Raw genomic sequence first — 242,293 nt, 5'->3', positions numbered from 1 at the left:
TTCTATTTTAAATGGGTTGATTAAACATTTGCAGTAAATTATTTGTTCTCTGGGGAAGACGTGCATTTCTGTTAGAAACACTCCCAACAAATACTGCAGCTACATTGCTGTGAAGTCATAAATATTCAGTGACTGCTGTATTAGTGTGGAAACATAGCTTTGTGTACCATACAAAGCTATTTGAACCACAGCAAAAGTCCTGAATTGTGTAATATATTCCAGAGCTGGAAATAACAGACTGACTGTAAACTGAGGACTATGAGACTGTCAGGCTTCATAGGGGAAAACCTGGGATCTTTTAAGACTTACCTGGACACATGGGAATGGGAGTGGGGAGAATTGTTTGGAAATCTAAATTAATATAAGCTGTTATTTCCCCCTTAAGAGGGCCTTCTTTCTCCCCTCAATAATATTTATATTCTTACAAAACTAGCTACTCAGTGTATCCCCTGGCAAAGCCCTCCTGAGGAGCTGACATGGAGATGGAAAAGAGAACACAAAAAATTAAGAGGTTCTTCATGTCGGTACCTGCTGTCTTTCCTACCATTTGTTGCTTATTTCTGTAGCAGAGGAGATGAAGGGACATTTCCTGGGAGAGGGTCAGTCCTCCCAAACCTCCAGGCAGGACTTGGATGTTCTCTGTGCTGCCAAGGGAGAGGCTGTGGCCCAGTGGCTCCTGTGCTCCAGTGAGAGGGCACCTGGGCAATGGAGAGAGGTGTGGTGAATGGTAACAAACCACAAAACTGAACATTTGCAGAAATAAAGCACAGACAGTTACATCAAGGAAATGCTATATCATGTTACATTGACTATGGTTTTTCCTAGGGAAAAACAGAGTGTAACAATGCAGCAACACTGCCAAACACACAGAGCAGAAGCCTGAGGGTAGTTCCCCTCAGGAAACAGAAGTGCACTCTATGTGCATGCATCTATTTGCATCTCTAACGTGACACTCCACAGTTTCCAGCCCAGGAGAGTTTAAGATTACCCAGAACAAAGGAACTCCTGTTCTCTGCTTCTGCTGCTTCATCTAAGCCCTGCTCTAGGCATCCTAGGTAGAGCAGCACCAGCATTACAGATTTGGGCAGCCCTGTTTTACAAAAGCAGGAGTATTTTCAGCTCTAGTACAGAGTGCAGAGCAGTCTGAAAAGGATGCCAGATAGCAATAGGGAAGACATGCAGTGTAACTTTAATGAAGAACCACTTCTGCTACACCACAGATTTGCTTAGTTCATCACCCTCTAACCTCCTCTGACTCTTGATATTATAATGTAGAACATCAAAAACCAAAACCAAACAAAATACACCCCACCAAAACCCAGAACAACTCTTGCCAGTCTACAAAATCTTGCTGAAAAACTGTGTGCAATCCATAAAAATGCAATATCTATGGCATTAAATTCCACAATGGCTAAGCAACAGGTTGAAAACAGAGCTTCTGTTCATTTGGGTTTTGTTTTCACACACAGAATTCCCACCCACCCATATTTTGAGGCAGCCAGTCAAGGCCCCAGAGGAGAAATGAAGGGATGGATGCCTTTTTTTTTTTTTTTTTCCTTTCTTCAAAGGGAATTTCTTCATCTCAACATAGTTAATTATGTTCAAGCTACAAGTAAAATCATTATACTTAAAAAAAAAAAAAAAAGCACCTGTTCCCCGCCCCTCTCATATTCAGTATTCAGTCTGTTTCCTGCTGCAGGATTTCCATATATTTCTTCAAGGTGTGCCACTGAACCTGAGACACATTTCTAACAACACAAAGGAAGTCCTGAAGTTTTGCTGACCAACATGCTTCACTAACAGGGAACATCAGCAAGTCCCTGTTAGTGCATGAACGATTAAGTAAATCACAGGAGCATGAGAACCTAACTGAGGCAAGATCCCTGTTGTAGGTGCTCTAAAATATAAGCTAAAATATTAGCTTCATTAGATAGTTAACTATCCCATTACTTTATGGGATCCATAGCCAACCCATCAGCAATAACACCCCTCCGCATTTCCAGCTGGCAATATGCATTCTATTAAAACTTGAACCAATAACTCATTGAAAAAATAAATACTTTTAACACAGTGACATCCAAGAGAAAGGAAAAACAATGCAGAGAGATCCACAGTGATTGCAGTTATCAGCAAGTTTGATCTGCCAGGAGCCTCATTACAGGAGAGGTCTCAGTGAGTCAGCAGTGCTCAAAGATTGTCCACTTTTTGCTGAAGTAACTCACCATCTGAATGTAGCCTGGCACCCATGAGGGGGTGGCATGGCCTTGCTGGATGTTCACCCTATGAAAAAATACTCATAGCTTTTCAACACCAGTGTAACATGCAGCAGACTGAGAATAAATATCAAGCCCTACCTTCATTTTACTAAAGAAGCTATAATCCGTGCAGGAATGTTATTGGTGCTGAAGATAGATTTCAGTCTTCAGAGGAAACATCTACTGTGCTAAGAGCAGGAGCAAAATGACAAGAGTTGTCCTGACAGTGTTTGAGGGCGTGTGAATAACAAAGAGGAGGCAGAACCATGTAGACTGACTACTCATCCTCCCTGTCATTTACTGCAACCAACTTTCTTCCTGACAAACTTCAGAGTCATAATTCAGTAATGCTGAACTGAGTCATTCCAGAAACAGGCCCCAAGACAAGCCATCCACAAGCAAGGGAGGGACATACTCAGCCACTAGACACACTGGGATGCAGTAGCTGAAATTAAGAAAGGCATCAAGAGAGCAGGGAAAAGCTTAATGGAGGCAGAAAGTGGTCCCAGGGAAGCAGCAGTCAGTTTATGCCAGACTCCCAGTACAAGAAATCAGAAAAGATATACCAACAGCACTGTCAATTCTCAATAATCATTTCAAAGGCTTGGATCACACTCTTAGTACAGAAAAAAAAACAGGAATAAAGTACCCAGGTCTCGGCTCACTTCTTCAAGGACCCTCCATGAATGCAGTAGGAGTTCCAGAGGGGTGAAGAACCCATTGAGGCTGTCCAACACTGGAAAAAACACACACAGAAGTTGCAATTGTTAGCAGATGCAAGTAACATACAATACAAAAATGCTCACCAGTAAAAGTTTGCTGTTACTGCCTACGCAGGGAATGCATCTAGTCTGGCTAACAAAATAAAATACAAAAAGCAACACTTTTAATCAGTCAGCAATAAGGTTCATCAGTTGTAATGCTAAAATACCTCATTATGCATCTGTGGTTTCGGTCCTGGCAGAAGAAAGGCCAAAATATTTCACCTCAAGGCAGTAACCTATGAGGCTTGGTAGGGTTACAGCAATTCTTCAGAAAGTAAATCTGCATCCAGTGCATTTCCAGGCAAGTCACACAGGTCTAACAATTATCTGAAGGACTTTTTCCTAGCATGGATTTGGGTAATTCAGTCACCTTCTCTGGTGCTTGCAGTACCTTCCTTTGCTAGATAAAGTGCTGTTATCAGAAGTCTTTCCATACAAAGGTATTTATAGATAAAGAAAAAATCCCAAACTTAAATGGAGATCACAAAGCAGACTTGTTAAACTTTGCTGTAGTTTTTGAGGTTATCATAAGGAGTTCTACCTGCAAGGCATGGGCTGCACACACCATTGCTGTTTATTACAGCACAGGAACACCCACATGGCCTCAGTCTGGAGACGAGGATCCCACAGACATAATATAAATTACATACAGCTCAGATTTCCGTCACACTCAGAAAACAAGAGCCAGGGACCACAAGGTAAATAACTGAACATACAGCTTATGGCAGGTGACCTCATCCCTCTCGATTTACCATGTCAGTAGGTTTATCTGCCCTTTTCCACCCAAATCTGATATCTGACTAGGCATCAAAATCTAGACAAGAACCTAGACATCGAATCCTAGATAAGCAAATGCCAGCAGTTGCCAGCCACCAAACAGAGCCCCACATCATTTCCCCAAGTCATAGTTCTTGCCATGCCCCCAAGTCATAGTTCTGGCTCACAGCACACAAGAAAAATGGGAAAGGATTAGGCAAGGAGTAAACTGCATCATTACTGCAAGAGAGAAGCCTTCATGTAAGTTAAAAACTCCAACACAGACAATACAGTCAAGAACTTACATTAGTTTTCTATTTTAGGGTGGATTCAGTGAATCTATAACCACAGGAAGCAACAAATGCTGTCTCTACTGATCTACCTCTGGAGCCAAGCAAGCTTCCTCACAAAAACAAAAAAAAACACCCAACCAAACAAATTTACACTCCCCCTCCCCCCCCTCAAATTACACATTTTCCAGCCCTAGCACACTAAAAACTTTGGGGTTGATATTATCACACAAATGGCACATAGATATCACAAACTGCAGCGCATATTTTATCTTGCACAGTTTCCATTGCCTTCCTATGCAAGAGTTTCAATCTCACTTAATGGATCAGGCCCAACAGTGACACAAGGAAGAGTGACCACAAAGTGATGAGACCAAAACAAGTGAGAAAATTCTACTCAGTTCTACAGAGGATTCTTCTCAATCCATCAAATGTGTTTTAAACTGCCTTTATACCACCCCTGACTCACCTTGGTTTATTAAGAAGGGGCTAAAATCACCGTAACTCCTGTGGGAGAAGACTGAAGTATTTTTATCTCTCAGTATCAGACACCTGAGGTAATTGCTGAAACAAGAGAAAGAAAGAAGTGGAAGCATTCCTCTGCTCTGATAACTTCATTGCCTTTTAAGCATTGTCACGTAATTTCTTATTTTCTCCTGCCCACCCAAAATAGACCTTTACAAGATGTGAGCACACTGTAAAAGGAGTCTTGGGGAAAGATACATCATAACACTTCTCAGGCAGGATTATTTATTTTCTGGATACTTTTTGTTAATATTTCCTGCTACTTGAGTTTGAACACTGAACTTACTTGCCACCACACAGTATGTGTTTCCTTAATTGTTATGGGTTTGTTTGCTTGTTTTGCTCAAGTGTCATTAACCAGATCCTGCATCCTATTTCTGACTGGTGATCTGAGCACAGTTCTTATTTCTTTTACCAGTTTTACATATTAGATGTCAGATTTCTGCCTAATTCTATGCCTTGCAATATAAACAAAACTGCACATTTCAGAGTAAAAAAACACAAACTACTTGCAAAATTAAGCTGAGATCGGGATCTTCAAAATCAGCTCTCAGAGCATGGGTCAGCTTCTCAAAAGAGTCTGAGAAAGCTACACTTTTGCTTGTGCTTGGAACAGAATTACTTCCTATAGCCTAGTTCTGTAAAATACAATTTTGCCTTGTAAAACTCATAATTTAGAGTTTTTATGATACTGCTGAAGAAAAGCAGATATTTAACCTGCACAGCCTCTCTGATCACTGTCCAACTGAGCTCAAACCAAAGTTCTAACAAATTCTGTACTATTATAGCAAGCTCTCCTTCTCCAATCTAATTTAAACAGCACCTTTATGTTTCAGCAAAATATTGGGAAAAAATGGCAGTGGCATTCTGAAGAAGCACATGACTTGAATTGCACCTGTGAGAATGTGGGCATATTCTGGGACACCCACAGGGTGAAAAGGAACTGTTTTACCAAGGGGAGGAGACAGCTTTAATTCACTGTAAAGGTTATTAACTCTAAGGTTACAGAGTAACCCCCAAGGAAGAGCTGAAGATACCTGTTTTAACAGGCAGCTGACAGAAGGCATTTGAGATGTTGCACCATTTTCCACAGAATAGCAAATTAACATACACCAAAATCAAAGTTAATGAGATTAGGTAGGACTGGAACAAGTTATGCACTACAGGAAAGCATCTAAGTCCCCTACTTCAAAGGAAGTCCCACAATAATAATGTTTCTTTCTCTCCTGCTCTACCTCACTCTAGTGCTTACTGCATCTGTAGGAATGCTGAGCCCAGCACACAGTCCTCCCTCCGTTCCCTCCCATCTCAGCCTGCTCTATGCCTTGAGGAAGAAAAGCTGCTAGATATCCACCCACACACTTCTTACGTCTCACTTCTGCTTGGTTTCCTTCCCAGAAGGCCAAAAAGGGCACACTTTTTCCCTATGGCATGCAAGCCAACAATTCTGCAGCCACACAGATAATTCCTTTTTTATTCTTCCTTAAACTTCTGCAAGCCAGCTACAGCCAAACCACAGCACAGCCCAGAGAGAAACAAGCTCACTGGTGGGGAAACGCTCTTTTTATTTTTTCCTTCCCATGAATAAGTTGCAGATAGCATCAAACTGGATGGACTAATGAAACGTCTGCATGTCTGTTTTGCTTCACTGACCTAATCTATTTGCTAAACACTTTGGGTTTTAGGATATCAGAAATCTCATAGTCAGTTGCTTGCTCAGTCTCACACAGCCAAGCTCTCCTTATCTAGCAGCTTTCCGTGGAGCATTACGTTAAGCAAGGCTCCCTGCACTCACCACAGAAGCTGCAGTTGATTTATTCAGAAAATTTGAGTACATTTCTAAGAACACTAGAAACCAGGGCATTTTTCCCATTCCTAAAGGGAGCATAGAACCAAAAACACATCAAAGACAAAAGCACATTGTATTCCAACAGCTGGGGGAGTAAAGACCCCTCTATCCTCTTCTTGCTTGTATACCTCATTGTAAAAGAACATATTGAAGTGGTGGGTGAGCTGATTCCAAACCTTCTCTTCTCACCCACAGCTTTTGTTGCATTTGCCTCTGTTCAATCATTCATTCATGCTCCCTCAGCCACTCGCCCACATCTATTCCTTGCTGACAGCCCAGCTGCACACACACATTCCCTATTACAGGAACGGCTTCTGTGTTCCAGCACTGACAGAACCAGAGAAGCAGTGGGGAGAGAAGGCTCTGAAAGGCCTCAAGATGAACTGTCCCAGGTTTGCAGCACTCACAAGTAATGTGCCTGTGTTCAAGCTCACTCTTGCAAAACCACTGAAGCAGCCCCCAGGGGACTATTTACAACATCAAATTTTTGCTGATTTTAGATCCAGAGACAGCGCTGGTAACCATCAAATATGCAAAGGGGTGTTTTCAAAGTAACTGAAGACAGCTGAAATGGAAGAGCCTGAACTTGAAGAGCTCAGCCGTAATAGCCATAGAAAAGGCAACTCCCTGTTACAGTCTCTCAGCTGGAGGTAACCCTGCTCATCTTGTCACTGCACACGACTGAAAACATTCTTTCCCATCCTCTTGACACCCACCTTTGAGATATTTGTGTGCATTGAGAAGATCCCATCTGTCCTCTCCAGGCTGAACAAGCCCAGGTCCCTCAGCCTTTCCTCATAGGAGATGCTCCAAATTCTAATCAGACATGTGATGCTTCACATCCTAATAAAAAGTGATTACTGAAGAAATCCAGTACAACAAAAATTTAGGAGAGAAAGCACTCATCTTCTACAGACACCAATGGAACTGTGACACCCAGGCACATCTGGCCCACTCTTTTCTGCCTCATGTTTTTTTTAACAGCATTTTCCTCCTTTTCTCTCAGGGTTCAAGGCAAGCCTTGAGGCACAGATGTGCCTCACACAGCAAAGAATCCAGCCTGCCCAGCAGCGAGCTACAAAGCCAGCTACAAATACTCTGCAAGGAGTATTTCATGTTCTCAGAGACCCTCCTGATGAACCTGAGCATTACCAGCACAACCTGATGTGTGCAACAGCAAAGGAATGACATGATGGGGCACAGACAAGGAGCATAATAGCAGGAATGGCATAATTCCCATACTTTATCTTCATTATTTGACAGTTCACAATCTTTTCAGGATGAAACCCACAATCTTATCAGCTGATGCACTCAGCTGATTGCAGTGACACATACTACATTAAATTCTCCAGCAACCAGAGTGTAATAGCCCTCATTGCTGCAACAGATTGAAAGTGCCATTTTAAATCTATTTGATTTTCTCAGTAGATATGGGTTTCTGATGAATCATTATGTCTCAGTGGAGCAGAGGGGATGGGTTACAACCCAGCTAGATAACCAGCAGTGAACGCAAAAGATTGTATAGCAACACGATATGCAAAGCATGGAAGAGTAATGATCAAATGAAGGCTTTCAACCCTGAATGAACGAAACCAAGTTTCTAAATTATACAGAGCATTAAGTAAATATGCCAATTTCAAATGTGGTGGCTACCTGCTAGGACAATATTGCAACATTTACTCTCACTTTTAAAGAAATGAGGAGGGAAGAGAAGGATGATGCTGTTGCTGTTCAGGCCCCAGCTGCGATTTGGGCAGCAGGGTGTGTTATCTGAGCGCAGCAGCTACTGCATGTAGCTGAAATCTATTCTGGGATTGCAAGATGCCACCTGGATTTTCTTCTTAGGGGGACCACAGCCAGTACTGCTGCCACCACCTTGGAAAATTTTGTCCCTGGGATTAGTGCTCTCACAGGGACTCACCCCAAATCCAGGCACTGCACTTGAAGCCCAGCAGATGTGTCTGCCCTCTAACTTGAGTGCTTCGGCACCACAGCAGCAATTCAGGCCCTCCAAGGCACTGAACTCTGGCCGTAGTGCTGGAAGGACTAAACACCCACTTGTAAGGAATTAGGGATGCCACACCTACAAGGTCAGATCTGAGAAGCTGACCATCATCAGGCCTACAGTCATTTGGAAATCCAGCCCTCTCAGGTCTCTTTAGTAATCAGAAATTTTAAACTTCTGAAAGGCATAAAGCTGCTCAAATAGAAGGCCTTTATTTGCAAGGCTATGACTTAAGAGCATTACAGCATATGCTGGATGTCTTGCCAAGGACAGAGCACACCAGAAAGCTTGAACCAAAAGTTAAAATCTTTGTTTTATGATTATTCTACCTTTAATTGTTTACTAGTTGCTTAAATGTGTGGCACCTCATCAGCTGGCTGTGTTGCAAGGATCACAGAATATGCTGAGTTGGAAGGGGCTCACAAGGATCATCAAGTCGAGCTGCTGACCCTGCACAGCACCATCTCCTAGTCACATCACGTGCCTGTGAGCACTGTCCAAGGGCTTCATATTACCCATATCCACTGCAAGCCTCCTGGAGCCAAATTTTTCACAGTGAAAGGCTTCTAGCAAATATAAGGTATTTCTGAGAAGCAGCAGGGGAAGTTAGTAATGGAGAGAGCACTCTTCAGATGGTTTAGGATATTTAAATAAATGAGGCTTAAAAGCCATTCATTTTGAAACTACCCTTGCCAGTTATTAACATGTTGTAACAACTCAGCCTGGTGTTAATCTCTACGGGCAGACAAAGAAATATTAGCCTAGACTATTTGTTCATAATTTTTAAACTGAAATTTCATAAGATACTTTGGGATGCAGTAACCTCTAGAGGACCCCTGTAAATTAATTTTTTTTTCAAATATCTACAACCTAAGGAGAGAAGGCTTTAAATTAGTACCTTGCATTAGATGAAGCAGCTTCTCACTGTGTTCACAGCAAAATGTGAATTTACAAAGAAACATCAGCAGCTGTGCTAGCAAACTATTTTATAAAAAATCATTTTGTCAGAGGCACTCTTTGCTTTCTCTCCCCTACAGTCACACAATTGCATTATAGTAAAACCAGCAGAGCCTTGCCTCACCAGAGGAACCTGTGCTTTTGAAGGCCATGCTGCATCAGGATAATTCAGACATATGCAAGGTTCAGGCAGGAGGCTTGGGAGGAGAGGAGGAAAAAGGGAGTTTGAAAGTTTGGGAGTTTTAAAGCACTAACCTATGAGGAAGTGGAGTGCTTCAGCCGTGGGAGCAAACAGTGAATGATGCAAGAAGCTCTCCTGGTCTTAAGGGCAGTAAACTAACCTCCCCAAAATACTTAAATTATAAAGAAATGGAGAAGGCTTAACTCAGCAGATATAACTGCACTTATCAGTCCCAACACTAGATGTGAAAGCATAATTTATGATTAACATTTCAGCTGATACATTTTTTGATAGTCTCAGTATTCATCCAGATAATATATCTGCTCAACATCCTTTTGTAATTTTGGCAAATTGGTTTTGATCAATGGCATTCTTGCTAACAGCCCACTTCTTAATTGGGATTGCATAGCTTCAGCTTCTTGTCAGGCTTGGGATGGAGCTCTTGTAAAAGTGCTCACAATGCCTGCCTCGAATGCTAAATGAAGAGTCACCTTCTTGCCCGTGTCCCATCTGCAGAGCGTGGCTGACACACGTTGAACTCATCACCCCATAAACAGGGGCAGAGCTCTCTAGGCTCTGTGGGGCAGCCTGGGAATGCTGACTCCAGAGACCCAACGAGCTCATCTAACTTCTGACCAACGCAGAGCTGTGATGTATTGATAAACCAAGGCACACAGTAAGCCTGGAAGAAAGATCCTGACAAGCTCCAGGGCTAAAGTGACAAGGCAACAAAATACCAAGCTGAGTTCACATTCTGAAATCAGGTGCAATTTTGTCTCCAGGATGAGTAAACCATACATTCTCCGGGAGCTTGGATGAGTAACTTGGAAGAAATACTTGGCAATCATTTTAAGTATATCAGTGAGAGGGTTTGCTGAATCTGCCATTCTTGCTAAAACATCAACAAAAAGTCTTACACTGAAGTAAGAAAATAATGGAGGATAAAGCTGAAAACACATTGTTATTTATAGAAAAAAACCCCAGTTGTTTCCTCTTTGGACATGGTTGAAACCACCTCCACATACAGAGTCTTAAAAATCTGTTGTTCTTTTCCATATCTTTCATGTGCAAATGACTTGCATGATGGGCAGATGTGAAAGACTAGGAAGGGTTTCGCTACTCTTAAAATCAGAAAGTCAAGTAAGAAAGAATAACACCAGAATTAAAGATACAGAAAGTAATAACTTGACATGCCTATCACCCTTAACTTCAAAATACAGAGGAGTGAACCCAAAAGGCAAGCCTGATGGAAAGCAAATACGAATAAATTAGTCACTGCAAGTGTTGCTAAAAATACAGCTGATTCCAGGAATTCATCAATGTGAAAGCATATTTGACATGCATACATAGTAGGAATTGCAGATTCATAAACATATCTCAGGACATGCCTTAGCCACTGGATTTGGAGGGGGGGTAAAAAAATCCCTAATGAATGTTTATACCTATTTGCATCACAGTTCTTACGTTCCTGTCTATTCTTTAGTTTAACCATAGGATCAGGCTATGGTTATTCACCTCACTTCACAGAATGCTAATCCCCAGCTAGCAGTAGGAAAAAGCCACTTATCTCAGTAACAGGGACTGCTGTACTCTGCTGTCATTTTAGTCTAGAACCAGATGTATACAAGAAACAACTATAAGGAAGGAATTCCAAATCTTGTTTAAATTCAACCACAGGATTATTTATGATGTACATGATGTTTCACCCCGGTTTCTCAAAGATAGGGGAAACAGCATTTCTAGATTAAAGTAAAATTAGAAAGAAAGGAAGAAAGAATGAAAGAATAAAGGAACAAATGAATACTATAAGCCCTGGTAGAAAATGCAGACACTCAAGATGCTGTTTTGAAATCCACTGGAAGGTCAGGAGTAGCAAGTGGCTTTGTTACCAGGTACCAGTGCTGGGAGAGGCATCTTGAAAACAGCAGGAGCTTACGCTCTCCTCCTGCCTGCTGCTGAGTGAGCAAAAGGAAAGCAACACTGCGGTGGCAGTGATTCACAGAGGGCTCCAGGATGCCCTCCTCCACCCCTTGGAAAGAATGGATCAGCTACCCATCTTTCAACAATAATCAAAGCAAGTCAAGGGAAGCCAAAGAAAAGGCTTAGCAGAGCAGCACAAGCAGATCCCATTCACGATAAGTGCCGATTTGCAAGGCTACCTGCCCAATACACTGGATACTTTATTGGTCAGAATATGCCTACGTTGGAATTTCTTTGCCATTTAATTTTATGGGTCATGCCCCAGAAGAAAGCAGAATCAGAAAATTATTGCAGAGAAGAAAATTAATTAATTACAAGTTACAAGGAGCACCGGTTAAGCATTAAGGCTTTTGTTTTTTCTGACTTCATGCATTTGTTGAGCAATGCACTCACACTCAGCCCTTCCTACCTGTTCTCTAACGTTATAACACCCCGTGAGGCTGTACTCATGCCACATCTCCCTTAGAGTCAACCCAGGACAAGAAGTTTGGAAATGGAATATTTACTGTAAGGTAAAAAAAACCCCATAGTTGTGGTTGACAGATGATTTTTCTGTTTTGACATGCTTCATCTAGATCCCTCTTCCTCCACTAAAACAAAAGGAAAGATTGTATTGTTTTCACTTCAAGAATAAAAGACAGTTCCAAATATCTGTTCTTTAGGAAAAAAAAACACAACACCCTGTCATTTTCCTTCCTTTCAACTGCTATTAGAGCTTTACTATGATTTGGGGTATTTAATAATCATGCTTAAAGATACATACACAAGAAGTTGACTGATCTTCTAAATAATCCATTACACATAGGATAGCACTTGATTTGCGCAATTTATTGAAATTGGAAGGCATTGAAGAAATTCACTGTTTTACTCCTCATCTCCAAATCATGCCGGCTTTGCCAAGAGGTCAACAATCCTCAGTAGGAAGTTAGGACAGATTAGTAAAATTTTTACTAATTACCCTCTTTATAATAGAGAATCTGGCTGCTTGTGCACAAAAATGCTACACTGTTTGTGTAAAAGTCCTTTCAGTAAGAGTTGATGTGATTCATACCCATATTAACAGCCTTTGACAAGAGGGTGTTTTAAAAATTATGCAATATATATACAAAAGTGCAGCTCTGCTCATATAATTTTTTCCAGGTAAAAATATTTAACTATCCCATCCCCAAACTCTTCACTTTTTGTTTCTTTCATTGAGCTTTTCCAACTAGATTAGTCTTGGCATACCTACAAGCTCTGCCTTTTCATTTCAAACCTGATGTTACATTTGTTATTCCTGTGTTGTAGCAACAGAATATTGCAAACATGCTTTTCTTATAAAAGAGTCAGTCAAACACCTGCCAGTGCACACATGGAAGTGTTTAACTGGAGCCTTAATACCAATTGTCCCCATCTTACACTTGGAATATTTATTTGTAGTTGTGCAGACTGGCATAAAAACATGGCTGTTTAATCTTATTGTTGTATATGAACAGGAAGGTATTGCTCTCTTTTATTTTTTAAATGAGGATGACAAGTTGGAGGCATCTGTCTAATTACACTGGTAATTATCTATTTCAGCATAGGGAGAAGCTCCTAAGGACATGGCCCTACCTGTTTTTATCTGGTTTAGAGGTTGCTTTTTTACCTGAGCAAGTGATGAAAGTCTCAGCATCATCCTGCTAGTGACGTAAGTGCTTGACAAAAACCAGTCATTTATACCAGCAAGGGTTACTGTGGGGATCAGGCTCCACTAAACAGAGCTGCACTTCCACATCATGACTGCCAGTGCTTAAAGCAGCTTACTAGGGAGAAGGGAAGTGTTATCTCTGTATTCACACAGCTGCCTTCAAGGAAAGGTAATATGAGAACACTGCACTTATTTACATTAACCAGAACACAGATAGTGTCTGCAAATGTAGGTGCAAAGGCTCACAATATATTACAAGTTTCATTAGTTAGAGGTGTAAGTCCCTTTTCAGTGCGTATTTAATTTTGCCACCAGTTGTCTTATTTTCTTTCTTGCCTCACAGCAAGAAGTAAGATCACAGCAGGTTTAAAATCAAGCACACCTCATGTCGCATTAGGAGAAATGCCAAACCCTCCGCGTTAGAAGAATAACTGATAGCAAAATGTATTCAATATAAAAATCCCTGCCTGGAAAACAGAAAAATGCCTGTACTGTATGAATACGCCTGAATATTGTTCAAGATCACAGCCTGCAGACCGGAGTGTAAGCTATCTGTCTTTTAGATTCACAGCCCTCAGCCAAAGCCATGGCACTTGATCTGTGCCAGCTCTTACCCAGCAGCAGCTGAGGAACAAGTGATCTTTCATTTGCCAAGCAGTAAAACCCACACAGAATAATTGCTGAGCAACAGCCAACCTGCTGTAAATCAAAAGTTGTTGCAGAGCCACCCTCTCAGAGGCAGGAAATTTTCTTGTTGTGTTTCAGAGATGTAGGATTTGAATTTGAAGGAGACCACGTGGTACAAGCACAGGTCTCAAAAAATGTGCCTTCTCCCTGCTTGCTAGGCACCCCGGATGAATAGGAAGTTGGAACGAATGGTCTTAAATTATATTGAATCCCACTCTGTTAGTAGATCCTAGGCATTTAAGAACAATATTGAGCTCTCAAGCAAACAAATTTTCCCTTCTCCCCTTATGGTTTTCCAAGCCTGTCTGCACTAGTGACAACAGAAGCCACTGGAAAAGAGCAGGAAACAGCCAGGAGAAATAACAGTAGCCACAGTAGGACGGGGCAAGGCAGTTTCCAGGCAAGTCTCTTTTCCAGGGTGTCCACTTCCACGTGAGCTTATTGCACTAAGGTCACTGAAAAGAGAAGTATCCCACTAGACTGCAGACTAGGACCGTGTTTTCTGCACAACTGCTGCAAGATTGTCATGGAATAAGCCTTATTCCATAATCTACTCTAAGCAACATGAGCCACAGCATTTCAGCAATCCTTTCAAAGAGTATGACCATGCAGTAGAAGACAGTGCTTTGAAAAAGTCACTCAGCTCACATGGATGGCCCCAGTAGTGTGAGAAAATACCCAATTTCCCAGTGGATATCACTTGGGATGGGTTCAGCAGGTCTGCCGTCTGACCGGACTCCGGGCAGAACCCGCTCCGGGTTTTCGCTCACGCTGGATCCTGGATGGATTTGCCCGAAGACGAAGGAAAATCCCGGTTTTTTACGGCTGCCTTGGCCAGCTGGAGCTACCCCCTCCACCCGACCCTGCAACACTGGAATTTCTCCACGAAAATTCAGTGGTACCATCTTGAGAAGGAAATACAACTCGGCACCAAACAGGGCAGTACCTCACTTTCATTGTAGCAAAGGTACGGTACCTGCGAACGACGAGATCACTTTCCCGTGAAATTGCTAACAAAACCATCCACAAAAAGTTCAAATAAATAAGAATACATGAATACCAACATCAAAAGCTGGGCTGCAAATGCTCAGTTAATCAAGTTGAGTCCTTACAGCATGTTCTGTTTATTTCTCAGATGAAAAACCACTAATGGGATGGGAGCAAAGAAGGGTCAATACCTTTAAAATAAGGCAAAAAAATGGTACATTCTAGGCAATTTCACACTGTCGAAATTTGAATTATCAGCTCCAAAAAAGCATATACCAGCCTGAAAAAAACCTCAAAATTCTCTCAGAATTCTAACAAGATCCTTTAAATGGCAAATACAAAAGTTACCTCAAATAACAATAAGTGCAACACAGAACAGACAGGAACAGTAACAGGAGGAGGGCAGATCTCAGAGCCTGGAGTCAAACAGGGCAGTTTAGCTGGATGGAATCAGCACAACCCTGTCCACATCCATCCCAGGGAGGAGCACAGGCTTGTCTGGGGTGACTCCTCCCCAGCCCTCCCTACACAGCCAAGTCCAAGTTATGGGATGCAGCAAGTTACATCTGGCTTTTAACGAAGGCTTGTTAACACAGTCCCCATGCCAAATTTCCTTACCAAGAAAGATGCTCTACTTGATAAAATCTTGTGTTCAGACCACTTAGAAATTGGAGAGGTGGATTGAGAGGTATTTCACGGTTATGATTTAAATTCTATCACCACAGGATCTAAGCCATGCCAGGCAGACATAGCAAGGTGGCCTCTGAATTCATTCCTGTGGTGGTCAAAATGTCTAAAGGTCTCTGATACGAACCACACAGAAGCCACTGCTGGCATAAAAAGCCATATTAGTTTGTTCAACAGCCTTCATTTAAAGATGGAAAACAACTGCCTGCCAGAAGTTGTCCATCACCTCTTCACTCTGATCTGTACAACAGAACTTCTCCATCTTAATTGCTGCAAAGGAAGTAAACTCATAACTGATAGTAAACTAAAGTCTTTAACAACTCCATTATATTTTTCCAAGGAATGGCTTCACTTGGGTGTTTAAAAACTACCTGTAACTGAAAATGCCATTATTTCCAGATAATCCACTATTATTTTTCAGAGATTAATTAACCTTCAGTCTAATGAAACTGAATTCACCGACACTGCTCGTCAGTGAGCCAAATTATTCCAAAAATTCATCTGTCTGTAACAAGCACTGACTAATGCCCTCTCAGTACAAAACACAAGCTAACTTTCAACAGATGTTACTTTAAAATCTCTTCTAATTGTGGCCAACTCCAGAACATTCAGATCAATGCACAGATTGTGCAGGCTCAGAGGGATGATATGCTCTGCCCTTTCTACAGTTTCAGCTTGGTATCACACATACTCATGTGGTGCACATTCACCCCAGAGTTTTTATCCATTAGAATCATAAAGAGCATCTCTCCTTGCACTTATTATATAAATGGCCAAATTTCTACAAGCATATGAAAAAATGTATAGACCACACCAGATTTAAATACAATTAATCAAGATGGTTTGGGGTCATTTAATCAGGGCACACAACTATTTGCACAGTTAGTGTTGCCTTTAGAGCAATTGTTCCATATTTCTCTTAAGAGTAATAAATTACAAGGTTCTTTCCTTGCCTTTGCAATCCAATTTCTTATTTTATCTCTTGACTTTTATTTTCTCTCCCACATGTTCCTCCCTTAATTACAACTTCAAACATTAGAGAAAAAAACTGTCACAATGAATCAGATGGTTAGTCCATGAGGTGTGATATTCTATTTAATATTGATGTCAGACTGGCAGATCACTTGGAAACAACACTGCACTGCAAGTCAGCTGAAGAGAAATTCTCACAGGCTTTTTCAAGAGTCAGTTCCTTTAGCTGATTCCATACTGGATTTAACCAATGCAAACCACAGGAAAGCCAAAGAGAGGGCCTGCAGCAGTTGCAACACTTGAGTTTAAAATAAGTGTCATTTCCTACAGAAAAGGCACAGCAACTGGGTCTGCAGAACATTTTTATAAACAGAATTCAGCTTTCTACCAAGGCAAGGTACTTCCCCTATGGCATACTATTCTGCATGCTCAGGAAGAAACTAGAAAAATAATTAAATTTATTCATCTGTCCTACCAGAAAGTGTTAATCCCTTGGAAAATTACATTTATACTGTTTTTTCAACTATCTGCTTTTCAAGCAACAATGTCTCCTAACATTTCCAGGGTGTGAGAAGCTAAGCAACAGAGTTAAGGTAACCTTAAGGTCAGCAAGTTCTGCCTGAAGTCACAAGCAGTGCCAGGTTTGATTTATTCTTAGGCTGAAAAAGCTTCCCAATTCCAAGTTTGCAAGCTTTGAATTAGAGTAACTCTGGCCAGAAACTTCAGTTTAAATCTATTTCAGTGTTATCCAGTTTCAATAGCTTCCCCAAAAGATCCACAGAGCTAGAGTTTTCAGATTGGTCCCCAGTATGTTCCATGAAGGAGTAAGGGTAATGGCAGTATAGAACTACAGCCTGGACAATTGGCCTCTGACTTCAGGCAAACTGGGAATTCCACGTGTTTTTGAAAGGTAAATGCATGTGTGAGAAACCTGAAGTAAGAGAACAAAGACAGAGATAAGAAACCCCACAGAGATGCAGTTAAGACAAATATTGAGTCTCACAGTTCATAATTTGGCATCCTCTTGTAAATATCCTGTCGGATATTCAATGTGATCCCTCGAGAAGATTTTAGATAAATTAGGCTGTAGTGCAGCACCAGGGAAAGCACCTGCAATCAGCAAGATTTTTCCACTCACCTCCATCAGAGCAAAATGAATTTTGAATAAACCTTCTTGTTTATCATACAGATACATACTGTTTACTTATTTAAAAGACTGTTCTCTCCTTCCTGCCTCCGTAGGTACTCAGCAATTGCTGTGCTCCTTTAATACAGTTGGAATATTTGAAGCATGAATCAGAAGCTAATACTGCACACAGTGTTTTGTTAGGTATTTTATGATAGATTACACTCATTAAACCTGTGATTACTGTTTATATTTATTGTGTTCCAAGGAAGGATTACAAAACCAGTCCTACAGGCCTGCTAGAAGGCTTAATTGCACATTTGCTGTATTTCCACCAGAAATTAAAAAGCAGAAAGTTACATTCTTTAGGCAAAATTGAAGTTTGCCCACACATACATAATTTCTTTTTTCTAATTGCTGGATTTCCTCATAATTTATTGTAGAGTCCTGACATATAAAAGACTCTATTTCTATACTCTACATGATGCTTCAGGAATTAGAAAAGGAGAAATAAATGCAGTTTCACAAAAGCTTAAAATTATTCACAGCAGTAATAGTCACTGGTAGTGGTACCTTTACTTATTTCAGCTTTTTTCATTGATTGACAGACTTGAGTTCCAAGTCTAATTGGGTATTTCTCTTAAATTTTCAAAGTGTTGCATGGAATTATTTGGCTCCAATTAAACAAAAAAGAGTAAACCTGCTTGCTATCATATGAAAAACTTAAAGGTCATGGCAGGATGGGGGTTGGAGAAAAGGATGAGAGCAGAAATACATTATAAAAAACCCCATCAAACTCAACCTTTTCTCCAGTAGCTAACAATGTGTCTTTTACATGTCAGTAAGATTCAGCCATTGTCAGATTTCATCCATTTGAGAGCTGGTGCTTTTTATTCAGCACTTCAAAGGGATTTGACTTTGTTTCAGACTCAACTGTGACCCCCTCATGTAACTGGTAGAAAACCACTTCAGGTTTGCAACAGATTTTAAGCTTTTCTCCCTAGCACAGAGATCTTTTTATGTCATATGACAAGCATGGAAATGACCACCCAAGATAGACAGGCACCTATAAGACACCACTGAAGGCAGCTCTTTAGCAAAAACACTTGTAACACCATCATTTTTCCCTCACCAGCTAATACAGCCCTAAAGCCATGCTCCAAGGAAATGACAGAGATGTTTCCAGGGAACATACATGAGCAACACCAAACCCAAGCCTTCATAACAAACTGTGCAGTATCTATGCACTAAACATCTGCAGCCTACAAAATGCAGAAGTACTTTCCCTGACATATCTAGCCATTGTTTTAACTGCTGTCAAATTCCCTGTCAAAACTCTGTAAGGTGGTACAGATAATTACAACGAATCCATTTCCAGTTATTTCCAAAAGGTATTTTTCAATAAGGTATTAACAGGAACTCATTACACATGCGACCATAATTAATGTCTTTTTCTGTTTGTGACTTCACTAAGAATTGAGGGGATGCAATCGAGAGTTACTCTTCTCCAACACAGGCAGTATCTATAGGAGGGATCCTGCACAAAACCTCAGAGCTGCTTTGAGCTCAAGGTGGATTTAAGCCAGGTGAGGGGCTCTCTCTCCCTTCAGCCCATAATTATGTAATTTCATAATCAATGCTACTTTTCTGTAAGAAAAACCACCTCACACGGAATCCAAAACGAGCAAACATTACAGATGTGAACCAGGTATTTCAGTGGAAATTCTCCCATGAAATCATCAGCTGAGTTGCCAGCAGCACTAAAGGCAATGAAAACACTGCAGCTATTACAAAAGCAACAACTGATCTGTAACATAGACAAACATTATTCTTTGTTCGCAACAAAGATGAGAAAATTGCACAGAAAATGGAGTTTGAGGCTAGGAAACGAGTTTCTCCAGCTGTTGTATCAGTCAGCAAGATCAGAAAGGCTTCACTCACAGTTGATAATAGCTCTTTTCCTCTTGGAAACTACAACTAAATGGCCAACTGCAGGAGGAAAAATAAATTCCCTATATTGTTCATTATTTCCTGTAATATTAAGCTGGAGGATATCTCATGAGCAAGGAATTTTTCCCTTTATAGAAGCCATCCAAGTTTTTCAAAACCATGCTGAAACTTCTATTCCTAAGTTTGCCATCACAAACAAAGTTTACATTTCCCTTCTTTCCTTCTTATTACTAGGTCAAAGGCAACACTAAGTCAGGACTTGCCTTAAAAAACACTCCTTGATTTTTGTGAAGAATGTGTGCGTGATCCCATCCAGCAGCAGCTTTAGGAAAGACACCTGGAATAGAAGGAATCCTTAAGGTGCTCCAGTAGTTTCTATTTCCATGCTACAAACAAGAACTTTGACAGCTTCAGATGGCACAAAGAACTCACAGCACTTGCAGTACTCTTTCCTGACACAAATATTCCCATGGTGGATGAAGTTTTTGTATTTTAATTGCAGACAAAAAGTATGTCATTCAATTTTAAGAGTAAACAGGGTAAGAATGGCACTGTTGACTTAAACAAAACTTCTTGCACCAACATGAGATCAAACAGTTCCCACAAAGGGAACAGACCAATAGTCAATTTGTTTTATCAAAGGGGCAAGTGACATTAGACACTCAGGGATGTCCGAATGTAAAGTTACAGTACATATGTCTTCAACAAGATATTTGCCATTCAAATTTCCTTTGCTCCCATTTATTTTTTAAATCTTCAGTACAGCTCTGGAAGATTTTTTTAATAGGAAAAAGAAAGGGAGGTTGCGGTTTTCACTTTTTCAGGCTTAAGTACAACATTTTTGTAATAGCACTGAGCTTGAACATAGCCTCAGACCCTTCTGTGGGAAAGCAGAGCTGCAGCCTGTAGCTAAGGCAGGACAGAGGAGTTGTAATTTCTTACCCAGAAAACAGCCTGAGCTAGCATCAGCAAACTGGCAATCAAATCTAGTTCTGCTTTAAGCTTTCAGTCTCCAAACTTTCTCTCCAGCCTGCTGTCCCCAAAATCACCTGCTGTAGGCTTTAAACAGCTTTGAGCTCTCAGCTGGGAGCAGTATGGTCTAATGTCATCTGCTTTATTTCAGTCCAGGCTGCCTGTTCAGGTCCTTTATGACAAATATCCCAGTGAACACATCTTTGCTGGGATCTGAGCTTTCTGGTTTATTCCACAGCTCAACCATTCCCTCCTGTCCACTGCTGTGTGACTCAGCAGTCATTTCCCCCACACCTGCAATCCCTCTCTAGCATTTAGTACCTTGGCTCAGTACTTAGAAGCTGCTCTGACCTGCAGCCCACACAGGAAGGTTGTGCTGCCAAGGGCCTGGCTAGTCCCGTTATCCCAGGCTGCAAGCACCAACAGCACTCTTGAAGGGGCTTCCAACTTTCTTTAACTAGAAAGGGCACTACCGAGGTCTCACCTACTCTATGAAAAGGAAGTGTTCATGAAAGCAAACAGAAAGTGCCATTAAGGATATATACCCTATGTAATCTTAAAAGTCTTACAGGAATTATATTGATCCCAGCCTTCAAGTTTAGTCTGCGTATTTTTGATGAAAGGAGATTTTTACTTGGCTGGATTCAGCTGTGAAATATATGGTCTTGCCAAAAGGAACATTAGCTCATTTACCTTGACATGGACCAAATCATCAATCTGGACTTGGATCTAGATAGACAGGACATCCTTCCAATTTTGCAAAGCCAGTTATGACTCCTGCATTTGTCTATCCAGGTTAAGAGAGGTTCTATGTTCTTTATCTCTTCGTTGAAAGAATAAGAGTTTAAAAATTCAGCCTATGCTAAGCAGTTTACTTTCCTGACTAGCTAGATGCCACCTTGTCATCTTGGTTCTCAGTGTCTGGAATAGAGAAGACCCTTTAGTTAGTCTGCCAGACAAATAAATGTTAATAGCAGGAGTCAGCCATGCCAAATCCTAGTCCTAGGGGAAAGATGCAGGATCTGGCTGCAACTACTCATCAAAGTAACAAACACTGAATTCTGGCTGTCTGAACTGTGCCATATCTGTGTGGAGGGGAATTTCCTGTCTGAGGGAGAGCCATAAGAAGTCAGGTTTATGAGTTCCAACAGACAGTGTTTTGATACCAACTAGTAGAAAGACAGAAGGGCAGAACTATGAGAGTACTCAGTATCCTTTATGGTACCTTTTCTTAGTACCACTCACCCTCTTCTTCGTGTTGGCCTCCAGCATATCACACATTGTTTTGCTATTCTCAAGTGTGTACACAGAGGGCTCAAAATTTTCTCTCTCTTTTAATAACCTGAGAAACTTCCCTGAAACTTATCTGCCGAGAAGACAGAAGCAAAGCTGTGTTTTGCCTTCAAGGTTTGAAGTGCTTTGGCTTGATTTGTGTATTTTTTGAAGAACAGGCAGCAAGTAGGTCTGCTGCCAGTCTTATGAGTCTCAAATTGCCACCCCAGGAGCTGGCCTCAGTGTTGTCAGGCCTAGGGTCAAAAGCAGATCTGAGGCAAGTTGACACTGACATGCTTTTATTTCTGGGACAATAGCAGAGTGGCAACTTGATGTCACCCAAGATAGCTATCCATTTTCTAAGTGTTGTATAAACATTAGCAGTTTGCAATGCTCTAAACTGATACACAAGACGGACCATTACTTCATCATTGCTATATCAGGAAGGCAGAGAAAATTAGGGAGATGACAGACTTAAGTGTTCTACACAAAACCACAGCAGTGCCTGAACTCAGACCCAACTTGTAAACCTTTATCTGAAAGTCAGCAAATGGGCAAGTGGGATCACACACCATCACAAGGACTCACCAGTGTGATTTGGGGACTATTGTAGCCAAGGTTTTGTTGACTTATACCCCATTTAAGCAGATACTGGTTGCATTACCACATGAATACAGTCAGCCCTGTTATATGAATATGCTGCTACAGATCCAGGACACTTGGGCATCTCTGTTCCCCAGGCTTTCACTGAAGAATTACTACAAACAAAGCTGAATGTTTCTTTATCTGCAGTGTCAGCAAATCACAGGGCCTTACTCCTCTTTGATGTCTTATTTCCCAAAGTAAAAACAGAAAACATTTGAAAGCATTAAATTCAAACATGATACATGATTTTCTGCGTTATGGCCACTATAAATATACCTATTTAGGAATTTTGCTCATACTGTTCCTGAAGTAGTAGGAAATTTTCAGCTTACAGATCAAAAACACAAGCAGAGAGCTATCAACAATCCTTGCTTTTCCCATCTTAAATACAGTATCTTCTTTATTATTCATTCTTTTTGTTAATTAGTTTTAAGCAATTTACTGCTCTTCCCCCAGACAACAGCAGAGAGGAAGTGATGAAAGTTCTTTCCTAAACCTATCTCCAGAAAATTGCATTCATAACCATTAAAGTTAAACAAATACACTAACATTTAAAACAAAACTGTTTAAACTGGCAGGCATCCTTGAATGTCCCTAGACTCCATTGGTTTCATTCCCCAAAGTAAACACTCAGCAACTCAAAGGTTATCACTCTCATTAGAATCGCTGAAACATCCAGGTGGAAAACACCTCCAAGATCAAGTCCAACTCTTAATTAATTCACCACCATGCCAACTAGACCACAGCAGTAAGGGCCACATCTAGTCATTTCTTCAACATCTCCAGGGATGGTGACTTCACCATCTTCCTGGGCATTCCAACATTTAACAACCCTTTCTGTGAAGGAATTCCTTCTGATGTCCAGCCTGAGCCTCCTCTCCTCTCAAGCATAGCTTGAGACTATGTCCTTTCATCCTGTCACTGGCAGCCAATCAATCCAGCCTGTCTAGACCCCTCTGCAGCATTGAAAATAATAATAATAATAATAATAATAATAATAATAATAATAATAATAATAGTAATAATACAAAAACCAAACCAGTCTGGACACCTAAAGGGACAAAATCACATAAAATAAAAATTATGACATCTTCATAAAACTTTGTTATGCTCAAATTAAAGCAACCAAAACCTCATTAACCATTCTCAGAAACCACAGGTCACACAATTAAAAATAACAAGTCCAAAACCAGGAAATTACAAGCTATAAACAAATTGCTTTTAATTAGCCCAGACAGAGGAGCATAGCAACCCCACTATTTCACTTATCCCATTCCTGAGACAGCTCCAGTGGCAGGCATGTTGTGTTACAGCCTGCCTACTCTGCTGAGCAACCCCATGGCATCAGCACAGCTGGGGCAAGCAGGGCAACGTGCTTGTATTCAGGTACTCAGCCTCATCTTGGATTCAGCTGCTCACTGATACACAGCTGAACATGAGGACCTGGAGAAATACAAGTGACCTGCAGCTACTTCCCCTGCCATAATTTTTATAGTGTTCGCAAATTATACCCCACAGCAATCATGTAACTTCCAGCCCTTTTTGCAACAGTTCAGAGCAATGTTGTATAAGGGCTTTGTTTCAGGTTTCCCTTAGAAACACTACATGCAGCAGCTACTACTCTAATATACTCGTTCCTGGAGAAACCTGCCACTGCTGCCTTTGCCTTGTGCTTACCTTGGTTTTTGCACCTGCTGGGCTGCACAGCTCTCTAGCCAGCATCCATCAATCTCAGAAATGCAACAGCACCCAGTGCAAGTTCAAAAAAGCAAACAAGAACAACACAGCTCCACACTAACCACAGTGGCACAGGCTCTCCAGGTTCCCTACCTCATGGTTTCCAGCAACACCATTGTCTTACCTCCTCCTCAGCTGGAACCTGCAAAGAAAGTTCTACAAAGCAGTTCAACCTCCTCTCCAAGGCCTTCTATTGTGATGCAGATTCCAGTCACTTTCTTTTCAAAGCCAGGCCTTCTGTTTTCTCAAAAGCCTTCAGGAAGCAAAGTCTCTCTTTGGCTCACATTTAATCCCAACAGAAGCATCAGTGGCAGTAAGATGCCAGTAAAGCCCAGGAGGAACCATCTGTTCTATTACCAACATCCTTAGGAGTGCTTCTTTAATCCATTTATGGCGCATCTTCATCAAGTCTTTAAAGTTTTACAGTAGGTTATTTCCTGGCCCTGCAAAAAGCCTCACTCAGCCCTGCTAGAGAAGTTGTGAAGTCAATTGTCACAGCTAATGGCTTAATGCACACCACCTGGGCTGGGGCATGGCCTGGCATATGCTGCCTCCCACAGCGCTGGGAGCCTCTCCTGTCAGGGTGCTGGCCCCATCCGCAGCCCACACTACAGCACAGATACGTGTGCTTACCCCACCTTGCTGATACATCCCCACATGGAAAGTCTTCCATGTGCCCAAGCCCAAGTCATTCCCACACAACAGGGGATCTTTTATGCTACTGTCTTTTAATTCTTTACAGTGTGTGCTTCAAATCCATGTGGGGCTACCAGAAATCAGGGGGTAGGCATGACAAGCTACAGTCACCTACCTGTTCTGCTTGCCCTTTTTCAGTCTATACAAAGCATCAGCAGTTTACCTGTTTTTCTTTTCCCAAGACATCATCCATTCCCTGCATTACCCAACCCTGCCTTCTCAGTATTCCTGCCCCCAAATCCTCCAGCTGACTCTTCTCAAGGACTACTTCCCCCCTCTCAGAAGCACACTGCCGGGCCCAAGCTTTCCCCTCTCTTCATTGTTTCGTTTCTCAAGAGCTGGCAGTCTCCAGTTTCCAGCCACAGGATCATTTAGGATGGAAAAGACCTCAACGATTGTCAAGTCCAACCATTCACTTAACACTGCCAGGTTCACCACTAAGCCATGTGCCTAAGTACCTCCTCCTCAATTCCCCTCACAGCAGCAACAGTAGGTGCTATGCCATTCCATCCTCATACTTCATCTTCTTCCCCTCCTCATATCCAGTGCTGGGAACTTCCTCTTTCAGACTCTGGCTTGAGCCTGTTATTGCCAGGAGCCACATGATGATTCCTGTTTGTACAGAGATCAGTTAGTCCTCAGATGATCAGCTGAGCAGACCTCTCCCTCCTTTGCCCTTAGTGAAGACTGAACAGTGCCCAGAGGACCTAGTGCCTTTCATATGCTCCCATCCTTGACTGAGTTTTTTAAAAACCTGATTATTCTTGTTTAAAGTATAAAACTACATCATTTCGTAACTTTAAAAAGGAAGTCATGTTCATAACACAAGGGGAGAGCTCTCTTTGAACCATCTTTCACTTCACAAGCCACAAATAACAATGTGTCCATGACACTAATTGCAGCATTTAGTGTAGAATTCAATTAATGTAAATAAAAGTAATTACAATAATTATTGCTACTGTGGTGCAATTATGTTACTAATTCTGCCCTCTCAAATTATGATCGCCCTGACTTGCATTTCCAGTATCAGCTATGTCTTTATAAACTTCCCCTTCAAAGAGAGAATAACCAAGAAATTTCCTCCCTCACACACCTGATGTAGCATTCCATGACCTACCAGCAATCTAACCAAGCTATCCTGTTCTGACCTGCTAGTACAGATACACTAATCTTAGTTAGGTTTAGTTGATCAGGAGACAAATAGAGTTGATATAGCTCTGGGGACAAAGCAGAAATTGTGGCTCACAGAGTGCCTTCCGCCATGTAGTTATGGATCAAATTTTTCTACCAATACCAGTATTTTCAAGATTCTTGTAGACCATGAACGGAGACACAGTTTTACTTTGAAAATGCAGAAGAATAATGTTTCCTGAACCCTCTAGGCTGGGAACTCTGCAGGTATTTCACACCCACACAGGACAAGTAATTACCAGTCAAATGTGGTTACAGCTCCAATTATTGCTCTATAACTGTGTTTGTACCTATGTTTGTGTTTAAATCACAAGGCAAATATGCTCCAGAGAGAAAATCACAGTCACTGGTACACCAGTTGCCTGAAGCAAATAATTATAAATCTACCCTTGCTAGGAATCCACTTTCCTTCCAGAGGAAATAAGAGTGGACACAGAAGACGAGAGAGCGGAGAAGGGACGTTACCTATGTGGGTGACGCCTCAACACAGCATCAAGAGGCATCTGGACACCCACTGGGCTGACAGCTAAGAAGTACTCTGAAGGTGCACTGCTGAGATCTGCCTTATAAATAGACTGATACCTCTCTGTTGTGTTTTACCCTACGAGATTTCTCCCCAGCATGGCTAAATAGACTAGGCAACAGGATATTAGTTAAGAAGTAAGGCTGCAGCACAGGAGCAAGTGATCAAGAAGTCTTCAAGAATTGATGACATATAAAGTGTTGTAGAGAGCACATAGAACCAGTATTACATTATAGTGTTCTAAGTGCCAAGGGTTATTATTTTTCAGATGAAATGTAAAATGCAGGTTTCTGCATTTTTCTTTATGGTAAGACAAGCAATCATAGACTTTGCTATGACTGGAAGAGCAACAAAAATAATAATTAGAAAAAGAGTAATTTTTATTTTTTTAAAAAATAAAAAAGGCTCAGGGAACCTCATCTAATTCCTTGCCAATTCATAAAAGCTGTGTCTTTGATTTCCCTAATATACCAATGAAATGAAAAGTTAATAAAACTCTACTGGAAGAGGACAATTCCTCTGCTGCCACAGAGAAATATGTTCTCATTCATCATGACTGAAGAGTTTTTTTGCACTTGGGTCTGCTGTTTGTAAAAGGAGTTTTAAAATCACATCATAACTTACTTCTAATGAGCACTTACCTATTTGAAATCCCTAAGACTTCAAAATATCCCTAATAACCTACTAAGACTTTCTAAAGCAAAAGGGCATCTGTATTATCTTACTAATAGCTTATTAAAATGGTCAAGAGCTTCCTGTAGAAGTTATAGAAACTAAGTGAGGAAAAGAGACACTGTAATAAATCTTAGTAGAGCTAACTAATTTCAGGATATGAAAACCTGAGAAATAATTTCAAAATCTTCTTAGCATCACACACAAATAGGATTCTATCAAAGAAAAATGTTCTAAAATAAGTTGTAATTTGAAAGTCATTGCAAGAACAAAAAAAAAAATTACAAATCAGTGACATAGCAATATTTTTTTTGTCTTACAGAAACCACTTGAAAATTATTTACCTTTCTCCAGTCAGCTTTTTATTGTATTTACTGTCATAAAAGCACTTCATTAGCTTTTACCCATGGTGGAAAAGCGCATTTTAGTGGAGTTTCTGTATCCTTTAGGCCAATGCCATTTTGTATTCTCTAGCTAACTAAATCTGCTTGACTCACATAATCTCGTTTCATGTTTCTTCTAATTAGATTGTTTTTTTCACTCTTCAGCACTAGAGGAATGCCTGCTGCACATCATCTTCTCAAGAACCAGCCCAGCCAAAGACAACTGTTGCTGTTTCTCCAACTGACTAAGGCTAGCTGGATATAAATAAATTTTCTTCTTGTTTCTGATTGTCTACACCACTGTTGTTTTACATACGAAAATGCCTGGTACAGTAGCTAAGTGCTTTTATTGAACAGGATTATTAGTCATTATTATTTTCATTTTAATAACTCAGGCATTGTCAAGACCAACTCCACAAGACACCTGAGGCTATTTTGGCAGCTTCATGGGTCTGATTGTGATTGAAAGGACCAAAGAAAGCCAGAAAGCAGTAGGAAATTAACAACTATCCATGGAGGTAGTCAAGCGAAAACATTTAAGTTTTCTGTCCTCAGTCAGGAACTCTTATTTCTCTAAAGGAAATCAAATTTGGATCCTATGAATCCTTCACAGATGCATTCATTCAGAGCAGCAGTTAATAGCTGTATTATGGAGAATTACATTATTGCCTAAATTCATAAATTCGAGCAACATCTTTCTTGCAGTTCACTTCCTGTGACATTCTGTATCTCCTATTTATACCTCAAACCTTACTGTAGCACTTAGCTTTTAAATGGAAGAAGCTGCAGAAACTGTGGAGGGTATTTAAATTAGGATGAAGCACTGTGATCATAATATCAATGATAACACATGTAATTACATTATATACCTTCTATAATATAATTACTATATATAATTACTACATATATCTTCTTCAAAAGCACTGTAATAAAGAAAAAAAAAAAAAAAAAAAAGAGATACAATATATTGGGTACAAAAGAAATGTAGTATGGATTAACCCCCTAAACTAGAATGTAGCCTTGCCTTTGACAGGTGCATTACATCTACTGCCAGTAGATTTATGCCTTTCTCTCTAATCTTCATTCCAGCAACTCCTGTCAGCTTGACACACCTGTATGTTTTGAATTGAACTGCAAGACAAGGAGATGAGTTTCTTCTCGGATTGTAGAGAGATAACTTGCTCATCAAGTGTAAGAGCTGTTAAGGCATCTACAGCATTCCTGGAAAGAATGGAATATTATAGTAAAATAATATCATAGTAAAATAAAAATCAAGAACTACAACAGCCATTTGGTGTATATGCATATATGAAATTATTTGCTGGCACCTACCAATCCATAGAGCAACAGCCTGGAGAAGGAAATCCAAGTCAGTGCCCTGCTCTGCAAATCTTGGAAATCATTTGGAATCCTAGAATTGGAATAGATGTATTTTATATGTACTGGACAAAGATAATAGCGAAGATATACAGACAAATCTCCTCACACAGAAATCAAAAAGCTTTCTTATGTACTAAATATCCCACTAGCACAAAAGGCAAGTTGTTTTGTGACTAAAGCACTGTGCTCAAAATAAAACTTTGTTCCATCTCTAGTCTGCTCTGTGATCTAAAAGTAGGTTATTCCAATGACTTGCTTGTCTCAGTTTTTGCTCCTTAGGGAATTAACAAAAATCAAGTCTCCTTTGCAAATGTTTGGATTTAAAGGTGAAAACTACTGCTCAGAGATATTATTAAAATAATCTCATGAACTCTGAATGGTCACATTGTTTTAGGAAGTCTACGAACATTCATAGTTACTATAACACATCATTGTCATACACAAGAGTAACATTTACAAACAGCTTATATCCAAGAAATCAACAAAGAAAAAATTAAAAGAAAAACATGGTGGACTCTTCTTCACAGAAACTTAGTAGGCAAAAAATTACTAATAAATGCTTTTTTCATACAGCAAGTATCATTTGTTACTATATTTACATTTTAACATTTACAACATATTTTAAAGTATTATTTACAACTCCTGTGTGGCTTGCTTTAAAGCTTTTATTAAACAGACACTTAAAGAAGCTATTTTTTCCTAAATAAAGTATTCAAATAAAGATTCGAATAAAGTATTAAAATAGATACGTTACCTGGTAGAAAAAAAAATTTAATATAGAATTAAAAATAAAATAGTTGTACCTTTCTACAGCAAGGAAATACATCAAAACCCAGTATCTCCTTTGAAGCTGTAAAACTTTCTTAAAAATCAATGAAAAAAGTAGCTTACTGGAGAATACCACCACTTCCTTCAAAGCAAAGTGGTGATTGAAATGGAATGTATTTTTTTCCTTGTGCTCATCTTACAACAAATTAGTAATGAGTAGATGAATTGTTTATTTCAGAAGAACTCATATATATAAGCAGGATTTTAGAAAGTTCACACGCAACAGATTGTGGTAAGAATTTGTATATTTTATTATCATTTCATTCCACCCAACTGCACACAAAGAAATCATTCAAATTATGAAGAAAGCATACTGGAATGTTGATTTTAGTAGGGTTTTTTTCCTAAATTTTCCTTTTTAAGACTAAAAAACTGATTTTTAAAGGGGATATATGTGAAACTTCAGTATAAAACTTTATTATTTTCATAGAATACACAATACTTGAACATTTTTAAAGTACTCAATGTTTCTAAAATACTATGGAGTTGATAAACAGTCATAAATTTAACACAGGTTCCCTCTAATTAAAAAAAGTGGTTCTCAACATAAATCAACAATTCCCTAGTGCACTTACAATGAGAAAAGATCAAAAGCAGGAACTGGTATCTTTCCTTCCAGTGTTAATCAGTAATTAAAAATCATAGTTTCATTAGTACCGACTATGAAATGGTTTGATTTTTTTTTTCTTTTTTTTGGTGGGGAACGAAGATGTTATACAGACAAATCCTGCAACAAAAGTCATAAAGATTAACCAGTTTTGAAACTGCTTGCCTTCATCACAGTTATAAAAAAAGACATGAAACTGTATTATTTTCTTTTAAATACACATCTTCCTTGTAGAGCTCAGCTTTCAGTTGGTCTGGAGTTGCCTATAGTCACATGTATTGCATAATTTTACTGGCCAAGTAACACCCTTCCTCTATGACAGTTCAGATCTGTCTGATAATTTTAAGTGGAAATAAAAAATATTAGCATAATTTTATTTTTTGCATCGTACAGAAGATGACAGCTCCTACTATTCGGTTCAACTGCAAGTCCTAAAGAAGAATTTCCTGAATTTGGGGCAAGAGGGACAGGATGGGCCTTGCCACCATTTCAAAACTAAGTAGATTAAATGAATGTCCCTGTATGGATTTCAAGTGTCTTCCATTTGCAATTTACTTGATGTCTCCAGTCCTGATTCCATTTTCACAGCTCAATATTTCCTGCATACAAGGTAATCATCAGGATAGCAGTAAACCCCGTTAGTAAACCAGCGTTCTGAATAAGGAAGAATGTAAGATCTGTCTTTCTTCCCGTCACTTTCTCCCGCAGCATATCGTTCATCTCTGGGAACTGAAAAAAAGGATTTTTAGGTAAGTATTGCCATCTCGTGGTAGCATGCTTAATTTAAGGCATTAAGAACTGAACTATACTGCTAGTCTGAATATTAGAACTAACAGAGGGCCAAGGCAGTCACAGGAAAATATCACCCTAGTTGACCTGAAAAACTACTCCACCAAGGATGGTAAGATGAAATAGTGTTTTGTTACTGTTACTGTGGCTTCATCTGGTTGTGTCTCATACAAATTTTCCCTTTTTGATTCCAGCAGCCTCCTAGGTTCCAATTGTTGGTCCACATGTTGCTAGAAGCAGCTGCCCTTGTATTTTTAAATGCTTTGTTTCTTCCTTCACTGCTATAAAGAGAAATTTTTGTTTGGGAAGCAGAAGATTAGAATTCTTCTTTATCTAAGGCAGAATGAAGTGAAGATGAAAACACAGACAACCCCTCAGAAATTAGAAACCTTTTACATGTCTGGTGAGCTCGTCAGGTCAAGCCATGTGGAAGAGGAAGATGACTGGTGTGAAACTGGTGATAACAGATGCAATGTGACATTACAGTGCCATGAAGGGATTCTTCATTCCATAACATACATCTTAATAGTTAACACAAGAGCAAAGGGTGCCTGATCCGCTGCTAGCTGCAGAAACAAAGATATTGCCTCTGGAACCAGTGGAGGTGATGGCAGAAGAGCACAGGCATGGAATGATTCAGGGTACATGTTTGCTGCAGGTAAAGTCAACTACAGTGGCTTTTGAGAAATAAGCCTTAAAGTATTCTGTTCTGCTGAGAATAGTATAACAAGAATACAATGAAGACAGTTTATTTCAGCCCTAGCTAGGAAGCCTTCAGGCTGGGTGACTCAGAAACTGTATCCTTCTTCGATCTCACAACACAAAAACAGCCACTGAAGGTAATGCAATTCTTGAAGAACAGGCAAAGGTTAGCAGGAAGAGCCCAAAGCTTCTCAGAAATCGTTTCCAGATTTCCGTCACACTCTTGCACAACAGTGCAAAACCAGATTATCTTCATGCCACACAGCAAGGCTCATCTGTGCACACACCTCAGAGTACATTCCCACCTGCCCACAGCCTCCCCACTCAGTGATCCTATTGGCAGAGTTTGGACCATGCCAATACTGGCAGGAAAAAGGAACAGTAAAAAGAAAAGGAGGAAGGTATGACATTCCAGTTAATCCTACCTGCTTCTGGACAAGCAAACCAGAAGTGTGTGAAAATCGTAAGAAAGTGGAAAGCCAGATCTCTGTACAGAGCACTTCAATACCCTATTTCAGACTTTTCAAGGGAAGAAAAATTCAGATAGGTAATTGATACAATCCAAAAACCTATAAAAAGAAAGAGAGGGTACAGGGAGAGAGAGAGATAGAGAGGAACAGAGAGAACAGAACAACAGATACAAAGAAAAGAATGTTACCTACTTTGATGGATTTAACAAACTTGAGTCACTATAAGTTTATGCCATGAATTTTACACATCAGAGTTCAGTACATTACTATTCATTATATGAGTGAAGCTAAATGAAAGGCACTAGCTATTAAGGTACTGTAAGCTTATAAAATAAACTACTTATATTGTTTATAACTCTAAGAACTTATAAAACCCTGTACTAGTACCTAAACTATAACAGAATTTAATGAAAAAGTGACTATAAATATATAACAGTTCTTAAATGCACATGGAACGAAACTGGGGTCTCAAATCTTTTCTGATTCAAGCCTCACTCTTCCATCCTCTTCTTCAAATGGATTCTCATGTGGCAGATGTAGAAAACTTTTGCCCCTGCTGCATCTGTTCTTACAAGACTAAACTAAACATAATAAAAGTTAAAATTCTTGAGAGATCTCTCTCGTTCTGAGACAAAAAGGAAATTATGGAATATTGCTAAGTGCCTGCGAATCCAGATTTTTTTTTCCCAAAAAATGTCTAAATATGATTTGAATTTTGGCACAATTTCTTTTTCTTATATCTTTTAGCACACGAAAAATAAATGGTAGACTGTGTATTTTGAATAGAACTCAGCAAATTTTTCTGTCTGAACCACAAAAATGAGGATGGTACTATTTAATTTAAACCAGCATAGAATTTAAATCAAGTTTTTCATTATCACTGTGGTTACACAACACCTTTCATTCAACTCAAAACTTAATATTTAACTCCATTCTGTTTACCTTTCTTTTCTTGTTTTTCTTTCACAACATGGTTTAAATAGACAAATTAACCTTTTACAATAGAAAGGTGGAACGGTGTGACACTTCAAAATGCTGAAACAAAATATTTATACAATTTTTACTCCTTGATTAAACCAGGCCAAGTTCATGAAAGGCTTGTCTCTGTCTAAAACCGCTTTTCAATATTAATATGATGAGGTGAAAGGTTTTGTGTTTCATGAATAAACATAACTTGTTACTGATGGGTAAGGCTTTATAAAGCCTCACCTATCGGTAACAATAACTACTTGTGCACCTCCATTAAGAGTTTAAATTATTATATTCTACTATTATTATTATTATCATTATCATTAGTCACCAGCATGAGAAGGAGAAAATATGAAATGCTGCTGGAGAGAGGCTTAGTGGAGTACATGGGGTTTTTTTGCAGAGAGATAAATAACTGAAAGTGAAATTATATCTCACCATATCTGCCAGAGAGATGTACAGGAACATTCCACCAGCTATAGCGAAGATGATGTTAGGAGCGAAGTTGTTGCCTACTAATATTCCAAAGGCCAACCCAATGTAACAAGAACATGCAGACAGGAAATTGAAAAAGAGAGCCTGCCGAGTGCTCATTCCTGCATTAAGCAAGATGACAAAATCTCCTAAAAGAATAAAAAAAGAGAAAGCCATTTTCAGAAAATTATATTGTGGTTATTTTCTGATTGCAAAGTAAGTCTGAAGAAAATACATTACTTGCATACACATTATAACCCTGTGTTGTTTTTTCTTTGTTCAAATACGTGATGAGATTTTCCCTTCAATTCTAAGGAAACTGAAATATTCTAAATAAATAGTGATGCAAGATTGAGCTAAGAGCACAGGAGCACACGACTACCTATGATGATTTTTTGTTTTAAAATGAATTAATACAACACTGTATGCAGCATATATAAACAGGATAATTAGTACCTGTCCAATATATGGTCCCAGCTTCCACCCACCTGCACTTGGGAACCTCCTGTGCCAGATGTGTGTTTTGGTGCTCAGTAACTTTTTGATGAGTATTTTTTGTATTAATTTGTCTAACTTTCTTTCAACCTCTGCCAACTTTACGCCAACACAACCACCTACAACAGTGATTTCCACAGTAAATAACATGTGCAATAAAGTTCCTTACCCAGTTCATGAGGAAACTCTTCACACAAGATGGCTATGGAGGTACTAAGCCCTTGAAGCAGAGACAAAGTGAAAGAAGCCCCAATAGCCAAGCCATCTATGAAATTATGTACGGCATCACTCAGTGTCACCATCCAAGCAATGGTCCCGATCTTTGACAGTGGACGCCCCTTAAGACACTTGCATAAGCTGCTTTGGGTGGCTTCTTCCTGAAAAAAAAAAATAATAAAACAATTACTCAAAACACCAACTAAAGAAGCCAATGAATCTTTAAATTATAAATAAATTTAAAGATATTTCTCTCTATAAATGAACACCAAATATAAACTCAAGCATTGCTGCATATGGAGACCAAATTGCTTTGCCCAAGAAGAAAATGGCACAGCAGTAGCACCAAACGTTTTCTGTTTCAACAAGGTAACACACAGGACCCAATCACCCTCTTGACTGCAGTGTCACCTGGTTACCCTTCAGCTGAGACAGGAAGCACAATGATCTGAATGGCTTTCTGGAGTCTCTGTCAGATATAGACAGTCCCAAGCCTCCTCTGCCACCTCTGTACATGCATGTACAGTCAGAAAGATGTGATCTCAGTGACTGGCAGCATCTGTATTTAAAACAACTGGCACAAGGTCATGGTCTCAGAGACACACTCAGCTACCAGAGTAACAGAATTCCATCTACATGATATATATGATGTGTCTATACTGTAGAATGTGTCTACAGTAGAGACACATTCAGATATTCCCTAAAGTTGATTTCTAATTTTAGGCAATGATAGTCAAGTCCAGCTATTCAAATTAGTTTCTACAAAGTGAATGTTTAATAAAAACAGTGCTGGCTAATTTTGACTGCACAGCTAAAGGCTCAGAGTGTGAAATCAACAAGCTAATATAAAACTGCAATGCACATACACTCCAGGGATCTCACTAATTCTTCCCAGAAGTGGAAGTAATTTATACATGCGGTGCCATGAAATAATGAAAAAACTGAACATGCATAAAAGGAACTGCCATTTTAACTGGGAGCACAAACTAAGCTCCCCTAAAAGTTCCTGGTGATCCATTTGATGAATTTCTGTACATACATACTGTATTTACAGAATATTTGGAAGCATTATAGTATTCCCCCCTCTTTAAAAATTGCTTCTAAAGTATTAACTAGTGCTTACTCCTGAATATATAAGCAGTAATATATACATCTGTGTGCCTGTAGACATACATAGCACGGATTAGTTAAGGCTGGAAGAGACCACAGTGGCTCATCTGGTCCAACATCCCTCCTCAAACACATGGCACAGGATTGCATCCAGGCAGTTCTTGAATGTCTCCAGTGAGAAAGGGTCCACAGCCTCTCTGGGCAATCTGTTCCAGTGCTCAGTCACCCACATAGCAAAGCAGTTCTTCATGTTCAGGTGGAACTTCTGTGCATCAGTTTCCGCCTGTTGCCTCTTGTTGTATTGCTTGACATCACTGAGCAGAGCCTGGTTCTGTCCTCTTCACACCCTCCCTTCAGATAACTCACAGACATTGATGAGTTTCCTTCTCTGTCATCTCTTCTCAAGGCTGAACAGGCCCACCTCCCTCAGCCTTTCCTCATAGGAGATGCTCCAGTCCCCTCATTGCCTTGGTGGTCTCTGCTGGACCCACTCCAGGAGCTCCATGTCCCTCCTGTGCTGAGGAGCCCAGAGCTGGACACAGAACTCCAGATGTGCCTCACCAGGGCTGAGCAGAGGGACAGGATCACCTCCCTCAACCTGTGGCACTGCTCTTCCTGATGCACCCCAGGATGCCAATGGCCTTCTTGGACACAAAGGCACACTTTTTGGCTCATGGACAGTTTTTGTTCTCCACCAGGGCACCCAGGTGTTTCTCTGCAGAGCTGCTTTCCGACAGATCAACCCCCAGCCTGTGCTGGTGCCTGGGGTTATTCCTTCCCAGGTGCAGGACAGTGCATCTGCCTTTGTTGGTTTCAGGAGGCTCTGCTCTGCCCATCTCTCCGACCTGTCGAGGCCCTTCTGAAGGGCTGCACAGCACTGTGGGGTATTGGCCACTCCTCACAGCTTTGTGCCATCGGTGAACTCGCTCAGAAGGGTCGGATACCTCCTGAGCGAGTTCACTGATGGCACAAGCCTTCAGCCAAGGTTAAACAAGGTTAAACATCAAACCTTGATGAATAGGTTGAACAATACAAGGCCCAGTACTGAACCCTGGGGGACACCACTAGTGACACTGCCAAAAGCATTGTTTAAGTTAGGAAAGGCAATATCCACTGCTCTCCCCTCATCCACACACATCTCCACTTCTTGAAGTAGAAGCATATAGAGGAACACCTCTTTCTCCTCAGGAGAAGATTAAAGAGTACCCTAAGAAATTTTCTTTAGTTATTAAAAAGAATGTTGCAAATTGTTTAAATTTTGCTATATGCAAATTCTACCAGGCAAACTGAGTTTTGAACTTCAAGGAAATAAAACAATTAATAAATTCTTACAAAATCTTAAAAGACAGAGCTATAAGGTCTGTTACATGATTTGCGTACAGGACTCTTATCTGATTACATTCTTGTATGTAGGAGGTGTCTTGGGACAGGACAAAAGTTCAGGTCAGGAATTTCTGAGTCAGATGCCTACTGCACTGCCTGGAACTCATAGGTAATAAAGCCTTGGTTGAGTAGTGCCAAAACTGCCACAAAGCAGCTCCTATTCAGTCCACAGGAAGTTCTGAACTTATATTTTTAAATGTTAAAATGAGTAATGGTATCAAGAAGTCGGGAATTCCCCTGCTGACTCAAACACATAGATTTTAGATTTGTACTACATGCTTGCCCCCCTAGTTTTTGAACGCTTTCCTCTCAACATTTCCTCTTACACAAGCAGGGCAAATCATTTTTTTGAGATTATTAATTTGTACCTGTACTATTTCTGTTTCAGATAGGATCACTTACAACTAATAGATCTCTCTCTTAATCCATGAAGACAAGCTGAATGTCACTTTAAGAAAGAAGTATTACAAAGTAAGCCATACAAAATATATGTGTATAAGAAAACCCAAATACAATTAGCAAAGCTCTTCCACCAATTCATCCAGCTTCCTGAGCTAAAGATCTGTTCTCTGTTTTTTTCTGTAGACCATTCTTCAAGCTGACTACAAATTGGAGGAAGCATTGTTTTGTAGATCATCCTGATTTCTGCCTAAAGCACACCATCTTTCTTGTGCATGTTTCTAGCTTCACTGAGTAAAGGGAGTTTGATCTAGTGCATAAATTTTGATTTTAAATAATCCACCTGTTTTTTCCACAAAAAAAATCTCATTTTAAGTAATTGCAATTAATTTAGGGTACCAGTACTGATTTACTTCTAAACATTACTTTCTGGATCCCAAATTTCAAAATGCAGAAACAACTGCAGTTTCTCTGACACTTCAGTTTATATATATATGTGTGTGTGTGTGTGTGTATTTGGCTATCTGCCATTTACATTTACTGTGTAGCTCTGAAGTATCATAGTTCTTACATGTAATCCATTTTAAATAATGTCTTGACAACTTCTCTAAATGATATAAAGTACAATGAAATTGCTTTTCTGGATTTACATTCTGAACTTTACTGGATCACATATCCAGTACAAGTAGATGAATGAGTAATAAATATTCTTCATATTTAAGATAAGGCAGACTACTGACAATATACCCTACAAACACTAGGATTCCTAAGCAAAAAATTAACAATATCTGCCTCCTCTGGACGATTTTCACTATGTCATGGTAGTTTAGAAGACACCAAAAGAGATGTCAGCTAAGGAGCTCTGTAATACCCAGCTGGACTATCAGGTTTCATTTTTATTAATTATTACTGCAGGTCTACATCATTTGTATCTCCACAGTTTATAGTAAACCTAACATATGGTTTTATGCTCTTATAAACACAGGGGGCTTTTTAAAAAAGTAATGGCCTCTCCTTCATTCCCAAACTAAAGAAATTATACAGAGACTCTCTTATTTTATCCTATGATATCTCAGATTACTATTACTATTTCCAATGCATGTCTGATTCCCCAGATATGAACCAGACATGTCCTCTGGAAGAGCCCACAGGACCAAGAAGGAATCCTGACACTGCCTCCAGGCAATAAATAAAGGCACTGTAAAGTTTTGTTATACAACTCTAACAATCTGCACTCAAGAACACAGACATTTCACCAATTTGTCTCTAAAAAAACTTTCCTTCAAAGTTTCTGTTGTCAAGCCATATTTCAATGCATAGATACAAACTCTGGGTAGAGCACAAATGCTTCCAAGGTTGCACTTACTGCTGCAAGTGAAAACAGAAAGTAGATGACTAATTAAACATTTACTCTGGCAGTCAATCCCTTCTGGCATTAAAGGAGAGAATATAGCTGGATCTCCATGGCTGAAAACAGTTACCACACCTTGGCACAATCAAGCTTCAAACTTCCTCTTTAAAGCCTTCATTTTGCTTTCCGACTACTCTGTATTTTTTATGAGGACACATTAAAATTCTCTTTGGTACATGTTAGCTTATTCCCAATGGTTTTGTCTTAAATGCCACATTCTTGTAAAGCTGAATGTGTACCTACCCTCCTGTCATTACCCTAACTGCCCCAAAGCACCTCAGCCACACTGGCCCTCCCCTGACCCAGACCCTTTGAACCTCACTGGAGGAGGACAAAAGCAGTAATGGGTTTTCTGTTGCTACACAATATTGTAGAATCATTAGGTTACACTTCTAAGATCATCAAGTCCAACCATTAACCTAACACTCCCAAGTCCACCACTAATCCATATCCCTAAGCAACACCTTTCAAACACCTCCAGAGATGGTGATTCCACCACTTCCCTGGGCAATCTGTTCCAATGCTTCACAACCCTTGCTGTGAAGAACTTTCTCCTAATATCCAATCTAAACCTCCCCTAGCACAACTTGAATCTGTTTCCTCTTGTCCTGTCGCTGAATATTGAAAAGAAGACACCAACTCCCACCTGGCTATAATCTCCTTTTGGATAGTTGCAGAAAGTGATAAGGTACCCCTCAAACCTCTTTACTTTAGGCTAAGCAATCCCAGCTCCCTCAGCTGCTCCTCACAGGGCTCATGCTCCAACTCTTTCACCAGCTTTGCTGCCCTGCTTGGGACACTCTCCAGCACCTCAATGTCTTTCTTGTAGTGAGGGACCCAAAACTGAACACAGGCTCCAAGGGGCAGGCTCAGCAGTGCCACAGGGGAATGATCACCTCCCTAGACCTCCTGGCTGCATTGCTTCTGTCTCTGCAGAGAGTAGATGCTTCTTTTACTTGTTTTATAAATCTACAAAATAAAACTTACAGACACTCGTAATACTAATTCCCTCCTGGTGCCCACGTAATTTTAATAATTAAGTATGTCTCTTCTAGCTTTTAAGATGTTCAGTATCCACCACACTTCACAACATTTCTATGGTAAGAACAAGTACAATTTTGGTGGTTTAAACTGCGTGCATCAAATGCCCTGTGAGGTTGCAGGGTCAATGCAGAACTCCCAGATTTTCTCCTGGCTGTTATGGACTGCCTCTGGCTTGCTCTCCTGCTTGCTCCTCTCTGCTCCCCACAACTAACTTACTGGCTAATAAAAATAGATAGCAAACCAAAAATCTCTACTATGAAAAAAGTCTGCCTTAAGACAACTGAAATTTTTTTCTATGTGCTTTTAATGTTTTGGGGGGTTTTTGGTTTTTTGTTTTGTTTTGTTTTTTGTTTTTTTTTTTTTTTTTTTTTTTTTTTTTTTTTTTTTTTTTTTTTTTTTTTTTTTTTTTTTTAATAAGAGACAGTACTGCTCCTCCCTGCACAGTACTGCTCCTCTCTACACATGGAAAAATACTAAAGAAGCACAAAACTTTCTCTTCCTACTTCCATTTTCTTCTCAGACAGAGGGAAGTTTTATTTGCAGTATGAAAACAAACACAAAGAAATACAGAGAACAAATCTGAAAGATAATAATACTTAAACCAGGAGGAGTGGCTTCTGTCTCAACATATGACCTCCATGATTCCCACATTATCCAAATACACTGCATTATCACAAGCAGTGCTCATGATATACTGCCTGAAAGTTACTGTACTAGTTTTTCTCTTTAATCATTGATTCAGAAGAATCAGGTTCTCACACTTAATGGCTTTTATGTCTGGAGGAACAAAATACAGATAATTTTGTATGATCAACATTATCACAAAAGTAAAACAAAGTCTTTATTTATTACTCTTTAAGCAAAACAGTAGCAACAACAGAACCAAAATTAGCCAAATTAAATACAAATCCAAATCTGATTAGATACATCTCTCTGTTCAACCCATTCCAACAATGATATAACTCTTTTTGTTGGCTACAAATTGAGTGTGTCGTCCAGTTTTTTCAAGCTTGCCCCAAAACCCTGTATTTTTTCATAGGGTTCAACCAAATTATAAGCTGCAAGTCTACAAAAAAAGGTAACAAAAGTAATAAAAATTCATACTAACTCTCCCCCCACATATATGCTTATATAATTGGCAGAGATAAAATAAAGAGACACAATTTTCATACCTGTGCTGAGACCACACTGATGCTGTCAAAACCAAGATTCCCATTGCTCTCTATGACAGCTGAATTTGCATAACACACGCCCCCATTGCTGGATGATGGTGGTTTGGGCGAGTTAGTCTTATCCTGAGAATGATTCTCTTCTCCATTTTCAAAGTAATTATGGCCAGTCTAGGTGACAAATAAACAAGTAGGTAGCTAATTAAAACAAAAGCAAAATAGCAATGTCAGAAAATAAATACAAAAATGAAAAGGTGTGAGGGAGATCATATTCATGCTGCCTTGCTTTCAACACCAAGTGATTGCTGAAATGAATAGCAGTGAACATTTAATTTTTTTAATGAACTTCAAACATATCTAAGTTCCTAACTTATCTCTTTTATCTAATCAGAAAACATGGGAGAGCTTTTATTTTTATACCTTTGTGTAGAACCTCCCAAGCCAACCTAACCAAAAGCGATCAGCATCTGCTAGTTATTCATGGTTGCTTGTCAGACAGAGCTTCTTAGCCTTTGTCTGTTTACATAAATATAGAAAAACAAACTCATTTTTTCTATTTCTAGCTATTGCAAATGAGGGACAGTTCATCATCAGAATTTTCAGTATCAGCAACACTTTGGGAGAAGAAAACTGAAGAGAGGTTAGAGTAAGAAGACAGGGAAGTTTCCTTCCACTAGTAGTAAACAGGCAGGACGAAAAATGTTGAGACACCCTTCTCTGAGACAAATTCAGCCTTACTCAGATGAACACAGAGAAGACAAGTACTCTGACACAGGGGTAGAAAACAGAGCCCTAGGCAAGAGGAGACAATGGCAGTGTTCACTGAAGCAGGTCTGTGTACCAGAGCTTGGGCAAACACTGAGCTGAAGTTACTGAAAACCAGAGTCAGGCCATAACAGCACAGCTGCCCTTTGCAGATGTGACCAAGGTGTATTTGTCACACTGATTTCTCCTGCCCGAAGAGGAGGTCCACAGGCAGACTTCATTCTCTCCACCTCTTGAATAGTTCCACATTTTTCTGATGTGCTCAGCTACACAGCAACAACCTGGTTGTTGAGAGCAACTGCAGCATATACCAAAGAGAGCAGACCACACTCACATCTGATTCCATTCCTAGAGCTGCTTGTAACTCCCTCAAAAAAGTGAGATTTCTTCCCCTATTCATATAGGTTTTAAACAGATATATCAGCAACATATAGTAGGCTGAATGCCTCAGATGAAATAGAACACCCCCCACATTATTTATCTAGCAAGTATTTCACAAAATGTGACAAGTACATTAAGGTGAGGCTCATTCAGTTAGTGATAGGTTTCATTACCTTGTTATAGAGCTTTAGTATCACTTTAAGAATCCTTTCCACAAAGAAGAGAATATAGAATCCTCCAAACACAGCAACAGCTTTCTCAACATAGTTATCTACTTTTGGGTCAAACCCAAACGCCTAATAGAGAAGAAAAAAGCAATGCAAATTAGTCTGTAATCTTAGCACATTTCCAGAAAAACAAACAAACATCACACTACACAGATACCCCTCTATTACAAAATCTGTCTCTATACCAATCATTGGTTTCCATGAGCAGATATTGTAAAAGATTCTGATCTCATTACATTTTTTAAACTTGGACAAAATGTTAATGGTGTAGTCTATTAAAGTTCACTACAACTTCATCCAAAATATTTCTCTTTTTGTTTAGAGGCAGAATAGCCCTTGGTCCTTCCCAATGAACAACAAGACATAGATCTTGATGGCTCTGACACATTCCAGAGAGGGATCATAACTAATGGCACCAAAGCCCACACTAAACTCTTTGGAGATGGCAACCCACACACAGAACCCCACAGCATCATGCTTTTAAAATCAATGCACTTTAGAAACTAGTGTGCAAACCAAATAGATTCTCCTTGCTTACCTCTGGAATGAGCTGGAAAATTGCATTAGAAAAGAGAGTACCAATGGCCAAGCCCACAAAGTAAGTTAAGACCTTGGGGAAATATGACTTCTTTAAGAGAGGAGTTAAAATCAATCCCAGAAGTGATGCCAAGTTAATGATAGACACAGCCAGGAATCCGAATCCCCAGACTGTAGATAAACAAAGAGAAATACAAAATATATTAATGTAACAGCCACTTCAGTCTGATTGTGATTTCTCTAATTGCTAAATTGGCATGGAACTGGTAAAAGAGTCATTCCTTGGTTGAAATTAAAACCCGCTAATATAAAATTTTTAAAACGCATAGGCAGTTAAGACACATATGTGCAGAAAAGAAATATCTGAAAATGCTTTCTGGGACAACCATATTAAAAATGGAAACCTTGTTAGTAGAATATATGAGCTCGCCTATCTGCTGCTAATATAAATGAGGTTTCTCTACAGTCAATGAAGAGTAAAAATTGAGGCTTAGGCCAATAGTTGAAGCAGCTATAGCATAAAGAAAAAACAAAACTTCCTACTAGCCCCAGAGTCAGATCCAACTGACATTTACTTCTAAGAAACTCCATGACAAAAAGACTGTTGTCTTGGCTGTACTAGATATAAAACCCCTTCCTGATAAAGAACGACTCCTTCAAACCACCCTGAGGTGGTATCTCAGCTCCTAACCCTCCTCCCTCCTTTTCTCATTCAAAGAAATTTTCCTGGCTGAGAATGCTACCCATCACTATTTATCAACAGGTGAGGTGATAGATAGCTGATAGTTGAGCTAATTATAACAGAGAAAAAAAATGGGTAAAAAAAGAGGTTCTAGGTTCAAAAAGAAGGACGTGATGTAGGTATGCAAAGGGAAAAACCTTTCCTAAGAATCAGTAAATGAACCACGGCTCAGCATAATTTTGTTTCCTTCACCATAAGCTTAATCTCAGATACTTAGTGTTCAGGCACCAGGACTTGCACAAATCTGTATCATAATTATTCTGGAGCCTGAAATATAGGTTGGGGAGGTGTGGTGTGGTTGCTGTTACTTGTAAGCATTTATAAAGTTGTGCCTCTATGGAGAACATTTTTTCCCAGCGACATCCCAAATTCCTATGAGTACAGAGAAAAACTTTTAAGTTGTTCAAAGAGGTCTACAAGGGTCCCTCAAGTGATGCCACAGAACTATCCCCATGGACAGAGGATTTGTCTTTAAAAATTAACCACAAATAATAATCAGTGCCAACACAACGTTGCCTAGATGAGAACAGTTTCATATAACCCAGAAGGTGTATCATTAAAAGCTTGTATGTATGTAGGGAAGTTACCATAAATTCCTCTCTGCATAGCAGAAACTAACAGATCAGATTATGGTCTGATACTATTTTCTGGAACACAACTGGCAAACACACTGAGCTAGATTCCTCACATGAAAGTGGGATGGCTCTACTCCATACAGAGTCACAATGTTTTTATGAAATTAATTTTATATTATGTCAAGAACAGAAAGCATTAGAAATATTCAAAGCATCTGCAGATGTATCAATGCCAATTACAACATTCATTTGCCAATTTTGAGAGAGCTACACAGAAAGGGGGGAAAACACACAACTAGATATGGGTAGAATCACTAAGCTACATAGATTATTTTTTATTAAACCAAATGACAATTAAGATTGTAACTATATTTTTGAAATCAAATTTATAATAAATGGGTTTCCAGTGTCACTGCGAGTCAGAAAACACTGTCTAAATTTGTAAACAGAAAACATTGTCTAAAGAAGTACAAGTGCCTTTTAGTTTATTGTATGGACATCTACCCATATTCTGTGCAAAAATGCACATTTTAAACTGAGTTTAAAAAATTCCAGGAAAACCAATGTTGTCAAAATTCCTGCATTAAAGGACTGTATTTCACAATATGATGTATGCACTGCTGCCATATAGAATGGTTTTATTCATTAGGACTCCTTCCACACTAGGCTTTTCATGAGTCCACACACCTCAGAAAGCTGGGTAGTCTGACTTTATCTACCAGAGCAGAGCACTCAGATGCAGTCTCTCTCCCCTGAGACTGATGCCTCAGCCAATTTTTGCTAACTACTATTATTTTTTTTCTCCCAACTGTAGCCCAAATAAAGAGAGAGCCAAGATACCCAAAGGCACAAGACATCCAAAAAACAAAACTGCAGGAGTGGAAGTAAGATGCCCTCCTTAGAACACTGCTGCTCAGCACTGAACAGGCAGGTTCAGGCTCTTCCTTAACCTTGTCCTAGGATGAAGAGGAAGTAAGTGCATAAATACCTTTCTGAAGAAGTCAAGCAGAGAACACAGAATGTGTTTGTCTTGGACATGAGGAATGTCACTGGGCAGTTTCAGCTATTTGATGCATCTCTATACACCTCCCCATTATCTTTCAGAGAAGCAAGCAAGGGAGGGACTTGAGTGTGCCCCAGGATCAGATAGGTTTGATGGAATTTTACAATTCCCAGGAAAAAAAGACGTAACATCTGTTGTCTTCCAACTTCTATGATGCTTTGGCATCACTTATTTTTTATTCTGAGTAGCTGTTCCTGAAGCTCACTGAACTGGTTCCTTCTGCACATCTTGTTCCATTTTGGAAGACAGTGTATTGTTGAGAGAGTGGGGAGAAAATTCACATAAGCACAGCTGGAAACAGGCACAGAGGATTTTGCTCCATGGGCAGTAACTGAAATCATCTGGTGTCAATGGTACTGCAATACAGATTCACTCGGTGATGGGCTGGGGGTGTATAAATCAACAGCTGCATTGGGCACAGCCTTTTCTAGGAATCGCTGTTCAAACAGGCACCACTATGTGTCGCAGTGGTTTAAAATGCCCTAACCATGGGCCTTGCAGATTTCTTGTGCTGCAGCCAAGGGAGGGGCAGGGAGAATTCTGACTTGCTTATCTGGCTACTGGACATTGCTTCTGAGATGGCCAGATAAAACAAAAACAGGAGGGATGGTCTAAGAAGCTTAGGAGGTTAACTGTAGGTCAAGGATTCCATGTTCAACCTATATAACCAGCACCCCCCACCCCCCAAAAAAAAAGAACAGATCCTACTGTCCAATGCAGATCTTATGCTTGGTAATATGTGTCTCAGTATGACACAAGCTATCTAGAGTAGTCATGCTAAATTGCCTCTATGGTTTCTAATAGAGTGACTACTCACTTAGAAATCTGATCTTTCACTGACACAGCAAAACATAGCTATGTTTTAGGAATGATCTCTAACTCTTATTAAAGATGATCACCTATATGAATCAGAATTTCATTAATACTAATATTTCAAAAGTTACAAAAAACACTTCTGTATCTCTTCTTATGAATACTGACATCAGGCACTACTAATCCAACACCCTAGCTTTTAACATTAATTCAGCTGACTCCCTTGGAACAGTAAGTTCATTTGGAATACTGACTCAAAGAAATAAGTCATTATATATTTGATCCTTATTAGTGCAAAAAGTGATTTCTTTAATCAGATAAATATTCCTTGTCCAATGCTTTTTACTGCACTGTAGAGTTCTGTGCACAATAAAAATAGAAATAATAGTGAGAAAAAGAGGAAGAAAGATTAAGGCTATTAAACTATGCAACAATCTTCCTCATGGAGGGGTCATCACAGAAGATGACATGAAAGCAGGAGTCAGAATTTGGAAAGAATATGAGTATTTTTCCTCAGTAAACCAGTCCCTTGCTCACCTGACAGTTCCCCTGCAAACAACTCCACTTAAATGCAGTCCAAGTAATTTCAACTTAACCTACCTCCACAAGTGCAGATTCCACCAAGTCTCATTTCCCACTGCAAATCACCTGCACAAACTTCCCTTCTTTTCTTCTATTAATCAGCTTTAAGTACGAGTCCTTACGTTTCAAGGCACAAACCATTATCCAAACAACACAAGTCAGAAAGGCTCTTCCTTAAGTGGGCAAAATATTCCATAACTTTCTAGTCAGTTATTTCATCTTTCTTACAGTATTTTAAATAGATCACTGTTAAGAGATACTAGTTTTGTTTGGATAGTCTGCTAACCTAAACCAGCAGTTTATATTCCCACTTTGGAACCGTATCTTCCCAAACAAGACACTCCTGTTATTTATAGATAAATGCTTACTATTCCTCTAAGAAAACCCCACTCTGGTCACAGCATTAATGCAAGTAATAGTAACTAACCTTGCAAAGAATCTGGTTTAGATGTGTCCGCAAAGCTTTCCTGATGATCACATGGATGAAAAATTAGCTGTTGCAAAACTGCAGGACATATTGTAGAGAAGCTGGAATTTGATATGTGACTGTTGTTTGGTATCCCATGCAAAGAAAAAATTTCTTCACTAGTCAAGCACTGCAACCAAAAGGGATTTTGACAACATATTAATGCAAACCAAAAAATAAGACATACAGTGAGAAATGCAAGAATTACAACATGGAAGTACTCTAATGCATTTTCAGATTTTCAGCAAAGTCTACATAATATACATTGTGCATGAAAATACTGTGATTGCTTGATCTGAAGCAGAAATGATTCAAAGTACTTCAAGTTAGATAAATCACAAATAAAGAAACCACATTTTTAAGAGACATTTGCAGATCTTTTGCCCTGAGAACTTGGACAGTCAAACTTCACAACATATCTGGAAAAATAGCTTCAAGGTACTTAAAACCAAATGTAATCACAAAATAATTAGATTAAAGAGCAGACTAGATACAGTTACAATCTCCGTAACAGAATATGCCAGAAAATGTTTGGTAATTCAGCGACAGCTTATTCCTGTAACTGAGCACTTCTACTTTACAACAATGTTTTTTATTTATTTCCCAAAATTAACTCCTTAAAAAGGTCTAAAGCTATACAGTTTTCATTCATCTTACAGCAATAACTCTTAAGGGCAAACAGTGTCTTGTAAAACCATGAGATAAATTCCTGCTTGGGATCTTCACTTTGCCCTTAGCTCAGATCATAACAGTGTCTGATAGGTCAACAACAAATGTACTTGGCAGAGCTAAACCAGGCCAGGGGCAAGGCAAGGCTGGTCCCTCTGTTTGTCATTTCCAACCAAAAAGATAAAATACAAACAATCAAGTATCATAAAAGATACATCTACAGAAAAATGGAGTGCTTTCATATGAAATGTTCCAAACTGCTGAAATCATTCATCTAACACTTTCTGTTCATTTACATTCTTTATTTCCTACAATGATAAAGGAAAGTGTTCTTTTTCTGGGTGCAAACAATAGTTTTGTGAAGTTATTGCTGCACAACAAACACAACCAGGGTTGAGCCTCAAGACCAAACAAAAAATCAAATGTTTTCTTCTATTTGAGACACCAATTACAGCACAACTCTCCCTGTAGCAAATCTCAGTGTGGTTGCAAGCAGAGAGCACTGGAAGCCTTAGCAAAATAAACATGAATAGTCACTCCCTACTCTTCTTAGTTTTGCCAGCCTTCAGATTCCACAGCACGTCTCCAGTAATTCAACATTATTATTTATAAGGCAATTAACTCCTAGAGATAAGCCAGAGCGATTGCAAGTCATTTATTTCATCAGAGTTGCTTCTGCTCCTGTTAATAAATATTTCTGTCACTGTCCAAAAGGTGAAAGGCATGCAATCATCACCAGAATGTGACTCTCTTTGATTTGCTTGGAGGAAGAGAACATGCAGGCCAATTCAAATAACTTTAGCTAAATTACATCCTGAATGTTCTTCCTCTTTAACAAGCCAGTCTAGCAGAGTACTCAGGCACATGCTTGAACTTAAACCTAACTGCAAATTTTGTTAAGGCCATGAGACCCTGAAGACTCAAATATACAGAAGCAAAGTGCACATAATTTAACCTTTCAATGTCAATACTAATGTCAAAGAGGTATCATGTATAAAATAAACAGAATTTATAACAAAAAATATTTTTTGCTTTAAAACATGTTGCTCCATTTAACCTACATGAAAGTAGTGAATAAAGAAGTCATCCCTGAAGATACAGTCTTTAACAGACCAATACACAAACCACTGGAGCTTTCTAAACTGGTTATGTGTCTAATCATTTTACTCTTAACTCTGCATTTCGAACGATACAAATAATACATGTATTCATGGCTAATATGCCCACAGCAAAATAAATAGTTGTAGACAGTTGTAGTCTACAGAAATAGTTCCTGTATGGTGTTCATTACCAGCTCTCAGAGCCATTACTGTATGTCTGTGGTTAGAAAAATGAGCCAGTCAGAGCTGAGAATTTACACCATAACGATCTCTGAAAGAAATCACCTTTAACTATTTCATTCCTAAAATCCAGAATATAGTATTAGCATTTTTAAATACCAATATGTTAGTATTAACATTAATTCACAAAAATCCAAACAGGTAGGAAAACAGATAATGGAGAAAAACTAAATCAGACACAGCATAAATTAATAAACCTGACATTTGTAACTTTGCCTATACACAAACATGGAAGTGAGAAGTATCATCTGAGAAGAGCTCTTTCATGTGAAACTGAGAAACAGCACTGTATTTAATTACTATTATTATTTTGATCAGGGACAAACCCAAAGGATAATGATTCTTATAAATGATTCATTGTTATAAGTCATACTCTCAGTATACTCCTACATACATCCAAGAGCTAAAAAGCAAGCTTGCATGAGTTCACCAGCACAATTAAAGGATTAATTAAAAGACTGAATCTATTAGAAGCCTTGGACTGGAGCAAGGCATGTTTGCACACTGCAAAACTCAGCATTTATCTTTTCAGGATAAATAAATACATTAACACAGCCACACTGCTGTAAAAACATCAGATATTTACTTTGTGAGACTGATGGACCATCTCATCAGAGAGAAAATTCAGCCTCATGGAACAGGGGACTGAAAATAATGTCCTGACTCACCAAGTCTGGGGTTGTGTCTGTCCCCTGCTGTGCAGCAAGAGCTTATGACAGTGATAAGGTGAGAGGATTTCCTCTAATGTGACTGTCACCATGTGTTTAGTAAACAATTGCAAAAAATATATAACACAACCGATCATCCCTGAACTGTTTAAAAACAATTTTAAAAATGCTTCCATCAAAACTTGGGAGGACTTGAATCATAGATTTTACACAGTTACAGAATACTGAGACTTAGGAAAAAATTAAACTATCAACTAGGTTATTCAAACAGAAGTTTACTTTTACCCTGGTAAGCCTCTCCCAAAAATGATCAAACAATGCTGGATTCTTCTAACTGGAGAAATTAACAAAAATGCTACAGTAACAACCACCTTTTAAATGTACCAGTCCCTTCTCTGATCTTCTGCTGTGTTCTTATCATTGCTTTACCTGTCTTATCTGTAGCATTCCACATATGAAGCACTAAAATACTCAACAGCATCCTGCACTGAAATTTCCAGATGTTGCCAGATTAAATACCAGCCCACCCCACTCCAGGGCTGAGCAGTGGGTCCCACAGTAGCAACAGCAAACAAGAAATGCAGCAAATGCCTATTTAACAAGCTCTTTTTTTTTTGCTGGTTTTTTTTCTTGCCTTTTTTTTTTTTTCTTGCCTTATTTTTTTTTTTTTTTTCTTGCCTTCTTTTTTTTCTTTTTTTTCCTTAACTTAGTCTGGGCATGGATAAGGCGAAATAGAGACATACAGCTGTGCCTTCCTCAGCTTACTTGTAAGAAATGAAAGCACCTAATGCTGATGTGGTAAGACCCTTGTGTCACTTAGGACAGGTAAAAACTGGATGACACAGGTGATCACTCCTTCAGTAAGCAGCACTCCAAGAGAAAGAGTCAGATGAAGCTGCACAAATGCACTTGTGTGCTTTAGGGATTTCACACACCCCACAACATGTGCAAGGCAGCTGTCCATGCTGGGAGCTGAGAACTGTCCACAAACACTGAAATTTGTGGAAAATATTGTAGAAATAAGACACTTAAAGGGTACAACAACAAAGCCTATTTAGCATCTCACTGGCCAGGCAACATTAGGTCATGGTGTTGGATCAAGCAGTACTCTGTCACTCTTGTCTCCATTCTTTCAAAAGGACAAGTTGTAACTAGTGAAAAACTACCAAAAAAATCCTCAAATCAAAGAATATACTAGCCTTGTTCTAGTCTGTCTACTAAAATTACTAGACTTTGACTCATCCTGAGATGAAAAGTAATTATATCTGATTAAAAGTATTAATAAAAAAAAAAGTTCAATTTTGACAAAATATTTTGTTTAAAAATAAAATGCATTACATTAAAACACAGTATTCAGGTATAACAACTAGACTGGCATAAATACAGATTTAAGAAAGACAAAAAGGAAATAGGAGCATGATTTTAGCACCTACCAATTATATCAAAGCATAAAAAAAACGGTGATGTTAGCATGCCTTCTTTCCAATGCCCATTTGCCTTCCAGGTATTTTTTTGTCATTTAGCCCTTTGGCACACACATGTACGGTGGCCATACTACAATGAATTCAGTGATAGAAGATCAAGTATGGTTTCATGGCTTTTACATCTTGCTAACAATGTAAAATACAGAGCGAGTAGTAAGCCATTATATCTATTAAACTGCAATTGCTGATTTTACTCTTATTAGCAGCACTAAAATGTGTGCCAATTCCACAGTAAAAGGTGAAAAAACAGCACTGATCAATATTTGTGCTTGCTCAAGTACCACTTATTTCTCTGACAAGGAGTCTTACCTTACATATTAAGGAAAGGTAATAGAAAAAATGGAAGAGCAAGAAAATAGACACACAAAATAAAAATAATTATAGAAGTGCATGATGAAAGCAAAAAGAGACCAAAAGTACAAAAAATTGGTGACAATTTAATCCAATTTAAAATTTCAAAAGGATGCCCAAAAAATCCAGGTTTTTTTTTTCTACATTAAAAAATTAGCATCTTTACAGACATCATAGGACACAAGTTCCCACAAACACAACAAGTATACACTCAAAGACTATCTTAAATTATTTTACTCTCCCATTTTCTTTTCAAGTGACCTTGGTATCAAACGAAAAAAGAAATCAATCCATCTTCTTTTGGCTTACACACTCAGACTTTCAACCTTCAAGGAAATGGAAGATCTTCTTGTGGATTTTCTCATGAGATTAATAGGTTTACCAAAATTGTTGTGAATGAGACATTAAAACTAAAAATTAATACTGGGATAAAACTACAGACTGTTCCTTCCTGCCAGGTGCTGTATCACCTGTTCCTTACAGACCAGTTCACCACTAAAAATTCCTTCAGGATTGGGATGAGGCACTCTCTAAAGAGCAGGGATATGTTATCTTCATTTGAAGAAAGGCCTGGAAGTCATCCCACCTAGCTCTGGACACAGAAGTTAAGAACTGAAGCCTAAGATAAACCTTGTGCCCTCCTACAGTCAGACACTTTGCAGCCTGAATGGATTCAGCAGCCTTGAGGAAGACCCGAATCACTCTCCAGAGGTATTCACTTGCCTCTGTCAAGAATCAGTAGAGCTTAGGCCTCTGATGCCTTCCAACACCCAAACTTGTATTAGACCATTTCATGTATTCTGTCATAACCAGAAAATGCTGAATTATCAACTTGAAGCACAAAGACTTACGGTGTTTAAAAACAGTCACATAGGATTTACGTGGTGTGAGAATAAATTTGCATGGACCCCCTGCCCCAAGTCATGGACATAGCCAACATCTCTGAGGGATCAAAATGCATTTGCTTTAATGATTCAAGCTGATGGAGCAGCCATAAGGCCAATTTTAAGGAAGAATACAAGTAACTCAGCAAAAAAGTAGAGACATTTCAGTATGATATGCTAAATATTATGCAACATGAACACAATTAGAACAGGCCTGTAAAAAAATTGCTTCAGTTAAACTTCAAGTTACTTATGAGGAACATGCATTTGTAGCAATAAGAAAGAGCATTACTTTTCTCCATTCCATAGCCTGTGCCCAAGCCTATGTACGAGAGCTACGTGCTTTTGCAGATGGAAAACCTGAAGGACTGAAGAATCCACTCATTTCTATGCCCTTTTAAAGAAAGCTGCTTTTCATAGCCATACTCAACACTGCAAACTTGTATTTAGCATGCGTGGCTGTGAATGTTTATATTTGTAACACACTGAGCTGGAACAGTGTTCAATTTGTGAGATTTGAAAGCATCGACTCCTGCAAACATTGCTACGCTTGTACTGAATACGACATTAATTTCAGGGGACTTAAGTCCCCATTAAATCTTTCTAAAACAAAGAGAGCTTATTCAAGGTTTGTCTCCTTCATAGAAAAAGCAGAAGAGCCATGTTAAAAAACAATTCACAAGGTCCCTAGAGCCATCCCTCTTCTGTTTCTTAGGGAGTGGAATCAAACCAGAGAAAACAGTTATTCCAGTTTTCCTCTCATTTTTCGTGACTAACTTTGTGTCTCTGATTTCTGAGCATACGGAAATCGCCACCAATCTCAACATTTCCCTTCAAGGAAATGAATTCAGTCCAGGACAGTCCAGGTAAGTGAAATTACACAGACTAGAAAAGCAGCAATGAGATCTGAGTTTCTTACGGAGACGTTAAACAGAGTACAAATGTTTAAAGAGACGTAATTTTCCAATTATATTCAGTCAGCAAATTAAACATCAGTTTAAAAGGCTTTTGGTAGATTAATTGATGGGTGTACGCTTTGCACTCAACTTAGATAAAAGACGTGAAAATTTCTGGGAAAGTTTCTTTACGCAAGCAGACCCGTTTGTAAAATCGAGTTTTTGCTGTCTCATGACAACAGGATTTTAACAAGTCCTGAAGATTTGCATTTTCAGCTCTCGGAGGGAAACACCAGCCGGTTCTCCCGCACGCCTTGCTGCTGGACAGATGCTATTTAAGCGGGGAAAGCGGCAGTGTAGGAGCCGAGCAGCGAGGACGCAGCGCCAATCCCGGGGCAGCTCGCAGGCGCACGGCAGCTTCTCCAGGCTGCTCTCACCAGCTCACCGGCACCTCTGCCCCCAGCCCGAGCCCACAGCCCCAGCAGACATTTGCTCCCGTCCTCTCTCCCTCCCTCTCCTCACCGTGAGGAGGAAACAGGACGGCGGCGAGGCTTAAGACCGTAGGGAGCTGCCCGGCGGCCGGCGCCCCGAGCCCCGCGCGTTCCCGGCCCGGCGGCGGGGCCCCGGGTGCCGGTACCTGGTTGTGGTGCAGGGCGGCGAGCGGCGGCGGCGAGCCCAGGGCGGGCTCGGCTCTCAGGTGCTGCAGCAGCGCCGAGAGCTGTCCCGCCGACAGGCTGTGGTTGGCCCCGAAGACGCGCAGCACATCGTCGGCGAAGCTGGTCGCGACGGCGGCGGCCGGGATCGGCCCGTCCATCCCGGCGGGACGCGGCGAGTGCGGCGGACGGGCGGCCCCTGCCCACGGGCTCCGCGGGGCGGGAGCGGGCCCCGGCCCCTCCCCGGGGGGCGTAGTGGGGCCGCGGGGCGGGCGGCAGCGCCCGGAGCTCACCGAGCGCCGCCCGAGCCCTGCCGGCCGGGGGCGGAGGGCGGCCGCGGGGCTCTCCCAGATCGCCCCATGCGCGGGCAAACGGGGAGGATGCTAAAGTCCCGGCTGCCACCAAGCCCGGTCCAGGGGCCAAGGGGCACACAGCCATCAAGGTCATTGCCCCGCTGCCGTTCGCAGACGTTCCCAGGCCTTCCCGCCTGCCCCACCTGCCGCGCAGCACGTTGCCCCACACCCAGCTGCCCTGACCCACTGGATGGCAGAAGGGATAATGGAGGCCAAGGTCCAGGCCCAGCCAGGCACACAAGGAATGGCCCCGCCGTACACACCTCACCAGCACTATCTCCAGAGCCGAGGCTCCTGGACCTTGGAATGAGTCCTTCGGTTGGCAGCCAGTTAGGTAACCTGCTTCTCTCAGGTCCCTTCCCTCCCACAGGCTGAGACACGGATTTGTGTCTGGTCTACCTTTTTAGGCAGGATTAGTGCACAACAAACCATGTGATTTCATGCACGCTTCTTAACAAGCAGAGAAAATTGTGACTGGTCACAGGTGTCTTCCTCGGGGCTATTGCTCAAGTGGTTTACATAAAAATGCTCATGCTGCAGGACAGCAGCCCCAGCTCAGCAAAGATCTGTACTAATAAGTTATCCTGTAACTGCCTTATACAAAATTTCTTATACATCCATGTAGTGGGCAAAGAACAGTGTGTTTTCAAGAAGTCTGGGTTTTTTAAAGATTCTCATTTAATATCACTGATGATCTAAATAAGATACATGAGCTGAGGCAGTTGCAGATTCCAAATTTTCTGAAATCAGAATTTTATACTGTTGTGCCAAGTAGTCCAGATAATAGCACTATGAAGGAGGCGTGGTTAAAAAGATATTTCATGAGCAGCAAAACTGATTTAGATAAATCCTTCATAAAAAAAACTTCCGTGCCACAATGCACAAAGCATCTAGCAGGAAAAAAAATGCCAGCAGCATAATCTACTGCTGGGCAGGGGGAAGAAAATCTAGAGAGCTACAACAATATTAATTCTAACACTGAAAAACCTCTCACTGTTCCTGAATTAAATCCTGAATCACTGATATACTTTTACACTTCCATTTTACTTGGCTGGTGGCAGCTAAAACAGCCTGGGCACAACTCAGCTACAGGTTGTTCCAAATGTCCCCATCTGTACTGGTTCTACCACCAGCCGAGGCAGATGCTCCACCCTACCCACTTCTTTATTTGCATGTGCATTTTGGCTCTCTTCCAGAGAAATCAACATTCTCTTGCTGCTAAGGGAATTGCAACATTTGTTGGGCAGCAGCTATGTTAGGAGCAAAACTGGCACCTCCAATAGTTTCTTCTCTGTGTGTGTGTTTCTAAACACAGCTCTAGTAACAGCTGACTATTGCATTCATTCTGCAAGTTTAAAAGTCCAGATTTGAAAAGGGCCTTATTACCAGCAGATAATTGGAAGTAACTGCAACCTGGCTATAACAGGTAAATCAAAACAGGTTGGCATCAAGATTTGTCAGTGCTCTGTTCTGTGAAGCCAAAGAGTTCATCTCAAAGGCTTCCTTTCTTAGCAGAAGTATAAAATGTAATTTAAATTAGTATAATTAAACTCATATCTGCATTCATTCTTAGGCCCATATTTGCATCATGCTGAAAAGTTCAAGGAATTCCTGGATAATTCCATTAAGATTTATTCTGTTGGCAGTCCTTGGCAGAATGAAAATCCTGCTTTATTTCTGAGACACTGCTAAAATTTTTCCTCAAAGAGTGATGCTTTCATACTGCTCTAGTTTAAAAGAAATACAAAGTTTCTAAACAGTTTGTCATTGAGAGCCTGCACGAACCTGAAGGGCACACTAAGACAAAAGCCATGTACCTTTCAACCTGTATGCACAGCACTTGAAGAATAACTCCAGCTTCTGTGTCTATTTTTGTGATGTACAGACCTAATCAGAAAGTCTGATCTTTGTTATGTCAAGTCTCATAAATCTTAGGCAAACACTAACAGGGCCCAATTCTCCTTCTATAACTGAAAGAACAATCTGTTTGTATGCTGAAAACCAGGTATTTCCCAACAGTACTTCACGGTCCTGATTCACTATTGTTTCATTCCTGCTTTTCTTACACCTGTTACAGGTGGTGTTGTTACATTTAAACTACCACTAAGTGCCAGGGCACCAGATGGTGACTGGCAGTGGGCAAGATGACAAATTAATCAGATTCCCCAGTCTTATCCAAAACCTGTCTGAGGTGGATTTTGTATAAGAAATTCACTGAAGCTGTAGCTAATTACATCAAAGCTAACATGACTTGTAATCATATTTGTTATTTACTTGCCACAAAGTCAGAAGAACCCTGTTTATTGTCACTCAAACAATTTCAAAAATCTTTTTGAAAATAGAAATCATATTATAATTTGGCAGGTAAAATAGACACACCCATCCTTTGTACCAACATTTTCACCTTTTTTCTCTCAACTCTTATTTGAATTAACTATTTAAAGAGGATTAGAAACTTATATCCTGTAACTAAACACCAGCAAATGAAATGCATATAGCAATAGATATTTTGGGGGAAGTACCCAGGTAGATAAGACTGAAACCTTTTTTCAAGTATTTTCTCTAATTTTCTTCACTGGGATGAATGAATTCTGTGCAGTTCCATTCGTTCATTTTTAACTTGACCAGAGAGACTCAAACTCTCACAACCACTATACTTTAACTTCCAGAGAATCACAGTCATGAATTACAGATGAACAGTATGCTAAGACAGATACTCCAATATTGCTGGCTCAGGAATCTTGCAGTTCTCCTCAGTTAGAGGTTCCTCTAAATACCAAAAGGGAATTCTGAGATCAGAGCTCTAGAAACACAGTCCAAGTATCCTGTAAATACTCAAAGCCACCAAAGCCAAAAAACCCCACTGTTTGGCTTAAAATTCTTAACATATAAAAGCCTGAATCTCATGGATCTGCAAATCTTGACTCATTTTTGAAAGCTTGGGTACATGGACTGGCACTGGAAAGGTGTTCTTATAGATCACGGTAGAAAATTTTCTGAAGCTAGAGAATTAGAAGAGATCTTTACTTTGAGGGACAAAATTCCTCATACTTGTACTGTACAACTTTCAAAGGCAAAAGTGGGATCTCAACTTTCACAGAATAGTTTGACCCTGTAATTCAAATCATTGGCTGGGGTACGATATGGACCTCGAAGTACAAGAATATAATGGCTTTGCTATAGTAAATCAATCATAACCTGCTTCTTTTCTTAGGCTGCACTATCAGTACCATTTTTGTGCTGCTCACTATCATGAGAAGCTTGGCTCCCACAAGAGGTTAACATTAAGCAAGACTTCAACCAGCAAGAGGCATTACTTGTTCTACAATCTGCACTTGCCAGTTCATTAGCTCTCTCTGTGAAACTGTAAAACACACTGTTTCTGATAAGAAACACGATGCATTTGCTCCTTAGGACTAATTATTGTTTAATAAAGATTTTTAAAAAATCTTTATAAACAAAACCTTTGTAATAAAATAACTCTCTTAAATTCTTCACCGTTTACATTTTCAGTTATAGAGATATTTAGGGGTCTTCAACCACAAGGAAAAAAATTGTCTTTAATGGATATATGCAGATGAAATTATCTTCAGTTCACAGGCATCTGATTCCCAAAGCCAGAAGCTGTTGGGCTACAGCTTTGGGTGGTAGAAGAGAGATTGTGCCTGGAGAGCTGAGCCAGCCTATACAAGCTGTGGGTCATGACTCAAAGCATCTTAAGATAGGTGTGCAGACAGATAGGAAGTAATAAAGTGTCTTAAAAATAGGGCAGTATTCACCATGAAGATGAACACTGCTAATTTTGTCTCGCATTGCTCAAATAATCTTTACCAAAGAGTCATCTTCTGGAAAAAATACAGGTTCTCTGCAATTCTGGGGGGGAAAGAAGCAAAATAGACACTACACATTTTTATCAGTTAAACTTGATCTTGTAGGAAAAGGGAAGTTCAACAGTTTGGAGTTCTTTTTCAAACCTTATTTTAAACAGTACCACTATAGAAAAGAACTTCTGCATTTACAAATTCAAAGCAAATTTTAATAGGATTTCAGCCTAGTCTCCCCAAGTCTTGCAAAGACACTTCTAAATTTAAATTTTCTATTGTTCTAAAATTAGCTTTAACAACTTGAAAGCCTCAAAAACACTGATGAAACAATACATGTTTTGTGGAAACATGCCTAGTAGTGACCCCTTACCTGCTGATGACCTCTAAATCCACCAGAGGACCCCAGGGGATGGTCGGTATATGACTGAAAGCTACAAGCTCAGATCCTATTGACATATCTGCACTGAATTGTATGTATCTAAAGAACAAGGGTTACCCCCAGAAAAAAGGAGAAGCAGCCATTTGTCAATATTAGTTCGGTTAGATAAGAGCAGTGGTGTCAGCAGGACATCTGAGACACAATATGCTGGTGTTGTCTTTCACAGGCTGCATTCTGCAGGGATCAAGATGACCCCTGTGAGACAGCAAACCAGCTGCAGGACTCCTCTAGGCTTTTCCCTCATAATCCAGTAGGATGAAAGAGAAAGTAGAATTTTTGGGGAGGCACCAGAGCAGCCTTTCCAGCTCCCATCACAGGATCCAGGCAGAAAACAATAGTTTGGGACACTTTTCTAGGTAAGTGGCCCTCAATACATCAGTCCCTCCCTTCGTTTCTTGGAAATGCAGCTGCTAAACTGTGCTTGAAATAGCAAATTCTTACTGAAAACATGAACACAGAGCTCTGAGTTCATGTCAGGTTTAGCACATCTACAAAATAGGTGCTACACCAGTCCCTGGGACTGGCACCTCTGCATTGAATTAAAGTTTTCAATAAACACTAAAATGAGATGGCAGAAAAGGGGCTACAAGGTACAATATATTTTATTTCAGAGGAAAACCACAACTGCAGCTCAAACTTTCCTATTTTGGAATGCAGTGGTTAGCATAAAACATCAGGCCCTTCAGTCACTTCTCTTATACACAATTAACACTGACATTTAAAAGTTCTAATTAGCAGACACTACTCCAAGGCTGCATGAGCTCTTCAGTACTGTCGCCATGCCAAGTTTCAATTCAGGATATACCTAAACTGTGGTGCTTTAACCTATACAAATAATAGCCCACAAAAGACAAAAGATCTAAATTTGAGACATGGCTTTTAATCAAGTATTAGTTCAATCATACTGGAGCTATTCCTTGAACACAAAAAACATCTCAGTTTTAACTCCATCCTGGGTGTACTTTTTTAATCTAACTGCAGGTATCTGCAAACAATCAAAGTTAACTTGACTTCAAAGATATTTAGTATCATTCTGCTGCAAGACCAGCAACATCATCACAATAGCACACCATTTCACACAGCATGACTGCGCATAAATAAACACAAATAAGAGAGATGTTTAGCATATTCTACCACTAAGCAAGTAAAGATTTTAAAGGAAAATGTTTAACATACGCAGACAGAGGAATAGGACTACACTCCTAGTAGGCTACACTCAGCACTTGAATCCTAGGTTCTCAAGGGTCTAGTAAATAAAGAAGAAAAGATTATATTCAGTGTTATCATAATTAGAATCTGCAAATTTTCCAGAAATTATCCTAGGAATCTGAAAGCTATTAATAACTTACATATGTTGAGGATTTTCAGATTTTCAGAATGCCTCTCCCTTTAAGTAAAATATACACAATTCAGTAAAACAGAGAGCTATTATTTCTTTTCATGTTCTCTACACTTTTACAAAGGTCATGGATACATCAAACGTCAGGGATTTAACTGAGATGGTGCTTATGTGCTAAAAGTCATGGAGTGAAACAAGCCCTGCCAGAAGGGTAATCCTGACACTAGGTCTTCCTTCAGCAATTAGAACTCAAGCACCAGACAAATATTTATTTTGGTTACACGCGTAAATCAATTAAGCAAATTCAACTTAAGTGAGAGCATGTTCTAGAGATCAGCAATATTTATGGGGAGAAGAGCCTCTCTGTGAGGGATCCTCACCTGCAGAAGGAAGCAATACCTCTAGCAAGCAACTGTTCATCAATGTTTATTCACTGTTTTTTCCTTTCTGCCCCCAACAAATTTCCCAGCAAGTAGAATATTTCAGCTATTTCATCTACCCACAGTGCCCTGTTTTCCAAGATTGTCACACTGTTGAGCAAAGTATGAGAGGATATGCAAAATTCATATATTCCCTTGGCATTCTCTCTTAGCAGTAAAGGAAAGTTGTGTATATGCACAGTGGCATTTCAGTATTATTCAACTGATTTGTCTGCAACAGCAAGAGCAAAATGAAGTATAAAAGCCTGAACCTTCTCTGTCTGGTAGACAAAGCTACAAAATGTTAACTGAAGAGTTATACCTGACAAGCAGGTGTTTAATGTGTATCTAGCTAGACAGTTTTCAGATTTGAGCACTTGCTATTTATGTAAGAATTTCTAATGCCATTTGTAATTGGCACGGTGCACACATTTTAAGAGTTTTATTTAGTGATGGAGTTGGATTTTACTCTCTCTCTCTCTCTGTGTGTGCGTGTGTGTGTGCTTTCAGGTATTTTTGGGAGTGGGAGTTGTTGAGGAAAACCATTGGTATGTGACAGCAGATTATCATATTCAACCATTTTGGCTTTAAAACCTTGCACTCTCTTTTAGGCCTAACATGATTAAAACCTGCTGAGGCAGGAGTACATCCAGCTCTGCTGAGTAGTCCTTATACACAATGTGTACAGAAGGCCAAGGTTGGAGTCATGAATGTAGCAGAGCACTGATATTACAGGATTTGTGAGTTTACGGAAACAAAAAGTTTTTATGACTAAAAAAATACGCTGGAAAAAAAATGTTTCGGAAGATGTATATTAACATATCATCAGGTCAGAGTACTAAAAAACCCCTCTAAAGAACCATCACCTTTGTTTACCACAACTCAAACATAGAGGTGTTTGACTGAAACCTCAAAAATTAATTTAAAAAGTGAGGAAGAAACTCCAAATAAACAAAAAATACCACAACCTTCCAATGTGTATTTACTCACAGTCGTGGAAAACTGTGGAAAGTGTAAATTGCCTAAAGGATAACACAGTACAAACATTTGACAAAGAATACCCCCTGAATAAGTTACAGATTAAAAAAGTTACAGACTTTCAACTGCAGGTCCCATGAAAAATATACCAAAAAGAAATCAGATAACTAGTTCAATACCATTAACTTAAGGATGCTGCTGTAGAAGTGTTCAGTGACTTTACAGCTCAATTCCCACACTGGATTCTAAACATCCTAACCCTTAAATGCTGTAGAGGATTTACACAATTAAGGTTTTGAAAGGTCTTTAAAGAGTAAATACACTACAATCAGTCATGTGTGTCCATTTGCGCTCTTTGAGTACAAATCAGAGTAGAATCTCTCTGGCAAAGGACAACAGAGGATGAAGTAGAATCACAATTTATGTCAAAAATTAAGTCTCAGTCTCTTATCTGCTTGGCCAACAAAAGGAGTTGCCTCAAGCAAGCCTAAAAAGGAGAAAAGAAATGTAAGAGTCCTGGTCAGCTCACTCTCTTTTTTGTGAGCTGGTGAAGCTAGGCTGTGGACACAATTTTCTAAATTCTAGGCTTCAGAAACAGATAATAGGTTGCTACAGATGAAGAAGTGACCCTTCTATATCCATTTGTATAGCTGTCAGAGTACACCAACATGAACAGATTATAAACTTATTCAAAAGTAGTTCTTATTTTTAGCGGAACTGAAAAGCTTTGTGAGCAAAGGCTTATAACTGTACGAGACCCAATTGAAAAAATGGCCTTAAGCAACTGCCCTAGAAATGGTTTGTTTTGGGTGTGAGTGCAGACCACCACAGGACAGAAGAGCACAGCACAACCAGTGAGAAAGCTTCATAAGTAAGCAATTAGTGCTCAACACCACGAGTTGCTGAGATTCCTAGCATACTTGCTGGTGGTTAATTATGATCCCTTAGGAAAGAAAGATTCACCATCTAATCCCTACAAATAATCACAGTTCAGTCCTCACTAAAGAGCAAGAAAGCAATGGTTTAATAGCACTAAGCACCTCACATGTGACATCTATGTGAGAATATCAGGAACGTTGAATTTGATGAGCTCATCTTCCCAAAAAGTGAGTGAAGGAAACGCTGCATTAGTTTGTCCTGACTGACAAACTTACAAACAGGGTAGTTCAGTGACTAAAATGTAAACAACTGCATGGAATCCACTTTTTAAACTCTTAATGCATATCACCCCCTGATGCTCTACAGGGCAGGTCTTCTGCAAGCAACTCAACAAGGGCAAGGCTGTGTATAGCATTAAATGCCTAAACAAGAGAAGCAGAAGGTGTTAGCTCCAAATTTGAGAGGTATGTTAAGCACTTTACCAACATTGTTTGATTTTTTTTAAATAAATACTCCTCAAGACACAGAAAATAACAGTATTTAAGGAAATGCTGTAATTGTATTGTTTGGGAGTGAAGAAGCAAAGTTAAACATTGGCTCAAAATAACACGGGAGAAGCACTTCTATTTCCAGCAACACATTACTTAACTGCAGAAAGAGATGACCCTCCCTAAATGATTCAAATTTTAGCTGATCTCTTTAGTAAGAAAAGCATTAATCACTAATATCTGTGAGATAAAGGATAGGCAAATGATTTTATGTGTGGCAAAAATGCCATGTCACTGAAATATCTGCCATCAGTGAAATATCTGCCATCAGTGAAATATCTGTCGTCAGGTCAAGTGGCAACTGCCAGGAGATCAGACAAGTTTTCTCCCAAAGACCAGCTCAGGTAGAGCATTTAAACACGATCTTTTTATTGCACAGCCCAGAAGGAATAGGAAGGGGAGTATTTGGAAAGCACGAAGTAACTATTGGGTAAGGGAGGGGCCAGGAAGGGAGTGCTGAATCTGTAACTACACTGGCAGTAGAATCCAACATTAAATAAAGGATAGCAAATGTGCTCCTGCACTTTAATCTTTTCATGTTTTTCTCATTGCCAGCATACATATGGCAGTAAGAAACATAATGATCCCAAGTCCTGACTTAGCCACCTACACAGTGTTTGAGAAATCTGAAGCCATCTCACACAGACTGATAACATCAGAAGCTGTCAGAAACCAAAGTGTTTAAGAGAGCAGAACCAGCCAATTTATTCCTGCAGTGCCCAGTGCAGGTTACAGCTCAGGCCTAGTAAGGTCAGCATCAGGGGCTACCTTACTCTGCTCTGATGTCTAGATACATTATTAAAAACAAATTCATTTCTGTGTATTGGTATATCTTCTAGCACTTTGAACAGTATTGCTTAAATATCCCATATTACAGCACTCAAGACCCAACAACACACACAGGTTTTGCACAGTAACACTTAAGGAAATCTGATATTTTAGGAATTTCCTAGGCCTAAACCTTTTAAGTGCCATGCAACATCACACGTGCTGCATCCAATGAACATTTTATGGTATTCTAGGTGTTGTTTTTACTGAAATGTTTAAAGCTTTTGTTCTGATGAATAATGCTTGCTTTATCTTTTTGTTATTAAATGTACAGCATAAATTCAAAATGGATTTTCCTACAGCCATTTGGTTGACTGAAAATAACATCAGTAAGATAAGTAATTCAGTGATGAGTATACATACCTTTGTTTCTGGAGAAGAGATTCTGTCACAGTGTCAGCCAATACATATTGTGGCTGTGTACTCAAACACTTCCCAATGCTTCCACCTTCTCAGACACACTATTTTCTTACTGCTTATAAAGGAAACCTCTCTCCTCTGTGTCCTTCACTCGACTTGGTAATATGAGAATGTTTGAAATTTGAACAAAACCTCCTTGTCTTGGGAGTACAAGGGGCGGAGGAAGATGCAGTTGGAGCAATAAGTGGTTCTCAGAGCCTTACACCACCCCCTTTGATAAAACCCAAAGGACAGGACACTAAAGAGGCCATTCCAGGGCAGCTGTTTCTGGGTCACTTGTGTCCAGCTCCTTCTCCATATTTTGTCACAGTTTCCTGGCAAGTGGACTCTAAACTGAAAGTTGCTTCATTTCTTTTATTTTTCAAAATAATGGAAAAATGCAATGACTGATGCCTGCCCTAACATTACCTACATTAATGTTGACTTAATGTTGCCAGACAAAGGCTGTACATTTACACAGGTTCCCTTTTGGTCTTTTTATTGAAGCAATATGATTTGATTTATGAAATACCTGGCAAGGATAAGGTCCTATAACCCAAACTGGAAGCAGATAGGGAGTGATCATAATGCCATAATGAAGGAGAAATATCTTCATCTCCTGCTGCAAGATTCAAGGAATAATTAACTTAATGTTTCCTGTGAAGTCATTCCCTTATTCCAGTATGTGAAAACAACTGTCTCAAGAAAGGTTGTGTTAAACAGCTGAAACATTCTCAAATGATTTATCCAAAATAAACTTCCATCAGAAAGCTACCACAAATACTTATTCATCTTAACTCTTAAAAATGAATAGTTGCTCTGGTTTTAAAGCCATTTCACATTCTTGAATTGAAACTTCATAACTCACATTATTTTATTTTAATATGACTAAGTACTACTATGTTTAACACTGAACAGAACTAAGGCTTTGCATAACTAAAACAAAAACCACCCCTCTTCCTATCTTATGAAGAGCCAGGATTTTGTAGCTTATCTCACAGGGAAAGGACTGGACAAGGATAGGGTACTCACTCTCTCCTCTGAAGTTTGTAAGGAGAAATAAAATTGTTTAGATAACAAAGCAACAGAGCTGTTGTATAAGACCTAAATCAGTTCCATCATTTCTCGCAAATGCACAGACACAGCATGGATCTGGACAACAGAGCACTCACAGAGGGCTGTTGGAAGACAAAAGGATGAAGAGGAACTTCAGAGACAAATCTTGACAGAGATGGGATAATCAAGTGTGCTGCTGAGCAGGGAACTGAGGTTATCTGGAGAAGGTCAGTGTGGTGTTACCTTAAAAAATACTTGCTTCCTATAAAGTTGTACAAAATCAAATTCCTTTCATACGATAAAGGTTCATGACTATATTGCACTTTAATTTTCATATATATGATTAAAGCACTTATTTGCTTCTTCAGGGCATTTACCTTTTAGTCCTGTTACAGCAAACCCACAGTATCAGAGAATACATGGCTCCACTCTTGCCAAGAGGAGGAGATTCACAGCTGTCCTCTTGGCCTGCCCCCACCCCTGAATCCCAACACCCTGTGGATCAACAGTGGGGGTCGTGTCCCTGCAGTGTGTCCTGCTCTGACAGGTACTGGCATTTGGCAGCGTTCCCAGCGAGCAGGCAGTTTTCAGACAGGAGGACTTGGCTGTAAGTCAGAAAGCCTAGTTCATGGAAAGCATGGAAAGATACAGAGAATACAAAGGTGTTAAATCCCTTCTGTCCTTGAACAGCCAAAAACTGCTCTAAACTATGCTGACTGCCAGCAGTTGCAGGCAATTTTTCAGAAACTAGAATACACACAAGAAAAAAAAATTTGAAATTAAGCATAGACAAATATTTACCAGAAAATTTAGAGGATGTCTCTTAGGTCTTCATCATCTTCCAGCTCATGACACACTAAATTATTTGAGGTGCTCAGATCATGCTGCCTGGTTTAGCTGCAGCTTCAGATCTGACTTGAAGTGGTATACCTGCTGTTTGTCCTCCAAATGAAGTCTAGTCTCTCCATCCTCCATCAGATACCATCCCTCCACTTTCTTCAGGAACTACAAGGGCTATTCTGCTTCCACTGTTTAATAACTGTGACCCTACAGCTTTAGTGCTATACCAACAGGTAGGACTCCCTTAAATCTGCTAAAGACGTTCCACTTGCACAGAGCTTGTTCTCAATTCATTGTGTTTAAATGCCAAGAATTCCTCTGCAAGCAGCACACAGAGCAGAAGGGCAAGTTATTTTCACTTTTCCCTCCCTCTCCCTTGATCACACATTTCCAAAACATCAGCACAAGAGCAGTCTTCAATTAGTAAGTCTCAGCTAAACTTTAGAATGAATGGATTGTTGTCAATTAAAATTGCTTTTGTATCTCAGCTTACTAAATTAATGCTCTTAATTACACATTAGCAGCGATGCTCAAAGCATGGTTGCCATAATCAGGGAAAGAGGTCAGGAGAAATTACTTCATGTCTTCTCAGCCAACTTCATCTACTTTTAACAAACCACCTTCCCCCGGACTGACATTATTCCTGCTTATTTACCTTACACTAAACAGTGACATTGCCAGGAGACCTATGCATGTAACCTACCAAACCAGAGATTGATTCTCCATAAAAGTCTATTCAAAAATCTGCTTTAGAAATACCACGATGCTGTCATCCTACCTCAAGCTGCAGTTTTGTCTTTTCTGGTGGGGCTTTACCATAGAAAATGGCATTGTAATGATGTGGCACACTGTTGTCAGGAAAAGCATTTTATACTTCTTAAGTTGGAACCACACTAGATTATTTGCAGCTACTTGAAAATTCTAAGGTTCATCAAAGCAGAACAATCTTCTCCTTCTAATTCATATAGGTCAACATGGATACTTTTCTTCCAAATTTGTACATGTACTTTGCATGAATGTTAAAACTACATGAGGTTTAGGACAGTATAAACATGGAATTTGTTGACCTGTACAACCTGAGTGTGTTACTCTTCAGTTATTTTAAAGGCACAGAACTGCATATGGGACAGAACTGTTAAAGAAATCAGGGTACACACAGACAAATCGGTAAGATTTGAAATATTTGTCCTTAATTATGCAAATTAAACTTACAACAATCATGGACGTCTTTCATCAATGTATATTTGATGTATTTTTAGGACAGAGTTTGTCAAACACTCATGGACTCATTCATAAAACTTAAAATTTGTTATGGAAGGTAATGAAATCTATCCTTACAATGAAAAAAATAAGTACATTCTGGCAAAGTTGTTCTTTTTTTACAATATAGATACCAAATAGATATAGATAGGTTGTTTTTGTTGTGTGTGGTTTTGTTTTGTTTTTTTTTATACACTGAAAACAGTTACTCAACACTTGCTGGCCAAAGAACTAATACCTTTAGTTTACACTGGGGTTAGACATAGCACACTTTCTAACCCACAGAAGCTATCCTTAATTAGGGAGTAACCATACTACAAAGTTACATTAGAATCCAGGGTCTGAAAGCCTTCAAATGTGAGTGGAACATTTGGTTATTTTTAGTGCAGTCTACAGGACTCATTTTAAGAAGTTCATCCCAACCCGGACTCTAAAAGCATAGGTACACCATGCAAAGAACTACTCATGCCAGTGTTAGTGAAAAAATATGTATTTCTAAAACCCCCTGGGGAAGGACTGGCAGGGTAGACAAGGCCTTTGCATTGACATTTTATTCTGTATCGGACACAGTTAAGAATGCACATGAGTACCAGCATTAAAGTAGAGGCACAAAGGGAACCATATTTGCTAAGACACCAAGGACCTAATGGAAGAATTCAGCCACAAATCCAGATCTCAGTTTCTGCCACACCAACAATGTGTCTTTCAGTCACTTACAGGGAACACCCAGTACATCAGCCTTTCACCAAGTACTTATTAAGGAGTCATTAATTACCATGTCTCCAAGTGCTAGAGTATTTTGGTTCCCTCTGCTCCGAAACAAGAACTGTTGTTCTTGGTAAACCAGAACTGTAACTGATCCTCTGGCTTTATGCCTGACTGTATATTTGTTTTAGTGATAGAATCTGACTGTGCTGGATGTTTTACAAGAAACATGGTGTTTAAAGGACAGCTTGAAACTTTTTTATTTATTTGCACAACTGAAAACTTGGCTGTCCCTGTTGTGGCCTTCTCTGCACAAACAGCCACTCTGGGGGAGAAAAAATTATTTCCACATTATAAATCAGGTTCTTCAGTTTTGTTGTGAGGATTTACTTGAGAAATCAGGCAGTGTGTTGTGGTTCCTTGAGTCTAGTTCCCATCACCCTTTTATCCAGCCCATCTGCTTCTCCTGGCACCTCTTCTTCATCCTTTTCCAACTTAAACAGGGTTTCTAACTCATACCATCATCAGCTCCTCTCTTCTGCTGCTGTCTCAGTCCTCCAGCTCCTACTAAGGGCACTGAGACCAAACTGACAACCCAAGTCTACAACTCAGGTGACTCAGTCTACAACTTCTCAGGTGTCCTTAAGCTATGCTCCTCATTCCAGAAGCCAGTAAAGATATGCCAGGACTTGTGCATGTGGGCTCCAAATCACAACCACCTCACCTATGACACAATTATGTCTCAATCACTCAGAGATACTTTAAAGGTCGCATAAATATAAAAGCTTTCAGACACATTTTATGAATGCCTAAGTTTAGAAAGAATTCCTTCTAGATTAAAGTAGATGAACCTGAGATTTGGCTTCTGAAACTTCAAGTAGAGATATCTACTGTGGTATATAGGATTGCAGGCTTATATAAGAATTTAGCAGTTCATTCTTATGCTGTCATCAGCCATTCTGTCACTACAGAACTGCACTCAAATTAAACCTTGGTGGAAGTTGCAGAGCAGTACCATTCTGAGGGTGGGGTTGTTTTCAGGCTTTTTTGTAAGTGATTATGGCAATTAGCTAGAATGATATATTATATAGATATATAGAACAGTACTTTTCCATATGTCATGCTGCTGACAAAGTAGGCAACTAACTACAAACCACGCAGGAAAGTAGACAGCAGGGACCAGATCACCAAGTTGGGTTTCAGATCTTTCTTCTCTATATTTACAGCAAGAGAGAGAAATCCATATACTTCATACCCCAGCACTATCTTCCTACCCTGAAGGGTCAGGCGGTGCTCCTGATTTTCTATCATAGGGTTACAATGCAGTTGTCTGTGAACACAATAAAACTTTATTGTTTTCCCTTTTCCCAATATATAGATATTGCAAGCAATATTGCCCTTAACTACTGAATGGCTACTTAAAAGTAAATATTATCAGATCAACTGCTAAGTACCAGTAAAGACTCAAGAGGACAGACAGAACAACCAGTTCTTTTGTGCAGTCTACAGAACAGCTGCAATTACTGGTGAGAGGCTTTCCAAAGTATTTCACTGCTTCACTGAAGAGGGTCACCATTACCAAACAGCTTAGAGGCTGGCTTCTTTATTACCTATCTCTCCCAGGTTAAGGACTGATCCTTAAATCATCCTGCTAAAGCCATTGCCCTAGATTTAGAGTACTGGATCCCAATGTCTGATTTCCCTCTAGTCCTGTTATAAAGGAGCAGAAAGCTTTACAGTCTTTAACCTGGGAAAGGAAAGAGATGCATATACACAAGCCTAGAAAGCAGCATCAGTGAAGTATCAGCAGAAGTAAGAGAGGTCTTTATCTCTTTTTCTGCTACCACCAATACTCTTCCTCAAGCCTTTGATTTCTTTAAGTTTCAGATGCATCTAACCTGACCTATTTTGGAAATGAACAGGAAATTCAGTTTCAAAGCCACCTGATGTACAGTGAGGCACACACCTGGCTCCTTTAACAACAAAAACAGTAAACAGCGAAGTTTTTTCTGAAGTAACTGGACTATTTTGTTGTGTCTTCCCAGCTGGGAAATACAATCAAATAGCTATTAGATAGTTCAGAAGTTTAGATTGAGAGTCCACTAAGTATTTAGAGTCTGCTGATTGACATGCAAACATAAATAATGTTTTTAGTACAAGACCCTCGAGAAGAGTGAACCCTCACAATACAATCAATTAGCAGAGATAAGAACACATGAGGCCATGAGGAAAGGTTTTGTGTTACTATATTATTTTTACCTAGACATGTATTTGAATGACCAGTCTCTTCATTCCCATTTTCTTTCTGAGTGCTCTGAAAGGTACAAGCAGCACTAGTTTATGCCTGGTTGTGAAACTAATGGTTTATCTAGGAAGATGTCAGAAAAAAAGCTTCCTCCACTAGAACTCTTAAACCTGTTCAAATATGAGTCTGTTCAATGACCAAAGTAGTTGTCTTCTCCAAAAGTGGCCTTCAAAAAGACGTATAATCAAATGTGAACTGGGAAGAGACTTATTGGCAAGAAGAGGTTGCTTTTGCTCACCTTGAACTTAAAAGAAAGACTGTAAGTGAATGCACAACATAAGTAATAAAATGCAATTGATTAATTTATAAGATTACTTTGATGTGCTTGTAATAGAAGCATAACAAAACATGCAGCTTTTAAGAACTATGGAACACTGGACTATAAGACCTTTGCTCTTAACAAAAAAATAACAAACACATGCAAACTTCTATTTAGCAACTTCTGAAGTTTCACTGATGTTTACAAACATAATTGGGAGCAAATCCAAGTCTATGCAATATACCCTGCAAATATCTCTGCTGCAAGCAATACTATTTCTGTTACTGTTTATTCATCACACCCTTTTCACCCCTCTGGGAATTTCTGCATTCTTTTTATACCAGCAGTGTTACTTTCTACTTCCTACAAAGCACAGTACAATTGAATCTAATCAGCCGTAGAGATCTAATTTCTTCTTCTTTCTTTAAGTGAAATAGTTTGGTTTCTGTTCACAAGGCAGTTTTCAAGAAACTACTTTATCTAAAAACATTGGAGGTCGTCACTTCAGCTAAGCCAGTTTCTACATTAGCAAATTTTTTTAAAATTTCAAGCTTCCTACTTTATAAACCAATTCAGCAAAGACATCTGCACAACACATGCTCCATCTAGATACATATTCACGTTTTAAAATTCAGTCATTACCAAAAAAAACCCATCAGCCTTTGATGGTCATGACCGTGGTTCAGTTTATTGCTTGGGCTTCTTGAATAGATATTGCAGAAAAATATCATTCAAGTAACTAACTTACACTGAGAATTCAGTACCAAAGATCTTGATTGTCCTTAAAGCTAGATGTAATGCTTTAAAAACAATGTTGAAGATTAATGTTTTAATTGAGGTAACACCATGCATTCCCAGATGTGTTAGGTGTTGAAGAGACCACTCAAAAGCACATTTACCACTCCCTTACAATACCTAGGCTTACAAAACATAGGGTTACAAAACCCTACCAATATCCTCAAGTGCTTTTACCATGTTGGGGATTTTAGCAAACTTCAGATGAAAGACACTTCTTTATACTTGCTGGAAATAAGGAAAATGCTTAGGACATAGGAAATACTTTGGATAACTACCATTTCTGCTGAGGGTGTTCTTAGGCTATTTTTGTTTTACCATTGTTTTACTGATTGAAAGTGCTTTACCTTTCACATCTCATTCATGGCAGCCTGCCCACTTTTTTTTCTTTTTACCAACTGTAAGAAATTCATCCTAGAAGCATGGAATGGTTTGGGTTGGGAGGGTCCTTAAAGCTTATCTTGCTCCAACCCCTCTGCCATGGGTGTGGACACCTTCAACTGGACCAGGTTGCTCAAAGCTGTCTTCTGATAGCAAAATGCAAACCCCAGATTACAATGTCATTGTGCTAAATGCTGGACAGAGCAAGACTAGCTCCTACCCCAAAAATCATATTTGAGTCACAGCTCCACTTGCAATGTAAAAATACCCTCTAACATCAGCACGCTCTTGCCTGAGTCATCCCATACAGACTCCAGATTCTGGTCACAGTGTTTAGAGCCACCAGCAGCAATCGTGAGCAGGCACAGAGGGCTCTGGCTGATAAGGAGGCACAATGAGATAATAGCAGCAGTCCCCTGCCCCAGCTCTTTATCTTGCCCCCAGACACCCTACCCTAATTCAGAGTGCTGAGCTGCTCACAAAACAGCAACGTGAGCTACTGCAGTTTACGGACAACTTGTGAAAATAAATCAGCACCACTTTGGGTTTACTTTATTTGTGTCCATCTCTAACTTCCAACAAGTCCTGTTACACTCCACAATACCAGAGGAACACTTACAGTACGTCTTTTTTATCCATTAGACACACAATCCTAAGAAATATGATCACTTGCAGCCATTCATTCAGGAGACATTCAGATGACTGCAGTTCAGAGAGAACCCCTGTGTCCAAGCACTGTGCTAACATTCCTTTGTAAAGAGAGACCACTAACAACTTAGTACCACTACTTTCTCACTTCCCAGTATTCACTTGGAATTGTGACACTACTCAAGTGCTTGCAGGTAATACCTACTACTGTGAAAACTTGCAAAGGGTGAGTGAGTGCCTCAAGTGTTTGGCTTTTACCCAGCCAGGAAATAAAATAAATGAGATATGACCTGAAGTCCTGCTGTGAATTTCTACTTTTGTCATACTTTTGACCTTTTTTTAAAAATCACCCTCCTGAGATAGAAAGATTTGGTTTACGTGTCACGTGTTTTCAGAACATACAAGAAAATTTCTCAGAAACAAAAGCCTGTGGACTATCATGAGTCTTGTAAATGAATGGAAGGTCCTTCTGAAAGATTCCTATTTATGGTAAAATTTAGTCCAATATTTCTGGAATTTCTTAAAAGTACAATGCTCCTGTTGTATCAAACTTATAGTAATTATACCCTGTTACTTATCTCCTAAAAATTGACATGAATAAAATCCAGGAACCCTTCAATGTAAGCCCACAGCCCTGCCCTGGCTTTAGTACTCCAGAAAACTGGTGCATGAAATAGTCATCAAGGATAACACATTTGCCCAGTTGTCTGCATAAACCTTTGCCACCAGGAGAAAACTCTATGACTTCTGTAGTTGATCTAAGTCTATGTGACTAATCATGGTGAAGTTACAACAGTTTCACTGGTGTACAGTAAATTCAGGTTTTGAAGCACACTAGAAGAGGGGAAATACCTCACACTTTCTTTCCTAAGTAACTCAGCTGGGCTGAAGGAGTAAAATTCCTTTTTAATAGAATCGTCTTTATGATGTAGATCTGGGAATGGCATTAATGCATACCTATTATCATCAGAATTATAGAAACATTAAGGCTGGAAAAAAACTTCACAATCATGGAGTCCAACCTGTGACCAACCACCACCTTGTCAATCAGACCACAGCACAAAGTGCCATGTCTAGTGATTTCTAGCTTACCTCCAGGGACAGTGATTCCACCACTTCCCTGGGCAGTCTGTTCCAAAGCCTGGCCACCATTTCAGTGAAAACATTTCTTCTCGATGTTCAACCTGAGCCTCCTCTGGCACAGTGTGAGGCCATTTCCTCTCATTCCTCTGGGAGAAGAGGCTGATGCCCACCTGGCTACAACCTTCTTTACAGGAAGTTGTAGACAGTAATAAGGTCTCTTCTGAGTCTCTTTTTCTTCATTAAAATTATATCAGAATAAAATAAAAGACAGTGGAGCCTGAATGTGAAATATTTTCTGTATCAGGAACAGGGAAGGTGTGGCAGATGCCATTTCCAGGTGTCCAACAGTTCTACCTGAAACAGAGACACCTTCCCTCCTTCTTAAGGGATTCATAGCAGGCACAGCACACCATGTTCCCATGGAATAGCAGGTGAGGTTCAGAACCTGCTCAGCAAAAGTCACCATGCCCTGTCTCTCATTCACAGGTTTATGGCAAGGCTGCATTCTGAACCCAAATACAAACACATCACATTCAAACATTGAGGTTTGTTTTTTCCCTTTAGGAAATCTTTCTGATATCATAAAAAGCACAGAAAAAAATGCTTTAAATTCACTGACACATGAAATCAGAATTCAACCAATCAACACAGAGACAAGTTTTGCAGTTTGCATCTATTTACACTGTATGTCTAATGAAGAATATAAAATGCAGTGGTATTAAAAGTCTGATTCTATTTGATTCTTCTCAAATGTCAAACTATGAAGTCATTAAATTATACTGTATTTGTCAATTTTGGCAGGAACTACTGCCACTCAAAGGACACAGTGATGATCTACAGAGGAAAGGAAACAATGTGGCATTGTCATGTGCAGGTCTCAGTGATGCACGGACTGAGAGAGTGCTATGGGAACAAGTCACACTCTGCCTTGCCACCAATCACAAAAGCTTTCTATCACTGAAGACACCATTAAAAATAAGCAGGGCTTAAATGGATGTTAAAAAAGTGCCCAAACTCAACTGAGATTTAAGCTTTCTGTGAGATCTATTTGACTTTTCACTCAACAGAGAAAACAAAGTGATATGGCAAGGATAAGACTTTTTTTTTTGATACAACCGATGTAATAAAATGTCCTCACTGACTTATGCACAGTATGAAATACCAAAATCCAGCCTCCTGAAATTATTTTTCATTCATTTGGCATCATAAGAATTCAAAAAGCGTTCCTGGCTTCATTTTCCTCTCGAAATCATTTGTCAATGGATAGAAACACAGGAGATCTTAGGCACTTAAGACACCATCAAAAGCTGTAACAGGTTTTTAACAGTAATGCCTCCCTTTCCAAGAAAAGCATGTCAGTCTAGTTCCCCCTTCACTCCTTGTCAGGGAAATAAATATGTTTCAAGCAGAGAACAGAAAGCTCTTAACTCTCTTCTGTGTCCGGGTGTGGTTACTATCACTACTCCTACAGATTGTTCTGCATTATCTTACCGTCCATTCTGATGGGGCCACTACTGGTCTCTTCACGTACTAGTGAAAAGCAGTCCTAAATTAAAAGCTTACACAATCAAAAAAAGCAATTCTGAAGCATTGCAGGAGAGAAATATCAACTCTATGTCTGATTATATAATTGGACCGACAGATTAAAGAACAAATCTGCAATGAAATTCAAGTGTCTCATTAAACTCTAACAGGAGCTGCGTCTAAGCCCTTTTATAGGCCTTGGGCTGCATACTCCAGGTCACACAGACTGTCCCAGAAATAGGAGCCAAACTATCCAAACCCTTCTGTAGCACATTAGCCTCACAGAATCATCCTTGTGGTTCTCTATAGAACCACAACGATTATTTTGTTGCCATAAAAGGAGGATAGGGACATGGGTTGAATCCATTCCTGCAGCACCCCCAAACTACAAATCCAGAGCCAGGAGACATTTCAGCTCCACACATGCCTCACCTGTTGCTATGAGTATTGCTCATGGCTTTAATTTCTCCGGTCTAAGTCTGTCACAAACCTGTAGCATGTATTTCTATGTGATGGCCACAGCAGCTCTGGCCAACATTGTCCTGCTGACTTACTTTTGATTTTCAAGTATGCTCAGATTATGTGTAAGGCCTCTTCATTTTGCAAAGAATATATATATACACAAGTTGTCATTGTCCAAACCCAATGACAAATTCAAGGCTAAAAAACCAACTAGGCCCATGAGAGCTGGATTTGATTGATTACTATCTTTAAGACACTGAAACGAAAGCTATAGGGTGACAATAAACTTTTTAAAAAGGCTGAAGCTGGAGTTCCTGTAATTAATAGAAAACTAGCCTGTACTTGTTCTACGTTTCTGTTAAGTGGAATTAAGCATCCTACTAATATAGCCTAAAGCCTGAAAAAAACCTCTCAGACTGTTAAATACATGTTTAATAAAAAGGTTTTGCAAGAAGTTACATTTGGTATCAGATTACAAATGAAACGTAGGTCCAAAAACATGTGTTACTTCCAGTACAGGGTGACACAAACACCGCCACTGAACACATCTGCACCACGTTGGCTGGTTAAAGATGAGGGTGAGGGGGAAAATAGATAATGCAGCTGGTCTGAGTGGTTTTCAGTATCTTCTTCTCCATAAAGATGAGTGAGTGTCCCAAAAGATATGCTATTATCTGCCCTTTTTTAGAGTAAATCGTTTGACATCTAGTTGTCATCCTCTTGAAGATAATGGAGAAGGGGGAGAAGAAAAAATCCTGCCTTTTACTGGCAGTAACAGGGCACTTGAACAAAGAGCAAAGAGCTTTAAATTCCCACTCTTAGCAAGTTTTTTTTTTTTATGATCTATTAGGAGTACTTTTGGTTCATCTCTTGCTTCAACCTTTTGCTCCCCCAGTGTCAGGAAGATCAGGGACAGCTACTGCAGAGCTGATCAGGATCCCTTTTCAAGCTTTTTGGAGCCCTCATGCTCCTTGGGACACACCTCACCTCTGCTCACCTGTACAATAGCATTCATTCTCCGTGGTATCAGCAGTAACTTACTCCTCTTTATACCTGGTGTCTGTTAAGTGGTTCATTCACCACGTAAAGTGGGGGGAATGGCTTTAAACTGACAGAGGTTAGGTTTAGATTGGATATTAGGAAAAAATCAGTAATGTAAGTGTGGTTAAGACCCTGATCAAGACACCCAGAGAAATTGTGGATGCCCCATCCCTGGAAGCACTCCTCAAGTCCAGGCTGGATGGGGCGATCTGATCTAGTTTCTAGTTGAAGATGTCCCCGTTTATTGCAGGAGGTTTGGACTAGATGACGTTTAAAGGCCCCTTCCAACCCAAAATATTCTATTATTCTGTGATTGGCATTTGCAAGAAAAATCAACTATCACATAATGAAGGCTAGGCAAACAGGACCTGATTAAGATCGCCTTCAGAAAGACATTTCAGGATAATAGATGAATCCTAAATCTACTTTAAATCTTTTGCATTATTATTATTTGTGATGTCCTCTGGGTGGACATTAAAGACCCAATTAACGCTATGCTGCTCTTTCTCCCGAAGCCATATTTCAGGAAGACTGTAGGTGGCAGTAGCTATACAGGTATTTATTTTCCTCCTTCCCTCTTGCAAACACTTCTGGTTGCTAAAAAAAAAAAAAAAAAATCTTTCTTCCTTTTTTGTGAAACAGGTCGTGGGAGGACAGTCAGAATCAAGACCAAAAAAAAACCCCTACTCCCTCCCGCTCCAGTTGTCAAAATTCTAGGATGCAAAATGTGCTCATTTCCAAAGATTCCTCTTCCCCCCCCAGATAAAATCAGATTCCTGAGAGCATGCTGGGGAGGAGTAAGGGACATGTGTTATAATCTTTTCAAGACATAACTTATGGTTGGATTTTTGATCGTTATACACAAAAAAAAAAAAACCAAAAAAACCTACAAACGAATGAACAAACAAATAAACAAACAAAAAAGTAGTTTTTTAGATGTCTAAAACCAATACTGTACAGTTTTCCTTTAAATTATCCAACTTTGTGATTTTTTTAAACTACTTGCCAAGTAGCAAGGGCTAAAATAGGCTTTTTTTTTACCCAAAAAATCGCTTAAAATCTTTGAAGTGACTTTTATGGATTGTGATTCCACATTCAGGATAAAAACAGTGAGAGGCACGGATTAGAGGACACTAGAAATAGGAGGTTGATTCTCTGCTGAGTTACCAGGTTCAGCCTGGTTGGCACAAGGTTGAAGCTAGTAAGACCAACTAAACTTATATGAAATAATTTATATTTCACTTAGTGAGTTTAATACAGTTAAAGTGCACTTTTTTACACATAGTGTGATAAAGAATATTGTGGTTGTGCTATCAGGGACAGCCACAAGGATGTCACCATTTCGGTAATCTGCATATCCTTAGTTCATGTACCAACACTTTTACTTTATCCAAATACACTGTAACCACCTCTATCTATATTATTTAATTGTTTTTATTGCTCCCACTCCAAGACACTGTTCACTAAATGAGCAATCACACATTGTTCTATTTATTTTTTTTTGCTCTACTTCAATGTTTTCCCATACCTTTTTCAGTGAAATGTATCAGAATCTGGGCTGGAGGCAGTATTGATTTGTCCATAACTCTCTCTCTCCTTTTTTCTTCTTCTTCTTTTTTTTTTTTTTTTTTAAATTTGTGTTCCTCAACTCTACAATAAATTAAAAAAAAATACAAACATTATTAGATATAACCTCGCAATTACCTTTTGAGTTGGTTCTCCCCTGCCAAACAAAGTATGAGGTCAAGGCACAGAAAGGCTGAAAGCTGCAGCCCAGCTAAATTAATCTCTACACCAGTGAACTGGTTTCCTCACTCCCACACATATACATTGTGCTCTTGTCTAAATATTTGAAGATTTTTTAAGTGTTAGTTAGGCTTGGTATCAGTGTCTGTTATGAAGACACCATTGATTTGTTAAGAACTGGAACTAATCTTGAGGGAGGGCAGTGTTTTGGGGATCATTTTGCTGTTAAAACTAGTTTTATATTAAAACACAAGAAAAAGCAATGCAGCAAATAAAAATAACCTGCCCTTGCCATAAATAAAACAAAAAAGGTATCCATACTGGCAGAAATGAAATGTTTTGCATCAAATTGTAATGAACCCTGTAGAAACTGTAGAAACTATACCACAAATAACACACAAGTCAAATGAGTGAATTGAAGCTCTCATAAGCCTATGGCATTTCATGTTCTGTGAAAAGTAACTAAAGTTATGGTGTAATTTTAGGTCTCTTAACAATATTATGTCCATTTGAAAAAAAATACACCAATTTTTTACAAATCAGTGAAAAGAAGTTAAATTAGTTTCAAGTGTTTTAAAGGAATAACTCTGTTGCCTTCATCTTCTTAAAGTAAGGCTTTAGGAGTATAAGCTTTTTTAAGAAACACAGCAGTACAATTGTGACACACTGCCCAATTTGTGGATGGTGGATCATGCCCTATAATGTTCTAACCCCACACCAATTGAAGGCTCAAAATCTGTCAGCTTCTGGCATATTTGTTTCTCTGGGAAGGAAGAGCTTGTTTCTCTGGGAAGGAAGAGCTTGGGCAGGTCCTCTGTTGAAGCAACTGAAGGACAAGGATCCTTATGCATTGTAGGGCATGCACTTTCTATAATACTGTATTTTCACATGGCCCTTCCTAAAGCCTTTCAAACTTTCTTTCTGACATAATTTTCTCAGCTGTATATGGAAGCTAGCTCTGCAAATCTGATTAGCACTACATATTGTACCAGGCACATTTCAGAAAATCACCTATGGAAGTTCTGCTTTCTGGTTTTCTACATCAGAGTCTAAATTTGATGCCATAACCTCCTTGTGTCAATGTGACCCATTTTACCACAAGAATCAGTTCCTCTCTAGCATTTCTCAAAAGCCTGTCCATATAGCTGGAAACAAGATCCCTGCCTTTGATCCTACAGACAACTCCTAATACAGTCTTTTCCAGACTCTCAGATTCTGTTTGCCCCTGACAGGCAGACTATCCCCTCAGTCTGCTTCACATTGCTCCTGCTATCACTAAATATCCTCCAGGCTCACTTAGTTCAACTGCTCTGCTCCTTTTCTGTGCAGAGGATTTCCTTGGACAGAGGCTGGCTGTGCTTGTCATCAGTTCTTCACTTCTGGTGAATCCTGCTGAGACACAGCCTAAAACCCCTCACAGGGTACTGATGATGTCTTCTAGGAGCCAGGCTCACTATTTAGTGTTCTCTTCACAGCACGCAGCCCCACATCCCTTGGGAGCTTAAACACATTCCTTCCTTACAGAATCACAAAGTACATGAGTTCTTCAGAAACAGAATGACTCTGAAAAAGATTTCTCATCACAGCACAGTTTTTCCTCTGAAAAGAAAAAGGCATCTCTGGTTCTAGGAAAAAAAAAAAAAAAGAAAAAAAGAAAGGAAAAAAAAAAAGGTGCACAGCCCATAAACCAAAGAACCTTTATTCAGACTCACCCTGTTTTTGATCTTGTCAGACATTCCACTTATAATGAAGAAAAAACCCAGATATTTTCTGTTATTACTGTCCTCCTGATACACCACACATTGTAACTGCTAAAGAACACTAAATTTTCAAGTCCTGTTAGAGCTCCTCAGGATTTCTGTCATATGACTGAAGTAGCCTCCTACCAGGTGATGAGATAGATCTTCACTAGGTGATTTGAGTGCCAGCATGCCTTTACTGATATCTTCAACATACTGTTTCCTCTCTGTGCTAATCAACTTAATGTTAGAACACTATTATTTTAATAGTAATTTCCTTAGCTTGATGACCTTCTGCTGTTACTACAATTCTTTGACATCTAGTTCTTCCATGGAAAACCTTCGTGCAGTGACAGGCACAGTACTGTACCCAGGTGTCTGTTTAACACCATGGATTAGGTGGAAATCCACTGGGGATTTTTTCGTTCGTTCTGTGTCAAGTTTGTCTCCTTTCCAAGACAGACACTGATAAATAGTGACTCCACTTACTCAGAATTTCCCTCTCTATTTTTTCTCTCTGGTCTCTGTTAAACAAGTTGAGATGTAGATGTAGGAAGTCTGACATGCTGCCTAGGTTTTTTCAGATCTACTTCAGCAAGTCTGGAGATTCCAGAGCTGCTGTTCACAGCTCAGAAATACCTACCTAACAAACTAATGCCTGATGTGAATATTACCAAATTTGGAAATTCTGGAGATTGTTCAAATTGCCAAATGCCTTTTAAGGTTGATCTTAAAAGCATAGTATGCCTATTTCTTTTACAGATTTCAGGGCAGGACTACGTTTTGGGTGGTCTCCGTTAATGAGATGTTACTTTTATGTATGTGCCACTCATTTTATTTCCATTGTGTCGGTTCACTAATGCACCTTTCAAGCGTTTCCATGCAAATCAAACTAAAAAAGATTAAAACTCAAAACTTATGGGAGGCTTTCTTTCTAGAAATGGCCAGTGATAATCTGGCAAAGTATTTTGTTGATGACAGACTTTCTACACAGTCTAGTTGTGGCCCTTATACCAGTCCTGGCACAGAAGAACATGCAGAAGTTAAAAGGAGTCAGAACTGATTTTTAAATTTTTTTTCATGTTGATATGGCTTTGATATACACATGGAAAAAGAGGCACTTTGCATAGCTATTAGAAGAACTGAACAACGAGCATAATAAAATGCAATAGTTGTTTTTTTTCTGTTAAGGGGTGAGGTGACGAAACAGAAACACTTGTGGTTGGTTTTGGCCTCTGGTTAAAGAGCTGTAACAGGTTTGGGCATGCACTGCATGTGATCAGGCTTCTCTACTGGAATCTCTGACCTGTTCAGTTAAAGACATGAATCACAGTCTGAGAAACACTGCAGGAATCCTCAGAAAAGCAGGAGGCTTCTGAGAGTGTGAGACGACAGCGTCCTCATTTGCAGTGCTGCTTGACTATTTCATGATTTTACAGTATTTTATGACAAGTAAGGAAGCATGTGTATGCCTCATATTGTGGGGAGAGATCATCAATGACTTCAGAAATATTTCTCTTCTGAAAAGGGTGAGGAGGAGGAGAATTCTTCAATTTCAGTAACATCAAAGACCTAAAAAATGCCTGAGATGCAATAGTGCCTGGCAGTTTCAGGTCATATTGAATGGAAGTTAGTGGGGGTAGACTTCTTATACAGGTTACTAGGATGAAGAGTTTATGGCCCAGTAATCCAGTTTTCGTATTTACCTTCCTGCTCAACAGTTTTGTTTCAGTTTGTGCTGTTTTTAAGCAGAGCATGTTCTAGAGAGGAAATCAATAGTTCCATTTTCAGGTAGGCAGTTTTTTCAGCTAGATATGCTGCTTAAGTGACTTTGTCACACAAAACATAAAGTTTGAAAGATGAGTCATTCATGCTTTGATTAAAAGTGGCCCTGTCTCTTCCACTTTCAGGTTTAGGTAAGATTTGTTTCAAGGTTATAAAGCTGCTCTTCTTAAAGGCACAGCCTCAATAAACTATTGGCAGACCTGGCAGATCTGGCCTGTGGCAGCTACTCACTCAGGGTCTTTCATGCAACCAGAAAAATCACACTACTGCATGCCAGTGGAGAATCAAAATAAGTTTTTGCTATCCAAGTGAGCAAAATCAGGATCTGGAGATTTGTTTGCAATATGGAAAGAACTTAAGGGTTACATGCAATACTAAATAGGAAATGGTCAATGGCTATTACCTTTATTTCAGCTCTTCCCTCTCCCTCCAGCCTTTAACATTAATAGTCACATTGCTCTTCCTTGAAATTACACTCGAAGATAACATAGAGAACCCCATTCTGAGACTTCTGCTCTAACCACAAGTTTGTCTTCATATTATGAATGGGGCTGATTATTCTTCTAGAACCACTAAACCATTGATGGGAACTTCTTATTTAGATGAGATTATTTTCCATTTAAAATTTTAGAAAAACTTCTTTCCTCTGTGTACGAGTTGCTACTCCAGGGTACTTGTATCAAGCTGAATTGTTAGGATAGGGCTGCTGTAGAGAAGAACTGCACATTAAGAAGTCTGCTTTCTATGGGGCCTTCATTAATTTCCTGACAAAAGCTGTAAGGATTATAACAAACAAGCAGGCAACTGCTGGAAGAGACAGCATCAGATCCTTAATCCTGACCAAGGGAGCTGTAAGGTCTCCTGTGCTAGAGTTCCTTGTCACATTACATAATCCAAACTTTTTACAGGTAGTCAGTGTTCCTCATTTTCTAGGTGCTTGACTTAAGACAGTGGAGTCTCATCACAGAAGTACTAAAATCACTCACATCTGCAAATGAAGTCAACAGAGGTAAATGTTTTGGAAATAGCAAGTACTATACCAGTGTGTCCAACCTTTCTAGTCAGGCAGGTCCTGTAGTATCATATAATGACAAATTACTTTCTTCTAATGGCACAACCACCTCCTCCAAGTATTCTCATGGGATGGGACAAGAGACAGTGAGCCTCAGAGCCAAGTGAACTGTCTAAGTGTGGCACACAGAAATCAAGATAAGGTGGACATATCGATGTAGTGACAAAACCTGTGAGGAAAATAAGTCTGTGTTTCAAATTCATCCTACCATTCATCTTTTCAATCTTCATTTCTTTGGGCTTTTGTTCCCTATCCAAGAACAACATTTTTGTCACAAGAACATCATTCTAACCTGTTTAGAGCACTGTCAGAATTCCAGCAGACCCAGCTGCACCTACCCAGAAGCAGTCATAAAGTCACCATGACACACACCTTACCTTCTTACAGAGCAACACACACCTTGCAAAGCTAAATGCTGCTTCAAGAAAATACTACAGTTTTGCCTTACTACTTGCCCCCACTGTCAGAACACTTTCCAAGTCTGTAGAGAAGGCAGGGATCCTCCCTCAGCCGCCAGCCCTACACCCAGGTAGGTCAACAAGAGTTTGCTGTTGTTCTGAACACAAGCAGCACAGTTCTCACTATGCTATCAAAGGGAGTGTCTTGGGTGCAGCCAATTGTTGGCAGCACAATGCTTAAAGCTGGGAAGAGCTGTTGTAAATACACCCAAGGGCTTAAACCGTAGTCTCATATTCTTATTTGGACGTCTAGGTAAACAGCAACATTTGAAGACTTTGCAATTCCATTTCCCTGCCCTCAGGTGAGAAAAGTCACATGCACTTTCAGGTCAGGTCTCAGCAGGGCAGAGACCCTGAGCCCATACAAGTTCCCATAATGAATGTTTGAAGCATTGTGTGGGGTTCCTTAGCCTTGAAAGCAAGGCAGGCCATGGAAGCATGACAACATCGGAGACAATGGGCTTGGGAGCAACAGCAGAATCACATGGTCATACCACTCCTAGCTTTGGTGCTGAGATCTTTATTTATAGCTTAGAAGTTTCTGTACTGTGCTCTTTCACCAGGGAGAGAAAGAATCAAAGAGTGTCCCGCTATCAGCCAGGCTTCCGCTTCCAAACAGTAAATCACAAAGGGAACTGAGAAAGAAACTAGAATAAGGAGAACACCCTGCTTCCTCCACCTACTTCTTGTGTAGAGTAAAAAACTGATTGAAGTCCCTCTCCACTCTTGAGGCCCTGCTATATCACAGGGCTCTTTCTGTCATTACTCTGCCTACTGTCCTGATTTTCATCAGCCTGTTGCATCTTATCACCACCTTGGGTAGTGCCTGTATTGTTTCTGGAGTTGCAGCTTTAAGTCTAGAATACTTTGCTAAAAACATTTCAAACCCACATAGTTTTGGAACAAAAGTAAAAAAAACATGAACTTTTGAGAAATCAAATCTAGGAGACAACCTGCCTTTTTTAGTGCCCTCCAAACAATCCTTTTCTAATACTGTATTTTTTGGAAGGCCCAAAATACAAAATCTTGTATTTTTTGATCCATTACACTAGTGGTTCCTGTCAGCTCACCACTCACTGTTGTTAATCCCCCATCATTACAAAATTATAAAGTCCTCTAAACCCACAGGATTTGCCTAAAGAAAATCACATCAGTTTAAAAAAATACCTTTTGACCATAGACACTTTCAGCTTTTTCAAACATAAAGTTTAAATTTTCATCTAAACCTGAGGAAAAAGCTAGCCATATCCAGATATTCCAGGACTGGATTTCGAGAAGAATATCACTAGAGTTGCTGTAAAAGCTTAAAACTTGAAACAGAAACAGTTTGGGAAATCAGAACTTACTTCTACCAACAACTGAGCAGAAGACTGAAATTAATCACTGCATAAGTTCAAACAGTAGTGAATGTCACTTTCAGTTTTCATAATCTGTTTTCCATTGTATATTTAGATGTTGAGATTTCTGCGGCAGAAGAAAACTCCTCCTAATATATTTGTATATTTGTAGCTATCTGGAATTTTCCTTGAGCTGCAGCAATAAAACAGCAGCAATATAAATCAAGTTAGCTAAATTCCACTTTCTATACTGTGTTAACATTGGTCCTACTCAGTACACCTAGCCCAAAATGACCTCATAAATTGAACTGAGCATGTATTTAATGAAAGTGACAAAAGAAAGTGACAAAGACAACAAACAGCTGCTTTTGTTTGCATTAGCTAAGTGCATGAAACATTGCTGAGGCACTAAAGCCACAGCTATGTAATGGGAGGAACATATGTCCCTTGGGAAAACAACTAGGCCCCCGAACTGGGTTCTGATGGATGTAATCAGATAGAAGTTAAAAGTACGTATCATTCAGATATGCAAAATACTATGAAAAGAACTCATATATTAAATACTGACTATAGCACCGGATATTAATCATAACACAGGGAGGTGGGAAGAGAAGGGGGTGAATACAGTGGACTGGTAAGAACCTGCTGCCACTGAACTCAAATGAGAAAAACCCATCCCTTGAGATCCAGTGATTGATTGAGGCGTTCAATTAGTGGAGTGACCGATGAATGAACCACTGACAATCTGAATTAGGCCCAGATTCTGGAGAACTGATTGGCAGTTCATTAGACTTATTGCCAGACAGCACAACTCTTTGTAACACCACTTGCCCGAGCAATTTGCTTTGGGCTTTAAACTGCATGAACATTGTTACACTGTATTGCTACACTGTGTTGCATTGCTACAGTGCTACACTAATGGTTCTCTAAATAGTTTCTACGCACACAACCATTTCTATTCTATCAGTACATGCACATACTGTTGCACAGTGTTACACTGTTCGGCCACTAAACCTGGGCTGCTCAGTAAGACCAGCCTTGGCAACACTTCTGGAATGTTATGTTCTGCATCAGGCAGCTTCCAGGCTCTGATGAGCTGGCCAGCTCACAACCTCTCACAGCGGTCTGGTAGCTCCCCTGAAAGCAGCTGCCTTGCAGCAAGTTCACAGAGAATCTATAAACCACCATTTTTGGTGTAACTAAGAGGTTTGCTTTGAAACTCTCCTTACTATCAGCCAGTGTAAAAGAAAACAAGGAAGAAGGCCAAGCATTACACAGACAGACTGAGGGGAGACTAAGCTAATCATTCCAAAAATTATATACATCAAATTGCCTTTTCTGCTTGGTTCTTTCCATGTCTTTTAGGAAGTGTCTTTTATACTGTATCACACCTGTAAGTAAATATTGGGCAGTGTTCCCTTTCTTGTTTACTTCTAGCTCTCTCCAAAGGTTCCCCTTTGTCTATTAATTACACACACTAACCATGTCTACAGCTTTGTGGTTCTCTTATTTAAGTCTACTAAACGAACTCCCCTGCACCTGCCACCCAACAGTTGTTCGCTGCTGAAAACTCCTGCTTCAGCTCTGCTACTCTTAACCAAAACACCAGAAATTTAGTCTTTCAGCAAAGTTACATGCCTGAACCACAGTGGAGGTAACATGAGATCCCAGGTCTGATTTGTGGCTCTGGAGGAAGCAAGAGGTGTATTTGGGATGTGGCCTGTGTAATTACAGGAGACACCACACTGTTCAGAGCCTTGCAGGGTGTTGCTGTGCGCATCTAAATCCGATGAAATGTGTGATTAACTGAGGCCAGTTCATCATCCACCAAAAATGACAGAGATGATAGAAAGTACTTCTCATGAATGGTGCAACCTGGGGATTCAGCAGCATCATTGAACTCTACACCCTGCTAGCTGCAGTTCAAATGGTTGGCTTTGCACATGTACCTTGGCTATTCGGAATGCTTTTTAAAATATAATTTCTATTGTCAGCTTCATTAGGGCTTCATGTATATTCTCAGAATGATGACACCATCTTAAAAATAAAACTTTTTTTTTTCCATATTGTTTTCCTGTGTTAGTGGTGGATTCAAATATTGGCTAAACACTGGCAACATCTATGAGACTGGAGTGTGCTAAGATGATCATTGGCCACAACATAAGGCAAATCAGTTTTTAAGTTAGAACTTCTGTATTATCTTGATGAGAAAAAAAATAATGGACTAACCAGCAATAGATTTGGAGAGTATGGCGTAGTAGTTAATTAAGATGAGCAATTGAAAGCTTTAAAAGGAAGTGTCTCTCAGTAGCTATTTTAGACTTTCCCTTATCTTTTCCTGCTTCAGCGTCAAACCTACTACGTCAAAGGGAATGAAAAGAACCTATCCTGATTCCAATACATACCTCAGAAACAGAAGAAAAATAATGTAAGAAACTTTCATTAATTTTTCCAATTCAAGCATATTAATTAAAAATTATTTTTAAAATCTCTTCTTGTCTTACATCTTTATCTATCATTGGTTACAGGATTAAGAAGTACTGAGGCCAAAAAGGAAATAGAAAAGGAATAGAAAAAGATCTGTATTCCCAGAGCAAACCTAGCAGAGAACAGACTCAGCTTCTAAATTGCATCTGCATATGAGGAAACGTAAATGTACCCCACCTGACTGAGGTGAAACAGCCTGGTTAAGTGTACGGCTAGAAAACCTTTCCTTCAGTGCACCCGCCCAGCTACCAGAGACAGGCCTACAACCACTTCACAAGGCTCCCCTCAGCTCAGCAGCAGGCATTTGCTCCTTTGGGTCTGATCACCCACTTTTCATCTCTGGGCTGATATTGTCCAGGTACTGAAGTAACTTGATGGTAATAGTGGAAACCAGGGGTATTCAGGAAATAGGCAGCACTTCATCACTGCAAACCACTGAGCCTGTATTATTTTCCTGATTTCCTCAGTGGTTGGAATGGGAGTTTTCAGCTCTTCGAGTGAGAATCCTGTGCTATAAAGCAGTTAATTTATCTAGAGTGTCCTGTGAAGGTAATTTTACCAAAGTGTGGGCTTACAGCCTGGCCCTACTGGGGGTTTCAGTGGAAATAACATTTCAGTTATAGTATTAAGTTCTAAAATAGGCAAACTTATGCTTTAAATATAATTGAGAAGAGAATTTTATTGTAAAACCTAGATCTTTGTGGAAGCTGCTTAAGATTTCACGGGAAAAGCTAAGCCTAAGCACTTGAATATGTGTCCTTTTAAAATAAATCCACCAGGTAAGTCTCCTTAAGTTTTGGAACTTAGCCACCTCGTCTGATTTCCTGGTACTTGTTCATACAGGTTTTGCCCTGTGAGCACACCTTTGATTAGCTGTGACATGGCACCTTCCCTTTCAAATGAATCTTATTTTGAAACTTCTTTGTTTTTAAAATCCCTCTAGACTTCCTTCAAGGGCTTTGGGACACAATTTTTCCTCACTTGTCCTATTAATTCAGTGTATCTTCTTCCATTTTAAAAGAATTAATTGGATCTTGAATGTCTGCGAATATCCCCATAATAAGGAAAACATGTTTTACTTGGAAATGCTGAGTCATTCTCAACTCCCAGTTTGTACTGGGAAGAGAATGGGGGAGTGCATTTTTAGAATTGCATCACAGAGCATGAGTGGCAATCCAACAAAAGGAAATTACTCTCTCTTCATACCTACGTATGTGTAACATGTAGGAAATTTCAGTTCTCAAGAAAGCAGAAAAAAATCCTTTGTGTTTCCAAGCTCTCTTGCACTCTCAGCACTCATCTCAAGTAGTGTCACTCTGCTCCAACCCAGAGATGTGGCACAAAATCTGCATCTACTCTCTTTCTGGTAAAAAATACCCCTTTCATTTTGTTGCAATCAACAACAGGTGGCTTGTGATTTGCCTCTATTCCTTTTGAACGTATTTTTGGTCTAGGTTACAATTCCTTGCATCAACACAAAAGAGCAACAGTCATATACCTTGGTTCATTGATATGTTTGGGGTTTTTAAAACCCTTCTTTTAAATTATGATTTTTTTAGTCTCATTCGTGAAGCCACATGCCATGTGGCCTTAGCATGACAAAATTCCCAAGCGGTGTGCTGCTGACTTTCAGTGCAAACACACATTCGGTGAGCTCTGCTGGATGCTCGTTTGAGGCACTCCTCACCCTCAGCGAACCAGACGTCAGCATAAAGATATCTGAACTTGTTTTACATAGCATTTGTGCCAATTAAACGTGGCACTAGCTGACTAAGTCCGGGAAACTTGGTTACTGTGCTGCAAGCCCGGATTTTTGTATTAAGAAGCATATCACACGTTTTTGGCACTGTTCAACAGAAATCAAGTTACCTGGGAGCCTGCTTTGTCAGAAACTGTGTTAATCTACAGAAGGATTGTGCTGGGCAGCCTCAGTGATGCTTTCGGGCATCGGGCGGGAAGCAATCGGCAAATCTCCTTCAGTGAAGCGCCTAGGAAAGCCAGCCAGCAGCCAGGCACTGCGTGAGGGGAGTTAAATTCACTCTACGCGGAGTCTCTCTCCCCTTCTAAACTTTACATTTAGAGGTCAAATAAACACTGGCAGCCACCGGGTCGGGCCCGTCTCCACGGAGGTGTGGCGAACGCCGCCGGGGGCCAAGGAACGTGGACAAGGACAGGATTATTCTCGCGGCGGCGGTAAGTGCCCCGGGATGAAACCACCCGCGCGTTCACGCGGTTTCCCCCGAGCGGGAGGGCCTGTCCCCGGCTCAGGGATTTCGCGGCCAGGGGGTGGGCTGGTGGCAGCCTCTCCCCGGCTCCTTCCCCGCCGCCTCCTCCCGCCCGGCCCCGCCCGCGCGGCCCTCCGCGCTGCCGGAGCGTCAGCGGGAATTTCCAGCCAGGAAGTGCGGCGGGCCGGGGGCAGGGGCGGAGGCTGCGCAGGCCGGGGCCGGGCGGGTGCCCTCGCCGGTGGGACGGGCGGGAAGGAGGGGGAAAGTCCGCGCGGAGCCGGGAGGCGGCACGCCGGGTTACATGGCGCGGCGCTGAGGGACCGCCGGCGGCACAGCACGACGAGGAGGAGGAGGAGGAGGCGCCGCCAGCTCTGCCCGGTGAGCCCCAGGCGGCCCCGGCCCGCCGCTCGCTGCCTTCTTTCTCCCCGGTCCCCGTGTCCTCCAGGGCTGCGTTCCCTGTGTCCCGCAGCGGCGGGAGCGGGCATTTCTCTGGGCTGGGGCGGCGGGGCAGCCCCCGGAGCTCCGGTTTGCCGCGGGAGGCTGTGCCCGGCTCCAGCCCCTCGGCCCGGGCGCGGACTGCCGCGGGAGCGCCGGGAGGGATTGCCGCGGGATTCGCCTGCCGCCGGCCGGGGGAGCGGGCGGGATGCCGGGACGGCTTTGCTGCCGGTGTGGTACAGGGGTCTTCCTGGCGAGGGAAGGGGTGTCCGTGACACCAAAGCCAACCGCGAAGTGAACAAACATTGCGACCCCGGCTTCTGCCGCTCGCATAGCGGGTGCTCGTAGGTAAAGGAGGTGCCGCTTTTGTCGCTTTTGATTTCGAAGCTGACGCACGTCCGTGCTGCCGAACCCGAGACGCGGCCGCGGCGCGGTGGCCGGCCGGGCTCGGGAGTGCAGGTGGTCACCACGAAAACCGGCAGCTCTGGGTGTCCTCGTCTTGGGTGCAGCCCGAGAGTGCCGCAGGTTACTAAAGCGTACGAAATATTGAGGTTTTTAAAGGTAGCTTAGTTCTAAGTGATGCAACCGAAAAGTTCTCGTCGCGACGAGGAGTATTTCTGCACTGGTTGCTCAGTTACATTTGACCTTGAAACCCAAGAATATCTAACTTCTCATCACAATTTTTTTTTTCATCTATTGGTGCTTTCTGCTTTGATGGTAGCTTTGGTGGAGGAGTGCTACTGGCTTATTTTGCGTGAATGTGAATTGGAGTGTTATTTCTGTGACATCAACTGTATGCTCTTGGGCCATTATCATCATGTGTGTACTGCTGTGTATTTTTATTCATATAAGTAAATCTGAGTGTCAGTGAGAATTTGGGGAATAAGACTTGGGAGGCGAGGGATCGTCTGTTGCATTTCAACTTCCTGTCTTAAAATGCTTAAAAATCTTTGCTTAAGAATGACGTTTTAAAGGAAGTACAATTAGTGTTATCATGATGTTTAAATGGTTGTAAAGTGCTGGTTATATTGGGCATGTTTTGTGCTGCAGAAGTCTTTTCATTTTCTCTGTTCACAGAGAAAAGTGAATGAATTCGTCACTCTATTGCCTTGTGCCTTGTACGCTGCAAGGTGCTACCACCAGCACTGTCAAGCTCACAGAACAGGGCTGAAAATAGAGCACTTCGATTTTATTGACATCTGGAGTCTCTTTGCTGTGTGCTGTGTAGTATCAGCTTTTGAAATAGTGTTTCAGTCAAAGCATTTGTATTCTTTTACGAAAGAAAGTAGCTGCACTTTTTTCTAGGAAAGCGTTAACCAAGACGTCATTCTAAGATTGCATCCTGTCTGCAATGTTTTGTAATCTACAGAAATGACTACAGTTTATGAGAAAATGAAAGAGAAAAAAGCAGCCTGCAACCATCCAAAAGCAGATGCTTTGTTCTGTAATTTTCCCTAGCCCGAAAATTTAACTAACAGTTATGCTGAAATGTTGTTGTCAGGATGTGCCACAGAGTGCGGAGATTTCAGGGAATCTCAGTGCTGAAATCTGTGCAAGATATGTGAAAGAGCTTAACTTGAAATACTAAACTGGAGGGGAAAAGCTTTTTTTCTTTCCACCCTTTGTCCCCTTTATAAAGAAAGAAATGTCAATCTGTGGTAGAGTCATCAAAAAATGTAGTTATTTTCTCATGCAAGAAATGTGTACATTTTGAGTTAAGGCTGTAAAACAGAACGACTTTATATCACCTTGCACTGTGTTGTGTGTTTCTAAAAAACAGTGTTGTAACAAATAAACGTTCTGTCTGTACTCACTTTGTTTCAGCAGCACTTTGGTAATGTTTTTTTAGTATTTTTTTCAGAATCAGAAAAGTTTGCTGGATAAAAGTGCTGGGACAGAGAAAAGGAGTATCTTGGAAGAGGGAGAGAGGGTAGAAAGTGGACAGTGTTGTTTCATTTATGTGCATTTTTGAGAAATTCCTGCTTTATTTTTTGAAAAGTAGAAATTCTGGTTGTTTTTCTGTCACTGTGTATTTTAGTTTTGAAAATTAATTTTAATAATAAATATAAGTTTGCTCTAAAATTTTATTTCTAAAAAAATCAATAATAAATTTAATTTCGCTTTTTCCTTGAGGTGGCATTATGTGACTTCAATAATAGATACCTAGAAATAAATATAATTGACACAAATTTGCTAATTAATAGATTTTTGAGTTTCCTTTTTATTGTTACCTTTTCCAAAACCTTCCCATGCCACTCTCTCATGAGTGCATGCAAACTCCAGAAATATATTCAGTCAGGAATTCATATTATTGTACATACTGCACTCTCTGGAAGGACAGGAACTAAATTTGAAGGCCCATGAGTTTTTACTATCAAAGGTGCCTGTAATACAAAATTGATGTTCATTTTTGAAGTTGCAAAGATGCAGTGAAAGACAGTATATCCTTTACTAACTTACGGCTGGCTTTCTGCTGTAACTAGTGTTGAGAAAATTCACCTGTGGTCTTCACAGATGCTGGTTAATTCTCCTGTGTTTTCACAGATTACTTCAAACTGTACTTGCTAAAATACTTTCACCCTTCAGTGGTGCCAGTGTTTGCCAATTCTAAGTTCAGAAGTATCAGTCATAAAGAAAATTGTTACTTGTTTATGTAAGCAACTAATGAAAACTCTACAGTTAGTTAAAAATCCTTTTTTTTCAACATGCTGATAGTTTTCCTTTGGTTCTCTGACAAAATAACAATGCTATTATAAAACTAAGAGAAGATAATTTCAGGATGTTTCAGGTAGGTAGTAAAAAAAGCAATTCCTGGTTTTGGTCATTTTTTGCTCTTGCAGAGATATTTTAGAAGTGGAAGTTGTAATATGATGTCCTTTAAATAAGCTGTGAACCTTTTATGAAGTTCTATGTTGATAAGATCATAATTATAGTTGTCATTAACTGTGCCCTTAGGTCAGTCAGGCACTAAGTTTGCATCTAACTTTGGGCATAGAAATAATTTGGTGAATCTTCTTCAGTGTTTTCATTTAAACGTGTGTTCTGATGAAGCACTGTTAACAGTTCTGAAAGTAAGGCCTTAAAAGATGTTTCAAGTTACTATAGTCTCAAGGTTAAATCCTTTGTTTAGCATTTAGGTCGAGCTGACAGATCGTGTGTGGGGAGGAAGCTACTACTGCTACTCCAAGCATTATTTCCCCCTTTCAACTTCTATGGTTTTTTTTGAAAAGCAGTGACAGATAGATACACATTTTGTCCCCCTTCATTTAAAATACTAAACTGAAATACCCCCGTGTCTGATTGTGTCCTCCAAGCAAAATTTCAACAGGTCCAGAGCAAAGTGGGTCTGCCTTATGGGGTTTGGGTTTGGCTTTTTTTGTTTGTTTTTTTTGGGGGGGGATGTTTGTTTTTGTTGGGTTTTTTGTTTTGTTTTTTTTTTTTTTTTTTGCTTGGGTTTGGGTCTATTTTTTTGTTTCTTCTAGAGATCATGTTTCTATCCACCTAAACATGGACAGATTTTAGCACACAAATAAAGTATAAACAAAGGAAGCAGGGTTTTGGGTCTTACTAGTTTAGTCCAGGTGAGTTTTGTTGTGTCATAGGTTACTCTACAACATTGAGGCTGGAGGAGTTTTACAATTTCTCTGGAAAAGGCAAAAAGTTAAACCTTAGTTAGCCAGTAACTAATTTGAAAACTGAGTATAACTGATAGTGCAGGACTCAGCTCTACCTGTTTGGTTCCTCTTACTGGTGCTATTTAAGTAATTGTTTCTGTCACCTTACGATTTCAGTGGATGTTCAGAAGCAAAAGGACACTGAGAATCCCTTAGTTCACCATTATGATTGCAGTGGTAACAGCCCTTGCTCTTTTCTGCTCATGAAGTGAGGGACTGTGTCTTCAGTAGGAGCCCAGAGGTGTGTGACTGTACCTGGTGATAGAGCAAACCTTGTGTGAACTGAACTTCTGCAATCTGGGGATTACACGTTACTTAGCTACTCAGAAACACTGTTCTTCCTGTGGCCCCTCTACTGCCACCAAAAAAAAAAAAAAAAAAAAAAAAAAAGGAAAGGTTTGCAGTCTAATATTAATGATTCATAACACTTCAGGCTTATGAGATGGGTGTGTGTAGCTTCTTAAGTTAAAATTTTACTTCAATGAACAGCTTTTATATGAACTTATAGAGTTATTTGTAAAGAACATTCAGTGATTCATCTTAATCTGGAGGAAAAAGTAACAGCATTTTAACATCATATTCAGGTTAGTTCAAGTAACATTAGCACCTCACATGGCTAAAATACAATGTAGATTTTAGGTGTTTTTCTGTGTTGAATCTCAGTATTTTTTCATCTACTTAGCATTATACATGTACCAGAATATGTTTGCCATATATTTGAATACTGTTTATTCCTTTGGTTTAAGTTACTTTGAATATGTTTTAACAAAAACATCCTAACTTTATTCCAACAATATAATGGTATAACAGTTTATATGTTTATGGCATTTTAGTATTTCCTCTTTGCATATTATTTCACTACTTTGATACTTGGGAAAGAAATAAAACAAAAATTCTGTTCACAAACATAGTTGATTGAACATTTTTTAGGCAGTCAAGTTACTCTTTGCCAAGGAAATTTTCTTATGTCATGATTTTTTTTCTTCAGATTTAGTTATTACCTGTGGTCATAAAATTGGTTCTAGATTTCATTAAATATTTATGCCCCCAACAATTCTGATTTAGAGCACCACACTTGTGAAATCTCAAGTACTTGAGATTGATTTAATTTCCTAAATATTCTGTAGTTTTTATACCATTGCTAAATAATGCATCTGCTCATGACTGAAAATACTTGAAAATTTTAACTTCAGCAATTTTAAAATTTTAAAAATACATGAACACAACAACCAGGTCCCACCCAACAGGAAATAATAAGCAGGCTTAATTAGTCACAAGAGGAGGCAATTTGGGTTGTTATAGTAGAAAAACAAACAGTGTCATTTAGGGTTGTGTAGTGTTATTGCAGCTGCAACGGTGTGTGGATGACAAAAACTCTGCAGAGGAAATTAGAATCTTTGATCAAAATGTCTCTCTGCACGAACTTTTTCGCATTTGTATACTGAGAAATTGCACTCAAGTCTTTATTGAGAGATTACATGTCTTTGAAGTACTAGAAGGAATGTGAAAAATACAAACTTCCTTATGCCGCTTTTGCGGAAATTGAGTGTTGTTTCCTTAAAACAGCTCCCTAAACCCCAGGTACTGAAGTCATAGTTGGGAGAAGAAATAGTAGTAAACGTTTTGACATTTGAAGGCAAATTTCAAATCTATTTCATTACTGAGTTAAAATCCCTTCGAAATAACATAGTTGATGGGGCTTTGTGTCAACGTGACTGAGTTAACAATTGCTTCTTGTGTTTTTGAACATGTTTTTCTTTCCTATCAGTCCTAAAGACATCTATGCCGATATTGTGGGTGAAGGTATGCATGTTACCTTAATATTTGAGTTCTATTTACTTTGTGTATTACAGAATATGTTAGCTGTTTATCACCTCCTACTTTGAATTAAAAGTTCTGTGCTCTGGAGCTGTGCTTCTGGCACTCTGGGCAGGACAACTGGGTTCCAGGGAAAATGAAGTGCTGGGTGAAGTCAAGAGGTGAAAAGGCTGTGTGTTGAAAGGGGTGGACAGCATCCTGACTTTGAAGGGACTGCAGTGGTGAAGGGTTGAGACTGAACAGGTTGGATCCGTCTCTCTGTCAGAGCAGATTGTGCTCTGGCCTCCAGCCAGAATCATCTCAGCAGCTCTGTCCTGCTGCCAGCCCTGACCCAGCAATCCAAAGAGTCTATTGCACAATACCTTTTCCCCTCATCTCTGTTTGGGAAATGCAAATCTCTGAAACAATTGTCCCTATACAGATACAGATTATGTTTTGCAAAGGGTGGAAGACTGAGGCTCAAGGATGGATAGTTGCCACCTAAAGTTAAGGAAGCAACAGCAGGTAAAACACATTGTCCTGTCTGCACAGTACAGAACTTACTGTTCATACCTCAGTTTTCATAGCTGCCGCAGGAATTTTTAAAATCTGATGCTGTTCCTAAAAATATAATTCTCTTTAGAGCACTCTTTTTAGTAAGCAGGCTAAAAACACAACTGAATTTAATTACTTTGATTCAGTGTCCTGTTAAATAAGTTTACTTTTAACGGTAAATTCCAGTGAAAGCCAAGTTAAAGAAAACGTCCTCCACTAGATAACTTTCAGGAAGGATTGTTCTTTCAGTTTATCAAGTCAGTTGAATTATAGTATTTGAGTTTCCCATTGAGAGGCTTGCTTTCTGAATCCCAGCCTGTGAACATGTTGATGTGAAACATCTCATGAAGTAAGAGATGGTTTAAATAAATTTCCTCATGGAAGAACATCCATCACTAATTTCAGTTCTCAAGTGACATGAACTGAGTGATAAAGATCATGATTGTCTGTGGAAAGGTAGTAGGGAGAAGTCCCATTCCAAGTTTGTTGGGATTGGATTGGATACTGGTGTCAAAGAGAACAAGGGTTTACCTCATGCTTAAAATTCAGGCTGGAAATTTGAAGAGAAGTAAAGGGAAGGATCTGCACCCATGAAAAATCAGGGAGGGCTGAAAACAGTTGAATAGGGAAATTTATCTTGCCTTTTGAAGGTAAACAGACACAGTAGATGTGAGAGAATAACAGAGAAGAGCTCTGAGATTGAGATAAAGAGAAATGAGAATTCTTGTTCGTGGATTACAGCATTCCTACATTAATTATGTTGTTTTCATTTTAAAAGGCTGCTCCTTTTGAAGCTTTAGAAAAAATATTCAGAAGACAATTAATCAAGTCATGTTCTTCCAGCTGTGCCCCTTGTACCTTGTATTATTTGGTTATTAAGGAGGAGCAGTAGTGCAGATTACCTGCCATTAGGTTTGCTTGGTTGTTTGGTGCAGCAGAGTCATCTCCTGGATGTGTATATGTGGCTTCCTAGGTTTTTCTCTTTTTCTCCCTATTTAAACCTTTGTCACAATGGCAGTTGACCTGCTGTGAGGAGAAAGGAATATGTAAGCATATGCATACGTGTGATGTATGCACATATGCACGTGTGTATGCATCACACACTTACTCTCAGAAGGTACAATTGCATGAGCTCAGGCATGTTTAGCTGGATTTTATGTTTTCCTGTTGCGCTAGGAGTTAAATGAAGTTTCTTCACTGACCTTTGAATTTTCACCCTTATAAATACTGTGAATTGAAATGTCTAGCTTCCTGTGCCCCATTATCTGAAAAACTTCAGACGATCTCCAGGGTGGAGACTGCTGTGGTTGATTGTGGTCTGCAGGTGTTGGGGTATTTTTTTTTTATTGTAGATTTTAGTTTGTAGTACAATTTGTGGGAATTGGAGCTTATGCAGGAAGCAGTCATCTATAATAACATAAACTTCCACAAAACAACTTTAATCTGATCATTTTCAAATGAGAGAGGTGGCAATCTCTGACCCATGATACAGTTCACGTAATGAGAGAATGAACAAAACTACTCGAGGTAGATGCTAATCTTACCAGCTGATGCAAATGGGAAAGGTGCTTAGAAACTGGAGCAGCAAAGGGAAGAGACCAATTAAAGGTCACACAGTTAGTTCTAGGGTCTAATTTTCTATGTCTTTTTGGGTGTTAATCATGTTACTGACTCTGGATTTGCATCAATTTTCATGTAAGAGGAAGTGTAGGGATTTGTTAACTTAATAAATCCTAAGGAAACAAATTGTTATTTGAAGGTAGGGCTCCCAGAACATCTTTGTTATCTGTTTGGCTTTGGACAGGGCAAAACAGAGTGAAACTGAATGTTTTCAGTCATGTAGAGGGGTTATTTTAAACAGCTGGGTTAATCTTTGTCTAGGCCCTGATAAGGCAATTAAGTGTGAGTTTGCATACACAAAGGTGTGTGTTTGCACATCTAAATTATAATCTGTTTATAATAAACTGGCTTAACATTCAGGCCAGAGCGAATGTCTTTAACCTCTCCCCCAAGAACTGCAGCTGACCTGAACACAAAAGATCTCAAGTAAGAGGCGTCTGCACTTACAGTGTGAGAGAGAGATTGTGTTTAGTACCTGGTTAGACATTCATTAGTACCTACCTACAGCTGACTGGGTGGTATGTGGGTAGTTACCTTGCTGCTTCCAAGTGTAATGTTCCTAGAATAACAGGGTAGTTTGGGTTGGAAAGGACCTCGAAGATCATCTAGTCCAAACCTCCCCACATACCGTGGGTGGCGATGCCTTCCACTACCAATAAGTTGTCCAAATTGCTCAAAGCCCCATCCGACCTGACCATTAACACTTCCAGGCATAGGGCAGCCACAGCTTCTCTGGGCAACATGTTATGGCACCTTGCCACCCTCACAGTCAAGGATTTCTTCCTTATATCTGATCTAAATCCACTCTCTGTCAGTTTACAGTCATTCCCCCTCATCCTATCCCTGCACATCCTTGTGAAAAGTCCTTTCCAGCTTTCCTGGAGGCCCTCTTCAGGTACTGGAAAGTGCTTTAAGGTTTTCCCTGCAGCCTTTTCTTCTCCAAGCTGAACAGCCCCAGCTCTCCCAGCCTGTCTGCAGGAGAAGTGCTCCAGCCCTCTGAGCATCTTCATGGCCTTCTCTGGACTTGCTCAAACAGATTTATGTGCTCCTTGTTCTGAGGAGCCCAGAGCTGAATATAGCACTCCAGGGGGAATGTCTTTAAAGGCTGCTGCTTTGGTGTCATGACTGTTGTTCGCTGCATCAGCCAAAAAGCCAGAAATCGTTGTTTTCAAAAGGTGAAACTGAAGGACTGGCTCAGATGGATGTAGGGGGTTTTTCTGTATGGGTTCTAATTTTTACATCAAAATACTTTAAATGAAAGGTGTTTAGAAGTAATGCCTCTGTGCTCTTCTTCCCCTTTGTAGGAAGGTCATGTATTGTAGAAGTGTAGATGTGACCAGGAGTGTGGCAGGTGTGAGGACACTGCCTTTCACCCCCAGAGTTCTGCTGGAGGGAGAGGAGTGCAGTCTGAGGAACTAAAATACGGCAAAGAAAATAGAACCTACTGTTACACTTATCCTGTGCCTTACAGAAGAAGCTGTGAGAAAGTGTGGAAGTTTGGCAAAGTATACATTGAGCAAACAGGCAAGTGGGCAGATGCCATTCAAGTTAGATCCTCAGAATATTTTATTTTTCCGAACAAGCATGTTTACCATGTCACCTGGAAACTTCAGAATCATGAAATACAATTTTGCATATGTGACTCATGAAATTGTAAGTGTTTAAATATGAGACATCACTAAAAAATACTTTTAGGACTAGTTTTTATTCTATTTATGTAGAAGAAACCTGGCATTTGCACTCACAGTTACATAATCAGGCTGTAACAAGAGGGTGGGTATTTTCTGAAACTTTGTTAAAAAAAAAAAAAGCTGGCTGTTGACATCTTCAGATCGTTGTCTGTAGTTTCTACACTTTTCAATAAGAAGTGTTTGATAAAAAATGTTACAAGTTATTTCACTGATTTAAGTAACTTGTCATTGGTGATAATGTTATTTATATTTTTTCCTATGGAACAGAAGTCAAATAGAAACATCTTAGTAACTTTTGTTGTATCCTGAAAGTTTTATCATGCCTTGTATGTTGACTTTTTCCATAAAGATTAATAATACCAATGGCAAATGGTTGGTGAAAATAATGCTTTATGGAATGCGCCTCTGAGACAGTGTGATTGACTGGTGGTTTTTTATCCTGCTGAAATCCTGTTCTATTAGGTGATGAAGTACAGCACTGGTGACATTGCTTGTTATATCTGCTATTAATTTTTGGCTGAAATCTTATGACCAGTTATTTGATATTTGCACAAATACTACAAATAAATATTTCCCAGTAAATATTTCTAAAACTGATTTACAGCCAGGTGGGTACTTTTATTTTCTAGATTAAAAACTAGTTGTATCCACATGTTTATGTGGATGTTTATCTTTTTCGTGGAAGTCATCTGTGTATGAAGTGTCTCCTATTTCTCCATTTTATTTTTATTTATGTTTTCTACTTTGTGGGGGATTAGATGACTGTGTTGTCTTTGGAGATTGTTAACAAGCAGAATTGAGCCTCCATCAAGGTGGAGTACTCAATTATTTTAATTTTCCTTTTGATAATTGCCTTTCTAGTTCCTGTAGAAGGTACATGGTGACTGAGTTTTTCTTTAGTGACATACTGATCTCTTGCACTTCTCTTTGATAGGGCAGTAGGTTTTCACAGTTTGATTTGCTGGAAAACCTCACTCACATTTTTTACTGTGGTGGAATAGGAGGGCCAGGGACCTGTTTCTGTCTTCTATTAGTTATTAACCTTATTTAGTGTCTGTTGGATGCAGACATGAGTCTCTTGGAATAGTCCTGCTGTTATTTTCAGATGCTCCCTTGGAGAGCCTTGTTTAGTGAGTTCAGCATAGGTGAAATTGTAGTTCTTTTAGTAACATCTACATGAAAGGAAATAACAATAATACTAATACCTTCTAATAGACCTAATAAATGCCTCAGAAAATTCACAGGTTCTGCTACTGGCTCACTACTGGTCCCAGTAAAACCAAGCCAAGCTAAACTTTTCCAGTGTCCAGCATTTACATGTAGACCTGTGAGAAAGAGTTGTGATGGATGCTGTGCATACATAGTTGTCATTTTCAGCACAGAGTTGTTGTGTGTGCTAAGCAGTTGTGGACCTTTGGAAATAAAGGTGTCCAAAATTAGTCAATAATTGATTCCTGGTTTTATTTAATTTTTTTTTTTTTGTACTGTCTGTTTTTTCTTGGGCAGGTTTATTTGCATTTAGTAATGCTTCATAAGAAAACTGTTAGGGCTCCTTTACGAATGCTCATGATGTTCTTTTTGTTGTATAAAAATTAAGAGTTCTGCTATTTCTATGGTAATGATTTTGCCTAAAGTCTGATGGCAGGATAATCAGAGCAAAGGTGTAAACAATTCCTGATTTTTAAGAATTTTTGACTTCTGGACTGTAATTTTTAATTTCTTGGCAATGGGCGATGGAAAATCCTAGCTGTAGCCTATCTTGTCCTTACATTGCCCCCTCCAAATACTGAGGAATTTTAGAAATCATTAATGTTATGAGTAAAATAAAAAGTGTCAGAGATTGGGCTTTTAACTCTGAACATTTTCCAGGCTTCCCTATTGCTGTACATTGGAAAAACAGGGAGTTCTAATCGTGTTTTTGTGTTTCAGGAGTTAAAATGGCAGCAGAAGATTCCTATATTATGGGAGTGTCTGATCCCCAGGTAAGGGAATTTCTGTATTTTCTCTATCCCTGTATCCTCCCCCAGCTGCCTGTTTAGGCCTTCTCTCATATTGTCCTGTCTTTCCTAGACTTAATATGGGCATAGAAAATCATCCTGCATTGGCTGAAATCAGAGGGTTTTTTTCCCTAAGCTGATTTTTATGTGACCTGTAAAGTGCCTTGCCACTGGTTAAATGGCTGAAATGAGAAGGAAAGCTAAGCCTGCTGAATTAAGCAGTTGAGAAAAATATTTATTTTTATGCCCTGCATGCCTGTGACACTTGCTCTGAAATTTCTTCTGTGGTGGACAGTGGAGTCTTTCTGAAAATAAAGCCCCTTATGTCCTAAAAGGCCCTTCTGTGCAAATTTTTGTGATGTTTGCATTGACAATGATGACTAAAATGTTCCTCCACTCACACAGATCCATAGGCCTAGCTCTTCAGGAGCATTCCTGATCGACTTAGTTAATTTCATAAATTATTTGAACTGTGAGAATGGTGCTTGTGTGAAAAGTTTAAGTGAAGAACAGGTCATTTCCACTCACCTTAATTTTCATAAAGCAGCTATTTTCTCCTTTATGCTTGCTCCACTTTGGAAGAAGATAGATTTATACCTGGCAACAATTACAGTAAGTTAAGACATGTCAGTGCTTAAAAATAATAAAATTAAGCTTTAACCTGGATGTACTGTTTTCTTGCATTAGAACTTGTAAATATCTTTATGTGAGGAATGTAGTCTGGTGGGGTTTAATCAGAGAAGTGGAAATAAAACTCACAGGTTCTTAGCAAGGCCTTGGGCAAGATGTCTAGGGTCAGATTTTCAGAATTTACTGTATAAGCTCTTTAGAATTGATGGTTGTTAGTGCATGTAAGCAAAATGGGTGTTTAGAAACTGTGCTGAGGTTGATGCGGTCTCATGATTCTGGTGAAACTTGGGTCGGTGCTGTCAGCTGTGCTTGCAGTGCAGTTGCCAGCAAAAATAAAGTAGCTATAAAATGTTTATGTAATTCAGCAAGGTATTTGCAGTCTCAGTATTTGCAGAGGACTTTGAAGTTCTTTGCTGATAGATGTTTTATGCAACTATGTATATATGTAATAATGAAGAGTATTTTCTTTCAATATAGATGTTTGCGGTGGATCAGTTCATGGGAATGAATGCTTTATTTAATAGTACAAATTACATCACTTCAGACTTACCACTACGAACAGGTAAGAACCCTTACTATTTGATGGTGCTATTGTCCTGCTGATTCTTCCTGTTTGTTCTCTTTTGAGAAGTTCTTTTCAGAGCCTTTTTTTGTTTACCAACTTGTGTGTCATAATAGTAGATTGCAAAGTTGTCAACAAGATTTCTTTATTACATCTTTCTGCATCTTTCTTCCCCTTATGAAACTTTCAGCAGTGAGGCAAATAGGATTTTCTTGTGGCTTGTACAGAAAATGAAAGTTTCAGCAGTTTCCCAGGTGAAACCAGGACAGTGACCAAAGAGCTTTGAATGACCTATTTTATAAATTTCTCTGTTGAGGCTTTTTTTCTGAATTTGAACCTTCAGTGTTACATGTTTCTATTGCCAGTTTGCAGACTGCCACATGTGCTTCTTTTCCTTTTGACAGCTCTTGCATTTGTTGTAGTAGTTCTTAAGGTGCTTGTTTTTCAGTAACAAAATGCAGAGAATATTAACTTCCTGCATCATTCAAATGTGTTTTTCCTTCTCGGTGACTTCTCTGTTTCCTGTGAAGTGGCAGTGTGGTATTAGAAGAACCTGACAATTTCCTGAACAATACCACTTGTTTGAAAGCTCAAACAAATTTTACAACAAACCACTGAAAATGAGCAAATAGTATTCTGCAAACGTCTGATAAGCAGTTTTTACAGTGTGCTTCCAGAACAGTAAGAACAAATACAAGTCTTTTATAGCTCAACCTTAGTCTGGTTTTGCTTATTGAAGTTCTTTATAAATATTACTTTTTGCATGAATTTGGAAAACTCTTTTCTCTTGCTTAGTCTATTAGAACAGCTGATACAAAAGGAAGAAGGAAATAAAATTTTGTTTAAACTTAGGATTTTTTTTCTCAAAGTACAGCTCCAATATGACTGTTCAAGTCTTTTACCATGACAGCTTTCTCTTGTTACTTGTTTGACTGTGTTGCATCAGGATGTAGCTGGTATCTTATGTATTGAAAATTACTTTCTTTGGTTGAAAGTGCAAACCACTTCTGATTGCAATATTTGGTGCACTTCACAGCAGTGAAGGTGTTAAGGGTAAAATGAAATAAGCATTTAACACTTTCCTTCATAGGTAAAGTTCCACCCTAAAGTACTAATAAATGCTGCTTATAGAATAAAAATTAAAGCAGGCTTACTGGTTTAGTGTTTCCTTGTTTTCTTAAAGGAGTAATAGCAAGAAAGGATCAAGAAACACATGGTACAGATAATTTTGTTTCAAGATAAAATGTTCTCATGAGCAAAGCTCTTGACAAATATGGAAAAACATCCAGCAAAATAATGTTGCAATCATTTGTTTATACTGTATTTTTATTAAGGCAGATAAAATTCAATAAGATTCATCTTAGTATTAAAGGGCTTGCGCATTGTAGACCAAGGGTTTTTTTGCCCCATTTCTGTTGAACAAATAAGGTTATTGAAATTTCTGTGTAATGAGCTCTTTTAAACGTACCTTTTAGGCTTACTCAGTATTTTTCATGCCAGACTCATTCCATACAAATTATTCTGATATATAAAGCTAATTTTCAGATAACTGTGTCTCATCTAAAGTAGAAAATGGCTGTTTTCAAAACCATGTCAGGGAGTCTAGGATTCACTGAGTTCTGCAGCCACAGAAAACTCCTATTGGGCTAAGTCTAGCTCTATCCTTAAATTGCAAAATTGCTTCCAAAAAGGCCTTTTTCTTATAAGTGCCACTGCTCTTGTCTACTGCTGCACTATAGGTGGCAAGTTCCTTGTGCACAAAATGGGATTCAATAAAGGATTGTGGATTTCAGGTTGTCGCAAACAAAAAATTAATAAAAAAATTCAGAAAAGGTTGGTCATTTCAGCAGCATCTTATGATGCCACAGTTTGTTTTTTTTCTTGAGCAGTATCCCAATAATGCTTACATCCTCCCCTTCTTGAAAATATGCTGTATTGTTACTATGAATTGACTCTTCAGTTATAAGATAATATAAGAATCTTTATGTTCTACTTTAGTGGTTTTCAAGCAGGGACTGATGATTTCTTTCTACTCAGCAAAGTCAGTTTAACAAGTCATGTGGGATTTTCCAGAAGTACTTCCAGCTGAGATATGGAGAGAGTGAAATAAAAGGATTTTTCTGAAGGACAGATAGATGATTAGGGCACAAAGAACCAAAGACATTAATTGTTCCTCATGATCTGGCTGTGGTGCATGCATCTTTCAGTCTGTGCATCCATAAATGCACAGGCAGACAGGTTTAATGTATAACTGTGGATTGCCATATCATGCCAGTGTGGCTGAATCAACAAGTGGCTGGGGAATTTGGGGACTTTCTGGTGCTAGATGTTCTGCTGTTACATTAATATTTACAGTAATAGTAGAAAACCTTTGAGCTGTTGGGACATGGGTTTTCTCAATGTCATTGTCAGTGCTCAAGTGTCTTTGTGTGCTTCTTTTTCTCTCTCATACGTCCATTTTAAATAAAAATTAGGCTTTTTAGTTACTTTAGAACCAAAGCTGTAGTAGTTACATGGTTCAGGTTTTACCAGCAGAAAAGGCAGTACCTCATGAAGTCAAGCTCTTCTTTGGCTTGCTGGGAAGTATCCTGCCTTTGATGAGTAGGTTAGGTACTGATCCTTAGTGGCATTGGAGATGGATGGAGCATTATCCATAGCATGTATTTAGGCAGAGTAAAAGCAGGTGCACAACAGTGAGACATCCTCTGTGTAGTGCAGAAACGAAGTGATGCCTTACATTGGAGGGGAAATGGGCAGAGCTCTGAGCTAAGTGATTTGTAATTTTGGATGTTTTGTACTCCCTCATGATGATCCAAGGCTATCTACAACCATGGAGCGTGCCCCAGTTAAACGTGGGTTTAGGAACTGCATAGTTGTTTTGGCTTAGAGAGGCTCTGGTGTAACTAGCTCTTGGCATTAAGCTGGTGTGTTTTTAAAACTTTGAAGTTGAAGCAGAGCCATCAGGAGCTGAACAGTATTGCCTGGAGGCTGCTAAAATTAATTTTCTGCTTTTTCTTTGACCTCCTTTGTCCGATTCTGTGTGACACTTGCTGTGAAAAATGAGATGTTTACAGAGGGAAAAAGAAGGCATTTAAATTTTTTTTTTCATATTTTTTCAGAGAGAGCTAATGTTAGAGGTTCAAGGAAACCAGACCACCACCAAAAATGAGATGAGTGTTCATTTTCCCTGTTCCACAGTAGTGGCCCTCATCCTCACAAACTTGGGCAGACTTGCATACAGTTTCTGGTGTTCTTTCTAGATCTTCTGTGCTATGTCTCATGTGCCATTTGCTTTAATCATCATGCTTTGAACCCTGAAGAGTGGGGTTTCAAGAGAGTATTCCTGTGCAGGGGAATCCCTGAAGGGTGGGACATGCAAATGCTGCAACAAGCCTTCAGGAAGGATAAGGCACTAGGTCTCCAGGCAGAGCTTTTAGCAGCAAGAACCACTGCCAGGATGGACACGACAGAGTTGATGTGGGATTTAACAATCAAAACCCACAGGATACGAGCGTTTCCATCCATGTCCACAGAGCAAAACAGCAATTACACGGGTGAGGTGCCTGTTCTGGGTGGCCCACCAACAGAGAGCTTCTCAGGGAGGAGACTTGTCCACAGGTTGTTGCAGGTTAAATTGAACCGTTTCAGGTACTCAGAAAGCTGTTAGATACAGGACTCCACTAGTCCAACAGAGTTGCCAGGCTTGCAGGGATATCCCACCAACCTCAGAGACCCATTTTTCCTTGACTTTGTTCTGATGGGAAGAAGGAATCAAGGGGGAGCCTAAGATGAATGCTCCTTTGGAAGTGTGTGTTTGTAGGGTGAGGCCTGTCAAAAGGAAGAAAGAATGCATGTGGCGGGAGTGTCGAGGGGCAGGAGGGCCTCTGACTCAGGCAGGAAGGAAAATGAAGAAACTTGGCAGTTGAAGAAGACGTGGGGAAGTGGGACTGTGACTCAGACTGGAGTGGGATGCGAGTCGGTCTCTGTGGCAGCTGGGGCGAGAAGGCACAAAAAGAAGCCCTGAAGCATGGCCAGGATGTGGCAGTCTGCACGGGGCTGGAGGACTGCATGTTGTATTTGCAGTTCTTGGCCTCCCGGCTGTAGCAGCACCAGGCAAAGTGTGAGGAGTGCTCCTGTCAAAACCTGGCTCTTGGCAGCCATGTGAGCTATGCCTGCGTAGAGGCAGCTCCATGACTGCGTCCTTCAGCCTCTCTGTAGGGTAAAAGTAGGACATAAGCTATGCATTAAGTCCTCCTTGTGGCTGTTTAGCATTTTAAAAGGGGTTGCTCCTTAAACAAGAACTTTTAAAGCAAGCACTTTCCAGGGCGGAAGGAAGGATCATCACAGACATTATTAGTTCCTCTTACAAGGTGTTCATCCTCAGGTTCCTGCTCTTTGTCTGCTTTGACAAAGACACACCTACTAATGGAAAGGAAATATGAAAAACTTCCGTGTGCAAAACACTAAATGTATTTTCTTTTCCTTGTGGAAAAGGACGAGAGAAAGAAGGAACCACACACAGCTGATGTTCAGCTGGCTAATGAGCCTCTGGGAAGTATTCAGAGTTCAGTAAAAACACCTATATGAGACCTTTCACTAAGTAAAATCCTTTTTATAATCAAAATAATACGCCATTTATGCCTGGATGTTTTCTTGAACATTGCTGGTTTATTTTTAAGTAGCATTTCAGATAATATTAAGTCCTTTGCATTAGAATGCCTTCTCTATACTGTTATTTTGGTCTGGTTTAAATGCTATACCAGAGAATTACTCAGTCACTATTAAAAGGAGGAAAAAAAAAAAAAAAAAAAAAAAAAAAAAAAAAAAAAAAAAAAAGGAAATCTTTAGTCATGGAACCCAAAAATAAGACCTTAAAAACTGTTTTAAATACATACAATATATGTATTTGTATAATGTGGGTTAATGATAACAGGCATCTAATTTAGCTTTGCACATTTACACTGCATCTTTTTTGTGCATCTCTAGTGCATTTTTTGCATTTTGATTTTTGTATCAGCATATTTGCATGCTTTTTATAAGCTTTTTTCCCAAGATGTCAGAATAACCACAGTCCTAAGTTTTCAATTTTCCTGAATTTTCACAAGTGCCATGCCAAGGTCAAAGCATTTCAATGGTATGAAGCATTTTCCTTTAGTTTTCCAGTGTATATCCATCCCTCTCTTAGGAGTTTGAATTTCCTTATGGTGAGGAAAAGCTGGAACTTGAGTCTGATGTGTCTTGGAGGACTTCTGCAGCCATTTAGCCATTGAATAAGAGCACTTCCTATTCTGGTTAATGTTTGAGAGAAAGCAATAGTATTTTGTGCTAACCCAATGTGTATGTCTTGAAAATTAATTCCTAAGAGAAGAGGAGCCAAAGAACAATTACTTGGCAGATCATGCCTTGGATGCTTGGTTGAAAGTTGAACTCCACACTGTTGTATTTTAGGTGCATTGCTTCTGCCAATGGCCAGAAAATACACGGCTTCTGGATTGTTAAAGTATAAATTTTCAGGTGCCTAAAGCGTGACGAGGATTAGAGGTCTGTAAAGAAAGATCTTAAATTAAAGTGCTGACTTATTGCTTAAACCCAACTCAGCTTATCTTGACTCTATGTTACAGACAAAAACTGAAACAGAAGGCCAAAGCTAAGTGTTACTCTAATCTTTTAAAGTTCCTGAAGTCCAAACTGTTTTTTCTGCTTTGTAATGCAAGATGATGTGTATGTTGTCTTGAGGCAATCATTTTTCATGAGTTCAAGTAGCACTGTTTATTTTCAAGGAAAAGTACAATTGATGGACTTGGGAAATTATGTATCTTAAAATGTGAAATTGTTGTGACTGACATTTGCAATATAACTTTGACATGAAGTTGGTTCAGTTGCTGAGTCAGCTAACTGTAGCAGCAGAATACTAATTTCATCTATTGTGTATTTATTAAATTTCCATGTTGAAAGAAACTTGTTCAGTTAACACCTGTGCTTGATTCCTTAGCATTAATACCTTTAACAGAGTAGAAGTGGTGATAGAGAATTCCAACAGGAATATGGCTGGAAAAATATTATATAGGTATGCCCAGTGAAGCTGTTGTTTGGCATCTACTTTGAAAGCAATGATCTTTTAGCATTGAAATACAAATCATCTTGACTGGAAGAGAGAGGGAAGAAATCATAGCTCTTGAGACAACCATTTGGAGACTCATGACTGGCTTGCTTTTTAAGCTTGCTTTTTAAGGAGTATTTCACAGCCATCCATCCAGAGGGCTTTCCTTCTTAAGGAAATTGCCTGAATGATCCGAGTTGGAGCTAAGCTTTGATCAGTGATAAGTGCTTAACTCTGGTGGCACTGAATTCTCATTGGATTTAAGGCCTACTCAAAAGCTGTATTATCTGGTGAATTTTGCATGACATTTATAGTATGTATTAGCCACTGTGTGAGACTGAAAGTTGTTTAATGAAGCCTTCTTTGAAAGACACAAATAGAATTTCAGTAGAACATAATCCTATGTATTGGCACCATGCTCAAGGTGGATCTCGATATAGAGTCTGTATTTGTAGTCAAATTGAATGTATTCAGTGTTTTTAGAGGCCCAACAGAACACTATATTTAAAAGTGTATCTGAAGTTATTAAAAGAATGTAAATTGTTTAGTCTTCTCAAATCCAGGATTTTTTAAAAGCAGTTCTGACTGTTGGGGCATGTTGAGACAGCTTGAATTCCTTCTGTATTCCCATGTCTGAGAGCTTCCCATTGGCTGAGTCTTGACTTTCAAAAGCACCTATTCTGTAGGAAGCCCTAGGGCCAAAAGCTGGTGAGTGTAACCTCTGGAGCCCAAGGGGTTTAAATACAAAAGTTAAGCTTAGCTCAAGAAGCCAGACTGCTGTCAGTGGTGAGGGAAGGATCCTGTTCTAATTCACCATTGCAAGTTTTAACTGAGTTGCCCGTTTAGGCTCTCTGAGCTAAAATTAACTTTTTTGACTTAATCTTCCTCTTCTTATTCCACTGGTCTTTAGTTGAGTATGATAGACTGCCAAGTGAGTAAATACTTTATTGAAATTTAAATTCTGAAGAGACTTAGATGCTTTCAAAAACTTTATCTCAAGTCATTCAAGGACATAATCTTACTCCTACAATTTATATATTAAATAAAGTAATAGAAATACAATTTTTATCAATACTTTTCTTTCTTTCTTTTATGTTAGCAGATGGACCGTATCTTCAAATCATAGAACAGCCAAAACAGGTAAGAACAAGGCTACGTTTTGAAAATGTCTAAGGTAGCTTTATCACTACATTCAACTTTGAATAAACTTACAACTAAAAAAGAGCACAGAAAAGTCTGAGCTCTCAGAAAAAATGTGGCACTTGAACATGAATGTTTTAACCCTTACTTTTGTAGTTAAAGCATTTCCTGTTTTGTTCTGTTTTCATGTTTTTATTTCTTTGGAAGTAAGTGTAATGATACAAAAACCCCTAAGGGTTTTAAAAATATGCCTTGCTAAGTAGGGACTCTTCATCTTAGAAGTGATGGTTACAATACCGCAGTATTTGGAAACATAAACTAGTAGATCAAACATTAGGATTTGTTTCATAGTTTTTGAAACACAAGAAGTTAAAAATAAAAACACTTAATTCCCAAGTTACAGGAACTTCTGACTTGTGTTTTGTTGTTTTAGAGAAATGCAGTTGTCCTTTGAGATTCTTTTTGTTATGGTTGTCTGTTTTGAATAATCAAAGAAAAATGAAGATAAGTACTCGAACGAAATGTTTTTTCTGTTATGTAGCAAACACTGACCATTGCTCCTCTGACAGCAAAGAAGTCATTTCAATGCACTGGTTAGTTTTCCTGCAACTGATGTACGAAGTAATTGCTGGGTGAAGATTGCCCCGAAGTGTGCCTGGGTATTGTTCCACTTTGCCTGGTGTCACTAGCAATTACAAGGATTCCTCCTGAAGCTGTTACAATGTGGAGGTGCTTCTCCTGTCTGTCCCAGTAAAGTGCATAAAATCCTGCCGTAGAGAGCTGTTCAGTAAACAGGGGAAGACAGTGGCTAAAAGCTGTCCCATCCTTCTCTTGGTCTTCTGCAGAAGCATACTGCAATCCAGTGTCCCTGGCAGGAGGCAGTGGAGAACATTGGTTTCAGTCACACACCAAAGACATTTTTGTGCTTGAGCATCCCACCAGGAACAGGACTCTTCATCACAGTGCTAAGTGAAACACCAGTGTACTGTGAATTCTAGGAAGAATATGCTGCATCTTCCTCATGGTTTTAAAGTTCATCCCAAATCAGGCTGTCTCTTTTTATGGTGGGGTCTACAGTGCACAGTCCATAAGGAGAAACCATTGTTTCCATGTGTGACTTCTCAGCAAGTGGCTCCTCTTGTGGAGTACCCATGTGGCAAGCTGGGCAGGGATTTATGGCAGGGTGATGAGGGTGATCCGTCAGCAGAATGATGTGTCCTGACTGCAGAGATTGCTTTACCTTTTGCAGAGATTGCTTTGCCTTTTGCGGATCAACTTGAGTTCAAGCCCCATCACAGCTGGGCACTTCATGGACAGTATTCTGGGTCAGTCAGTTCACCTTAGGAAGGCAATTGGTCAGGTCTGAATAAAGGTCATAAAACTTCACATTTTCTTGATAAAAAAGTTCTTAACCTGAAAAGGTTTTAGTGAGATGGATACTGAAGCTACTGCTTATGGAGTAATTTTAAGGCATGTTATTCACTTTCAGCTAATACAGACTTCAAATTCAGAATTGTCTACTACTAGCAAGAAGCGGAATGATTCTTGGAAAAGACTACAACACTAACTGGTGCTATCTGGACACTGGAAGCCCTATATAAGATGGAGATTTTTCCAGAAGTTGTAGGACCGGAGAGTAGCTCTGAAAGCAAAATTGGGCACCACATGAAATATATTGCTAAGTAGAATTAGAGTTACCAGGCACCTTTGCTTAAGAGTTGCATCTTTCGTGCTTTATAGATTGCCATGTAAAAGAAAGGGGATGTTCATCAACATGGAGAGCTGTGCACTGGACTGGTTTTCAATATCCTGCAGTTCTCTAAAGTATGTTCAGATGTCTATTTATGTAGCTGAGATGAAAACCAGCCAGAGTCCCCTGAAGCTTTCATGCTGTTTCTGGATTTCACTCAGAGATACAACTTTCATATGTTTTTCCCAGAAGGAGGAAGTGTTTCTGTTTCATCCCTGCACTTTCTTTATGGTTCTTTGGACTCCCTTATTATTTTTTTCAATTTTGTCTATCTAGCAGCAATCTTGGGAGAGAGTATCTGCTCTTCCATTTTCTATATGTGAATTTTTAATCCTATTTTAAAAGTATAAATAGTTCTCTGTTTCAAAATATCTTCACTTAACTGAAAGAAAAAAAATGAGAGTGCTGCTGTTTGTTAAAGTGAGAATAGAACAGGTTCCCCAGGGTGGCAGTTAAGTGATGCTTTGTTAATCAGCACTCAGCATTTCATGGATAAACAATTGTAACTTTTCCATTTGGGTGAATCTGTTTTGTAGGTGTGCATGTTCATTTTTGTGTGTTTCCCTTCTGGTTTTGTTTCTGTACAGCCTTAAAGTGCCTTTTCCTTTATTCTACAGAGAGGATTTCGTTTCCGATACGTGTGTGAAGGGCCTTCGCATGGTGGACTTCCTGGTGCTTCTAGTGAAAAGAATAAAAAATCATACCCTCAGGTCAAAGTAAGGACTTAAGGCATTCATTTTGTGAAGTCGATACAAGTGTCATCATGTGTATGTATATAGGAACTTACTGTATAGCAACATAAATTGGTATGGAGTCGCTCAACACAGACTACATTTCAGCCCCAACGTTCAAACTGATTTTGAAAAGAAAGGTGTCCTAAGATGTGTGGGTTTGTTTTGGCAGCATTTTATCTGCCAGCAGTTGAGCAGAAACTTATCTGCACCTACTGCCTCACTTACCATTGTGCAGAGTAATGGAACTCTTCCTTAGGGTGCAGTTTTAGCAAGGCTTTACCTGCTCAGTTGCTCCATTTCCATTGCAAAGGATGAGTCTGCTTAGTTATTCCACTTCACAGTAAAGCAATTTACCAAGTTTTCCTTTTTTTTCTGTTCATGTTACTCCTTATTCAATATCTCTAGGGTACTCCATTCTTAGGAACTTAATTCCTTTAAAGTCAACATAGAGCTTCTCATTTTAATAGGAACAATGTTATGTTCAGGTGTTCACTGAACATTTTTTGTGGGTTTTTTTTTTGCCCCCGGAAAAAATTCAAATACGTTAATCAAAGAAATGTTCTATTGAGGCACGGTATGAAGATTAGAAAAGTGATTAATCATTCTGAGATTGGAGAACTGTCTTTGCCTATGGTTCTTGCAGCAAATTTTTGTTCTGTAGAAAAGCTACACTGTGTCTTTTCAGTGTTCTTTTTAACTTAAATGTAAGCTTTGGTCTTGTAATTGCATTACATCTTTGAACTGTTGCACTGCAAATTCTCATGAGGAGCAGGGTTAATGTATTCTAATTTGTGTTATTTCTTAATGTATTCTAATTCTGATGCCCTCTCACCCCTTTATGGGGAAAAAAGGGGCAAGCAATAAACCTTTGCCTTGGTGTGTGCCACTCCTGGTCCTTCTCCTCAGTGTGCATGTAGTTGTCTGCAGTTCTTCAGAATGGCTGGAGTTTGGAAAAGTTGTATCTCCTAATGAATCAGTATAAGCATAACATAATGGAAAATCATCAGCACTGACTGAGGTAGCCTAGGCTGTTAGTCTGTGAATTGAGAAGAAGCTGGGAAAGCTGTTTTCATATAGCCTTGCAAAACTCTTAGAAAAAATTACTACCCCAGGAAGATGATTTACTTGCTTTTCTTTTTTCCTATTTTGATGGTAATGATGAACCAATGGATGAAATTTCACTGCTGTGTTCATATATAAAATCACTTACTGTAATTGAGTCAGATCTTTGGCTTTCAATCCAATCTGTAATGATACTAATACAAGTGATCATTTATAAAGGTGTGGTAGGTCACATAACAGTATGAGGAGGAGTTATACAGGAAATGGAATTTCTCCTTGAGAAAACTAGAAAGCAGAATGTTCTTTGGCTTTCCATCAGACCTTCTAATTTCATTGATCATCACTTTTGAATTTCATCTAGAGCTTACACACACACACACACACACACACACACACACACACACACACACACATCCCTTCCCTCCCATCCCTGTGCATCTGGGGTTTTTTTCCTAGTACAAATCCCACATGGCAACACCTGCTGGGAGAGGCTGGCAAGGGAACACAAGTAAATTCCTCAAGGCCATTGCTTGTTAGTGCCTGTTCTTGATTGAAGTGGTGCCAGTAAAGACAGAAGTGTTTCACACCTTTTCCTGTAAGTCTTTTCTGTGTTTTGTCAGAATGTGCTCACTTTGTCGTGACTGAGGGGAGCACAAGTGAAAATTGCAATTTTTTTTTTTTTTTGTGTGTTTGGGTTGGTTTTGTTGGTTGTTTTTTTGTTGTTTGGTTGGTTGGGGTGTTTTGTTTTGTTGGGTTTTTTATCTGTTGTTGTTTTGGTTTGGTTTCATTTTTTTGTGTGTGGTTTTTGGTTTTGTTTTTTTTTCACTCTTGTGCCAGTGTTTTCACTATAAAACCTGCATTAGTTGATCACAGTGCAGTGAAAGGGCAGTAGCATGAGCTTTGGCTGTACTGTATAAAAAGGAAGTTTTGTGACAGATCTTTAAACCCTTGACCATGGTGTGGTCAGTGCAGCTCACACTGGGATCTGCTCTGTGCTTGGTCAACTCTCTCAAAATTTACTAGTAGTTACCATGGGATGTCCTGAAAATACACATCCTCAGTGCACATTAAACCATTGCAGTCTCCCTATTCTGTTTTCATAGGATTATGGATTGGAGGCCAAAAGAAAACACATTTATGGGATGTGGCTTCTTGCATTATGTGGACTGTTCAATTTCACCCGTTTTTTTTTCTCCCTTCATTGTCACTAACTTGTAACTAAGCTGGAACACATCAAGACATATTTCTCACATAATGCTTCATTCTGGAGCATTGAAGACTTTGCTATGTCTCTAAGCAAGATGTTTGGGTATTTAATTACATGGGTACATGTTACATGTTTGGGATTTTAATTTAACCTCTTCCTGTATAGTGTATTAGTAGATGGTGTAGGTCAGGAGTTAATGTAGCAGTTCTGCAATGCCAGTCTTTACACTTGAAACAAATCTGCACTGGCCAACAAACTGGAATTGATGTAAAACCTCTCTGTTTAATGGAACAGTCCTGACTAATGGAGTCTAGATAACAGTGTATGTTTTTCTATAATATCAAAATCTGGATGAATTTGTCTTAATGATTCATGGAATTACGTTCCTTTGTTTAGCCCTGTCTTTACTAACAGTAATCCTAATATGTAGAAAACATCTTGCATATTCAGAGGATTCTGTATAACTTCACATGTCATTATGGAGAGAGAGAAGTTGTAAAAGAAGATAGTAAATATGTTACAATGAAGTTGTGTTTCATGATTGTGACCTAAAATTCTTAATTTAAATTTCATTTTCATCCACTCAGTGTAAAACAACACTGGAAAATTTTACTGTCTAGAACAGTTGAAATCAAAGCTGCTGAACTGCTTATTCATCATTACCTTTTTGTCCAGGGGAAAAAATCAGCTGGTAGTATAAAAAGAAAGGATAACACAGCAAAGTCTAATATTGCCACCAGCATACTTAACTATCTAATTTTTTAATTTATAATTTGCTTGGGTTTTATATATTTGAAAAATGTAAGAAAACTCACACAGAAAGTTCCACTGGCCTTACACGTTTATCATGTGCGTCCTGATCTTGCATACTGCTGTCAGTGTGGGCAGATCCATGTTTTACACTGAGGTGCTTGATCCAGTTTTAGGTGTGACAAGAACTGGCTGAAAACAGCAGAGTGAAGGAAATGTCCTCAATTTTCATCTCCTTGGGGGCAAATCTACGTGGGTGGCTGCAGTCTCTGGTTCAATGTTCTCTGTGAGCTGGATGTAAATGAGCTCCAGCCTGGAGTTAGAGGTGTGCCCCAGCTGAAGAACACCATCTCTCTGCACTAGAGTTTGGGCATGGAGCACTTTGGCTTGTGAATGGAAGCTGTACAGCAGTTAGGCAGCCCTGAACCCAGGCACATCCAGAACTGCCCAGCTAGTCATGACCTCGGGCTATCCCAAATTATACCTTGGTTTGGAGATAAGAGTCCTTCTTGAAATCAGGGATTTCATCACATTTACTTTACTTCGAGCTCAGGAGAGGAATTTATAGAAAATTAGTCAAGTTACTTTGTTGGCGAGCCTTGGTGACAAATGGAGCCTATTCATTTGCTCCCCCCTTCCCCAACACGAATTAAATGTAAAGTGATATAGATAGGTGATTTTTTAACTTGTAATCAGCAAGCAGCTGAATTAAGGAATAAACATGAAACAAGAATAAGCAGACTTTTTGGTATAAATCTTTACTCCTCTTAAAAATCTGTACTGAATCAAAGTCAGCCAAAGATAAATTCAGTGAAGTTTGAGCTTTTTACTGGTAAGGCTGATTTGGCTGAAGAGGAGGCACTGAATCTCTTTAGTTGGGTTTGTAAAACAGAGCACCTAGCTCTGTATTTTTGTTATTAGAGTGATCTTACGGTCAGAGGATCAGATCTTCAGCTTACATTAGTCTAAATTACTTTACATTGCTTTTTCTTCAGTCTATTAAGTAAGTATTCAGTTGCCTACACAACTCACACCACATCGGAAAAAATTATCTTTAATTAGCAACTGAAAAAAGAGAGATACTGCTCTGTAAAAACAGGCTGTTTTTAAAAACAGGCTGTGAGAGATGCCTCATCTTTGGAGCACTTCTTGTACATGTGTACTGAGGACAGCAGTAGTCACACTCAGCAGGATAGGCAGGGCTGGGGCTGCAGTTGCTCTAACAAAGGGATTGGAAAGAGAAATAGGTGCTTTTGTAATGCTGGCATTGTAGGTTTGAAATGGTCTTTTCCATCATTTGCTCCTGTTGTTGACCAATTGGTTTCATTTCTTGCTTGTAAGAATAACTGGAGAAAACATCTTTGAAGTATGAAAATGTTCTTATAAAGTTTTTGTAAAGTTTTGTAACCTGTAAAATTTGGCTGGGATTTGGATTGCAGGAGGATATGAAATAACTGAAAAAACTTTCTACTCTTGTTTTGAAATTGACTCAATTTCGAGTTCACAGGGTCCTTTTAATCTTTCAGACAAATCTCTCAAACAGAAAGAGGAGATAAATGTAAGCCTGCAGCCTTTTAACTTTATCAGATCAATTGAGTGCTGCTTCAGGTACAGGGTGTAATCAAGTATTACAGCTATATTCTGCCCAGGAACTCCTTTTCTTCTTTCCCCTCACCTTTAATTTGAAGTTCAGTAGCTATTTTTTGGATCACAGTTCTGATTTTGCACTGTACAGCATCCACATGCTATCGCCCCCTCATGCTGAGTCTGGTTTTGTGTCAAAACCATAATCCCTATTCAGCATTGTAACATATACCTTCTACTTTTTCAGGCCTTTGACAGTGTTTTTAAGTTCCTGTGCAAAAGCTGATAGTTAATTCTATACCTTAGTGCCAGAATTAATTTAAAATTATTCTGAAATTGTGGCATGATTCAAGGACATTGGAAAGTTATTTCAGACTTAATTTATGGTATGTAAGCATATTTAGCCACTCAGACTATTTTTCTGGGCACCAATTTACCCCAAATGACTCAACATCAAGTAGGAAAGTCTATCTACAAGAAATAAAGGTAGAAGGTGGTTCAGAGACATTTTGTCCGCTCTGCAGCATAGGACATCAGACTGGATGACAAAAATAGTCCTTTCTTGCCTTATGACCTACATAAGGTATTGTGTTTTAAGAGCCCTTTAGTTTTTCCCCTGAGAGAGAGAGACTGCAAAGATCATGATGAGCTGAGTAACAGGGGCAGATTGCAATCTGGTTACCAATGCAGTTCTGTGTTCTGCTTTCAGAGGCTGGAAATTCCTTGACATGCAGCAGTCCTGCCTCCAGTTTCAGTGTGGTTTCTACAGCTGATGAAGGATTGTCTTGAACTTTTCTGATGTGATACTAGAACATCGATGTTATACATAGTGAATATAGCACTACAGATGTGCTGGGAGCTTTGTAGTAAGGAAAGGCTTATTGAGTGAGGGGTAAAATTAAAAGAAATTTTTTAAGCTACCTTTTTGAAAAGTTAATTGTAGCAGTGGTGGTGACATACTGTAGCACCAAATGCAGTCGTTTTTATTTTCAGATGACTTTGTTAAAATAGGAATTTTCTCCCTGCTGGTAAATGACAGAAATAGTCCAGCAGTGGTTATCCTGCATCTTTGTACCGTTTCAGTTCAGATTTCAGTGTAGAAACAGAAGGGAAGCATGAGCACCCTATGTCTTGTATTTTAGAAACTGTCACTTATAAAATGCACATTACTGCAGTATTATACAGTTAACTAGCAGGAGTGGGTAATGAGAGGGCTTTTGCACACCTGCTCCTACTGGAACAACTTTTTCATAGTTGGGATTCTTTTTGCTTTCAGCAGTGAATAGGAAGGCACGGAGAGCACACATTGTACATATGCAAAGTGTTTCAGCTGTGATGGAATGGGTTCAAGAGAGGGGTTAACTGGAGTGAAGGAAGCTAGCAGGGCTCAGTAATGTGGTGAAATCGAGGCAATCCCTCTCTATCAGCATTTTATCAACAATATAACCTTAAATATTCAGTTCATCACCGATTCATCACTTTAATGTTTATCATGATCCTTTAATACCTTGGTTGATTAGATCTATAAGCTGCTGTAATACAAAGAACTTGGCCTTAGGCAAATTAGCAGAAAAATTAGAGGAGGAGGGGGAAAAGCCCAACATTGATAAAAGGGTTAATTAAATTAATTGGAAGGGAAAGTAATGTTTGCTTTTTAAAAAGTAAGATAATTTTACATTCAGCATAATTTGAAAATGGTGCATAACCCATAACTGCCTTGGAGTATTACTGCTTTGGAATGAGGAATAAAAATAAAGCTCTAAATAATGTATGTAAAGCAAATAACTTACCAGTATGGTATGTTATTAGTGATTTTAGATGTGTTTTTGAGGCATTGTTTTTTATTGAAAAGCTGTTAAAAATGTATGGTGGTTAAAAACTGTGGTATGGAGAAAAAAAAAAAAAAAGCTTTGTAGGCTTTCAGAGTTGGGTATAGGAAAGAAAGCACACAGTTTATCATAGTTCTAGTCCAGCAAAATCCTAGGTGGGAATTTATTACATATCCTTGTGTACACTTAAGGGAGGTATTTACTGGACTGAGTAGTATGTGTTCATGAAGTACACTGAACTAACAAAATGCCTCTTAATATAGGATTTATTCACTGTAAAGTCTCTACCGGAAGAGTCATTGTAATGTGGCCAAAATGTTCTATAACAATCATAATGTTTAAAATAATTTTTAAAGTCTTTCCAAATTGGGCAAAATGATGTAGCATTTTTAGTCTAATATGTACATTTTCTCTATGCTTCGTAATGGGTAACAATGTTTATTATGAATTCAATGTACTGATTGAAACTTAAGGAGAGCAATGTGGACTAAATAGCCAGACTGTAAAACTGAGGTTCATGTTTTAAGAAACAGATGAGGCTTTCCTTTAGCTTTTTTGGACAATACTTCTGCCATTTGCATGTCAAGTTTAATTTTAAAAGTGATGATCTGGTACAGTTAGTTTGCCATTTGTATTTTGTGAAGAAATGCACACACATTTCTCCTATGTAAACTTGATTTTACTTAACTGACAGAAAATACTCAGTTGGAGTCATTACTTGTTCCATTTTAAAAATAGTAAGCAATCCATCCCACATTTTTTATATTTATTTACAGATCTGCAATTACGTTGGACCTGCAAAAGTAATTGTCCAGTTAGTAACTAATGGGAAATACGTCCACTTACACGCTCACAGCTTGGTGGGTAAATTCTGCGAAGACGGAGTGTGCACGGTTAACGCAGGACCCAAGGACATGGTTGTAGGGTAAGTCTGGGGACTCCTCTGGAAACCTGAGCTGTGGAGGAAGCATCAAGACTGTAAAAAGCAATGCAGAAATACTCCTAAGAGGCAGCTCTGTGGAGCACTTATCTCCGCACTCTGATCTCAGGGGTTTTTTTATCATAAATTGAAAATTTAATGGGGTTTTTGTTCGCCCTTATAGAATTTGCCCTAAGCAAGCTAAAGAAATTTAAGTAACTGATTTTTACTTAGAATTTGTCCAGTTTTAATATTTCAGTGTGTAGTCCAAATTTGTATTATATGTCCATTCTTTAAAATGCAAGTAGTTTTGATCAGAGAAGGGACTAAAATTAGTGTTGCCATTTTGTTACCTCTTTGATCAATATTTTACTTTTATTGAAACCTGTCAATAGAAATATAATAAAATGCATTAAGAAAATAAGATTAGTAAATTTGTAATTAATTCAGGACAGGCATAAATGTGAAAATTCTGCAAAAGTCAAACTTTGGAAGTTTAAAGCAGAAAGTTTGTAGTGAAATTGTAGTTGGCCTGTTCTTGTTTAATTTGAAACAATATATGTTTATATCGGTAAAGGGAGCTGAAGCTCCCAACCGTGTTTTGAGGCTTAGATCAGGTTTCATGCTGGCTGTGAGTTTTAGTTCTGTGATCTCAAGAATGTCTTTGTTGGTGAAGATGGTGAAGTTTAAAAAGCTGAGAAGGTTGGGAGAGAGAGATTCTTTTAAACGGTAACTTTTGATGTCCAAGCCCAGTGCACTGACTTTACCGTGCAAAACAATTTAAATAGCTTTATTTCAAATGCTCCTTTTCATCTTGAAAAGTTTGGCTCATTTTCTAACCTGTCTTGTTTTTCATCAGATGTTTAGAACCAGCTTCCCTGTCCTCACTTGACCCACATGAAAACTGAGTTTATTGTCTTGTTTTCATACTTCCAAATCTAATTGATTTTTAAAAGTGCCAGCAGATTTTTACAAAAGCACACCTTGTATGATGGAAATTTTCATTCAAATAGATACCCAAAACACCTTCAGAATGACCAGAGCCTTGCTTAAAACATTTTCTTTGGAAAATATTGCACTGTTTTCAGCTTCTTAGCTTGCTCTCCAAACCATTTTCAACAGATGGAGCATACTCTGAGCAGTTGCTTGACAGACATACAGGATGACATATTAATGTAATTGCCAAGACACAGCACACAAAGTGTGACTACCAGATTTTTCAACATTTTGTAAGTTGCTTTCCCAGTGGAAGTCTGAAACCTGACAGATTACTACTTATGTCATAGGCAAGTGCAGCCATATGATCACTGTCATATAAAGATGCACATTTTACATGTTTTGTGATATCGACTGAATTTTTCTTGATGGAATATTCTCCCTCAAAAGCTAATAGGGTCTCAGTAAGCCTGTAGAGTCCTTCTGTAGACTTGGGTCGTGTAGCTGCCTCTGATAAGAGAAAGGCTGGATCGCTGCAGGTCTGGCCTAAAGCATTAAGAAAATACTTCCCCCCATCAAAATCTGGCAGGTTTGCAAATCTTGGAATACTTCATGTCACAAAGAAGAAAGTGTTTGAAACTCTGGAAACACGCATGATAGATGCTTGCAAGAAGGGATACAACCCAGGACTCCTGGTGCATCCAGAACTCAGCTATCTGCAGGCGGAAGGGTGTGGAGACAGGCAACTGACTGGTAAGTGGAAATGATGGCCTGGTTTTAAATGGCCTTTTATTAAAAACAGGCTGAGCTTCTGAAAACATAGATTCCTAGCTAGGAAAAAACCTTGTGTAGGACAACAGACAATGTCTATGTGCTTTTAGAAGATGATGCATTGTTACCGTGTCTTAGGGAATCTGAAAGGCATCAATGCATACATGAGAATGGAGAAAATTCCTTCCACAGCTGTCTGTACCAGCCTCTGCACCTGTATTCCATTGCTCTTATGCTGTTTAATAAGCTCTTAAATAGAGTGATTTTGCATTGTTGCAGCAAGACATGATGTCCTTAATTGACTTAGGGATCTCCTTTTGAGAACATTCTTTCATTTGGCTGCGTTTCACCCATATCGCTGTAAAACCTGTGCTCTGCATTGCTTTCAGGTACTGTATAGAGGCGCCAGCTGTCCTTTTATCACTCTGAACACCAGGAATTCTGGTGTCCTTAGGGATGGCCTTCATCCTTTTCACAACCTTTATAAATTTAGAGCAGAAAATAACAATTTTCTCTGTCTTTTAATTATATAACTTAAATAAGACCTGATGCACAAACTGCAAGATGAACGCAGTGTAATTTGAATAGCTGCTGTACTCTGGTTAGAAAGGGAAAATTCAGCGGATGCTAAATGTAAAAGACGACATTTCCTCACTATCCATGCCTTTGGGTGTTCCTTTGTTCTCTCTGTTTTGTGGAGGATGTGTTAATTCCCCTTTGTGTTAATTCCTCTGTCTGTCAATTCCAGAACGGGAGAGAGAAATCATCCGCCAGGCAGCCCTGCAGCAGACCAAGGAGATGGATCTCAGCGTGGTGCGGCTCATGTTCACGGCCTTCCTCCCTGACAGCAACGGCAGCTTCACACGGAAACTCGATCCTGTTATATCGGATGCAATATATGACAGCAGTAAGTATATTTGGCTTTAATTACTGTTTTAATAAGGGACAGGCTTTTGTACACACAGAAATGACAGGTAGATACTGCTGTACATAGACTAATCTAGACCTGCCTGCCTGGTATTTGATGAATAACAAGTAACCCATGGATAATTAGCCCCATGTCTGTCCAAATACATATAGTTATCATTCTGGTTTTGATAGATGGCAATGTAAGCCATAGAGGAAGATTTTATTCTGCTGTTAGCATGTTTAATCCTGCCACTTTTATTATGAGGATTTTGTAAGTTCTTGTTATGTCCATAGGCAGGGCTTGAATTTTATGGAGTTTTCAGTTGCTTTCTGTGACAAAGCATTTGTTACATGAGATGTGAGGAAAAAAAAATACTTTGCTTCTATCTTTGTTGAGAATTTGACACCTTTCAGCTTTGCAGACCATCTGCTTGTCTGTATTTTAAAAGATAATGCAACTGGAGTTCTCAATCCATTTCCTTTAGATCTGTCAGTATTTTTTAGAGCATTCCTCTATTTGTCTTTTTTCTAAGAGAATTTTTTCAATTTGTGTTTTTCCCCTGTGCTGTTAAATTATACTGACTCATCTTACTTGAACCCTCTCTGCTGCCTGAGTTTTCTTCCCTTGAAGATGTGGATTCCCATGTTCTTGACAGTCATTCTGTAATGACTCAGAAAAAGTACCTTTTTTTTTTCCTTTGTGCACCAGTCATAGTCTATATTATTGCTTTTTAAGGACAAAGCCTAGATCAAAAAGTATTAAATGCAACTGTCCTACTATAGTCTGTGCCTTGCTGTTAATTGGGAAATGTAGTGAGGTAGAAAATTTTGTCCAAAACTTAGGAGACAAAGAAAGGGGACATTTTGTATGCATGTTTCTGCTGTTGTAAGTTGCTACACAGATGTCAGTTACTAGTTTCTGATCTCCCAAGGTGAATTCTTGATTGCTAATTTCAGAAGATTTTTCTTGGGTTTTGTTTGGGGTTTTTTTTTGTATACTTTATTGGCAGCGTTCAAGCCTTCACAGAACAGACAAAACGTGTGGTAGCATAACTTGCCTGTCACAGCTGCCTTAACTTAGCAGATGAAAGTTCTGTCTTGAGGACCAATAGTTGTCTATTGATGCTTCTACTAGGATCTGTGGGAGGTGGGCTTTATCACCGTCCAGCACACTGGCCAAAAACTGGCATGCTTTAAGTAAGGGACAGTGTAAAACAAAGCACTGTAGATAGTGAGAAACAGGTTAACAGCTCTCAAGAGTGTCGCTGTCAGAAAGCAGGGAGGAAAAAATTACATTCTCTTGTACAGCCCTGTTGTCATAAAATGAGTGCGCAGTGCTGGATGCGTAATTGTACTGCAGTGGCTGAGACCTTATTTTGTAGTTCACTGTTCAGTCAAAGCTTAGAAGATACGAGATTTTTTTCACATGAACAGGCCTTGATTTATTCATGTTTAAAAAAACACAGACAAATTCAGGTAGGTTGTGTTGGAAGCTTGCCTTTCTATTGCATTTCTGTGTGTTTGCTTCATTGGGTTTTTTTAAGTCTAAATCTGTTACATAAGTAAGCAGAGTTTTTTTAATCTTCCCTTTCAATAGAAGCTCCCAATGCCTCCAACCTAAAAATTGTAAGAATGGACAGAACAGCGGGGTGTGTGACAGGAGGGGAAGAGATCTACCTTCTCTGTGACAAGGTTCAGAAAGGTAAGAGTCACGAGTATTGTAGGGCACACCAGGATGTTCATCTGGAGTACATGTAAAGTCTACTGTGCTGTCCTTAGTGTTATCCCACTCTGGTAGTGCAGCAGGACTTGTAAGCACTCAGCCTCTCTGGAAGTCAAGGCAGAATGTGCAGAGGTTTAATAAATCAAAATAGTCTATTGCAAAGCAAATTCAGCTTCTCTTGTCTTCACAGAGACCATCTTTGTTCTTCTCAAGTTTCTGCCCTTGCCCATGTTCTGGAATTCTGGGGGTAGTGGGTACCAGGTGATGTTTGGCTCCATTAACTATTACCTGCTCTGAATTACTCTAAAGTTTCTGATTTATTATTAAGTTTCTGATTGTAAAGAGTAAATATGAGTATTGTCTGTTAACCATTGATGGGAGCTTAATGTGTTCAGCATTGCTTCTAATAACTTCATTTTTATGTATATGCTTATGGTAGAGGTTACTCAGTGTAAACAGATACTTCTCATAGGTTCATTTTCAATCTCTGCTCATGGCTTTGAATGCGTGAGAATTTGGCAGTGTGGGTTAGGATGCTTTGGGTTTTTTTATTGGAAGATAATGGTTAAATGTGGTTGGTTATATTTGGGCTAAGTAAAAAGATGGGAATGAGGGAAGTCCTTTGTATTTTTCAGCTACAGGTAGTACTTGGGACACCCTAGTGCAGATTACTTGGTAGAGTGGGTGCCCTGTTCTCATCTGTTTGGAATCCATCCCTGCACATGTTGTTAAAACCACAATGACATTTTCTGTTGGTGCAGGCTGTCCTTTCCCATCTCTCTTTCTTGTAAATGCCCTCCTACCACTTAGGGAAGAGAGAAAGCTTTGGGGGGACTTTAGGGACTTTGAAAGAACCATTTTCCTTTAATAGTGCATCTACCCTCTGCCATCAGCAGGACTGAGATAAAACATAACTCTTACGCACAAAATAAATAAATAAATGTCTGACTCAGTGGAAGCCCTGTGGTGGGGTTTCCCCTCAGCCAGACTGGGGTTTCCCCTGACCTCACTGCCTTCAGAAACCTCCTGCCTGAAGGAACTTGAGCATACAGGACAGCAGGACTGGAAGTGGTGGTTTAGAGTCTTAAGACTAGCAGGTGGGGGACCAGGGGAAGCAGTCTGTCTGCAACAGAAGCCTGTCCTGCATCAGTTGCCCTAAGAGACAATAGGCTTTTTCTAGCTTTTTCTCACTGGGAGTGCTGTGGAAGGAATTTACTAGTGGGATGCTTTTCCTAAACCCATAAATAAATAAATACAAAGAGAATTAAAGAAAATTTGTTTAGAGGAGCAGAAGCCAAATGCCATGTGTCTGGCCTGTGCACTCTGGAGGGTGAAGGATCCCTGCTGACATGCTGCTCGCTCATCCCCTGACCTCTCTGAGCTGCAGCTCCACCCTGGCACTCTGCCAGCAGCAAGCGGAACTTGAACTGTGGCAGTTCAGGTTTTGCTACAGTTTTTTGAACTGAAACTGTTGGAGGAGAGAGGGTGGTTTCTACATTTCATGCTTCAAGTTCTCCCCTCCTTACATGTTTGTTCCAAATAAGGCTCCTCTGGAATGTTTTATAACCCTAGAATAGGAAGATGATGTGAACCCAGTTCTCTTTTTACTGCTCAGTAAATAGCAACTTTAGTGAAGTCATTAGGATTAGGCTGATGTAAACTTGATGTCAAAAATGAGTTATTTCTGCTGTTTTCTTTAAAACAGATTAAGGTAATTGATGTATTGTGTAGTGTTTTCATCCAGCCAAAAAGTAACCATGTTGATTTTTATCTGAAATAACCATAGCCAAAGGTTAAACAAGTGCACAAACATCCCAGGGTGTTCCTTTTATTCTTTGCAGATGATATTCAAATACGTTTCTATGAAGAGGCTGAGAATGGTGGTATGTGGGAAGGCTTTGGAGATTTTTCTCCTACTGATGTACACAGACAGGTAAGTAACAGAGCATTTGTCCTTAGTTAATGATTTTCCCACCTCTGTAAGCTAGGATTATATTATAGTTCATAAATTATGTAAAAGCTTCTGTATCCTGGACTGACCTCTTTGGTTCATTGCTTCCTAATATAAAAAAACCCCAGTTCTTTAAAGATATTTGTTAGGTAATTAGGAATACAGTGCAAGGAAGTTAGGAGAAAGCCCCATTACTTTAACATGCACCATCTGTAAATTGGGATAGGATTTATCAACATAAACATCAACAGCTCTGAGAGCTCCTGTGAATACCCTGAGAAAGCCACAGAGGAGATGCTAAAGAATGAGGGGACAAACAGTGCAGTACTGACATATGGGATGTGGTGGCACTTAGCATGGCAGTTCTTTCTTTCCCAAAAGGATTTAGAAATCAACCTCAGAAGTGAAACTGAAAACTAAAATGGGAGTTTATTGTTGTAACAGCCCTTTGCTCTGAACTTTTTGCCTCCGAAGCGCTAAACCAAAGCTTTCAAAATAGCACGTTGTCAAAAGCCATGCTCTGTAATAGATATGCTTATCTTTGTTTCCTTCGCAGTTTGCTATTGTGTTCAAAACACCCAAGTACAGAGATGTCAATATCACAAAGCCAGCATCTGTATTTGTACAACTGCGTAGGAAGTCTGATCTAGAAACAAGCGAACCAAAGCCTTTTCTCTACTATCCGGAGATCAAAGGTAACTTATTAAACCCATTTTATAGATTGGGAATGGAAACTGTAGGGTCCCTAGGAATATTTCTAATAAGATAGAACTGGTGGGGAACTGGGTGAGGATTTTTTGGTTTTAGCTGTTTTTTTTAGAAAATGTATGTGCCCTTGTTTTGGGCAGAATCAATATGCAGTGTGGTAGGTTTATAATGGGTTTTGTAGGACGGGTTTTGTAGGACGGGTAGGCAATAAATCCATGCAGATTTTCCAAGTGAGGCTTGTTCTTTGCAGAGTGCCTATATGCACACATGCCTGTCCATACAGTAGGTGGCACTCTTCCTCTGAGTTTCTGCCAAATAATACCTGAAGAGATTTTACTGTCAGTACTTTCAAATGAAACCCTAAACCAAAAACTGTTTGGTGCCTGCTGGAAGAAGTACTTATTTTGCAGTTCTCACCTTTTACCTCTTGCTAATGTCACTGTTTCTGAATTTTCCAATTGCCTGTACTAGTTATGTAAGCCCAAAACATTTCTTGTGAGAGCAAGGAAAGTGCTGTTTCAGTTTCTTCTTTAAAATTTTAGTTGCTTAGCAGAAGTAAGATAGTTGGTATTGGACCTGCTTCCTAAATTCTTAGTGAAAAGAAGTTTAATCAGGAGATCTGTTCCCTTTGAAGCTGGCATTTGAAATGTTTGATGGGAATGGCATTGGCAGTCATGGTTTTAAATACCAATAATGTTGATGATACGGAAATGCCTTGAGGCCCAAGTCATAATTGGTGTTTCATTGTATTAAGATTATCTTTCTGCCTAGCAGTTTACCTGCCTGCAGGTTACACTACTGAATTCTAATCTTGAATGTTTTCTGGGCCTAAAGTAGAGCAGTGTTTAAATCAATTCCCTGTCAAAGTCTCTAAAATAAGTGTGCATTAGTGGTGAGAGACTCAGGACAGCTGAGGAGGGGGAGTGGTGGTTGTCCAAGTGAGTCTACTTGACACCTGTTAGAATAAAATAGCAAGAAAGCATGAATTCACAAAAGCTTCCAGAGCTGCTAGATCATTTCTTCTTGGTAATGATTTCAGGAACCTCTTGCACAAGTGTTAAGGGAAGTGAAGTGTTCAGCTGCAGAGCAAAGTTGCCAGATTTGAAGCAAACCTCTTTTATGTGCCTCTTAATTGAGTGAAATTAATTCAACATTATGTGCATTTTCAGATCCCCTATATAGTTTCATCATGAAATTACAATTTAGGAACTATATTTTTCCCTTGTTAAAAATGTTCCCACAAACTTAGACACACATATGTGGATTTTTTTGTATTTCTCAGACTAGATTGCTCTCTAGAGTTTTCTCTCCTCATCAGTGTGAGTATGCCTGATGTGTGCATGCATACATACTTACACATCATGTGTACCTCATGTAGGAAACAATGCACGTGGCTTTGTCAATGTACTGTCTCATGTATTCAGCTGTCATCTGATGCATGGACTGATGTGCCTGTGCATGAAATTTCTTTTTGTCATATGGCTGTTAAAAACTACTAGATGGTTTAATAAACAAGTGATATTTTGTTCTTTTCTCAACGGTTCTACTGGATTTTAACCCATGTAATGTTTGTATCCCTATTTTTGTAGCTTTTGTTGTGACATTTTCACTTTCCCCAGTCATTGGGATAAGTCCTTTTAAATCTTTGTGTTTTGATTTCCAGGGGAACTAAGTCTTATTTTGTACTTACAGTACAAAATAAGTTTAGGTTTTTTTTTCTCCTGCTTCTCAGCATGGTTTGACAGTAATATGTCCCTGCCTGAAAATAAGTTGTCTTTGTTCTAGTGGCTGTTACAGTACTTTAAGTAAATAATTTCAAGCAAGCATGGTTTTCACCATTTCTTGCCATCCCATAAACAAAAGTTCAAAGGGCACTGCAGGTACTCTGCACTGTTGAAACTCAAAAGTGCCTTGTGATCCTCTGATAAGGCTCCATTTCTGAAGTAGATTTGCTTGGAAGAAGAGCCTGTGCTTATATTCCCCAAAGGCAAATTCTCTTCAATGAATTTGAGGTTTGGAACACTTGTGCTGATTCATGACTTGGCTTAGACATGGAAGAATTTTGGGACCACTGATCTCCAGGGCTCTAAGTACATGAGACATTTTTGAAGGAATCTCTGAGCCCCCAAGTCATCTCCACATGTGTGCCCCAACGCTGAGCATAAGGCAGTGATGCGGCTGAAGAGACCAAGCAGGCTGAAGTGATGCTGCTGGTCTGACTGGGGACTTGGCACTGGCTTGTTTCTCAGAGAAATTCTCTCTGCTCTGATACATACAAAGATTTTCTGCTACTTGGAGCTTGAGGAAAGTTGACTTTTCTACCACACTCTACATTTTCCTGTATGAACTAGTAACTGTTGTGATGCTTTCTGTATGCACACCCTGTGCTGTGCCTGGCCACCAGCAGGACTGACTGCCTGTTCTCTCTGTTCCTTCTATCCCAGATAAAGAAGAAGTGCAAAGGAAACGGCAGAAGCTCATGCCCAACTTCTCTGATGGCTATGGTGGAGGCAGTGGCACCGGAGGTGGTGGCATGTATGGAGGGGCAGGTGGCAGTGCTGGCTCTGGTAAGGCAGCAGTTTTGGGAAAAGAGGGAAAAGAGTTCCATTTGAGAGTAGGATGGATGTTTATGCTGATTTTTAAAATGTAAAGAGGTTTTTGTCACCTAGTCATATAAGACCTGACTCTGTTGCCTTTATTCTACTGTTACTCAATTCAACCAAGTATTTCCTTACTCTAAACATTTCATCATCCCATTTGCCTTCCCACTTTGGAAGCTCTGTTGCTTCCTAGGGCCTTGGAGGCCCTAGGAATTCATGAGACAGCTCAGTTAACTATTATTTCTAAAATTAAACAGGTTCTCAATTGTTTCTTGGCCCACGAGTGGAATTAACCCTGTTGGTGCAAATAACTGTTAAAAATTGGAGATGCTCTTTAGTAATTTCTCTACTGTGGTCTGTTGAAGTCAGAGTATATCCGATATGCAGGATCATGAGAACATTGCTTTGGTTCTTGCAGTGGAGCATTAAAAACCTATAGGTCAGCAAATGTCACCTGAACCACAGCCCTTTTTTTAGAGCAAGGAATAGGGCAGCAGTTTTCAAATTGCTACATGTGTTGCTGGCAGCGCATGTATAGCATAACACCAGAATACGAATGTGTTGTAATCACAAAGGTTCAAAAGCACAGAGGCAGCTTGTGATGTCTCAGTTGATTTTTAGAGGAAAGACATAGTGATACTACATTTGTGCGGTGTTATGGATGTTAGGATAGAGAGTGTCACTAGCCAGCCACCTAGAATTTCTTTGGATTTTTGAAGGGATAGGGAAGAGTTCACCTTTAGTCTAGAAAATTAATTGGATGGAATAAAGCAGAAGGTATGAAGGAAGCAAAAATTCAGTTCTTTAGGTTCAGTGTTCTTGTAGATGGTGTTCTCATTGTTTGAAGATGTAATTCTATTAATTCAGAATATTTTTCCTTTATTTAGGGTTCAGTTTTCCTTCATACGGATACTCTGCTTTTGGAGGGATGCATTTCCATCCTGGCACAACAAAGTCCACTGCTGGCATGAAACATGGTAACAGCATAACTCTTTCTTCCAACATTTGAATTGAGTTTGACCTGTATTTTCTTTTACAGTATGAGCTGCAGTGTCAGGCAGGTCTAGCTAAGCATGCTGTAGAGGGCGTCTTCTCAAACCTCTGGTAGCAGACGTGTTTGTGTAGCTTATACTGCCCTGCTTCTCTTTTTTCCTCTCCAAGTGTAGTTCCTTCTTACTGTGCAGTCCTGAGAAGCAGTCACCAAAATCCTTCCATGTGCTTCTGTATTCAGTGTATTGTTTGAAGCAACAGCCCTCCTGCTTGTTTGAATGTGCTGATTACAGAGGACCCAAGGTGTAGACCATAGGAAATGTATCTTCCTTTGTTGCCACAGTCTGGTACTACACCATAGCCCAGAGAAATCAGTGGAAAAGACTAAGTTAATAATAAGGACACTGTTGGCTTCCTAAAATAGGAAGGTAATTTCAGATGTCCATGTTCATTACTCCATAGATACTTCCAGAGTCTCGGGGATGAATCTGCTGTTAGGGAGAAAAAAAAACAGTCTGAGTAATTCTGCTAGATTTTGTGTGAGTACTTCAGACTTACATTCTTGTACCATGAAAAGAGAGGTAAATCTGTTGTAATATATAAAAAAGTAGAGACTGTCAAAAATTAACATCACTTTAAAGCAAGTCACATCACTGTGTCTGTCCATATGTGTTGCCATCTGGAATATTATGATCCATGAGTTTAGTGATAAGTTTTACAGTGAAGTAGATTTTTGTATTCATTTCTCAGGGTTTGGTTTTGTCTAGCTGAGTTTTATCATCTGTATTAAAAAAAAAAGCAACAGTACTGGACATTAATGATTGTACTTTTTGTTAGAAGGTCTATCAAATTGCACAGCTGAACAGGACAGAAAGAGCTGTGATAAACAAAGTGACAAATGGGACGTGAAACGTGATGTGAAGGTGGAAACCGTGGAGACGACTGAGTGCAGAACATCTGCTTTTAATGAGAAAAAGGAGGATTCTGTTTCTTCCTGTAAAGCTGAAGTGAGTGAAGCAGATTGCAGGTGGCAGGGTAAGTGAGCAAGTAAATGCACTCAGGGTAAATCAAACTGCAGTACTGCAAAGCAAGCATTAAAGGTTTGGAAACTCCAAAAATGTCTGCTATTTTCAGAACATGGTAATGCCTCCTAGAGGAAACGGGAGGGATTTTGTTCCCCAAGATCTGTCCCTCCCCATACCTAGTTCTGTAGATAACCTTCCATCTTTGTACTGCCGCTGGACACTTGAGCTTCTGCTTGTCATGCAGGGAGATGAGACAGCTTTGCCTGCTGGGCATGTTTAACACTGCCTTGGAATAAACTTGTGCAAGGAAGGAAGCTGCAAGCAGTGAAGCCACAGGGAATATAACTCAGCAGTTGACTTGGCTTTTGATATATGAGACACTTTAGTGGATGACTTTAATGGATGTTACTATGACCTGCAGTAGGTCTTCCCTGCAACACCTTTGAATTGTGTGCAAAGTAGCATTTTAAGTTTAAATCTAAAATGTAAAGGTACCTGTTTCTATTTGGCAAATACACAGTAAAATAACTGCAGTAGCAAAGTGTTACACATTGAACTAATGCCTAAAAATTTTTGCTTTTTATGTATTTTTCTTTTATTTATAGCTTTGTAGACCATTAATATGTGGTTATACAGTTCCTGATATTTTTCCTACCCTTTCTCTTAGATTTTAGAGTAATAAGCTAACATTACAACACACTCCTGAAATACTGTTTAGTCTTATTTTTAACTAGAGGACCTACAAGAACATTTTGTTTTCCAGTCAGAATCTTAGAAGAAATAAGAAGTGGGACAAAGCAGCCCTGGACCAACTCCAGTGGAGTAGTACCTGGGGGGAAAATTACCTAACCAACTGCTCTCCTAATTGGACAATGTTTGTTAGACAGGATAATTTGTTAAACTTAAAAACTATAGAAATCTGTTTCTGGGTGTGCCCATGGCCCATAACTATGGACACACCTGGAAGCTTCCAATAAAGAACTGCTTTTTTAGCTTACCATTTTAATACTGTTGCAAGCAGTTTTGTCTTTTTATTTCAGGCAACAAAGCAAAAGGAGGAGGAAAGGAAGGGTATTCAACAGAACTGGTTTAGCAGCAGAGTTCTAAAATATATAAAGACTACAAATCCCCCTTTCCCAGACAGGAAGCCATGCATTTCCTAGATTGTTGTTTTTAAACTGTTGATGGACAATTTTTAAAGGATTTGAGTAATCATGCTTAGCATAAAATAAAAAAACAGTAGTTAGATTAGAGAGACATGGTAGTGGTAGGAATTGATCACAAAGGAATTTCTTGGTTCTGGTTTTTACCAAGTGCAACATGATCTAGACCACTTTTATTATTCCCTGGATCAGGAAGAGAGCACATTACCTTGTGTGTGTCAGCCCTGTCTGACACTTACTGTTAACAGTACTAGCAACTGTAGCTTGGGAATCCAAAGTGGCACAGGAGATGGGCTGTAGTTGTAAACACCTCCAAGGTGTAGCTACTTTGATCTTGGAATGGATGGTGCTCTTGAGAAAAGCTGAAGCAACCCGCTGTTTGCCGTTTTGGTTGTGATAAATCCTGTGACTGGTTCAGAGAACAAAATCTTGTGCTAATATGAAGAAATAATAATGACCATTTAGCTGTTGTGAAGGAGGGGTCTGAATTGTTTACCTGTTTCCCAAGCAAGTAATACTGTAGGCAGGAACTTGACTTTTTTTTTCTGTTGTAAAGGCGTGAAAGGAGGCAATTTGTAACTCCAGATTATACAAAGAATCGGTGCAGAAGAACAGCCTCCATAAAATAGCTATTGCAGGCTAGATCATTTGGGTATTAGACTAAAAGATGTATGTAATATTTTGAAGGGTATCTTTCCTGTGTGTTTGATATGGAAAACCAGGGAGTTTCAACATCCAGTTCTCTGATCTTCGGAAATGCGTATAACGACAAAAGACTAAATTGCTTAACACCCTTCATTGTGAATATGTATCCGAAATATAGCATATGTTAAAAAGTAAATAGTAAATATGAATCCGTCAGCCCAGGCAAATAGTACAGCAGCCACAGGGATGTACTGGCCAGAACAATAAGATGGATAGCTGAGTAAGTCTTTGCCTTACAGCAGTGATGTGCTCATCAGGGATACGCTTCTGACCCAGTCTAAATGCCTGGTTTTGTGTAGCTGGAAATCCCGACTATTGTCTCCCCATGTGTGCTTTAAATGACAGTCTGTTGTACTTGTTTGCACTTTGTAATTGCCAGCCTTACAAGGTTTTATAGAAGTATGAAACTGTTCAAGATACAGCAGTTTTCAGATGATACTGCTTCACAGAATGACACTGTAGTTTCAGAGTTCATCCTGTTTCATTTTCACTAGTTTCTTGCTGATACAGACCCACAAAAGTATTGACAGAGCAGCTAGAGTTACTTTTTTCCACAAATGAGTTTCTTTTCTTCCCTTTCTCCCTTTTGCCTCCCTGCCATGACAACTTCTGCTTTTGAAATCTCAGTGGCTATTCATTTATAATTCTAAAATCAGGATACAAATGCTAAGCATTGTAAAAAATGCAATGTTTCAAACAGAACAGACTCTCTGTGCCACTGGTGTAAAGCAGGCCAGACTGCATGATTTGAGTCAGAGTGCAAAGCCCTGCATTTATTCCATAGCTTTTCTCTGAGCTTCTCTGCAATATTCGATGGGTGTGCCTCAGCCTCCTCAAGGCGTAACTGCTCAGACCTGCAAGTTCCAGATCCAAGTTCTGCTTCTTTTGTCTCATTACACACAACTGCACATCAGTGCTGTTAATTCAGTGCCAGTGAAACCAGAGGGAGCTTCCAAATTTGGCTGTTCTCAGGGTTCCTGCTGTCTGAATGCTCAGCATGCCCCTAGTTTTCCTTCCCAGGCATTCATTCCCTCTGTCCTTACCTCTCAGAAGTAATTAGCAACCATCTCAGTGAAGCAGTGAATAATGCTTGGTGGTCTGCACTTTGTATTTCTGTGGCAGCACAAATGCCTGTCAAAAGTAGGTGGTGTTCCAGGGGAATAAAACCAAGCTGATGAAGAGGAAACTTTGTGTTGCAGATGCCCTGTTCCTGGAGAAGGCCATGCAGCTTGCCAGGCGCCATTGCAACGCCCTCTTCGATTATGCTGTAACTGGAGATGTGAAGATGCTGTTGGCAGCTCAGCGCCATCTCACCGCTGTCCAGGATGATAATGGGGACAAGTGAGTTGACCACACTGCACTTGCTGGGTTGAAACCAATGGCTTTGAGGGCAGAATGGGGTAGTCAATTTGTTCTGTCCCTCATGGGTGCCAATCACTGATGGCACCATTTCTCTTTTCTGCTGTTTGGGAGAGGTATAGCTGAGATTTAGACACTTTTGTTTCATTTGCAAAGAAGGCATGTACACCATAAACTTCATTGATCCAGTACCTGTCAGAAAGTAATCATTGAGGGTATGTTGAGCATGTTGTCAGTTTGAGTTTCTTTGCCCTCTTTTACTTAAAATCTTGATCAAGCAGGATTTGCTGTGCTTGCAAAATGATACACGGTGTATGGGCATCCTCAGCTTGGTGCTGAAGGAGAGTGCCCTGCTTTTCATTCCATGCAAGTCCTTAAGTCTTCATAGGATGCTTTGAGTAAGAGATTCACCCGGAGATGTAGAAACAATAGCTGGAGGGTCCATACCACATTTCTCCCACTGACACCAAATTCTTTCCAGAGGACATTATTTTCCTCTTGCTTACACCTGTACTGTACTCTACTGTTGTCTTCCAAGGGATTGCACAGATGTTTGTGGCAGACTTGGCTGCTAATATTTGCATATCAGTCCTTCAGTAATATGAGCTGGAGTGGAAATCCACTTTGTTCCTCTACAGCCACGCAGATTCTGTGGAACTCAGAGTGAAGTATTGTGAGGAACTAATGATCAGTAGTTATTTAAAATGAAATTCAGCAGAAGCAGCTCTGAACAATCAAATATAATCTCTTGAATAAGCAAGTTACACTATCACATACTCACTTTTTAGCTGGCAGGCCCTGTGCAATCACCTGCATTTCCTTAAATTGTAGTGTTCTGAACAGTAGAAGCCAGATAAGTCTCAAGGTGTCCAGCTAGAAGGAAAGTTGCAAGTGACCGAGACCTGTGTCCCACTGTTCAATTACTATGATAGAGGTTACTACTTTCACTCCATTTTCAGTGAAAATAGGCCTCAGATTACAGATGGTGGACTGCACAAATCAGAGGGAGCAACTTTGCCAGCTTTGCTTTCAAACTGGAAACCTAATGTCTGCTTTGAGATAAGCAGGAGTGTGAACAAGGTGGGAGCTAGCAACAAAATCTGCAAGCGCTATGGACAGTACAGCTTCTGTGTTAAAAAAAAAAGGAGGGGGGGATGTTAGAGGAATATTGAGCAAGTAGGACCTGCATTTAAATATCAAAAAGGTACTCCTCAGATTTAGACTTGCAGGGCATTTTAACTAAGTTAAAATACCTTTTAGAATGACAATAAATAGTTGCTTCCTCGCTGGATCAAGAAGTGACTGCAAGGATGTGAGGCTCAAGTTCACGTTGCCTTTATTTTGTGAGCATAATATACATAATATGCATTACTTCACAACTTTTTAACAAAGCGAAGTGATTATCTTCCAGCTCTCTTGGGGAAGAAGAAAAAGGTCAAAATTAATTAATAAATTGCCCTGATTTTCACTTTCATCATTATAATTATATGACAACAAGGAAGTTTTTGCTTAAGCCTTTAAAAAAACTTTACTGTCAACAATTTATGGCTTTGAGACAGAACCCAGCAACCTGTGATTAGTGTATATTTACAGTGGACACTCAGTAACACAGGCTGTAACTGTTTTTGTACCAGTACCACTGCTCTGTAGATATCTGATGGCTCTACAGTGGTGCTCAAATGCAGTTTTTCGTGTAGGAATGTTTAAGAAATGGAAGTGACCTTTAGTGGCCTCGCCAGCAGCATCACACATAATGGTAGAGTAAAATTAAAATACTTGCTGCTGAAGGGAGAGCTAAAAGCAGTCGAACAAATGTGTTTCTGTAGTGAGATTTGGAAATAAAATGTCAGCACAATACAGAGCATAATAAAAAGCATCTATCAGAGCAGAGGAAGAGCACTTTTCCAGTAATGGTGGGACTGTTTGAACAGCACTGGGGAGTTGAAGGAGGGAAGGTGCCATGATACTTCCAGTGGCAATACAGAGAATCAATAAAAAAACACCCTTTTAGGATGAGTTTGGTTTGTAAATTATCTTTTTCTGCTTTTTAAAATATCTTTGCTTTTGACTGCTGTCTGTGTCAGTTTCAGGATGACTCCTTGCCCTAAACGGCAATGGCACTTCTTTTAATTTTTCTGAAAAAAGTGTGTATCTGAGACTCTTCAGGTATTTCTGGAGTGGCATAACAGACAAACCACGTGTCCTGTGTTGATATTATTTTGTGTCAGCAGCAACTTGCAAAAATTATGAGTCTATAAGTTGACCAGCACCCGCCAGGGAAGTGCTTGGCAGGATATGTTTCAAAACAAAGGGCATGATTTTCAAATGAAGTCGTAGGGTAGCAAGGCAAATGGAGCTCTGTGGGACAGGAGTGATGGGATTCACAACTTGCTTTTTTCTGATGCCATGTTGCACATCCAGCCACTCAGGCTGGTGATGAGGGACCTGCCTTTGGAGAAGAGCACAGGAAGGGGGTTGCATTAACCCAGTAGAAGTAAAGTGTATTGCTGTGCAATCACTCGGTGACAAAATTTACTGGCATGATGCCTCTGCCCACTGCTGCAAATCCTGTGGTTGTTAGTCACTAAGGCCTGAGTCCTTAGTCACTTTTCTGTTTGAAAACGAAATAAAGAAAAACCCACAGATCTGGGGAAACCCCCAAGGGAAAATCTGCTTTGGTAGCAGAGAGGCTTGTGGAAATTCTGCAGGAAGGTTTTGACAGTAAGAAGTGATTATCTGCTGCATAATTCAAAATATGAAAAAACAGCAAACCAGCAGAGAATCTGAGGATTTCTGAAACAATTGTTTTCTGCCACACATTTTGTATATTCACCTAGTAGTAAAGTGATGCTGAGGGCCAGCAAAAGCCATACTGAGTTTGCTTTTGTGATTGAAAGATTAAACAGTTACCTTCTGACCTGCTTTTTTTAGTGTTGGGATTCATTTTAGGTGTTGGTACTCAGTGCTGGAATCACCTCTAATACTCAAGTATTTTTATCAGAATGCAGTCAGATCTACAGCAAAGTCTTGAAACTTCTGCAATAAATTTGAAAACAGTATGAATTTGTTAATCTGCTTTTTGTTTGTTTCAGTGTCCTTCATTTAGCAATTATCCACCTTCATACTGAGCTGGTGAAAAACCTCTTGGAAGTTATGCCCGATTTGAATTACAATGCCATCATTAACATGAGAAATGACCTCTATCAGGTGCGCAGCTGGGGGGGTATAAGTGCTGCTAATTGTTCAGTCAGTAAAAACGAAATTGCACAACTTGCTGTCTGTGGGAAGAGATCAGACTGATGCAAACAAGTTTAGAAACAAGGATACATTTTAAGGTTGTGGAGGAAAGAGAGCATTTTTTCACTGGTTTAGTCCATAACTCTCTTTGATGGTAGCAAGTGTCTCCATGGGTTAACTGTGGAACAGGCCAAAAAGAGCAAATTTTTCAGTTCATGGCTTCAGTATTTGGCTTCTCTGTTACTAAACCAGAGGTATGGATCACAGTGTGCCAGCTCTGGGCTTCTCTGACCTTTCTGACACTGGTTAACTTGGGATCATGAGTCAGTTCCTGCGTCATCAGTTATCTGTAGGCACATGTGGAAGCCATAATAACCTATGCCCTTCTTACAGCCCAAATTGTATTTGTGCCCATCACGTGAGCAACAAGATTTCCTTTTCATTTCTGCGGTAACTGAGAAAAGCCCATGCCCTTGTCTTTTACCCTAGAGGGAAAAGAACTGGCAGGCAGTTCTGTCTCTTTAACTATAGTCCGGCCTGTTTGTATTGTAACTTGAGTTTTAAAAAGAGCTGTGGGAACCTGCCTGGAAAAGAATCTCTTTTAAAGAGATTGTGCACACCACTGACCAGCACTCTGACACTTGTGTCATTTGTTTTGCTGTGAACAGTAAAGGCAGGTTTTAATTCCATTCAGGTAGTCCGTGAAGGTTTAGTTTGACTTTGTTTTCCTTCACATTTTTATGTTCTTATAAAGCAAGTTTGAAATGTGGAGTCTGCTGAAAGTAAGCAGAAGATTCTGAATTGAATTCTGTGCCCTGCGTTTAACAAAAACAAGAAGCAAAGCTGGGCTCTGCACAGGAAATAAATCCCTGACTACCACAATCTCTACAGCTCTTCATACCTTCAACTTAAACCTTAAGCCATTGATGGAAGAGAATGTAGGCTTGGGCTAGAATTTTCTTTCTCTACAGATATTCTGAAAGCTGACATATACCCTATAGATGCAGTTATTAATTGCAAATGTGTTGACGAATCTATTGACAAACACAAGCTTATTGTGCAGAGCTGGATTTGAGTCTTCTTGTAAAGTGCTCAGTTAATATAATCTAGATATGGAATCTTATTCATTTTTTAAATTATTTTACTATTGGAAATAGCATTTCCCAGACCTCACTAGAATTCTTACTGTTTAAATACATGCATGTGTATATTGTGTGATGCTGCTCAGAACTGACAAGAATGCAGTATGCAACCAACCTTTGGAATGTCCCAAAACCTCTCAGCCTGAGCATTGCTTAGTGCTGCAGGTGCACAAAAATGGGGAATGTGCAAATGCGATCAGCTACTTCAACACACATAACATAAATGCACAATTGCTCTGCAGTTTGACAAGTGCACAGATCTGCAGCATTTTCCTCTTTTCTGTGCAGCCATTTTGAGGGATAAGGAGCTCCCGTGCCCATGGCTGCAAATCTCTGATTCAGGAGCAAAATGAGCTTGGTGATGGGGCAGCTGTGGAAGCAGGGTTGCAGTGTGTGGGGGGCATAGGGATTATCTCATTTCCCGAGTCCCTTGCACTGCAATGCTCAAATAGCCAGGTCAGTGCCCTGGCTTATACAGTAGGCAACATCTTTGTTCCTCCCAAAGTCCAACTGCTGACATTGGCAAGACAGCTTTTATTTCCAGTAAGTAGAAACACTATTTGTAGTATTCAGTAGAAAAGAAGTTACACCTCTCCAAAGCCAACAAACTAAAAGCTTGCATATGTGTAGTCTTCTCACGCTAGGAGCTTTTATGGGTTTCAGAGATTTCTGTACAAGTGATGTGCAGCTGTTACTTTTCTTCTCATGGCTTGCTTCTGTCACTTGCAGACCCCCCTGCATCTGGCAGTAATCACAAAGCAGGCAAAGGTGGTGGAAGACTTGCTGAAGGCTGGGGCAGATGTCAGCCTTCTGGATCGCCATGGCAATTCTGTCTTACATTTAGCTGCTGCTGAAGGAGATGACAAGATTTTGAGTCTGCTCCTCAGGCATGAGAAGGTATCTCCAATGGTCAACCTCCCCAATGGCGAAGGTATGGAAAGATAATGGCTGTATTTTACACTCCCCTTCATCAAACACACCACAATTCCTGCCAACACCATGTTGCCACACAGGTAGATATAGACTCTGAAAATAACATCTTTCCCCACTTTGCATATGCTGCCCTTGGTTTTTATATGCCTGCAGGCACAGATGAGAGAACACAGGTGTGTCAGAACAGAAAGATTCATAATCGTCACGTGACACAGTATGGATTTGAATTTTTGTCACGGTACATTCTCTTCAATCTCACAGAACCTCAAGCACTGTGTTCATCTTATTCCTTATGCCACCTTTGGTTTTCAAAAAAAAGCCTCAGAAAAAAATGTTTCCTCCTGTCTAGTGAGTGAAATCCCCTTAAAATTTTCAGGATTTAATCCCCTTAAAAAGTTTCAGGACTAGTATTGAGTTTCATACTTTGTTACCATACTGAATTAGAGCCTTTAAAATAACCACAAAGAGACAGTTCTCCCATTTTTCAATGCACAGGGGACTTCAATTTAGTACTCCTGCTCTAATAGATTGTAAAATGTCTGACCTAAAATTGTCATTGTGGATTCAAAAAACTGTGTTCAGTTCTTCAGAGAGAGAGGATTTTTTTGGTTGGGGGTTGGCTTGTTGGTTGGTTTTTAAATAAAAATTATTTATTATTATCTTTGTGGTTCAGGTATTCTTGAGGTGTCAGGTTACCGTGACCTTACAGGAGGATTATACTAAAATACACTACTTACTCTTTGGACCATTTTCTAGAAGAGACAATCACTAGCAGATGAGGCCACTATGGGGTACTTGTTTCTTTAGTACCAAGATGCAGATTTTCTTTTTAAGGCTATTCTCTTGAAGCAAAAAGATGCTCTAGGTGAGCTCTTTAGTTCTTGCCTTCTGTTCCACCTTGTAACCTGATTTTGTTTTTCTTGCATGGTTTTGACTCGCCAAGTTTAAATTTATGCACAAAGAACATATTTATTAACACCATTAACTTCATCCTGAGCCTCCACCTGGAGTACTCCCGTCGGGTCTGGGGCCCCCAGCATAAATAAGAAGGACATAGGCTTGTTGGAGCAGAGGAGAGCATGAGGATGCTCAGAGTGCTTTAACATCTCTCCTCTGCAGACAGGCTGGGAGAGCTGGGGCTGTTCAGCCTGGAGAAGAAAAGTCTCCAAGGAGACCTTACAGCAACCTCCAGTACCTAAAGGGGACTAAGAAGAAAGCTGGAAAGAGGTGTTTTATGAGGACGTGTAGGGATAGGACAAGGCTTTAAACTGACAGAGGGTGGGTTTAGATCAGATACAAGACAGAAAGGCCTCACTGTGAGGATGGAAGGATGGAACTGTGAGGATGCTGTGACACTGGAAGAGGTTGCCCAGACAAGCTGTGGGTGGATTCCTGAAAGTAGCTTCTAGGCCAGTTTGGTTGGGTGTTTGAGCAGCTTGGTCTGGTTTAAAGTGTCCCTGCCCATGGCAGGACTGAGGTGGAACTAGATGATCTTTGAGGTCCTTTCCAACCCAAACAATTCTATGATTCTATCATCTTTTAGTGTATAAGCAGGCAAAATATGTTACTTCTGCTCAGGTAACTACAGTAACTGTAACTCATTTTACAATTTTCTCACTTTGAAACTCATTACTCTGATGTTTCTGAATTTTAGAAATATTAATGCAGATGATGGATGGGTTTTGTTTTGTGTAGGTCTCAGTGCAATTCACATGGTGGTGATGGCAAATAGCATGTCCTGCCTCAAACAGCTGATTGCTGCTGGAGTTAACATCAATGCTCAGGAACAAAAATCTGGACGAACTGCACTGCATTTGGCTGTTGAACAAGAGAACATCCCCTTGGCAGGCTGCCTTTTGCTTGAGGTAAGGGCACAATTTCTTTCTTCCAGGTCTTTTCAATTACATATTTAAAAGCTGTTGACAATCCTTGAGTGTTTCAGAAAAACAGAAGGGGGAGGTTCCTATTGATTAACTAGATTACTTGAACTGGTATAATGGCAAAGTTACTGGTAATGTCACTGTTTTGTTCAGCACTGCTGGTGAAGCTTTTGCCTGAGTTGAGGAATATGAAGTTTGTGACTGCATATGCCATGTGTAATTTGCACTGAGTAGTCCTGGCAGGCACTGAAGTTACCATGAACAAGTTCATCCCTTCTTCTGTGTAAAATAGAACATGTATAGAGACATGCACAGATACATAGTTGTGTAATCTATAAATATTTGTCTCATCCTAACACCTTGAGCCTGGTATCCTTAATTCTACACGCTCCAGCTGGTTGTGTAGCTTTCCTCTGTGTTCATGCATAGATGTGCCACCAGCCTGGCTGCTCTTCTGATGAGCAGCAGGAGGGCAGGATTCTGTGCACACCACTCAGACTCCAAAGGCCATTGGCAATCAGATGGTATAACTTTTACAGTGTATGCAAAGTGGCTTTTATGTACCTGTTGTATTGGGAGATACACACTGTGCCTCCTGCTCTTACACTGGAGCACACTACCACTCTATGCATGCAGACAGTTGTAGTTACTTTCCAATTCCTTCTTTTCAGGCAACGATTAGAGATTTTTTGCAACCAGGCATGGAATGGGTGCTGACTTGCACAGTAGCAGTGTTTATGCTGACATGAGCCTCTGCAGCTGCATTGTACAGATTTCTTTTCTTTTTTTCCATTCAATAAAAACATAGGGTGATGCTGATGTGGACAGCACTACATATGATGGGACAACTCCACTTCATATAGCAGCTGGAAGGGGCTCAACAAAATTGGCAGCAGTTCTCAAAGCAGCAGGTATGGAAACAGATCTTTGCTGGAGACTTTTCTTTCACAGTGACAATTCAAGTTAGAAGGCTGCAAGCAGGAAAGAATGTGCCAGTGAACTTGTTAAATGGGTGGAGGAAGTCATATATTAAAAGCAAGAAGGCCTGAATTTCCTCAGAAAGTCCTGCTCTGAGGTGCTATACTAATCACTCTTCAGCACCATCTAATGGCTAGAAAGGCAAATTATGTTAGTAAAAAAAAAAAAAAACCAAACCAAAAAAAACACCTCATGAGGACTTCAGGAAGATTTTTGAGTATCTTTTGTAGCTTTTATAGCTGAAGAAGTGGAGAAGAAATATTTTTATGTATCTGGTAGAAGTATTATACTGCTTTAGAAACAAAAAGCCAAAAAAAATCATCACTGAAGCATGAGCTTGTTAGTGTTTCCTAGTGCCGTCACTTTGGAAGAATTAGGTTGGCATATTTATTGGAACATTTTGTCAATTGTATTTAAATTGGATTTTTCTCTTTTGAAACAGAAACCCAGGCCTCCCATTGCTGAAACTGTCTGCTTGGTCTTTTAAAAACAGCCCCACTTTCTCTGACACTCTTAAAAAGCAGCACCACACTATCCCTTCACATTCATGCTGTGCTGTGTGAGGCAAAATGGGACTGGAAATCATTTGATACAACCAATCTTTCTTTGGGCCCTAAGGCTCAGCTTGTCCATTTTTTCCCCTCTTTATAATGGAGAGTAGCATTGTACAGAGATGTGACAGCATTTAAATGTAACTGATAAAAAGAGATACTTGCTAGCTTAATATAATGTATAATTTACCTGGAGAAGCTAAATTAGCTGATTCACCATTCAGTACATAGAATGAATATTTTAAATATTATTGACCAGCAACTTGAAGCCCTTCCCTCCCCCCCCACTTGTTTTTCAGGTGCAAATCCTCACATTGAGAACTTTGAGCCATTGTTTGATCTAGATGATGTGAAAGATGATGAAGATGATGATGAAGGGATTGTGCCTGGAACAACACCACTGGATATGGCAGCCAACTGTGAGGTATGTGGTCTGTTTCCTCTTCTAGGTTTTTTGGGTTTTTTTTCTAATTGTAAAGGGTAGTTCAGCTCTCAGCTAGCTCCTTTCACTGCATCCAAAATTATTTCAATTAATTCAACTAATTTGCCATCAAAAATTAAGTTAATTCAGCCATAAAGCTTCCCCAGATGAAACAGCACTGGAAGAAAGCTCCACTGAACTGACTAATGCTGCTGAACAGAAATGATCAGGCAGTTCTTTAAGTAGCTGCACTACAGTCTCCAGTGTGGGAAAGTATTGAGCTGGGTGGGTAGCTTGTGTTTGAACCCCCATTCTCCAGTGGGTTTCTTTGCTGAGTGTTCTTCAGAATTGCAGCCTGCGTATGATGGGAAAATGCACTCCTGTGTTCTACCCAAACAGTGATTAAGCTGATTATTGTACATTTGACTTGGTGTGAGTGTGATGGATAAGAAGTCAGCATCTCTAATCATCTGGAGCTGGGGAGTGGTACCAGCCTTAGGTGAAAATCTAACCCAGGCTTTGTTTTAAATGACTAGTTGCAGACAGGCAGCAGCTCCTTGCTTAGCCACTGCTACTGCCATTTATTTACTTCCAAGACTTCCTCTGTGTCTTGAAAGTAGTTGCCAGATGACACAGCTTAAAATAAAGGGAGATTACTTCTCAAGATTTCTCCCTTAAGTCTAGCCACAGGTTTTCTACAGCATCCTTAGTCATACTGAGCCTGGGAGAGGAAAAGAATGCTGATTTACAGATGAAATTAGGGTTTTATACAACATTGCTGAAACTTAATGGACACTAAATACTCCTAAATACTGACTTGAATGTATTCTCTTAGGTGTATGACATATTAAATGGCAAACCCTATGAGTCAGCAGTGGTCTTGGAGGACTTACTCACACAAGGTAACACCTATAAAGACTTGACAATATCTCTAATAATTGAGTACTGAAACTGTAGTGGCAGAAGACATTGCCCTGCAACAGCTTGTAACTGAGCTGGTGAGAGAGAAGAGGTGCCCTCACAGCCCCTTGCACACAGAATGAGCATGATTCCCTTAAGATGTCTCAAAGACAAGGAGTACATTTGCAGTATTGCAGCAATACATTTGTAAATGCTGAGACTGAACTCTAAAATAGTCTTCAGTATGGCTTTGTTTCTGCTTAAAAATGAACTGGTGCATGATTTGTATAAGTAATAAACTAACATATTTCTCTGTTCCCCAGGACATTTGAGAGAGTTGAATGAAAATTCCAAGATGCAGCTTTACAAACTTTTGGAATTGCCTGATCCAACTAAAAACTGGTCCACCCTAGCACAAAAACTGGGTCTTGGCATACTTAATAATGCCTTTAGGTTGAGCCCTTCCCCATCGAAGACACTTCTGGATAATTATGAGGTAATGTGCTGTAACAGGTTATAAAGAACATTAATACACCTGGAGAATCTTGTCCTCCTGCACAGTGAGACAGTGCAGCCCTGCAGTTTTAGCCAGCCTGGATGATGCTGAGTGTCTGATGTCTGCTCTTTCAGGTTTCTGGTGGTACAATTCAAGAGCTGATCACTGCTTTGAGACAGATGGATCACACAGAAGCTGTAAAAATAATTCAGGAAGCACTGTCCATCTCACACAGACCATCTTCCCTGGAGAACAGTATAGCAGAAGCTGTTCCATCATTACCACTCACCTTTGCAAATGGAGAGACAGGTAAAATTGACAGCAAAATATGAGGAGCTTTTTTAAGACTTTTCTTCAGTTCTCCTTCCCCACTCTATCTAGGACTGCTGATAGATTACACACCTTCTTGCACAGACTGCTTCACCTGCTTACGGGTTTCAGAAGTATTTTACTGCAGTGTGACCCCTCCCATCATGGACATTTGCTAGGCATTGGAAAGAGAGAACAAATGGACCATAAATCAGCATGCCTGCATCACAGTATTCATTATACTGCTGCCCTTTGCTCAAACCAGACACCTGCCATTTGCTAATGGTAATGCCTTGGATGTACTGGGAATATAGGCAATTATCTCCTGGGTGTTTTACAAGTGCCATTAGCTTTTGATTTTTTTTCCCCCCTCCTCATAGTTAGATAAATAAAAATGGTTTGGGCTTCTAAACTCAGTACAACTTCAGTATTAAATTTCTCCTTCCATCATGTGTAGCAGTCAGAAATGGCCCAGCGTTCTGTAGGCAGAGAAACTGGGGATGGCTTAGGTTACATGTCCTGTGTAACCCCAAGCAGTCCTACTGGCCAACTACCTGCTCAGAGCAGGGCCAGTGGAACATGACATGAGGTTGGCCATGTTATGTCCAGTTGAGTTCTGAGCATCTTCAGTGATGAAGGTCCTACAGAGGTTTTGAGCAGAAAACTCTACTAAGAGAAAAAGAAAGGTTGTGAGAAGTTTGTCATTAGGGCTGTTCAGGCCTGGCCAGGTTTAAGAACAAAAACCTTTGTTTTTTCCTGTTCAAACACCAGTAGTGCTGCCTGTAGCCTAATGTGGAAACTTAAACCCTGTGTAAAAATACTGTAGGTATTTCTGGTAAGAAAAAAAGAAACACCACAGTCACTCCATTCCAGTCCAACATTGCCAGTTTATTCTCTATAGAAAACTATTTGGTGAGTCATGGAATAAACCTTCACACCCACCCAAAAATGTGCTTGTATCCACACTGCCCCTTTAGATTCATCTTGAAGGGTAAGAGGGGTTCTGCGCCCTCCGCAGCAAGAATGGAGGGCATCACATTGTTCATTTTAAGATGTTTGTTTAGAAAAACAAGACTGAACTCTTACGACACCATCACTGTTTTTAGTCACACTGATCCACATCGCACCTTCAGTTTCAGCTCTTGCAGTCAGGCACTCCTGTGGATCCTGCAGAGGTGATAGATGCTACTGCCTTGTTCTTATTTCAGGGTCACTTACTAGATGAAAGCTCTTCAAGTGTTTGTCTCAAAAGTAAATCTGTAAGTTGAAATAACATGAATTATAAGTTTCAGGAGCCTCATGCTGGAGCTGTACTCCTGTACAGAGAACCTTTTGTCCTGTGACTGCCACAGTTGGGCAGAGTCCTGACCCCAGTGCAGTGCCAGAATTAGTGCCAGGCTTCTCATCCCAACCAAGCTCCAACTGCAAGCTGATCTCTGCCAGCAGTACATCAGATCACAAGATTTGGTGGCCTGGAAACATTCAGCACAGCTTTTCCTATTATAATACCTCATGTTAGAGTTATTTTCCTATAGAAGAGCTTAACTCTTGTTGGTTTGTATCCCTTAGACTTTTCTTAAAGCAACCTTGCTGAAGCACACAAATGATTTCCTTTTTCTCTGCCCCTCAGGTGAGATCTACAATAGCAGATTTCAAGACAGCGAAAGCACATGTGACAGTGGTGTGGAGACGTCCTTCCGCAAGCTGAGTTTCACTTGCTCAGACTCTCTGAACAGCAAGCCCTCACTAACACTTGGCAAAATGGCTCTGGGCTATGGACATGAAAGTTCAGGACAAAGCAATTACATAGCTGACTAGTGATCTGCAATTAGCAAAATGCAGTTACAGGAACAAGTGAGACATTTCAAATTGCATCAGCGTCATCCTGGCCCGAGGGAAGGGAACTCACAATCAAAAGTGCACTGGAAGAATCCCACCTGAACCTGAACAAATGGCAACTGCAGCATGTGACTCCTAGCCACTGCTTCCTTCCTCAAGTACATTTAATTGTGTTCATTTACAAGCCATTTACAATAACCAGGGCTCCACTGCTGCATTAATACACAGGACTGGACGCTGTGAAAGACTGACTGAGCTTTCCTGCTCTGTGAGGACTTTCTTTTACAGATGAAAAAGAAGTTGTAAATGCATAATACAAACTTACTAAAGAGGTTAATAAGCACACGAGCAATCAGAGGGTACAGTTCCTAGCTGCTCTCTTCATAATTTTTGCAGCAAAGTTGCATGCAAACAGCTTATAAAATAGCTGGCAAAGAAAAATTATTACTTTAATCACAACAGTGACAATTTAGAGGAAAAAAGAGAATCCTAAAAGAATCTTGTATATTTCAAATAATGTATTTAAACTTAACTTTGGTGCCTCTTATTCAAAAATTTTTTCAAGTTTGGCATTTTCCTACTTGTAAATAGTCCTTTTTATATCTGTTACTTTTTGAAAAAGCGTGCTTTTTAAATGCTTATTTTTATTTTACTTTTTTAATAAAACCCCAAAATTAATTCTCCTGTCTGTGCCTTCTGTGATTTTTACACTACTTTTCAAGCAGAGGTATTGAAGATTTAGCATCTCAGTTTTAGGCATTGATACAAGATCATGCTCATTTCCAAGCACTAAAATAAAGGTTGTGAGCCACTGTCTTAAAGCTAAAGTATCTTATATGGAGGGAGAGCAGGACCATTAGCTACTGCTGAGCAGCTGTGCTTTGAGATTAAAGCCTCTGCCTTGTTTTAGTTCTCATCATTATGGCAGCAGAGAATCATTTACACTGAAACCAACTATTTAGTGTCTCAGCAAACCTGTGATGAGACAGCTCTCCTTCGGGCTGCCTAGAATGTCCTGTAGTAACTGTGCTCATGAGCAGTGTTTCTTCTTGTCTGACATCAATTCTGAGATGGCGTGTGTCCTGTCATTGATGTTGGCCCACCCAAATAAACATAACAGGCATCAGAGTTCATGATGAAAAAGCCAAGAGGGGCATTGTACCATTGTCACTTACTTCTAGGCAATTTTTGTGGCACAAAGCTGGAGTGTTGACAGGGTGGTTCTTGGCTCAGCTCAGTCTTCAGTAACTTGGGCGTCACTCCTGAGAAAATGAATCAAGATAACCCTTGAGAATGGTTATGTTTAGAGTGGTTATTTGCTGTAATGAATTAAACTATGAGTAATGAAAAAAACCTTTTGAATTAAATTTACAATCCAGCTGAATTACTGAGAACTTTAATTACTTCCAGAGAAAATGAGTAATAGTAAAAGTGCCATTCTTTCTTTCTTGTATGTATAATCATCTAGGCAGTGTCTAAGGCATATAGGTTTTTGGTCAATTAATGTACTTCTCCAGCATTCTCTTTGTATTCCAGCTCTAATAGAAACAGGCAAAGGTTCTCATATTCCAGGAGTGCAGGCACTTTTTGAGCCCTAGGAGAGCTGCTGTCTAAGTAAAACAAACCTGCTTTCACAGAATTTCCAGCACAGCCCAGGGGACTGCAGAGATTTTTACTGAGGTTTCTACAATCCTGCAGGTCACCAGGGGCATCCTAGCTGTTATTCATATCTTTTGGCTTTAGTTCTGACCAGCTCTGCTTTTAAACCACCAGAAGACACCTGGATCTATATTTCCTTAAAACAGTTCATTACCAGATGTTGCATAATAGCTGTTTATCAGGTTAGTGATCATGCATAGCAGATCCCCCAGGCCCTGTGTATTGAAGTGCTTTAAATGGCAGTCTGGCAGCTTCTCAGTTTCAATGTATTTAATAAGAAAGGCTTTAATACTTCTAGGTTTTTTTTTCCTTTGTTTAGAGATAGAAAAGTACAGCTGAGAGCATCTGTCTACACCTGGCTTGTAGACAGAAACTTCCAAACTTAATCTGCATGTGCCATGGAATAGAGCTCACTCCGTTATTCTGCTACTCAACTACAGTAATAAACATCAGAAACTTGTGGAATGCAGGAAAAGTAGTAACAACAGACCCCTTCGGATCTCTACATTTGATGTAAAATGAATTATTCAGAAAGTTTAAGTGCCCTTGATTTTAGATTGGCTGCTACAGCTGTATGTTTCCTGGCATCATCTTGGCATGCATTTACAAACTTGGAAATCGCTGGTAGTGGGAAGCTGTAGGCAGCATTCTGAGATTCTGTGGACTGCAGGAAGGATAAGGATCTTACCTACATGTAGTGGAGTATGAACTGTCTTTTCTCCCTTGCCTGGGCAAGTAAAATGCTTTTTTCATGTATTTAAGAAAAAAGAGCCACTCTCCTTGTTTCCTCCAAGTGACATGACAGGAATGGTGGTGCTCATTTGCTAGCTCAGGGTGCAGTGGTCAATACTCACCCCCCATCTACAGCTTCTGGTGTTTCTGGATTATCATATCTTGAAATAAAGCAGTTCTAGAGTAATGGCCAATGACACAGTCCAAACTTTTGCTGGTTTCAAAAGATTCCTACAGCAAAAGACAAAAGTTAATTACCAAGGAGTTGACTTTCTCCCTTCAGCATTATGAAGCAGCCTGATGTCCCACTTAGACCCAAGGCTGGAGTATGTTTTTCCAAGGCTGCAGAGGTTTCCCATGGCCTCATTTAAACCTAACTGCTATAGGATTTCAGCCATCCAGTCACCCTTGCCATATGCACAATGCAGAAGAGCACTAGTTCAGATACTTAAAGGTCTCCACTGACTGACTGACTCTACTTACAGAGATGGCTTTTTTCATTGAAGTTTTGGTTTTCTACACTAATTGAATGAATTTGGGGCTTTCGTTTTGCTACCTTGTAACATCTGACTGGAAAACAAAGTTATGTAAACACAACTCTTGGACTGAAACCTGTCCTAAAAGTTTCAAACCATGAGTTCCTGGTTCCCTAAGTGGGTAAGAAAGAAAACAGTGATTCTGACAATAAAAAGGCTGGCTTGTACAGCTCTCCTGTACTCAAAATAAGAAATTCACTGGCCTATTTCTCTGCTCCTGACACTGCTTCAAGTCACTGAAATGGTCTCTGCTACACATCTCCAAAACCAAAAGGGAACTAACAGAAGCAAAAGTACTGAAGAAAGATGTGCCTCTAAGGCAAAAGATTTGCCCAGACCATAAGGTATGCAAACGGCAGATAACAACAAAGACTGACAGAGAACTATGAACACTTACTTAGAGTGCATTTTTTAGATACATTTGCATGCTTCTTTCCTGAAGAAGATGCAGAACATGAAAAAGCTTCCAAAGACATGCTCCAATAAACTGGAGCAAAATAAGCCTTCCTTGTGTGGCAGAAAGTATGAACAGGTGCCCTCTAAAGCTCGGAATGGCCTCTGCAAGCCCAGAATGAGTTGGAGCCAAATCTCAGCCAGAGAATGGTTTTAGGACAAGAGATTAGCCAACACCATACAGTGCTATTCCCAAACCTGCTCTCAAGTTTTGTTCTGGAAGGGCATTTGTTACGGCTGTGGGGTATTCTGGCTGCTGCTTTTGCCATCAGTGGAGAACAGCCCAGAGGGACTCAGGAGCAAACAAATCAGCACAATTGTGACTCACTGGTCCTTAACAAGACATTGCAAGGCAGCACCCTGAAAGAACACTGACAAGGCCAATCCCCTCTACTGCTGCCACACCCCCATCAGACAGAACTGGCAATACAGGTGCTGCTGTACCTGTAACATCACTCAGCTGGCAAGATGGGTGTGTCCACAGGGGTGCAGGGGAGCAGTGCTGCCTTCCTATCTCTGCCCCGATCTGAGACAAAGACAGAACAATGTAACCAAGTATAGCACAGGATGGCATTGCAAAAGTACCAAGGGGAAATGGTTAACCAAAGCACATGTTACAGCTGCTGCTGCATGGCAAGAGAACAGCTTCTATAAATACACACCTACTACAACACCAGGAAACCAAAAGAACATATAAGGATATTAAAACAATAATGGAAGTCTACCTTCCGCTTTAAATTCTAGTTTGAGTTCAAGCATTTGGCTTAAACAATTGCTAATCTTTCATAACAGCACCAAGTGCTCAGTTAAAGATTTTCAGAGAGAAAGAATGGATCTACTCCTTAGGGAGCTCCTGACCTTCAAAAAGAGCAATAATTTTAAAAATTGCCCAAACCTTGCTATTCAATCTGGTAATTGCAGAAAGCAACAGGTGAAAAAATATTAGAATGCTGTTATATATAACTTTGCTGGTAGACTTAATTTTCATAGCCACTTCATCACTTATTAATCACGTACCACATAATTTCTTTCATGATTTTGCCTAAAAAATGTGACAAGTCACAGTTACCCAAATTAATGAATGGGTTTTGCTTCTAGCAATCCAAATGCTCTTTTCTACCTATCTCAAACTTCACTCATATGCTGAGATTAACAATATCATTAACCTCCAGATAGGCCTCGTGATTGTCTTTAAACAAGTGATTCCTACAAAGTTTTATGTATTTTACACTATTAAGTGCCAGATCTAGATGTTGCTGGAAGAGACATTTCTCCTTCAGTGTAAGAGAAAGACATCAACAAATTTGCCCTTTTCCTAACACACTGCAGCAGTACATATTAATAATATTTTCTCCACATTTTTTCATTCTTACCTTATATTGACTGTTTTTCTGCTTTGATTCCACTTTGATTCCGGGACACCAAAAACCTGAAGAATTTTTCTGGTATTGTTGGCCCCTGATGCCTCTCAGAATAACTTTTTAATTTCCTTTGTTACTGCCTGCATTTATGAAGCTGTACTCATGACTGTCGTTTTCCCTATTTATTTTACAAGATCTATAAACATTGGCACATACACATCCATATTTTGATTGTTTTCATGTCTTGTTTTAACTAGAACTAGTTTTGAATCAGATGCAACTGCAGTTAGTTGTTTTGGTGACTCAATAAAGCATTTGTAAAAAACTCTCATTTATCATTTCCCTTTTATTTATAAGTTTTTCCTCTTGCTCAGGAGTATGGCAGTTTTAGTTAACACCAAAGCATCAGTCTATATGCCCCTTTCTCTGCCCATTAAAACTGATGACAACTGAAGCTGACCCCCATTCTGAGTTCTCCAATGGAACACACAGCTGCTCCCTCCACACGTGCTCCAGACCCCCCACACCACCAGCAAGTATTGCCCAGTGCTGCTTTTACCGCACCCAACGTTCTCAGCCATCAGCAGCAGAGCTCCTTCAAACTCCACCTGTTGTGATGCTGATTCTGCTTTGCATGAGAATGTTGTTTGGGTGGACAGAGTATCCTTGTGGAACCCCAGCAAGATCCCAGCTGCATTTCAAACCACATCTGCCAGACAAGACAAATATTTAGCACCTGCCCATGGAGTGGTTTGGTGGCCTACTGGAGGCAGTCCCAGCTCCACTCCCTGTCCTTCCTTCTCCCTTGCCCCCAGCATACCTTGCTGTTATCCTAAAATGAATTTCCACTCACAGCACAGTGAAACTAGAAAAAAATATGGATGTGCTTTCAATACACCACATATATTACATGTAAGCTTTGCTGTTGGTATCTTTACTTTGAACCAGCAGTTAAAATTCACATGACAGGAATAGAGAGCATATTCTTCAGCCAACTCAAAGTGTATATCACTTCAACTTCAGTCAAATTTTTCTAATTTTTTTCTCCTCCTGTTTCACTCTTTATCTAGAAGAAAATGAAGTAGTCTCAGACAACATCCAGTAGAGAGGTCAAGATTAGTGAACTTTCTAGTTCTTCAACACTGGTAGGTTCCCAAGGATAAAATACAACCATTTTCTTCTTCTCAGTCATGAGGAAACCATTATCACTAAATCTGCCTTTTATACTCCCTACATCCAGAGTAACAAACGGAGCAACTGCAGTGGTCTGAAGAACAAAAACATAAACATCATCTTGTTGAGATACAGAGGCCTGAAAGAGAAATAAAAAAAACTGTATTATAAAAAAAAATTGTGATAAAGAAGACCCCAGTTACACCCAAACCAGGAAAGACCTGCATGTCAGTAAAACAGGCTGAACAACCACATTTGATCAAAATTAATATTCTTCATGTGCAAGAATCATGCAAAACTGCAAATGTTACTGGAGCTTCCCTACAGAATACTAGAGATTGTGGAAAAATGCCAAGAAGTATTATCACTTTCTCATCTTCTTATGAGAATAACTGAATAAAGGTAATCTGACTTCTACATAGTACTGGTATTCCATACTTACTGCACTGAAAGAGATTTGTTATTTCACCAACACTTCACTCAACTGATCATTTACATCTACTAAAAGAACTTGCCTTTCAATTATACACATAATAGAAATACACAGAAACAAAAGATGGTAAAATCCCAGTAAGACAGAAAGCATGTCACCTTAATGCATCATGGCAGCAAAGCCCTAACACTTTTTAAGTAAAATATAAAAAAATCATAAAATATCAAGTCAGGTATGTTTTAGTTTAAGCTCTATTAGTACTTAAATCTCAGAGAGACTTAAAATCCCAACCAGGATGCATTTTCATGCAGCACTCTGCATTCACCGTAATGAAGATTATGACACATAACTTCCAAATACCAATTACCATCTATAAAAGGAGGACAGATGACAGTCAGTGCAGACATCATGTTCCAGTTTTACAAGAAAAAGCAATGCTATTCATTTTGTGGAAAGGCACACATCCTCTATACATTTTGCTTCCTGAAGTAATACTAATGCTTTTGATGCTTTTTAAAAAGCAGTGCTACGAACAGTAGCTCTTAGATTAGCATGCAATTGAAGTCTAGTTAGTCTTTAGTAACTAAGTTTAGACACACCAGCCTCTTGCAAAAACAGTTATTTTTTAAATTACAGCTGCATTTCTTAAAATGGTCATTTTAAAATCATCTTAAAATGATCATTTGCATTTATCTAGTTATGCTAGCTATCCTTATTAGTTAGTATTGCAAAGACAACATAGTTACAAGATAAACGCATGAAATTTCCCAAGATGCTCCAGTTGCAGAGCTTTTCTTATTGATGATCTCATCCATAAACCAAAAAACCAAACCAAAACAAACAAAAAATCTCCCCACAGCATGACTCAGACTCCAGATTGGACCACCAGATGAAAAAAAAAAAAAATTAAAACAGGCTGATTTCTTTTCTTTGTATACTCAGGAGGCAGGCTGTGCGGCCGTGAAAAGAGATAAGAAGGGAAAATCTGGCCCATTTTCCTTTTGTAAAGCAATTATGCTGGTCCAGATTCAAAGAGATTAGACCTCTATTTCCCCCTTGTTCAGTTTAGCATTAAAGAGCAAAGCTGCAGTTTGAAAGCCAAATGTGAGAACACAAAGGTCCCCATCTTGCCCATCTGATGATGAATTTTCCAAGAAGATGCACATGCTAAGAAGTGAGGCTTAACAAAATGTGTGTGCACACATACACGGCATGCATGCTCTCTATAGAGACAGCAAGCTTGCCAGGAACAGAAGATAACTAGGAAAAAGCAGTAAATTGACTAAATGACAGTGTTATACAACACACACTTTTTGTGCCTGTTGAGAAGACTGACACACTTCCAGCTATTAAAAATAATCGCTATTATGCAAATCAGAACCCTTACTGGAGGGCAGGGATTGAAGGAGGGGGAAAGGAGCATGCAATACTGCGTGTTAGCAATGTTACACTGATCTGAGAGAGAGCACTTCCAGAGGAAATACTGCTGACAATAATGCACTCCACACTCAGCTGAACTAGGATCACCTATTCTGACATACAGTGCTGCCTGCAAGCCAGAACACTTGTCACAATGCCATTTGCTATCTACGGGCAAAAAGAAAGAAAGGAGCAATGCTGCAAGGTGGAAGACAATCTAAACAAATTAAAGGGAGACTTCATTATTAAAAAACAAAACAAAGAACAAAAAAACCCAAAACAACAACAAAAACCCAAACACAAATAAACCATACCAGTCTTGTTTAGATACACATATAGTGACACCAGAAAAAAATTTGATTTTGAACTCAACCTGGAAGTCAGAATAGCAACAACTAAGGAGAAAGAGCATTCAGAGGAATCAGACACTGCATAGCTGGCAAACAACTCAAAACAGTAAGATTAGCAAAACCAAATACAGAGATTTAGCATGATTGATGCTTACACTAAGCTGGGTCTTCTCTAATCCCACAGCATCCTTGAGTGATGAAAGGAAGTAATGGTTCGTAGGACTCTGTAGCCCACCTTCTCCCACGAGACAGAAGGTAATACACAGCTCTTCCTGGTACAATTTCTGCATCTTTCCAGAAGGTCACTGATGGACTCCTTGTAGATGGGGACAGCACTCTGTGCTTTAACAGGCACACCTTCTTTGGCAAGGGTGCATACGGGTTCCAGAGAGCTCCAGGCGTGCACAACAACCTATTGAGCACATTGAGAGAGCACAAAGCTTAGAAGAAAGGCTACATCTGTGAAAACAACACAGTACCCTAGATTCCAGATTGTTCATTATGACAGATGTTTTTCTGACAGCACCAGCTGATTTCCACCTAGCAAGAAACTACACAATAGATATGGCATAAAAACTAGATCATTCTAAAAACCTAAAAAGAGGTCCATTTCAAACAGTCTGGAGCTGCTCTTGATCTGCAAGACTTTTTTGTTTTCTCCAGGTTCCTTGAGAAGAAGAGATTGCCAATTCCTGCCAAGGGAGTGCTGGGAAATAGAATTACTAAGTGACTAATTTGTTGATTCTTTTTCCTCCCTTCCTTGATTAAAACAAAACCCAAACAAAGCATTTTCTTGAGATGGCTCAGAGTTATTTGATGTAACCCAACTAGGTATGCTAGGGCTTCTGCTTAATCACTCAAACAGAAGCAAGCTCCATCATCTTAAAGAGGGATTATGAAGGTTATAGTAATACAGCAAAATACACTGCCAGACATCATCCATGTATTATGAATATACCCTTTTAGAAAGGGTATAATTTGGGAATTAAGCACTTAATGAGAATTACAACATTCTACTTTATAAAATTTCAGTTATTTTTTGCCTTAATTAGGAGTGTGCAGTCAGGAATAGATCTTAACATCCTTTCAAGAGTTAAGTTCCAAATCCCCTCGACGTGCATATAGGATATTCATCAGAACTATCCTACTGTCAGCACTTCTTTGATACTATCAGAAAATCTGAATTTATGTCTGTTAGAGTAACTCAGACCAGAAACGAACAATCCCATTAAGTGCAGTCCTACTCCAAGAACTGACTATCCAGAAATTGCAACCATTTTCGGTACCATATATTACTCCATATAAGCACCTTATAAATCTGAAAATTCACGGAAGCCCACCAGACAGAGCAATGATCCAGGGCTGGCATACTACTAGTTCCAAAATGACTGTTTTGGAACTAGTAGCGACTACTGAGTTATTCCAGGTCTCAAGGTCTGTTTTTCCATCCTTCACACTGTTTTCACATGGGACACACTTTATGTCAGAAGCTGGATCACACAGTGGAAAATGGTCCCAAAATTCATCTGGGATCTGGTTGCCATACGATTTATAGCAACAAAATGTAGCAAGCTGAAAAGGATGACTGTTGTCTAAGAAAACACAGCATTCCAAATACTGACTTAAAAATCCTATCAGTTTCTATAGCATTATCAGAAAACAGTTAAGGTGTCAATTGCAAAATGGTGACATGTATAGGTGACCTTCTAATTAAAGATGTGCTGTTCATATTTCAGAATATAATCCAGTCCTTTTTCCCAAAGCCGTATACTTTGAGTACTGGTAAGCAATGGTACAATCCCTTTTCCCCCCTTACTTAATCAGGTTATCTAGTTCTAACACCCAGGGAATAGTTTGTTAAGTAGTGAGGTATCATTTTTCAACCCTTTGCTCTATTTAACCATCAACTCCTTTAAGATTTCACAGAATAGTTCATTACAGCCTTATACCTGCAGGCTATAAGAAAAGCATTCCTTCTTCTGTGAAGCACTACACACTACTTTAATAAAGAATAATGTTGTCTCTAAGATTAAACACTAGAGTTGCATCTCATGGTGTTTGAGCATGGCCTTACTGAAGCTTGTCTGTACAAAGATGTGTTTGTTTCAGCTTCTCACATTTTGCAGGAGGCACACAAGAATGGTGAGGTAGGTGTCACTTACCCTCAAAGTCAGCTTGTGGTCCTCATGAAGATCTGAGACACCATAAATATGCAACATCCCTTGTCTTCATAGGCCACAGGCAGCAGTGGTGCAAAGAAGTTTTGGGCAAAATAATGGAGCAGTTTCCATTTACCACCATACTCTAAAAATGGTTAAGAAGAAGAAAGACTGAAACTGAATCCAAGATTGCCTTGTCCCACATTCCTCGTGTGTGCTTTCTGGTCCTGCTATTGGCAATGCAACATCCCCCTCCACCCTTTTTCACATCTGTCAAGTACAAAGATGACTGAAGGTACTCCTGCTTCCTTCCAGGCAAGGCTCTGCTCTGGAAAAGATCTGATGTTCTTTCAAGCTTTGAGCTTTCCCCAAAAGTTTACATTTTCTATGTCTCTCTCCTATCACTGCCACACTGTCATTCAGTTAAAGGAAGCCTTAAACACAAGTAACAAGGCTGACACAGCAGACCACACATAAACCAAGCAGCTGGAGCATCTGTGCTGTTGAGAATCCAGACAAACTCACTGGCATTTCACGAACTACCACTACTATAAAAAAGGAGATAAGCACTTATACAAAGTGCTCTCTTCCCCGTTTTCAGTCCTCCTTTCAGTTCTTCCTTAGAGGACAGCAATAGCAATACAGACAAAAGTAAGTTCCTATACCAAAGACAACTCCGAGCTTGGCAAAACAAATGTGCCAAGATCTAAAGACGACATTTCCTCCATGGGAGTTAGTATCCATGACAGACACATGACAAACAGTTCACACTGCTTCTTTAATGGAAAGCTGTGCCTCATTACTTTTAATACTTTGAAAGCCTGCCATTAAACTGGGAAAGCCATCAAACTCTGCATCCTCTCCAAAAAACCAATTTTGCTTACTTGCTTTGCAACACTGCCATGTAATCATTTCAAAAGAGAAGCTCCATCCATTTCTTACTCTATTAACATTCCATCTAGCACCCACTGTCTGCATTTTAAGTTTGTCTTTGCTCAACCATTATCCAGTTATTGAATGGCACTAAAAAGAAGTAGCAAGTCAGCTGCAACCATCTCACAAGAAAAGAGAAGTTACATACTGGTTTCATTCTTGTTTCTGAATCTTTGTTTTACAAGTTTAAAGCTGATGTATGCTTATGATGTATGAAAATATGTTCGTGAGATATTTTCTTGTAAGTGTCTTAGTAATTACTCTCTTCATTTTGGTTCTTGTACAAAGCTCTTAGCACTTTCAAAACATCTCATAATTAAAGAATTATCCAGAGCTGTCTTTAAAGGGTTGTTGTGGCTTTCCCAGGGGGAGTTGAACATGCTTGTCTGCACTCCACATAGACATGAATGACCTTTGTGAAGAATAAGTGCATTAGCTCCAGCTTAGCAACTTATACATCATCTGTTCCCAGCAAGTTCACAACCAGCTAGCTTGGAGAACAAGAAAAGCTCATATCTGCCTGGAAAATCCACACAACACTGAAGATCAGTCTGTTGCCAGCATAAACAACACTGGCATTCAAGTTAATTGCAGTGAAGCAAACCAAAGAGATAAGGCTGGAGGAAAACTTGGAGAGGCAGTTGTCTTTCTTCAAAACAGATAGTCATAAACTGATGAACATACTCAGTGTATTGGTGCTCCTCAGTATAGAACTGTAGAACCTTTATGATGGCAAAGGATCAACTTCAGCTGTTCACCTACCAAGTGCACTATTAAACCATGCCCCTAAGTTCCCATGGCACACCCTTGTAAATACCTCTAGAGATGGTGATGCCACCACTTCCCTGGGAAGCCCCAACAATGCTTGACAACAACTTCAGTGAAGAATTTTTTCCTAAGACCTAATTTAAACCTCCACTGGCCATTTCCTCTTGTCCTGTCACTTTTTAATGGAGAAAAGGGGCTGACCCCCACCTCACAAGACCTCCATTCAGTTAGTTGAAGAGGGCTGTGGAAGGGTGTGTGTATTTGTGTGTCCAAGCCTCTTTTCCCCAGCTCCCTCAGCCGCTCTCCATAAGCCTTGTGCTCCAGATCCTTCCTCTGCTACACTGCCCTTCTCTGGACACACTCCAGCCCCTCAATGTGCTTCCTGTAGAGTGAGGGGCCCAGAACTGGACACAGAATTTGAGGTGCAGCCTCAACAGTGCCAAGTACAGGGGGACAAATCCTTCCCTACTTCTGGCCACAGATACAAGCCAGGATGCCATTGACCTTCTTGGCCCCCTGGGCACACACTGGCTCATGTACAGCCACTGTTGACCAGCACTCCCAGGTCCTTTTCCACTGGGCAGCTTCCCAGACACGCTGCCCCAGCCCATAGCGCTGCCTGGAGCCGTTGTGACCCAAGTGCAGGACTCAGCACTTGGCCTTGTTTAACCTCATAGAGCTGCCCTCAGCTCATTGATCCAGCCTGCTGCCATGCCCTCCCAACTTGGTGTTGATTGCAAACTGGCTGAGGGTGCACTTGAATCCCTTGTTCAGATCCTTGATAAAGGTATTAAGCAGGGCTGGCCCTCAGTACTGAGCCCTGGGAAATCCCAGTAGTGACCCGCTGTCAGCTGGATGTGAATCCATTCACCACCACACTCAGCCTGGCCTCCAGCCAGCTTGTTTTCATGGTGAACATTGTATCCTTCCATATCATGAGCGGCCAGTTTCTCCAGGAGAATGTTGTAGGCAATGGCATTAAGGCTTTGCTAAAGTCCAGGCACAAAACAACCACAGTCGTCCTCGTCCACCAACCTCACAAAAGCAGATCAGGTTGGTCAGCAGGACCTGCCTTTCATAAACCTATGCTGGCTGGGTCTGATCCCCTGGTGATATGAACAAAGGCATGTTCTGGCATTCCAGGGACATTTCCTGACAAGGAAACACTGGTGGTTTAAAGAACAAAACTACCAAAACCAGTGGGTGCTAACAAATTACTCCTTCAGTCATTAAACTTGAGAAGATGGGAAATCTGGACTGGGGATGGATTATCTGAAACAGAGTAAACTGGGGGCAGTGTCTGACCAAACAAACAAAAGCTATGGGCTTGTATGAGAAATGGACAGGGAGAGTCTGGGAGGGTTGAAATCTCTAAAGCCCTCAGGACTGCTACAGGACTTCTTGGAATTTCAATTGTCATTAATTAAATTGCCAAACATAATACATGTTGCTCACTGCAGAATCCGGCAGAGCCCACCACAAGCTCAGACAAGTTACCCAGCATGGTCTGAGGTTTCAGTGCCTTTGACTTGAATTTTTTGCCTGAGCTTAATTCAACATGATGAAAATCTAGGCATCAGCTGTCTTATAGATGGAAATTAATAAAGCAATTGAGATAGAGCAGTTTCTGCTACTTAGTGTAATATAAAATCCTGTTTCTTCTTGGATGGGTCCTTCTCTCAGTCTCTGTTGTGCCTTGATTTCCAACTGGATTACACAGCCACAGTGCAGGAGGGAAAGAGAGAAGGTATGCTACCTAGGCAGAGACCCTCAAAAACCCTTTACAGTGGAGAAGATGACACACTCAGAGTGAACATGGCATTCAACTTCCACAAGGAAAGCCAAGCAAACAAAAACCCCAGCCAACAAACAAAATCAAACAAACCCACATTTTAAAGTTTGCACCATTTCAAAACCCACCCTATTACTATGAGACCCATTGTTTTGGAATGCTTGAAACACCATTAGCCTGCTTAACTCAGATCAGCTTTTAAGACTGATTTTTTTTTTAAGGTATTTCCCCAAAAATATTGAGCCATTTTGAAGAACCAAAACTCAACTGCTGTAGCAGTTTCATACAGGAAGTGTTTTCCAAAGACAACTTTTCCAGCAACAGGATCTTGATAATACGTTTGTCAAAATAACTTCGACAGCAAGGAAAACCGAAGCTAAATAAAAAGTCCATATTTTCCAGTTCTTCTGTTGTCTTGATTTCCATAAGACCAGAGCTACATTCCTTTATTTAAAAACAGGCAAGTTGCATATCAAATGCACAACACTCTGCCCTGCCTAAAAATGGCTGTAAAACAAGTCTGGAGGTCAGGAAGTTATCACCAGAAACCTCTGGGTTAAACTTTCCTGTTACAGACATGCATGCCCAAAGGCGACCGTCAAAAGTTATTTAAAATAGCCCTGGGGTGGTTTTCTCCTCCTCCCACCACATTTAGACAAATTCTTACAGAAATCCAAGTTCCTCAATTTTTCCTGACAATAACAAGGGGGTTGCATTCTCTGCGGTATTAAACTTCAGAAAAGGAAACTAAAAATTAGGTTTGTAATGAGACCCCAGTACCTTTTTTCCTGACTCTTCCCTGCAGCCTTCTACCTGATGGTTGAGTGCAAATAAACAGATCTCCCTGAAATGATTTTAAATTAATCCTTCCACCATTAATGCAACCCGAGAAACATGCTGCTAGGTTCTTTCCTCACCTCAGCCTCATGAATTCAGATCAATTATTCTCCGTAACAGCCTGTACCGGGGCTCACCAGGGGCTCTAAATATTGAACCTGCAATAAAAGCCAGTTGTCTGTTCAAGGGAATCTCATGACAACCGAGTTGGGTACCTCCAGGTAACACTTGTCTGGGAGTGTCACAGCACTCCAGCAAAACATACTGCAGAGATGCTAAATCATCCAACATGGCACAGCCAGCTTCACAGCTAGGTGCTAACATTCAGAATCCAGTTGTGATAAAAGCTGTTTACTTCTGAGCTGAAGGCAGAAGTACTATGACACAAGTGCTATGCTGTGTTCTCATTCAACCCAAGCAAACATCTCAAGGTAAAAGTTTAAAGGAGAAACATTGCTACCTTCTTCCTTCCCCACCATGTGGAAACATTTCTGCCTTTGTAGGGGAAATTATGTAAACCCCTCCATGACTTTCTGCAAAGTAACAGATTTAAATAAAAGCACTCATTGGTTATACTACTGTGGCCATCTAACAGATGCAGAAATGTGTTTTTGAAGTGCAAATAAAACTAATTTCTCCGAAGTCATTGCATAATTTCAGCCATTAGCAGTTCAAAATCCCTCATACCGAGCACTGGCCTAATTAAATGAATATTAAACCTTTCCTTATCTCACTGAGGGAATACACAAACAAAGGGACAGCGGTATCTCTGCTGGAGCTTCTTTCTTCTAAACCAGTTTCAACAACATATGATAATTCAAGCATTTGATAAATATTCCACAGTGATGTCATCTCTGCACTCAAATAAGACATTTATGGTCTCCACGACCGTTACATCTATCAATACACCTGTCTTTACAAGGGAACTTTTCCAAGCATCTTTTCTCTGGAGCACTTAAAGCCTAGAGCATCACTCACTGTTAGAATCAATAAAAAGTAACCAGTGTCATATTCCATTCCCTAATACAAGTCTAGAAAGTCCAGAAAGATGGCTTAACATTTAAATAATTTAGCCTCTTTCTGTCCACTGTTTTTTCCTTGTTTTTGCAGTTATTTGCTTGGAGATAATAGGAAAAAGAAAAGAAAAAGAAAAAAGAAAAAGAAAAAGAAAAAGAAAAAGAAAAAGAAAAAGAAAAAGAAAAAAAAAAGAAAGAAAAAGAAAAAGAAAAAAGAAAAAAAGAAAAGAAAAAAAGAAAAGAAAAAGAAAAAAGGAGGACAACAAACATCTCCCAGAAAAAAGAGGAAGATGGTGTGGCTAATTTTTTCTCAAACCAGGTCAAATGCCATTTTTTCTAAGGAAAACATCAAGTCTGTCCATAGAGTCTTACTTTTTTTCTTAGCTTTTCTAGTTTGCTCATATTTTTCCCGTGTGAAATGCTTAAAGAGTTTCAAAACGAAAATATGTGAGAATAACTACAATTGAAAGGAGAACCTACCCAAATCCTATACAGCCATAGAACAGCTTCCCCACTTCAAAATGACTTTTAGACAAAAATGTTTGATTCATAGCCATTTCCCCCACGCCACACATTCCTCATTTCTCCCCTACCGCTTACTGCTTAAGTGACTTGTCTTTATATGTCTGATACTTTTGTGTTCTAAGACGGAAAAAAAAGTGAAAATAGCATATTAGCAGAATAATTTAGTCACGAGGAGTGATTTACCTCATCTGACCACCAAGTTAGAGATCAAATCTTAGCCAGTCATCTCCTATAAAAAGCTTCTCAGAAGCTACATTGGGTGAGAGATATCTTATGAAGTTCAATGAAAATCAAATTCATCATGGGGAAGATAATTCCATCCCTGTTCAGAGACAGCTAAGGATGCAATGAATCACATCTGGAGAAAACCATCTCTCCCACAGCTGACTACAGAAGAAATCTAGATGCTCAATTTTACATCATAATCCCATCCTGGAATGAATTTTTAAAGGATGGACAGAAATATGTTCAAAGTTTGTAAAGCTACCCAAGACACGGAGCAGAGCTATATTTCTTATTATAATACTTCCAGATGAGGAAAACACAACTGGTAGCTGGTGCTTTTTACCAGACTGTCACAAAACTTACCCAAGGAAGCCCATGAAGGAGCCTGCCAAATGTCATTGAGCTGCCAGTAGAGAGCTCCCATTGTGTGTCCTTCTCCATTGATTATTTCACTTTGACTAAAACGATAGAATTCAGTTTCTGTCTTTATACACTGAGCCTGCATCACCTTGGTCAACAAAGAGATAAAAAATATTTTTGGTATATTAGATTTTACTTTTTTTCAAAACACATGTGAATATATATTGATACACCACACAGACTTCACAGCAACAGCACACAACTTTAAACTTGAGCCCTGAGGAGTATCCCCTGCAGTGCAGTGATCTCTGCTGGAAGGAGATCTATTCCTAGCAACTCCCAACAGCTTTGCCAGCAAAGAATCTCATATGGGGCTACTTCCATACAGTGAAGATGGTCTTTGAAAGGCAATCGAAGACAAGGAAAATAAAATGAAAATTGAAATAAGTATTTTCTTACATTAATTTAAATAACCCCTCCAGAGCTGCAAATTATGTTAAGCTGCATTACTTTCAGTATACATTACCTTGATGTCTAAACCCCTACACTCTGAACTTACATTCTCACTATACAGTCAAAACTGTGCTTGAGAAAAGCAACCTTTTTTCCGTTGCACTCCCACTCCTTTTTCCTTCTCCACATCATCTAAAAACCACTTTTCAGAATTTTTCATTGGCCAAGTTCTCAATGGATGCTAAACAGACTGCTATGTTCTTCACCACAGTTTATTATTAGGCTGGGGAAATATAAAGAAATTCCTAAAATAAAGTTAAAAGCCTTCAGGACAGCCCAAAAGGTAAAGATATTACTTCTAGTTAACCACTAAAGCATATTTACTTTCTTTATCCTTTCTGCTATCCTTATTTTGGCATTAAATTTTTTAACCTGTTAATGAGGCCTTAGCCTTACAGAAACTCTCACAGCTCTTTTGAGTCAGGACTTCATGGTGGCAAGCTTTACCCCGGTTTCAATTTCACAGCATCATCTATCCTTGTTCTCTTTCAAGAGTGCCAAAAATTCTCAAGCTATTTTGGCTTTTATATAAAACTTGCTGACAGCAGCTCTCAACATTAGAAACTTATTGAGTGTGCAGTTATTTCCATCAAGAGTGTTTCTGAAATTCTTGAAACACAACAAAAATTAACAGCACTTTCAATTTGCCTAATAGCATTAGAAAGTTACTTAGCATCTTTTAAAAGTTGCACAAAAATCACAAATAAAGAAACAAGCATGATATAGAACTACTGTGAATGAAAAGCAAAATCTATCCTGAAATCTATCTTGAAAAGAAAACCTCAAATATATTCTATAAAATATCAATATTTGAGTCCATAAGAAAATAAAAGCTACTACAAATCTAATTAACAGAGAACTACATTCTTTGGAAAAAATCTTCCTTCCAAAGCTCGTGTGCTCCAAGTGGCAAGAATCAAAGCAGTGAGCCTAGAGGGGCCACATGAACATCCCCACCCAGGAACATGCAGCACTGGGAATAATCTTGTACTGTGCAAAGCCAGCACGTCTGTGCATCTTCCCCCAGATACATGAGCCCAGCTCATGGGGAGAAGGACCAAAGCAGCACATACTGACAGACTTTCTACCAGTTGAGCCAGTTTCTGGGTAATTCCCTGACTATTCCAGCCCTTCTATCATGAAAACTGGAACCTCTCTACAACGAAAGAGAGACAAGCCAGCTCCAGATTAAACTGGATCCTCCAGTTCTTCAGTATGGAAACTTTCTGTATGATGGAACACTTCCTAAGGGACCAGATCCAGCTCTAACAGCCGAGAGAATTTAATGGAACAAGCATGGACAGTTACTTCCATGGAAGACATCACTGTTACCTGAGTGAGGTAAATCATATCTTTGAAGTGCTTTACAGGGTCTGGGCTCTGGGGAAGCTTGAAATGACGCCCAATCTCTTGAAGCATCTGAATATTGCCACTTTCATGGTGTTGCCGATGGAGAGAAAAATTGCTTGTGTAAGACCAGTCCTCAGGGGAGGAAACCTTTTAAAAAACACAAAAGTAAGATATCTGAATGAAAAGGTAGAATGTACATTTAATGACAGCCAGGATATTGAGGAAAGGATAGCCATTATGGCCTACTGACATCATCCAAAACCTTAAAACTGCCACCTGTAGTCATGCCAGGACATTGCATTAGTAACACCCTTTGCTTACGCTCCTTGTATAAATGAATGAAAACACACATTGCTGTTGAACCCAGAAGAGCAACTTTTGTCTTAGTGGCATTTAATTTATTTGTCCTAAGGTCTGGATTGGACAAAGGACCTCAGAATTTTGCTTGCATTCGTATTAAATGAGAAACACCCTAGATTAATATGGAAGAACGTAATCTAGTTAAACACATTTAGGTATAAAAGTTATGTAAGTAGGGCTATAAAGTCTAATAATATGTATATATATATTTTCAAAACCTGCCTCTGATAAGAAATTATCATAAACCAGTTGTTTTTTTTTTAACTAAAGACAACAATGCACCATAACTCATTATGTTATTACTGCCAAGCTTTCATTGTAATTACTCTCTCTAAACAATCTTATTTTTTTTTTTTTGGCTGGATTGAATAATTTTTATTGTTATTAATATAGATTAATGTTTTGCTTATGCTTCAGATAATATGCTTTACCCAGCAAACTGAAAGGAACATTCTAAACTCCTTTTGGTTGCATGCATGAGTATCAACATCTCCCCCTGGACAAATGGACAAACAGCATGATATGTCTCTGGTCCACTTTGACAAATAAGATAGAATATAAAATATCTAAATTTAGCAGAGACAAAACCAAATCTTCTTACATGCAATACATTAACAAAAAATATTTAAATGAAAGAAATTGGTAAAATACATAAAACATTTTAAAATCCAGCACAATTCAACTTTTGTCATGTTTCTTCTCTTTCTCAAATAAATGTCCCTAGAATCATAAAAGTAAACAGAAATTAATGAATCATTACTGAGCTATACATTAAATAGAATTACTACCTAGAAACAGGTAGTAGTATTAGGTAGTAGTAATAGAAATAGCACTACTAGAAATAACAGTTTCATTATAGTCGTTCATCCAAACCAAGTCCCTCTTGCTACACCAAGGTAAGTACATTGAACACTGAGGAAGGAAACAGTATAGTTTCATCCCCTCCCTTCCCACCATCACACACCTCTATCCCACCTGTGCCACACCACACCTAACAACACATTACTACAGTTTGGACACAGAAGGTTGTTGGGAAGAGACTCATGGCGCTCACTAAATGAGAGCGAAGGGGCAGTAAGGTGTGGAAGCCCAGCCTTACCTTTTCAATTGTACTGAAGGAAGGCCAGGATTGAAATCCATACTCTGAAGCAAAACGAGTTTTAGGATACACTGTCCAGTTCCAGCAGTCACTGTTGTAGTCATAAAAGTGTGTGTCACCATAATGGGTGTCGTAAGGATCCCGGGAGAGCCAGCCTTCTTTAACTGACTCCAAGCCATTGGTGGGACTGGATGCAACAAAAGGACGACTCTTATCTTCCTGGCATTTAAAACAAAAAAAAACCAAAAATGCATGCCCCTTACAAAGTGATTGGCTTTTACCATCTGAATATATACACCATTTTTTGAAAAGAAGGGGTTGGGGGCAGAGAGACCATGCTTTTTCCAAATTTCTGAGTCACCACCTAAGAAACATTCATTTTTTATGTCCTAACATTCATCATCTTTACTTGCTCAATTAGCTTCTTACTTATGTTCTTGGAGGACAGCTGGGCATGATTCTGCTTGCTTTGCTGTTCTGAGGGATTCTCTCCTCACATCAAGAGATTTTCTATCTTTATATGCTTCTAAATTCTTAATGAAGGCTATTTAAAGTGTGCCTTGTGAAATATATACTCAAGGAACATTAATATTTGAGTACTGTGACTTCTTTATGGAAAATTATTACTTTTGCAGTGTTTTTGCAGGAAGAAGGCCATGATTTTCTCCTTTCTTATTAAACAGCCACCTAAATTTAGTCCTAACAAATCCAAGGTGCTCTACTTTTAATTTTTGCATGGTATCATTACAGGTTATTGTCATTTTAGCTGGCTCTGCATGCTAAGACAGATGAAACTACAAGAAGGGTTACATTTCAAATTGTTCAGAGCTGCCTTTTTTTATTGCCTCAGTAGACTGAGGATACTAAATCTTTTAACAGTAGCCTACAAAGTACTGAAGGAATCCTTTTGCAGGTAAAATTCATTTAACATCCTCCTTCTAGTAAGACAGAGGCCTGAGTTAGTTACCAGTAACAAGTTACTGCAATTGGCTCAGACACAGCAATGCACTCTGACATGTGCTTCATTTTAAGTAACAGTCCTGTTTTCCCATCCTCTTCTTTCTTTTTTTCTTGATGTGAGTAATTAATAATTAACTGAAATAATTTACTACAGGAAATCCTGGATTCCCTGAAGTCTTTAGCTCCAAGGTAGAAGTCTTTCCAAGTTACCAAGTCCAGTACTACTAGTATTACGGGTTTCCTCAGCCGGCTTGTATTACACAGGATCTGAAGTTATCTCCCTCTATGGTTCCTTTTTGCACTCAAAATAGTTATTCTATGGATTTAAAATAAAAATGCATCTGTCTGGGATGGCAATGCTGCACAAGGATCAAGCCAGACAGAACACATCACTTTGTTGCACACACACTGGCCACCCAACTCATGTAGCTAGTCACAAAAACACCACAGCAAAACTTTACACACAGCTCAGTACAGAAATCTAGAATCCCGTCTTCTAAGACGGGAAATAAATCTACAAAACCTGTGGAAAATGGGTAGCTCCAAATCATACTAAGAGTTCATCAAGGATTCCAGGTGTTCGTGGACTGCATACTCGCATTTGAAATTCTAAATCAAAATATTTTACTTTGCCTTCATATACTGTAGAATACCAATATTTTGTTTCCAAAATGTAATATTTTGTTAACAATGACTACAAAGCATGAGTTCAATGTTTAGCATCACTTTTGCTTTACCTGCTTAGAACAAAAAATACTCAGTCACATACTGAAGAAATAACATTGTTATAGATTTCTTCCACTGCTATTAAAAGACCTGAGGGTTGTTAAATGCTTTTCACAGTATTCTTCAACTAATTCAGGATAAAGGAAATCTGATCATCTAGATTAATTAATTAATGGGCAAGTCAATTTTCATCCATTGGATGTGAAGGGACTTGTGGACATACTAAAAGCAGGAAGGAAAGAAGAAGCAAGATCTACTACACTTTAACGTCTTACTCTACACATCACAAAATGTTCAAGACAAATAACTTTTTTTTCTTACTTTGAGAATAACTCTTGAATTTAGAGAGTTGCTTAGAAGAGCTTGGAAAGGGCAATTTCTCAACATGCTCTTTCTCATGTTTTTAAAGGATTAAAAGAGAAAAAGGAAATCCCAACTTGCTCAAATATTAAAACCTTTTGCCAAGCCATATCCTCCTACAGTTTCTAGAGATTACTTACACTAAGAACTATTTCACGTATGTTCTTCACATAAAGGGTCACATAGTCCTTGATATAGAGTCCTATGTCAGGATAAGGTATGGAGAACCAGTTGGTTGCAATTGCTGCTTCATTTTCATTGTTACCACTCCACAGAATAATTGATGGATGCAATTTTAAACGTCGTACCTGAAATACAACTTACAGTTTCAGAAGTCAAGCAAAATTTCTTATCTTAATAATGATTTTTTTAAAAAATCACTATATTACTAGGTGAATTACAAGTCCACATGTATATTACGTATGTTAAGCCTACAACTCTCAGTTTTTGCCACACGGTTCACTATTCCCTCAGCTTGCCATCAGGCTCAAAGTTTTGCAATATACACTTTCAGAAAGGAAAACTTCTAACATGCTGACATACATCTGCATACATCTTACGCACATATGTACCATCCACCTCTACTCAGCCATGTGTGAAGGATAAATTCTGTGCAGTCTGCGTGACTGACTACTCCTGCAAGCAGTCAGAGGAGTTCAAGATTTAGTAAGGTTACATTTTGTGTCTGCTACATAAAGGTACACAAACAAACACTTCCAAACAATCATTTTTGGAAGCTAACTTATACAATCAGTCAATGAAAAACAGACAGTGTGAAATAGAGCTTTGACACGTGGATAGAATACCTGATGAGAAACTTCTGCTCTTACGGATTCTAAATAATTCTGGTCGGTTGGATATAGCGCACATGCAAACATAAAATCCTGCCAAATCTACAAGGGAAAGGAAAGATTAAAAATATCTGTCAGCAAGTTACTTTACATACTTTAAAACTATATGGCTATTGGGATACACAATCCTTTGTTCAGACAGAAAACAAATCACATTCACCAAGGGGCTCAAGTATGTGCACACTCCACTGTGGTTATCCTCAATATCAGGGTTATAAAATATTTACCCTTAGGAATCAGATCCTGACAGCCTACTTTGAGGAGCAGAACTGAATAATCAGAAACATGAACATGGAGCGATTTGCAGCTGAACAGAACAATTTCGTATTTATTAACTATTTTGCAGGTGTAACACCAAATCCCCATTACTTAATGAGACAATAATTCTTCTGATGTGGTACTGAGCACACCTAACAGATGTTAATCTATACCTGTTAAGAAAACACCTCCATACAAAATGATTGTAAAACCAGCAAATCTTACCCAGTAGAGAGGCAGAAACAAACTAGATGCTCTAAAAACATAGTGATCTTTCTCTTCAAAGAGAGATCAAGTAGATACTACTAGAGAATAGCAAGCCATTCAATTCAAGAACAATAAACTCTATTGGTACCTTGCAGGAGAATTACAAAAAGGGGAAAGCAAGTCCAATGAGATGGATAAGATTGTTGTTTACCTGTTTTGTTTTTTAAATTGCCATAACCTTGAAGCTCCTTACAGTCTAAATCAAATGTTAATGAAAAGACCTTTAGAAGGAACACCTTAACCCAAATGAGTCTGTAAGAGACCCCACTTTTCTGAATGCCATGCTACATAGAGAGAGAGAGAGAGAGACCAGCTCCTATACAAACTGAATTTTCACTGCAGTGAGAATAGGCTTTTCCATGGCTCTTTTCAGCACACATTCCCTACGGAAACTGAAGATAAAGAATAGGACAGTGGGGGATAATGGAGCCATTAATAATTGTTACAGTCAACTAACACTGTACAGAAAAAGCAAAGCTATTGCTGCAGAATCTCTCATAATCCTTTAGTGACTGCTGGTGTTAAAACTCTCTATTGAAAGAAACTTTTTCTCACTATTTCCCTCAGTGAGCTATCACTGGTTTTCCTTAAGCACAGTTTGACTCCAATGCGCTTTTAAGCCTTTGGAAGACCATCAGAAGAAACAAAACCAAAGCCTTCACTGTCCCCTCCAGAATAAGGGTCTTATTTTCTGCATTTACTTGCTATTTTGGCTGTTAAATAGGATCTAAATCTTGCACTGAGCACTGTACAGACACAGACACAGATCTAAGTGGCCTACTTAAGGTGCCTAGTGTCAAAAATTGAAGAACTGTAACTGCTCAGAAGCCTTGAAAATCAGGACACTCATTCAGATGACTAAAATAGATGTAACTTTTTTTTTTTCTTTGCAAGCACACCCACCTGAAAGCTGCAAGGTATTAATTCTGTTTCCCTTCTTCTTATGGTGTAGAGTAAGACCAAACACACTTCTTAGGATATTTAACACCAGATGCAACTTAGCCTTCATTCATCAGTCACTACTTCATTAAAACTTATTAATATATGCCTCCAAGCTTACATAATCAAAGGTACTCATCTAGGATGAGTGTTTGCAACAGGTGTTCACCTTACAGCTACATTTATATTCAATTATAGCTTGTTCAAAATGGCCCCTTGGACAATACCTTCCATATTTGTCTTTGGGCCAAATGAAAAGTTGAACCAAAACGACCCCTACCTTTTCAGCTATTGCTAAAAAGAAGAAAACACTTTTAAAATAAATAAAATCCATTTCCACAACTGAGAAAAGCATGGCTACCTTCTACCTAATGATGATCCTCTACTATAAAGTCTCCAAAATATCACTTACAGATTCAACAGACGGCCTCTGTAATCAGAAATCATTCAAATTAACAAGAAATTAAAGAACCCAAACATCAGGTTAATCTGACCTCTCATGTTGATACTCTACAATGTTCTTTGGAAAGAAGGCTAGAACTCATGTATTAATTATCTTCTTTTTCATTTAAAGTGGATTTTTCACAAGTCCTTGTCAGTTTTTAAGTAAGTACTCTGTGTTTAATGTTTTACCATTATTCCTATTTCATCACAAATATCGTAAAATTCATCTTGTTCATATACTCCTCCTCCCCAAACCCGAAGGGCATTCATGTTAGCATCTGCTGCAGACTTCAAGAGTAGCCTTAGTCTGTCAAATACAAAAAGGAGATATACAAGTTTTGTGAAGTTGTTTTACTGAAGAGTTTCTAGGTTATACAAAAAAACAAAGAAACCAATGCCCCTACAAAAAAAAAAAGCAAACCCAAATCTAAATCATTAGCAGGCAATCTAACTCATATAACTCTAACAGAAAGTATCAAAATACTCTGGTTTCTAAACCTGCATGACCAGACAGCGCTCTCAAAAAGCAATTTTTTGTGCAGAAAAAGTTGCCTGCTCCTGTTAACAGATTTGAAATAGAGTGACACAGGTGTAAGTGCTTTTACAGAAGTATTGGCAGGACAAGATTTAGAAATACTGTGTTTTATTAATCATGTTGGTCTTTTCTCCTCTAATATAACTTGCTTTGTATGTCAATTACTTGAATTCAAATTCTCTTTAAACACAATCAGGAATGTACATTCGCTTCCTGAGTTCCATAATGCATAGCGAGAATGGGGGAGCAAGAGGGTCAGAAAGACTGAGACTGGGAATATAATTTTAAGGGCTTTAGACTCCAGTCATTTTTCCTTAAGTAATACTGGCAGCCTCTAAATTGCATGTAAATGCACACTGCAGCATGCCCTGTTGTCCTGGTTCCTCAATAACTCAGAGCAAAGCTTAGTCCAAGTCAGTACAGCCCCTTCCCACGTGCATCTCTGGGGTGCTGTGCATTGAGATCTAAGGAGCCGAGATGAGATCAGGAAAAGGGGTGAGGCTACTAGGTACCTGTGTAACCCTGCATGACATGGGTTAGGAGATGGATGAAGTGCACATCCTCAGACTACCAAAGGATGTGTCCAGATAATAAGATCAGCCTGAGGACTGTCCCCAAAAATACCCAAAAGGCCGGTAACTACGAACTGCAAACAATCACCTTCCCATCAGTAATTGCACCTACATGCCTTGAACATCACTCAAATCTGTCCATGTTAATTAAGCCCTAATTCTGAAGCCTCCAATCCACAAAAATTCATGCTCTACCTTGAAAGTTTTATCCGCTAAAGCCAACCTTTGATAAATGGTGTAGAGAGAATCGGGAGGAGAACAACATGATCCTTTATTCTTAGAGAGCATCAAACGTGACTTACGTGTCATAGGTCACTCTGTCCTGGAAAGAATCTGCTGGAATCCAGTTTGAGCCCTTAATAAAAATGGGTAGGCCATTGATTCTGAAGTAGAAACTCAGACCTGGTGAGCCAGGAATAGGCTCCTGAACAAGTTCTACTGTCCGAAAATAAACCTGTGAAGACATGAAACTTAGATTTAAAGCTGACAAAAAAGGAATTAAAACTACATAAATAATAAAAAAAAATTACAAAAGGGATTGAAATGAACAATAACAGCTTAGAATTTGTTAAGGAGTCAAAAGACATGTTCTCATGCCTAAATTCCTACTTGCATAAAACACACTGTAGGTCAGCAGAACAGTACTAGAAAGAATTCTTTCAATAAGCCTTTTCACTTTTTAAAGTTGCTCTTCTATTAAGAGAGAGCAAGAGAAAGCATGAGCAAACTGTACATGTGCACACAAGTATGTAAGGAAGAGACAGATGAAGTTTGGTTGTTGCAGAACTCCATCAAAACTCCAGCTGAAGGCTAGAAAGAGGAATACAGTGGTTGTACCAGATCAAAAGCGTCATATAATCTGCAATTTCTTCTACCAGGAGACTTCAGCAGCTCAGTTTTAAGTCTTGTCCCTGAATCCCGAATGCCTAGCATCAGATTCACATAGAACAAGCAAGATCTTCTCCTTTTACTGCTCTGAAATGATACCCTTCTAATAGGTGTAACACTTACAGAGAAAAAATACCCATGCAAACACAAATGCCAGTGCACAAGTGAATGGCCCCCTGGCCACCACAGATGTGTTGGAACAGCATGATCAGCAATAACGTTACAGAGAGACCAGTTCAGCTAAATAAACACTTACTCCGAGTAAAGTATTAAAGATAAAGCACATCTCAAGCAGAAACAGAGGCCAAACTTCTACAGCTGCTCTTTTAGCCTAATATATGGCATTGTGATGCTGAAACAAAAAAACATTCCTTTTTCCTGTTGCAGGTGGAATCAAAGCTCTCAGGAAATCGTTCCAGACATTTTCTGGGCTTCATTACAAGCAACAATGCAGCTCTGAGGGGCATCCTGACTGTACTGACACAAAAAGCCATGAGAGAGCACTTACTGCACTGCAACAGCACTGACCCTTTATTTGTACAGGTGCCTTCCCCACCTACCAGACCAGCTTCTGCACACCTCCAACTCTTCCAGAAAACAGCTCTTTCAGGGATACTTTAGATGTTTTCTCCTGAATCCTTGTTCCAGTTGAACCTCTTTAAATCAGAAAGAAAACACTTTTTCCTTCTTGTACCCATTGCTCACTATCACAGGGAGAAAACTGGAAAATTAAATGAAGAGAAGGAAAGCTAATAGTAAATTTTAGCCAAAACAAGTTTGGGTCAGGAGAGCAGGAACCTAATTTTTTCTAAACTACTCCTAAGATAGCAACCACTCCTCTCTCAGATGACTATTTGTTTTACCTTTTCAAAAGGTCAGCTTGTAGAGTACAGCCTGTTCTCTCTCTGCCACAAGCTTCAGCTGAGGCAAGTATCTGTCAGTAAATCAGGCTAAAATTAACCTAGTTCAGTGCGATTGATACACCTGTCTTTAAAACAAAATGCAATTCTTTATTTCACACACCAGAACAGCTGTATTTCGAAAGGGAAATGATTAATCCCACTATGGAACTGAATTTTCTGAACATTCAGCTTAAAAAAAATCACACATATAGACACAAGACTATTTCTAGCGGTAGGAATGAAAAAGAAGATCACCACTTTTTGCTTCCTCTTTGGTGCTTTTAAATTAACTGGGCAATTATTAACCAAATACCTGGATAGAGAAAATGCACGTCAGAAACCAGATGCTTTAGTGGAGGTCGCAGATCACTGTGCTCAACCTAAACAGCTCTGCATCTTGGCAGTGACCATTCCTAGAATTTTGCAGACTTAGTTTAACATGAGAAGTTGAATTTAAATAACAACCAATGTTTCACACAACTTTCACAGTTACTCTAACTCCTGAAGGCTACATAAGGAAAACTACAGTATGAGTACTGCACTGGTAAAAAAGTTCTGACCTTCCTACAAATAAATTCAATTACCTGGAGAAAAACTCCTCAGTCTCCATTGTGGCTCCTTTTTTATGGCACAAAGTAGAATGGGACATGCAGTTGGAGCTGCCAAAGTATTTGGGATGTCATCAGGCAGGTTGAGACTGTCTCAGAGTGCATTTGTAATACAGTATTTATATTACTAACAGAAGTTATGTGATACTGCTTTATTCATGCTCAAGTTGAACTCATGCAACTGGCCAAACCCAAGGCAATCTGAGAGGCTGAAAGACTCAGCCAGGACCACCCAGATAGCAGAAACAAGAGTAAAAGCCCCTGAACCTCAGCTCACATTCTCAGGCCTTCAAGATTCAGTGCAACTCCCTTGTTCCCCCAGCACAACCCCGTTGTTCCCCCGGGGCCAGCTGGTAACAGCACACCTTCCTGGTTCCTACTATAGCTTCCTTCTGTCTTGGGGGGTAAAGGAAGAGCAATGCAGAACGGCATCTGGCATGCTTGGCTACGTGCCCTTCTGGCTACCAAGACCTTAGCCACTTTGAAACCTGTCTGATAGAGCTTGCAGCCTGAGGGCTGAACATTTCTCTCAGTCTTGTCTTGGGGCAGGCAAAAGAGGCTCTCTAGCCACCACAGACCAATCATCTGGTTCTGGGCATAATTATGAAACAGATAATCTGTCTTTTTAAGGCACATACAAAGGCTTTGTACACAGTAAAGTGACCTCTGGATCACATTTGGCATTCCCATATTTAGCAGTAGGAAAAGTAATAAGGATGAAGATGCCTAGAGCTGAAATAAGATCACTGAACAACCCAGCGACCTAACAAATTAGCACACAGCATGAAAGTGGTGTGAAAACTACAAAGCCAGAAAGAAAGACTTCTGGATGTCATGCTAAAATGCCTTAGGGGAAACGAATGTGTAAAGGCATGGAAGGAAAGACAGCTAGAGGCCAAGATCTTGAAAGTACAAAAATAGCCTTAGAAAACAAAATCTCTGAGTACAGTGCTAGAAAAATGAGCATACAGAAAGATGGGAAAATAGAACTGAAAAGCAAACAAATGATTCACGGGGCAATGAAAGAGGTAATACATTCCTTGATGTGGGGACAGCAAGAAAGAAACAACTTATCAAGAGCAAACTGGACCCTCCATCAAGAAAACCAGGGTCACTGCGAGATATGACTTTGTTTCACATTATCCTGAGAAACAAGCTCTAGAACAAAATATTCAAATGGAAAACCAAACTAAAACCACACCACATCCCATCCTGGATGTTGGCTTTTATTCTGCTTTGGTTTTCTTCTACTCTGAACAGGAATGAGTAAGTACTTATCTGAGGCAAAAAGATTCCCAGCACTGCTGGCTACAGCTCTATAGAGCTCCTGCAAGTACATACTGGAAGGCCACCCAGAAATATTCCCAAAGCATTAGTCAATGTTTTCAAGACTACTCTAGCATGTCAGAATCCAGAAACTAATTCAAGCTAGGAGTAGCCAAACCTGACATAAGATCAAGCTGTGCTTTCTCACATGTACAGTTCTCATGCTTCAGTTTTCTCCTGTCCAAAGTTAAAATAGATACTCATATGGACATAAGCCACTTGTGAAATGCCTCACCACGTTTTTCTTCTGAGGGCAGAGAAAAAAGGGTGGAAGTAGGAAATTTATTCCTCCTGAATACGGTCAGTACAACATGGCCAACTGACAACAAAACAACTTTCAGGAATGTTAATCCCTGATTGCATCTCCTGAACTACTCTTAGTTCTTATTAAGCTATATGAATGTTGCTGTTCAGCCCTGCTGACATGAGAGAAGATTATGCTACAACATGAAAAAATTGCATACAGAGCCTTTTTCCACTCATATAGCTCTGAGTGGGGGCTGATGGTGTGTGTGTGCATGTATGTCTGTTGGAATCTAAGACAGAGAGTCACAAAACACGGGAAAGATGACCTGACTTCACACTGTAAGCTGAGAAGGCTTCATATGCTGGTTAATTGACAATGCCCACTATGTGGTACATTTGCTCTTTTCCCTCCCTTTCCCCTTCAGGAGAAAAAAATAAGAGGCTTCTACTGCAGACCATGAAGTCCCAATGATCATACGCCACAGAGCTCTGTGAAATATTCTGACACAAGCACCCAAATGGAAATTATTAGCTTTCCTATCATTGTGCAGTTTTCACACAGTAATAACAGAATTTTCCTTTCTAGAGGCTTTATTGTCGTATTTCCTACAACCAGTTTTTCCAAGCATGATATGCTGTGTTTACTTGGTGTGGGTTTTTTATTGTTTTAAAATTTGAATACTAATAACAGCAAAGAAGTAGTATTATTACGACTTCATAATCAAACTAGGGGGTAGTCCTGTAAAGACTACAACTACAGCTACTAGTTTTTCCTAAGTTTTTTTTTCACATGAACAGATGTTACAGCAAATAGCAGTTTAGATGCCTGGTGACCAGATTAGTTTTTAGTAAAGCAATGCACACCAGAAATATCTAATAAATGCATTTATGTGGTTGTTTCCTCATGTTCATGGCATAAATAGGCCAGTCTGATCTCTATAATTTTTCTTTTTAATGTACAATTGGAAATTACTTCTTCTACGCTTCTTAGTAAAACCAAACAGATAATTAAACATCCAGTGTATTATGCAAAAATCCCCAAATATTACTTTTATGGTTGCATTTAAGACCTTACCTTTTCTTAAGCTTGAAGCATATCTACCACATTTTAATAAATAAATGTATGTTAGGTTTTTAGGAATGTGTCTATCCCATAAATTTTTACAAACTGAATTAGCAAGAAAAATCTCACTAATAAACCTTTGCATAAGCTTAGAGAAATCTAAAAGCGGGTTTCAGTGCATGATACAAAACCAAGAGCATGGTATATTAAGTTGAGAAATGCTGTTTTCTTTTCATAAGTCAGAAAACTTAAGAAGTAAATATCTTTTCTCTTCTGAGGTTTCTGGTTAACTGTAAGCCATCTTGCAACCACAATGTAAGTAAAGGCATCCATACAAGCTAAGACTACCAGAAAACAGGTAGCCATACACTGTGACATTAAAAAAACTGATTCCTCATTAGCATTTTTGTGGGGGTGAGGAGTGCCCTGACCCCCCCAAGAAGCTGTTTTTAGCGAGACATCTTTTGGGGGTGGTTGTGGCTTTCTGGGTCCCAAGCGGCGGACCCCTCTACCAGCTGAAATATATTTTCACATGCATATTGCAACTCCACAAAACATTTAAGGGCTCTAGACACCTGCTATGCAGAGCAGATGTCCTAACACTAAGAAGTGCAATGGCAGATGGAATTAAACTTTAGGGCTCACCTTTGAAAACTTATCAATCTGGCATCCTGCCTCCATCATAAAAGTTGTTGTCATGTTGTATCCGGTTTGCCTTCCGTGTCCATTTGGCCACCAAGGCTCCACCACAGCACTCTTGAACACACAAGGAAGAAAGTCTGAGGAACATGTAGAACAAATATACCTGGGGCTCAGAAAGCTTGGAGTGAATTACCCCAAGCCTAATGAGGTTCTCTGCTTCAGCTGAGATATGCTAATGCTCTCTCCAGCTGCAGCTCTGAGATAAAAATGATTTAAAGAGAGAAGTGTGACTTCTGCTGAAGTCCAGGCTAACACTTCATTTTGTGTCCACAATAGGCCATGAGCACTTCTGGACATGCATGCACACATCTAGCTGCTGCTCCTCAGCAGAGGTACACTGACACACGATTCCTTCAAACCCAAAATATCCATGTCAGGAGCAGCCGCTTTACACTGAGCTCTGTATCATACACCTCCTCTCACTGATCCTTTTATCTATCCCATGCAATATCCACTATACAGCAGTAACACTTTTCAATTGTGACTCTGATAATATGTGACCACACTGACTGCTTCACTTATGTCAAGCTTTTAAGTAAAATTCTTTCATTTATTTGGTGTTTTTTTTGCTTTGTCTCTCTATGCTTCCTAATCGTATCCTTAGTGCTCCATAATTTTTACAAACATGAAATACAACCTCCAAGATGACAGAATATTTATCTTCACTCTAGCAGCCTACTTCTGCCACTCATTCCTGTTGCCAGCATTTGCCATTTGAGTTCATCACACAAAAATTGTGGAAAGAAAACAACAATGCATGCAACCAAACAATGGAGGGATCAGCACTGAATATAGATGTGCAAGGAGTGCCTCAATCTTTTCAAACAAATTGAGGCCAGAAAGCAGCACAACAATATGTTTTGCTGTAGCTATACTTGGACACAACCATCAATATATCACGAATATATCTTTCAGCTTCTCCAATACAGAATTATAACTGCTTGTGAGGAAGTACTGATCTCTGTGCTGCTTCTAATGGATGCAAACGGAAGCAGACTCAGCATGTGCCTCAACAACAAGGGAGTGTTCACAGCTGCCTGCAACGACTGGATGTCTCATTGGCCACTAATGATGTCACCCCTCTGCTCACCACTAGCTGATAAGCAAAATGCTGTCATGTTGGCAGCACAACACTTTGTGTGGCAACTGCAGGAAGGCTGATACACATCTCGGCGATATGCACCACTCGAACACCCACTGACTCACAATGTAATCTGCAACAAGGTCTTAACTAGAAATAAATTTCTGGTGAGGTCTCAGTATCTCACATGCACCACACAAGTCTGTGTACAGAGTAAGGGCTACATTAGCCTCATCAATACATGAGAATGCATTTCAGTGCTTCTCATAAAATCAGCTGATGTGAATTCATGCAGCAAAGCCTTTTGTGCACAAAGAATAATGAAACACTGCTGCCTCTGCTCTGAAGGAAGTGCTTCCTTCCAGACTTGCAGTTGCACTATACTAACAAATCTCTTCTGAAGCTTGGGGGTGGTGGGGGTGGAACAACTAAATAAGCAAAAACAATTTTGGAAGTTTCACTTTGCAGTGCCTGTTTAATGTAATCCATTAAAAGGCTAAGCAGAGACTAATGGTTGTTTTAAATGAAACGGGGTATTGATAACTGCTCATGTAACTTGCATGTCAGTTGACAACAGTAACAAAACCTGTATGTTTCCAGGCTTCTGTGTCAAAATAAAACAAAAGCACGTAAGTACACAAGGCACAGAGTATGCATACTGGAACATAAACACCCTGCTTGCTTTCTCACCATGCAAACAACTCAAGACAAGAGAACTCAAGAACACACACAGACAATGCAGTCAAACTGGGAAAACAGACGCTGTGTTACACAGCAATGCAGAAAATCAGCAGAGCCAGTAAAATATAGAAGAGCTTGAGGGTAGACGTTCTAATGCTATTAACTGCCAGTATTGTCAGAAGCTCCAAATTTCTGCTCACAGCACATCACCCACCCACAAATGTGTGTCCTGAGGCAGTGAAGCTCCTGTGGAGAACTCCATCAGGTGTGGCTCCTGCTACACCTGCTGGGACTCCTACTCTGTCCGCTGGCTGGAGCCTGACTTTTAATTGAGTTTGCTCCTCATTAGAGCACCTTCTACCCCTCAAAAATTCCTCCTGAGATTTGCCTACCCAAAGGACTACAAGTGAATGTAAGGCATATTACTCCACAAAATTTTCTTTTGCTTTTATTTACCTGAAAGAGTATCTACTGACACGTTTGAGAAATGTTTTCTCTCTCTCATGAGAGAATCATATGTGTTGCAGTATATTCTGGTCCCAATCAGTCCAGTAAACAGCAGCATGTGAGATACCTGCTGCCAGTGAAGTGAAGTGAAACAGGGTATCCAAAGGTTATTTACCTAAGTAACTCAAAAAAGGTCATTTAACAGTGGCCAGCGATTACGTGATCTTTTTCTAAGGCTTCGTCACCTTTTTGGTAGTGAGCTACACAGCACCACAGACATCAGATTTTAGAAAGGAAAAGAACTGTTCTCCTACCCTGTAAGGCATACAGAACTCTTGTTAAAAGTCGGGAACACACTAAGGAATGGAAGGGGAGCCTAAAACTAGCCAAACTTCTCTGAAATGGAGACAGAAAGTCACACTGGAAACCAGGGGAAACATTTTGCAAACTAGCTTTCCACATGCACTTCCTTACCTTGTTGATGTTTACATGCAGCACAATGCTGCCTTCTCCAGGTTGAAGCTTCACACTGAACATTTGCTGTGTTTGTAACTTTGGAATGCTCACAGTCGCAAGGCCTGCAATTGGCCTGGAGCTGACTACATCAAAAATAGACTCGACTTCAAGATACCACTGCTGAGCACTCTTTACTAAGTGAAGGGGGAGAAAAAAATGGGAATTTGAGAGTTATGTTTATATACCTGTTAGTTAACATGATCTTTCATTAAAGAAAAAAATTCAAACACCTAAGATAAATTTAACAATTTTCAGGCTGTGCCTGAACCAGTCTACATGGTTAATCTGCTTATTAAATGCGTTTGACATCTGAGTCCAACTGGAAGAGAAGAAATGCAATATCATTTATGTTTCTTAACTCTTTTTTTTAATTCAAAAGCCATCTATGTTGTTTTTTTTTTAAATTTCTGTACAAAAGTCAGAGACCTTGACACCAGTCATTTCATTAGGAAGGAATTTTTTCCCACCAACTCCCATAGACATTGTATTTGCTTTTAGTCAGCACTCATATGAACATGGTACTCTTTGGGAAAGATTGTAATCACAAGCCAGTACAATCACTTTTGTCAATGAAACAAAACCAGCATTAACAGAAAATGAGCTGAATTCATCCCAGACTCACTGGACAAAATGAATGGAGCTACACTGGGGATGAATTGGGCCCACTGTGTCTAGACTTGATGGGCTATATCTTTATGTCCCTTCTTCCACCCATGTGTCGTGAAAGAAACAAGTTAATGACTTCCCTGAGATCTCTCTGAAGTTACCACAGAGCATGCTCTCTTTTACACAGCTTACTGAATAAGGAGAGCCAGGGTCAAGGGTACTCAAGATCTATGTGTAAATTTCCCACTAACTTCAGTAATTGAACTGCCCAGCTACTAACATAGCCTGGCTAATCCTATACTTCAAATATTACAGATTAACATATAAGCAAAAGCAAACAAAACAGAAAACAAGGAGAACTAGAACTAAGACACATTTTGTATACCCAAACTACTAATAACTTACTTGCTCTTTTCATTTATACAGTGTAGTTATCCTTCCTTCACAAGAGAAAGAGAGCTCACTCCAAAAAACAAAGAATTGCATTCAGCCCTGATGTGATTTTTACTGTCTTTCATAAAATGAAGAGCAATGATTGAGTTCCCAAGTTTATATTGCACTCAGCATTACCCAGCAAGGACCAATTTTCTGAAATGTGGAAAAGGTTAAAATGTACCCACCCTACAAGGATCAGACATTACAGTGCATTTTTACTCCCTTACAAAAGCATACAAAAATTCCAACCCATTCTTAACTGCATGAACTGTGGGATCTAGGCAGAGAAACCAAGAAAATTTATCTTTTACAGACTCAGTGGTCAAAAGGCTACGACAGCAAATCTGATGAACAATAAAACTACATTTGCAGCTTAAATTCAGGTTGTTCATTTACTCTATCAAACATGATTATGTTTGAATACTAATAAGCTCTTGCTCTGGTTCCAAGCCACACTCTGCTGAATGAAAGAGGTTTGCTCTCTCCACTTATCCAGAGAGCAAGACTTTACCTACTAGAAGGTGGAGTTGTGGGAATGTGGGAGGGACCAGAAAAGATTTTTACAGTAACTAAATTTTAGAAAGTACACAGTCCATGCTGGGGCTTTCCATGGAAATTCCAGTCACGTTAATTCTAGCTAACACCTGCAGCTATTTCAGGACACTTTAAAGGCAGACATGGAGTGATGTCTTCCTCTTTTATTCATACACAACCAATAAATTCCCAAGGGCCAAAATTCACCCCAGTGCAGAAGACCCACGTGCTGGCCTTTCCTTCACTGAAGACTCTGCTCAACAGGCAGTGAAAAAAAGTTTGTGGGTGGTCTACAAGGAGGCATATGACCATTTGCAGAAAGTTTCAAGGGAAAATTAACTACTTTTGCACAGCTGCAATGATCTTCAGGACAAAGGAGAGGAAAATCAGAGACCACCGCAAGAGAGGAAACCGGTTTGGTAAGTTAGGTAGGAAGAATGCAGGAGGTTATCCTCTCCAATTGCAGCTTTAACAATTATCCTTGCATAGCACGACTGCTTTTCTCTCTCAGACTTCATGTTGTGTCCTGAAAACTCAGCACTCTTCGAACTCTGCTCACTGTGCATTTGTCCTTCCAACACAAAACCAAATTCCCATAGCAGCTTTGCCTTTGTTTCAAGTGAAAGTGAGACAAAAGTGAGACATATTACAGGGAGTCCTGGTCAAAACACATGCCAATAGAAAGGAAAATTTTAAAAACTGGAGAAGAGGTGCTAATCTCAATTATATTACCTTTATTTCTGCAGTTATTCGGGGACTTTAAGCAAAAATAAGATTCTGAATTCTAACACTTTTAACAGTTATTGTTTGTACTGAAGTATTGTTTCAATTACTAATAAAGGTGTACTGTAGAAAGAACTACACAAAAAGTCATAAAAAACCAATAGAACATTTCCTAAACTGACAGTTAATTTGCCTTAACAATAAAATGGTTTGTATTCTAAAGGTGAAACCAATAAAAGGAACAGACAAGAGACTTACCAAAGAAAGGAGTAATAGAAAAGTAAATCAGGTGATAATGGTTATAGGCCTCAATCCTAACATCTTTCCAGATTCCTTGAGTGGGAAAAGAAGGTCCCCAATCCCAACTAAATGAACACTGCTCCTGGAAAACAGAATGTTACAACTGCCTGGTTTTCACACAGACATTGATGTTGTGCCAGAAATAAAATACATTTCCTACCTGTGAATAAAATATTGAAATGTACTCAAAAATTTTTTCCTTTTTCCATAAATCCAGAAAAGCCTTTAGTATTTTTTTCTTACTTCTCAACCAGAACTTTGCTGCTACTACTGGTATTATATAAAATTGAATTTTGTATTAAAAGTGCATGTACAGATAAATTTTGTATTACCTAAAGAACAAAACAACACTTAGCATACCACTTAAAAAAATGCCAAAAAACCCAAACAATAAAGATCAAAAAAGCAATCCAGGAGATTACTCTCAATTCAGCTGTGAATTATCTTAGTTTGTAACATCAGTATTTAATTGCATACCTAAAAGACAAATTAAGCAGAAAACTGACAGTTAGGCACGTCACAGCATTCTAGAAGAACAGTATCAAATTAAAAATCATATATGAAGTAGTTTATCTCCTATTTTTAGTTTTAGCAGCACAGAGCTGCTAAAGGAAAGAGCAATAGAAGGAAATAGACCAATAGACGGAAAGAGATGGATATGTGTATTTGTGTAGTTCAGTCATGTTCACTGTTTCTCCCCTTTTTATGGTTCTCTTACACAAAAACAAAGGGAACAAAAACATGGTTGAGAAGTAGCTTAGTTCTGGTACTAACATCAGAATAACTGTCAGAATTATAAAATGCTGGTCAGGCAGGGAAGTACATACACTAATTTCCATTTAGCTGTTTTCAAACCTGGTCAGACCTCTACTTAACAAATCCCTTGACAACATCTATTCAGCTGCCCTCCAAGTTTCACACAGCCCCAGCCCCCAAAGCAAATACAATAGATCTCCTAAAGTCTTGTACAGTGACACACAGTTCTAAATTTAGAGACTAATAACTTACAGCCAAGGCATACTAATTTGGGCAAACCACATTGCACAAGCCTGGCCTATCCCTTGCGTTGCCAGTCAGCCTCCCTGTCTATCAAACTGCAAAAGAGCCTTCCAGGAAACAAACACTGCACCTATCTCAAACAGAAAACCAGGGATAACATGTTCTTAGAAAACATGCCCAACTGAAAGTCATTTTCCATTTATAAAAAATAAACACATTAATCACTGACAGATTGGCAGGTTTCACTAATAATACTGCAGAGACTGCTATCAGAAACAGGCACAATAACAATATGCCTGTATCACTGGAGTACATTAGAAGTGACAGGTTTGAGTTTTGCCACAAACTCCTACTCAGATTCAGGTAAGTTTAATGCATTTAATATTGCACCTGAAATGTGTAAACAGCTCTCCATTACTTTCAGATGGGAAGCAGCCAGCTTATACCAATGCTCAAGTGTGTTTGTTTACTTTTAAATGTGACATAGCTGCTGTTGTTGCCATATACTCAGAACTCAAAATGTTTCTGGAAATTTCTGGAGCAGCTTCCAAGTACAGTCAAAAAAATCATTTGAGGAAAAAACACTAGGGTATTTTCTTGCAAATTTAAAGGTATAGTTCAGTGAAGCATAAAATCATTCCAGGTCTTTTTTGCTCTATAAGTAAGAATACAGCTGAGTAAGTGCCTTATTCCTTCCAAGCCTCTCCTTGCACTGATTTCTGAGAAACACACTGGGCTCAGAAAAACTAATAAGCTTTCTAAAATATAGAGAAAATAAAAGTAGCAGCAAGCAGAAATAAAGACAGCATCTAAATCCTAAAGGATCTTTCCAGGACAGCATGGAGTCCCTGTTTAAATTAATAAACTTTAAAGGAAATTATATCCAGGTTTAAATTTACAGGATCCTACTCATTTTTTAGGAGAATCTAGAAGGACTTTATTAGAAAGTTTGAAAATAATTAACAATAAAGGCATTTAAGTGGAGAAAAATGTGCAAACACACGCAAAAAGAGAAATTGGAAAATAAGATCATCTGCCTCTACCTGCTGCAAAGCTATCAGAAGTATATGAGATGTTACTCAAATGATAGTTTGCCCTGAGTTAAGTTTTAACAGCAAAGAAGCCATATCTTAAACCACAGTTACTAAGTTTCACTCATATTACACTGTTGTTTTCATTGACTATGTACATGTAATTCACACTTGACAACACTAATGAGAACAGGTCCCCTGTTAGATAACACTTCTTGGGACATGCCAGAGCTGCCCAGTATAAATAGCACAGAACATGAGCAATAGCAAACACTCACAAAGCTGCTTGGATGAGATTTTTACAGCCTTGGCAATACATACTGGTATTTGCAACAGTGAACTCTATTGTCAGCATACATTGCTAAACCCATCCAGTGAATCAAAATGTAATGATTACACATTTCCCAATGCTATCCTGCCCTCTTAGTAGCAGGTCTCCTTGTTGACTCTGATGGAAACAGCCTTTTAAACATTCTTATCGCTTAGATATGAAGCCTGGCCTTCTCATGACTCTTGCATTGTCAACATACAAGATTATAGGTTTCTAGGGGGGATGGGAGAAGGAAGCTGAAATGAAAAATATGCCCTACTTTTAAAACAACATTGCAGGTCTCAGAATACAACTAAGGACAGCTTGTGGTGCATTCCCCTTTCCCAGCCTGAAGCCAGAGAGAGACAATGCTGCCCCTACCTTTCTGATGAAATTAACATGGCACTCTCCATTCTGCACAGGTGGAGGGCACGCCGGGGGGATGCTGTGAGCTTTGTGACATCTGCTCTGCTCTGCTGCGTATGAAACGGCTGACAAGAAACGGACTTCAACAAAATTGACCTCCTGGATCACGCTGGTAATATCAAAGCTCTAGGACAAAACACAGAACAAAACCATTACAGTGCTGACATTTATATATGAGACTTATAATCATTATTACATGGGGATTTTAATACCATACATATATTATTCAAAAGTTTTTGAAATACAGTCTCAGTGTGCTCTGGTTTTGAAGGAAAAGAAAAGCTACTTTGTAAATTGAAAAAAAGAAAATACACAGGAATGTTCTAGATAGAAGGACATGTTTCTGGGAAAATCACTTTCCTCACACCAAGCTCTCATTGCAGGCTGCAGCACTCTGCACACAGAAGTGCCTGAAGGACAAGGACAGCAAGAGAATCTTTACTCTCCTTCTGCATCCAGAACTCACGTGCATTTTTGAGAAGACATCTTATTGCAACTCAGAAAGCAGCTCCATACAGGAGTGCTCCCAGCTCACACTGTGCTGCCAGCTCACCACAAGGCACTGAGCTGCCCTGTCCATGAATGCTGCAAAGCCGTAGTTCATTCCCCAAAATGAAATGAGCTGCATTCTCATTCCCCAAATGTACAGGCACACATTCTATTCCTGCTCCAAATGAAGCATTTGGGGACTTCCTCACCAGGTCACAAAATCCCCTTCAATGTGGCTGAGGAAAAAGAGAAATGTTCCATTTCAGAATTACCCTGTGCTATCAAGGCAATATGGCTCCAATGCTAATACCCATCTATTCCTCAGAGTGCACATTTGTGAAAAGTCAAGTCTTGGCAACTTTTTCTAATTTGGGAGCAGCCCAGCTAAAATCACTTACTTCTGCAGCGTACGGCAAGAAATTAGAAAGCAAATAGCATTCCCTGTTCCAGAGCCTTCAGAGAGTCCTTCCTGCAGATGCTGTTGCCATGTGGAACAGGTGAACAAGTCTCAAGCCTGGGTCACAGCAACCTCAGACTCAACTTAATGCAGTACACCCTGATTTTACAGTGAAGGCTATTTCATGAATTGTTACAATCTGATACAAAATCAAGTTGCAGAAATATGGACAAAATAATACCACTCCCTAACTTTACAGAGCCTGCTACTGACAAACCTTTAGATACCCTCCAAACAGTAAATAATTACAATTTCATAAAGGCTCTAAGAAATTTTTGATTTCACTGATAGTAAAACTAAGTCAAAGAGAAATGAAGTAGTTTGTCCTAGGTCATACAGACCCAGGTGGCAGAATGTCTTATGTCTCAGTTCAGTGCCTCTGCAATAAAACCTGCCAGAATGGTAAATGCTGAGATATGGAGACACCAGATTTCATTTGTAATTCAGTTATTTCACCATCATTCTTCCTTTAACTCTTCAGATTTTTTTATTCTTATAAGATAAAAGCAGGGGTTGATCCTTATGTTAAAACCAGAATAATTTTGTATTTTAAAGCTATAAAATTAGTTTGAATGTTTTTGCCTTTCTCATGATCACTCTGTAACAAATACCTCATGCTGACATAAGTGAAGCTCAAAAATGCAAGAAAATGTTATCCAAAGTACTATATTAAAAATAAACCTCTTTAAAAACCAAAAGCATGAAAACACTTACACAGGCTTTACAACATGTGCATTTTCATTGCAGTATTGACATGTAAAGCATTCTAACACAAATTAAGCAGATTTACAGCAAATAAAATAGATTTAAGCTTATGTTTTCCTGGAGCTGGGACAGATCCCAAGAAGTAAGACACATTATTAGCTGAATTGATCCTCTTGCATTGGTTCTCTCATTTAGGACAAGGCACATTCTCTAGATACGACCCTGTTGCTAGTGAAAAGGTAAGTACACTGCCCTTTCTAACATTTACCTGATTATACATGCACTCCTCAGGTTAACACTTTCTGCACCCAAGCACCTACTTTTATGGGTGCCTGAATGCACTGGAAGTGCTCAGAACAAAAGGGCCTTGAAGTAAACACAGAAGCACCTTCAGAAATAAACACATTACTTACATATCTGTTGAACATGTTGTCTGTTCTCCCGAGAGTGACATTGTTGAGCAGGATCTGTGCTACTGTATCTACTCCCTCGAAAACCAAATTCACTTTCTGCCACTTTCTACAGAAGAAAACATACGTGTGAAAAACTGTCAGAATACCTAGAGTTAAAAACACACAGGAGACAGACAACGTAAAAACGTGTATTACTATTATACCAGCAGTTGCCTCAGCTACCTGCAAGAACATTTGATTCAGTGTGGCTACACTGTACCCTTAAATAGTCAAATTAAGATGACAGCTGAAGTAGCTCGAGTCAGCATGTTCAAGAAAACAGCAGGTTCACATACCCACCAGATATGAGATAACTTTCTATTAGCCTAATATTATCTTTTCTCAGCTGACAATTCATAAATAATTTTTAACAATCAATTAGAGAAAGAAAGAAAAAAGTAACAATTGAAGTGTTCTGTAGCAACAGCTTTGCAGCTGCACATGATTGCATCATTTGTTTTATCAGATACAAAAGTATTAAGCAGATTTTGAGATGATGGATTAACTTGCAATTCTGCATAAAAGATGGCACAGAACTAATTTAGGCATATCTTTACTGCATACCTGACATCAAAAGGAGTTCTGAATGTCCTACTGTAAGTCCAGTTATCTAGTGAGATCCACCTGTACACCACATCATTAAATCTATAGTATGGATCCTAGTAATAGACCAACAAAAAGAAAATTACAAGATTTATTTAGTAATACTGTTACTGCATAAAAAGCACCACAATACCCATTAGACGGACACTTCTTATTTCAGTCTGCAAATGCAAAATCCACCTTAGTTAGTTAGTCCTGATATTCCTTTTCACCCTTGAAATTTTACGTGAAAGTAAAGCTTTAGTAATATTTTACTTTAATTTATATAGGTCAAAACCCTGTCTGCTATAATCACCCAAATTACAAGTAGCAGGATTTGTTTTTACACAAGAAACTACTGGTCTGGAAATTAACCAATAAATCCAGAGAGCTTGTGACATAATGAGAGGAACAGAAACATGATCACCCTCATAATTATGGAAAAACTAAGACTGTTACAGTTTTAAGAGGCAAAGACAGAATTTTAGGCCTCTAGGGACAGCAGTGAACAAATCTCAAGTTTAAAGTTTTTGTAAATAATCCAGCTGTTCCTTGTCAGCTTGCTGCGGTAAGGATAAATGAAATTGTTGTATGTGGAGGGATGGAGAAAGAGATGAAGGAGAAGCAACACAATTTTGGTTTTGGTAAAAAACTAAATGACGACTTTTGAGAATAGTATTGCATTTACACCAAACGTGCCCATCCCTTTAACCACACTACCTAGGAAGAATAGAAGGCACAGCTGGTCCAAGCTACATCTTTGGCCTTTCTGGCTTCATGCTGTATTTATTACCTTACAGCAGGTCACCACATCCCTCACCCAGGTTAGAGGACCCGCTACCCCATGGCCTCACACCTCACACAAAGGCAGCAGAGGGGGACAGTGTCCCATCCCGTGTCAGAGTGCAGGTACCCGGTCCCTGTTCCAGCCCCTGCAGGCTGAGCTGCTGCCCCAAAACAAAGGCCAGTCTCTTCTGACCTGCATGACTGACCCCGGCTCAGAGAGAGGGGAACTGCGTTAGGGTTTGCTTTCATAGGACTGTTCGAACAGTACCGACACACTTAACCACCCACCCTGAATATCCTAAGTCACACTGAAGGAAATCTGCCCAGCTTTTTTTCTTTTTTTTCCCCTACTTGCCAGAACTTAATTTTTCTTCCCATTTCAGGAGTCAGTATGCACAGTAACGACATTTGGGATTTGAAATCTTCTGAAAAAAATTGTTTAATAGCTCATATGTGTTTTACAACTAACAGGGTCAGGCTCTGTAATAAACACATAAACCTATTCACACAGCAGAACAAAATCATAACATCTAAGTGACTCTCCTCAGCAGCACAGGACCCTTCTGGAGTCCTACAGCAATACAAACATCATTCCTTGGGCTCACACAGAGGGAAAGCTGTCACACTGCCTCTACATGCCACACTCTATCACTCAAATTTCTCACTACAAGAGAAGAGTCATAAAGGAAAAGCCTTGTCACCTGAGTAAAACTGTGATCTCTGTAACAATAATACAGTGTATTCTCTACAAGTTAAGTAATCATGAGCATACAGGACTGTTACTGAATTTTAAGACATTCATTTCATTACTTTTGTTGAACATATCTCAGACTTTTATTAAGATGCATAAGTTAATGCCAAGAAATGCATATTAATATGCAAAATTTAGGCTCATGAAAAAAACTCCACTGAGATCCCTGTACTGAGATAATGAGAGGGAAGCATCGAATGTCAGAGACCATGAAACCCCACAAAATGTAGTTTAAAAAGCACATTTTTAACAACAGTCCTGCTTTAACATTATATACCATCTTATATAGATTTACATATACATACATATTCGTATTTAACATTACATACTATTTTATTTCACATTATGCTTTGAAAAATGTGCATGTTAAATTTCAATCTTTGCCACTTGTATGTGTGAAATATTTAACAAAAGGTGTGAGAGGAAAGTTGCAAATGCACGATCAACAGCAGACTGTAAAGCCATTTGTTTAATGGTCAAACAATCAGCATCAGTGCCTCCGCAAAGATGCACAAAAGAAACCTGCACCGTTTCTCCCACAAAACACAGAGACCCAGACGTTAATGAGCAAAGTCCTGACTTCTGGAAAACACAAAACTGGTTGACTAGCAGCAGAAATGCAGGAATATTTTATCAGAGGCAGAAATCATTGCCAAATGGGCTCTTACAAGAGCTTACAGAGTGGCATGTTTAAATATCAGTACGTACTGAAGATCCTTTTTCCTGAAGGAGCTTTCCTCTTTACTAGTCTAAAGCCTTCCAAGAAATGCGCTGACTGCTAAAATAGGTGTCACAGAAGGTGCAAATTAGCCCTTCTGACTCACAGGCATCCACACTGCTAGATGGAAAGCTCACAGTTCCGTGTACCTTCATGTAAAGCATAACAGTTTACTGGTATCATTGCTACCTAACCAGTAAGACAGCTCATACATCACACAGAAAAGGTGATAAATGTTAAACACTGGTTAACCATTTTAACCATGACAAATGGTGATTGTTGTAAAATCAGTCACGGCAATGTTCAAGCAATGCTTTTAAGACAATTCTCAAGGTTCAGGACAAATGCATAATCACAAAGAAGTCCTCTAAGAAACCATAATTACTTTGCCAATACACTTGTGAGGTTATTTTCTTTTTCATTATTTCATACAACTGTTCTGAGTGCTGGAAGATGTAACCATGTAAGTCAAATTGTTTGGATTTCTTTGAAACAGAATTTTATCCCACGTTAAATCATTTCTCATCAAAATGAAAGGCTTAGTTCAGAAAAATGCATGCAAAAAAAGGACAAATTTAAAACGCTTAAAGGCACAGGGAGAAATTGAAAGACAGGAAATAGGCTGTATATCTATTAAATATACTTCAACAGCTCAATGTGTTCCTGGAAGCAATTCATAGAGGGGTGGGTTCAACTGTAGCTATTTTTAGATCCCACCAAACATAACAGCCTTGCATTTTCCTGCTCCCTGCAATTTGGGGGGAAAATCTGAAGCATTCAAGCCTGTTTGTTCCCTGCTCCCAACCTCGACGCTGTAAGCAAGTAGCAAACCTCAAAAGTGGAGGTTAAAAGCCCTACTACAGATTATAAAAAAGGAAGCAATTTCCAGGTCGACTAACAGGACATCAGCAGGACTTCAAAAGCACTGGCAGCACCACAATGAAGGAACTGCCAGCGCCCAGATGGAAGCTTCTCCTTGCAAAGATTTTAAGGGGATATTGAAAAGGTACGGTGATATAAACTAAGAGCTTCTCCTGTTAAGCAGGAAATGGATGAGAAATGAACACGCGAGAAGTGAGGCTCCAAGCCCAAGTGAGACAGTGAGTGAGTGATGCCAGGCACATCTGGCCCAATGAAGGGAGACACCTCCTGGCCCCCCACACTCCAGGAGTTCTCAGGGGCATGGCACAAACACCTGGATGATACCAGACAGAGTCAGCTGTACCCAGGTGGAAGATCTGCATGTAATAAAATTAAATTTAAGAAAGAGAACAAAAACCAGATTCCTTCGCCTTACCCTGCTTTTGTTATGATCTAATTTGAAATCACCTTGCATGCTCTTCTCTCATAAATTAACTCTGCTGATATTTTATCATGGTACACCATAAGAAAATTCTGATGGTGTAAGAGATTACCAAAACAAAATTTGCAAGTGATGTTTCATGATGTACAGTTGAATGATTCCACTACGAGCGACTTCAGACTGAAAGCTAAATAGTTAATATATACTTATCTATATCCATGTGTTCCTTGACATCACAAGCAATAGCAGCCAGGACATTTATATAATTTTCACAGCCTGAAAGTCAGGCCGAACTAACAGTAATGATGAATGGATCATACTCTTCGAGTGTGAGTTTTGGAAGTTCCTCCTAAAGTAACTAACTTTCAGTAGCTGCTCCCAGAAAGCAGTAAACTGAACGTCACTGTCAATGATCAAGATTGTTCAGTGTTCTGTCACAGCAGAACACTAGGCTAAATACGACTAAAGAGTTAACATACTAATACCCACTGCTTAATAATACTTGAATACTCTGATATATTTAACAAGCCACTATAAATCTTATCTTTTTTAACATTACAAGTTTTTGAAAGAAAAACTTAAATGTCCTTTAATATTTATGCTAAGTTTTACTAAGACTTTTGAATGTTTGCAGATATGTTCTCACAGTTCAGCAGAGCACCTATATTTCAGTGGAAAACAATACAATAAGCAACCATTCCAACAATGAATGCCATCTGAGCTGAACAGAACCATAAGATATCAGTGGAACTGTTAAACCAAATACCAAACAGGCCTTCTCCAAAAAATTTAAGTTATGATGAAGTGTCAGAAAATAAACAACAGCATATTTTATACAAACGCAGAACAAGCTACAGAAAACCACAGTACTTTCCAGAAATGAGGAACTATCAGTTGGGGTTCATAAACTTCTGTCTCTTCTAACAAATTTTGATATCCAAGTATGACCAAGAGCATTGCTAGCTTCTCTGTCAAGTGCATGCCCTTGTCTAACAGGCCAGAAAATGCAGTGTTACCCACCCCCTGTATCAGTATCACACCTGCAGACCTCTCATAGTACTCTATACAAGTCCAAGTGACAACTAATAGGACAAAACAGTCTTATGTATAAACACAAATGGCTGGCATATGAGAAAATCTAGCTACAACATCCATATTCTTCAGAACTGAAAATTTACAGGAGTCACCTGCCAGCAAGAAACGGCATCATGCAGAACCTGGATGTTATGTGATAGAGGATGCCTATTTCCATCACACAGACTTAACAAGCAAGTTACCTGTGGGTATATATGGCTTACCAGAACAGTGCCTGAAAGAAAATACAACACTGGCAGTGGTCAAAAGCAAAACCTTCAGACAAAATGGTTTTGGCAAATCTTTTTCTAGAGCTGCAGGGTTGGAAACAGACTCACTGCAAGTTTGTAAAATGCCTGCATTCAAAACAAAGCTTTGCTCCAACTTTATGCAAGTAACTATTACCCTTTTCTATGTGCATTTCTCAAGTGTTTTTTTTTTTTTTAATTTAACATGTAAACAGTAGTAAGAGCTACAGTGTGTTAATAAAATGTTATTAAAACAACAAGCCAAACACATACTCTGATGCAATCTCCTGGCCCTAGAGCTTTTATCAAAGCTAATCCAGCATTTGAACTATGCTGATTGAACATGGAAGAAAATAATACTTTGGTAGGAAACTCAAGTGTCTTATCCAAGAGCATTTTTAGAGATGTGTATTTGGTGCATTCAGAAAGACATGTTCCTCCAATGTATATTTTATGAGCCAGAGTAAAGATATCTCCAGAACAAATGCTAAGAGGATCCAGAGAGATGAGTAATGAACCCTCAGTGTCAGAGAGATGTTTTTCAATTCAAGTGTATGGCCTGAACAGCAGATTAAAGTAAGGCTACAGACACGCAATCAGCTAGAGCACCCCAGTGCAAAAACACTTTGTGTGTTGACCTAAATTTGAAATGAACCACACAACGATAAATAAATTGCTTGCAGCCTAGTCTTGCAATCTAAACCACATTCTGAAGACTTAATATTCATCAGCTTACCCCTGCTGCTCTCCTTCCCCTTGTTGTTAGATGCCCACTAAGCTACATTGCTGGAGTAGGCTCTTCCAAATTTTGCTTTAAATTTCTGCTTTGGGTGCCAACTCATTGAAAATCTCACAGATACAATAGCAAAGGATGCAGTGCTTTTTGCCACTAGCAAATCACACAGAAAAACAGCATGTAGATTTCACCAGGTCGCTGAACACAGAGGGTCCTGCTATCCAGAATGATTTTGTTCCTACTAGCATTGTTCTCCTATTTCCTGGTACAGCTTTTCAGATCAATCTATACTTTTGTTTACAAGCTGGGTTACTGATCTAGTGATATCTTCTCTAAGATGAATAAAGATCCTATATTCCATTGCAAAGAGCAAAAGGAGCAAATGAAAAAAAAAATATTTAAGACCAAAACCTGTATTTAAGCATCTATAATAAATCTCCTACTTCTATATTTGACACAACACCAAAAGGGGCTGATTTCCAGAGATAATGAACTCTGAAAAATTGGAGCAACCAGTGCTCTATATCTCTACTATTAGGGCAGTGTGCATGGTTTCGAATAAATAGGAATATAGAAAGATCATTTTAGGCAGATGTACTTGGAAACCTTTGCTGATATTCAGTGAGTTGAGAAACCTCAGGACAAAGAGCTGAGCCCCCCTCTGGAGCAGGAAGCCTCACACTGCAGTAATGAATGATGTCACTGACTCCCCCCAAACAACCCAGGCAAGCTGCTTTGCAGAATGCACCAACTATGGTGACACGGATTCAGTACATTTAACACCATGTGCAATAGATTTCAAATCTGCAAAGGTTGCTCCCCTGTTTTGATATAGGCTGCATTCTATCTTTTAAACAAAAATGTGATTTTGAAACAATTTAGTTATCCTGGTGCAAATTTGTGTGAATGCTTCTTTCTGCAAACTGAGCTTTGCTAAACTGAGTAAGAATGTGTTTAAGCTGGCCTTGAGTTACCTGTACACACCTATACATAGAAACAGGTTATCTCATTCTGAGCTTGGAACTAGCCAGACACCAGCTGGGTCCAGTCCAGAGGTCAAGGAACCACACTAGTGAACCACTGTGGTTAACTCAGCACTTCAACAGCAACACCACCAGCTTGGCAACACCTTCCACTCCACAGCAGGGTTCATCCTCAGCTCTACCAGCAAGTGTTTGGAGCAAGCTCTTACTTGTATTCACGTAAACATGTTCCAAGTGACCACAACCAACCATCATCGATTTAATTAGCCAAACACCCACTGCTGCCCAGCTGGCTGACTAAGCTCTCATGCCTCTGTGCAGGCTTGGGATTCTGCCCAGGCACATGAGAGTTCATGATCCTCATTTCCAAATATACTGCTAAATTACAAGTCAGTTTGCAGCCATGCATTTAAACTAGCAATTACATCTTCTCACTTCGTAAGCGTACTGCGTGTGAGTAGTTAAAGATGAGTCTTTCATTACATCACTGCCTTGCGTGTCTGAGTCAGTGCGTTGGTCACAGTTTCTCCTGGATGATTACTCACACTTCTTGCAGCAACACCTCCCAGCACAACCAAACATCCCAGACGTTCAGTTTACCTTGTGCACTTTTGTATCAGAGAAACCAGCACAGTTCCCTTCACCGCTCCTCCACATAAAGTCCCCCTGCTCCTAGCACATTTGAAAACTATAGAAAAGCCCTTCTGAAACCTTAATTCTCAACGTCCAAGATGTCACATCACTCAGCAGACAGATGTTAAAACAACAGATCATCATAGCTCCGCCTATCTCTTCATCGCATATTTCTTTTTCCAGTGTTGATGCTTTGTATCTGGCGGTGACACTCTTTGGAATCTATAATTAGTGCTGGGATTCCCAACCTGTGCCAACACAGAAAATGCTAAAATTATCCTGCCCACTTTCTCCTTTTACCTCTCTAACTTTAATCAGAGTATAATAAACTGAAGGATAAAATCCAAGAAATAGGAAATACAACATGCATACATCCAGAATGTGTTTTTAAAATAAATGATGCACAAGAACTGCACCATCAGGCCCACAATAAAGGAGGCATAATATGATATGCTCTCAGCATAGAACATTATTTTACATATTCCAGCACAGAACTGTATTTATCACCTTTATAGATGACTCTATTAACTTCACTGTTTTCTTTTCTTGTTCTGGGTACATGTTTCATTTTCCTTGTTTCCTTTTAAACGGGCATCTTATTTCAACAATGATCCATAGTGCCATGCTTCTTGTCACGTCTGAGTCACAGGCACCTTTATGCTAATATCAGAATAGTTTGCTACCCATCTGCAACTGCAGTTTTGAAAATTTGTCCAAGAAAGTGGTTGCTGTGTTTTTATAAATATAAAAATTTAATAGAGACAAGCATAAACAGAAGCAGAAAAGCTTCTTCATAGTGTTAAGGCAGGAGTTAAGTCTTCTAAATTTAACTTCTTCTGTTTCAGACTATACTTTCCTTACGCAGAATGGGTGTATATGATCCGTTCTGATATTCCCTGCAAGTTTTAAAAGGGCTTTTTAATGGCATGGGCCTGAAATCCCTAAACTTAGCTTTTCATTATTTTGAGGTACCACTGTAGGTAAGCACGACTTACACGCTGTGAGAGTATTGCGGGTATATGGTGTCAGCACCTCGGCTGCGTGTCTAAACCACAGTCTCACATACTGCAAAGTTTCCATTTGGATCCTCGGCCTTATGCGGGACTGAGGACACTGCAGGCACCAAACGAAGCCTGGCTGCTGCCGCGGCGATGCCAACCAAACCTGCAGAGGCCGGGCAGCTGCCGGGACGGAGCTGTGTTTTGGGGGGCTGAGTTCTCCCCTCCGAGGCGGGCTGCCCACGGCGGGAAGGGCTGCTCCAGGGCCCGGCTCTCGGAGTAGCGTACCTGGATGATGCCCCGGCAGAGCAGCGCGGTGTGAACGCAGCCCGGCACCTCCGCTCGGAGCGACACCGAGCCGTTCCCGCTGCGGAGCCGCCAGCTCCCCCGCAGGCTGAGCACCTCCGGGCCGCCCGCGGCCACCGCCAGCGGCAACAGCAGCACCGACAGCAGCAGCGCGGCGCGGCCCATGGCGACAGCCGCCCGGAGCAGCCAGCTGGGGCGGCGCTTCCAAGGAAGGAAGGGAGGGAAGGACGCCGGCGCTGCTGAGGGCGGTGCAGCGCGGCTGCGCGGCCTGAGCGCGGCCCTGCCCGGCGCCGAGCGACAACGGCAGCGCTCCCGCCCCGGCGGCGGCTGCCAGCGCGCAGCCCGGCCCCAGGGCGCAGCCCGGCCCCAGCGCGCAGCCCTGAGCGCACAGCCCCCTGCCCCAGCGCACAGCCCTGAGCGCACAGCCCCCTGCCCCAGCGCGCAGCCCTGAGCGCACAGCCCCCTGCCCCAGCGCGCAGCCCTGAGCGCACAGCCCCCTGCCCCAGCGCGCAGCCCTGAGCGCACAGCCCCCTGCCCCAGCGCGCAGCCCTTCCCCAGCGCACAGCCCCCTGCCCCAGCGCGCAGCCCTGAGCGCACAGCCCCCTGCCCCAGCGCGCAGCCCTGAGCGCACAGCCCCCTGCCCCAGCGCGCAGCCCTGAGCGCACAGCCCCCTGCCCCAGCGCGCAGCCCTGAGCGCACAGCCCCCTGCCCCAGCGCGCAGCCCTTCCCCAGCGCACAGCCCCCTGCCCCAGCGCGCAGCCCTGAGCGCACAGCCCTGCCCCAGCGCGCAGCCCTCAGCGCACAGCCCCCTGCCCCAGCGCGCAGCCCTCAGCGCACAGCCCCCTGCCCCAGCGCGCAGCCCTTCCCCAGCGCACAGCCCCCTGCCCCAGCGCGCAGCCCTTCCCCAGCGCACAGCCCCCTGCCCCAGCGCGCAGCCCTGAGCGCGCAGCCCGGCCCCAGCGCATCGGCAGAGGGGCGGCTTGGTTTTCTTTTTTTCTCCAAGAGGCACGGCGGGACAGTGATGAGAGGAGCTCTAACACGGTTACGGATCTCTCAAATGCAGCAAACGCACTCGGAGCTCTAGGAAACGGCAGGGAAGCGGAAAGGGATGGGGAAGAGCTGTGACAACACCCTTGTGCGTTTCTCTCAATATCGGTTCCCTCGAGTCGTGAGGCTTTTATATGGCCTCAGACTTCCACATCCTTTTGTTCCATAAAATTACAGAGGCATATAAAAGCGTAGCAAATGTCATGGACATCTCAAAGTACTGTGGTTTCCTCATAAAGCAGGGCTGTGGATTTTGTTTATAAAAATTAAGCAATTTCATCTGCAAAAGGACAGAAACATCATCGCCCAAGAAAGTATGGTTTTCAAATCCCACTGTAGCATTCCTGTGTGCCCCTTGCTAGGTTAATCCCTTCATTCACAGCCGTAGCTATGTCCAGGTGTAACACCCACGGTACTTCATGCTCTGTTCCCACTGCACCAGGGGGTGCAGGGCCTTCTAGCTCACCTCCATGAATCGGGAATGTTTCACACCAGCCCCACCCCAGCTGAAGCTGTGCACGACAAGAACAGAATACCAGAGTTTTGCTTTAGCTCCTGGCTTTCACACACCTATTTCAGCATACTGTAAGAATCCACCCTAAATTTGCCTTTGTTCATGACTGAACATGGCCAACGTGCCTATATATTTTTGATGCAAATCCTTTAGATCTGACAACCCTTCGTTTCAAGACAATATAAAAATGCCAGTCCTTCCATTCACCTACAATAAGAAATACATAATCCAGCCACAGGTAATTTTTTTTACCTGTGTGAGCACAAGAGGGGGTGCAGTTCTGGAAAATACTGACTCAAAGAGAAAGACAGTAGCTGATCTTTTTTCTCTTGAAAAATTTCTGCTGGCAACTTCAAAAAGGGATACCTGGGAAGCACACTTGGCCAGAAGGCCATGCAGAAACTTAGCTGTTAGAACAGTTACCATATGTGTAATTTTAAGACAGAGTAAGCCACATTCAATATACCGACTAACTGAAATGCTGGTCTCACTTCAGTTCAACTCCCAGCTGTCTTTCAGTGAGATTGCCAACAAAGGCTATCATCCTAGATTGAGTTACTCCAACTGGCTTTGCATGCTGTAGAAGTCAGTCAAAATTAGTATCTTCTCACCTTTAATAGTGCAGACTAGAAAATTATTATACATTAATAGTAAAAAGCCTCACTCTGTTTCTGTCCTCATCTGTCAATGAGTGATGTTTTCAGTGTTCTTTCCTTAGTCACTGATACAACACTAAAACCATTTAAATACTGTAGTGCTGCCTGAGAGATCTTACAGGATATTACTTCTCAAGAAGCAGATTTACAGCTGTCAAAAAACAACTGCTTTTTCTTTTTTTTAAAATAAATCTTTTCCAGCAAGTCACATGATAGCTTCCCAGTATGAAGGAAACTGCATTTCAAGATGTTTACTGTACTTCCGTATTTTGCCTTTTATTCTTTCTGCTTAAGACTGACTGGAGCAACACACACACCAAAAAACCTCAGCCTAAAGACAATGCTGTAATTAAGTATTCTGAGAACATGCTGTTTCCTTGTTCAAGGCTTATAATTAAGTTAAATCATGTCTCATTTTCATGTCCCAGTTTTAGGGTTTGTTTTTTTTTTTTGTTTGAGGGTATTTTTAAACAAATGACATTTTTGCTGTTTCAAGATATGGATTTTAAAGGCTGTGATTTCATCTTTTCAAATCTTAAGACACAAGATAAACCGAGTACTTTCTTTTACTGTGTACTATATTAACTCCCTTTCTGAAATTTAAGAGGTTATTACAATTCTTACTTTATGATATTGCAAGCAGAGATTCTTTATCAACTAAGACAAAAAGCTGAAGGCAAAACCATGCCTTTGGCTCTATTAGAATAAATTCAGAGCAGTTCCACTGTAGCTGCCCAAATTCTGCCATGTTAATCCAGATGTCCTTTATTTCCATATGCTATGCAATCTCTGTCATTACAACAGGCTGCTGCTATTTTCTCCTCTAATTCACATTCAATGAGTTCATGTGAAGGTTTTAAACAAAGAGGTTCTCACAGATTTGAATGCAGTACTTTAAGATGTTACTGCCCCCACCTGTCCATCCTGTACCATTCTTCTGCTGAAGGTAAACACCTCTGAAGGCAAACAGGACTTGTGTTCATAGCAGTGAACACGCTTATCAGGGCATGCTCTCTCTTTCGGTAACTGTGTGCTGCTGCAGATACCACCACCACAGACCATTTTTCAAAGATGCAAAGCAACTAAAGGATCATCATCTACCTCAGGGAATTTTTTACAGATGCAGCAATATCAGTGTATACATGTTTGTATGAGTGTAAATACCTTCAGGCAGCACAGAATATCCATAAGAAGGCCTCACAAGTTCCTCAGGAAGTTCCTCAACATGACACCAGACCCCTGTTTTCTGACTGCATCTGCAGAACAGAACCACTGTGCAGGACAGAACAGAAATTTACACTATACTGGAGTAAAGACAATATGATGCAGGGAGCTCTCCAGCTATGGATTTCTAAAGGACATTATTCTGTACTTATCTTAAACTGCATCCAAAAGGAGGTTAAAAATAAAATGAGGAAGTAAATTAGGATTGCTTTTAGATGAGGATACTATTAATACATCACTAGAAGAGAGTATTTTACTAGGTCATAATGAGCAAAATACAAAGTGACAATATAAATGGCAGGCCTAAAGTTTTTTTCACAATTATGGCAAAGTCTGTAGGCCACTGCAAGGGGATTTCTTTAGCAAACAAAATTACCAACACTAAAAATCATGGGTAATTAAAATTAAGTATGTAGAAAGGAAGCTGCTACTCCAGACAAATGCTGTAATGGAAGGGGAAAAGCAAAAACTACGTAATAATAATTTTAAAATTTCATAGAGAAAAATAAGTGATGTCTTGAGTATCTCCTTCATCAGGCATGCTGGGGCAAAAGACTTTATTTTTACCTCTGCATAACATCTTGCTTTGAGATGCACTTAAACCAAAGTATATAGGTGTCAGGTCACCGTCTTCCACAGAACAGGCACAAAAAGCCTAAGGATCTTCAAAGCTAGCATGGCCAGATTTTTAAAGTCATGTTATTTAGAAGGCAGAATTCCCACAGCTTTTATTCCCTTCATTTTATAAACTATTTTGAAACAATCCCAGCCTATTTATAAGATGATGTAACACGGATCATCGCCATTTACCCTTTGTTTCATAAGCAGCAAATTCACGGTCTTGTACGGTGCTATCCAAGCTCCCTTTCAATTCTCATTAAAACTTACTTCAAACATACTGATTCTCTGGCACTTACAGAAAATCAGTACAAATGCAGACATTATGAAACAGGTTGCTTAGCCTTTCTTAGAGGCTTAAAACTAGACTGTCTGTGACCACAGTACGATATACAACTTGTCCCTGAATGCCTAAAATGAAATCCCTTAAAATGTGAGTATCTGTAGGTAGCAAACTGTTTCCCCCATGACAGAAGTTTGAGAGGCTTCACTGAGCCTGTGTGCTTGGCACTCTACCAGCTGAGAGCAGGACATACCAGATAGATCACACTACATATGAAGCACACATCCAGCCTACTGTTTTAATCAATGTTTTCTGTGCAGGTGAGTATTAAGAGAATAGAATGTCAACAAATATTTGTAGCTGATAAACTGGATGACTAAATGTAAATGGATTTGGAGTTGCTGAAACAGCTGGGAGCTGCATTTCTTTTTCTAACTCAAGTGACTCCAAGCAAACCACTGAGGCAGCAGGACCTCTGTTTCTCAGACCTTCAATGTGGTTAATGCTATTAGCTGCAGCACTAGGACAAACTCTGTCCCTTCACTTCTATCTAAGTTACTCTAATGCAAGCACAAGAAAATATTCACACTAACTTTACTGAAAAGCGTGGGTAGTCAAGAGACACTTTATTTTCCTCTTGAAAGTTTAATGCTTATTTAATCACCTATAAGAATTTCCAGAATTCTTAATCAATGCAGTTCTCACTGAATCAACTCAAGCCCCACTTAGGCAACAGCATAAGGGAAGAGCATGGCTACACAGGAAAAATATTCCCTTGTCTGAATGATTCCAGTGAAAATCCTTTTGCATAACAGAGCTACATCCTCATGCAGTCCAGGAAGCTACATGCCCTATCACTTGCTGCACTGGTACAAATGTCTCAGGAGTAAGAGTTACAGAAATTGACTCATGCACATTCATAAAACAGGAATACTTTAATATGGGCTCTATTTTTTTTTTTCCAAATGACTTCATACACAAACGGCACTAAAAATACTACTTTATATATACACCCATCTGGTAAAAAAAGGCATTATGTGCTTGATTCTCATGGCAACAAAAAGGAAAAGATTACTGCAGTACACAAAGAGTACTGCAAGGATCAGAGAATATCTCAAATTAGAAAGGACTCATAAGGATCATCAAAAGTCCAACTCCTTTCTCCTTTCAGGACTGAATAAAACTAAACCATATGACTAAGAGTAACATCCAGATGTTTTTTGAACTCTGTCAGGCTTGATGCTGTGACCGTTTCCCAGGGGAGCCTGTTCAGTGACTGACCACTCTTTCAGTAAAGAACCTTTTCCTAATATCCAACCTCAACTTCCCTGACACACCTTCATTCCATTTCCTTGTGTCCTCTCATACTGTCTGACTATATCTCTTGTTTTGGTACTAGTCAGAGTTTTAACATTCTGGTATTTGCACTGGAAGAAGAGAAGACAAGCCGTAGTTTTATGGCTAGAAACATTTTAAAAAGAACCTTAGGGATTTGAAAAGAACCTTGTCTCTTCAGCTCAGTCCTTGGTGAAAGGACCTCTTCAGGGAGTGGCCCTGGCTAAAAGACTACTCACACACATTTTGTTTACAGTAGAACTCTCAGCCCAGTGGATACAAATAATCTGGTGCTCGAATTAGTCCTTATGCCTTTGATTGCTGCAACAAATGTCACTGTTCCGTGGAGGAACTCTTCTCACCATGAGGACTATAGATAAGCACAAAGGCAATAGCAGCCTGTAGAGAGGTTCTATATACCACAAGAGATCACTGCCTGGAATCAGTCTCCTCCCAGATTGTTTCAGCAAAAGCAAAGATCTTCAGCTAGTGTGAACTAGTGTATATCTAATGAAAGGACAAAAGATACTATATAACTTCAATTAAACTTTGTGTTAAACATTCAGCATACATTTTGATCTCTACAGAACATTTCACAGCAGTGACACAATATTCTGAAGGTATTTGAAGTTTTAATTAGTGTGTTGAAAAGTGAACAGCCACCTAAGCTTTTGGCACTTGTTACATATTAGCAAAACAAACAGCATACAGCAATCATTTCCAAAGGTATGGCTTTCTGATGAAATGGTTTCTTCATCACAGGAAGCTATCATGACTCCAGAATGTTATTAAGCACTTAGAAGGTTCAAGATGCAAAATTATCCTGAGTACTTAACTCTCAATAAAGATTCTGTTATGTTGATTCTCTCAGCGTATTTTCAGTACAGTTTATCAACAGTGGTCATATTGACAAATTCAGTTTTAAAGGCCTGGAAATGCCCTGAGGAATTTCAGTAACACCAAAAATACACTTCAAACTATTTTTAAAAGCTATTTTAGGCAATTCAGTCTAATGAAGTACTTCAATATGCCTAGCAAGCTGACAAGTAATGATTTCTCCACAATAATCACTCTGGCATCCTCCATACCTGGTCAGACACATGAAGGTTTACTTGGAGCACAGAAGGGTACAACTAAGCTTCTCCTGCCACCTCCAGCTGTCCAGTTAGCAGTAGACAGCTTAATGCTGACATAAGAAAGCCACTCATTGTTTAGTGAACATCTTGGTGGTAGCTTGAATTTGGAGGCTTTTCAAGACCTCTTTTGTTGTGTTCTCTCATTAGCAAACATGCTGATCCACTGTTTATCCTTCCAGCTTCCCGGCAATGACCCATAATCTTGTAACCACCAACTATTACTGCTACTTCCTCCTAGCAGAACTTTTTGAGAAGAGCTTATCAGTTTGCTGCAGCTGGCTCAGAAAGTACAGCTGGCTGCCCTCTCCTCTGTCCACACCCTAAATTATTCATGATGTGTCAGCATATGCTTCATGGGAACTTCTTTTTAAAACCTGAAGCTTACAACACTGAGCTTTCACCCTTCACTCTGTCTCTGTATATCTTCACTCCAGATTCCTGATACATACATGACCTTTGTCTTACCTGTACTCACATAACTTAAAAACGTAAGGAAGCTTATCTATTTTTTTTCATTATTTTTACAAGCTCACCCCCCAATTGAAACTACTGCAATCATAAAGTAAAAGGTTTTGCTACCCCTTCCCCTTTCATTCATGCTTTGCACTTCAAGAGGCATTACTTGCTCTAGCAATTGTACAAAATATTGGCTCATAAACTAAAGCACTCAAAGAGTCTCCAGGCACTGCCTAGCTAAGTCACGTGAAGGGCATTCCCCTTCAGATCAGGGAAGGCAGCAAAGAGAAACCCTATCTGGCAGGGCAAGTGTATATGGCAGAAACAAGTTTAGGTCTCTAAAGGGTGAAGACGTACATGGCTGGGTGGCTGTGGGGAAGAAAACAAGTTTAGGATTAACTGATCAACTGATCAAACTGATTGATTGATCAACTATAACCTATTTCTGTATCTGGTCTCCTGCCCTGGGAACCAGAAATGTAGCTTCAGTTGAACAGCAAAGGGCAACTTCTCACCTTCCTTTTTTCCCCCCCCCTCCCACCCCTTGTAAAGCACAGCATAATGTATGTGTAAGATATTAAGATGCCACATCAGTCACATTAAAAAAAAAAAAAAAAAGAGGGGGAAGCCTGCCTCAATTTAAATTTTGCATCCAAAATTTCAAGGTAACTGTTCAATGCTTTTCCACAAACCTGTCTTTTCATGTTTCCACTCTGAAAATTTTCAATGTTTTTCTACATCACTCTTACAGTATTGGAAAGAGTATTACATGCAAAAATAGGATTCAGGGCTACCTGCATTTTCCCAAAGCTTTTCTCATATAATTTATAGTTAAGCCAAAAATAATGGGGTTTTTACTTCTTTCTCAGTTTATAAATAAATAGTTAAGGCTGTGAAAATTCACATCCTTTGCACTAAAACAGTAATTCTGAGTGTGAAGTGCAGCACATACAAAGCAGGAGAGGACAAAAAGAGCTAAGTTAAGTAGCAGCAATCTACCTACCTCCTCTCTAATTCAATTGCTTATGATTGTGGGATGATACCTTGAAGTGCTGCTTTCAATGAATTTGGAATGGATTCTCAGGAAGCATAAATCAGGCTGTAAACAAGAACTTAAGAGATATCCTCATGAAACACAACTCAAACTGTAAAAGCAGAGCAGTTAGTACAACCAGCCAATAAAATCAGTTTACACAAGAAAGTTTGCTCTTAATGCTGATTAGACTTACCATCTACACTTGGGCTCTGGCAGCTTGTTTCTGAGCTTAGACCAGACAGACATGCTTGAGAGGTGTAGTACTTCAACTCTTTGCAGACACAGATTGAACATCATGCATTCCCAAATATTAAATTCAATTCTTCAGCTAGCACTAATCCATTCGAGAAAAATATCACTACCATGTTCCACTAAGTGTGTTACCTGAGATCTCCTACAATCACTAACAGGGATCCTCTCCTTAATGTTCTTCTGAATACAGGCACAAAATCTAGACCCTTATGAAGAGATCCTACTCCAACAAAAGCATTCCAAACCTTCCAATAGAAAAAAATAATAAAATAATGGTTATATTGAATAGATCTCCCAATTACTGAGGTATCTGTGAATTCATTATCAGAGCATGATTAACACCACGGCAAGTAATCTGCAAACCTTGTTTGAGCAGGAGTACCCTTCCCCAAAGAATTAACAGCTTCACACTGAACAGTGATTTTTGCCAGAGCTATAAAGATCGCCACTATTTACCTTCATAAATTTTCCAGGAAGAAGGGCTTATAGACTCGCATTAGGTTCTCTAAGGTCGCAAACTGCAGTTCCTCCTTCAGATCTCAAGAGAATTAGAGTTGCACGTTCAGTAGAAAGTTGTGTTTCAGAATGTTCCCTAGAACACTCCAACACCCCACAAAACCAAACCAAACGGAACAAAACTGCCGCCCCCCCCCCCCACCCCCCACCAAGTACTCATGACTGAACAGTTTCAGTTTTGACTAGCATCAAAGACTGTAAGATAAGAAGTGCTGAGGCTTACCTGGCCAGAGGGGAAAAAAACCAAAACAGGCTTGACTTAAAAATAAGCACAGGCTTCTCTTCTCTTCTCTTCAGCATACATGAAACTACCGTAAGTGTCTACAAATGCTTTCTCAGAGAACATCACCCGTTAGATAGCTCTTCAAAACACAGGTAACAGCTTAATTTTTGCATTCTCCCTGATGAAACATGAGATCACATCTGAGACTAAACTTGAGTCAGAATTCCCATCCTTGAAAAAAGTAAAGGCATTTTTAAATTCTGTCTCCACAATGCTAGTCTGCCACAGCAGACAGAGCAAAGCCAGCTGCCCAGCTCTACAGCTAGCATTCCTCCCATGCGAATAATGTATCACCATCTTATGAGCAACTGTTCATGCTCTGTACATTAAGTCTGTGATGGGACAATGCACAATTAATATGAAGGTTGATGAAGTTTAGGCAAAAGCCAGAATTATGTAATCTGCCAAACCTAGGACTCCCAAGTACAGGGCTTAAGTATTTCTGCTTGAAGCTCCTGAAGGGGAACCAATCTCAGTAGAAGCCATTTAAAGAGAGGAGCCTATTCTTCCAGAGCACAGGAACCACCCTAGAGATCAAAGATCAGTATTAAAAGCTGTTGAAAACCAATATACTCTGATCAACTATGTGTCCTGATAAAGCTTTGTCCCATCATGAATTAAAATCCTTCACTGTTCGAAGAAGATACTGAAGTCTCACCAATACTTCTAATGCATAGGCAAAAATACCCCAAACAAACAAAAGCTATTTTGGGCAAACAAGGATGTTTACCAGAGAAATTCCAAAGTATTACTTTACACAAAACTTTCCTCTCAAATCCACTGTTTCACTTCTGGCACCTCTTCCAACCTACCTGAGACAGACAGCTGCTCAAGAAATAGTTACAGCCCGTACTCCTGCTTATCTGGAAGCTACTGAACTCTTTCTCCCACAGCTGATTGACATTAAACCAACCACTGCAGTACAGAAATAAAGACAGATAACTTTGAACTATCCGTGCAAAAGACTGAGTGCTTGCTTCTAAATGCACTGCAGACCAAAGTTACTGCAGAATTTACTGCTGCATTAACCAAGAATGCAAAGTCAGTTTGTGGGCATCAGCTAAACCATCCCAAACACCAATTAAGGAACTATTCTACACTGAACACATGCCTGCAAGAGCTTGTCTGTCTGCACTCTGAACTGGTTTTCCAGTTAAGCGTTATCCTGAATTGGTGTTCTCTGTCAGGCCAAGATAGACACTTAAAACTATAATTTACCAACTATCTTATTTCACAGTATTTTGAAACCAGTTGCTTTTATACTGGAACACATGAACTGACAGCAGCCCATTTTTACTTCACAGTAATACAGGCAGCTTATCTTTACCTTCTGTACCTTCCCTTTACATCACGTATTTACTCAGATTTGTTACCTGTGTTCCCATGCTTTCTCTGCATTGGTCCTGCATTGTTGCCAAAATACAAGCCCTCAGCCTAATACCGAAAGTATTTTAGCTGCAATTCCATCTACCTTTTAAAATATGCAATTGCCTATCATGATGTGATGCAAGTGTTCAATTTATGCCTACTTTATATTTATATTGAAGGCACTGGGATAAAATACCATCCATTCAATGACACCAAGAAACAAAAACCAGAAAGCAGATAAATCCAATCAGTACCGTTTTGTTTTTACATTTGAAGGAATTAGTATAGTCTGTGTTTTATAATAAATATAAAAATAACCATTATTCCTGAAGATCCTTTATTGATCATGCATTACCTCATTCCATTGTTCCAGTGCTTTTTTTTTTTTTTTAATTTAACTAAAAGAGGGTTTCGTCTTAGCCTCATTTTCATGTATGAAAATACAAATGAATCAGGGAAAAACAATTTAATTTTTTTTTTTGGTCAGCTATAAACACAGCAAGAAATCTTCAGCTGAATTCCAACTATGCTTTAAGCTTTACTCGGGATATGCAGTTTGAAGACTTCTGCATCATCAGCCACATTTGATGGACATGAAGTATCTGCTTCAGATGAAAATGCCTGTTAATCACTACTTTTTTTAGCAAAGAGGAGTCTGAAATAAAGTAATTAAAGAGAGAAAAATTAAAGGCAGGCTGCAAAATATAACACAAGGGAGTTACTAGAACATTTCTGGCTGTGAGTGTTCAAACCCTCACGTTATCTGCTGATTAATGCAAACTCCCACCTGCATAAGTAACTATCCAATCTAACAGGACCGGTACTGTATGTCTGCACACCCATCTACTAACTGGTTCTCTTTTAATGATCTGCCAGACTCTAGTTCCATGCCTCCAAAGCAACTAAAGCCTGTTGCTGTGGTCTGCTTAAATCCAGACTTTTCAGAAAAAGTCAGCATCTCTAATCTTGACGTAAAAATTATGGCAAAGTGCAACTGAGTAGAATTTTACTCAAGCATTCAAAAACGTGTGTATGTATACTCATAACAAATACAGATGCTGTTTGCATCAGAAGACAGAAAAAACAGAAAAATCCCTAACCAATACTATAGATCAAGTTTTTCCTGCATCCTGAAAAGACTTTTTTTGTGCTTAAAACCACTCAAGGTTCTTCAAGTGAAACTTGAAAAAACCGACTGCAATCATGTTGTTAAAATTCAAAGCCCAAGTAAATATAGCAAGCAATCATAAAAAAATTATTGCAGAAAGAACACTAGTTTCTTTCCCCGTTATATGTCTAGGCTTGACATTTTCTCTAAACTCACTCTCAAATAAGTGTCATTAAAATACAGAGAGATTTTGTTTAATCTGAGTTTTCTACTATGGAGCTGACCCCTCTGAAACTATTACAGCATTTATCATGGAAAAAAAAAATCTTGTACCATAAGTAGACAGACAACATTTCCAAACTCTTCACTTTTTACATTAAGTTCGAATGGAAAGTTTTCCAGCCTCCCTATGTTCCAAAGGAGTCAAAATGATCCACTATGTAGTTTTCAGACTACCTGTGGTTTTGGCAGGTACTTACTGAGGTAATCGCCAATTAAGTTTTTTGGATGTCAGAATTCTTCAGTCTCCGTATTAGCTCCTGCCTACAAGCTCCTCCCCTTACCCCCCTGCTTAACAGGAAGCCCCAGTGTGACTCCTGGCAGGCAGTCTGCACCAGATAGGACCGAGTCTACTTCAAGGACAAAACACATGCCATTTCCCACTTCAGATCTTCAACACATATCTCCAATATTTACAATCCATCCTCATTTTTCAATCAAAATACACACCTGCTAATTACAAAAAATTACTACGGTGGGAACAATGACAGATGCAAAAAAGAAACAGGTACTAGTCCAAACAAGATTTTCATCTTTCATGTAATATTTCCTTCTTCCCTGATGCTTCAAAATGCACACCTCCTTGTGTTCTCCAACACCTGCTGCCTCACACTTCACAAAACATCTTCCTAGCTGATCATGGAAGTGAGTTCAGTGGTTGTGACTCCCATAACAAAGTAACAAGCATCAAATTAACACAAATACAAAAAACCAATTGATAGCAGCACATTTGTAAGCTTAAAAATATAAACTTTTACCTCAGTTGTAATGCTATTGTCAGTCGTATTCCAATTTCCCAGCAAAATGGTGTAAGCTGGTTAGCAAAGCAGAAATGAACTGCAACTTCACCAATAAATTCCAGAAAGTAGTCACTGAAGCACATACTGCTAAAGGGAGCCCAAGTGTCTAAATTCCAAGCCAACTAAACTTGAAAATTTCAAGTTCAACTCTCATACTTTAGAACCAGAACCAACCATGTCCAAACTGCATGTTCAAATTTTTATAAAAATTAAGGTTTAACATTTATTTTACATCTAGCTTTCCACATCCATGTGGGGACAAGGAATCAGAATGTACATAACTATAAGCAGTGCAAAAGTGGTGCCAGTGAGAAGTCACAGATGCACAATAAAGTGATAGTACAAGACTAGAGAAAATGAAGCTATGGATGTCAAGAATGGAGACCAAAAAGATTAAACAAGGAAAAATATGAAGAGGGGAGGAAAGAGTCAGATGTTTAATAATGCCCTTGTTGCTGAAAGATAAACTAATGGCACACAACAATGTTTCTTGTAGAACAAAAATCCAATAGCAATGAGTCTTTATTCACGTTTAGTCACCTGACATGAAGAAAGTGTCTGTTGCATTAAAATAGTCATCAATGTAAATGGCAGCATGGCTGAACAAGTCCTTTTCAATGGTAACGAACATCCCACATAGTAAAGTCACTTCAACACAGCCTCATGACAATTCCCACATCAAAACAATACTTTATTTTATAATTTTTTTGCCTCATCATTACCCCCCACATTAAGATCTTTCAGTTGTCAAGTGTACAAGGTGAAGAAAAAGGTTCTCAGTCAGCAAACAAAGGTGCATCAGGAAGTATCTCCACAACACACCACTTCAGATCTGCTGGGTCCCAAGTCCATCCTTGAACGCTGGGCTCCCAGCACCAAGTGCAGCCCCCTACTATGGCTACACGACTATGTTAGCTTATTAATTCTGCATCCACCAGGCCGAGCAATGTGCCAACCTGCAACAGACTGAGCATTAGAACTGAAAATGGCAGAAGAGTCACTCTATTGAACTTTACATCATTATTTGATGTTAAACAATGAGGCAAATGCCAACAGTATATACAAAAACCAGCTTTGCTTTTACAAAAGATTTTGTTTCCCATATTGATTAATCCAGGCAGCTAACTCATTGGTTTATGCAACTTTATTGAAGAAAATAAATCAATTACTAGTAGAGCTATTAGTTGATCACTCATCCATTGACAACTTGCATCATTTATTCAGTGCTATATTAAACAGTGTTTTGGAAGACAGATTAACTAATAGCTCCAAGCCTCCTAACAAAATTTAAATGAATTACAAAAATGTTCTTAAACCCTATTTTGGAATACAAGGGATGTTTGACTTCCAATTTCCATTCTCTGTAAAACAAGAACTGGTCATTCCTTTATTGACATGCATAAGATACATCACATTTTCTGTTCTGCTGATGCTATAGATTCAGTACCAATTCTCCAGACACATCAGTTATGAGCAAAAGTATATAATAAAACCTCAGTTCTCTAACACTGGAAGGTTTGGAACAAGATGGATGTTGCTACAGCAATGTTACTTCTTTGATGGGAGAAACTGAACATCCATCTCCCCTCCCCCCTTCAGGTGGTATCTTCAGTATCTGTTAGAGCAGTGAGGAATGTTTGTTTTTAATCTCATAACCAAGATAGAATGAAGACATTGGCCACATAATACACATGCTCCATTAAAAAAAATTCTGAATCTTGGGCAATTGTTCTTGTGTAACTACTTTACAGATTCTAAAAGCAGTTATTGTCCAAAGCTGGAAGAACTAAAGTCTTCTCAGATGAGCATGTGCATGAATGGAAGGAGGTAAACAAAAAAATAAAAAAGATGAGGTCTGATAGGGGAGCAGCCGGATAAGAAAATCAAAAAAGGAACAGTAATTTAAAGTTTATTCCAGCTATAATGCAGGTTATTCTGACTTTAAGGTAGCATCACATGGCATACTTCTGAGTCCATTCCCGAGATATTCTGTTGTACCTGTAGACAAAACCAGGAATCAAATTAACATCAGCATAAAAAATTACAATTTCCCAAACAGTTTACGATTAAATATGATTTTATTCTCATCTATTCTCTTTACGCTATAAGAGGTCTTCTTCTGTACCAAGACATACTTGAACTCAAAAAACCGAACAATTCCCTCCCTACACCAATTAGGATAGATATTTTCTAGTTTTTAGGAAAAGCTTTAAATTCATGACAAGCAAATTTGCTAGAAGTCTGTTATAAAAAAATGACTGAAAGAGAAGGAATAGAGACTATCTGGGATAGAATAAACAAGGCAAGTATTTTGACTATTGCTCTTAGGTTAAGATTACAGTATATCCCATGCCATAAGTAAAGATTATTTGGTTAATAGTATCACTGGATACAAAGTGTCAGATTTCCAATTTTAAAGAAAAACAACACTCAACATTTCATTGCACTGAATCATCTTTTCACACAAATATACTGCTCAAAATTTTAAAAGGACATTGAAAGACTATTTAAAGTATACCACTTCCACAGAAACTGAGCTGACAATTAGTTAACACTTAACTCCATGCTTGTCAGTAAGAAGTTAATAATTAACTATGCAAGCGGAACATAATCCCCATACATTTCCTAGTTTATATGTGGAAGACAGACACTGGTGATTAAAAATAATTGAAATTTGGATTGTCAAAATTCACTAATGTATGTATATGAGGTCTTGTTACACGGCACCACTTTGAACCAAATTCTGACAAAATCTGGGTAAATACTTACCTGAACCAGTTGACAACCTGGCTCAGAACTCAGTAATGACTTCATACTAAGTTGTTTTTTTGTTTTTGTTTTTTTTTTTTTTGGGCCATGCAAGAGTAGTATCTGTGAGAAATAGTGACTAGCCAATACATTACACGCTAACCACAGATCGAGCTGTTAAATTTCCACGTTCAGTAACTGGTGCATCCATTATCTGTTAGTTAATCCAGTGCCTTAGAGCATGCAGCACCCAAGTGCTGACAAATTTCCATTTTGTTACACGCACCATAATTTGCAAATATTCTTACCCTACAGCATAGCGTATTTCTCTGTCCACTCTCTTGCTAACCTATTGTACCTAATTGGACAAATATATTTAGCATTAATATTTACAAAATCCCCAAAATCTGCTTCGTATAATTCTATTTGTTCAAAATGTTAGAGATACCTAAGGAAAACAAAGTTGTTGCAACACAGATGGGGAAAGAAGTTCTGCTGCCTATTTTCAAGGGAAGAACCAAAAATTTAAGGCCAACCTGCTGCTGAACAAAGGCATCAAAAAAACCCAAAAAGTTGTCTTTTCCTCATTATGAAGATCTAACTAGATTTATGCATGGTAAGCAAAAAAAAAAAAAAAAGGCTATATATATACACTGTACAACACTTCCATGCATGTGAGATAAAGATAAATCTTTTTCACCCAAAACTTCAAAGATGCTAAGCTCCTTTGTTTTTAAATTATGCACTACTCACTTCTTTGTCACACAAGCTTTCTCCATCTCAGATCTTCACAAAAGGTGCACTGAACACAACTGCTGTCTGACTACGCACTCTTACAGTCTGTTAAAATACAAGTCTTGTACAATTCTGTACTTACTTGTCTCTGTCTGTTTTATAGATACGTGCAATCTCTGGCACTAGTGGGTCATCTGGATTTGGATCACATAACAGTGAACAAATGGATAAGAGAACTGTAAAATAAAAAGTATTCTCAATAGCGAATGAGGAATGGCAATCTCAGAAACAATGGAGCACAGATCTTTACATTAGAACAATGGTGACACAGGACAGAACCTAAGAAGTATTTTCCTTATCAACAGCCAATATAAATTCATAACTCACTCTTAACTAAAAAGCCCATTCTAACTTAAAGGCTTGTAAGAACTATTTGCTTCCTATTTCCCAATTCTTACAGCTGTCAGCACACACACGAGAACAGCACCGTTGTCCCCTATACTATGACGTAACATAGCAGCCAACAAAAGCACATTATGTACTCTGATGAACAGCATATTCACGGTTCTTACCACTCAAACCAGAAAATCCTCAAAATTTAAATTTTAAGTTTTTTAATCAGACTGAATTCTTCATTTGTTGTACATAAAGCAACAATATCCTGGTCTGCACTGATGTAAAAAACACATGTAAAAAACTCGGGTAACACTGCTGAAGGCAACTATAAGGACTTAATCTTCTACTCTCACAGAAGCTTTAGAAGAAAATATTGAAGCATGAAATACAGGGAATCCACATTCAAATAACAAACTGACTGTTTGAACAGACAGGAATTACAAGTTCTATAGACAAAAGGGCACTTTGAGGGATCTTAAAGCCACAGTGACCAGTGGCTTTGAGGGAAAACAATTTGATCATCATGAAAATATTTGAGAATTATCTCTTATTTACTGTAGTAAAATGAGGAAAGCCACAAAACTCCTCTTGCAACACAGGATCAAGTCATCATGAAATAAGATCAGTAAAATTAGTTCATGAAGTGTACATTTCATAATGTAATGCAATGCCAGTACACCATAGTAAAAAGCAGTATGTATCAGTAACAGATTTATTCATCTACCACAGATTGCCAACAGAACTATGCATTAACTCTAGGCAGGAGGAAAAAATTTTGTAAATTTCAGTATTAAAAATTGACTTTAAATTAATTTTTCATTTAATATGCACATGTATGTACATGAGCAGCTCCAAACAAGCAGTTTTTTAGCCTTAGCTCAAACACCCCAACACAAGCCTATTTCAACCCAAATGCCAGCAAATTCCTCTGGGCCCAAGCTGGTAAACTCTGCTAAGAATACTGAAGCAAGCAAGTGACCAGAGAAGGTCTTAAACAGAAACACAGGAGAAAGTGTTAGAAAAAAAATCTATTAAAAATGCAGTATCATCAAACTGGCAAAACATAGGCTTGAATGAGGAAGGGAAGTTGAGGGAAATCAAAAAAAAAAGCAGAGTATTCAACACAAGATGGAAAAATTTCTCCTTCACAAAATTTACCTTTAGAAATAGTTAAAGCAGGAGACCACTGTGATCTTAGAATATCAAGACAAATGCTGCCATTACTGTTAATATTTGGATGATAGATTCTTGTTGTAAATGCAACCTGCAACAAAAAACAAAGAAACAAAAGTGCATTTCGGTCTGTGACAATAACTGCATCCGTTCTCAGTCAAGCTATCAGTCAATTCAATTTACTCGAAAAGAAAAGGATTAAGCATCAAATTCAGGGAAATGCACTCAGAGCCACAAGCTCTGAGTCTCCCACTGCCAGGTATTATTTCAAACAGAGAGAGGGCAAATATGAGTGTGTTAATCCTGGCTGCCTTTGATGAAGACACTCAACAGCAGTGCCTAAACCACAGTAACACTGCTGTCACAGAGCTAAGTGACTTCCAACACTGCAGTCACTCCAAGGGTATGCCTTCCTATCCACCGAAAATTGAAAGAAAAAGCTAGTGGCTTTTGTTATCGTAAATAAATAAGTTATCCTAACTTTTTTTTTTTTTAGTTACGATAAAGCTACCAAAAAAGAGCACATTCCGCAATTACTGCCAAACTCTTAACAAACAATCCCTTCACTTGATTTTAGGCACTCAGCAAGTAAATCCCTACCCACAGTGTCACATTCCTACAGACCAATCCAAACAGCTACACTAATACTTGACAGTCCCCTCAGCAAGAATTCTATCATAGTAACACAAAGCTAATGAAAAGTTTTCCTATCAAGTAAGAAAACCAGAAATGGGCCCAAATATTTCAAGACATTTGGAATTCACACACATGGATTTGTTTGTAAAGAATATACTAACACATTTAATTCCTGTGGTAGTCAGAATGAGACCGCGACATCTAACAGAGCGTAAGAACGCCTGAAAAGAAGTGAGAACTTGACAATGCTACAGTATTGGCTGACAACTGGCTACAGTACAGGCTGACAATTTCTGTCCTGTACTCAGTTCTTTAAAAAGCAGTAATTTCACAAATGAGACAGCAATACTTACCTTAGGTGGTTTGAATGGGTAGTCTGTGGGAAAGTGAATTGTCAAGAAGAATACACCACCCTGATATGGACTGTCGTTCTGTCAAGGCAAACATATAATTCTCCTATCATCATCTTTAAGACTAAATATGACTGAACATCTTGTTTTTAAATAAATGGAGAGGAAAATCGCTTAAACCAAAATGTTTCATCCACCAATACAAGCCAGACATAATTACAATTTAATTCTTACTTCCTAAGGTGAGTAATACAGAACACATACACACGTCACTTTCCATGTGGACCTCTCCAAGCAAATGCATCATAAAACCCAGCAGCTCTGACAATCCACTCAGGACTACAGGGCAAAAGCATTCAAATGCCTCTAAGACAGCCCCAAGAAGTATTGTTAACAAAGTGGGTGTCCCATCAAATTCACAAACCTCCTGTTCTGTGTTTGGAACTTATTTGTTATGACCACCCAAGTTTAGAGTGGCCACAAACTCCTATTCCCTCCTGAATTTTGTCCTTAGCTTCAGCTGTGCAGAAAACCTGAGTACACAGCTAGATCCTTGTTCCTTAAAAAAACCCCAACAAAAAACCTCAATGACCCATCCTACCAGCACAACCAAACAGTAAAAAGAAGAATCATAATTCAAGTGAATTTTTCCTCTTTTTCTGTATTAGAAATTCACTGTAAGTTAGTATGAGAGTATTTTACATTTCCCTGCTCCAAGGAAAGAATCAGTGGGATAATTCATTCAGAGGTCAACTATAAGCAGTAAAGCAACATGTGGAAGTAAAAAATAAGATAGTAAGGAGAAGAAAAAACTGGAGTGACTAAATAGGGATTTTGTAAGTTAGTAGCTAAAAGAAGAAAGAAGCAAAAGATTTTTACTCAAAATTACGACTGAATTTCTGAAATAGAACTAACAATTTCATTGTTTAACTTGAAGAATACTTTGCTGTTAATTCTCGACTTAGAGCTAGGGAAAATGAATTTGAGTACACACAGTACACTTCTGCATTATTTGTAAATTGAATTCTCACCTTAATTGCAAAAGCAATTCACCAATATAAGAAAATAACTATGTTTTACTTAAATACCAGAAAATGAAAATCTGTAACATGAGACAAGGACTCAAACCCAGAACATGTAGGTTATACTCTATCCTATTCCTGATGTAACCTAGTGATATCAAGATATAATCTCTTGTATTTGGTCAACATGTACCATATGAGGCCTTGAGGAGCCAAAAAATACCAACCCTTTCACTGGACATATTCCGGGGATACATTTTATCAATTACAGAAACTCCTCCTTAAAAGGTGTTAAGCCAAAGCACACTCTCATACACCTATCCCAGAAAATCACAGTATCCTACTGCAGAGGTGGAAGACCGTATGATTGGTTCTACAAACCCTGTCTGTTATGAAAGGCAGCACCAAGGCAGCACTAGAACTGCTACCACCACATTGACACACTTCTGTCAGGACACTGCCCAATGTGGAAACAGGAATGCAGACCTTCTGACACCAGGAAAACCACATAGGGAAAATAGGAGCTGTACGTTATTAAACCACCAGGGAAAACTAAAAATAATAATCCTAATTTAAATTCAACCAAGGCTTACTACCTCGTGACCATGCAGACACCAGCCACACAGAATCATCATACCCAGTGCAGTGCTCAACACCTAGCTGAGGTACCTAGTTACAATCAGTGATGACCAGGTACTTCAGGATGAAGAGACATTTTTCAGTCCAAATGAACCTCTAATAGCCACCTCCTAATAACACACTTGTAGCTATATATAAAGCCAGGGTTATTTAGCATCACTGATACTGAATTCCTACTTCACAGCCTCACCAAAGGCATGTCTTCAAAAGTTACAGAAGGTTTTGTCTATTAAATACAGATAATCAGAAAACTTCAGATGTGCATTGCTTCTGGGTTGTTTTCAACAAAAGCAAACTTTTGGCTTCCTTTATGAGGAAGAAGTCCCATTCAGGATTCAGAAGCTTACTGAACATTTATTAATAAACCTCATTAACACTGAGGGGTTTTTTCTCCAGTCATAACTGAAACCTCTCATTTCAATGATTATTCCCCCTTCTATTCCTTCAAATATTCAAGATCTCAACATTGCAACAGCAGACCAAATAAGGATTCCCTTCTAAGATCCACACAAAAACATCCCAGCTAACTCCTAACAGTAGTACCAGGTCCTAGTACAAAGCTCATGCTAGATTAAAACTTTAGAAAAAGTTAAATGCAAACAAAGTTTCTAGATATTAAGTAATAATGCCTAACATTGCTAATAAGGATAAGGAGAGTTAACAAAAGTAAACCTTCTAAAAAAAGTTTTCTCCTCAGCAGGAACTATTCATTTAGTATTACATCACAAGAATTAGAATACTTACAGGTCCCATAATTGTGGCTTGCCAATGAAACACTACAAAAGAAAAACTCCGTATTATTATCTAGGCATGATATGCTTGGAGTCAGCAGAACAAAACATAAAAGCTGAAGTTACTTACTGTCATCTCCAACAGGACCTGCTGAACACTGTGCTGGAGGATCACGGGCTAAGTCACTAAGTTCCTTTAAGAAAACAAAACCAAACAAAAATAGTAATTTTAACTTCCTATCTAGCAAAAACTAAGAGTTTTTACATATACAAACGCAGAAGAATGTGAAATTAGTAACTCTAAGAACCATAATATCAGTATCAAAAATGTGTGTAATAGACAAAGGAGCACTGAAACCAGCTATGAAGGTAAACAGCTACAAAAACTACGCCTTTCCAAATTTATATATGTCACAACTGTAAAAACACTCCTGCTGAAGAAAGAAGCAAGACACAAAGCCTTAAGCAGGCAAAGTCTGATCACTTTTTGACTGAGAATTGCAAAGACTCAGTCTTAGCTAGAGAAGCCTGATGTGAGAGAAAACTGTTGGTGGGTCCTCATGAAACAGGAAGCACTTTATGTAACATCTGACATTAGAACTAAGAGCAGCATGAAAAATCCCCACAGGAACTTGGTTTCACTTTACCCACTACCTGCATCAGAGATGTACCTCACAAAGATCAAAAATGACAAGAAAATTCAAGAGGCTGACAAGTGCTGTAATCAGGCAAAATATGTTTGTTTTTTTTTTAACTTTACATTTAAGACAATTATGCCTTTAAAATCTAAAGTTACTGAACTGCAGAAACACTTCTCTCCCTCCCTTCATTACAGATGAATAGAAACAGATATTTCAGATGGAGGATTCCTTGTGCAGTAACAATACTGCTGTGAGGAAACAAAGAAGCTCTCCATTAAATTGTTTTAATTCTCCATGAGTCATTTGTTTGGACAATGCCTTAAAATTAAATTTACACTTTCAGTTAAAGCATGTAACAACAACCTTCTTTCTCCCTGCTCTCCCTTGACTCTAAAAAGGGCTTCAAGAGCTTCTATAGATACATCTGCACTTGTCAAGGTATCTAGGAGTCTTGAGAAAAGGCATGATATTCAGCCCCTCTTTCATACATCAGCAGTTTAACTCAAGTTTTGTTTGTTTGTTTGTTTTTCTTGTTGTTGTTTTGTTTGTGTGGTTTTTTTTTCTCTGCAAGTCTATACAAGCTATTCAGCCAAGAGTCTTGTCAGACATTTAAGAAAGCCAGGCATACCTATTACGCTGGAAACATACGCATATTCGGACCAGATAGCTAACTCTTGCCTAGGAAGAGCCTAATGTACATCCTTTAAGTTTCACAAATTCAGCACTTCATAAAAATCTACTAAGTATAAGCCAACACCAAATGGGGAAAAAAACAACTCATGTTTCTTGTAACATAAACACTTGTTCTTTGCTAAGATAATAGCTCCTGCAAACACAGGAAGAATAACACCACTTCAACATGTCCAAGTCCACACACTTAAAAACAAACAAACAAACAAAAAACCCAACAAAACAACAAAACCACATTAGAAATTACAAACAACCAAACAACAAAACTACATCATCCAAAGCCCACAATCCCCTTCCCTCCAAACACCACAAAAGTTTAGTCCCAGATTGCCCCTCCCTACATGTTAATTCTGATGAATTTTCCAAGTAATAATATTTCCATTTTGCACTGGCATCTGTTTTACAAAATGAAACCACATCAGTTTTGATAAGCAGCGGCACAATGAAGTTAATAGGACAGCTCATTTCACTGCTGCTATTCATAAAAGTGTGGTCAACAGCTCTTTCCAGATCATCATAGTCAATGCATTTGTTTGCATTTTGCTACACTCTCCAGATATTACTGGGGAGCCCGATGACAGACTTATTGCTGCCATTTAATATCACTTCTTAGGTCTATATGCTGTTTATTATCTTCCTGAAAAGACTCTTAACTTAGATTTATGTTATCCATGCAAAGGCAAACAATAAATGTAGAAGAAGCTTCTGATGGAAAAGGTGTTTTTTTTTTTTTTTTTCTTTTTTTTTTTTTCAGGGCATTTTTTTTTCCATATAACAAATAAAGCACGTTTTGTTAGTCAGGCTTATTTCTCATCAAAATGTATTTTCCAGTTCCAAGAATGATTGATCATTTCCAAAATTTAAGAGGAAAAAAGATATCAGGCGCCTTCAAGTAAGCTGCAGCAACAGAATAAGCAGAAGGACACAAATGTTATTTTAATGCAGTTGTACAGTTATTACTGCATTTATTAAACAGTGGAATATTTAGATCCTCAAGGGTTTTTTAACTATCACAGGGACTAAAAACTATGAAAAGGCTCTTCATGCCATTTATGAAAATTATAAAACTGAGTAGCATGAAGACAAGGATGAGACTGTCTGAGATATGTGCATTAGACTAGAAAGGTCTTCAAAAGGTACTACTATCTTCAGAGAAACAAGAATTCAGTACTCAAGATAAAAATAGGTATTTTACCACAGCAGGAAGATTAGTAATTCAACATCAATAATTCAACCAGGAAAAGTAACTGCAGAGGTAAAACATACATTAAATTTAGTGAGTTCCAGTGAAACACTGGCGCAAAAAACCCTTTGGTAGTACTAAAAATAATTTAAAAGCTGAAACAAGTGAATTTCAATATTCCAGACTCCAATAATTTCAAAATTCATGTCTATACTCCTTTTCACTACTTGAACAGCTCAAGGTAACAGAGTACCAGTGACCTTCATTAACGAAAGAACTAAAGTTTTGTCTGGTCTAAAACACTTCAATAAAAAACCCTAACTGCGCTAATCAAAGTGGTTCAACATACGGATAATTCTGGGAAAAAATGATACAACAGTTGGCATTTCACCCACAGAGCAAGTAATTCACCCACTAAATTTAGGGGAAAAAAGCTGAGGTGGCACATGCACTTGTATTTGCTTCTCCAGGGTATTATGGTCAGAAAAATCTGTAGTGACGCTGTTTACTTCAGCAGCGTGAAAGGCAATAGAAGAACATGAAGCAAATCCTGGTTCACTAGGATTCCCGGTAAGACTAGACCAGCTTCATCTCTCTGTTGTGTGACACTTCACATCTACACAAAGAGGGGAGGCTTTTTGCAACAAGGGAGTGGAAAGTTCTGAGTAACTGTAAAACGTACCTCCTTCTGAAAGCTACAACTCTACTGAACACAACAAGCAAACTGGAATAACTGGAAACTGAACATGCAGAGGCACGTGGGCTGTGAGATCTGGAGGGCAGCTGAAGCACTTTGTTGAAGGAAAGGAAGGAATTGTTTGGGTTTTTCTAAGCTTCCCACTCAGCAATATAAATACAAACCTACTTTCTCAGCTTAGCAATCAAGAGTAATGATTCTATAACAAATTAATCTAATATTTTTACATGTAAGACCTTTCTGCTTCTCATATTCCTTCTACTGTACATACTTCTCCAACTTTGCTTCTCTTTCTTAACATAGGAAAAGCACTGCTGAAACTTTCTCTAGAGGTATTAAGCTACATTTCAAATTTTCTTAAAAATCTCCCAAAGTGGAACTCACATTTTCCTGAAATTGGTCGTTACAGTTTTTCACTTCAGAGGTGGCTGAAAAGAACCAAAACAAAACTCCCATGCAGCGTATGTGAAAGACTTTACACAGAAACAACAAACCAAATTTGGTGAGGAGTGACACGCTATGCACCCATTGGAAAGGATTAGTCTTGAATTATGACAGTGACCAGCAGTCCCTGTCACTGCCAGAGGTTTCCGGTGCAGCTCCAGCACGTCACCGTTTCTGTGTCCCAGTTTCCAAATATAAAGTGTGATAGTTCCTACCTCTCCACAAGGATCATTAGTCGCTCAGCATTTTACAGACTAGAACACTGTTAAAAGACTAAGCACCAATGCTACTGTTAGAGGACAACAGCAATGTAACACAGACAAGGGAGCAATACACATACAGTTCTGCAACAGAGTTTTGGAAAACAATGATCAATAGAAATAGAGCAGCAGTACCCATCACTGCGACAGACAGATCTGCTCTAACACAAATTCAGCACCCTTGTCTTCTGCTACTTTCACATTAGGTTTCTAGCAAGATTCAGTTTCACCAAATTCCATTTTTTTATCTCCTCTCTTCTCTTCCACTTCTCTTCCACATTGATCAGAAAGCTAACAGGAAACCACACACTACTACTTTCAAGGAAAAAAAACCTCTTATACAAAAGCTAATTAACCTGTTTGTTTTGCAGCAATTTAATCATAACTAACATAGAAAATATGGCTAAGCTTCAAGTGAGGATCTGAAACTTTGACATGTGAGTGCCAATGCAGGACTGTGATCCTATAATAAAACCAGAAATATCTTTCTTTTCTTGACAGAAAAGCTGCTAAAAAAATCCCTCAAACTCCCCTCTACCAGCTATTTAAAAGATTACAGAAGCCATTTAAAGAATGAAGAAACTTTAAAGACTGACAAAGGATATCTCATCCAAATATGCATGAACAAGCAAACAGATGTTTTCAGGTCCCAGAAAATTCTGTAAGAAAGGACAGACTGGTGCTACCAAGCTGCCTTCTTGCAAGGTACCAAATAATGCAGCATCTGCACCAGTTTCTTCCCATTCATCAGATTCCATACTCCCCGTGGCACTACCACATTTTTTTAGTTTAAGCTGGAAATAGCCAGGCCTTACTTTTAATGATAGTAACAGCTGACTTAGCACAGTGACAGAAGATCACTCCCACCAGAATGACTGAAGATTGTCCTCCACAGGCCTTAACTCACGGTTACATTTAGTATTGATTCATAACACAAGTATTCGTTAAAATTACATATTGCAGCTTTCTGGTTTGTACTCAAGAAAGCATAGAGGGGTTAATTTGCTTTATATTTCCAGAAAATAATTTAGAGGACATGAAAGGTAATATGCAGTTAAATCAAAAGTTAAAAAAATAAATCAACAAATCACAACAACAACAACAACAAAAAAAACCTCCACACAACGTGCACACACACAAACCCCACCCCCCTAAACCCAAAAAAAATCCCAATCCAACAAAAAAAAAAGGACTAAGAGAAAAAATAATGCTTAGGCCAATCAAAAAAAATCAACATTTATTAACTTGACTGCTAGTCTAATGATGCCTAAAACAGGATATTTCAAACTCCAGGCAACCAAAAATTCATCACTGCATTGGTCTTACTCATTAGCTCACAGCTGAAAACAGCTTTAAAAAAGAAGGATTGGAAGCAGCTATAAAGGGAGGGGAAGAACATTTAAGCCTGTTTGAAGATTAAGAAGTGTCAAGCAGCAAAGAACTACTGCCTCATCCCACACACCTGCACTTGAAACATTCATTTCAGCATGGAAATTAATTACACCTGGAAGCAGAAAATAACAGTTTGTAAAGACAGCAACTGTGGGTTTCTAAGCTGAGTAAGAAAGCAATGGCATAACAGACATCACAAAACAAATGTAACCAGCAGAAAATTATCAGTTTCAAACAAGCTGGCCTTTTGGTGAATAATAAATAGATAAAAGCAATGTGTAATGGTACTGCAAGATACAGAAAGATGTAGGTTCCTCTTAATTAAAATAGGACATTAGAGCAACTATGCAGAGAAAACACGTGAAAAGCAGTCACAGAAAACTGCAAGGATAAAGAGCACAGAAAGGTTTTTAAGAAACCCAAAACACAGGCACGAATGTAACAGTTGTGATTCTGTTTTGATTATTCTGCTTCTATTTTTCATGGTTCTCCATTCAGTCCTTAGTCCTGGATTTTTCAGCCTACACCCCATAAATTGTTTGCACAGTGTCTAGCTGTAATACCATCGTGGTATGATAAAAGACAAACATTGAAATATTTATGTTCTAAGCCTCGCACTCAAGGAAGGAAATGCCAGACTGCTGTGCCACTGTAACTAAATCACTCGGTGTACCTGGACTGTGATACAAGCTACTCAGGTGACTACCTACTATCTCTTCAAAGAACCTGACTTTCAGTACACAAGCCTTCATGAATGAGAGTATTGTCTACAGCTGTTCTCATCTGCTCTGAAATCTGGAAGGTATACAATGCAGGTAATAGTTTTTGGGAAATTTCAGAGTTACTGCAACTAAAACAGCTCTCTATTTATTCCAGTGTTTTGCAAAGCAGTTGGACAGATCCAACTGGAAAAGGAATGCAGTCAGAGACTTCGCTTTCCTGGTCACTCCGTAAAGGCTTTCAGAACAAACTTTAAAAAAAAAGGTGGCAACTACACACCTGTAGCTGTGCTTTGAACTCAAAAGTACAGTTTGTTTCCCCTAAAGTAACCAAAACCACAGAAGCTGTCTTACTCAGGATGAAGAAAATCTGACTGCTTAACACACAGAAATTCTGATGTATTATAACAACTACCATACCCTGAAAACAGCAGACCTTATTAAAACACTCCTATGCTCCATGTAGAGTGAGGACTGCATACATTGGCTAGAGCACACTGAAGGGGCAAGTGTGAAGTGAAGCACTGGTTAACTACCAAGTCATTCAGTGATCGCTCAGTATTTTAATTCTGCCATTTCCAAGCTTTTGAATATCAGACACTGGAACTCCACATGCCTTTTCTCTTGGGAGTTTTTTCCTGCAACAACCACAGTAATCTTTGGTTCTGTAACCCAGGACTACAATGCAGTCCTCAAAGAAGAGGGTAACTGGTATAAACAGGCCACAGGAGAAACACCAAGATGCACCTTGCTAAATTAAACTGGGAAACTGGGACTGGGAAACAAAGGGACAGTGAAATTCAGTACAGACAAATGCAAATTAATGCAGCTGGAAAGAAGTTTATACTCGAAGTAAGGCACTCTGTCCTGATGGCTACCTCTCAGAAAAGTGATTTGGGCATTGCGTGAGACATTTTTACACAAATGCTGGATAAATATTCCTTGGATGATGGAGTTTGACAGCATTATGCAAGAATCTCTCAACATGCTACCCTTCAGCTTGTTGAGGGCACAGCAACTTCGAGCAGAACCTCAGCCACCAACATTTGACACATAACCATAACTGGCACCTGTACACCCTGCGCTCCATGTGACAGAAGACTCCTCGAGTCTTTGCCAAGACTACACAAACAACGACTTTGGAGACTGGCAGTGTGCAGGACAAGTTTCTGTAGAAATGACAATTGGCTTCAATGGGGCACAATATCAGTCAGTCTGCACTTTCTGAAAAGCTACAAGAACTTTCCAGGTTCTCGAAAAAGCAAGGATGGTGTAAGAGAAAGTAACTGAATTAGTATTCTAACAAGTAACACCATGTCATGGTGAATTCACTGTTTAGCAGTAGCTTGATATATTATTCTCGAAATTTATTAATTAATTTAACAAACCCTGAAAATCAGCTTGTCTTTTAAAAAACTGTCCTGAGTTTCACCAGTCTATATTTTGTATGAAAACAAAAATGCATGTGAAAGTTATTCCAATATACCATAGGGGTGTATGCTATGGACACAGCTATGTGGGATTGACTACACTGCCTCAGCTACAGCATACAGTTAGCCTGTCACATGATGCTATTTCTGCAAGTACCCTTCATAATCATTCTAAGGGCCAGTCTATAGGATTAGGTTCAGTTACACACAAAATCAACTCAGACCAAGACAAAAGTGTAAAAAACCAAACCAACTACCACCAAAACAAAACACGAACTATCCGGAATACAACTGCTCTTACAGTGGAGTACCACCTCAGCTATCTAGAGAACAGTGAGGGACAGAAGGATCTTTAAAAATAAATGAGGTAAAAAAATCTTTTTCAAAGCATTTTTATGAGCAGACTGCATCCTGAAGCAGAGCACTGGAAGGGCGTCTTGCTCATGTGGCAAACAGTAACTCAGGAGATCCTCCTATATTATTGAAGGCAAGAAAATATTAAAACTAAGGCTTAAAGGAAAAAGAAACTTGGCATTTATCTGATTTAAGAGAACTTTTTTGCATTACTACTCAAATAGGCCAACAAAGGTTGAGAACTATTGCCTTTGAGCAGTGCACTTATTTATTAGAAGAGCTCACAGAGGTGATGAACACCCGGCCAACCTAACTCTAGGTTACAGAGAAAGCTCACTATAAAGTTAACTGAACATTTAATACAATCTTCATGCCTTCCCATCAGAAAGACCTAAAGCACTTCAACATCTGCACTCAATTCAGCTTGCAACTCTGGTGTCCAGACGCTTGTGAAAAGATTTAAATGTTGGTCACCTTTTTCTACTGGGCCGTAACATTTGCAAGGCAGCCCACAATCCTCTCATCTTGCTTCCTTAAGACAGTAATAAAAACCCATCACAATTACAGTGGAAAAAACTGCAGGAGATCTTGAAGATGCCTAGTGTATCACACGTCTCAAAAGGATGATGTTCAGAACAAAGGCTTCCTTTACACAAGAATTTAATACTGAAGTTTTCTGTTGGTAAAAATCCCCCAATCTATTTAGCTTTCAGTCCTGAATCCTGCAATGCTTTGTTTTCCAGTATTAAACCTTGTCTACATTCAAGTGTTTTTACAAAGAGTTGCCAAAGGCATAAACACCAATTTAAACTAGTGAATATAATTTTAACTAACTTTTTTTTTTGCAAAGCTTCCCCAACACAACTACCAAATTTAATCAGATCAGTGCCCTACAGAAGACCAGTGAAGAGAAACTGGTTTTGTTTGTTTTCCTATTAAGTCTCCAGCATTTTCTGTTTAGAATTTGAGGCATTAAATTTATATTCCAAAGTTTACAAAACTGTCAAGCATATGCAACTCAACAATTTAAGACTCTATTCTGATAAAACCGACTTGACAGGAAGCAACCACATTTAAAAACGCACTACTGACTGCATATATACACACACACACACACATATATGTACACACACACATTCACATTGCTGCTTTCCCTTTTTTTTTTTTTTCTTGCATATTCTACTGTGAGGCTACTACATCAAATCAACCACAGAAAAGAATGCCCATAACTCAACCCTTCCAACGTAAGCTATAGCATCTCAGTCTGAAACCATCAACAAAATTCAGCTTCTTCTGAGAGATCAGAACTAATGCTGAAGTGCACACCACTAGTTCCCATCTGCCAGCTCAGATGCACAGGGGAGGGATCTACACAAGAGCACAGGGCAGACAGCTGAAGTGGCAAAACCTTCATATTTGCAACAGAAAGATTTATCAGGAATGACGTATCAATGCCCTAATCTGGATGACACAAAAGCTCAACCTTTTCCCACTCCTCCTTACCAGCTGTCACTTGACATCTCAGAGAAGGTTAAGAAGCTCCATCTCTCCCTCCTCCAACAGCTGAACCCAGTGGATGGAGAGAACACATCAACTGGTAGGGGATAACACCAGGCTGGAACTGGGCTCCACAGGGATGCCTTTGGCAAGAGGCAGTTCGCTGCTCAGTACCCAACAGCTGTTGCTTACAGCTGTTTATACATCCTTCTCCACTCCCTTAACTTGTCAACCATAAGCTCAGAGAAAAGCCTCAGAGCTGGTTACAGACTGGGCAGGAAGTTGAAGGGAGCTCGTTCTGTGGAGTTCCACATGAGGCCTTCTCTTCACACTAGGAATAACAGCAAAAGCACAGACTTATTTTCAAAACCAGCTTTTAGAGATGAAAGCTGGAATGATCATAAGGATCATAAGACCTGGCCAACCTTTTTACTCTATATACATTATGCCACCTAAATCCTCGATATACTGAAGGACTCTTTTAAAGTATGCAAGAAATACCCATCTAATGGAATATTGATCTCTGAAGTTCTGTAAATCACTTAAGTGAGATAACAATCCCCATTCTTTTCCCACTCCAATGCACACATTTAAAGTTCCATGCTGACTGGGAATTATTTCACAAGCACTGTGTTCAATTAACAATAGAAATCTCTTAAGTTATCGCAGTCCAAACTTTCTAGCTGAGGGAGCATCAGTTTTCCTCTCATAAAAAATTACCAGTTTTTAAAACACATCCAATACTTTATTATTAAATGCTGGTCTTCAATACAGAGTACCAAACCTATCCAATTAAAAACCATCATTTTCATTTTAATGATATTAATTTCATAGTAGCAATGTCCCTTCTATTTGGATAAGCTAAATCTTAAACAAAATTTAAGTGATGACAGGTTTCCTCTAATGCTAAACATTTTATTCTGACTTAAAAAACATTTAAGTTCTTCAATAGCAGGGCCTCCCCAACTCCATTACTGCAGTATCATGATTTAAAACCCAACCACTGCCTTCTGGCTCAGTGTGACCCTTCTTACCGCTGAGTGCAACAGTTCTGCTGAATTACCTACCCAAGCCAGGGCTTAGTCTAGCCCTGGATATTCAAAATAGTTAAGGTGAAATTACAGTAAAAAAGGTAATTCAATACATAGAGAGAGCATTTACAAAGGTTTAAAGCATTTCAACTAAGCTCACATCAAGTGAATTTCATTAGTTAGCTAATCTTAACTTTCTGAGCCCCCTAAACACACAAATCCAGACTTATTTCTAGACATACATTCAAAGCTTGAGTTCAATCACATAACTTCAAGTTATTCAACTATTTTGAAAAAGCCCAGCAAACAACATCCAAGACTGCCTGCAGAAGTGTTGTGAGTTTCATCCAGAGAAGAAAACTTAATTCCAGCCATCTTTATTATAGATTTTTTTTAAACTCAAACCAAGTTCAAAAGAAAAAAGTAGCAGTTCAAAAATAAAGTAATAAGCAGGCTTTGTAACCCTTTCAGCTTTGGATAAACTAATGCAGATTTCCATGCACACCTCACTGATGCACATTACACATCAACTCTGAAAAATACTCTATTTCCAGGGTTAGCAGCATTTCTTACTATGAGCATCTGGAGAAAGGGGGTTAAAGCTGCAATTAATTATACATCTAGGAACAGTGCTGGAGGCTACAGCCTGAGAAAATAGTTATTCAGTCTCCACTCCACCAGTGTCAATGAAGGCTCCTATCTGCTCTTAAGTAGCAATAAATGGCTTTGCCACCTTCAGCCTTGAGCTTCCAGAATGCCAACTCCACTTCAGATTTTCTAATAAATTATTCCAATATAATGATGCTAGCTTGTGCTATGTTAAATCAAATGGCCATAAAACACAGCAGGCACAGGCTTTCTTAAGGATTACACAGACGAGACATTTCATGCATACATCTCCTGTATTAATTCTATTTTTAACCTATCAAGATCACTTAGGCCACTTATAGCACCTCACTTTAATGGGTGTGTATGGCAGTGATAAAGTGGATTTGTACCAACGATGTAACATTTCTCACTTCTGCAAATTTTACAAATTCCTGATTCCTTACTCCCACATAAATGCTTCCCGGCTACTGGATCATCACTATTTGAAGCGGAAGCTGCAGCATGCTGCAGCAATTACAGGATGTGTTTTTAGCAGGCACCACTGACACTTCAGACCAAGACAATGTGCCACAGCATGCAACAAGCATTTAGATACATGCTCATAAATCAACACAAATTTCTTGGTAATTCTGGGGACGATAAAAAAATTGGGGAAAATTTCATCCTCAGGAAAGAAAACGCTCAGTTTTAAGATGCAGGTTCACATTATGCCATGGGAAAAGAACTTGCTTGTTATCATAAAACAACTGCAAAGAAAGCCATATCAAGGACAGAGTTTTGCCAACTGAACACAAGCTGCCCTCAGAGCAGATGGCATCGATGCCATGACAAACTCCAGCATAACAATAATCTCTCTGGGATTGGCTGTGTACCTGACAACTACTTCAGTTTTGGGGAGCACTTCAGACAGGGTGTTCCAGAAGCAGACAACCCAATACATAAACAGTCATTTACTTTCATTTTCAAATCAGAAGTAGAATTTTCCAGTTATGTTTTAAGAGTGGTAGCATTCTGAATGTGTAACAGACTTCAGATTAAAGGTACACACACACACTAACAGAGTCTCAAAGTCTAGTTTACTAGACATAATGAAAAATGTTATTTTGCTAGATATGTCAAATCCACAAAGAGGGAATTAGCCAAACAGACTGAAAATATCTTCACTGCTACATTCAGGATGTCATCTGCTGCAGGAGACAAGGAATTCCAGTCTTCACAAGTAATACGAACTAAATCAGCTAAGGGTGATTACGGTGTTCTGAGGTCCTGGTTTCTCTTGAGCCTGTTGTCATCTCCTGCCAAAGACTACAAGGAAGCAGAGAGTTCCAAGGTCTGATCTGTGATCTTACAATTGGAAGACAGGGAACCCCAGCTTACCAGTGACAATGCTGTTCTCTCCGAGCTTTACTGGTTAACAGGATTAAAATTACATTCACAACCATTTTGTTACAGAACTGGCCCAGCAATTTTTTATGTCAGCATCAGTCCCTGTCAACACTTGAACTGGAGACCGTAGAGGAAGGAAAGCACCATGCAAAGAATGGTTTCATTCCGCAAATAAAAGTTTACCTTCCCGGCTTGCAAATACAAAAATCAATACTACAAACTCCGTGTGAGTTTAGAAGTGTATCTTGTAGTGTGGTGTGATTAAACTGATTACAAAAACCCAAACAAACATAGACCAAAAAAAAAAAAAAAGGCAAAAAGAAAATACCCTAACTCAACTATCTTCCCAATGCTAAACTCTTACATTGGATAAAGGAAGAACCTTGCTACTACAGAGTGCAATAGAGCAAAAGGACTGCTCCAGGACAAGAGACTCTACACAACAGGCCAAAACGCTTAAGTCAGAGAGATGACTTAATGGTTCAGGAGTCACACTGAATCGTTTTCAGGTTCTGACCACCACATTCATTACTACATAAGTGGGGGTTTGTGTTGATTTACATTTGACAATAAATTCCTACCTGCAGCGCCTGAACGTGTTTCATAAGCATGAGTTGATGACAAAGCATACCAGGGAGTAGCTGTGTTTCAACTCAAGTGATATCATCCACTAATACAGGGAACAAGTCTGATGGCAGATTCAAAAGGAATTGTTTTGAAATTCTTGACAGAGCATAGCCATAATTCAAAGACAAACCATTCAGGTAGCTACCCAGAATTGATTTAAAAATTTTCGAGGATGACAGCACTATCCATTCGCTGAAAACATTATAAAAGAAGCTCGTTTTGTCTAAAATATGACCACAAGCACTGCGTGAAGTTAAAGCGAGACTAGCAGGCGGCATGAAGTTTACACACTGTCTACAAAAGATGTTTTGTGCACTGAAATTCACCGATTTCAGGACACACTGACGTTCTGCCATCTTGGCAGGCTGTGGGATGACCAAGAAACTCCTCTGAGCTCTTGAAGCACGTAAATGCTCCACGTAGCTCGCGTAAGAAGGAGCGCAGACCAACAGCGACTTCCCGGTAACGCCGCTGCGCTCCCATCGCGTTTTGCCATTACATCCTAGCAATTCTCAAACCTGTCGAGAAAACCGAAACCTACCCAGGGGCAACTTCACGCCGGGAGCCTTCTTATCTTGGGGAGAGGTTTAATAAAAAAACACCACCACCAAAAGAACCCCACCAAAACCAAAACAGAAACAAGAGGCAGAAAAGAAGAAAATAAATTTTAAAAAAACCCCAAACCAAACCAACAAACTTTCATCACCTCGGCATTTTTTCCGAGTTAGCCGCCGCGAAGTTGCTCCACCCGGCTCCGATTGTGCAACGGGGGGAGGGGGGGAGGCGGCGGCGCGCAGCGCGCTCCCGCCGGGCGCGGGGGGAAGCGATTCCCGGACGGGCGATGGATTCCCGGGGGTCCGGAAGGCCCCGGGGCGGCGGAGAGGGGCAACCGCGGGGCGAGGGCAGCACCGCGGCGGCTGCTTCGTGTGTCCGTGCCGCGTTATTGCGGAACGAGAGGGATCCCGGAAAGCGCCCGGGCCAGGCGGACCCGCCGCCATCTTACAATGCGGGAGAGAAGTTGCACAGCAGAGGGGAGAACCGGGCCGAGGGGCCCAGCTGCTGCCCCGGGCAGCGCCGCCACCGCGCCCAAACCCCCGGCACACACGGGCCGGCGCCATCCGGGCCGGCTTCGGCGGAAGGGCAGCGGCAGCGACCCCGGGCTGCGCTGACATCCGAGCGGCCCCGGGAGCTGCCTCTCTCCGACTCCCCCGGCCCCCGCCCTCAGGAAGGGGCCGGGGCCGAGCTCTGAGCTCAGGCCCGGAGACAGCGGCCTCGCCGCCTCAGCCGGGCCGCGGCCCCGCCGGAAGGTGCCGCCGCTTCCCGGCCTCTCCAGCCTCCGCCTCTCCCCCCCGCCCGTCTCCTCCAGGGGCGAGGGAGGGGGAACAAGGCGATGGAGGAAGGCAAAGATAAAACAACCAAAAAAAAAAAAAAAAAAAAAAAAAACCCCACAATAAAAAGAAGGGCGAAGCGGTGAAGGGGGAGGGGGGGACGGCGGAGGAGGAGGAGGAGCCGCGGCGTTCACTCACCTTGTTGATGCGTTTCAGCGCCATTGTGTGTGTGCGAGTGCCGGGCCCGTCTACGCGCCGGGGTGACTCCGCGCTCCGCTCGGGGGGCCGGGAGGGAGGAGGAGGAGGAGAAGGAGGAGGAGGAGGAGAACGGGGAGGAAGGCGGAGAGGGGGGAGGGGGCAGCTGCTCTTCTTCCTCCGGAAACAGCCGGGGGGGCGCCCGACCGGCCGGCCGCCCGAAGTCCTGCCTGCCTACGGGCAGCGGGGCCGTGAGGCTGCCGGGGGAGCGCTCCGCCCGCCGCCGCCCGTCACGGCCGGGAGAGGGTGCGAGGCGCGGGGAGAGGCGCCGCCCGCCCGGGGAAGAGCGAGAGAGGAAGGGCGAGAGAGCCCCGCGCTGCCGCCGCTGGCCAGGCCCGGACGCCGCGGGAGGGAGGGAGGCGGGGCCGGGCCCGGCACGCCGCCGCCAACGGCTCCGGGGGGCGGGGCCGGGAGGCGGGGCCAAGGGCGAACGGGCGGGGCCGCGGAAGGAAGGTTCTGGGGTTGCCCGCGGCGCCGCCGCCTCGGGAGCGCTGCGCGGCTCTTCCTGCCCTCGGCTCCTGCGGCTTGAGGCGGCTCCGGAGCTCGGCGGCGGGCGCGCACCGCTGACGGCGGGTCCCGCCCCGTCCGCCTCCCCGCGAAATGGCGGCAGCGGCCGGATCTAGGTCCGCCTGCTGACGCGGGGCGCCGTGTTCCTCCGCGCGTCAGCTGTCTGTCAGCGCCGCGGAGGGGTCACCGCCCGCCGCCGGCAGCGGGGCCCTCGCCCGCCGCGGCGCCACAGTGGCCGGAGCGGGGCTCGGCCGTCCCGGCGCCTGGGGAGAGCCGGCGCTCCCCCGGGCACGGCCGTCGCGGGAGCGCCTGGGCACGGAGCGAGGCGGGAGCCCAAAGCCATGGGATTTGCCCCGTTCGCCGCCGTGCGAGTGACGAAGCTAAAGCTCTGCTCTTGCCCAGGAAGAGCGCAGGCCCGGTCTGAGGATAGCGGGCCTGGACGCTTCTTTTAGTCGCGTATTGGCACACGCAAGGATACCAAACCAAGTGTCTCAGTATGGGGGAAAAATATCACCAAAGGGAAGATACGGTGACGTGGACTGTCAGTACAAGGGCCAGACGCATCAAAGGGAATCATATAATCATTTAAATTGGAAGTGACGTTTAAAATCATAAAGTCCAACTATCACATGGCATTACCACTGTAACCCCTAAACCGTATGACCCAGCGCCAGTTACAGACACCTTTTATCATCTCCAGGAACGGTGACTCTACCCCCTTCCTGGGCAACCTATTCCAATGCCTGACCACCTGAACATTGAAAATCATTATTCTAATATCTAATTTGAAGCTACCCTGTCTCACCTTAACGCCATTTCCTCTAGTTCCCTCACAGCAGGCAGTCTAGAAGAGACTGACCCTCACCTCACGACAACCTTCTAGGTAGTTTGAGAAAGTTATGAGGAATAAAAGTTTTATTTACAGTGATACAATCTGTGACGCTTGCAGCTTCTTGGAGGCTTTTTATTTTGTGCAGCAAGGGCCAACAGATCACTCTCAGCCAGGTGTTGTTTGTTTTTTTTTCTCACAGTAATAAATTGTGCAGGTTTGTGCATAGGGAAGGACTCCTACCCCATTTCTGTGAAACAAGAAGAGAAAGATTACCTGACTGCCCTTCAGCTGTAATGATGGGATGTATTAGAGTGACAGACATGGCATTTGCTCTCCAAGGGGAATGTCCACATAATTGCACTTGGACTCAGTTTGTGTTTGTTATAGTGCCGTAGTGTTAGTTGCCTTGCTAAGATACTACTGTTGGTCTGGAGAAGGCAGCATATTCAGAAAAGCTTACTGTGTAACAACATTTTCAGTATGAAGCTTGACAATAGGCAGTAGTGGATTATGAGAGCAGTGGAGGGGTTTATTACTTTTACAAATGGCACTGTAGTACGACTGCTATAGTTTTTTAACACTGGTATTTATAGGCTAAGGAGAAAACAATGCCTTGTACTTGTAAAGTCCAGTTATGTTGCTATGATCTCCTAAACCAATCCTAGCAACTTCCTTATGTAGCCTTCATTTTATGCTTATTCTTTTAATTGTACTGAACAGCATGTTCAGGAAGTGTAATTCCAAACTATTTGATTTTCATTCTTATCATCTTAGTCAAGAGTATTGCTGAGGAACACCTGCCTGTTCCTGTTTTGGATTACGGATGCTACTAAACTGCTCCAAATCACCAGCGTGTCTATCTTCGTACCACAGACATGTTCTTCTGCCTTGTAAATTGCTCAGAAACTTTCTGAGCTTCATTATTGTTTGTCATCTCAGAAGATGTAGCTACTTGGCAGTATTCCAGTTCTACATTTTGTAATTATTATTTGACATTAATGACCTCTAATATGACTTTGTATTAACATTTTTGATCAGACTTGTGATTCACATTTTCTATATAATGAAAGAAATTAAGAACAGCACAAACATACTGTTGACAGTGTGTTATTTCCCTGCTAATTTAAGACAACAGGAATTGTTAATCTGGTAAATCAAGTTTTGTTACATGTTAAATTCAGTATCTCCATTAGCATTTGACCCCCAAGAGAATTTAAAATTTATTGGATAGCTCTTGTTTAGAGCCATTGCTCAGAAACAGATTTGCAAATTTTATTTTAACATACTTGTTTAGGCAAACACTTTATTGCACTTGCTGGTCATTTTTTTTTAAAAAAATCTGCCCATTTAAATAATGACCTTTAAATACACTCAAGAACAAGAACAAAAAATTATGGCTCTTTTAGGAATGAAAAACAAGACATGCAGTCATAGTTCTGTGACCAGTTCTGCAAGTCACAGCACACAGTTCTGCTTGGAGAATAATATTCTTTTTATTCTCACCTCCTTTTCCTCAAATTGTGAGGTAAAAATAATTCTCTTCAGTATCTGGAAATAAATAAAACCAAATAGTTTTCTTACTTTACTGAGAATATTTGGGCAAGTAAGGCCTCAAAACCTGAATACGTTGATGTGCCTGTCAGAGAGTTTCTCAGCTTTACCACACACAGCATGTATATTCTTTTGGATAGATTCCTCATATGGTAATATAAAATGCAAGAGGCACAGATGATGGTTACTGAATAAGGGTGTTGCAACTTATTGTGGAACCATTTGTGTTTGCTTCACTTTAATTTGATTTTTGAAGCTAATCCTCAGAAGTGGCTGTAGAGAGGTATTACCATGACTAATCCTCCACAGTAGTGGAGTCGCGTTAGACTTTTAGAGGTCTATTATGCAAAATAGCTCAGTAGATGTGGCCTGGTAATAAACAGTTTGCACAAAAATACTGAGAGCAGACCAGCTCTCTTGAACCCCGTCTTTGCATTTTGTTTCTCCAAGTATGGTGTTCCAGAGCCCTCTGTGGCCAAGTGATCAACAGCCTCCAAAGGCTGGATTCACCTCCAAGGCTGCTCCCTGATGGTCCAACAGAGGAATGGATGGCCCAGCCATGAATGGAGGTTGCCTTGTTTGGCTAGTATAGCACTGTCCTTGGGGACTTGTGGGAAAAGCAGCCCAGCTTCTTAGTCTAAAGGTTGACATAGGTTACTTGTACATCAGTGTTGGTTTTTCACTTCCGCTTGCCTGAGACCAGCCAGTTTTATATTTGGAGCATGCTATTCTACCTGCTTTCAAAACAGGTGGAGCAACCAAGCTTCCTGGACACCAAGCAGCATTCCATACAGGAAGCTTCATATATCTGAGAGGAAAGGGGAAACAAGATGCAAGTGTTTTCCAAAAAGATTTGCTATTTTAGGAGAGAAAAAAAAAATTACTTTAACAAACACAAAATATCCATCTAGTCCATCCAATAGATTACTGTTAGTTCCTGTTTGGAGCACTTCAGCTCATGCTGCTGGAAAACAAAGTGAGCAACAACAACAACAGCTTCTCTCTGTTTGCATGTATTACCAGGCCTCAATTTTCTCTTCAGCATCCTGTCCAACTTGTTTTTCCTTTAATTATTGTAAATCAAGCTTGCAGCCAAATCCTTCTTTAATCTGTGCAAAACTCACCTTATTGGGGACCCTTTTGATTCAGTGGATATCACGAAGATCATAGGAGAAAGCTGATAAAACGAGATCCTTCCATTGGCTTTTCTTTAACACAGCAACAACAAAAAAAGGCTGATTTTGCCAAGTGCCATTACAAGACAGTGGAAAAAACAGGTTTGGGGATGCCACTGGGTTCCACTTGATCTGTTTCAAATTCCAAAGATGAGCAGGCCTTTCTGTGTTGCTGAGGGCTTCTCCCCTTCAATAAAGATGACTAGGTCATGCTTACAGACTTTGTAGTGCATGCTCAGTTCCCTGGCTGTTGCATCTGGGACCATTATGTCTCCTGTTAGGAAGACGTGGTAGCTTCTTTTTTTTTCTGCTGTGACCCTCCTTTCACATCTGGAGTGAAGCCCAAGGTCAGTGTGTTAGGCAGCAGTTAACTTTTTAAGAAATACCGGATAAAATACCAGATAAATTTACCAACTTGGCAAATTCTTCATCTCCCGTTGTTTCTTCAACCAGCTTCTCTGACATCTTCACTGAAACAATTTCCGAGCTAATCCACATTTCCTTTGAATTAGAAGTGCTTTTTGTCTCACTTCTAGGTCATGGAGCAAAATGCTGAGTCCCTACATCAATCCGTTTTAAGTTGTTGCAGCTTTGTGTAGGGAGTTGGAAAACTTAGTGTTTAAGTCTACATATGACTCCCAGTGAAACCCTGGAATGCTAAGTTTTCATGGCTTGCACAGTCATGTGGGATTCACAAGAGCATAGAACACAGTAACTTAGACCAAGATAAAGAGACTGAAGTCTCTCACAAAATCTTCTGGTCTTCAGGATTTTGTTTAGCACTTCACTATTTGGCACTTTTTTATCTTCATAGTGACAACACAGTTTTCTTTCCATTAAAGATTCTTCTCTTCTCTTGAAATCCTTCCAGAAAATAAGAGCTATTTTACAAGAATAAACATATGACAACATAAAATCCTTTATGCTATTTTCACAGACCTAAGCAACAGAATCTCTGAAAATCACTACAGGTTATTTATTAGTATGCATACAGAATATTCCTTTTTTTTTTTCCCCAGCAAAATTACCGTTTGATCTAGATGAAAAATATATCCCTGTCAAGTCACCAGCAGTTTTTATCAACAAGAATGTTCATTTTCTGTGCTGATTCAGCTCTATGGATATTGAAGCATGAAAGTCAGATGAGCATGGTGTAAATATGATGCCCGATTTGAAAACCAAAAATTTTTGTTGTCGTGCATTTACTAACTACCTCTGTTTTCTTCTTTTGTATGAATTCTTTACATGCCAGAATAAACATAGATAATATAAACATACATGGCAAAATAGTAGGGGTGTGGAGGGCTAAGCACTTATCCACTGTTGCTAAAATAAGGTAACACAGGCAGAATTCAGCAGGCAAAACCCCTCTCTGGAGCAACTCAGGAGTTTTATCAATTTCAGGAGGCCAGGGTACATCGGTTGGTACATCAGTACCCTTGTCAAAAAGGTGTTTCATGGTGACCTACTTTACCCTGTCCCTTTGAAGGTGGTTGCTTTTCCTTGTTATTCCTGTTTTTTGTCCCCTCAGGCTGCCTTCAGACTGCAAGCTAAGTCTGTGCGGGTTACACTGCTACTGAAAATGACCAAGCTGTTAACAGCAGTTTTCAGCAGTAGGTAATTTGACCTATTGTGTTTACTAAAGGAGACATCAAAGGATTCTCTGGAGCGCTTTCAAGATATGTCTATTTTTATTACTTTGATGTAATTGATTACTAGCCAGATTTGGACCATCCTAATTCAGTTGCTACTCCAGTGCTTGTTCCAGGATGCAAATGTACTAAGCAAACCACAAACTTTGAGGAGTTTTTGGGTTTAAGAAAGGATCTCACAAGTGTACTTAATAGGCTTTAAAAATTGCTAGTTCAGATAAAATGTTAATGCTTAAAGGTAGTTACTCAAACAGGCCAGTTAAGGTGTTTCACAGCCTCCCCAGTATGGGCACAGCTGTTCAGGGGTCACAACAGGCTTCAGGTTGATTGAAGGGCAGGCTTCCATTCACTTGCCCAGCTACATGCAAGGTACAATTTTCACTGTTTGACTAGAGGTACAGGGAATTAGTTAGCCTGGGCTAATCAGGACACTGATGGTGTACTTCATACACTGAAATATAAACTGCCTTTTATCTCAGTAGGTTTCCCTGCAGAGATCAGCCACTGTTTCCAGAAGACCTGGGGCAGAGACCCTCACTAAGCTAGGAGCCCTAATTCCATTGATGTCACAAATGGCCTACAGCAAACTCCTTCTCCTGGTCTTGTCTCCTTCTTCTGAGCCAGCCCTGCTGGTGAATTCCCGTATGTGTAGCTAAATAAACATTACACTTCAGCAGAGGCAGCAGGTTCACTTACTGTCACTCTTCATTTAGAGTTTTTTTTTTCTCTTGAACATTCTTTCTTTCTCTTTTGTTTTTCCCTCATTGTGTTTTATACAGAATAATGCTGTTAATTTCTGGAGAAATTATTACAGAATCTTGTAGTGTGTCTAATTGTGTTTGTGTTCTAATTGTTTGATGGTGTATTGACTTAATTTAATGATTTAAGAAAATAAAGTCCACAGAAATACTTCAGGGTTTTTTTGTTTAGTTGGTTTGTTTGTCTTTGACCTGTCAGGAGTATATGCTGTTTATTTAGACAAGGGATTTAACTAGCCAACTATCATTGGAATGACAAGTCATTTTACTTATCTTTCTGTCCTTTTGAGCAAATTCCTCTTTAAAGATTTGCCTGATCTTTTTTCCTTTGGTATGTTCCAGTTAACCATAAGGTATCCAAGAGCTTACTTAGGCCTCAAATATCCAGGTAATTACAGCCAAATATATCTCTTAGAAGGATGGTGTATTATCCTTGTTTGCTGTCTTATTGTAATTTGGCAAATATTGTTGATGTCTCTAAGTGGCCAGTACTGAAATTAGCCAGCTATTTTATCATGGTTAAGGTGACGGACCAGGACAGTATTTCTGAGAAGGTGGGTTGTGACAGACATGGTAGTAATGAAATATGGCCAAGTGTTGTCAAGTTGCTGAAAATTTTGCAAATCATAAAGCAAAGACAACTTGACCTGTACTCCTGCTGACTTTTATTCTTCAAGGGCAAGCGTGCTTGTCAGTTTTTCAAGAAATACTACATGGATTTGTCACTTTTCCAAGCAACAAATGTGCATCTGTTTTTATAAAGACAATGAGGACTGCAAATATTCTGGTTTGTTTTGCTTTTGAAAATGGAATATCATCTAGTTAAAAAAAAATACCCCCTGAAACATACTCACTTAAGGAGTTGGTAGTGGAATCCAAGATACTAATTTTCTCAGTCATAGCGATGTAAAATTCAAAATAACAGCAAAAAAGATAATTTCCTTCCTGACTACTTGGTAGCTTATCTTAAATGATTTTATGATCTCCATTTAGCTCCTATAGAAGAAAATCACTGCTACAGTAGAAATGGAGGACTCAGGTACTTGGAGACTAAATGATACCCTTACCCATTCATCATTCAGAATATTTGACAGTATCTAATCGTGTTGGACAGGCAATTTGAGGGACTATGTGCATCAGTGGTTTCTACTATACTTGTTTCCTGAATAATCAAAACATTCCTGTCCCTGAAACTGCCAAAATAGCTCACACAAAAGTAAACAAAAACAAAAACACAAAACAAAAACAAAAATAAAAAACCACCCCAACTAAAAACCCCTAACCCAAACAAAAAAACTAAACAGAAATAATTTAATTCCTCTTGGGAAATCAGCTTAAAACATTCTGAAGTGTTTTAATAAATTAACTACAGACACTATCACAAAATCAGCTTTTAATAAAAGACGTTCTGTTCTAATAAAAAGGGGCACTAGGATCTTTTCATAGTTTCCAAAAGCACTCTCCTAGCATGTTGTTCAACATGAATGCCTCTTAATTATCACGTACCTTTCACAGCCATTAGGATTACATTTCCTGAAAAGTAAGTTCTGTAAATTTGGGGATGATATATTTATATCCCACATTTTGTGTTAGTCACTTTTTTCCCCTTTGAATCAGCAAAGAAACCATCTTACTAAAAAAAAATAAATTTACAGACCTTACAGGTCTGTGCACTGGGATGGAGTACAGAAGTTATATAAATTTCTGGCAATATCTTGAAAAGTAAATGAGGAAGTAACTTAAAAATCTAGTGAATAGCCAACTGTATAGATCTAGAAGTGCATTGTGCTATAACTGAGTTATGGAATGTCTGGGAAAAAATAGAAAAGAAAAAGCATTAGTAGTACAGGCATAAGTGAGGCTGTATTAATCTTA

General features: G+C 39.7%; 4 protein-coding genes and 1 long non-coding RNA gene across 11 annotated transcripts; 1 reads left to right on the top strand and 4 right to left on the bottom strand.

The window, feature by feature from the left end:
• Nucleotides 1-30,917: 30,917 nt before the first annotated feature.
• Nucleotides 30,918-54,522, bottom strand: SLC39A8 (solute carrier family 39 member 8). Its single transcript, XM_066317871.1, has 8 exons — nt 54,258-54,522; nt 47,290-47,458; nt 43,089-43,258; nt 42,497-42,619; nt 41,181-41,348; nt 34,615-34,822; nt 33,915-34,099; nt 30,918-31,275 (listed from the first exon to the last, which is right to left on the bottom strand). The coding sequence occupies exons 1-8, from the start codon at nt 54,432-54,434 to the stop codon at nt 31,129-31,131; spliced, it is 1,347 nt and encodes a 448-aa protein (XP_066173968.1). The 5' UTR covers nt 54,435-54,522; the 3' UTR covers nt 30,918-31,128.
• A 46,188-nt stretch (nt 54,523-100,710) lies between these two features.
• Nucleotides 100,711-147,966, top strand: NFKB1 (nuclear factor kappa B subunit 1). 4 transcript variants are annotated; one of them, XM_066317869.1, is made up of 23 exons: nt 100,711-101,241; nt 102,364-102,448; nt 109,651-109,688; nt 112,056-112,154; nt 119,381-119,529; nt 121,049-121,212; nt 121,979-122,137; nt 123,737-123,841; nt 125,704-125,795; nt 126,370-126,508; nt 128,966-129,088; nt 130,009-130,098; nt 130,952-131,146; nt 134,204-134,345; nt 137,456-137,570; nt 139,472-139,673; nt 141,371-141,540; nt 142,364-142,466; nt 143,384-143,508; nt 144,341-144,407; nt 144,729-144,901; nt 145,036-145,210; nt 146,841-147,966. In XM_066317869.1, exons 1-23 carry the CDS (start codon nt 101,197-101,199, stop codon nt 147,026-147,028), a joined length of 2,943 nt encoding a protein of 980 aa, XP_066173966.1. In that variant the 5' UTR covers nt 100,711-101,196; the 3' UTR covers nt 147,029-147,966. The 4 variants fall into 4 exon arrangements, with proteins under 4 accessions (XP_066173966.1, XP_066173965.1, XP_066173964.1 ...); XM_066317868.1 differs by having other exon boundaries at nt 130,949-131,146; XM_066317867.1 differs by having other exon boundaries at nt 109,648-109,688.
• On the bottom strand, nt 146,078-198,268 carry MANBA (mannosidase beta). Its single transcript, XM_066317870.1, is given in 23 exon segments — nt 146,078-146,467; nt 148,225-148,311; nt 149,563-149,671; nt 150,874-150,955; nt 151,803-153,102; nt 155,321-155,424; nt 155,427-155,577; nt 157,328-157,383; nt 157,386-157,469; nt 163,784-163,928; nt 165,626-165,790; nt 167,103-167,321; nt 169,289-169,456; nt 169,955-170,041; nt 172,097-172,214; nt 173,317-173,468; nt 178,693-178,803; nt 181,433-181,608; nt 184,031-184,154; nt 186,794-186,964; nt 188,903-189,008; nt 189,506-189,600; nt 198,042-198,268. Coding segments are annotated over 19 exon segments (2,640 nt in total). The 5' UTR covers nt 198,225-198,268; the 3' UTR covers nt 146,078-146,467; nt 148,225-148,311; nt 149,563-149,671; nt 150,874-150,955; nt 151,803-152,877.
• A 1,064-nt stretch (nt 198,269-199,332) lies between these two features.
• LOC136360543 (uncharacterized) lies at nt 199,333-205,663 on the bottom strand. The gene is made up of 2 exons (XR_010743470.1): nt 204,825-205,663; nt 199,333-200,197 (listed from the first exon to the last, which is right to left on the bottom strand). It is a non-coding gene; the product is annotated as an uncharacterized lncRNA (long non-coding RNA).
• A 5,811-nt stretch (nt 205,664-211,474) lies between these two features.
• Nucleotides 211,475-234,312, bottom strand: UBE2D3 (ubiquitin conjugating enzyme E2 D3). 4 transcript variants are annotated; one of them, XM_066317862.1, is made up of 8 exons: nt 233,887-234,312; nt 219,531-219,594; nt 219,414-219,445; nt 217,012-217,089; nt 216,008-216,113; nt 214,596-214,689; nt 214,027-214,076; nt 211,475-212,968 (listed from the first exon to the last, which is right to left on the bottom strand). In XM_066317862.1, exons 1-7 carry the CDS (start codon nt 233,908-233,910, stop codon nt 214,028-214,030), a joined length of 447 nt encoding a protein of 148 aa, XP_066173959.1. In that variant the 5' UTR covers nt 233,911-234,312; the 3' UTR covers nt 211,475-212,968; nt 214,027. The 4 variants fall into 4 exon arrangements, 3 of the variants coding, with proteins under 3 accessions (XP_066173959.1, XP_066173962.1, XP_066173961.1); XM_066317865.1 differs by lacking the exon at nt 233,887-234,312 and adding an exon at nt 233,067-233,091; XM_066317864.1 differs by lacking the exon at nt 214,027-214,076 and having other exon boundaries at nt 233,887-234,311.
• Between the last annotated feature and the right edge of the window lie 7,981 nt (nt 234,313-242,293).

The sequence above is a fragment of the Sylvia atricapilla genome, chromosome 4 (genome assembly GCF_009819655.1).
Source record: "Sylvia atricapilla isolate bSylAtr1 chromosome 4, bSylAtr1.pri, whole genome shotgun sequence".
Classification (NCBI taxonomy): Eukaryota; Metazoa; Chordata; class Aves; order Passeriformes; family Sylviidae; genus Sylvia; species Sylvia atricapilla.
This window is presented reverse-complemented; position numbering and strand designations above follow the sequence as displayed.

Excerpts from the sequence above, each read along its gene's own strand:
- SLC39A8 (XM_066317871.1), bottom strand. The coding sequence starts at position 54,434 with ATGGACGGGCCGATCCCGGCCGCCGCCGTCGCGACCAGCTTCGCCGAC. Across the intron at positions 47,459-54,257 it reads CCGCCCTGCACCACAACCAG|TGCTTGACTAGTGAAGAAAT; the intron begins GTACCGGCACCC and ends TTTTGGTTGCAG. Across the intron at positions 31,276-33,914 it reads ACATCTCTCTGGCAGATATG|TTCCCAGAGATGAACGATAT; the intron begins GTGAGATATAAT and ends CCTTTTTTTCAG.
- NFKB1 (XM_066317866.1), top strand. The coding sequence starts at position 101,197 with ATGGCAGCAGAAGATTCCTATATTATGGGAGTGTCTGATCCCCAG. Across the intron at positions 123,842-125,703 it reads CTGTGACAAGGTTCAGAAAG|ATGATATTCAAATACGTTTC; the intron begins GTAAGAGTCACG and ends TATTCTTTGCAG. Across the intron at positions 131,147-134,203 it reads AGCAGATTGCAGGTGGCAGG|ATGCCCTGTTCCTGGAGAAG; the intron begins GTAAGTGAGCAA and ends TTTGTGTTGCAG.
- UBE2D3 (XM_066317862.1), bottom strand. The coding sequence starts at position 233,910 with ATGGCGCTGAAACGCATCAACAAG. Across the intron at positions 219,595-233,886 it reads CGCTGAAACGCATCAACAAG|GAACTTAGTGACTTAGCCCG; the intron begins GTGAGTGAACGC and ends GTTTTCTTAAAG. Across the intron at positions 214,690-216,007 it reads TGCTTTAACTATTTCTAAAG|TTCTCTTATCCATTTGTTCA; the intron begins GTAAATTTTGTG and ends TTTATTTTACAG.